Source organism: Garra rufa, chromosome 7, assembly GCF_049309525.1.
Source record: "Garra rufa chromosome 7, GarRuf1.0, whole genome shotgun sequence".
Lineage (NCBI taxonomy): Eukaryota > Metazoa > Chordata > Actinopteri > Cypriniformes > Cyprinidae > Garra > Garra rufa.
Genome location: NC_133367.1, coordinates 26,635,179 through 26,850,178, shown reverse-complemented (window position 1 = coordinate 26,850,178; position 215,000 = coordinate 26,635,179). Strand labels below are relative to the sequence as shown.

Genomic DNA, 215,000 nt, shown 5'->3' with positions numbered 1-215,000 from the left:
AAAGTTTTATCAAAAACAATGTCTCTGTGTAAAATAAAAATGCATATTATTAAATCTTTAACAAAAAGGCAAGAAAATACGAAAGAAAAAAACGAATTCAAAACTAAAATCAAGATCAAATTTGATTAAAAAAAATTATATATATGTGTGTGTGTGTGTGTGTGTGTGTGTGTGAAAATGCATAATAAAATTACTACATATTTAACAAATTAAAAATGTGAAAAAACCATTCAAAATATTAAGAACAAAAATTGCTTAAACGATGTAGTAAAATAACTAAGAACAAAATACAATTTTCTAAACAAATATGTGAGTGTGTATAAAAATGGCAAAAATGTGAAAAAAAAATGAAAAAAACAAAACAAAAAAAAACTCAAGATACAGTTTTTATTTAGAAAAAAGTGTAAAAATGCATAATAAAATTGCTACATATTCAACAAAAAAAAAAAAAAAAAAAAAAAAAATTATATATATATATATATATATATATATAATCTTTTTTTTTAAATAAAACTTTATTTTATATATTATGTGTGTGTGTGTGTGTGTGTGTGTGTGTGTGTGTGTGTGTGAGAGAGTAAAAATGCATAATAAAATTACTACATACTAGGAAATGTGAAAAAAAAATTCAAATTAAGAACAAAAATTGCTTAAAAAAACGATGTAGTAAAGTAACTAAGATCAAAATATAATTTTATAAAAATATATGAGTGTGTGAATAAAGTTAAAAATGCAGAATGAAATTATTAAATCTTTAACCAAAATTCAAGAAAATGACAAAAAAAAGGTATTCAATAAATTGTAGTAAAATAACTAAAATAAAATTAAAAATAAAATGTAAAAAAATTATACAAAATAATATGACAAAAATGCACAATAAAATTACTACATCTTTAACAAAGGTTTAAGAAAATATAAATAAAAAACTGAATACAAAATATTAAGAACAAAAATTTATTAAAAAACAATATCCCAAGTATACTACAATAACACTGGAAAAAGTTTAGCTTGTATTTTTAGTGTAATTTTCCCCTTTTAAAACTACTTTTGGAGTCAAACACAATTACACAATATTTCTAAGACAGGAAACTGGAAGTCACACAATCAGGCGACACATAAAATTAGCAAAATGACTCCATTATTACTTTACTAGCTGTTAACATGAACGCAAACTTGCTTGTTAACATTAAATATTTAAAAATATATATTTTTTTAATTAGATCAGTGTTCCTGGATCCAGCATAAAACGTGCCAAAACGGTTGTGCAGATCACTCCGCTGTGGCTACTCCTGATAAAAAAAAAAAAAAAAAAAGGAAGCAAGCTGAAAGAGAGAGAGAGATCAGTGTTCCTGGATCTTATAGTGCCAAGAAAAATTTATTTAAAGTCTAATTAAAACATACCAATTTCTACTACAATTGAAACAACCTTTCTAGTCTGCTGATGTAATGAAGGAAGCAAGCCCACATCCACGTTTATCAAACTACTACTTTCCCACCTGATCAACGCTCACAACAAATCTTTTACTAACTGCATTTCTGATATTCCTCACTCTGGTCTTCCTCTCTTTCTTCCTCTGTTGCCACCCTTTCTGGCGCCCTCTGCTGTCTGGCTTGTGTAAACGCAGCCTCCAGAAGACAAAAGCTGGGTATATTCTCCTCTGCACTTCGGCTCAGGGCCTAAAACCCTGCCAGAGGACGAAGGGGAGAGTGAAACAGTAAGTGCGCGCTGTGCTGTAGTCGCCTTGGGTTTGCAATTATTGACATTGACAGTCCATTGTTTATTTATTGCATATTACTTGCATTAAAATGTTATTTGAATGTGTCCCAACAGTAATCAGACCTCAGGAAAGAGGGGCAGCTACAAGGTTTGGACTCTTAGGACATCCTCATCACGTCCGGATGCTCTACTGGTCGGATTTTTTCAGATCTTAAAGGGATAGTTCAGCCAAAAATGATAATTACCCCATGATTAACTGGTGTCAAGCCATCCTAGGCGTATATGACTTACTTCTTTCAGACGAATGCAGTTGGAGTTATATTAAAAGATGCTCTGGCCCTTCCAAGCTTTCTAATGGCAGTGAATGGGTGTTGAGATTTTAAAGACCAAAAAAGTGCATAAATCCATCATAAAAAGTACTCCACACAGCTCCAGAAGGTTAATAAAGGCCTTCTAAAGCAAATTGATGCCTTTGTATAAAAAGAAATGTCCATATTTAAAATTGTATAAAACAACGTCCAGCTTTCGCTAACTGTCGTACGCACATTTACATTGTTTTGATTACAGAAAAGGAAAACCAGTCTCCTCTTGGATTATATCGAAATTTTCCATAGTTTTTCTTGACAAATCCTCATTTTGTACTTCTGATTCGTGATTGCCAGTTTCTTTTGCGTTTGTAACTTTTTACCTAAAGCTTACACTACAGCTACGTCAACCGCTGGAACACTCGAAAACTAGAGATTATGGTTTATAAAGTTTTAAATATGGATATGTTTCTTACACAAACACAGATTCACTTCAGAAGGCCTTTTTTGAAGGCTGCAGCCATGTGGAGCACGTTTTATGATGGATGGATGCACTTTTTTGGTCTTCAAAATCTCAACACCCATTCACTGCCATTATAAAGCTCGAAAGAGGCAGGACATTTTTGAATATAACTCCGACTGTATTTATCTGAAAGACGAAAGTCATACACCTAAGATGGCTTGAAGGTGAGTAAATAAGGTAATTTTCTTTTTTGGCTTAACTGTACCTTTAAATATCATTTTCATCGTCCTTTCACCCATTCCATGAACAACACCAAGCAAGTAGTAATACAAATGTCCACTTATTTATGAGAAATAATGAAAATATTTATGTTTAATTATTTTTTTGATTGTTTTGGTTTTCATTCATGTCTTATTTACAAACTGTGAAAGTGTTTTCTGATTTTTATTTGATTTTATTTTTTAGGGGACTTGTGTATGTGTGTGTGTGTGTGTGTGTGTGTATATATATATATATATATACACACACACACACACACACACATACGGTTTGCTTTATTTTATTGGTTTGTCAGAAAAATTAAGCCAGCAATAGTGTTTAATGTTTCAGATTTATGAAAGTGCAACAAGTGGCTGTTTGATGTCTGAAATTTGGCAGTAACCAAAGTCCCATGTTTTTATTTTTTTTTATTTCAATGTAAAAATTAGGACTGAAGATGGATGTGGGATGTTAAAGGATGACATTTTCCGCATCACCTCATGTTTATATTCCTGTTTTGGCTCATTTACACACTCTGCTATCCAAAAAGTTTGAATTTCGAATTTGTTCCACAGATTTTCCCGCCAAAATCAGTACACACAGTCATGAGGGCCTGGTTATTAAGAGACAAGATGGGACCAAACTTATTATGTGGGAGGCCAAATGTGTAAAAGTTGTAACCCTAATCACAATCATTTAAGTTAAAATGTATTGTAAATCCACATGTATAGAATTTGTGTGCGTGCCTATGCATTGAGCGTGTTTGTGGTTTTGAGTAAGCGAGTGTCTCATTTTACAACAGAAGTGTGCGACACTGATTCTTCTGATGTGCAGTGGCCAGTTGCTATTGATATTGCTGTTGTATCTAAAATAAAACGACTACTGCAGCAATACATTTGTAAAGAGTAGCACACACATGTTTTGGTTGCCTTAATTATTCTTTGCTAACCTAAATCCTATTGTAGTTATAAACTCTTCACTGATTCAGTCTTTCTTTTTGGTTCACCAATGATAGTGTCTTAGAGAAATTTGTACATAGGTCTTTAAATACATATAAAAATCTATTTTAAATGTTGGTTTTCTTTTGTATTTTATTTGGCACAAGTGGCTTGCAAAAGGTGTCCAGTAGGTCCACACGAACCCACCCATTCTTCCAGCGTCGAGGACGTTTTCGGGTGTGCTGAGTCTAGGATGTTTTATTTGTATCATATGTGTACACTTTACGGTTTACGGATTGTAAAGTCTACTCTATACGGTCAAAGACATACAACTGTATCAATCGCTTACTCTTCCAACAGTTGAGCTGTGTTTGTGTGTGTGTGTATGTGAGTGTGTGTGTGATCAAAAAAAGCTGTGTGCCCCCCTAAATAGCAAAAGAGCATGATGAAATGTGTCTATTTACATTGATGTACAGCATAGACATTTATCTCCACGGAAAGACCACAACCAATGGACCGATGTGTGTACATTTGTTCAGACCCTTAATAAATACAACTCTTGAACTTGACTCATGATTTTTATTATTATTATTATTTGTTCTTGTGAGATATGAATAAAAATAAATATATCCACCCTATTACTTACAGTTCATTAGCTACAATAACGGGAAGAATAACGTGCAGTAAATGGTAAAACTGTTTGCAGTACAAACCAATGTGTTCATAATTAAGATAATACGTTAAAATAATATGGTAGCAAAACAAGCTATTTTGTACAAATAAACATAGCTGGACGCGATGAGACTGGAAGCCTCACACATTAAATATACAAACAGTGCTATGTTAATGTACTTGGAGATTTGAAAACTGCTGCTTTTGAATGTTAGCAATAGCATGACATATCCAGCTTCATATCTATGGGTTTTCATAGACGGTAGGTTTGTTCGATAGCTCATGCAGTATGGAGATGTACTTGAGAGGAGAAGAGCAAATCCTGTGTAACTACGGTTTGACAAAAGAAGAGAATGAGCCTGTTTCCAAAAAAAGTGGAGTGTTCCTTTAAGTTTTAGCAACAGACACCAGATATTTAAACTCTGAATCGTCGCAATACGTACTAGGGGTGGGAGAAAAAAATTTGCTCCACCTAACTATCACAATTAGTTTTGAAATGATTTAAAAATCGATTGGTTTACCTCAGAATCGATATATATTCAATTATTATATGCAAGACCCAGTGAGAAGTGTTTGAATTCACCGCACAATGAAAACGGTTGCTGCAAGATCTAGTGAGAATCATTCAAATTCTGCCCAGAATTCTCTGTTATAGACGTTTTTCCTGAACACGGAAGTAAGTCCGACTCTTAACTGAAAGAATGCTTTGCATTTCCGGTCTGCATTGTTTCTAGTCAAATTAGGGTATATTCCGAGCTAATAAACTAATGTTAAACCTATTAAAATGTTTTTAAAAAGCACATGGCTCTATAGCGACATCACTTGGCAATGTCGCAATGACCGTCATTTGTCAGTGCCTCACTTTAATGAGTGTGTAGATGACACGAAGCAGCGGACGTTAGCTACATTAAAAACAGATGGACGCTATTTGAATGGGTTCCTATGGAAACCGGAACAGAAAAGCATTCTATCTGACGTTAGAATTCGTAATGGCGGCGCTCATCGTTTACTCAGGAAAAAGGTCTATAAACAGTGCTGACTTATGTCAGAAAACAACACGTATTAATGCTAACTATAACCATGGTGTTTTGGTAGAAATAATAATACATTACTCATTTCAGGGTTTGTACAAACTTTGAGAGAGAAATTCAAGCACCTTTTTAATGACTTTCCAGCATTGAACATACTATTTCCAGCACTTTAAAGCTCTAAAATGATCCAATTTAAATGTTTTTTTTTTCATGGGATGACCAAACTATACTTTGCGGTAAACAAAGTAAAATTTGTTTTGCTGGGAAAACATGACTAAAACGGTTTGTAAAGTAACACAGCACTTTATTTAACAAAGTATTTTTTTACTCATTTTGTTGAACATTTGAATCAGTAAACTAGCGTGTTAAAAGCAACAACAACAACAACAACAACAACAAAAAAAAAACGCAATACATATCATATTGGCACCCAAGTATCATGATAGTATTGAATCGGGAGGTATCGTGTACCTGAAGCAACGTAATAAAAACCAGCAATACGTACCTATATCAAGATAATAGAAAACGTGCCAGGGTTCACGTCTTGAACCTGTGTTTTAGCGCCACTCAGTGGACGTTTATTTTTGAAACCTAAGCGAAACCTGCAGTAAGGCATGTAAAAACGTTGAATGAGCGCATCCTCCATCACGTTAAGTCATTTAAAAAATAATTAGATAACCAGCTTGTTAGAAGAGAGCTACGTGCATGAACTGTGTTCCAATTGATATGATCCCTACAGTGTTCACTGCTTCCTACTCCCAGAGCAGGGGAAATCCATTTAAGTTTACTTCACTTAGAAACATTCATTCATAAATTTGCGCTGTGCCGATGCCTGCAGTGTCTTTACACACGGACAAAACTTACTAGAGAAGTGTGACATCATATACCTTCGTAAATAGTTTAGAACCGAAATCAATATCCGGTGATGTCCGCTTTTCAGGGCACTTTCGAATACAACAGAAACAAATGACACAGTCCTTAAGGGGGCGTTATGCACCACTCTATCTCTCTTGATTTCTCCACGTAGGTATGAGATACACACGAAATATGCAGAGCAGGATCGCGCAGCCTGTCTGTGTGTGAGACAATCTCGTGGAGAAATCAAGACAAATGAACAACTGCACACATCAGATTTAAAACATATTTTTCTGATAGAGTGGGGGATAACGCCCCCTTAAAGACTGTGTAATTTGTTTCTGTTAAACAAAAGTTAAATGTGTTCAGAAAGGTAGTTTTGGTGACAATGACATAAATTATAAACAAACTATAAAATATGTATTAGATTTTTAACAAATTTAATTTGTACCAAGGGGGCTCTTAGTAGTCAACATTTGAAGTGGATTCTAAGACAAGAACAGGTAATGTTTTGGTTTTAGGACAACTTTAATGAAAGGTCTTAATCCACTTCAAATGTTGTTGACTATTATGCCCTTCATAAATCCCTTCAAAAATACATTCACATACATCACGTGTTTTCTACGACAGGTGAGAACATACACTTTTGAATAAAAAATAAGAAACATAATATATAATCTTCCAAAAATCACTATTACAGTAAATAGGAAACTACAGAACGTTTTAATCTACAAATCTAATCTACATTTGAGGAGTTCATTTGCAAAACCAGATTTAGAAAAAAAAAAATTAATGTTCTGCAATTCTGCATTCCAAGTAATATCAATCAAACTGCAGTTAGGTCGTTTTGATTAAATAATATTAACCAAAAAAAATAAAGCTAACTAACACAAAACACAAAAACATGATAACACAATTAAAAATATATGATTTATGAAAACTAATAATGGAGTTATCCGTTTTTTCCAAATGAACTCTTAATTTGTATTTAGCACTATTTAGTACTACTATAAGATTGGAAAGGTATGTTTATGACCCTGAAATACATTTTGAAATATATTTTGCTATATGAAGGATTAAATTGCCTTACTGTTTATAACATACAGTTCCCTCCACTAATATTGGCAGCATTGGTAAATAAGAGCAAAGTCCCTTTAAGGCAAGTCGTGTCACTCGGCGGCCATCTTTGAAACGCTACTCGGGCAGGCAGTGCAGCTCCTATCTCTTTGAATGGGGAAACATCAAATTCTCCAACTGTTCACCAAGCTTACGATTAAATTTCATATTTTGAATCTCTAAAGAAATTCCAACAAGAACTGTCTCATAAATATGGTTCCTTGTGCTCCAATAGTGATAAAAAAAAAAACGCTTATTTTTCCGGCTAAATGAGCCAGTGCGAATTCGCAGTACTGAGCGCAGGTCTTACAGCGCCGATTGTTTCTATAGTAACCGGGACTTCTAACGGCAGCTGCAGTGACGCGCTGACTTTACTAATCAACGATTGGCTCTTTCACTAAGAAGGCGGAGCTTCGTGGCCATAATGAGCGTTGCATTTTTCCCCATTCAAAACTAAACGAGTGACATGTCTTGGGTATTCTATAGTCTTTGATAAGAGCAAAGGTGACTGTCAAAATAAATCTGCATTGTTTATTCTTTAGATCCTTCATTTGAAAAATTCACAAAATTCTAACCTTTCCTTTAAGTAAAACGATGGAAACTGAGAGGAAAATTACGAAATAAATGTTTTTGTTTTTTTAGTTCACGTTGGCCACAATTATTGGCACCCCTAAAAATTTGACTAGGTAAAATATCTCTGAAGTATATTCCCATTTATATTACAATTTTTTTTAGCACACCAGGGTGGCTAGGAGTATAAAATTGTCCAGCCATGACTTTCTGTTCCACAGGATTATAAATATGAGGAACACAAAGGCCAAATTCCCTTAAAGGAACACTCCACTTTTTTTGGAAATAGGCTCATTCTCCAACTCCCCCCCCCCCCCCCCCCGAGTTAATAAGTAGATTTTTACCGTTTTGAAATCCATTCAGCCGTTCTCCTGTTCTGGCGATATCACTTTTAGCATAGCTTAGCATAGATCATTGAATCCTATTAGACCAATAGCATCACGTTCAAAAATGACCAACGAGTTTCCATATTTGTTGTATTTAAAACTTGACTCTTCTGCAGTTATATCGTGTACTAAGACCGGTGGAAATACAAAGCTGCGAGTTTCTAGGCTGATAAGATTAGGAACTACACTCCCATTCCGGCGTAATAGTCAAGGAAGTTTGCTCCCGTAATATGGCCGAATTTCGATTCGACAATATACATGAATATAGATTTAATACAAATCCTACATTTATAAAAAAAATAATCAGTAAATCTTATGTTTAATGTAATCAGATTACATAAGACTACAAGTGGTTAATTAATAAAAGGAAGTTAAGGTTAGGGTTAGGCTGCCAGGTGCTAGAATCTGCACGTCTGGGTAGGGCTGGGCGATAAAACGATAACGATATATATCGCGATAGACAAGAGATCGATATCAATAAAAAATGTGTTCGATAAAACGTTCGATATTTTGTATTCTTCGTCGGCCCGCCCAGCCCCCCTTTAATGTCCAGTTCATAGCGCCAGATCACAATAGAAGTTAAGGTTATCTTTCCTACAGAACGGGTCCATGTTGTTGTATTAAACAATAGCCTTATGTTATTAATCTTATTTACACGACGGCATTTGATTTCTGTCTCTACGTGATCGCGCGTTTACAATGTCTCCTCACAGACGGGATCGTGGACTCCATTCATAAAAACGGACTTTAAATTACTATAGGGCGGAATTCGTCGATTTTTGGACCAATAAATCAAAAGTTGGTCTGTTAATTAATTCAGATCGCGATATGGACTAGTGTCTGTGAAAACTGAAATGCAAAAAGACCGTTTCAATAAGAATCCTGCATGTTCCGTTTGCCTCTATGTATGAATGGAGGACACGCGTTTTATCTTCACTACACGCATACTGCACACGTGACGCTCCCGCTAATTTTTGGCCTTTGCATCTCACATGAACAGACAAACTCCAATAAATACATCTCCAAAGCTGCTGTGAGTGTCACTTTTTGTCAATTTTACCGTTTCATTAGTGAAACTAGCATCATTCATACTGTATTACACACTGAAACTTCACGGCAACCTGTCAAAATAAAAGTACGGTTTAACATGTAACAGAACAATATTAGTCTTGTATATGTTCACATTTAAATAATTTACATAAAACAATATATATGATAAAAAATTAAAATAAAGAGTCACCACTTAATTGTTGAAAAATATACTATTATTATTAAACCTTTTTTTAACTGAATATAATTTTTCTTCTATGTATTAATTTTAACAGTAAAGCTCCATTTATTTCTATTTTTAAAAATAAATCAGTGATTTTGCTTTCATTTGATTATCAGAAAAATTAAAACAAGAATTTCTGGAAAAAATAAAAAAACATTGTAAGGCCCTATTGTTCAAAATGTTGAAAGTTTTGGACTTATTTTTTCACTTAAATAAATATTTTTGTTATTATTTTTGTTATTACACTAGTATAGGCTAAAGTACCGGGAAAGAAGTAATGTTGGCTACTGGCAACCAGCAATCTGTGTAGAAATAAATATTATCAGCCAAGTATTTTGCAACAACCTCTGACCTGTGGTCAAGCCGTACTTCTGGGCCATACATTAGCTTGACCATTCACTTCATCGACAATGAATGGGGTTTGAATTGAGCATTAAGAGATAATTAAGTGTATATTGTGACTTTAGACTTATGTTTACATTTGAATTATTTGAGTTTTCCATGGTTGTTGACATTTCTGTCTTAATAACTGAGGGGATTATGATCAGAGGCAGGTTAAGTTTAAAATAAAAATGCTTGAGTGTAATATATTTTTCTCCTGGTCCTTATTTTAAATGGGTCATAAAAATATCAATAATTATCGATATCGACCGATATAAAACACTGATATCGTGATACAGTTTTCAGCCATATCGCCCAGCCCTACGTCTGGGTGATGTCTTGTCAAATGGCTCCGCAGATTTGTAGTATTACCAAAGTCCCTTTAATTTTATAGTCTTTGGTATTACTACAGCATTTCACCTCAGAGTTACAAATCAGGCATATAGCTGTGTTCTTGTCCACTGTATCTTTATCTTGCTTGGGAAATGTGAAATGCTTCCATACCTCTAACTTTTTATGTGAAGGTGTGGTTGATATCAGGAACGCACCTGAATCCGCCATTTTAAGCAATGAATGAATAACGGACTCTCAGTTGTAACATAGCTCAAGGTAAATAAATGGATGACACCTAGTGGATTAGACTAGTAATAAGATTAACGTCAACCTTATGTTTAATGCCTGTGTAAATAAATATAGAAAAATTCGATATATCGAAAAATCATTTTTTTTGCCCAGCCCTATTACTTAAAATTAAAAAGTGTTTATATACAGGTTTTAATTAATTTCCTTTTATTAATTAACTTGTAATCTTATGTTCACTGTTAATGTTTTATAAATGTAAGATTTGTATTAAATCTACATTCATTCATATTGTCAAATCAAGAATTGAAATTGAGATTCGAAATCGAATCGAAAATCGAAATTGAATATCGAATCAAGAATCGAAATTGAATCCGAACATCTGAATCGATACCCAGCCCTAGTTTTGGACCCAGTCATAACAGTGTTAAATAATCGTGATTCAAATATTGACCAAAATAATCGCGATTATGAATTTTGCCATAATCGAGCAGAGCTACAAACCAGTAATGTTTTTCTAAGGCAAGTTTCTAAAAGATAATTAAACGTCCTATTTGAGGTATGACTTAATCCTGGCTTAACCTGAAGTCCTAAATTATTGCCACCACTACTGCTAATGTTGTTTCCAGTTTCTTACTCACCACAGGACAGGAGCGGTTGGCCTTCTTCAATCATATCCGCGAATCTGTGAGTTGTTGGGCTCCAGTAGACAATCATACTCGGTCGCGGTATCAAACTGTATCGCGGCACATCGCTTTTTGTAACGTTACTCATGGTAGCAGCGGCATCGTTTAATCGCTCGTTTGCAGCGTTGGGTGTCTGGCGTCTTTCTAATGTCATAATGTTCCTTTCAGAAATGCAAGCAAGTGCGAAAAGTTTGGCGTCTCTCTCTGGGATTAATGGCGGATGAGTTCCGAAATTTGGTGAACTCTGACCTCCGTATTTGCATGACCAACAGCAGATCGACACGTCACAGCGTGTAAAATAACATAAATTTAAAACTGCAGCGACACTGCAGGAAAGATATGTCGATTGAGTGTTTTGGCATTTCAAATGTATTATTTGTTGTGTGTTGAATTTAAGCTTTTTAAAAAATATCACGACGTTGCAGCGTCAGTAGACGAGCAGCGAACTCGTAGATTGGCTGTGTTCATCTTGCAATGCATTAAAAAAAAATCGAAAACAGTGCCATCTTGTGGCAAATAATATTCACAGCAGTCATAAAATTGATAATGTATAGACCAATTTATCTGTTTGTAAATATTCGGAATGCTTTCAGTATGGAGAGATAGCCTTTACGGCTACAGAATTACACGGATACAATACAAAATACTTAGATTTAAAAAGATTATAGATATTGATTACCCGGCCAGCTAACAATTTTTGGTTCCCAGAACGTCCTGGGAACATAGTTTTTGGTTCCCAGAGCGTTCCCGGAACGTTCCCAAGAACGTTCCCTATTGGTTAGCCAGGAAAGTTTTCTTTACGTAAATAGAACGTTCCCTTTAGGTTAGGGCAGAGCCATATAAAAAGAGAGTTGCGACACTCCCATAGGCTTCCATAGGAACTGAGGAATGCGGAAGTAAAGCGTGTCATGGAGCGGTCAATAGTTCCAAACAACCAATAGCTCCTCCATTGAAGCCCATTCATTTCAGCGCTTCTCAAGCACAGTCGCAAGTATATTGAAGAAATTACTGCATTTCTTAAAATTTTAACGCATCAGTTGACCTCTCGAAAAACTGGCCAATAGTGGTGTTTTATGAAGCGTGTTATAGTTAATGTTTGTCGTTAAAAAATAAACAGTTAAACTGTAAATGCAGCTGGATAACATGAGAAACACCGTAATAGCGACCATAACCAGATACTAGTTGTCATATTTTTATGTTTTTAGTCTTTCTGCAATCTTTCTCTCTCTGTAGGAGGTTGAATGAGTTTCAGTAAAGACTGCATTCAAGAAACACGATAAAAATGTATGCTGAATGCAATTCGTTGCCTTGTGTTTTTTTAAACATTATTTTCATCTTTTCTATTATGTTAAATGCCAATTTTGCTTGCCTTTTATATTCACTTATGTTGTATATTTGAATATCATAAAACGAGAGTAAATTACTTTTTTTTTTATTTAACATTAAATCGTTAAATCGAAACATACTGTATAAAAAAGAGTGTTTGATCATGTCCAAATACACATGCAGATGTATTTAACCTTAAATCTTACACGAACTGTAATCTAAATACTATATTAGAAAATTTTATCTTTTAAATGGTCAGGATCATTATTGCACATATTAAGTACAAAAAAACCTCCCCAAAATATTTACTAAATAGAACTTAACTATATATATTACAGTTATTTAATTGAATAAAAGTTACACTTAAGGTGTTTTGGTCACATTTGACTGCCAAAGAGTATGAGAACATATTAATTATGTCTCTTTATCACTCCCCTGAATAAAAAGCGATTGTAAAGCGTATTCAGAGAAGTTATCAATACACAATCAATGCACATTATGTGTTAATAATTACTCGAAATTGCTGCAAATATAGTAAAACTGCTGTCTATCCTATTTAACTCCATTCAAACACATTGACAGCGCGGAGCTGTTTGGAACTATTGAGAGCTCCATGAACCACGTGACCGTGCGGCGGCGAGATCAAAGCGTGTCGCAACTCTCTTTTTATATGGCTCTGGGTTAGGGCAGAGCCAGAGCCATATAAAAAGAGAGTTGCGACACTCCCATAGGCTTCCATAGGAACTGAGGAATGCGGAAGTAAAGCGTGTCATGGAGCGGTCAATAGTTCCAAACAACCAATAGGCTGTATGCACGGCGGTGAATGACGTACTTCCGGTGGAATATAAGGATGCTGGATTACTTCCGTTCCGGCGCGATTGTAGAGTGTTGTGTACTATTTTTTCTAATAACTTGTATTGTCTTCTATACTACGGTAACGTTAGTCACAAAAACAGACTCCACTCATATTGTTGATGCTTATTTGCTTTATTATATTAAATAAACATATAAAATGACATCTAAACGTATGAAAGTATCTTTTCAAAGACGGGAGGACAGCCCCTCTAGCCACCACTGCTGTGTGCCGCAGTGTACAGCATCTGCTAAATTTAACACTTTTCTAAGTTTCCACGCGTTTCCTAAAGAATGTGTGATTATAAAACCAACTTTGCCGCCTTGTATCTCCATTACCACTGTTTCAGCTATAATTAGCAGTGATAATGCAGTGCTATTCATCTGTCGTAGAACTGCATTACATTTTTTATTCTTATTATTTTGTACAATAATCATCCATACTAGCTAAGATAACAGCTGTGGTTATCCAAGCTGAACAGTGGTAACGTTAGAAAAGTAAAAACTGAACTGGACTGAACATGTCCAACAGAACTTTGAACGTCACTTTTAAGCTACTCTACTCTCAGTTGGTGTGGAGTCTCTGCTTTCCTCATAGAGCGGTAGCAGTGAGCGTTCACTGAGATCTCATTTGTGGCCCTGATTTTACCTGACACTTTCAGACAAAATTACAAACACGCCTGCTGCTGGACGAATCGTAAAAAAATAATAGCAGTTCAGTTCAGGCGGTTCAGGTTAGCTGAATTTACCTTCATAATTGCACAGATACGAAGACACATAAAACTTGAAACCTTTCTCAAGTTTGCTCTGTGGCGTTGTACTGCACATCAGTGATTGTACATTTGGGCAACTCTTGCAAACACCGAGTAAAATTCGTCGACTCTGCCATAATCGCGTTTTTCTCCGCTTCAAACCTCTCCAACCGGAAACGGAATAGCAGCCTTGCGTCAAACGCGGAAGTACGCGTGCATAGAGCCTATAGCGCCTCCATTGAAGCCCATTCATTTCAGCGCTTCTCAAGCACAGTCGCAAGTATATTGAAGAAATTACTGCATTTCTTTACATTTTAACGCATCAGTTGACCTCTCGAAAAACTGGCCAATAGTGGTGTTTTATGAAGCGTGTTATAGTTAATGTTTATCGTTAAAAAATAAACAGTTAAACTGTAAATGCAGCTGGATTTACAGTGGGCAGAGCCATATAAAAAGAGAGTTGCGACACGCTTTGATCTCGCCGCCGCACGGTCACGTGGTTCATGGAGCTCTCAATAGTTCCAAACAGCTCCGCGCTGTCAATGTGTTTGAATGGAGTTAAATAGGATAGACAGCAGTTTTACTATATTTGCAGCAATTTCGAGTACACATAATGCGTTAACACATATTAACACATAATGTGCATTGATTGTGTATTGATAACTTCTCTGAATACGCTTTACAATCGCATTTTATTCTGGGGAGTGATAAAGAGACATAATTAATATGTTCTCATACTCTTTGGCAGTCAAATGTGACCAAACACCTTAAGTGTAACTTTTATTCAATTAAATAACTGTAATATATATAGTTAAGTTCTATTTAGTAAATATTTTGAGGAGGTTTTTTTTGTACTTAATATGTGCAATAATGATCCTGACCATTTAAAAGATAACATTTTCTAATATAGTATTTAGATTACAGTTAGTGTAATATTTAAGGTTAAATACATCTGCATGTGTATTTGGACATGATCAAACACTTTTTTATATAGGAGCTATTACTTCCGCATTCCTCAGTTCATATGGAAGCCTATGGGAGTGTCGCAACTCTCTTTTTATATGGCTCTGGGTTAGGGGAACGTTCCGAGATATTATCTGTTTTTTTTTTTTTTTTTATGTTCTCCGCATATTACAAGAACTTGTCACCCAGCAATAAGCAGTTATTCAACGAAATTGAGTTAGATAGTGGGATTTTTTTTTAAAGGAAGAATGATTGAACATTACAAAAATATTGAAATGTAAATTCAGATACACAAAATATAAGAGCACTCTTAAACTGTAAAACAGCGCATAGGAGGAGAAAATAAACTAAATAAACTAATATCCACATAGAAAATAAATAAATAAAACAGAAACAACTAAACAATAATTCAAATTTTCGTAGAGGGAAAGTCTGGATCACGTGTTTTGTGGGCGGTTCAAGTGGCGTCTATGGAGCAATGGAATAAAAGATTAAAAAAGGTAAATTTGATTTTTATTTTAAAATTCTGACTTTATTTTCGCAATTCCGTGATTATATCTCACAACTCTAATAAGGAAAAACAACTCAACAAGTCACTGTCTCTTTTCCTCTCGGTTCAGATTTTCTATCCCATACTTCTGTCTTTTATTCCCACAGAATTAGGAAGCCAAAAAAGATTTGGCCCAAAAACGGCCCAAATCCGGCAAACCGGAAGAAAGAACTCGGCTTAGATGCGTTTGCCGGACTCTTGTGAATGAGTCCTATAAAAAGGATAAAAACAGCAAACCTTTAACATTTGTCATACACACTACAATATATTTTACAAACATACGGTTTTTAAGGCTATATTTACAATTAAAAACAGATAGGTTTGTATGTATCTTTTTTTGTTGTGTTTAAATAGTTTGATAATAAATAGAATGTCACACACTATTAAACATTTTCAATACAATTTTTAAAGCTGTACTTGTATTTAAGAAAAAGCTACAAAACAGACAACAGCAAACCTTTAAAATTATTGTCATACTTCAAAATATTTAAAATATCAAAAAAGATTTTTAATTGCATAAAAACACTACAAAAGAGATAAAAATAGCTAATCTTAATTTTAAAGGTTTGCAGTTTTTATCCGTTTTGGAGTGTTTTTTAAATTATTAATATATTTTAAATGTCACACACACAAAAACTACTAAGCAGATAAAAACTGCAAACCTTTAAAATGAATGTCTCTCTCTCACACACAACAAAACATAATACAACGATATTTACCTTAAACAAAATAACTAAAAAAAAACACTACAAAACATAAAAATAGCAAACCTTTAAAATTTGTCACAATACATGAAAAATGTAATAAAATTAAGGCTGTATTGGAATGATCTTGTGTTTTGTGGTGTTATATTTAAAAAAAAGCTGTATTTACCTTACAAAAAACACCACCACAAAAAAAAAACTTAATATTTTAGATTTGCCATTTTGTTTTAGTTTTTTTTCATGAATAAAACTGTTTACCTAAAAAAGGATAAAAACAGCAAATCTTTAAAAGTTGTCTCACACACTACAAAATATTTTAAAACATACAATTTTTAAGGCTGTATTCACATTTTAAAAAAAACTACAAAACAGGTAATTTTATTTTTTAGAAGATTTGCTGTTTTAATCCATTTTGTAGTTTAAATAATTAAATTAAATTTATTCAGTGTCACACAGACACAAATAAAAAATAAACAAAACAGATAAAAACAGTGAACCTTAAATTGCCACACTCAACAAAATATCTAAAATAGCAATAAAATCAAGGCTGTATTTAGGGCTGGGCGATTTGGCCTAAAATCAAAATCTCAATTAATTGAACATTTTAACCCGATTACGATTAATGAACGATTATTTTATTCATTAATAAAATTATATTTAATTATATTTAAATAATATTTATTTTGCCCTCATAGTTCACTGACAAGTTTTGTACAGTAAATATGCTCACATATTACAAGTGAGAGATTTTTGAATGAAGGGTGCACACACTATCAACTATCTATGATTATTTATTGAACATCAGTGTTGAACAACTGAAATTAAAGCACACATTGCTTAAAATGAAAAGTCACATTTTTCTTAAATTAGTGAAAATAAATAACTTGCACTTTTGGAAACAAAATAAATTATAAAATAATAATAAATATTAAAAGTAGAAAATAAGCAGTGTCTCTTCTAAATAAAATTACTCTTGTATATCCTGTAAATACTTTTTACTGTATAAATACTGTTTAAGCTCTCCATCGACATGTCGGCGGAATAACGCAACGGAGCGGGGTCACGTGACTCCACATGCAGTAGTGTTTTTAAAGGGAAAGTAATTGAAATAATTGACCTGGAAAAATTTGATCGATTATAGGTTCTGAATGTCGATTACGATTACTTTTCGATTAATCGCCCAGCCCTAGCTGTATTGTAGTTTTGTAGTGTTATTATTCAGTGTCACACACTACAAAACTTTTAAAATACACATTTTTGAAAGCTGTATTTACCTTATTTATTTTTATGCATTTGTCTATTTTGTAATGTTTTAATGAATTAATGTCACACTACAAAACAAACACCGATAAAACAGAAAACCTTTCAAATAAATGTCATAAATAGTACAAAATATAAATTAAAATGAAGGCTGTATTGTTTTGTAGTTTAATGTCACATACTACAAAACAGAAAAAAAAAATCAAAAATAAAACAAAAACAGCAAACCTTTTTTTATCATCTCCATTTTAAATGAAAGTAACAAAATATGGTAACATTACAATAAGGTGTGTTAACATGAACAATACATTACACTATGTACACTATGTAAACTTACATTGTTAGAAAAGATTTATATTTTTAATAAATGCTGTTCTTTTTATTCAAAGAATCCTAAAAAAAAAAAATTTGGTAGCACAACTGTTGCCAACATTGATGGATCATGTGACACTGAAGACAGGAGTAATGGCTGAAGAAAATTTAGCTTTGAATCACAGGTAAAAAAAAAAAAAAAAAATGTATATTAAAATAAAATTACTTTAAATTACAATAAAACTGCAGTATTAGTTTTTTTTACTGTATTTTTGATCAAATAAATGCTGTTCATAACCATAGAGGGTACTTAAATACCTAAAAGGTCCGAAAATGTTTCAATTTGGGTTTATGGAAACAAAAACACACTAGCAGCACCACTTTATAATCAGGGTTGCCAGGTTTTCAGAAAACCCACCAATTGCTACTCATTTTGAGGGGGATTCCCCATTAAAAATCATGTTCCGAGGGGTAAAATACACAATCCAGGGGCAGATTACATTATTGGGGTTGCTTCAACCTGCAGACATGAAAAACAACCCACGGCAACTGTGGTAAAATATCCCAATTCCGTGGGAAAACCGCAGACTTGGCAACACTGATTATAATGCTGAACATGAGTAAAAAGGACCACACAACACCACTGCATAAGTTCTCAATGTTGAGATTTATTAGCAAACCTTTAACAAAGGCAACTTCTTGGAAAGCATCACAATAAAAATTGGGGAGAAAAAAAAAAAAAAAAAAAAACACTTGGTCTCTAAAATTCGTAAGCAAAACTAAAAATGTACCACTAGGCACAAATACAAATATGTAATGGACAAATAATTTGGAAAGCATAGTGTGGGGGATGGAAGGAATCAGAAGGCAGAGACAACAATTATGCATTCCTGTCAATCCTGACGTCAATCTCTCGTCCGTTGAGCCGGTAGCCGTTCATGGTACGACAGGCTCGCTCGGCGGTCTCGGGACTGTCAAAACGCACCACACCGCAGCCCTTGGACTTGCCGTTCTCCATCTTTATGTCTGCGTACTGCACGATGCCTGTTACAGAGAAAACAAGCCGTATTGATTAATGAAAGAGTGAGAAAAGTCTGAACAGGTAAAAGTATGATGGGAGAGAGTCTTACCACATGTATTGAAAGTGTCCTTCAACATCTTCCAAGTGAAGTCAAAGGGCAGCTGCAAAAATAAACAAATATTTAAATATAAAAATAATGTTATACATATAAATAAATACATACATGAAGGCAAGATCTAATGCTTACATTTCTGACAAAAATCTGGCAACCCTTCCTGGCATTGGCTCCACCAGCTCCTGGCCCTCCTTGTCCAGACCCACTGAAAGGAGTCCCGAAGGTGCCACGATCCATATCAGTCGGTCTGTCAAACTGCCCACCGATGCCACCAGAGCCCATCCGGTCCATGCCGGAACCCATGCGGTCCAGACCTGAAGACTGGAAGCGGTCCATGCCACCGGAGCCCATGCGGTCGAAGTTCGAACCCATTCTGTCAAGGCCCGAGTTCATCCTATCTATGCCCATGGGTGAGGAAAAGTCCATCCCGCCACTCATGCGATCCATGCTGGACGGGCCCAAACGGTCGAAGCCACCAGGGCCCATGCGGTCCACGCTGGAGCTCATGCGGTCGAGGCCTGATCCCAGACGATCCATAGTGGGCCCCCCCAGTCGGTCGAGCCCTGAACCCATTCGGTCGAAGCCGGATCCCAAGCGATCCAGATCAGACATGCGGTCCATGCGATCCATTCCTCCCATGCGGTCCAGTCCTCCCATGCGGTCCATGCCACTGCCGCCACCACCACCGCCGCCAAGCCGGTCCATGCCAGAATTCATGCGATCCATTCCCATTGAGTTCCCTGCTAATCAAATTTGTAAAAAATTTAATTTAGAATTTAACATTATGCAACTACACAAGAAATATATAAAAGCAAAAGTTAACGTTACTAACCCATTCCTCGGTCAAAAGAGTCGCCGAAGTTACTGCGGGACATACCCATGTCATTACGGCCACTGAAATCTCTATCAAAGCCACCGCCGATTCCACGATCCATATCTGCAATTTCAATAAATATATATAAATAGGTTTCAAACCAAACTACTTGAAAATCTTAAAACTATTATAAAAGTAGATGCATTTACCATTCATTCTTCCCATTCCAGAAGGGCCGAAACGATCCATGTTGTTCATACCACTTCCAAAATTATCCATCCCTAAAAAACAACAACATTTGAATTTAATTCATATTAAGGGGAAAAAAAACACGTAAAAATTCTAAAAAAAAAAAAAGTACATAATTTTTTTTCCTGCTTAAAATAAAAGCATTTAAAACAATTTAAAATACTCAAAACTTGATTTCTAGTGCAGATATAAATATTTTTTGTTAATAAAATAAGCAGAAAGTAAAAAACAAAAATAAATTTGCGTTAATTAAAAAAGGGAAAACTGGAAGATAATGTAGCATATTTTTGGCATCATTTAGCATGGCTTAACACTAAAAAGACTATAATTATACTAATAAAATAATAATTATACTATAAAACCCTGATAACTCAATTCATTAGGGATAAAATAAGCAGCCTATAAAGATAATTTGGTTGATAAAATAAGCTTTTTAAATAAAATTAAGAAAATAAAGCCTGGTACATAACTCATAGTGGATAAAATGAACAATTTTTTTTTATTTTTGAATTCATAAAAACAGCAATATGAATTGAATGTTTTTTATTTTGTGGATTAAAAAAGGGGTTATTTTTGAATATAAAAACTTTCATAGCGGATTAAAAATAAGAGGCTAAATTTATAGTGCAGTCATATTAAAAGAATTAAGTAATTCATATAATAAAAAAAAAAAAAAAAAAAAAAAAAAAAAACAGCAATGTGATAAATTGTGTTTTTTTTAAGTGGATAAAAGTAAAACATTTAAAATGGAAAAAAAATACATTAAAAATAACTTTATTCCTAGTGGATAAAATGGCATTTTTAACATTACAAAAAATAAGACCTTGATCATTCATAAGGGATAAAAAGCAGTACTAAAAAAAAAAAAAAAAAAAAAAACCCCAAACACAATTATAATAAAAGTGGGACTTTTTCGTAGTGGATAAAATAAGCTGCAATTTAAAAAATAAAACCTTTAAATTTATAGTGCAGTGAAAAAAAAAAATCATAAAAATGCAATGTGATTAATTAAGTTACCTTGAAGGTTCTAATTTTAAGTGGATAAAACCAGCAATGTATGTATTTAAAAAAAAAAAAAAAAAAGGTAAATAACTATTCCTAGGGGATAAAGTAGCATTTCTTGCATTTTATAACATTAAAAACATAAAACCATCATTAATAAAAAAAAAAAAAAAAAAAAAAAAAAAAACAATTTCATTAAACAAACAAGTACTTAAACCCCTTAAAGATAATTGAGTAGATAAAATAAGCAGCACTTAAAATTAAGAAAATAACACATTGTAGACCATTTGTAATGGATTACGCTATAACCTATAGATAATTCATACTGGATAAAATAAGCAGCAATAATAAAAAAAAAAATAACTTCAACTAAATTTATAGTGCAGTGGTCAAAAAAATAAAATAATTTATAGCACTAAAAAAAATTAATTCACAACTCATAGTACATCTGTCTTCACAAATTCAACATCGTGCTGCACAGTTAGTATGGAGATTAATGAAGTTCGAATAGGGGCCATCCAAACGGACAGATCACCTTTGAACTACAGCATGCAAATCAAACCATAACACCTGCAGGTCACTTCCAGCCGTTTGGACCCAAACAGACTAAAATAAAAGAATGGCTGATGAGATGAAACACATACCTCCCATTCTACCCATGCCACCAAATCCCATTCCATCCATTCCTATGGAAAACATGATTTCATGGAGAGGGGAGCGTAGTGATGATCAGTGAATGCGTATAAGAGCAAACATTGCAAAAACATCTACATGCGACATGCTTTTACCTCCTGGTCCCATGTTTCCCATCCCACCCCGGTTGAGCTGGGTAGCGTCGATGGGTTGACCGCCAGGTCCCAGACCAAGACCAACACCGCTCAGACCACCTGCCGGAGATGGTGAAAACAGATTTAGAGAAGAAACTAACTAACATCAAGATGTTTGACGAACATTAACATGAAAACACTTACGAGGAAGTGCTGGAGGACGATCTGGGGGTGCAAAGTCACCTTTGGGAAGGGATTTCTCATCCTGAAAAGACAATTGTGAGTTTAGTCTTTACATTCTGTGGGAGAAACAAGCTTCTGTGCTAGAACCACATGATCACTTACCAATTTGACATGCATGACCCTGTTGAAGAGGAGCTGTCCGTTGAACATAGCTAACATCCATTAAGGAAAACTTCATGCATTTCACATTTTAAATAGCATTAAACAACCTTATTCCAATTGACGCCACATACTAAAAGCTATTGTGAAGGATACAGACTGCTTGAACGGCCTCAATGGGCATCTCAAACGTGACGGTTCCCATTCCCCTGCTCTTGCCGTCTTTATCCTCCAGGATATCTGAACGCACAACTGCTCCAGCCATTCCAAACACCTCCTTGAGCTTCTTCCATCCCACCTTGTAGTCCAGCTGTGCAGACAGACACCATGTGAGTGGTCAGGTTTCAAAATATGGGACATATGGTTACAGAATGGACACAAAATCTTACATTGGCCACAAAGATGGTGCTTCCGATTTTTCCAGCCTGGAGTCCGTGGATGATCTCGTTGGGAATGTTTGGGTTGTTCATGAGGCTGGGAGGGATGTTGACCATTGAAGGACCGCCAGGCCCTGGGCCCATCCCCATGCCCATTCCGCCACCCATGCCTCCTCCCATTCCTCCACCCATGCCTCCTCCCATTGGTGGTCCACCACCACCGCCACCCCCGTGACCCCGGTTAGCTTCACGCTGGGCAATCACTCCATCTGGGTCCTTGGAGAAGCACAAAGGTATTGTTTATAACGGGGCACGTTTAATACATTCAAATGAAGTATACACATTTATAATGATTTTGCTGGCAGTATAAAATACCAATACAATTTTAAACAACTTTACAATTGCAAAAAATGATTGCGGAATTTATGTACAACTTGGAATGTCACAGAATTTTGAATGGATAAATCAAAAGTAGGTCAATAAAACATTTGAGGAATATTTACCAGTATTTCTGGAAAAAATAAGATTAATAAAATTAATCAGAAATGCATTTGATTAATAAAATGTAATAAAAAAAATTGAAAACACTGAATTTGATAAATAAAACAAACATTTGAGGGGAAAAAAATAAAAAAAACACATCCTTAATGTCCTAGGCCTATTTTTTTGTTACACTTAATAAATTGCTGTTAAATTGTCTACGTCTCATGATTTATTAATTAGACATTTAAACATATTACATTTAAATAAAAATTAAAATTGAAAAAACAGAATGCAGAAAAACACGGAAAAAATGGAAATTGGGAAAAAATACACTGAATTTTGGGGGGGTGGGGGCATTTCATGGCCCTAAAAATTTCCATTAGAACCTAAAATAATTGCCTGTAATTTATAGGCAAATGGTCTCACTGGATTTTTTGCTGCATTACAAAAGTTAAGCACAAGTAAACAAATTAAAACTTGAAAAAGTCAAGGTATTCTTTCACATTAATATCTTTGTATTATTTGACTTTTTTTAATAGAAAAATTTATAAGTTTCACAAAACCTAATGTATCTTGTCAGTGTTTACAATACAATTCCAATAATGTAAAAAAATTAATTGCATTGGTAATTTATTTTCATACACTACCAGTCAAAAGATTTAGAATAGTAAGTTTTTTTTATTATTATTATTTTTTTTAAGTAGTCTCTTCTGCTCACCAAGTCTGCATTTATTTGATCCGAAGTACGGGGGGAGAAAAGAATTTTTTTTTAGAAATATTTATACCATTTAAAATAAGTTTTCTATTTCAATACATTTCAAAATGTAATTTATTCCTGTGATCAAAGCAAAATTCAGCATCGTTACTCCAGTCACACTATTCCTTCAGAAATCATTCTAATATTCTGATCTGCTGCTAAAAAAAAAAAAAAAACTAATTTATTTTTTATCATCTTGAAAATCTGAGTAGAATTTTTTTCAATTTAAAGCATTCTAGCTAAATGTAAGTAATTTCTATAATTAATACTGTAATTAAATAATACCGACTCCAAGCTTTTGGATGGTATAGCGTATAATGTTATCTAAGCTTTTTATTTCACATAAAAACTGATTTTTGATCTTTAAATTATATTAAAAAAAAGGTTTCAGCGTATTAGAATTTCTTACCGTTCAAAAACTTTTGACTGGTTGTGTATAACATTACAAACAGCACAAAAAAAAGATTACAATTGTCAATAAATCATTTTATCTATCAAGATGCACTCACCTCTTTGACCTTAAGAGGGCGACCATTCATGACATGTTTGTTGACTTTCTCAACAGCCTTTTTCATAAGCTCTTCAGTTCTGAACTCAACCACCCTATTTAAATGAAAAGTTGAAAAGTTTGCAAGGGAGTTGCACAAAAGCGACAAATGAGATAAGATCTATGGGCTAAATGATACTTACGCACAACCCTATGTTCAGTCAGCACAGCAGCCAGGATGAACGAACAAACCAGGAACAAGAGAGACAATTAGACAAGCGCCACAAGAAATCACTGACAACTGACTCAGGAAAAAAACACTTCAGACAGACTAAAATTCATAAAATACTTCTGTGGTGTTCAACAATTACATAATTACATTCAAACTCAAAATGGCCGACGACCAGAATACACAAGCGGCCTTCAGTTGCAATTACTCGGTTCAGGCTCCGTTTCTGTTGTTATCCCAACTAGTTGAGTCGCTCAACAAATCATTGATGCCATATTTAGTTACTGAACACCACCTGAAGTCCAATAAAGAGACTCGCAGTGCTACCTCTTAAACACACGAGAACCAGAATTACTATATAGCTGGGAAACGACCCCGGCGGTTCCGCTCAGAACCGGCCGTTTTTGTTCAAATGCCACCCAAGACGACACATTTTGAACTCTCAACCCAGTCCTGAACATCCCACATTAAAATCTAAGAGTACATGTAAGAACTCAAGCGGACAAATGGAGGTTCGTCTCTTGCACTTACCCTTGATTTGCCTTCTCCGTCCATTAAGTGTTCCACGTACGTTACCTCACCCACTACAAATCAGATTCCAGACGACACACACCAAGGGGAGAGAAGCCGAGAGAACAATTGGGGTTTAGAGCAGACACAAACGGGGGGGAACGGTGAGAGTGAGCTCGGCCTGCGAGTCCAGAGCCTCCTCCCCCAGCACCTCAGCAGCACAAATTCTGGTACAGGTCTACAAGAAGCAAGCTGTAAAATGCGTTCAGGAAAACTTCTTAAGCTGTCCTTGCTGGGAACCTCAACATCCAGGACTGACCAAAAGTATTTGACCTCATGGATTGTCAACTATGGCCTTTGTTGGAAGTCAAAGAACCTTTACTGTTGAAGTCTTCGACTACCTCCGAAACATTCGACACACCTAAACCGTGGGCTTTAGGGCCAAAAAAAGTTAAGTAAAAATAGCTAAACCTATGTTGGAAAAATAAATGGTTTGAAGTTACAGAAACCGAAACCTCGTCCACCTGAAACCAACTTGGCTTCCCAACTAAACAATTGGACTCTTGAATTTAATCGATTAGCCAAACCAGCTCCAACAAGTCCCGTTGGATGAACACTCAAGAATAGAATTAGACGAGACTGCAAACCCAAACCAGGTCTAGTCTGTTTGTCAAAAGCTACCTCGAAGAACCACCTGGCATTTCTCCAGCAAGAACGTCTGTCCATAAGATAAAACAAGGACCAGCTTAAGAAGCTGCTTTACTCTGTAGACCTGTACCCCCAAAATCAATCACATCCATTTTTAAGTGCACAATAATGAAGATCTGCTGCAACAACATTCACTCTGGCATTCACCTAAAAAAGAAAATGCAATTTAATTCTACAAACAACAATTTCCACATGAAATTCCCCATGCATGCGAATCATAAGGCATGGAGGGGCTACTACACATGGATAGGGAAAATGTGACCACTCATGGGTAGTTCTGAAATACTAACCAGCAGGTTAGGATAAAAAAAAAAAAAACTAAACACTTTCTCCAAAGCCAAAGAGACCGATTAATGGCATCAGATTGATCTAAATAGGTTAAACTCGATTCTATGTGTACGTGCAATTTGCACAATTTTAAAGTGCCATCCAAACCTACGTTATTAATCGTTATTCACAACAGCCTTTTTTGCTCGAGACACTTTTCCGACAGACCACTTCCCCATGATGGGATGTTTATCCTCTGACCTAAAGCAACTGTGTAGGTGGCCACCTTCAAAACCCCAAAAACTAAAGCTCCATGGCTCTAAGCTAACCTAGGATGTATGACTAACCATCACGAAAACGTACCTTTTTCCTTCATGAGATCTTTCAGAGTTTGCCATTTAACATCATAAGGAATGTTGCTGACAAACACACGGTATCTCTTGTTGGGGTTTCCGTAAGGTTCAAACCGGCCCCCGCCACCGCGCTTCTGGGGTCTCTCCTTTCTCGACTCATGGTTGGACTTGCCATTCACTGCATTTCTGTATGGAAAGAAAAAAAAGCACAAATCAATAAATGGGAAGAAAAAAAAACCCCCTGATTTATGACCTTTTCTATTTTACAGCAATACAACATTCTTAATATACAAAATTAAGAATGTATAACAGGGTTGAAAATTCTGCAAAAAATAGTCACTCTAGCCAGTCTGAGACCAAATATTTTCATAGCTACTGAAAAAAATAAAATCACATTTGCCGTAAATAATAGTTGTTTAATCCGTTTTCTAACAATACATTGGTTAACAGGGTTGAATTTGCAGCTACAGAAATTGTGGGAACTGTTGCCAACCATTAAATGTCATTTTCAGCCATGAATTATAAACAATCTGTTAGATTTTTTATTTATTTAAAAGCACAAAAAAAACTGTGCATTATTCAGTTTGGGTTGAACAGGGTTGAAAATTTACTGCAAATTAGACCATCAATTTAGCTAGTTTGAGAAATGTTTTTGTAGCTACGGTGGAAAATAAATTACATTTCCCATTAATAAAAATATTTGCAATTTCTTTAACAATAACTTGGGTGACAGGGTTGAGTTTGCAGCTACAGAAATTGTGGGAACTGTTGCCAACCACTAATGTCATTTTCAGCCATGATTAAAAAAAAAACTAATATATTAAACATTTATACCCATTATATTAAATTTTTTATTAAAAGTGCTAAAAAAACATGCATAATTCTGTTTAATTTTCTATTTATGATCTGCTGAATTTTAGTTTCATTCAAGTTTTTTCAAAACATTTTCTATTCATGTTCTACAGAGTTTGAATTTTCTTCAACTTATACCAAAATTTAGCACATCTAAATGCAGTTTAAACATGCAATGATATTTTCTATTTTTAGCAAAACAATTTGTTTAAAAACAATGCATAACAGGGTTGAAAATTAACAGTCATTTTAGCTAGTTTTAGACCAAATGTTTTTGTAGTTACTATGAAGAAGTCACATTTTTCTCTTAACACATCTTTTTCTAACAATAACTTGGGTAACAGGGTTGAGTTTGCTGCTACATAAGTTGTGAAAACTGTTGAAAACCATTAAATGCCAATTTTCAGCCATAAATCTAAAAACATCTATTATTGTATTGAAACTAAAAAAAAAGCATCATAATTCAGTTTGATTTACTATTTATGTTTTACAGAGTTCAAATTTGTCAACCCTGTTACCAAAATTAAGGCCATCTAAATGCAGTTTAAAAATATGATTTGCGATTGTTTTTTTATTTTTTAGCAGTACAATTTGTTTAAAAATAATGCAAAACAGGATTGAAAACTTAAATTAGACAGCCATTTTAGCTAGTTTGAGACCAAATGTTTTTGTAGTCACCGAGACAAATAAAAAATAAATCAGATTTTCCATTAATAATTTTTTTCCCCTAACAATAACTAGGGTAACAGGGTTGCATTTGCTGCTACAGAAAAGGTGCTGCTACGATTGCAAACCATTAAATGTAAATTTAAGTTTGCTTTAATTAAAAGTATTTGTGAGTAATTTAGTTTGATTTTCTATTTAGGTTCTAAAGAGTTTGACTTTTTCAACCATGTTACCAAACTTTAGGATGTCTAAACACCGTTTAAACAAATGATTCGTAACCATGCTTTATATTTTCTAGCAATAAAACTTGCTTTAAAATAATGCATAACAGGATTGAAAATTTAACTCGAAACAGTCACCAGAAAACAAACCACCATTAAAGGTTGTATCAGCGATTTTTAGCCTAAAACATAAAGTGTCAATTTCAGCTGACCTTTCTTCAAGATCCGCTCGCTGCCTGCCCCATAAATTGTCTGTGAAAAAAACACGTCTCTCTGGTCAGCCTAGGGTCCGAGATATGCCAAAAAAACAATCGGCACTACCAACCTCTCCACAGATAAACAAACAAGTGTTCCAACCAATCAGCGTCAGGGGTTTGGTGTTGTGGACTTTCCTACTGGTGCAGGGATGTGAGGGAGGCGCAGTGAAAGTCCACAACACCAAACCCCTGATGCTGATTGGTTGGAACACTTGTTTGTTTATCTGTGAAAAGGTTGGTAGTGCCGATTGTTTTTTTTGGCATATCTCGGACCCTAGGCTGACCAGAGAGACGCGGTTTTTTCACAGACAATTTATGGGGCAGGCAGCGAGCGGATCGTGATGAAAGGGCAGCTGAAATTGACACTTTATGTTTTAGGCTAGAAATCGCTGATACAACCTTTAAAGCAACACTAAGTAACTTTTCCCTCAACGCACCCTCTACAGGTTGGAAGCGGAATTGTCCATTACCGCTGTCGTAAATAATTTAACCTACCATCGTGTCACATGCACGTTATTTGTTTGGAGGCTATCCAGGACCGGCTTTGGAAATAACGATGTCCAGGGACAAGGTAGAGTATGTTGTATGACTTTATAAAAGTATGAAAACCTTTTGTGAAGCCTGCCGTAAAGCAAGTCGCATTTGTAGTCTCATTTGAACTACAAAACCGCGACCCAAACTTACATAGTGCTGTTATGGCCGATAGAGGGTCGCAAAGCGAATACGAAAGTGCCGTTTCACCCTGTTATGAGTTGATGAACCATTGACACGAGTTCGGAAACATTATTTTAAGGTAAAAACAACTCTTTAGTGTTGACAATTCCGCTTCCAACCTGTAGAGGGAGCGTTGAGGGAAAAGTTACTTAGTGTTGCTTTAATAAAAATATTTGTTTTGTCTTTTTTTCCCCCAACAACAACTTGGGTAACAGGGTTGAGTTTGCAGCTACAGAAATGGTGGAAGATGCTGCAAACCATTTAGTGCTATATTTTTAGTCACGCACTTATTTAAAACATACACAATATATTTAAATGAACAAATACACTTCTTTAAAATTAAAAACGTAAAACAATAACTATTGTTAAACTGTAGGTTTTTATATGTTAGCATCTCAAACAAGCAATTCATTTGTAATGGGCAAATAGCTAGCCAAACATGCAACAAACTAGGCCGCAGCAAACAAAGGACACTCATCTTGTTTGTTACGCAACAAAAAGTCGTTCATATCTCGTCTACACGCTTTATTTCGCGTATTAAGCACATTTCATGCATGCTGTTTCCCTAGCCTGTTTCCTCCCTTTGTGAATCCAACGACTCTTTGTTTCATCAGGATACGAACCAAACAAACGGGTTTGTCCTTTAACGCTCACATTTTATTCCAAACCAACTAAGTAAAAATACACTATGCACCGAAAACATTCTGTACCTACACACATTTAAACGTATAAAAAGCAAAACATGAAGGTAAAAAAAAGCATGCGTTTGTCGCGTTACCCTTGTTCTTGTTTCTCTGGCTTCTCTGATTTAACCTCAGTCGACATTTTGCTTTCAGATGTTCGCTGTCCTCCTTTTTCAGATTAAACGGCTCTAAACCACTCAGACTTGGTCTAGATACAGATAAACACGCGTTTAAAGTCGTAAAAACAATAACGGTCGCTGCTCAGTCGTGTTGTTGTCCCGTTGTGTCGCCACTACCGCAGAAAATGCCCAGTTGCTGCTTGAGTCCTTCGTCTGGTGAAATGGCGGCGACACAGAAAACGCGAAGCTGATATTGGAAGCGAAGAGAGGCATGATGGGAACCGCGTGACGCATTTCTAGTTTGAAACACTCAGATGACCGGTTAACGTAAAATATCTCAGATTCAACCTTTTTTGTATTACTATCACATATTATACACATTTTCTGAAGGTCTATGAAAGTTTCACATTCTAAACAAAGAGCCAAATAATCATAAAACAATTGAACATTTGTTTCAGAAAATCTCTGTCCCCTCATTTCTACTACACTGAACACATTTTTACATCTAATAATGTATTTTCATTATTATGATAGTCTATTTGTTTATCAAAAAGACGAAGTAAAATGTGAGAAAATCAGAAAAATCAAGGTAAATATCATTTGTAAACAGATTATTTTTCCATTTAACATGATATTTCGTGTAGGAAATATGGGTTTATGCTTTTCTAAAAAATGTTTAAATTAATTTCCATCACAGAATGCCATTAAACATAATATATAATTTAATATGTAGTTTAAATTATACTTTAGTGGTTATATAAATACATGTAAACACACATTTGGGTGCTGTTGTTTTAATTTGCTTTATTTGAATTGCAATTTAGCTAATTTTATTTTTTTATAAATACTGGCTCAATTTTAATTTTATAAAACAAAAAAAAGTGAGATGTGTCAGTGAAAAGTGTGAGTTGAAATTTGTGTAAGGAAAACAAAAAAGCAAACACCAGTTATAAACAGATTGACAGCAAAAACTGTCATATTTTCTAATACTTTTCCTATTTAAAAATAACTTTTTTCTATTTGAATATATTGTAAAATGTAACTTATTCCTGTGATTTTTTAGCATTATTACTCCAGTCTTCAGTGTCACATGAGCCTTCAGAAATCATTCTAATATTCTGATTTACTTAAAAAAAACATTATTATTATTATTACTATAGTGTTGAAAACATAATTTTTCCCTTTTTTGATGAATAGTAAGTTCAGAAGAACAGCATTCTGAAATAGAGATTTTTTTTGGTATCAATTTAAAGCATCCTTGCTAAGTTAAAGTATTTATTTCTATTTATTTATTTATTTCCCAAAACATCAAAGCTTTTGAATGGTATAGTGTATAATGTTACAAAAATTTCAGATACTTTTTATTTCTGAAATAAATAATTCAGATGCTTTTTATATCAGATAAATACTGATCTTTGGATCGTTCTATTCATTAAAGTATCCTTAAAAATGTACTCAACTGTTTTAAATATTGATAATATTAATACAAATGTTTTTTGAACAGCAAATCAGCAAATTAAAATGATTTCTGAAGGATCATGTGACACTGAATGCTAAAAGTAATGATGTTGAAGCTTTGATCACAGGAATAAATTACATTTTAAAATATATTCACATAGAAAGCAGTTATTTTAAATAGTAAACATACTTAAAAAGCTTACTGCTTTTGCTGTATTTTGGGTCAAATAAATGCCGGCTTAGTGAGCAGAAGAGACTTCTTTAACAAAACAAACAAAAAAAAAAACTGTAAAAATCTTACTGTTCAAAAACTTTTGACTGGTAGTGTTCACAAACCTGTATATTTCCTTGTATTTAACTTAGTATAGAAAACACACAATTCTAAATATGAAATTAACTGTAAGCATGAAAAGGGTTGCCATGTAATTTTATAAATGTTTGAAATGTATTTGATCATCACACAATGCTATTAAACACACTATATAATTTAATATGTAGTGGAAATCACACGCTGGTGGGAAATTTCATGATTATTAAAGGTAATGTGACTTTTCACTTCACAGTTGAAACTTTGTTTCTCATAATTCTAAGAAAAAATAAAAGAATTCTGACTTTTTTCATGCAATTCCGAGTTCCCATCCCACAATTTTCTGACTTAGAATTGTGGGTTTACAGCTGAAGTCAAAAGTTTACATACACCTGGCAGAATCTGCAAAATTTAAATTATTTTACCAAAACAAGAGGGATCATACAAAATGCATGTTATTTTTTTATTTAGTACTGACCTGAATAAGATATTTCACATAAAAGATGTTTACTTATAGATAAAATAATAGCTGAATTTATAAAAATGACCCCGTTCAAAAGTTTACACACACTTGATTCTTTATACTGCGTTTTTACCTGAATGATCAGCTCGGTGAAGATGTTTTTGGTTGTTTGTTTAGTTCCTTGTTTGTCCTAAACAGTAAAACCACCCACTTTTCTTCAGAAAAATCCTTCAGGTCCCATAAATTCTATGGTTTTTCAGCTTTTTTGTATATTTGAACCCTTTCCAACAATGACTGTATAATTTTGAGATCCATCTTTTCACACTGAGGACAACTGAGAGACTAATATGCAACTATTACAGAAGGTTCAAACACTCACTGATGCTTCAGAAGAAAAAACAATGCATTAAGACCCGGGGGGTGAAAACTTTTGAACAGAATGAAGATGTGTACCTTTTTCTTATTTTGCCTAAATATCATATTTTTTATTTAGTACTGCTCTTCAGAACCTACAAAAGATAGTTACAGAAGACAAAATAAGTAAAGTTTACCCTAATCTTCAAATTCCAGACTTTCAGCTTATAAAAAAGGTTTTTTTAACGGTCGTGAAATTGTGCAACCTCTCCGAAATCTCTCGAAAGAACAACAGCACAATTACCAGATCCAGAGCATCGTTTTTAATTTGCTTTGCACACTTTTCTTGGCTGATTTCAAGCACCAACATATTTTGGTGAGGACATTACAGACATCTTTCTCTTAGCCACTGCACAACATAAACATTGTAGTATTTCAAAAGTTCAGAGTGATAAAAATCCTGTGCTCGATGAGTAAACGGAAACAAAACAGAAGCGAAATGATACATATAGTATGAATACATTAAAACACACACTGGCAAAATTAGAGAGATTTCAACTGAATCGACAAACGATGTGAACGTGTGAACAATTAAGAACTGTAAATGCCTCCTTTTTAAAACTGCAACAGAAGTTTAAACCACCCTCAGAAATTTACAATGGAAACATTTCCGTTGTAAATTAGTGTAAGTGCCATTGTGTTTAAATAAGAACGCATGCACTGGAGGAACACTTAGGTTCGGTTTTATTAACATCGTCATTTGAGCTGCTGAACTGCTCTTGCAGGGTTGCATATTGTGGCCAGCTCATTGGCATCCACTGCAAGGTCAAAAGACAAAATAAACAATAAAATTATGAGTTCAACATTGTCCCTCTCCTAAAGTCCTTCATATGCAACAACATCTACATCTATGTATATATCATACATGTATTGTTAAGGTTATAGGTAAGAATTGCATTGTAATATTTTTGAAATTGCACTCTCGATGTTTTAACCTACATTGCAAAATAACCAAGGAATGGCCCAAAAAGTGAATTAAGCAGGTGGAAGCACAACAACGAGACAGCATTCCTCAAGTTAGCATTAAGCTGGTAAAAGTTGCCTGTCATTGGTGATCCGACACCACTAGTGGTTTGAATTAATGGTTCAAATCAGCACAAAACAGCAACTTCCTCTGGGAAAAAACACTGAGCGATGGGAAAGATGATGATGGATTATTCTTAAAACTCTTCAGAAATATCAAAATAATTATCGTTAACAAATAATGCCATCATATTGTGTGTATCTATTGCACATTTAACTTTTTTCCATTTAAAAATGGGAAAACTCCCATCTTCCAATGCAACATTAGCTCACAGGAGATAGGTGGTGGGATGAATTTTGAGGGAAAAACCTTTCGCATGTTTGAACTACCAACTGCAGAAGCACCTTTCGGTTCCGCAGCGTCAACTATAAGCGTCTAAAGCACAGGTCGATCACCTGCGTCCTTTAAAAAAAGTGGTCAGCAAATAATCCAGACATTCATGGGCCTGTCTGCTTCACACACACACACACACACACACACATACTTACACACACACTGAACCCTGGACCTACAGCACACAACACTTCTTAATAACAGAGACATCAGTTTTTATCTACACATTTACAATTGAGACGCATCAGAATTTACAATAAAATAATTCGTGGACCTACATATCTTAGGTAGCTCATTTTAATAGCCTTAAAAGAACAGTTCAGCCAAAATATAAATTTGGTCGTTATTTACTCACCCTTATGTTATTCCAAAACCACATGCTGTTTTTATCGATTTAGGTTTTTTCCATTATGAAATTAAGAAATAAAGGTAATTGGGACTTTTTATCTCACAATTCTTTTTTTTTTCTCCCATTTGCAAATTTTATATCTCAGTTTTGACTTTTCTCAGAATTCTAATTTTAGAATCTTGCAATTCTGCTTTTTTGAAAAAAAAAAAAGTAATACTGTTTATTAAGTACATTTTTCAAAAAATACAATTGTGAGGTTTTAAATATCAATATTTATTGAATTCAGTGGCAAGGCTGTCAAACGATTAATCGCGATTAATCACTTGTGAAATAAACGTTTGTTTACATAATGTGTGTACTGTGTATATTTATTATGTATATATAAATGCACACAGATGCATGTATATATTTAAGAAAAATATGTTATGTTTATATACAAAATATTAGTGCTGTCAAACGATTAATCGCATCCAAAGTAAGTTTTTGTTTACAAATGTGTGTATACTGTGTAATTTATTATGTATATATATATATATATATATAAATACACACACATATAGTATATTTTGAAAATATTTACATGTATAATTATACAACTCATATTACATACATATATATATTTTTTATATATAAACAACATTTTCCTAAACACATACATGCATGTGTGTGTATTTATGTATACATAATAAATATAAACAGTAAACGCACATATGTAAACAAAAACTTATTTTGGATGCGATTAATCGTTTGACAGCCCTACAAAATATTTATATGTACATATAATTTATATGTAAATATAAATATTTTAGATTACATACATGTATATGTATGTATGTATGTGTGTGCATTTATATATACACATAACATACACAGTACACATTATGCAAACAAAAACTTATTTTAGATGCGATTAATCGCGATTAATCGCTTAACAGCACTACAAAATATTTGTATATACATATAAATATTTTTAAGTTACATATATGTATATGTGTGTATTTATATACACATAATTAATATACACAGTATACACACATATGACACAAAGTTTTATTTTGCAAGCGATTAATCGCGATTATACGTTTGATAGCCCTGGTGGCGAAACCAAGCTTTAGAATCTTGCAATTCTGTTTTTTTTTTCTGCCTGCCACAGAACATAAAACAAAAAAAGATAACTGCAACTCTCTCACAATTTTAGCCTTTTATCCGTGTAATTGTAAATGAACACCTAAGAAGTCAGACTTTACTTCTCAGAATTGTGAGATAAAAGCCAGAATTGTAAATCTTGATGAACAAAGGTCTTACGTATGGTTCACAAAATGAACAAGGTGCGTTGAAGGAAAAAAAAGAAAGTATTTTTTGAACAATACCAGCAACATTTGTGAAGTGGAGAATTCAAAATAATCAGTAAGTCAACTAAAAGTAATACTGTTTATTGAGTACTTGCTGGTATTGTTCAAAGTCCATGTGGTCCATACAGCTTCTGCACTATATTCCAACTGAAGTCATACAAAGCCAGTATTGAAAGGAATCATTCACCCAAAAATGAAAATTCTGTTATTAATTGCTCACCATTTTGTCGTTCCAAACCCATAAGACCTTTGTTCATCTTCAAACACAAATTAAGATATTTCTGATGAAATCCAAGAGCTTTCTGACCTTGCATAGATAGTTACACAACTGACACATTCAAGGCCCAAAAAGGTAGCAAGGACATTGTTAAAATAGTCCTTGTGACATCAATGGTTCAACTGTAATTTTACGAAGCTACAAGAATACTTTTTGTGAGCGAAGAAAACTAAAAAATGGCTTTATTCAATAATCTCTTTCAGAGACTGACACCAAAGAGAAGTAGTTGAATAAAGTCGTTATTTCAGTTTTCTCTTAGCTTTCTCGTAGTATTCTGTAGCTTCATAATAGACTATTTTAACAATGTCCTTACTGCCTTTCTGGGCCTTGAATGTGGTAGTTGTTTTTCTGTCAATGCAGAGTCAAAGCTCTCAAATTTCATTAAAACGATCTTAATTTGTGCTCTGAAGACAAACAAAGGTCTTACAAGTTTGGAACTCATTTTTGGGAGAATGATCCCTTTAAGTGGCCATTCACTGAAAAATAACTACACTGTAAAAAGTTTTCACCAGTTTCAACTTAAAAACTAAAGTTTAGCAGATTCCTTAAAATTTTTAAGTTAAATCAACTCATTTTATTGTAATAAGTTAAAATGACTTGTAGTTTTTAGCTGATTTAACTTAATTTTAAGGCAGCTGCTAAACTTAGGTTTTTAAGTTAAATCTGGTAAAAAACCTTTTACAGTGTAGGCATTACTTAATCTGAATTTAAATTAGATTTCAGAGCTTTCAGAAAGATCATTTTCTTCTGGTTCTTTCACGAAACTAACGTATGGACTTGTAAAAGAGTGCATGGTTCATATGAACTGCTTTCATTGAGATCTTGAGGGTCACTACGAATTCTCGTTTTACAAGTTTTGGAAATTATTCTCTAAAATTGTTCTATGATTAAAATAAATTAGTAAAACACCAGTCAAGTCTGGAGTGACATTAGGGTGAATAAATAACGACATTTCCATTGTCAGGTGAACGATTCCCTCAATGAACTTTACAGCCAAAAGTTTGCGCAAATCGCAGACCTAGATCTTCCATAGCAAGTGCATAATGCGTAAAAGGTCCATGTTAAGAGTGGCAAATGTGCAATTATTACGATATATCCCCATATCTGCATATCCCAAAGAACCATTCCCACACTTTCAGTCAGTACGTCAATGTAGGGAACGAAATCTGATGGTTGGTGTTCTGCAGATTCTTCTTGCACCAAATCGACAAACAGCTAAAAGAAAAAAAGACGCCTTTAAATGCTGTAGTGTCATTCATGGACGACGGTTTCATTACTGGTCTGGCAATGATGTTTAGCTTTACAATTACTTCTTTCTCTGCGGCTTGACCTGCATCTTCCACAAAGTAAACTGCTACAAAATCCAAGTATGCCATCCTCAACCTCAGCCATTTAATGCTAAGTAAACTGCACAAAGAGCCGGAGCTTACAAAACGCATACTGTAAACACACATACACATTCGTCTTCAAACACTCGCCAAAAAAAACGATTCGAAAATGATTCAGAACAATGAACTGTAGAGGTCTGTTTGCATCTGCACTTATCACAACTCAACAACAACATAGAAAGTTGCCACATATTTGCATCCCAAAAGCATACACGTATCTACATTTGTTCAGCTCACATCTAGGCTACGTTGTCAGAAAGTGCTACGACTTTTGAACCACCGCATGCTGTTTTACATTGTTCGGAGACCATTCGCTTCGGAAAAAAACAGCCTTTGATCTGTACGCAGAATTCACGAACAGTCACCAATTTGATGAGATTTGCGAAATAGGCATGCATGAAAACCTGCGTGTGTCCACAGCAGAATCATGCCAGTGGCGGCGTGTTATTGCACTCTCTCTATTTTTTATTTTTTTTGCCAACCGCCTACCTTTTTCGGATGAGCTTGAGCATCCGCAGATATACATCAGCCTCCACATTCATTGCCCGGGCAAATGGCCCTGTAATACCCATGTCGATCGAAGCTTAGAGCTTACTTGTTCACTTAGTGTGTAAATATTTATACATTTATATCTCGAGTAAATCGTATAGGAGCCACGAAGACTAAATTCGCTTGGGCGCGACTCCGTCGGGTTAAGATGGAAAGTACTTGAAGGTAGATGAGTAGAAAAACGATACATCGAAAAACGAAAGAAAGGTTTGGTTTTAAGCTTCAGCAGCCGTATGTACTTGAGTCATAATCCCTCGCCGCTGTGCTCAAAGGAATCGTCTATACACATAAGTTAGATTTCCGATTGTTTCAAATACAATGCATACTGAACAGTACGGGGCCTCAGCCTAGCTGTTCAAGCCCCAAATAAATAAAAACAACACACTTGTAAAGGCTCAAAATAAGAGACTGGTGAAAAAATAACAAAATAAAATAAATGAAGTGCTCACATATTTAGATAAAAAGGATTAAATAGAAAAGAATGCATCCAAAATGCTGCGGCTCTAGTTGACGACGCTGCGTCAAGAACCTGTAGCACGCTAATACCACTGCGATCGGGCCCCGTTCCCCCCGCACCACGTCTCTCATACTATGGTCTCGTCTGCTGTCTTTTTCAGCAGCTTTGTGGAAAGCAAGGAATGCTGGGTAGAGTGTGCACCCTTGGTGTCGGGAATGAGCAAGCGGACTTTCTGATTGGTTCGTCTCCACTCTGAGTACAGCTGACAGTGGTAGCGGAATGAGACCTGCAAAACAAGGACAGTTTTTTTACACTTTTGGTTGAAGGACCAGGTGAATTTTTATGAAAAATATGTCTGGGTGACATTTCATGCCAAAATGAGAAGAGAAAGTATTAATAATAAATTATAGGAACATTTCCTCCACTCTCCAACTGTCATTACTGAAATATAATGAGAATCATCCCGTCTCGACACACACAGAATTCGTTTTTTTTAATTAAAATCAGCATAAATTAAAGGTGTCACAAGAAATATTATTTCCTGAGAATTTTAAGATAAACTCGCAATTGGGAGTTATAAAGTCAGAATTGTGAGATATAAATTCGCAATTCTGAGAAATGAAGTATTGCGTGATATAAACTTTTTTCCTCAGAACTTGCAATTCAGACAAATGAACTCGCAATTCTGACTTTTTTCTCAGAACTGTGAGCTTATATCTCACACTTGTGACTTTTTTTTCCAGAATTGTGAGATATAAACCTGCAAATCTGACTTTTTCCTCATAAATTGCAAATTCTGACAAAAATAGTCACAATTCTGAAAAATAAAGTCGCAATTTTTAAAAATAAAGTCGCAATTAGTAATAAACTAAGAAATAATGTCAGAATTCCAAGATATAAAGTCACAATTCTGACATTATTTCTCAGAACTGCCAGTTTATATCTCGCACTTGTGACTTTGCCGAACTTGCAATTCTGAGATATAAAGTCACAATTCTAAAAAATAAAGTCACAATTCTAAAAAATAAAGTCACAATTCTGAAAAATAAAGTCGCAATTCTAAACAATAAAGTCGCAATTCTAAACAATAAAGTCGCAATTCTAAACAATAAAGTCGCAATTCTGAGCAATAAACTAACAATTCTAAGAAATAAAATCACAATTACGAGATATAAACTCACAATTCTGACCTTTTTTCTGAACTGCCGGTTTATATCACGCACTTGTGACTTTTTTTTTGGGAGTTATAAAGTCACAATTCTGAGAAATAAAGTCACAATTCTGAGAAATAAAGTCACAATTCTGAGAAGTCAACTTGCAATTCCTCATATTTGTGAGTTTTTATCTCACAATTCTTACAAAAAAAGTCAGAATTTGGAGATTTAAACCCGCAGACACGAGAAAGTCAGAATTGTAAGACATATACTCACAATGGGAGCAAATAATTTAAACTCACATTTGCGAGAAAGCAAGACAGAATTGCGAGTTTATGTAATTCTGACTTTAAAACTCGAAATTAGGGGTTTATATTTCGCAATTCTGACTTTATAACTCGCAATTGTGAGTTTTTATCTCATAAGTCTGAGAAAAAGTCAGAATTGCGAGAAATAAATTCATATTTAAAGAAAAAAGTTGTAATTGCGAGATATACTCACAATTGCAAGAAAAAAACTCTGAATTGCGAGTTCATGTAATTCTGACTTTATAACGTGTAATTCCAAGTTTATATCTCGCAATTCTGACTATAACTTGCAATTGCAAGTTGTTATCTCACAATTCTGAAAAAATAAATAAATAAATAAAACATCGGAATTGCGAGATATAAACTCACATTTGCAAAAAAAAAAAAAAAAAATCTTGCAAGAAAAAAAACGTGCAAGTTTATGAAGTTCTGACTTTATAACTTGCAACTGCTTATTTATATTTCACAATTCTGAGGAAAAAAAAGTCAAAATTGAAAAAGTCATGATAACTTTAAAAAAAAAAACTATTCAGTGGTGGAAACGGGCTTCCATAAGAATCAGTTTTTTTTAACTGTGGTAATGAGTATGGTATTGTTTTGCATCACAATAATGAAAATTTGATTTCTTTTAATTACAATACTGGGAACCGCATTTTTATTTTTTTTATGTTAAAGAAAATATTTTTTGCATTACATTAATGAGAACCAGATTTTTTTACATCGCAGTAATGAGAAAGATTATTTTTTATTATGGTAATGAGAACAGGATTCACTATGAAACAGTGTTAGTAGCAACAACAACAACAAAAAAGCATTACAGTAATGAGAACAAGATTTTTTTAGCATTATGTAGAACAGAACAAGATTTTATTCATTGTAGTAATGAAAACAAGATTTCTTCGTATTACAGTAATGAGGAAGAGTTAGAGTTACAGTAATGAGATACTTTTGATAGCGCAGTAAAACAAGATTTGTTTGCGTTCTTTGCATTTTTAAACACATTTTACACAATTAACTAAAAGCATTATTTCTTTTTCTTTTTTTCGATTTTTGGGGTGAAATATGACCCAGACATGTTCCGACATCTTTATGTGATTACCCCAAAATTAATTTAAAGGAATAGTTCATTCAAAAATGAAAATTCTGTCATTAATTACTCACTCTCATGTTGTTCCAAACCTGTAAAACCTTTGTTCACCTTAAGAACACAAATTAAGGTATTTTTGATGAAATCTGAGAGCTTTCTGACCCAGCGTAGACAGCAACACAACTACCACATTCAAGGCCCAGAAAGGTAGTAAGGACACTGTTAAAATAGTCCATATGACATCAGTGGTTCAACCGTCATTTTATGAAGCTACGAGAATACTTTTTGTGCAAAGAAAACAAAAATAATGACTTTCTATCTATTTCTCAGATATCTTAATTTGTGTTCTGAAGATGAACAAAGGTCTTATGGATTTGGAACGACATGAGGGTGAGTAATTAATGACAGAATTTTCATTGTTGAGTGGACTATCCGTTTAAAGCATTCTGTTTTAGAATTAAAAATGTAAAGCTGTGTTTGATTGGTTGTAATACACTACCAGTGTCCAGAGGACATAGATGGTGAAGAGTGCGATGGTCAGAGCGATGAGGCCGACTGCCTCCAGGCGACTGTTGAAGTGCAGGTGGTCCTGTGCACCCCGTAGACACAGCCAGCCTGAGATGGCTGCCAGGGGCGTTATAAACAGAAAGCACACCATGTCACAGAAGAGGGTGCGCTTCTCATTCCGGGGGCCTGGGTCCCTGAGCCACTATTGAAAGACAATTTACCCAATATCAGCAATTATATGTTATGTGTAAATCTAAATGTAAATCTAGTGAACTATCCCTTTAATTTGACACATCTGATGTCTCGTTTTTGACCCATATATAATAAATTATGCTATATAAGCACACATGCAAGCAAATGTACGATAGCAAAGTTTGGCTGAGCCATGCAGACGAGGCTAAAGGCATTAACCTTTGTTACCTCTGTGAGGGGTCGGGGCCGGCGCTCAATGGTAAACTCAGTGTGGCACAGCTCACAGTAGCTGGTGTTAGAGGAGGACAGCCATTTCTCCAGGCAGCTCTTGTGGACCGTGCCCAACGTGCCGGTGCAGTCGCACGGGGAGAGAAGCCCCTCGCTGTTGCACACGTCTTGACCCTCATGGCAGATCCGACAAATCGGCCGATCGCTAACAGAAAGGGGAGTTAACAGCTTTGCCTTTAGGCTATTGTAATATACAGTTGAGATCAAAAGTTTACATACACCTTGCAGAATCTGCAAAATGGTAATTATTTTACCAAAATAAGAGGGATCATACAAAATGCATGTTATATTTTTATTTAGTACTGACCTGAATAAGATATTTCACAGAAAAGATGTTTACATATAGTCCATAAGAGAAAATAATAGTTGAATTTATAAAAATGACCCTGTTCAAAAGTTTACACAAACTCGATTCTTAATACTGTGTTGTTACCTGAATGATCCACAGCTGTTTTTTTGTTTTGTTTTTTTTGTTTAGTAATAGTTGTTTGTGAGTCCCTTATTTGTCCTGAACAGTTAAACTGCCCGCCGTTCTTCAGAAAAATTATTCAGTTCCTCAAAGTTTTTGGTTTTTCAGCATTTTTGTGCTTTTGAACCCTTTCCAACAACTATTACAAAGGTTTAAACACTCACTGATGCTTCAGAACGAAAAACAATGCATTAAGAGCAAATTGAGCTTATTTTGTGTTCCTGGAAACATGCAAGTACTTCTGTAGCTTCTGAAGGGCAGTACTAATAAAAAAAAATATGATATTTAGGCAAAATAAGAAAAATGTACACATCTTCATTCTGCTCAAAAGTTTTCACCCCAGCTCTTAATGCATCGTGTTTCCTTCTGAAGCATCCGTTTGAACCTTCTGTAATAGTTGCATATGAGTCCCTCAGTTATCCTTAGTGTGAAAAGATGGATCTCAAAATCATACAGTCATTGTTGGAACGAGTTCAAATACACAAAAACGCTGAAAAACAATTTGAATTTTGAGGGATTTTTCTGAAGAACAGCACGCAGTTGAACTGTTCATGACAAACTATTATCTGTTCACTAAACAAAAAAACACAGCTGTGGGATATTCAAGTAACAACACAGTATTAAGAATCAAGTGTGTGTAAACTATTGAACAGGGTCATTTGTATAAATTCAACTATTATTTTCTCTTGTGGACTTTATGTAAATGTCTTTTATGTGAAATATCTTATTCAGGTCAGTACTAAATAAAAAAAATAACACGCATTTTTTAAAATCCCTCTTAATTTGGTCAAATAATTAACATTTTGCAGATTCTGCAAGGTGTATGTTAACTTTTGACCTCAACTGTATATTGTATAACTGAAAACGACAAAAAGACAAAAGATTTGTCTACCTCTGGGTGCCCAGGGCTTTGATAACAGTAGATAGTAGACGTCCATCTTTGGCCGTGACCTGGGTGACGTACTGGGCCCGGCGATTGTCAGCTTCCTCCACAGTTTTGGACAGGGCAGCGTTGCCAGTGCAGTCGCACAGGGAGCCTGGGAGGTGGCAACACTCCCCTGTGGTCATTTCGGGGCCGTCCAGGAGGGCGGGGGGCAGGGGAGCACCGGGGGGAATCAGGGAGCAGACTCGCTCCCACACCTCAAGTCACAAAGACCCTACCACTGCAGAGAGAAGGAACATTGGGGAAATTTCAGCAAAAACTATCAATTGTCTTTCGGCAATGAAGCATCGCTCACATAGAAGACTTTTTCAAACTGCAAATTCAGGATGCAAATTCTGAGATCTTTCAGATAACATGAATTCTTGTTGAAACGATGCAAAACAAGAGTTAATGTGTTAAAGTGTAAATCACTTTATTCGGTGAGATGAATGTGTTGAATAAAAGTTCAACTTTTCCTTCCTTTTCTTAAAGGATTAGTTCACTTTAAAAAAAAAAAAGACCTTATAAATCATCCAAGATGTTCATGTCTTTCTTTAGTCAAAAGGAAATTAAGGTTTTTGAGGAAAACATTCCAGGGTTTTTCTCCGTATAGTGGACTTCAATGGGGATCAACGGGTTAAAAGTCCAAATTGTAGTTTCAGTACAGTTTCAAAGGGCATTACACAATCCCAGCCAGGGAATAAGGGTCTTATCTAGTGAAATGATCTGTCATTTTCTAAAAAAAAAAAAAAAAAATCTCAAATTTATATACTTCAACCACAAATGCTCATCTTGCACTAGCTCGACTTACTAAATGCATTACAAACGTTGGAAAGGTCACAATTCAGTACTGATTCAGTGTTTACAAGCTGAACACAAAGAAAGTCAAACAGCCTTTACAAAAAAGGTAAAACAACGATGTCGGACAATTTTGAGGAGAAAATGAGATGTACCGAAGTACACAGATGAAGAACTAAGCACACATGACTTTTCAACGTAATTACGTAATGTGTGAAGTTTTTTTTTTTAATAAATGACTGATTGTTTCGCTAGATAAGACCCTTATTCCTCGGCTGGGATCGTGTAGAGCCCTTTGAAGCTGCACTGAAACTGCAATTTGGACCTTCAACCCTGATCCCCGTTGAACACCACTATATGGAGAATAGTCCTACAATGTTTTCCTCAAAAACTTTAATTTCTTGTCGACTGAAAAAAGAAAGACATGAACATCTTGGATGACATGGGGAGTAAATTACCAGTAATTTTTTATTCTGAAAGTAAAGTAATACTTTAAAAAGAGATGCAGTGAGACACTCAAAATGGAAGTGATATGGCCAATTTTTTTTGTCAGATTACGTGATTTTGACTCTTAAAATCTTGTCGTGTCATGAACAAGAAACATGTTAGACTACATGTTGCTACCTGACCATTCATCATTTGCTGTCTTTGAATGACGTGTGCTGTCAGTGATAGGGCGGGACTAGACATAAGGTGCCACAAGCGTAAACAAACAACGGCTAGCAACAGCATATTTTGCTCTGTCATGTAATCAGAAAAGCCAAAAAAGAAAGAAAACTGATAATGGACTTGCTTTAGCAGTATGGGCTGTCAAAGAGAACTGAGGTAAAATAGTTTATAGCCCCATTCATTGGCCCCAATTCCATTGCAAGTTTCTCACTGTGAGCTTGTTTTTATTTGCTAAAAAGAGTTCAGTCAAAATATTTTTTTGTGATCATCAACAGAATGCCATAAATGCATTAATTTGCACTTATATACAGTAGTAGTCAACATTTGAAGTGGATAAAAACCTTTCATCAAAGCTTTTTTTTTTTTTTTTTTTTCATTTCGGTGCGTTCACACTACAGCGTCAAATCCACGCTCAGTGCCGCTAGCAACGCTACAACGCCACTGCTTTGGGGAGTGTCTAATTTAGGGCTGAGCACACCTCTGAAAAACAATGTTCACACCCTATTTATGTTCCATTGTCTTCTTTCAACGGCGGTTCGAAAACTAAACTGTAGCATATAATGAAAACATGCAAAGTACATTTACTTTTGCTTGACTTTTTCAATAATATGTGATTTCAGCTCAGTAATCCACCAGTTTCGGAAACACGCGTCATAGTCTTTCCTTGCCAACTTCTCACACCGATTGGTTGTCGCCGGCGTTTTGCGCTCGAAATTTGCATAAAGTTGAGGAATGCCCAACCTTTTGACGCTCTCAGCTGCTCTCAACGCCTTCTTCGCGCCGCTTCCAATCCCAAAATGCACCACGCGACCGTTTACGCTCAACTTCCACATGAATGAATTGAAAACGCTCGCTACGCCCCGCTCGCTACGTGCCAGTGTGAACGCACCGTTAGAGTTGATTTTCATGCACATATTTGACATTTATATTTCTTTCCAAATATAAAAACACAATGTGGCATACATTTATGTGAGAACCCAATTCAACCAAATCGATACCTATAAAACATCAACACATATTCTCATATGTCATATTTTCATATACGCACAATAAACACACAATTCATTATACATACACACAGACAATGCTATTTAAATTTTGTGGGGGGTTTTTGTCTTTAGTCTCTGTAAATGTTCGATATAGTTCCTTGAAACAAAAAAGGAGATATTTTAAATAATGATCATTTGAAACATCAGTAACCAAAAGCGTAAATAAACCAATTCTGTCTAGCTACAAAAAAATGACAAAAAAGCACCTCCAAATTTCCAAAAAAAAAAGATGTGTATTATATTTTCACACTTCGTATAAGAATGATTTAAAATCAAGATCATAATTAAATACAAATGTCAACCTAACCATTAAAAAAAATTAATTTTACCAAAGGTTTTTACTTTTTATTTACTGTTTACACACGTCAACATTTGTTGGTTATAATACCCATGTGAGGTCTCTCTTAAAGGTTTTAAAGCATTTTTTTTTTTTTATTGCATAATTTTCTATAGTCTGGTAAGTGCTATTTTCAGGCTTGTCACATCCATAACAGTACATATTCCTCATAAATAGATCAAAATTAAAATACAGTAACAATTATACATTCTGTGAAGACAAAGCCATCGCTTCTTTATTTGTTGGGTATTATTGTGTCTAGTTTGTGCATTTTAATTTGCAGAATTAAACGATATTGCATGATTATTTCCTTTTTTAACATAAACTCATGCAAAGACTGATATTTTTTCCTGATGTTTAGACTCTATCAACAAGGGTTTATTAAAATATAATCAGATGGTTTGGTATATTTGTAACACATACATTATGTCACATCTATAAAGCTGGATTTGCCCAGGTTGACAGCTGTAATCACTACAAGCTTGCATTGTACGAAAAAAAGAGCAGCTTGGACATTCTTCAGAACATTTCCTTTTGTGTTTCAAACAAGAAACAAAGTCGTAAAGGTTTGAAACAACACTAGTTTAATACAAAAGCAATCATATTGAGGTAAACTTGGTCTATTACTTGAACTTGGACAGCATATTTAAGCACTGTACATTATTTGACACATCTTTTGATGAATGGCAACTCGCTGGATTAATACATCTAGATATGATCTATAGATGAACAAAATGAACAACATATAACCTTTACTAGCATGGGAATGCATGGACAGAAACAGACACGAGAACAACCGGCATAAACGCACTGCCATTTTACAAGAAATCCTTTCCATGTGCTGCCATAACATCAGTCTACATTTAACGTTAAACCATCTTGTCTGGTTTGATCTGATCTGATCTATCAAGCTGTCTGACACTGGTCTAGGGTGGGCCTTTGGCACACAACACAAGCTGCCAATTAAACATCAGTTTCCTCCAATATACCGATTAATGTTTATTAGATTTCAGCCTATTCGTTTAAATCGAAATGAACCCGATTCGATACGAATTAAGACACAGTCATGGTGAATGTGGAATAATGCAGCTGCATTAGACTGCTAGTTACATTAGCCATGTAGCAAAATATGCCATCAAAGCCTGGGATTAGAGATTAAAACATCATTTCGTGTCGTCTAATCTTACCTTTTGGTTTTCCATGCTGAGCTGGTGCCTTTAAGGGAGAATTCCGTTTAAAAGTGGCGCTTGTTTGTAAACGATAAGGTAAAAGTACAAGCCTTGTTTTGGGTTTGATCCTTTCAGCAAGCGACTCGGCTCGGCCTCCTACCGACGTCTCTGATTAGCGCTGTGTACGATAAGAGCGTAGAGGGAGGCGCTTCCGTACGCAGCGCTGCTTCGGAATTTTCCTAAACAGCTTTCGTGAATAGCCGTCAACCGAGAAATGCCTATTGTTGTTATTTCTAAGGACTGTTCGCTGCTCATGTGAGGCTTTGTGTGTTGTGATGGAAAATGGTTTGGTTTTGTAATAATTTTGTAAACATAAATACTTGTCTATTTAGGCTTTCTTTTTTAGAAATTCTGAACAAAATGTGCATATTTATGCGTAACGTAATATTTCGTTTTTCAGTTTTGTGCGTAAGATACGCTTTTGCTCACTTTGTTTTGCATCAGAAATGGAATTAAAAATGTTAAAGGAGTAGTTCACTTTCAGAACAAAAATGTACAGATAATGTACTCACCCCCTTGTCATCTTCAGTCGTAAAGAAATAATATTTTTTGAGGAAAACATTTCAGGATTTTTCTCCATATAATGGACTTCTATGGTGCCCCCGAGTTTGACCTTTCAAAATGCAGCTTCAAAGGGCTCTAAACGGTCACAGCCGAGAAAAGAAGGGTCTTATCTAGCTAAACGATGGGTTGTTAAAAAAAAAAAAAAGTCAATTTATATACTTTTTAACCTCAAATGCTCGTCTGGTCTAGCTCTGCGTGTACTCTGTGTAGAGATTAAAAAGTATATAAATTGTAAATGTTTTTAGAAAATAACCGATCGTTTCGCTAGATAAGACCCTTCTTCCTCGGCTGGGATCATTTAGAGCCCTTTGAAGCTGCATTTAAACTGCATTTTGGAAGTTCAAAGTCGGGGGCACCATAGAAGTCCATTATATGTCAAAGCTCCTTCAGCAATTGGCTTGCCTAACGACATATCATGCTAATTTTCTGCTCCAGTTGAAAATGTTCAACTTGCACGGAAGAAGCAATTATGGCGAATATTGCATGTTCACAGCAAACATATCACCTAATTTGCATCGCCTGCCGCCAATGTGCGCCTTTGCTTTGAATTTGTATGTAATCTGCTCACGCAAATAATTAAATTAGCTTTTGGTGTGCACACACTAATGTCACTAAAATCATTCTTTATTTAATTAACATTATTTTATTGGTCTTTATTTGTAGTAAAAGCAAACTAATTGAAAATGTTTCATTTTTTCACTTTTGCACTTTTATCATATTTTTTAAGAATGGTCATCTAAAAATTAGTTTTATTTAAAATGTTCATTCATTGATATATAATTTATTTTAAAAAGTATAATTTTTTTTTTCCAAATATTTCAGGTTTTTCATTGTTTAACCAAAGCCCTTCTTCTGTCATAGATTTTTACCAGATTTTTCAAATTTAGAAGATCATTGAAAAGTTCCTTTTGATCACTTCTAGTTTAAAAAGTTTATTTTTTTTACCTTTTTTTTTTAACCTAACTGACCATGTTTAAGGCTAATAATTTATGATTTAAGATTTCAACTAAGTACTTTTAATCCTGTTATAGTTATTTTTACCACATTAAGAAATGTCATCTGAAAATGTAAAATTTTTTTTCAAATGTCAATTGAAATGTCAATTGCCGTATTTTTGGGGGGTTTTTATTTTAAGCAATTTTTAATCCCTTTAGTCATTTTTCTTGTAGTCACTTTTAGTTTAAATTTTTTTTTACCAAGTGCTGAATTTAAATCAATAGCTATTTAATAACAATTGTTTTATTGCTTCTGACTAAAAAAGCCACATTGTCCGAGTACAAACATCAGTTTTACGTGCAGTTTTACAAACACGTAAAATTTCATGCCAACCATGTGCCACATGACACTCATTCTAGGTACAGAATCAGACATGCATGTCATATTTTGCAATATGGAGCCACAAAAAAAAAAAAAAAAAATCACAACTGCAATTGTGACAGTAATTTGGTTTATTTTCCATTTTAATGTAACCTGATAAAAGGCAAAACAGCTGTTGTGACTTCATGGATGTGTAAATGTCACATAACCACACTTGAAAAAGGCATCTTAATCACAGTATGGGAAAACATAAGGCATTTCCAAACTAGCCGTATGACTTCGTCAAACAATCGAATATATAGTGACTTTTTCACAGACCGATGAAACTGACCATCTAAAACACTGCGCACCATTGCATTTTCCCACTGAAGAGCTATAATACCTCAGCAATGCAATGAATAGTTTACATATATTTATATATATAACTGTTATTTGAATAATTTCTCAATTCATGAAATGCTTAATAGACGCATTCACATAACTGCTATATATACGGCAATCTGAAAGCATTGATCAAATTGCGCAACTTCACACCCGTCAGCCCTGGCATAAAATATTGCAGGATAGGACTAGAGGTGTGACGTGTGAAATGTTTAACGAATTGAAATAAAGATGACAGCAGCCCTCCTTTGGTATCCGCACGATCCAAGACGAATCCGATTTCTTTCCACAAAAAAAAAAAAAAAAAAAAAAAAAAAAACTTGCCCTTTTATCCCAAGTCAGGGATCTGGCTCAACAGACGGCGGGCATTTAGTGTGGATCCCAGAGAATAACCATCAGAGGATGCCGAAGACACACTGATCCCTCACCATCCCTTTTCCGTAGGAGCGGATCACACGATCAGCGCCCATATATATCACTTCCGAGGAAAACTTGAATTCAGACAGTGGATAATAGTAAAGAAAGAAAAAAAAAGAGGGACAAACAAACAAGAAACCCCCCCCAAAACAAGGAAAAGGAATGTTACCTAGAGATTCACGCTTCTAAGGGACGTCTAGAATTAGCGTGGAAATCACAACGAGGTAAAAAGAGGAAAGAGCCATAGCCATAGCACAACACACAGGAGCAAAGCCGAGATAAATAGAGGGGAACTGAAGCCCAAGGGTGGGGGTAGAGCTGAGGGAAGTGGGGTCACAGGTTCTGACAGCACTGAAATTTGTTGCCCTTTAAACCATCGGTAGTGGGCGGCACGCTGATGTCCACTACATTGTTGCCGGGAGACTCGTCGTGCACGGACCTGTCGGCGATCTGCTTCTGTGACACGATCCGATAGATTTCTGGAACGAAAAGAAAACATGACATGTTAAGATAAATATATTTTGAGAAGTATAATGGGAATATTAAAGCTGTTTGGAGGGTAAAATCATTTTAACAGGAATCACCGGAATTAGGAATTTCACAAAAGTCACGGAACAAATTATTGCAGGAAAAATCCAATAATTTCAACAGGAATGCATGTGATTGGGAATTTTGTGCAAAGGCAAAATATTTCCCCACACAGATTTCACAACAAGTTCAAGTTGGTCACAAGGATTCGCAGAATTCGGGAATTTTCTGCAGGCAAAATCCACTAGGAAAATCTAGTAATTTTAATAGAATTCCATTTAATAAGGGATTTTACATGAGAGAGAAATATTTCCCCCATAGATTTTGCATCGAGTTCACATGGTCATGGAACAAATTCTTTGGCTTGCAGGAAAAATCCAATAATTTCAATGGGAATGCATGTGATTTGGAATTTTGTGCAAATGTGAAATATTACCCCATGCAGATTTCGCAACCGGTTTGAGTCTGTCACATGGATTTGCCACGTTCATTGAGTTCGTTTGAAAGTGAATTTTTGCTGGCAAAAATCCAGTCATATCAGCAGGAATCTGATCAGGAATTTTGCATGTGGGAGAAATATGTCTCTCATTCCCAAAGCAGATTTTGCAACAAATTCAAGTTGGTCACATGGATTCACAGAATTTGTCGATTTGGATTGAAATGGACTTTTTATGAGACACTAGGAAAATCTAGTCATTTTAATAGGAATACATGTAAACTGGAATTTTCCATTTTGGTGAAATATTTCCCCTCATAGATTTTGCATAGAGTTCACATTGGTCACAGGACGAATTCCTTTCCGAATGCTTTGGCTTGCAGGAAAATCCAATCACTTTAATAGGAATACAAGAGTTTAGGAATTTTGCATGTGGGATAAATATTTCCCTTCACTGATTTCGCAATGAGTTTGTGTTGGTCACGCAGCAAATTCTCTGGCTTGGCAAAATATTGACTTTTTGTAGGCAAAATCCACTGGCAAAATCTAGTGATTTTAATAGAAATCAATGCAAACCAGTTCATTTTAATTCTTGCAAAAAATCTAATAATTTTAAAAGGAATGCATGTGATCTTAAATTTCATCCAAAGGTGAAATATTTTTTCAGGTTCAAGCTGGTCACAAGCATGGATTCGCCACATTCTTCGACTTAGTCTGAAAGCGACTTTTTGAAGACAAAATCCAAAAGGAATCCATGTAATCATGAATTTCACATGTGGGAGAAATATTTCCCCTCACAGATTTCCCAATGGGTTTCAAGTTGGTCACATAGATCTGCAGAATTCATTGACTTGGAATTGAAATGACCAAAGAATTCACAGGACGAATTCTTTGGTGAATTCTTTAGAAAAAAATCCAATAATTTTAACAGGAATGCATTGGGAATTTTGTGCAAAGGCAACATATTTCCCCACTTAAATTTCGCAACAGGTTCAGGTTGGTCACATGGATTCGCCATGTTCTTTGAGTTAAAAAAGCCATTTCAATAGGAATCCATGCGAGTAGGAATTTCGCATGTGGGAAAAACATTTCCCCCTCAATGATTCAAGTTGGGTTCAAGTTGGTCACATGTTTTCGCAGAATTTGTTGACTTGGATTGAAATGGACTTTGAGGAAATATTTCCCCTCATAGATTTTGCATAGAAAAATATAATAATTTCAAGCGGAATGCATGTGATTAGGAATTTCGTCCAAAGGCGAACATTTTTTCCCATGTTGATTTCGCAACAGGTTTGAGTTGGTCACATGGATTCGCCGTGTTCGTCAAGTTAGTTTGAAAGCAACTTTTTGCCAGCAAAAGCCAAACATTTCAATAGGAATCCATGCGATCAGGAATTTAGCATGTGGGAGAAATATTTCCCCTCAGAGATTTTCCAACTGTTTCAAGTTGGTCAAACTGCAAAGTTTATGGCTTAGTTTGAAAGTGGAATTTTGTACGCAAAATTTAGTCATTTCAACATGAATTTCTCATACTTAAATTTCGCAGAGTTCTTGAGTTGGTCACGTGGATTCGCTACATTCTTCTGCTTGCTTTAAAAGTAACTACTCACTGACAAAATCTAGTAATTTCAATAGGAATCTATGCAATATAAATTCCACAGATTTTTGCAGAAAATTTGCTAACGGTGCATTCACACGGGGGCGTTGACTTTATCACTCCTCAATTGCTTTGAACGGGTGACGACGTGTTGCCAAACTGAATTGTGAATATGTTGAGTCGCACCAATGGCATTGCAGAAGTTAAACTTTCAACTTTTCAAGCGCCAATACAGGCTTCAGCCAATCAGATTGCCTTTTGTAAATACCCTAGAAGCTAGACAATCACATTCATGCAACACCACAAGAGTAATATGACTGCCTGTTGTCACTTTAACAGTCGCATCATCAATAAGCTTCAGACACAAACATCGAAGGCCCATGTAATGTACCTTAATGTGACCAGAACTTCTGTTACAATAAGGACCAACCTGTTAGTATGTTTTTAAATGCCTCCTCCACATTTGTGGAATCCAAAGCCGATGTTTCGATGAAGGATAGACTGTTCTTCTCTGAAAAACACAAATGTCAAAGATTTTAAAACATCAGGTAGATCTTTTCTTACTAAACAACATGAAAAATGAGCAGGGGACGCTCACCTGCAAAAGCTCTGGCCTCATCTGTGGGAACGGCCCTGAGGTGCCTCAAATCGCTCTTGTTGCCCACCAGCATGATGACGATGTTGTTATCCGCATGATCCCGCAGCTCCTTCAGCCAGCGCTCCACGTTCTCATAAGTCAGATGCTTAGCGATGTCATAGACCAAAAGAGCTCCAACTGCACCCCGGTAGTACCTGTAAAGGAAACCCACGTAAAATATATACCAAGGGACAGTTTTACTAACAGCTTGCGCCAGTGCAAACTGTCTTTTGGCGTTTAAATAGCACTTTCAGGATTTACTAGACGAACTTTACTTGATCAAAAATAATTTAGCAATAACTCTAAAAATTAATGTATTACTATTGATAAATTATTATTAAAAATAAGTTTTAAATACATTAACATTAATAATTCTATAAAATTATTTTCAAATAATTAGTTAATAATTATTTTATTGTTAGTCATTGTATAATATATTTGTATAAAATGAAAAATTATTTTTTAAATAAATATTTAGTTACTTTCATATAATTAGTTGTAAAATATTTTATTTTTAGCTGTAGTATAATATTATGCATATTTGTATGAAATAAATCAATTGTCTAATTAAATAGAGCTAAAACAAATATATTTAAAATTAGTTTCACATAGTTATCAAAGAATTATTTTATTTTTAGCCATAGTATAATATTATGCCCAATATTTGTATACAATAAACCAATTGTCTTAATAAATAGAGCTAAAATAAATATTCTATGCCACATAACTTACATAATTTTAACAATTTTTATTTTCATTTGTAGCATAATAGTGCATAATATTTGTATGAAATAAATCAATTGTCTTAAAAAATAAAGCTAAAATACATATTTAATATTACTTTCACATAATTAGTTATAAAATATTTTTTAATATTTTAGCCGTAATATAATATGCATAATAATTGTATAAAATAAACCAATTGTCTTATTATAAAATAGAGCTAAAATAAATATAATATTTAATTTTACTTTCACATAATTAGTTAAAATATTTTTTATTTTTGGCCGTAATATAATATGCATAATATTTGTATAAAAGAAATTAATTATTTTGACAAATAACTTATTATAAATTGAGTTTTAAATTAAATTTAACAATAATAATTCTATAAAATTACTTTCACATTAGTTTTAACAATTACTTTTAGTCACAGTATAATTTTATGCATATTTGTATAAAAGAAGTAAATTCTTATTAAACAGAGCTAAAATAAATATATTTAAAATTACTTCCATATATATATATATATATATATATATATATATATATATATATATATATATATATATATATATAGTTTTAAAATAATTATTTTATGCTGTAGTATAGTATTATATATAGACAAATAACTATTATTATAAATTGAGTTTTAAATTAATTTTAACAATAACTCTATAAAATTACTTTCACATTATTTTTTTAACAATTATTATATTTTTAGTCACACTATAATAATGCATAATATTTGTATAAAAGAAAATTCTTATTAAATACAGCTAAAATAAATATATTTAAAATTATTTTCACATAATCAGTGAAAATTTTATTTTATTTTTAGTCATATTATAATATTTTGCAGAATATTTGTATGAAATATATTTTAGCTCAATTTAATAATAAAAATTGATGTTAGTAATTTACTGTAAAAAAAAAATAATTTGATAAATGCCTCTTTATGGAATTATGATAGATCATGTAGATATATGACCCCAATGGTCCATATAGACTGATAGGCGTGAATCAATTGGCTTATACAGGTGATGGCCCATAGAGGTGATGGGTGTGAGCCAGACAGCCCATACAAAGGATATCAACCTTGCGTATTGAGGACCCTACATGGGAGGTCCCAACAGTGCTGAACCTTGGTTTAAGATTCAATCACTTCATCTAGTACTCACGCTGATGTGATGGCTCTGTAGCGCTCCTGTCCCGCTGTATCCCAGATCTGAGCCTTTATAGTCTTCCCATCCACCTGAATGCTCCGGGTTGCGAACTCCACACCAATGGTGCTCTTGCTCTCCAGGTTGAACTCATTCCGAGTAAAACGGGACAACAGGTTACTCTTCCCCACACCAGAGTCTCCAATGAGCACCACTAGAAAACAGAAGAACATCAGACCATTTGAACACGACTATGATGCTTCACAGCTGCTCTTATAAAAACCATATCCATAGGGAAGATATCATAGCCATCACCGGATGAAATGAAGGCCACAGAACAGAATCGACCATGCGAGTCCTTGAAAGTAATCCACAAACCAAAGTGTGCACCCAAAGCGCATATACAAAGTCATCATTTGAAAAGCAGAAAACTAGATTAGTAAGCCAGATCCTGGTTACGGCTACACGACGAGGCCACAGAGATAAGAAGAGAAGCCGTAATCTACCAACACACACTTCCACTGTCATTTTCCCTTCGCTCCATCAATTTGACAGCATGAAAACTAAAACACAGGCCTTGCCATAAAGTTTGTATAAAGGATGAGAAATGCATAGAAAATAATATCAGTCAGCTCATACTGTGTCCGCTGCAACGTGGTCACCATTCATTTTCTCTAGAGGAAACATGAAGTCATTCATGATAAACTGGAGAACATCTAAAAACTAAAAACTTTCAAGAAGAAATCTTAAAAATAACCAAAGTGGCACACTTGTTAAACCTCAACAGTAATCTGTGGTTTTGTCACATACTGAAACACTTGGTGTAAAAACAGGAACCTGATGTGGGAAGAAACTTTTTTTAAATATATAACATATTTAATTAAATAGAAATATAACTTTTAAACATATATATGCACATACATACATATATATGCACCTGAGGCAATTTCACATGCAAAAATATGTTTTAAAATGACGGCATGATCATCCACAGTTGTCAATTTCGCATTACAGAGCTCATGTGTCACAGTCAGTTTAATAATTTAGCTAAATTACCAACTGTAAAAGCGACTAAAATGCTTGCAATCGCATGTTAATGACCAAATTTGGAACTTCAAGGAGCGAGTCTTGTGTAATAAACGACAAAAAAAAAAGTTTCTTAAGGGCCTAGCAATGCAACCACACAAAATATTAAGCAACACATAGCTACTAACGTTAAACGACAAGAAAATCTACGACGTTTTTGGTAAAGCAGCAAACACCGCTGAGGCGAACTATATATATTTTGTTTGTTGTTTAAGTACAAACTGACTGCATTAAAACAGCTAGTTGTTTAGCTCACTTTAGCTTTCACTTAGCTAACATAATGCCAGTTACACAAACAAACTGCATTATTGTTGACTACTGTCGAAAGATAACGCAAATCATTGAACGTAATATTCAAATGTCTTATTCTACTTTCAACTCTTGAATCTTCGAAAGTATAACAGGTTAGTATTTCGAGAGCTAACGTCTAACTAGCACTCCGGCTAACCCAGCTAGCCACATTCGTCAGGAAACTTGGTGTTTTCGTTGATTCTAAAGCAAACGGAATATGTTTATTCTTGTTTTTGATACAGTGTGAAACACTGACCTTTAAATAAATAATCGTATTCGTCGTCACGGGTCCCCATTGTTGGTTTACCGCACTAAAATTTTGTTGTTGGGCGATGGACCTCTTCTGATTAGCGATGTCCGATTCGTGAACGAATCGTTCTTGAGATTCGGATCTTTTTAATGACCCGTTTCAACCGACTCACGAGTCGGACTGAATGATTCATTCACGAACTTGATTAGACATGCACAAAACGTTTGCAGCCAAGAGATTGACGTAACTTTAGAAGTTTCGATATCCGATTATTTTTCAGCGTTTACACTTTTTATTACTAGTAACTGTATACGTTTTTTATATATATAATGAAAATGATTATTTTTAGATATGTCAAGCTCTGAAATATTCTGTAGGGTAGAAACTGCCAAATTATCATTATTATTATTTTATTATTTTATCTTTTACAGATAAAATGAGCCAAAAAAGAGATTTACCTCAGACTGAAAAGTCAAAAACTATTAAATGCCCATACTGGAATTTGCAAAGTTAAGGCATGACCACCGGACAGAAAAACGCTCGTTGCGTCTACATTGTCAGAAAAAAATAGGTGGAGGAGAAAAGATGCATGTTAATTGCAAAAAAGTAAGAATGAATGTTATGAATTAGATATGAAACCATCAGGAACCATTTAATCCTAAAAAAAATTTCCCCTTAATTAATAAGAATAACATTCTGAAGTGTTGTGAAATACATGGAGATGTTTTTTATAGGCTTTATAGAGATGAGTTGAGAGTGGCTCTTGAAGGACCAGTACCACATCCTTTTGTAGCACTCTTTCAAAAATATATTTTCCAGAATCTGGCAGTAAGTTTTAAGAGTTCATTTTGGTCCATCTCTGCAAGACAGACATTTCAGGATAGGAGATGGACTAAAACTGAAGTCCCAAAACTTACTGCCAGATTCTGGAGGATAAACTCGAAAGAGTGCTACAAGAGGATGTGAGGCTGGTCCTTCAAAAGCCACTCTCAACTCATCTGTCTATAAAGCCTAAAAAACAGTCTCCATGTATTTCACAACCCTTCAGAATGTTATTCTTATTAATTGAGGGTCATTTTTTTTTTTGATTTTTTGCCCAAGCAAAGTCTCTGAGAACCTGACACATTGCACTTCTGGAGACTCAAGGTAGGTTCTGGTTCTGGAAAACGGTGGCGCTGGAGACTAAATGGTTCCTGATGGTTTCATATCTAATTCTTACTTTTTTTGCAATTAACATGCATCTTTTCTCCTTCACCTGTTTTTTCTGACAATGCAGACACAAGCGTTTTTCTCCCCAGTGATCATGAACTTTGCAAATTCCAGTATTGCATTAGTATTGCATCCTTCTCATGGGCATTTAATAGTTTTTGACTTTTCAGTCTGAGGTAAATCTCTTTTTTGGCTCATTTTATTCTGTAAAAGAAAATGTACATAATTCTGCACACCTCAATATAAGGAGTTTTTCACTTCCAGCCTTCATGGACAATTATATATCACTTATAAATAATTAAATACAAAATGAATATTAAGATTGATGTGGTTTGGAACTGGTCAAATGTGCTTGGAAAAAAAATATGACCACAATATCAACGTGCCTAATAATTATGCACACAGTGTGTGTGTGTGTGTGTGTGTGTATATATATATATATATATATATATATATATATATATTTTATCATATTCATTTTCATTTCTTTTTCAAATCAAGTAATCGCGAGAACCCTGCTTTTAAAATAAAAACGGCTGTTGAGGGAACAAATTACAATAAGATACTTATATCTTGATTTTTTAGCGAACTTTAAAGCTCGTTTTTAGCTATCTTGGGTGTTCCCCTGATCCCTTTTTGAGAACCACTGTATTACAAAACAAAAAAGATTGACATTCAAGAAAGACCAATGACTTTTCTTCATCCTGTAGAACGAGGAGGGGCTTTAGCCAGGTGTAGGCTTGAAACCATGCTCGTAACGTCGACCTTTCAGGAAATAGCCGACATTTAAATGTTTATTGCAGAAAGAAAAGCTCGAAAAGGGTAAGCATCATCCCACATAGCAATTGACGTCTGGCCCAGAGCTGGGCCAGATGTCAATTGCTATGTGGGATATGGTCGACATGAGTATCATAAAGGTACTGCATATTCTATGTAATTTTATTTTGAAATATAGGCAATTGACACAATTTTTATCGTAATGGTAAACGCAGTAGGTTTCAAAAGTGAAAGGCGTTTCTCTGATCTGAAACTAGTCTTTAACTTTTAACTAATTATTATTTAATCACAGTGATTTACCAGAAGTCCGTCCTTTAATATTATTATTACATTTGTTGTTCTTGTCACCGTTTCTATTCATGTTTTGAGAGATTTGATTGAAAAATAATAATAATAAAGATTGCAAGTAAGTCATTTGTGGAAGTGTAATGTCAACATGTCTGACAGTGCAGCCAGACCCTATTGCGAAATTGGCTCCCTATGAGTTTTTTTTTTGTACCTAGAACATTCCCAAAACGTTAATTTTTGGTTTCCAAAACGTTATTTTGTTAAGGTTTGTTTTTGGTTAGCCAGGAAAGTTTTCTTAACGGAAATAAAACTGTTTTGTTTTGTATAACGTTATTATAACGTTATTTTAACGTTTCTATAACTTTTTTATAACGTTTCCCTAACCTCTTTAATTAAGTGATGATCATCATTTAGTACACTTGCAACTCAGTATAAGCAGCAATAAAATTATCTGTATAGACGCCTAATCAGTTTGTAAAAACCATTTCTTTAATTAATAAAAATTATCTGAGCAGGTCAACCATCATATGTAAAATTAAATAAGATTAGGCGTAATCTGTCCATTAATGTAAGATTAGGGTTACACATTATTTTACATTTCTTCAGCACCAAATGAAAATGACTTTAACACAATGTGTGGTTTATAAAATATGACATTTATTCACAGATATATAAAAAAGGAATAAAAAAATATAATTATATTTTTTATAATTATTAATAATATTATAATTTAAACATGTTTTGATTTATCTAATTTTTGTATTTTAATAAATGCTGCATTAAACGAATTTCAGGGTCATTACATAAAACGGTCATTACATAAAACATTTGCAACGTTTTCATTGAAAATATTGTTTTACAGGCTTATTATAATAACTTGAGAATAACCATTAGGGAACGTTCTGTATAAATTATTTTAAGGTTATTTTAAAAATAACCACCCTGCAATGTTCCGGAAATGTTATTTTATGGTTGCAAAAAAATAAGCCAAAATAACCCTTAGTGAACATTCTCTTCAAGTTACTTTTAGGTTACTTAAAAAAAAAGGCAGTTAACGTTCTTGGAACGTTATTTTATGGTTGCAAAAAAAATCTAAAAATAACCATAAGGGACATTCTCTGTAAGTTATTTTTAGGTTATTTTAAAAACAACCACCATGGTAACATTCTGGGAACGTTATTTTCTGGTTACAAAATAGTAACTATGGTTACTACCGCATGGTTCCCAAAAAAATGACCAAAAGGTTTATTTCACAAAGGAAAATGTAAAAAGGGAACACACTGTGGAGTAACATTAGTTAATCCATGATTAGGAATAAACTACCATTGAATATTTCTTTCCAGCATTGTTAATATTGTTTGATGTTCATTTATTAACTTTAGTGGCAATTCCAAGACTTTTTTAAAGGGGTCATCAGATGCCCATTTTCCACAAGTTCATATGATTCTTTAGGGTCTTAATGAAAAGTCTCTAATATACTTTGGTTAAAAATTCTAAATAGTAGTGTAAAAAAAACAGCTTTTTACCAAAATCAGCTCTGCAAAATATCAGCTCAATTTATCGCATGGGCCCTTTAAACGCAAATGAGCTCTGCTCGCCCCGCCCCTTTCTGCAGAGGGATTACGAGCTGTAATGTTTAGTTTAGCCGCATTTAGCCGTGTTTATCGGCAAAACTTGCCAACAAGCACATTATTAAGAAAGGCCATTTGCAAAGATGCATAAAAAACCCTTATACTCACTTCTGCTATGGGTGAAGCTACATCAGGAACGATTCACACGAACATAGATGCATCTGTAGATCGGGATCGGCGCTTTTCTTTCAAAAACGAAAGTAACGTTGTCCTCTGCCTCTTAAGCGGCTCAGATGTTGGGAGTAAATGACTACTGCTATGTCCATTATTACATCCAACATCAGAACTCCTCAGTCGCTCAATTAGAGTCTTTCTCTGCACAAGTCACACAATGGCAATTGTATTCGGACTGTTTCAGCTCAGTGAGGGCGGGTTTAAGGTAAGACGCTCATGTCAATCATCTGTGTTTCGTCACAATGACAAGAAGCTGAGAATGACCTGATTTTAAAAAGGGGATATTACTTTTTTAAAGATTAAAAAAAAATACCACTGGGTGGATTTTTATTATTGTAGGGTGGCTGTGTACACTGTAAAAAGTTTTCACCAGATTCAACTTAAAAACCTAAGTTTAGCAGCTTCCTTAAAATTTTAAGTTCAATCAGCTTAAAACTACAAGTCATTTTAACTTATTATAATAAAAATGAGTTGATTTAACTTGTGAGTTGAAATGACTTAAATTGATTTAACTTAAAATTTTAAGGCAGCTGCTAAACTTAAGTTTTTAAGTTGAAACTGGTGAAAACTTTTTACAGTGTACACAAACTGCCAACACACAGTAATGTTCAAATAACATGTAAAACTTAGTTTTGCATCCAATGACCCCTTTAAAAGGAGAAAGCAAATGTGCAGATATATATAATTATTGTTTTGTCTTACAAATGCAAAAAAGGTTTGGGGAAGACATGGCTCCCATTGCATCAGATTTAACAGAAGAGAAAAGAAAGCAGCTCTGTGCCTTGCTGGGGAATGCTGAGCTGTCTCTTCTCTACAAAGCTTCAGTCCATGGATATCAAGCTTCTGCCTTCCATGAGCGATGTGACAATCAGGGTCCCACCTTACTTGTAGCCTACAACCATTCATACGTCTTTGGTGGATACACTAGTGTAGATTATGCTCAAAGTGGGAAGAAAATTAAAGATAAAGAGGCTTTCCTGTTCAGCATTCGATATGGAGACCCTCTCTGCATCAAAGTTAACAGTGGATATTATGCACGTCTCGATGATGCTGAAATGCCCAACTTTGGTCAACAGTTGTACTTTTGCCATGAAAATCAACCAGTTGTGAAAGAACTGCGGAGTGTGGATTCATTCAGTTTTAATGCTGCAAAGTTGTATGGAAACATCACTGAGCTGACTGAATGTGAGGTGTACAAAGTCAAACAGAGTAAGTCAATCATCAGAAAAACATGTGTATCATACTGAGTCCAGTCTCTTAAATAAAAATTTTCAGTTTCTGTTGCTCTATTTAATTTATATTGTTTCTATTATTAACATTAGCTTAACATTTGTTTGACAATAATATTTGTTCAAACTTTACAGTCCTTCAGGTTAGTGTAAAAGTGAAGCCATGGAGAAATTGTCTTTGGACAGCAAAGTATGTTTCCACTTGTGTTATTTTATTTCAGCTGATTTCATATAGCAGTTTTCAATAATAAAGTTGTGATCTGTTTTGTAGACAATTTTTTATTTTATTTTAGCCATTAATTATGGACATTCAGCATTACAGTAAAGGGGGTTTGGTCAGTTTCCTGGATGCACAGCCATATTGGCAATACTCAAATGTAAACAACAGCATGGACTGCATGTTTTATGTTCCAGCTAACAATTTTTGGTTCTTAGAACGTTCCTTATTGGCTAGCCAGGAAAGTTTCCTTAATGTAAATAGATCATTCCCTTCAGGTTAGGAGAACATTCCGATAACCTGCTGGGAACGTTCTCAGAATGTTGCGGGAATGTTCCTGCAATGTTCCCCTAACCTAAGGGGAACGTTATATTTAAGTTAAGAAAACTTTTCTGGCTAACCGATAGGGAACGTTCTATTTATGTTCCTAGAACTTACTTAGATGTAGCAAGCAGGGAAGGGTTCACATGGTCTTTTTCTACAGGACTCAGAGTGAGTGAGATGTTGTTTTGTCTGTGCAGGTTCAGGAGGTGAGCTCTCGGTTAGGTGTGCCGGTGTCTTGTGTGTTATTTTCATGCATAGGCTACTATAAAAGACCTGTTGGTTTTTGTACTTGATTTGTTTGTTTTTGTACAAGCTTCACCCAATCTCATAACTGAATAATCTTAAAAAAATAAAAAATGTAGGCAAATGGAGTAAGGCCAAAATTTTATATCCTTTGGGCACCTTTTATCCACCTCCCTAAGCTGCGATCAATGACAAGGATAATGATAATTACAGTTTTTCTCAATTGCTAAAACACTATAACCAGTCTTTTGAACTAAAATTTCAAAACTATAATGCCATTTTTGAAAAAGCACACCCATTTCCCTAAACTATAAACACTATTCCCTGCTTTGGCACATGAGTTATATTTGGTGAACTGTTACTTCAAAACTCTACACACAAATCCCTACATTTCTCAGTGCTTACACCATGAGGTCATTTAGAAAGCACAAGCATTCAATATTGTTCACTCAAGTCTGCGAAGTTTGAGCTCAATTAGCACACAATTACCCAACTGGAAACACTAGGAGTCAAAATTTAGCACACACCAATCAGAACCTTCGATGGAGATAAAAGGATAAAAGTTTTTCTCAGTCACTTTGGTGCATTTCTCAGAACAGAAATGAAATATACATTTGTCTGCAGTTTCCTACATTATCAGTTGCTATTGTCATGTTGCTCAAAATGTATTATATACTGTAGTTCTCTGTGCAATAGTCTTACCCCTCAAAACATCAAGTCATTAGCTCATCGTATAAATCATTACCTAAATGCAAAATTTTTGATCTAGTTGTCCTAAACTGTCAATCATATATTCTACACATTTCTATTAGACTTTTTGTAAATTTGCCATGAATTATTCAAGTGACTCTTGACTTTCACTAATGAAGATAATATAGATCAACCAATGATAAAGCAGTTCTCTGAAATAGATCAAAGGTACATCTCATGAACCTTCCATTGGAAAGCATATAGACAGAGGACAACACAGGAGTTACAAATTCCGACAGTGGACTTTCTTATTTTTATTTTCACCTTTGTGCCCATATTTCTTTTTTTTTTTCTGTTTCACAATGACGTTGTGTGCTTTTATTTAATTTTTTTTATTTTTTGTCAGACCACTAGTACAAGTGTAACTGTGAATCCTATCCAGTCTTTTTCGATCAATATCCCACATACAGTAATGTGTAATTTTGAAGAGGAAGAGTAGGAGGTGAAAGAGGAAGAGGAGGAGGAGAAGGAGGGCGATGACGACAACAACATGGAAGAGACAGAGGAAGAGCAAGGGCAAGAAGACAAGCAGTCTCATATATTTTAGTTGATGAGTGCCAGGGTTGGATCAGGCATGCAAGAGGATTTGACCCCTGCTGCCTGGCCAGGGCTAATTTAGCCTGTGATGCTGAAGAGGTTCTTTGGCCTGTCCCAGACCAAAGACAGGATGCTGGGCAGAATAATTATTTTGTTGTTTTTTGCTGTTTTGTACTGTACTCTACAGTACATTAAATTAAGGAATAAAACACTTGCAAAGGAATAGATTTGTTGTGTTCATCATGTGAAAAGTTTTTTATTTGTATTGTTTTTGTAGTATTGTTTTGAATTTATCTCATCAGTGTGTAAAACTGTGTTGTAGTGTGTTTGTTTTTGAGGATTTGTGTGTCATGTCTGAAAGCAAAGTTTGGTTTTTCAGCAAGATTGAATTGTTTTGAGTGGAGAGCTTCATTTTGACCTCAATATAGGAAGTTTGGGGAAATGAGTTAGGAGTTGTGGATTTGTGTTTAGAGTTTCGCAAATAAGAGGCATAATTTCAAGAAATGTGTTTAAGCAATTGAGAAAAACTGTAAGAGAAGAGGTAATAATCGTCTAATGTTTTTGCAAGAGAAAGCTGACTGTGAAAGGTGAGCTACAGATTCACATACAGATTTTAAGGTAGGCTACTTACCCCTGATAAAAAGTGTATCCCCGGCCGAAAATACGGACTGAAAAGATAGAGTAAATGAAAAAATTATTTGATCTCCTGCTGATTTTGTATGTTTGCCCACTGACAGAATTGTAACACAAACTAGTAGTGGTAATATTACAAAAGTGAAACAAAATATAAATAAATGAATTCCAGAATTCCAGAAGTTTCGATATCTGATTATTCTCTAGCGTTTACACGTTTTATTATCAATCAATTTATACGTTTATTTTATTACGTTTTTTATAATATTATTATTTTTTTAGGCTACCAATTTTCTCGGCAGTTTTGCCCTACACAATATTTCAGAGCTTGACGTATCTAAAAATAATTAGGCTCTATTCATTATAAAACTTCCATGAGTTTATAAGATGTTATTCATTTCCATTTCTTTTCCAGATCAAGTAATCGTTAGAACCCTGGTTTTAAAATAAAAACGATTGTTGAGGGAACAAATAACAATAAGATCATACTTATATCTTAATTTTTTAGTGTACTTTAAAGCTTGGGTCCCACCCACTGAACCCTTTTTAAGAACCACAGCAACCAAAACAACGGAGATTGACACTCAGAATAGACCAATAACTTTTCTGAATCCTGTAAAAGGAGGCGGGGCTTCAGCCAGACGTGGACCATGCTCATAACGTTCATCTTTCAGGAAATAGCGGACATTTAAATGTTTATTGCACAAAGAAAAGCTAGATAAAGGTAAGCATCGTGGTCGACATAAAATCTTAATATCATAAAGGTATTACATATTCTATGTTATTATTCCACATGAACACAATTTTATCTTAATGGTAAACGCAGTCTGTTTCTATAGTGAAAGGCGTTTCTCTGATCTGAAACTAGTCTTTAACGTTTAACTAATTATAATTTAATCACAGTGATTTAACAGAAGTCTGTCCTTTAATATTATTATTACATTTGTTGTTCTGGTCACCGTTTCCATTCACGGTTTGTGCCAGTTCCATTTCTGTCAGTTATGTCTATAAGTTTTGTATTTTTTCCCCTTGTCTTTACCACCCAGCTACAGAGAAAGCAGAGAGAGGTCAAGTTAATATCTGGTAAGTTCTTGAAATGTGGATATGGATTCCTAAAGATAAACTGACAAACTTTAATTAAATAAAATATAATTAAAAAAATAATAATAATAACAATAATAATAATTGTTTTGTCTTAATGCAAAAAAAAAAAAAAAAAAAGGTTTGGGAAAGAATGGCTCCCATTGCATCAGATTTAACAGAAGAGAAAAGAAAGCAGCTCTGTGCCTTGCTGGGGAATGCTGAGCTGACTCTTCTCTACAAAGCTTCAGTCCATGGATATCAAGCTTCTGCCTTCCATGAGCGATGTGACAATCAGGGTCCCACCTTACTTGTAGCCTACAACCATTCAGGCTATGTCTTTGGTGGATACACTAGTGTTGATTATGCTCAAAGCGGGCAGCAAATTAAAGATAAAGAGGCTTTCCTGTTCAGCATTCAACATGGAACCCCTCTGTGCATTAGAGTTAAGAGTGGGCGTTATGCACGCAATGATGATGCTGGAATGCCCAACTTTGGTGAACAGTTGTACTTTTGCTATAAAAATCAACCAGTTGTGCAAGAAATTTTTGCTTATGATGCTGTTTCATTCAATTTTAATTCTGCAAAGTTGTATGGTGACAACAATGAACTGACTGAATGTGAGGTGTACAAAGTCAAACAGAGTAAGTCAATCATCAGAAAAAAAATGTGTATCATATTGAATTTGAGTCCAGTCTCTTTTTTCTGTTTCTTTTGTTCTGTTTATTTTACATTGTTTCTGTTATTAACCTTAGCTCAACATATGTCCGACAATAATATTTCTTCAAACTTTTCCAGTCCTTCAGGTTAGTGTAAAAGAGAAGCCATGGAGGAATATTGTTTCGACAGAAAAGTATGTTTCCGTTTCAGTGTTATTTTATTTTGGCTGATTTCGTATAGAATTTTCAATAATTAAATTGTGTTTTGTTGAATCTGTTTTGTAGACGAAAGGAAGAGCTGATTGAGATGATCAGGAATTATAAACCCCTGATGGGGTCTGTGAGTCAGGTCAGAATCCTGATGATCGGTCCTGTAGGTGCTGGAAAATCCAGTTTCTTCAACTCCATCAACTCCATCTTCATGGGTCACGTGACCAGCAAAGCCATGTCAGGATTTGCAGGCACTAGTGTCACCACACAGGTATGGATTTAACAGTTAGTTTGTTTGAAGAACATCTCTTGATAACCTCAGGTCTTGATGTGATTCTCTTCTTGGTTGGTAGTTTCGCACATATCCAGTGAAAGATGGTTGTGAGAGAAAGCCGTTGCCATTTGTGTTGTGTGACACCATGGGACTCGAGGAGCAATCAGGAGCAGGACTGAATATTGAGGACATCAGCAGCATTCTTCAAGGTCACGTACCAGACCGCTATAAAGTATGAATTAAATGAATTAAAGTATGAATTGAGGATTCAGATTGAACTTGTCCTTTAATATACTTCCTGTTAAATTTTCTTGATTCAGTTCAACCCCACAGCACCGTTTAAACCTGATGAGCAAAAGATGTTCAAACCTGCATCTCTACAGGAGAAGATCCACTGTGTGGTGTACGTGATAGACGCCACCAAAATCTCCCTCATGTCCAACAAACTAGAAGAAAAACTTAATTCTATACGTAGTCAAATAAACTCACTGGGTAAGCTAACTAACAACATTTTTAGACCATTTTGCATAACTCTCGACAAATGCATTTTCCATGATGGGCTGAAAGTTTGTTAAAAAATGTTCAGGCATACCCCAGATCGCCTTGATGACAAAAGTAGATGAAGCATGTCCTCATGTGCAGAATGACCTTCGAGACACTTATGCCAGCTCCTACATCAAGTCAAAGGTGAGGCGTGGTCACATGATCACATGGTCTGTTTCTACAGGACTCAGAGTGAGTGAGGTGTTGTTTTGTCTGTGCAGGTTGAGGAGGTGAGCTCTCGGTTGGGTGTGCCGGTGTCTTGTGTGTTACCGGTGAAGAACTACAGTCAGGAGCTGGAGCTGGAGCTCAACTGTGACGTCCTGCTTCTCTCTGCTCTACAACAGATGCTTCGCTTTGCGAACGACTTCCTGGATGATGATCCCATTTAGACCATATAATGTCCTGCATAGATAGGGGTTTACACTGATCCACTACAACATTGATTATCTGCCAGTGCCATTGTGTTTTGCACAAAAAACACATAAATATGTGGAAAAATGTTTATTTTTTAACCCTCATTCTGACACTCTGTTTAAAACGACCTGTTTTAAGGGGCGGTCCTTTAAGGTCACTGTTACCTCTCACTACTGCATGTAAGTGTTTTGATCAAAATGAAATAGTATTTTCCCGACAAAGCATTAAAGAAATCATTTTACTTACAGTTTGTGATGCAGCTGCAGTCAGATCTAGTACCGCTTCATCTTTTAACAAATGTTTCTTTGTGAGTTCTCCATGACACTGTGCCTCATTAACAAAACCAAATGCTCCGGTCACTCCTCTGACACAATCCAAGTTGCCATTCAAAATAAACTATCCACTTGCTCCTGATGCTGGGGTCCTTTTGATATCTGTACAAAGTCAAGAACAAGCCGTTTAAACAAAATGTGTCAAAGCAAACGTTTTTCCACTCCAATTGCCGACAGACTCAAGTGCGTAAACTCTCAGAAAGGGAATGTGCATCTGTATATATTGTATCCAGTGCAGACATGATAGTGGCATTGATTGTAATTATTATTTGTCTTTGACATGAAGCGACACTTGAATTCAGTGTAATCAAGTGTCAACCATTAGCAGCTGAACGCCAGTGGGTGAAGCCTATGGTGAGAAGATGACTCTTCATTGATGTCTTTCACTGGAGGCAGTGTTTATGCAAACAACTGCACCCGGGTGACGTCACCTAGTAGCTCGGATCCAAACAAGCTATTAAAAACATTTTCTCTCAGTTTTAGCTATTAATTATGGACATTCAACATTACAGTATAGAGTTTTACTATGACACTTAGGCTATGGCACAGTTTGGTCAGTTACCCGGATGCACAGCCATATTGGCGATACTCAAATTTAAATAACAGCATGGACTGCACGGTTTATGTTCCAGCTAACAATTTTTGGTTATTAGAACGTTCCCTGTTGGTTAGCCAGAAAAGTTTTCTTAATGTAAATAGATAATTCCCTTTAGGTTAGGGGAACATTCCAGTAACCTACTGGGAATGTTCTCAGAATGTTGCGGGAATGTTCCCCTAACCTAAGGGGAACGTTCTGTTTATGTTCCCAGAACTTACTTAGACGTAGCAAGCAGGGAAGGGTGCAATATTTTGACAAAATAGTTAATAGGTGGTAAAGATACGTACAAGTAAGGGATAGTGTACAGGCAGCCGGTAGTTATCGCAGAAATAAGCCCCGACAGTGTGATCAGGACCCGACGCGAAGTCGAAGAGGGTCTTGTATCACACTGAAGGGGCTTATTTCCCGATAACTACCGGCTGCCTGTACATTATCCCGCTTATTACACGGCTACTTGCCACATGAGGAAAAAAACTGGACATGAATATGAATTTGAAACCTTTTATTGGCATATTTGTTTTAAATTAACATTTTTATCCTTCCGCGAAACGATATAGTACCACGTGACTAACATTCAAACTATGTACGCTAGTAAGACAATTTAAATAGATTAATGTCGAAATTTTCCATTGTTAATTGTGGTTGTCCAGTGTTTGTCACAAGATGGCGCCAAACGGTAATCTTTGTTGGCACGGAGGGATTTTTAAACATACAAGTAGTACCGGCTATGCGTTATTACTTTGGAGCGGTGATTATTTGAAAAGAACGAACCTGCAAATGTCTCAACTGACCAATCAGAATCAAGCATTCCAAAGAGCCGTGTAATAAGCAGTATTAATTAAGATATTAGCCTAATATTTCACCTACCTGACCGGAAATTATAAGAATAAACACGAATGTTGTCAAGATTCTTGAACTGGAAATTCTGATCCTTCAGTTTAGCCGTGTTCCTCAGTTTTTTGCACTCTTCTCCTTGGTTTGTTATAACCTTTGGCAGTCTATTGTACTCCAAATGTTTTTTCTTGTCCAAACGATTAGTACAGGCCAAAACATGACCATTTTCAGCAGCAAGAATCAGCGAAATTTGCATTCCGTTCGGTTCAGTGGCATTGTTTATGTTCAGTGCTGATAAACAGATTGATGATGCTTGTTGAAAACACTCTATAATTGAAAGCTATTCTTTTTAACATGTAATAGTCTCTGAAAATCTAACAATTTTAAGTAAAACAATCTTTAAATAAACTATTAATTGTACATGCATAAACTATATAAATTCATCTTTATTCATACATCAGCCAGCAGATGATTTGTCTTGTCCTTTGTTCTTTGATGTACATGGCAGACTACAGCAGGTTTTACTTTAAATGCAGCACTGTCTCTTTAAAACCTTACGCACATATATTTTTTTAAAAACTTTAAAGTAATTCAGGACCCATTAGAAACCCATTAGAAAACTGCGTAGATGGTTGAATAAACATATTGGCCTTTATATTGAAAAATTAGCTAGCCAGAATGTTTCAAATAGGCTTATTTTCAACACAGTTCATTGATAAATGTCCACATTTTTCTATTATTAGGCTATTTTTATTTTAGCATATTTCAGTCTTTTTTTTTTTTTCATTATAAGCTAAACCCCCTCATACTATGATTTTGCTGTAAATGTCAAGAAAACTGCTTTGTCAGAGAGGGGGAATTTTACCCGCACTCTGCTTTTACCCACATGTGCGCCAAAATGTCCCCTTGGTACAAATTTTATCTTAATTTTTTGTTAAAAATTAAAAACTAGAACATTTAAGTTTTGTTTCACAGAAAACTCACTGTACTAGAGGGGGCGGTTTCCCCAGCTCTGCCTACCAAAAGTAACGTCAGACACGCTCACTTCTTCATAATTTCTTGCACAAAGATACCGCTACAAAGGTAAGCCAATATAGAAATTAAAAATATATGTATTATTATTCTTTGTATTTTGAAGTTAGACAATGCAAAAACGTACGTTAATTCTATCGATTTTCAAACGATAAAGTATTAGATATCATATCTAGCAGTAATAATAATAGGTCTTGTACAAACAGTTATGCATTACAGTGATTAGAAACACACGCACACACACGAAATCCCGTGCTTTATTCCATTTTTAATGTTTACGTCGTGCCACTGGTTTCAGTTTCATTTCCAATTAAACGAACTCGATTCTGTTAAAGCATCGCTTGCTCATTTATGTTCTTTAATAGTAAAAAAAAAGCCTAAATTTCACTATAAATATTCACATTATTTAATGCATTCGCTAGTTTAAACTAACATTGTGTGCGGCAAATGAATAATTTTAACTTATAAAACTGATTAGTGTATGTACATCAAGCAAAATTTAGACCTACATGTTGTGTAAGTTCATTGTTAGTTCAAGCGAATATACAACCTTACTGTAAAGTGTTGATACCCTTTAAGTGTACATAAAACAATGCATAAACACTGTAAAAACAAAACAACTGAATAAAACAAGTATTACTGGACATTTGACAAGAAAATACTACTTCAGTATTTTCTACTTATCCTCTTTAAAATGCTTGCTGTTTCTAATGAATTTCTAGCAATTTATAAGTGAAAGTTGTTTAAAAAAAATTTGCATGCTGTTTTCTTTTGCCTTAAGGATGCAAAGGTATGCTCAGAACTCTCCTCTCACTTCTAACTTATCTGAAGAGCAAAGAAAGAAGCTCTGTGACCTGCTGGGGAATGTGGAGCTAACTCTTCTCTACAAAGCTTCAGTTCATGGATATAAAGCTTCCGCCTTCCATAAGCGATGTGATAATCAGGGTCCCACCTTACTTGTAGCCTACAACCATTCAGGCTACATCTTTGGTGGATACACTAGTGTAGAGTATGCTCAAAGTGGCCAGCAAATTACAGATAGAGAAGCTTTTTTGTTTAGCTTTAAAGGCAAGATCCCTGTCTACAGCAAAGTTAACACTGGGCATTATGCACGTTATGATGATGGTGGAATGCCAAACTTTGGCCAACAGTTGTACTTTTGCCGCTATAATGAAGTTGTGTATAATGAAGGAAGTAAATCATACAGTTTTAATGCTAAAAGACTGCTTGGAGATGACACGGAGCTGACTGAATGTGAGGTCTACAAAGTCAGAGAAAGTAAGTCAATCAGAAAAAAAGTGTGTGTCATGTAGTAAATATATATCCTTGTTTAGTTAATAGACTTGTTAATCTCAGCAGAAGTTGATAATCTTTACTCAGTATTCATTCTTTATAGATGGACAGCGCTGTGTTTTAGGTTTAAAACCAGAAATAACTCAGTAGATATCAAACGATCTGTAAGAAGAGACAAAGCAGTAGTGACCATGTTATGAAAACAGTTACTAACACTTCTGTTGTGACATCACTGTCAGGTGAATTCTGTCTCTTCCTTCTGACGTAACCTCATGGGAATAAGAGAATGAGCGTTGAATCACTGCCTATTGTAAACAAATCAGTGGTAAAATGAAGTGAACAAAGCCAAGGACCGGGTCGTTATGGCAGACTGCCTTTAATATAAGAAGTTTTTAGACCAACAACACAGTTTTGAAACGTACAGGATGTTTATATATACTGCAATTTTGGTTTTTCAGTGCCTGACTACTTTAAGTGTTTGACCAAGGAGAAGCCATGGAGGAATATTCGGTTGACATCTATGTGAGTTTGCACTCAATGTTCTTTCGTTGTTGCTGACTTCATACATTAATATAAAATAATTAAGTTCTTTTTTTTAGACAGAGAGATGAGCTCTTGGAAATGATCAGGAGTTATAAACCCTTGGTGACGTCTGTCAGCCGTGTTCGAATCCTAATGATCGGTCCTGTAGGTGCTGGAAAATCCAGTTTCTTCAACTCCATCAACTCCATCTTCACTGGTCATGTCACTAACAAAGCCATTTCAGGATTTGCAGGCACTAGTGTCACCACACAGGTACAGATTCAACAGGACTCATAATGTTTCCTACAGAAGTCTCTCTTCAGTCTGAGGAATATCTCTTGATGTGATTCTTCTCTTGGTTGGTAGTTTCGCACATATCCACTGAAAGACGGACGTAAGGGAAGGCTGTTGCCATTTGTGTTGTGTGACACCATGGGACTCGAGGAGCAATCAGGTGCAGGACTGGATATTGAGGACATCAGCAGCATTCTTCAAGGTCACGTACCAGACCGCTATAAAGTAAGTGCACAAATCTCCCAACTAGGGCTGCAGGATTTATCGTGCAACCCTACTTCATACTGAATGAAGCTTGAAGAAGGAATGATGTTTGTTCCATGCTAAATTCTCTCAATTCAGTTCGACCCCTCTGCACCGTTTCAACCTGATGAGCAAAAGATGTCCAGACCTGCATCTCTACAGGAGAAGATCCACTGTGTGGTGTATGTGATAGACGCCAGCAAAATCTCCCTCATGTCTGACAAACTAGAAGAGAAACTTGCTGTGATACGCAGGGAAATAAACTCACTGGGTAAGTGTTCTAACAACATTATTTCAAGGCTAAATTAGCCAAAAGTAAACTTTTATGCAAACTGTTGGTTATTTACACAATTTCAGGAATTCCCCAGATGGTCCTGATGACAAAAGTAGATGAAGCATGTCCTCATGTAGAGAAGGACCTTTATCAAATTTATCTCAGTTCCTACATCAAGTCAAAGGTGAGACGCGGTTCACATGATCACATGGTCTATTCCAGGAGTGTCCCACTCAGTTCCTGCAGGAATGCAGCCCTGCAGGGTTTAGTTCCTACCTAACCTTGCTCCCACACACATACCATGTAGTTGTCAAATAAGACTGATGGACTTGATTAGCTGGATCAGGTGCGTTTAATTAGGGTTGAATCTAAATTCTGCAGGGCTGTGGCCCTGCAGGAACTGAGTTTAACACCTGTGGTCTATTCCTACAGGACTCAGAGTGAGTGAGATGTTGTTTTGTCTGTGCAGGTTCAGGAGGTGAGCTCTCGGTTGGGTGTGCCGGTGTCTTGTGTGTTACCGGTGAAGAACTACAGTCAGGAGCTGGAGCTGGAGGCCAACTGTGACGTTCTGCTTCTCTCCGCTCTACAACAGATTCTTCGCTTAGCAGACGACTATCTGGATGATATTGATGTCATTTAGGCCATAAAGTGCTGCAGAGATAGGGGTTTATACCACTTGATTAGCAATAAAATTGTTATTCGGTTTGTTCGGTTGTTCATAATCATGCATAATATCATAATAGTTAAAAATGATGGGAAATGTCAACAAAGTTTATATTTCATTTAAGCTGCACATTATAATTATTTCTTGCTTTTGTAGTTACAATATTGTTGTGCCATGATCAGGTTTATAGTAATGATGTGTTAGAACTAGAATTCAAGATGCTGAAATCTGCATAAGCATTATGAAGAAGTGCTTCTTTTGATAGATTTAAGCTTAAATGCTGCCTTCATGTGATATGGGAAAGATGATGCTTTCCACTTGTGAAGTGGAAATTACCAGTGTGTCGTGTTCAGGTTTGTTGTCGTAGTGAAGAGAAACATGGCGGACTCGCAATTTGTCCTCACATGCTACTTTAGTAAAACAGACCAAATAAAATAACATGAGAAAATTGCCTCCATCAGAACACTGTACCACACAGCACCCTACTAGAGGCGAGCCACGACAAGCTAGCATCTTCTCTTAACGGTATTTTTAAAGACATCACTACGTTTAAATAGCGACGTTATTAAAATCCTTTATGCCCCAGCATTATGGGGGCTACAAACTAACCAACTAAACAGCAGAGAACTTTTAACATCATGCAATGCTTGTCATTCAGTATAGTTTCGTTGCTGTCCACCATGTTGAAAGGTCAAAGTTTATCCCATTTCGACAGCTCCGGGATCATAAAAAATTTCGAGCTTTCCAGTGGAAATTACAACTTGAGTGGGTGTTCATGTGCAATTTAGATGTCGGATTTTGGTATTTACCATAATTACGATAGCACATGAAGGCAGCATTAGCTATTTGTTTTAAGTGTGAAAGTTTCTTTCAGGACTGTGTGAGCTTAAAATTAACAATAATTTACCTAATTGCATATAATTTTACACTTCTATTAAAATGTAAAACAAAAACAATAAACATAATGCCAAAAGACTGAACTATGGTTATTACATGCACGCTACAACAGACATGTTTATTTTAATACTTATAAGCTTTACAGAAATGTATTAAATATGGTCTCTATAGAATGTTTTCACAACATGTCATCAATTGGCCACATTGGCGGCACTTATTGTAAACAATGACACTGAACTGAACGAAACTCGCATATTTTGCTAATTAAATGCTGAAAATGCTCAATTATTGTCATGTTTTGGGCTGTACTAATCAGTCGGACTGAAAAAAAAAAACATTTAGAGTAGCTACTATAGAGTGCCAAAAGTTATAACAAATCAAGCAGAGAAAAAAAACTGAGGATCAGAAGGTGCTTGTGGTTGACCAAACTGAACCTGGATTTTCAGGGCAAGAATCTTGACAACATTCGTGTTTGTTCTTATAATTTCCGGTCAGGTAGGTGAAATATTAGACTAATATTTTAATTCTTCTAACTTCATTTGCCACCTATTAACTTCAGTTTGACAAAATATTGTGCCCTTTCCTGCTTACTAACTCCTTCAATGGTTTAGCAGCTTCCACACATTTTTCTCCCGTGGTTTAGACAGCATAAATAGGAAGAACTGTGCAATCCATGCTTTTGTTTACATCCCAGTATGGCCAAGGATCCGGGTAACCGACCAAATTGTGAAACTCAGCAAACCCTCTTTATTGCGATGTTCCAGTTTTGCGCATAAGTTAAATTCATTTATTCACATGCGATTGAATTAGCTGTTCATGTGGTAGAGTGTCGTGATTTGGTTTGCGTTTTGGTGATTGGCTGGTTATTTTTTGTTTTTGATGTTTTAATCTGGTTAGGGTATACTTGTGTAGCGTTAATGAAGTGTCGAGTCCTACAATCTATGTGCCGGGGCTCAGCCCCAGACGCCCCGGCCCAATTTAATCCCTGTTTATAGTCTGTTTGTGTGTGAGCTTAATGACTTTCTGCACTTGCTATACTATATATATACTTAACGGCAGTAAAAGTACTACAATTTATTATACTAGTAATTTTATAATAAATCGAAAATCAAGACGTCTTGAAAAATATAGGGAGTTTAAAAGGCAGCTGCATAATAATTAATCCTCTGCTCCCATCTATTGGTTATATGGGTAATTCCATATTATTTCCTTGAAGTAAATTTTATTTCACAGCTGTAGAGTTAGAAAATAATAAAAGCTTTAAAATATTGCAAGATTTTAAAAATATGTTCATGACTATGAAGGCAAGTTAGTGATTATCAAGAATACGATTGAGATGTCCTTGAAGAGAAGTATAGCTAGCTAACGTTAGCCTAAACACGTTATGTTTAGCTGTCAGCATTTAAATGTACAACTATGCAGATATGGATAGTACGGGATTACCATTGTTAAATAATATGAAACTGAATGTTCATGCCGCTAACATTATTTATAATGTTGCAATTATAATTTTTATCAGTTTCTGATAAGAACGAGGCAGTAGATGAGTCTCAAGAGTGTCCATCTAATATAGCCTATAGCACATATAAAATGAGCTTTAGAGGAAGTTTATGAGCTGGCTTATCTTTATGCGGAAGTTCTAAAGAACGCTCAAGATATTACAATGTTTAAAAAAGTAAAAACAAAGTAAAAAAACAAAGTTTGCTGGGGAACGTGGAGCTGTCTCTTCTCTACAAAGCTTCAGTTCATGGATATCATATCAAGCTTCTGCCTTCCACCAGCGATGTGACCATCAGGGTCCCACTTTACTTGTAGCCTACTGTCATGATCGGGGCTGTGGGGTTTCCCTCAGCCTCCTGAGGTCGCTATTCACACTGCACTTCTGATAGCATTCACCTGTCCTTGTGTAACGTATCTGGTCTTCCCTGTCATCATGAACTCTTGCACCACACTTCATGGACTACAATCCCCATAAGCCACTGCACTAATCACTGCACACATCTGTTCCTCATTTCCCACTGATCTGATTGCTGCAAACACCTGTTTCACATTTACTGACTGCATTTAAGCCACTCTCACACACAGCCACCTTGCGAAGTCTAATTGTTCCCATGGTCATTATTCTAAGCGTGTTTCTCTGGATTGGATTGCCTGTGTATGACTCTGGACTGTGTACCCCGTTATTGATTCCTGCTGCCTGCCATTTGCGACCACTGCTTGATTATTGAACTGTTTCCCGGATTACCTACGTTGTTCCTGTTTCCTGGCGTTTACTCCTGCTTGTTGACTATTCTATAAAGCCTTGCAAATGGATCCGCACGTCTCTGACTCCTCCTTGTGACACCTTGTCGTTAACACTGATTCACTCACATCTGTTCACTATTATCCGGTCTTTAAATACTCTCACCTTTCTCTCCTGCTTCATGTCTGTATTGTCTTTTGTCATCTATGTTCTTTGATCTCTGCTCTTGACCTTGTTCTCGTTTTTGTTCAGTTTATGTTTAAGTTTAGGTTTAGTTTGCCGTGTTGGCTTTGTTTGATTTGTTTGTTTATTGTTTTATTATTAAAATCATTACTTACCTGCATCTGGACCCAGACCTCCTTGTTTGAACCGTGACAGAATGCAGACATCACTGATGGGTCCAGCGGGGAGGTTTTTTTTTGAGGAGGCGGCGTCCACCCGCTCGGTTCCAGACACGGAGTGGATGTCCTTCGAGGCGGCGTCGGCCAAGCGGTTTGAGTTCAGCTACGCCTGCTTGGCGGGGGTGGACACGCTCTTTCGCGGGGAGATGGTGACAACCGCCATCTCTGTTCCTGACAGCGAGCCGGCTGTGCTCTTTGTTCCTGACGCGGAGGCGGCTGCGCGTCCTGTTCCAGACGCTGAGGCGGCTGCGCGTCCTGTTCCAGACGCTGAGGCGGCTGCGCGTCCTGTCCCTGACGGTGAGGAGGCTGCGCGTCCTGTCCCAGACGCTGAGGCGGCTGCGCGTCCTGTTCCAGACGCTGAGGCGGCTACGCGTCCTGTTCCAGACGCTGAGGCGGCTGCGCGTCCTGTCCCTGACGGTGAGGAGGCTGCGCGTCCTGTCCCAGATGCTGAGGCGGCTGCGCGTCCTGTTCCAGACGCTGAGGCGGCTGCGCGTCCTGTTCCAGACGCTGAGGCGGCTGCGCGTCCTGTCCCTGACGCTGAGGCGGCTGCGCGTCCTGTCCCTGACGCTGAGGCGGCTGCGCGTCCTGTCCCTGACGCTGAGGCGGCTGTGCGTCCTGTTCCAGACGCTGAGGCGGCTGCGCGTCCTGTTCCAGACGCTGAGGCGGCTGCGCGTCCTGTCCCTGACGCTGAGGCGGCTGCGCGTCCTGTCCCTGGTGCTGAGGCGGCTGCGCGTCCTGTTCCAGACGCTGAGGCGGCTGCGCGTCCTGTTCCAGACGCTGAGGCGGCTGCGCGTCCTGTCCCTGGGACGCGTCAGGGACAGGACGCGCAGCCGCCTCAGCGCCAGGAACAGGACGCGCAGCCGCCTCAGCGTCTGGAACAGGACGCGCAGCCGCCTCAGTGTCTGGAACAGGACGCGCAGCCGCCTCAGCGTCTGGAACAGGACGTTTATGTTTAGTTTGCCGTGTTGGCTTTGTTTGATTTGTTTGTTTATTGTTTTATTATTAAAATCATTACTTACCTGCATCTGGACCCAGACCTCCTTGTTTGAACCGTGACACCTACAATCGCTCAAGCTACGTCTTTTGTGTATACACTAGTGTAGAGTATGCTCAAAGTGGGCAGTATATCACTGATGAGAAGACTTTCATGTTCAGTTTTCAAAGAGGAGCCCCTGTTCGCGTTAACCGTAAAAACCAGCCAATTGTGTATGATAAAGGATATGTATTTTATAGAATAATGGGTAATGCACTAAATGATCGTTCTACCACACTATATGGGAATGATACTCAGCTAAGTGAATGCGAGGTGTACAAAGTGGAACAGAGTAAGTTAAGAGTAAGAGTAATTTATTACTTACTGTAGTTGTGTACAGTAAATTATTTACATCTATTAGTCTGTTCTTTTGAAATGTACAGCTATTAACGTTACTGTGAAAAGTTTTATAATAAAACATTTTTAAAAATCCAGTTCCTCAGATCAGTACCAATGTAAGGCCATGGTGGAACGTTCTGTGGACAGCTAAGTTAGTTTTTACTCAGTGTTATTTTGCTTCTGATTTCAAAGAGTATTGTACAGTAATAAAATTGTGATCTCTGCTGTAGACAAAGAGCAGTGCTCATGGAAATGATCAGGAAATATAAACCCCTGATGACATCTGTGAGTTGAGTCAGAATCCTAATGATCGGTCCTGTAGGTGCTGGAAAATTCAGTTTCTTCAACTCCATCAACTCCATCTTCATGGGCCGCATGACCAGCAAAGCCATGTCAGGATCTGCAGGCACCAGTCTCACCACACAGGTACAGAATCAATAAAAATACAGAAAAGCTCAAGGAACGTCTCTTGATGACTTCAGGTCTCGATGTGATTCTCTTCTTGGTTGGTAGTTTCGCACATATCCAGTGAATGATGGTCGTGAGGGAAAGCCATTGCCATTTGTGTTGTGTGACACCATGGGACTCGAGGAGCAATCAGGTGCAGGACTGGATATTGAGGACATCAGCAGCCTTCCTCAAGGTCACATACCAGACCGCTATAAAGTAAGTGCAATCATCTCTATTACGAATGAAGGTTGAAGAACAAATGATGTTTGTTTCATGCTAAATCCTCATGATTCAGTTCAACCCTATCACACCGTTTCAACACAACGAGCAAAAGGCCTCCAGACCTGCATCTCTACAAGAGAAGATCCATGGTGTACATGATAGATGCCACCAAAATCTCCCTCATGTCTGACAAACTACAGAAAAAGCCCACCACCATACGCAAAAAAGTAAACTTACTGGGTAAGTAAGGTAACAGCACTTTAGGATATATCAAAGATTAATTGTAATCTAGTGAATAACAAATTATTTACACATTTCAGGCATTCCCCAGATGGTTTTGATGACAAAAGTAGATGAAGCATGTCCTGAGGTGGAGAAAAATCTTCAAAACCTTTATGCCAGTTCCTACATCAAGTCAAAGGTGAGCTCAACTTTACGGACGATTATTTGGATGATGCTAGTCCCATGTAGGACAATTTAATAAAGTGCCACTAGTACAGTTTTATCTCCCTGTGGAGCTTATCTTCCACACATCTTTGTGTGGAATGTACAATTTATACATTTTGGGATATTATATATTGCCCTTTGTATCTGAGGAACCAATATCCTAATTGATGACTATCTTGACTGTTTATGGGTTTTTTTGACAGTTTTTGATTTTGAGCAACAAGAGAAGCGATGTAAGTCTTCACTGCTTTCCTAGCGATAAGAAGCGAAGAAAAGAATGGAAAGATGCCTCTGGATAAATAAAACTTCCTAAAGATCAGCATCTTTGTTTTCTACACTTTAGCCCTGATGCCACTGAGGCTTTTAGAAGACCACAGCTACTGAAAGAGCTTACAAACGGCAGACAAGAAACGCTAGATGCCATCCTGGCAAAGTCACTGAAGGAGTTTCTCAGCGCAGAATTTACTGGATATCCTGGGGCATTTAGACTCCTTGTGAGGAAAAATAAATGGTACGGCATTTGGTAGCAGTAGCTTTTGCATTGTATCATTATTTTAGTTGTGTGGCACTAAAAATAGCAACAGTTAGTGCCAATAGCTCACAGAGTGCAACCATTTGAAGTCATCGAAATAATGGCACCCCAATAGTCCAAAATATGTATAAAACTTTGTGGATTTTTAAATAACGTAAATCTTTCATGGGTTTTCTGCTATATATTTCAGTGGCGCCCCTATAGTCCAAAATATGCAATGAATGTTGTATGCTCAGTTGTAGTATTTTTATTGCTTCTAATGCTGCCTTCATGTGCTATCGTAGTTATGTTAAATACCAAAATCCGACATCGAAATTGCACATGAACACCCACTCACGTTGTAATTTCCACTGGAAAGCTCGAAAATTTTTATGATACCCGAGTTGCCGAGATGGGATAAACTTTGACCTTTCAACATGGCGGACAGTAACGAAACCATAATGAATGGTAAACATTGCATGATGTTAAAAGTAAAAAAAACTTATATAGGCTATATAAAATATATATAGGCTTATATAAAAACGTATATATAGGCTAGCTAAAATAACCATTAGTAAGTATTGTCTTTAAAACAACTCTACTATTCATGATCAATAAGATACAGCCTATAATTTACCGTTTGCGTTTTGATGCATCCTGTAGCAGATGCATTAGGGAGTTTATAACCGTTTTAAAACTTTTACCTAAGTAGCATGTGAGGACAAATTCCGAGTTCGCCATGTTTCTCTTCACTACGACAACAAAAGCACCTGAATACGACACACTGGTAATTTCCACTTCACAAGTGGAAAGCATCATCTTTCCCATATCACATGAAGGCAGCATAATAGGCTACTAAGATTTAATTAATTTAGACTAGTTTTTTTTTAATATAAGTGGTATATTACAAAAAGATATTGTAATTAACTTGTTAACATGTTAAAGCAAGTTACTTATATTTTGTATTACTGCACCTTTAAATCCCTTGTGGTGTAGTAGAAGAGCCAACGTCAGTGTTAAAAAAAAAATCTGAAACAGATGAATGCTTTTATTGAGACGTTTTATATAACAGTATGACCTCCAAACACGCTAAATAGCAGTGCTGTTAAACTTAGACTTCCTTGATCTAAAGACCAAAAGAAACGGAAGCGTTTGAGGTTTCTTGTTCTGCAAAACGTAAGTGACCAAGCTATTTTTTAATCAACAGCAACGTTTGAGTATATGCACACAGTAAGTTATTTACCCAGTGTTTATCTTCCAGCTAAATTTTATCGAAAACCAATGAATCGAACAGTGTATTTTAATTGGAACAAATTAGCTTTTGATTGTTTATTCGGTGTTCGGTGTATATTTTCAGTGTTCTGACTTGACAGAGGTGTTGTAGCCGGTGCTTTGAAGGCTAGTCTGCAATCTAAATGGGATGCGTTAAGAATTTAATGTTTGTTGTGTTTAATGGTGTTTTAAATGACTGAATATGTATATTAATGTCTTTATTTAATATTGAAGTTACACTGAGTCAAATTATTGGAACGATTAATATAACGTTTGAGGCTTTCTCTTATTATCGTTCGCCGCTCCTGTAACAAATGCTTGTGCCCTGACAAAAATTTCTGGAAGTTCTTCCCAAAACCCACACACTAGTGCGCAGTCGCGTTTTTGAAAAGAACACCCACTAACTTACTTATGCTGCGTTCCAGGCAGGTTTGAGCCTATAGATCACGACGACTCACGACTTTGTAGCGTTCCAGGCAAGTCACGCCAAATTGCCTGAGCGTATTTATTATTATTATATTATTATTAATTTGATTGCAACGTTATATTGTCCTAAAGTCTAGTTTTCCACCGTGTACCAGTTGCATTTACCGCACCCGTGGGGGCTGACATTGTTGTTTCGGGCTAGCCTATGTCAGAACTCGGAACTGGGAGTATATCGATCTAGTACTAGTTCACGGGTGGGAAGTCACGGGTTTGACTGCCGCTCCAGAGCACTTTCATGTGTAGAAGGTTGGAAAAACACGGGTAACGGGTTCTGGAAAATCACACCTGGACAGAACATAACACACTTTTTAGACTTGCTACGTTATTGTTTTTTCTTTTGGCACAGATGCAGAAAGCCAAAATTAGAAAAGTCAGCACAGATACCCTAACTTCTAATTTACCTGAAGAGCAAAGAGAACAGCTTTGTGCCTCGCTAGGGAATGTGGAGCTGACTCTTCTCTACAAAGCTTCAGTTCATGGATATCAAGCTTCTGCCTTCCACCAGCGATGTGACCGTCAGGGTCCCACTTTACTTGTAGCCTACAACCGTTCAGGCTACATCTTTGGTGGATACACTAGTGTTGATTATTCACGAAGTGCCCAGGAAATTACAGATGAGGAAGCTTTCCTGTTCAGCTTTAAAAGTGGAACCTCTAGCTACATCAAAATTAACAGCGGATATAATGCACGTTACGATGATGCTAAATGCCCCAACTTTGGCCAACAGTTGTACTTTTGCCACAACAACCAACCAGTTGTGTATCATCAAGGAGGGAATGCATTCAGCATCAATACCTCATCAATGTATGGGAATGACGCTCAGCTGAGTGAATGTGAGGTGTACAAAGTGGAACAGGGTAAGTCAATCATCAGCTTTATTTCAATTTTTTGTATTTTACACAAAATAATCAACATATTTAGTGTCATTAAAACATTCTGTCTTTGTTCGACAATTCTCAGAGCCTGAAGTCAGCGTTGAGGATAAACCATGGAGGAATGTTTTATGGACACCTGAGTATGTTTCTTCTTTATCTCTCTTTTGCTAATTTCCTGTGCTAATCTGAAATAATAAAACTGATCTGTGTTGTAGACGAAGAGCAGAGCTCATAGAAATTATTAGGAACCATAAACCCCTGATGAAGTCTGTGAGTCGAGTCAGAATCCTAATGATCGGTCCTGTAGGTGCTGGAAAATCCAGTTTCTTCAACTCCATCAACTCCATCTTCACCGGTCATGTCACTAACAAAGCCATGTCAGGATCAGCAGGCACTAGTCTAACTGTACAGGTACAGGATTCAGCAGGACTTAAAAATGTGGTTTTCAAACATAAAACAACAAATGTTCCATAGTGATTTTTGTTTGTTGGTAGTTTCGCACATATCCAGTGAATGATGGTCGTGAGGGAAAGCCGTTACCATTTGTGTTGTGTGACACCATGGGACTCGAGGAGCAATCAGGTGCAGGACTGGATATTGAGGACATCAGCAGCATTCTTCAAGGTCACATACCAGACCGCTATAAAGTAAGTGCATAGGTGCATGTTTTTGGGTTTGTAAATATGTATTAGTAAAGTTTCTATTATTCTCATTTCAGTTTAACCCCATGGCACCGTTTCAACCTGATGAGCAAAAGGCCTCCAGACCTGCATCTCTACAGGAGAAGATCCACTGTGTGGTGTATGTGATAGATGCCACCAAAATCTCCCTCATGTCTGACAAACTACAGGAAAAACTTGCTTCCATACGCAGAAAAGTGAACACACTGGGTAAGTGAACATATTTACACTAATCTTGTGATTAATACAAAGTACATGTGATGTACCTTAAAATGTACCTCAACAATTTCAGGCATTGCTCAGATCGTCTTGATGACCAAAGTAGATGAAGCATGTCCTCTAGTGGAGGAAAATCTTCAAAGCCTGTATGTCAGCTCCTACATCAAGTCAAAGGTGAGATGCGGTCACATGATCACATGGTCTGTTTCTACAGGACTCAGAGTGAGTGAGATGTTGTTTTGTCTGTGCAGGTTCAGGAGGTGAGCTCTCGGTTGGGTGTGCCGGTGTCTTGTGCGTTACCGGTGAAGAACTACAGTCAGGAGCTGGAGCTGGAGCTCAACTGTGACGTCCTGCTTCTCACCGCTCTACAGCAGATGCTTCGCTTTGCAGACGACTATTTTGATGATATACGTCCTGTGGAGGGCAAAACTAAATAAAGTTTTCTCTTAGTTCTTGCAGCCTAGACCAGATTCGGAAAAAGTCAAAACAAAAGCTCTTCAAATAATTTACATAACATAATGAAATTATCACATTGGTCATTTTCTGTCATTTTGCTTTTATGCAGAAACATTCAATACTTTATACTTAAGGTCCAGAATTTCATTGAGATGTTGTCATTGAGCAGAGTACACTTTTTTTTCCTTTCACTTTCACTCAATTTTGTATTTTTTTTCTATCCACCTAATTTTTCAAAGCAGAAGTAAGCTGTATTCTGGTAATGTTTTAGACTTACGGAAATAATGCCAGAGGGATATAATGAGAAGAATATCGAAGTGCAGTAAACGATAAAACAGTCTGCACTACAAACCATTGTGTTCATAATTAAGAAAATACATTTAAATAATATGGTAAGACACACCAGTTTGCAATATCAAGCAGCAAAACAAGCTCTTTTGTACTGTTAAAAATAGCTGGATGAGGATGAGACCGGAAGCCAGACACATTCAATTTACAAATGGCCGCTCCTGCACTTACAACAAAAATGAGGTGGATAGCCTGATGTAAATTCTTTACTTTTGTTATGATTTTGGGGCTCTTGTGACTTTATGCTCTTTAAGAGGACTAATAAATTGACTATTTTGTAAATTTGTTTTGGCAATATCTATTTGTCATTTTTTTTTCAGTGTCATTTTTTTAGACAAAAATATAGCACTGATTGTTTAGACTAGTAAACTGAGGTAAAATATCAACAATATCAATAACAAAAGTGGGTGTGATTTATAAATTGTGTGGCAATAAGTGTCATATGTTCAGTTATTTTAGCTGAAAAATATAGTTATACTTTACTACACTATACTACTATAGTTATAGTTTACTACAGTAAAATTATGTTATAAACTCCAGTCTCTTTCAATAATTACTAATGTCAAATGTTTATATTACTCAAACAGGAAGTACTCAGAGCCTCAGGTCAGTTTCAAGAAAAAGCTGTGGAGGAATATTCTGTTGACAGCTATGTTTTCGTGTTGCTGAATTCATTCAGTAATAAGATACTAAATTTAATTTGGATTAAATAAAGTTGTGATCTCTTTTGGAGATGAAGAGAGGAGCTTATGAAAATAATCAGAAATGTCATACCTATTCAAGAAAAGGAAATGCAAAGAAAGTTATCATCACTTACACATTGCACTGTTGCTGTTGTAGTTGCTTGTTAAATTACTGTGCCATTGTTTGTCACGGTGCGTACAGGAACGGGCAAACAATGAAGGAGTAACATGCAAAGTCTTTAATAAATCCTTAGACTGGGTAACAATCAGACAGGAAACGCAGGAGAACACACCCACAATGAAGTAACACAGATGTAACGTGGTTGCCGGACAAAGAAACAGGGAAAACAAACAAACTTATAAAGGGTGGCTAATTAACTAAGATAGGTGAAGGGGATTACGCAAACGAGCAGGAAGTCCAAACATGGGCATGGGAGAAACCAAAACAAACAGTACAGCAGGGGGAGACAATGGGAGAAACTAAAACAAACAGTCCAAGGGCGTGACATTGTTAGGTTTAAGGTATAACACTAGAATGACATAACTGTATAAAATGGACAATATTTGATTCTGTCCTTCAAGTTTCTTTCAAAACTGTGAACGATTAAAATAACTCTTACTGTACAATTACTATTATAACTTAGCCTATATATAGAAAATATATTCAATAACACAATTTAAATTTTTTTAATAATAATAATAATAATAATAGTAATAAAAGATTTTATTTAATTAACTTGTTTTCAACAGAACACATACTTCAACAGAACTACTGAGTGATAGCATTTAGGCTACCCCTTAAAATAAGGTCATGATTTTGCTTGTTCGACTTAATGCTAAAATAGACATGGTATTTTTTTATACTTACTACCTTTACAGAGAATCATGGAACGGATTAAACTGGGAGAAAATAAAAAAATATATTTTTTTTTATTTTAAATTTTTAATTAAATTAATTGCTAAAATGCCGCCATATGCTGTAGAACCGTCGACGCAGATTCAGGAAGCTATGCTGGAGTGGAGTCTGTGATGTACGAAGTGTTTTTCACTGTTTCATACACATAACGCTACCAAGATAAGCTTCTTAGACGATATAGATATTATTATGGTATTAACTATTCTATGTGAATATAAAAGTAGACCTTTTTTTAGATCAATTTATTCGTTATACTGTCGATTGCAAACGAGAAAGCTATGACTTTACACTTTAACAAACGGTTGTTGCATTACAGTGATAAAAACAAAAACAACAAAATGTTGTACTTTTTAAATGTAATATTATTATTATTTGGCACTTTACACTTTTCAGTTTCTTTCCAGCTTGGAAGATTCTGATTACTGACATTAGTTAATAAGTTAATAAAGTAGTAGGTATCTTAAACTAAACTATTTTGCAATGTTTATTCTTTGATGTTCATATATAAAGAATTACTTCAGGGTTTATATTTTCAATATAGCCTAATTTTCATTAGGCTATATTATTGTTTTATGTAATACGTGTCTTTTTGTCTTTTTTATCTTTTTTAAATACTGTATCACATATTTTAAAAATTAATTATAATTAAAATTAATATAAAATAAAATTGTTCTCTGCAAATTCCTCCATAATCTTGTTCTACGTCTCCCCAAGTACCACTGACATAATTTTCATGCTGTTTTACTGTATCATCAGCTATTTACATTGTTGTATAGACATTTTAAAATTTCATAAAAATATTAAATCAAATTGTTTTCTGCCAACTCCAACATATTCTTGTTCTTCATCTCCCCAAGTACTACTGTGTTGAATTTCATGCTGTTTAACTGTTTCTGTTTAACAGTTTTTATACTATTGCCTATTTCTCCATATAGACACTTATGTCTATATAGTATTTTTCCTTACTTTTTTCAAATTTTGGTTAAAAAATGTTACGGTAAAACAGCATGAAAATCATCACATGGGCATGGTACATGGTGAGATGAAGAGCAAGAATCTTGGAGTTGGCAAAAAATTTTTTTTTGATTTAATATTTTTATGAATTTTTTAAATATCTATACAACAATGTAAATAGCATTTGTCTTGACTTTGGTATGAAATTATTAAAAAATGATACAGTAAAACAACATGAAAATTATGTCAGTGGTACTTGGGGAGAAGTAGAAAAAGATTATGGAGGAATTTGCTGAGAACAATTTGATTTTATATTTCTAATAATTTTTAAAATATGTGATACAGTAAGGTAATAAATAGCATTTGTCTTGATTTTGGTATGCAATTATTTAAAACATGATACAGTAAAACAACTTGAAAATCACCACAGTGGTACATGGGGACATGCAGAACAATAATCTGTTAAGAGTTTTCAGAAAAAAAATGATTTCATATTTTTATGATTTTTTACACATGTCAGATTAATAGTATTTTTATTTGGGAGATAGAGATAGAGAGATTGTTAATAGCATTGGTCCTGACTTTGGTGTACAGTTATTAAAAGTAGCCTAGTTCAATAACATGAAATGCGCCGCATTAGGTCGGAAGTGTTTGTTACCGTAAATATCCATGTAGGCGCGCAATGTATATTTTAGCGGAGATGGCGTGACCGCACTTTTACAAAGCGCAGTGTTTAACTTGGACTTTGGAAATTTTACAGAAGTTTGAAGTTTACAAGAGAAAGCGTTTCAGTTTGCCTGCAAAGAACGAGTGTTTTACCTGCGAAAGTAAGTGACTGAAAAAGTAGGTAACTATTGTTAGTCTACTTTTATGCATGTACAAAACAAAAGTACTAGGCTAAACATTTTGCTTGTGATACTATATTTAAATATTCCCAAGTATTTTTATAGACCGCAACCCTGCACATGATAGTTCATAAAAGTGCTTCCTTTTAAACGATAGTTATCTGTGTCATGCAAAACTAGTGTTTATCTTTAAACGAACTGTGAATGTATATCAATGAATTGAACTTAATGAATTTTTATTTGAACAAATACACTTTCTAGTTTCAGTTTCAATTTCTCCCGTGAATGCGTATATCTATGTCAAAACTAGTTATGGAACGTGAAAATATTTTGTCATTATTTACTCACTGAGTTGTACAGTGTCCTTTGGAGAAGAAGGTGTGTTTCTTTTTAATTTTGTTTTTACTTGTAAACTCTTTTTTTTAATTGAATTGTTTTTTTGGGCACAGATGCAAAAAGCAAAAGTTAGAAAAGTCAACATCACTTCTAATTTAACGGAAGAGAAAAGGACGCAGCTCTGTGCCCTACTAGGGAATGCGGAGCTGACTCTTCTCTACAAAGCTTCAGTTCATGGATATCAAGCTTCTGCCTTTCACCAGCGATGTGACCATCAGGGTCCCACCTTACTTGTAGCCTACAATCGTTCAGGCTACATCTTTGGTGGATACACTAGTGTAGATTATGCTCAAAGTGGGCAGGATATTACTGATGAGGAGGCTTTCCTGTTCAGCATTCATGGCAAGATCCCCAATTGCATCAAAGTTAACAGTGGATGTAAAGCACGTTATGATGATGCTAAATGCCCAAACTTTGGCCAACAGCTGTACTTTTGCTACAACAACCAGCCAGCTGTGTATCATCAAGAAAGGAAAGAATGCTACGACAAATGCTTTGGCTATAACAGAGAGAGTGTATATAATGCATTTAGTCTTAAACCTGCAACACTGTATGGGAATGACACTCAGCTGACTGAATGTGAGGTGTACAAAGTAGAAGACAGTAAGTCAACGATCAGAAAGTATTCATTACCACTTCATGTATTTTACACTCAGTCAAAAAATATAGCAAATGTTATTCTTTTTTAAATACACTTTCTAGAGCCTCAGGTCAGTGCAGAGGAGAAACCATGAAGAAATGTTCTGTGGACAGCTGAGTATGTTTCCATGTTTCTGCTTTTGTTATTTATTTATTTATTTATTTTTTGTTAATGTAATAGAATAATCTGATATAAATTCTGATTCTGCTTTGTAGTCAAAGAGCAGAGCTCATGAGATTGATCAGGAATCATAAACCCCTGATGAAGTCTGTGAGTCGAGACAGAATCCTGATGATCGGTCCTGTAGGTGCTGGAAAATCCAGTTTCTTCAACTCCATCAACTCCATCTTCACTGGTCATGTGACTACTAAAGCCATGTCAGGATCTGCAGGCACTAGTTTAACTGTACAGGTGCAAATTCAGCAGGACTTCAACACTTTATTCTGTTTGTAAAACAATTATTCCACTATGATTTCTGTTTGTTGGTAGTTTCACTACGAAGTAAGTGCACTCATCTCCAAAATGAATGAAGTCTAAAATATAAACCGAAGATTATGATTAAAGCTGTTTTTTTTTTATAAACGTAATCTTAAATCCTCTTGATTCAGTTCAACCTCACAGAACCATTTTGTCCTGATGAGCAAAACATGTCCAGACCTGCATCTCTACAGGAGAAGATCCACTGTGTGGTGTATGTGATAGATGGCACCAAAATCTCCCTCATGTCTGATAAACTACAGGAAAAACTTGCTTCCATACGCAGAAAAGTGAACTCACTACGTAAGTATGCTGTTATATCAAAAATAACTATAATCTATTGATGAACCAACTCTTGTTTTATGGGAAATGATCAGTGACTAGCAAAAAGATTTTTTACCATTTCAGGCATTCCCCAGATGGTTTTGATGACCAAAGTAGATGAAGCATGTCCTCTAGTGGAGAAGGAAGTTTAAAACATCTATGTCAGCTCCTACATCAAGTCAAAGGTGAGGCGTGGTCACAGGATCACATGGTCTGTTTCTACAGGACTCAGAGTGAGTGAGATGTTGTTTTGTCTGTGCAGGTTCAGGAGGTGAGCTCTCGGTTGGGTGTGCCGGTGTCTTGTGTGTTACCGGTGAAGAACAGTCAGGAGCTGGAGCTCAACTGTGACATCCTGCTTCTCACTGCTCTACATGTCACACACAGACGAGGGCAGAGACGGAGGTAAGTATAACATAAAATGGTAAGTTTTATTGATACAGCAGGTAAGTAGCAGATAGAAATATGGTTGTTTGTATTGAAGAGTAATCTTATATGAACAGTCCTTGTGCACAGGTAGCAAAGTCCTTGGGAGCAGATGAGAGAGTCAGAGTCCATAAGAGCAAGGAGAACCAGCAGGCATGGGGAGTGCGATCTGTAGACCAGACGGTGAGGGAATGAACAGCAAGGGGATTTATAGGAAGTGGTAAGTGACGTCAGGTGAGTAATTAGAAGTCAGGTGATCCTGAACGAGTGGGTGGAGCTTCAGAGGGTGTGTCCTGGGTATGTGACTGGGGTGATATCCTGACATTACCCCCTCCTCCAGGGGCGGCTCCAGACGCCCTACTTCGACGTCGAGGGCGACCACGACCGCGAGGGGCAGGACATTGTGGGTGGCTCTGATGAAAGTCGGCTAGGAGTTGGGGATCTAGGACATCTTCTCTGGCCACCCAAGATCGTTCCTCTGGTCCATACCCCTCCCAGTCGATCAGATGCTCAAGCCGTCCTCCTCGACGTCGGGAATCCAGGATTTCCTTTACCGTGTAGACAGATGGTTGGTCCAGGATCTCTGGAGGAGGAGGTTCAGCTTCAGCTCCGGTGGACTCTGTGGCAGAGGGAAAGAAGGGTTTTAGAAGGGACACGTGGAAAGTGGGGTGAATTCTGTACCTGGGTGGGAGCTGAAGCTGATATGTCACTTCGTTGATCTGCCTCAGGATCTCGAATGGACCAATGTAGCGGGGACTCAGCTTACGACAAGGTAACCTTAGCCGGATGTCCTTCGTGGATAGCCAAACCTTGTCTCCAGGTTGGTATAATGGGGCTGCTCTCCTACGAATGTCGGCAAAGTCCTTGTGTCGTCTGATGGCTCTCTGGATGTGATGGTGAGCTGAGTCCCACACTCTCTCGCTCTCTCGAAACCAGTAGTCGACAGCTGGAACATTGGTGGGTTCCTCCGTCCAGGGAAACAGCGGGGGCTGAAAACCGAGTACGCATTGGAAAGGTGTTAGTCCGGTGGCATCCTGGCGCAATGAGTTCTGTGCGTACTCGGCCCACGGGAGGAACCTGCTCCAGCTGTGTTGGTCCTCGGAACAGTATGCCCGGAGGTAGCGTCCAAGCTCCTGGATCTTCCTCTCAGTCTGGCCGTTCGTCTGTGGGTGGTATCCTGAGGAAAGATTAACAGAGATGCCAAGTGATTTGAAAAAGGCCTTCCAGACATGAGAGATGAATTGGGGACCCCGGTCCGACACTATCTCCTCGGGGAGACCAAAATGACGGAAGACTTGTTGGAAGAGAAGTTCTGCAGTCTCCATGGCTGTGGGGAGGCCAGGCAGAGGTAGGAGTTTACAGGCCTTGGAGAATCTGTCCACAATGACCAGCACGCAGGTATTACCCTCAGATTCAGGCAGGTCAGTCACGAAGTCAACCCCGAGGTGGGACCAGGGTCGCTGTGGAACGGGGAGTGGTACCAGTTTTCCTGTAGGCAGATGACGAGGAGTGTTAGTAGTGGCAGACTGAGCAGCTTTGGACGTACCTGTTGACATCTCGGGTCATACTGGACCACCAGTATCGAGGTTGGAGAAGCGAGAGGGTCCTTATGCTACCTGGGTGTCCAGAGCCCGGAGATTTGTGTACAGTGTCCAGAAGGTGTTGACGTTGGGTGCTAGGGACATAGATCTTACCTTCCGGACACTCCGGCGGAGCAGGCTCTTGGAGGGTGGCTTCACGGATCTGCGTATCAATGTCCCACTGGATGGGGCTAACGATCAGGGCAGGTGGTATGATGGGCTCTGGTTCGTTGGAAGAGTCACTAGAGAATTGACGGGACAGTGCGTCAGCTGGTATGTTCTTGGATCCGGGACGGTAGGTAATCTTGAACTGAAACCGGGTGAAAAACAGAGCCCATCTGGCTTGTCTGGGATTGAGCCTCTTGGCTTCTCGGAGGTACTGAAGGTTCTTGTGGTCGGTAATGATTAGAAATGGATGTTTAGCCCCCTCCAGCCAATGACGCCACTCCTCCAAGGCGAGCTTGATGGCTAATAGCTCTCGGTTACCTACGTCATAGTTCTGCTCCGCCGGAGATAGCTTCTTGGAAAAGTAGGCACAGGGATGGAGGAGAGAGGAGTCACCAGCCGCTTGGGACAGCACTGCTCCGACGCCGATGGTGGATGCATCAACCTCGAATACGAATGGCTGTTCAGGATCGGGGTGTCGTAGGAGGGGAGCAGTGCAGAAGATCTTCTTCAGATGTTGGAAGGCTTCGAGGGCAGCGGTATTCCAGACGAGATGTTTGGGTCTGCCGCGAAGGAGGGAGGTCAGAGGTGCGGTGATGGAACTGTAACCCTTGATGAATCGGCGATAGAAGTTGGTAAATCCCAGAAACTTCTGCAGTTCCTTGATGGTGCCGGGTTGAGGCCATTTCTGGATCGCAAGAACTTTGTTCTGGTCCATCTGCACACCCTCGGGGCTGATGTTATAACCCAGGAACTGCACAGTAGTTTTGTGGAACTCACACTTCTCCAGCTTCAGAAATAGGTGGTGCTGACGTAGGACTTGGAGGACCTGACGGAGGTGCTGGCGATGTTCGGCCTGGTTCCGGGAATAAATCAAAATATCGTCAATATAGACAACCACAAATTGATGTAGGAATTCCCGGAACACCTCGTTCATAAACGTTTGGAAGACGGAGGGACTGATGGACAAACCGTAGGGCATAACTAGATATTCATAGTGGCCATTGGGTGTTATAAAGGCCGTCCTCCACTCGTCTCCCTCACGAATATGAACGAGGTTGTAGGCACTCCGCAGGTCCAGCTTGGAGAATATGCGAGCTCCACGGAGTTCCTCGAGGGTGGCAGGGACGAGTGGAAGTGGGTAAGGCTGTTGAATGATTTGAGAGTTGAGCTGTCGGTAATCAATGCATGGACGGAGACCTCCATCCTTCTTACCCACGAAGAAGAAGCTGGAGGCGGCTGGTGAGGTAGATGGTCGAATGAATCCTTGTTGGAGAGCCTCCTGAATGTACTCCTCCATCGCCTGGCGCTCCGGGTTGGACAGTGGATATACCCGTCCCTTGGGTAATTGAGCTCCAGGTAGCAGATCGATAGCACAGTCCCATGGCCGATGTGGAGGCAGGTGGGTGGCAGCTTGCTTACTGAATACATCCTCATAGTAGTGTTAATTTCGTCAGACGAGACGAGACGAAATATGTTCGTCAACGACCTTTTTTTTCATGACTAAGACGAGACGATGACAAGACTGCACCACTGTCCAAAAACGCTGACTAAGACTAAATTAACATGCCTTATTGTTGACGAAAAAAGACGAGACGAAAATGTTTTGCATAAAATAAAAACTAAGATAAAATCTCTCTTCATTTTCGTCTACAATCGTCTCTGCTTTTTCATCAGCTGTTACGGCTTTAAAATATTCAAACTGCGCTTTGGCGCGCTGGCTGGCGCTGAGCCAGAGACGGACGAGCTCTGCTCTTCTCATATAATCACAACTATGCAGTGTTTTTAACCACATAACGCTTATTTTAGGTTTCAGACATTTAAATACACATAAGTACTAGTAAAAGGAGACATTTAGAGTTTGTAAAATACACACATAGGTCTATGGAAGCAGCAAATAACCTTCTATTCAAATATAATTTGCCGATGTGTTTTATTCATATCACATACACATAGGCTTAGTAACTAAAAAGTTCACTCTATTCCTCTTCCAGTTCACCAGCCACTTACTTGCATGTATTTCGGGAGAAACGGATGAATGTATATGTGCTGTAAATACGGCTGACAGGACTCTGAACGGCAGCGCGAACAAACATGGCCGCGCCCATCTCACGTTACAGATTACGATCCAGATCATTTAGGGTTTTAAAGTACGAAACATACTAATTCACACATATTTGTGAATCGGAATATTAGATAGTTCATGGCATGGTAAGCAAGTGTGTGAGTATTTTGGATAAAAAAGGAAAAACGAAATAAAAGCGATCTATCTGTCATACAGTGTTATTGTGTCTGTGTTGTGTCACGTGACAAGCTTGATGCGTCGCCATGGAAACAATAAGGACGAACCTTCTAAAATAACGGTCGCTTAAAAAAAAACTCACTCTCAGGGGTCCGCTAGAATATTTTAAACTCACCACCGAAAGGGTTAATCATTTGTGAATGTGTCTCCTAAATCAGAAATTGAAAACCAGACATGTTTAACATTTGCATTCAACAAAAATCATTCAACAAGTGTATTTTGTCAGGTAATTATGACATTTAACCAATGTTTGAGATTTGTGAAACACTTTTTTTGCTGAAATGTGTATCAGTAATAATCTCAGTAATAATGTGTTATTTTAAAAAAAGACTACAATTTTTTGACTAAACCTAGACTAAAATATATTGAGTTCTTTTTTTGACTAAAACTAGACTAAAATTAAAAGACTTTTAGTCGACTAAAACTTGACTAAGATACCTTGAGTTTTCTTTTGACTAAAACTAGACTAAAATGACGAGACTTTTAGTCGACTAAAACTTGACTAACAAAAAAAGATATGTGAATGACTAAATATGACTAAAACTAACAAGGACATTTAGCACAAGACTAAGACTAAGACTAAATTAAAAATAGGTGATGAAATTAACACTACCTCATAGTCCTGGTACTCCGCTGGGATCTCGACCGATGTGGCTGTGTCAGGACTCTCAATTGTTGTAGCAGCTATGGACAGAGGGACAGAGGGTGATGGTAATGCAGTAGATAGACAGTTTTGGAAACAGTGCTTACTCCAGCATATGATATCACATGGGTCCCAGCGGAGTTCGGGATGGTGGAGATGAAGCCAGGGATGTCTGAGAATGATGTCAACGGTAGACTGCTCCAGTACCAGAAACTTTATTCTCTCATGATGAAATAGACCAATTTGTAGGGTGATTACCGGTGAAGAGTAACGAATCCGCCCACGTCCTAGTGGTTTTCCTTGAATAGTTCTCACAGCGTATTCCGGATGGTGGCGTTGGCGAGGTAATTGCAGTTGATCTAAACACTCTTGGGAGATGAAATTTCCCGAGGCGCCTGAGTCAATCAGAGCAGAAAAACACAGGGAACGTTCAGCAGTATGAATCGTTACAGGAATTAACGTAAGTTGAGCGGTGTCAATATCAGACTGGATGGTACTCACCACAGGACGTGGGGGTCGAACTGGACAGGTGCGGAGAAAATGGCCAGCTTTGCCACAGTATAGACAGAGTCCGGAAGTGATGCGGCGTTGACGTTCCATCCGAGAAAGCCGTGTAGAATCGATTATCATGGGTTCTGGTACTGGAGCGCAAGCTGCCACCGTAGCGGGCTGAGGAGCGGTTTGCTGGGGTTGGCAGGCGGCTAGTCGCTGGGAAACCCGAGTGGTCCGTTGTAGAAAAGTCTCCAAGCCGATGGAATCATCATATAAAGCCATAGCAGCACGAATGTCTGGATGGAGACCTTGTCTGTATGCACCTAATAGTGCAGTCTCGTTCCAACCACTAGCCGCCGCCAGAGTGCGGAAGAGAAGAGTGTATTCTTGCACAGAAGAAGAGCCTTGTTGTAATCGGAACAGCTGATCAGAGGTAGAGAGTACGCTGGTGGTTGTGCTAAACACTTCAGAAAAATGACTGGTAAATTGATCAAATGAATGTATAATGGGATTATTGGCGTTCCATATTGCTTTCGCCCATTGTAAAGCTTTACCAGATAATAGAGACATCAAAAACGCTACCTTGGAATCTTCGGAAGGGAACTGTTGTGGTTGCATCCGGATGTATAAATCAACCTGTAGCAGGAAACCGCTGCACTCAGCCGCTTCTCCAGAGAACGTGTGAGGTAAGGCCATGGGACTTCCTGAGGCAGATGGCGGCGTTGGTGGTGTGAGAGCCGCCTTGAAAACATTGACGAGTTCGGTGAAGGGATTCGGTGCGGGGTTCGGTGCAGTGGTTTCTTCGGTGTTCATCTTTAAAGGTCTGGTCTTCTGTCACACACAGACGAGGGCAGAGACGGAGGTAAGTATAACATAAAATGGTAAGTTTTATTGATACAGCAGGTAAGTAGCAGATAGAAATATGGTTGTTTGTATTGAAGAGTAATCTTATCTGAACAGTCCTTGTGCACAGGTAGCAAAGTCCTTGGGAGCAGATGAGAGAGTCAGAGTCCATAAGAGCAAGGAGAACCAGCAGGCATGGGGAGTGCGATCTGTAGACCAGACGGTGAGGGAATGAACAGCAAGGGGATTTATAGGAAGTGGTAAGTGACGTCAGGTGAGTAATTAGAAGTCAGGTGATCCTGAACGAGTGGGTGGAGCTTCAGAGGGTGTGTCCTGGGTATGTGACTGGGGTGATATCCTGACACTACAGCAGATGCTCAACTTTGCAGACGACTATCTGGACGATGCTGGTCCTATCTAGGACAATTTAATAAAGTGCAACTAGTACAGCTTTATCTCCCTTTGTAGCTAATTTAACATATCTTTGTGTGGAATGTTCTATTTATATGCTATATTTACTATTTAATCTACTGTTTGTGGGATATACTACATATTACATATATATCACTATTATAAGACATCATAAAAGTGTTATTCTGTTTTAGTTTGTCCATTCTAGCACTTCACATCATATCCATTCAATAAAAGGAAATGCAAACAAAGATCTTTCTCATCACTGTGATAGTTGCTTGTTACATTCCTGTGCCCCCCGTTTCCACATTCCATGCTACTGCAGAACGGATGCATGTTTTATTTGCAGATGCAGGAAACTCTGCTGGTGCTGAAGTACGATGTTGCTTAATTATCTGCATGCTAAAACACACTTTTTATTTTAACATGTTACAAAAACCTAATCACAGAATTTAAGAATAAATCTAATGTACTACTGTCTCTGGCAGATAATTTGATGCCTCGCTGCTTTATCAGGCAGGCATTGCAGGCCTGCAATGATGTCGGATAGACTTATGAGACAGGAAGTGAAGCTAACGTAGAATTCGGATGCTTTGAAAAGCATCATCCTACAGCATTTTTTCAGCTTTCGGACACAGCCACCAGGTGGCTACATTTTCCTGAGTTAGAGCAGTGATCGACACGAGTTCATTTATAATTTCTTTCACAGTGAAAGCGAAATGTGAACGGTAAACTAGAGTCCACATATATCAGAAATACAAAAGTGTTTTACATTTTATTTAACTTAAGTAGTTGACAACTATATAAGAAAGTGTACACACAACGTGCTATCAATTTTAAACGCCAATTCGCTAATGGCGTTTTGTCTTTTATTACATCGAGTTCCGCTTTCAAACACTAGGTCATTTTTTTTTTTATATAAGTAGCCGTATATAAGCGTAAATGTTTTACACAAATAAATTAACTTTAAAATAGCCTGTAGTTTAAACTATGAGATGATAATCTAATATATGTGGCCTAATAAAAGCTGTTTTATATTCGCCTCACACGAACCGCCATATGTTGATATCACATTGTCTGACAAGTAGGCTAGTACGCTTTACTATTTTTGTTACTTGTTTTTTGACACTTTTTTTCTTTTATAGAATACATTTAGCATGGTTATCGGAGACAAACGCGTTTCACAATGGCACTGGTAAGTCAAAATCTGTTAATGATTTCAGTATTCACCTCACAAAGTGTCAGCACAGTGTAGTCAATTACTTTGTTTTTATCTTTTGGATTGGGATCGCAAGTGTCCATGGCTGCTCCCTTCACTTGTAAATTAACAGATGAGAAAAGTAAACGGCTCCGTGCCTTGCTGGGGAGTGTAAAACTGTCTCTTCTCTACAAAGCTTCAGTTCATGGATATCAAGCTTCTGACTTCCACCAGCGATGTGACCGTCAGGGTCCCACTTGTAGCCTACAACCGTTCAGGCTACATCTTTGGTGGATACACTAGTGTTGATTATGTTTGAGCCATGTCAGGATCTGCAGGCACTAGTCTCACCACACAGGTACGAATTTAAAATTTAAAAGGACTAACACAGTTTTTCTGTGATGTCAGGGTATTCATAATGGTTATCTCTTTTAGTTTCGCACATATGCAGTTGTTGATCATCATGAGAGAAGGATGTTGCCATTTGTGTTGTGTGACACCATGGGACTCGAGGAGCAATCAGGTGCAGGACTGGATATTGAGGACATCAGCAGTAAGGATGCAACGATTAACCGATTTCACTATTAACCGTGCTTTAATTCGTCACGGTTAATTAATCGTAAAGGCTTCTCAACACCGCCTTTCTGTTGCACGGAACAAAACTGCTGCAACTAAACAAAGTTTTGCCAACTGTGCACTAGTTTAAAGTTTTGAGTTTATAAGAGACCGAGGCTAATACGCACGCACACTATGGCTGAGGCACCTAACAGCGAAACTCTGTTTCCTCCGAAGAAGCGCCTGAAGTCGGCAGTTTGGGATTATTTTGTGTACACAAAGAATGACCAGGGCGTCATTGAAGATCACAGACATATCTCACGAATCCTTTCATAAATAAAGTGTAGAGAGAGTGTAAATAAGAGACTGATTGTGCAGTATAGACAGCGTTGTTGATTATAATAGAGCTTTGTGATATCGCAAACTAAGATGAGTGACAGCTTTTAAATTTTTTTTAAGGGAGATTGTAAATGAGATATTGATTTAATACAGCAGTTAAATAAACAAGAAGTTACTATTAAGTGACTTACATTGTCTGACTATAACACTGTTGCCTGATTTTGCTCTATTTCGTCATCAAAATTAGTCTAAAACAATTCACATCTGAGCCGCTGTTCATCTCCAAAATCATCTTCAAACACAGCGTTGTTTCATTTATGAACGAATGTGCGTTTTTAAAGGGGCTATATGTAACTTTCTGAAATTTAAAATCGCGACTGACACCTGTGGCCAAAAAACGGAACTGCTCTTCCTTTCTGCTCGCTCTCGCAGCGCGCGCTCGTACGAACACACTTCACAAGTCATCCGCTGCAAAGAAGTCAACATTATGTTTACAGAGGTAAGAACTGTCAAATACATATATTGTTTGAGAAACTAAGTTTGTTTGCAATATATATGACTAGCGGTGGTGGCAGAGTGATCTGAAACGTTTACCATGAACGCGCTTGACGTCACATCCGCAGACAGCGCGCGAAAAATCCGACCCGACAGAAAATAGGAAAAATAGGATACAGGCTTATAGGTGCACCCACTGTGAGCTGACAAGGTGTCAGTATGCTCATCAGGAGATGTTTGAGTCATAAATGGTCAAATAAAAAGGCTATTGTTACGTTTATTTTGGGGAAAAAGTTACATATAGCCCCTTTAAACGAATCTAGTGAAATTATTCAATTACCCATTCATAAATAGAGTCACTCGCTTTATTCCTGAATGAACCAACGGTTCGAACGAATCAAATGAATGATATGATTCAGTAATTAAATCAGTGTCTTGCTGCCACCTGCTGGCAGATCTTTAAATCTTTAATATTTCTCTATAGATTTAAAACATTCATCTCAACATGAATTTAGGAATTTGATTGCACTCTGAGCCTCATTAAACATATTAAAAGGTAAAAACAAAGGTTAAATTACCCTGTAAATCACTTTAAGGAGTCAAATATCCCCTCGTAATGGGAAGGCAATTTTTTTTATCAGATTTTTGGATTATTGTTTAGAATGTGCCCCAAATTTTTGACTGTGCTCCTAAATTCTTTAAGTTAGAAGCACAAGTGCTCCTCACAAGAAAAGTAAGCGTAGAGCCCTGAATACGTTGGTAGAGAATTAAATATTAATGAATCAACACTGTAGCGGTGAGAGTTGTGCACGGCTTTCAGTGCAACGTAAACAAACGATGTGTTAGACGAATTATAACAAATTATTAAAATGATTATGTATGGATGAAAGCTGATGATAACAACAGTTCATTTAAGTTAATTTTATTATTTTATATTGATAATGATAACATTAATATTATTATAAATTATAGAAATATAACTGTTAATGTAATTACATACTAAAAATTATCTTTATTATTATTGCAACTCCAATCAAAGTTCATCTTCTTCATCAACTACATTTGTTCTCTTTAATAGGGAAATACTTAGCTAATATGTAGCTAAGATTTAATTCAGACAAATACTATTTTTTTATTTATTCTTATTTTTATTTATTTATTAATTATTCTGTTATTTATTTTCAGTGTAAAACTATTACTGGACTGGAAATGGACTATTGTTTGTTTTTTATTATTTGGTTACTGAGCAGCAACACTTTAAAATATAAGAGTTTTCATGTGATTTTCTTAATTAACAGTGTTTTGAAATTAATGAATGAATAATAATCGTGATAACCGTGAAACCGTGATTATTCCTCAGACTATAATCGTACAACCAAAATCTATAATCGTTGCATCCCTAATCAGCAGCATTCTTCAAGGTCACGTACCAGACCGCTATACAGTAAGATGGTTCAAATATCTCCAAAATGGCTTTGACTATGACTATGATGATTAGTTTAATGTATAGCTGTTGTTCTTGATTTCTCTAAATTTAAGTTCAACCCCATGGCACCGTTTCAATACAAGGAGCAATGGGTCTACAGACCTGCATCTCTACAAGAGAAGATCCACTGTGTGGTGTATGTGATAGATGCCACCAAAATCTCTCTCATGTCAGACAAACTAGAGGAAAAACTTGCTTCCATATGCAGAGGAGTAAACGCGCTAAGTAAACTAAAGTTATAAGACAACTCTATTTGTAAGTTGCTTTAGATAAAGCTATCTACTAAATGAATGTAAAATGTTCTGGTAGGCATTCCACAGATCGTTTTGATGACCAAAGTAGATGAAGCATGTCCTCTAGTGGAGAAGGAAGTTCAAAACATCTATGTCAGCTCCTACATCAAGTCAAAGGTGAGGCGTGGTCACAGGATCACATGGTCTGTTCCTACAGGACTCAGAGTGAGTGAGATGTTGTTTTGTCTGTGCAGGTTCAGGAGGTGAGCTCTCGGTTGGGTGTGCCGGTGTCTTGTGTGTTACCGGTGAAGAACTACAGTCAGGAGCTGGAGCTGGAGCTCAACTGTGACGTCCTGCTTCTCACCGCTCTACAGCAGATGCTCAACTTTGCAGACGACTATCTGGATGATGTTGGTCACGTGGAGTATGACGACTTTCTATAAGTTGCTGCTGGTGAAGAGTTTTCTTTTGAAGCTGTTAAAACTAATACTAATGGTTTTTGTTCACTGAGTGCTAATGAATGATTGCCTATATATGACTGATCTTTGCTTTCTTTGCTTTTGTGCTAAAAATAATAGGACATTCTGTAAAATATAATTGTTAAATTACAGAAAGATATGAGTTATTAAACTGAGCATATGTTAAAGCAAAATGTGTTACAGCCATCTCTGATCTCCTATTCCTTTATGTGTAAAACTTTTTTTTTTTTTGAGGGTGAAATTACTTGATGTGCCTTTAAATACTTTGGTTTAATGTTACTGTTGTAAACAAGACTTTAAAAACGTATTGTTGCCTCAGCTAACAAGTCAAACCAAATGTGACCCTGGACCACAAAACTATAGTCATAAGTAGCATGGGTTTATTTGTAGCAACAACCAACAACATTGTATGGGTCAAGTTATCGATTTTTCTTTTATGCCAATAATCATTAGGATATTAAATAAATATCATGTTCCATGAAGAAATTTTGTAAATTTCCTACCGTAAATATACCAAAACTTACAAATTTGTGATTAGTAATGTGCATTGCTAAGAATTTAGGATTTAGACAACTTTAAAGGCGATTTTCTTAATATTCTATATTTTCAAATAGTTGTATCTGGGCCAAATATTGTCCTATTCTAGCAAACCATACATCAATGAAAATCTTATTTATTCAGATTTCAGATTAATGGACGTTTATGACTGGTTTTGTGGTCCAGGTAAGTCTGTGTTTTTTCTCATACAACCTCTGTAAAAATTCCGAACCTATAATCCCGTCCGAATGCAGATGTCTGTGATTGCTGATATCGTATTATCCCAACGCTTTTCCTCATGTGTTTTAGATTTACCTGAGCTACCATTTGCGCGCCAATCTTTCGTGTGCTGCACCTTGCGCTATATATCCGACGAAAAATTAAAATTAATATGGAGAGCTAAATCGCGGAAACTGTTAAGACGACATGATAGCAGACTTAATCGCAGACGTCGGGTGATACGAAATGAAACTCGCATGTAGTTTGGAAAATTAGTTCCGTCAAGACTTCCAGAGAGTAGTGCTGTTAAACGGAACTTGGAAAGTTTACAGAAGTTCGAAGTTCACAAGAGAAAAGCGTTTCAGTTTGCCTGCTAAGAAAGAGTGTTTTACCTTCGAAACGTAAGCGACTCTGGAAAAAGTACTAATGTAAGCCTATTAATAAGCATGTACAAAACATAAGTAGGCTACTAGGATAAATGTTACGCTTATGATACTGTATTTAAATATTCCCAAGTATTTTTATAGACCGCAACTCGCTCATGATAGTTCATAAAAGTGCTTTTGCTTGAGCGATAAAGTTATTTTTGTGATGCAAAACTAGTTTATCTTTCAGCGAACTGATTAATGATTAGAATGTAATATATTTTAATATGTATTGAACAAATACACTTTTTAATTTTAGTTTCAATTTCTCCCGTGAATGCTTGTGTAGATATAGAGTATGTGAACGTGAAATAACGTTTTATGTTATTTTCATTGGTTGATTCTTTAAAATCTCTTCTTAGTCAAATGGGTTAATGTAATAAAACTTTGTCTATGCATGGTTCAAAAATTCATATTGGTAAATAAAACAAATCATTTTTACAATATGTTTAAAATATAGTTTCGAAAACAATGATTAAAATGTTAGTTCACCCAAAAATTCATATTTGGTCAGCATTATTTACTCACTGTGTTGTACATTTCCTTTGAAAAAGCTGTTTCATTTTAAGTTTTTACTTGTATTACTCGTGTTTTATTTCATTTTCTTATTATAATTATAATTTTTTTTTGCACAGATGCAAAAAGCAAAGGTTAGAAAAGTCAGCATAACTTATAATTTAACAGAAGAGAAAAGGAAGCAGCTCTATGACTTGCTGGGGAATGTAAAACTGTCTCTTCTCTACAAAGCTTCAGTTCATGGATATCAAGCTTCTGCCTTCCACCAGCGATGTGACCGACAGGGTCCCACTTTACTAGTAGCCTACAACCGTTCAGGCTACATCTTTGGTGGATACACTAGTGTAGATTATGCTCAAAGTGGGCAGTATATTACTGATCAGGAAGCTTTTCTGTTCAGCATTCACAGCAAGATCTCTGTGTGCATCAAAATTAACACTGGACATTCTGCACGTCTCGATGATGCTGGATGGCCCAGCTTCGGCCAACAGTTGTACTTTTGCTACAACAACCAACCAGCTGTGTATGTTCAAGAAAGGAACAATTACCACTATGAGTTTGAAGACGACGTAGAGGGTATTAATAAAGCATTCAGTTTTAATCCTGCAACACTTTATGGAAATGACACTCAGCTGACTGAATGTGAGGTGTACAAAGTAAAAGAGAGTAAGTCAACAATTAGAAAGTATTCATTACCACTTCGTGTATTTTACACACAGTCAAAAAATATAGCAAATGTTATTTGTTTTTTTAATACTCTTTCTAGAGCCTCAGGTCAGTGCAGAGGAGAAACCATGGAGAAATGTTCTGTGGACAGCTGAGTATGTTTCTACTCAGGTTTTTATATTTTTATTTTTTTTTGCCCATTGTGATTGTAATTGATATACAGCAATATAAATGTGATATTGTGTTGTAGTCGAAAAGACAAGCTCATGGAAATGATCAGGAATTATAAACCCCTGGTGAAGTCTGTGAGTCGAGTCAGAATCCTAATGATCGGTCCTGTAGGTGCTGGAAAATCCAGTTTCTTCAACTCCATCAACTCCATCTTCACCGATCATGTGACTACTAAAGCCATGTCAGGATCAGCAGGCACTAGTCTAACTGTACAGGTACAAATTTAGCATGACTTCAAGATTTTCTTCTGTTTGTAAAACAATTGTTCCACTATGATTCCTGTTTGTTGGTAGTTTCGCACATATCCAGTGAATGATGGTCGTGAGGGAAAGCCATTGCCATTTGTGTTGTGTGACACCATGGGACTCGAGGAGCAATCAGGTGCAGGACTGGATATTGAGGACATCAGCAGCATTCTTCAAGGTCACGTACCAGACCGCTATAAAGTAAGTGCATAGATTCATGTTTTTGGGTTTGGAAATGTATATGTAAACTTTCTATTATTCTCAATTCAGTTCAACCCCATGGCACCGTTTCAACCTGATGAGCAAATGTTCTCCAGACCTGCATCTCTACAGGAGAAGATCCACTGTGTGGTGTATGTGATAGACGCCACTAAAATCTCCCTCATGTCTGACAAACTACAGGAAAAACTTGCTTCCATACGCAGAAAAGTGAACTCAGTGGGTGAGTGACCATATTTACACAGATCTTGTGATTAATACAAAGTAGGCCTTAAAAGGTACCTCAACAATTTCAGGCATCACTCAGATCGTCTTGATGACCAAAGTAGATGAAGCATGTCCTCTAGTGGAGGAAAATCTTCAAAGCCTTTATGCCAGTTCCTACATCAAGACAAAGGTGAGACGTGGTCACATGATCACATGGTCTGTTTCTACAGGACTCAGAGTGAGTGAGATGTTGTTTTGTCTGTGCAGGTTCAGGAGGTGAGCTCTCGGTTGGGTGTGCCGGTGTCTTGTGTGCTACCGGTGAAGAACTACAGTCAGGAGCTGGAGCTGGAGCTCAACTGTGACGTCCTGCTGCTCACCGCTCTACAGCAGATGCTTCGCTTTGCAGACGACTATTTTGATGATATACGTCCTGTGGATGGCAACCCTAAATAATTTTTGTTGACAGTTCTTGCGGCTGAGGCTAGGTTCAGAAAAGGCCAAATCAAAAGCTCTTCAAATCATTTACATGTCTTAATGAAAGCTAATCACATGTTTAGTACTTTTATATTTATAGTCTAGAATTTCACTGAATTAAGAACTGAACTTAGAGTATACACTTATTTGAATACACATTTTTAAAACTATCACACAATTTGTGTAATTTCTTTGTACTTTTTACACTTGTGCTTCTGTCTGGGTGCATATTGGATGGTGAATTCTTCACTTTTGTTGTGATTTTCAGGCTACTGTCACTTTATGCTTTGTAAAATGGTAATAATGTCAATAATGAAATGGTTAACGCTGTTAAAAATATAATTTGCTGAACATCAAATAAACTAAAGAGTCGAAGAATCTCCCAAGATGATTAAAAACCTGCGTCCCACCTTTATTTTAAAATAAAAGTGGGCGCGGTTTTTAAATTAAATGTGCGAAGCCTTCGCAGTGTCATCCACTTCCGGCTATTTTAGGAGTAAAATAACAGCTCGTTATCCTGCTATTCATTTTCAACATGCAGTTTCAGGACTATAACGTGAACAGGTCAACGACAAGCTTCAGACAGCTACAACATAAATATAATCCCCCGGAGTGATAAGTTTCGTTTTCGAGGCTGTGTCGTTTGATTGGAGGAAAGCGAGGAGGTTGGCGTTACGCTTTCGTTTGTGGGTGTAAGATATTAAAGCATCGTTTCATTATTTCTTCAGAGAGAAGAACGGGACAATGCGAAAGTCAAGGGTAAGATATGTTGCCGTTATTAAACTAATAAAATATTGTGCGCAAATATGCAATATTTATATAGGCTAAAATAAATAAGACTGTATTTTATTCTAACAGATTTAGCTTTAGTTTCAGTTTCGATTCAGGCTGATCAGCTTCGGTTAGTTCGTCTAGTGCTTTCAGAAAACAAGCGATCTAACTACTCGTGTCTATGTGGGTCTGTTACACAGAATTCAGATTGCATATCCTTTTTTTCCCTGTTTAGATGCATTCAGCGTTAGGGGCTCACAATGCTCATCTCACGTCTAATTTGAAAGAAGAGCAAAGAAATCAGCTCTGTGGTTTGCTGGGAAATGCTGAACTGTCTCTTCTCTACAAAGCTTCAGTTCATGGATATCAAGCTTCTGCCTTCCATCAGCGATGTGACCATCAGGGCCCCACTTTACTTGTAGCCTACAACCGTTCAGGCTACATCTTTGGTGGATACACTAGTGTAGATTATACTCAAAGTGGGCAGTATATTACTGATGAGGACCTATTTTTATTCAGCTTTCAGGGCAAGATCCCTGTGTGCATCAAAATTAACACTGGACATAATGCACGTCTTGATGATACTGGAGGGCCCAACTTTGGTCAGCAGTTGTACATTTGCTACAACAACCAGCCGATAGTGTATAATTCTGGAAGCAATGTATTTAGTCTTAATACAGCAACAATGTATGGCAATGACACTCAACTGAGTGAATGTGAAGTGTACAAAGTGGAGCAAAGTAAGCCAATCACCATATATTTCTTAAACTGAATATAGTCATGCATAGTCTTTTTAAGTAACTTACATTTAGCTTTATTGTTAACATTATTTTTTATTAATTTGCCAGGCTCTCATGTCAGTACTGAGGAGAAGCCTTGGAGGAACGTTCTATGGACAGCCGAGTATGTTTCTATTCAGTTTTTGATTTTGTTTGCTCATTTTAATTTGATAAAGAGCTATAAAAATGTGATGTGTGTTGTAGTCGAAAAGCACACCTCATGGGAATTATTAGGAATCATAAACCCCTGGTGCCGTCTGTCAGCCGCGTTCGAATCCTGATGATCGGTCCTGTAGGTGCTGGAAAATCCAGTTTCTTCAACTCCATCAACTCCATCTTCATGGGCCGCATGACCAGCAAAGCCATGTCAGGATCTGCAGGCACTAGTCTCACCACACAGGTACAGATTCAACAGGATTCATAGTGTTTTCTACAAGAGTTCAAAGAACATCTCTTGATGCGATTTTCTCTTGGTTGGTAGTTTCGCACATATCCAGTGAAAGACGGTCGTGAGGGAAAGCCGTTGCCATTTGTGTTGTGTGACACCATGGGACTCGAGGAGCAATCAGGTGCAGGACTGGATATTGAGGACATCAGCAGCATTCTTCAAGGTCATGTATCAGACCGATATAAAGTAAGTGCACTTATCTCCAAAATGAATGAAGGCTGAGGAAGAAATGATGTTTGTTTCATGCTAAATTCTCTCTTTTTAGTTCAACCCCACTGCGCCATTTCAACCTCATGAGCAAAAGGCCTCTAAACCTGCATCTCTACAGGAGAAGATCCACTGTGTGGTGTACGTGATAGACGCCACCAAAATCTCCCTCATGTCTGACAAACTACAGGAAAAACTTGCTTCCATACGGAGAAAAGTGAACACACTGGGTAAGTTAACTAATACAAAGTAGGTTGTACATTGTTCTACCTGACAGAGATGCACACAACGTACCTTAAAATGTGTAATTTCAGGCATCGCTCAGATCGTCTTGATGACCAAAGTAGATGAAGCATGTCCTCTAGTGGAGAAGAACCTTCAAAACATCTATGCCAGCTCCTACATCAAGTCAAAGGTGAGATGCGGTCACATGATCACATGGTCTGTTTCTACAGGACTCAGAGTGAGTGAGATGTTGTTTTGTCTGTGCAGGTTCAGGAGGTGAGCTCTCGGTTGGGTGTGCCGGTGTCTTGTGTGTTACCGGTGAAGAACTACAGTCAGGAGCTGGAGCTGGAGCTCAACTGTGACGTCCTGCTTCTCACCGCTCTACAGCAGATGCTCAACTTTGCAGACGACTATCTGGATGATGTTGGTCACGTGGAGGACAAAGTTTTTTAACATGCTTACAACTTTTTCTCAGTTCCTGCTGAGATGCGTCCAAATTGTTACAATGTCTTTGAATAGGATATAGGTGGCTTAGCTCTGCACAACAATGTATCTTAAGCCAGAAAAATGGTGTATTGCTTGTATTACATTTATTCATTGTGGCTCATTAATGCAAGAATGTTGTATATCAGTGTCTTATTAAACTTACAGTATATTACAAAATAGGACTGTCACGCTGTTCTTCCATGAGAGTCCATTTTGGAATAATTTGGACCACAAAACCAGTCTTAAAGGAGTAGTTCACTTTCAGAAAAAAAATGTACAGACAATGTACTCAGCTCCTTGTCATCCAAGATGTTCATGTCTTTCTTTCTTCAGTCGAAAATAAATTGTTTTTTTTGAGGAAAACATTTCAAGATTTCTCTCCATATAATGGACTTCTATGGTGCCCCTGAGTTTGAACTTCCAAAATGCAGCTTGAATGCAGCTTCAAAGTGCTGCAAATGATCCCAGCCGAGGAACAAGGGTCTTATCTAGCGAAACGATCGGTTAGTTTCTAAAAACATTTCAAACCCTCGTCTTGCCAAGCTAGACAAGATGAGCATTTGAGTTTAAAAAGTTTTTTTTTTTTTTTTAGAAAATAACCCATCGTTTTACTAGATAAGACCCTTCTTCCTCGGCTGTGATCATTTAGAGCCCTATGAAGCTGCATTTAAACTGCATTTTGGAAGTTCAGACTGAAGAATGAAAGACATGAACATCTTGAATGACAAGGGGGTGAGTACATTATCTGTACATTTTTTTCTGAAAGTGAACTACTCCTTTAAGTAGCACAGGTTTATTTGTAGCAATAGCCAACAAAACATTGTATGGGTCAAAATTATCGATATCTCTCATGGCAAATATCATCATGATATTAAGTAAACATCATGTTTCATTAAGATATTTTGTAAATTTCCTAGTGTAAATATATCAAATTGTAATCTTTGATTAGTAATATGCATTGCTAAGAACTTCATTAGGACAACTTTAAAGGCTTTTTTCTCAGTATTTAGATTTTTTATTATTTTTTCCATCCTCAGATGATGTATAAACCTCAACCTAAAAAATGGACCCTTATGACTGGTTTTGTGGTCCAGGGTCACATATTTAAAAAAGTAATCACTATTAAAATAAATTCTCTATGGCTTGCTGATTGTAATTAAATGTTATGACATTACACAGTGTTGGCTCTTGCATTGTATCACCCTGGAGTATGATGCTGCTTATTTTTGCTTTAACAAATGCTCAGATTTGTCCTTAATTGATCCTTTTAGAGAGTGGATTAATTTCGGTGGAAAGAATGGTGTGTATTCACGTCTTTTCGCGGTTCAAATAAAAAAAAAACTTCTAATGTCATTGATGTTTATTTCAGCCTGAACTGAGGCGCTACAGCAATCCGTCAGGACACATTAAAAAGCCACAAAACGGTTTGGTTTAAATTTCTTTTAAATGACCAGATTTAAAAAATGAGACTTTGTTACATACCTAAATTAACCTGCTCTGTGTCTTGTCTGTCGGCACGTTGTCTGTTTCTTTGCTCCGCGATGTTCAGTAATTTGTACATTTTATGCATCTGGCTTCCGGTCTCATGCATCCAGCTATTTTTAGCTGTACAACACAGCTAGTTTTGTGGCTTGATATTGCAGATTGATGCATCTTACCATAGTATTTTAATGTGTTATCTTAATTATGAACTCACTGGTTTGTAGTGCAAACAGTTTTACGGTTTACTGCAAGTTCTTATTCTTCTCCTTGTTTTCGCTCAGTTAATTGACCGGAAGTCTCGCACATAGAGTTAATCCTGCGTTTAAGAATAAGGTGGATACTGGCTTGATTATAAGATGCCAAACATTACCAAGATACATCAACTTTCTGTTTAGCATGTTAAAATGTTAAATGCTATTTGAATGGGTTTCTATGGAGACCGGTGTTGTGCCTTTTTTCGACCCCTGCCAAATTATGACCCCCTCTCGTTGAAAGCGCTACCTGATTGCCTAATCCTAACCCCACCCCTAATCCTAACCCCTCCCCCACACCTAACCCTAAACCTACCAATACTAGGGGGGTAGTAATCTGGCGGGGGTCAGAATTCGGCACAACACCGGAATAGAAGAGCATCCAATCTGACGTTAGAATTCGTAATGGCGGCGCTCATCGTTTACTCAGGAAAATGGTCTATGTTCTAACGTTTTAGTTGAAACAGTAATAATATAGCACTAAAACGTCTATGTGGCAGAAATGGAGACCTCTGGTGTTCACTATCAATAGTTATTTATGTCTGAACGAACCTGTTTGCTTAGACCCAAACCCAGATGAGGAATCAATGGGCGGTTCCCACACGACAAACAGGTATGTCTGTTTGTTCAAACTGTTAGCGCAGTTTTTCATCTCCCTCGACATACATTGTGTTTTAGAGACCTGACAGTTCATTAATAATTAGTTGATCAGTTTCAATGCTAAAAACGTTCCTGTATCACAGGAATGAAGGAACTTGACAGAACAGGTTTGTCTTGGGTGTAACATCCTAAGAACAAGTGTAGCGTTTCAGTGTTACTTTCACACAAGTGCTCTACGAAAGGTAAGCTACATACACATATTATAATAATATCAAATATTACATACATAATCTAATCCATTAGTGTTTGGAGATTATGATGTACAACGAATGTATTTTGATCTGTCAATTTATAACTCTTTCTGCAGTGTCCAGTGGCAGTTCACAGAATCAATGAAAGCACGTCGTAAAGAACTCTGAGTACAAAAACTAAAACTTAACTGAGTCTTAGATAATCAAACAAGCAATAAATACACAAGCTACAAACAGAGGAAAAGTGACAGTCTTTGACTAATTAATGCATGAAGCTCACGTTTACATTTGTATTTGCATGTTTTTGTCTTTAAGGTTTCACAAAAGACAAGTGACAAATACCATGGAGTCCCTCACTTCAAATTTAACAGAAGAGAAAAGAAATCAGCTCTGTGGTTTGCTGGGGAACGTGGATCTGACTCTTCTCTACAAAGCTTCAGTTTATGGATATCAAGCTTCTGCCTTCCACCAGCGATGCGACCGTCAGGGTCCCACTTTACTTGTGGCCTACAACAGTTCAGGCTACATCTTTGGTGGATACACTAGTGTAGATTATGCTCAAAGTGGGCAGTATGTTACAGATGAGGACACATTTTTATTCAGCTTTCAGGGCAAGATCCCTGTGTGCATCAAAATTAACACTGGACATAATGCACGTTATGATGATGCTGGAGGGCCCAGTTTCGGCCAACAGTTGTACTTTTGCTACAACAACCAAGCAACTATGTATAATCAAGGAGGAAGTGCATTCACTTTTAGTTCTGCAACAATGAATGGAAACGACAATCAACTGAGTGAATGCGAGGTGTACAAAGTGGAGCAAAGTAAGCCAATCACCACATTTTCAAGTAATTCACCTTAATCTTTATTGTTAATCTTTTGTTTATAATTTGCCAGGCTCTCAAATCAGTACTGAGGAGAAGCCTTGGAGGAACGTTCTGTGGACAGCCAAGTATGTTTCTACTCAGGATTTGGTCTTGTTTGCTCAATGTAATCTGATACACAGCTATAAAAATGTGATGTGTGTTGTAGACGAAAAGAAGAGCTCATGGAAATGATCAGAAATCATAAACCCCTGATGGCGTCTGTGAGTCAAATCAGAATCCTAATGATCGGTCCTGTAGGTGCTGGAAAATCCAGTTTCTTCAACTCCATCAACTCCATCTTCATGGGCCGCATGACCAGCAAAGCCATGTCAGGATCTGCAGGCACTAGTCTCACCACACAGGTAGAGATTCAATAAAAATATAGAAGATCTCAAGGAACACCTCTTGATGACTTCAGGTCTTGATGTGATTCTCTTCTTGGTTGGTAGTTTCGCACATATCCAGTGAAAGACGGTCGTGAGGGAAAGCTGTTGCCATTTGTGTTGTGTGACACCATGGGACTCGAGGAGCAATCAGGTGCAGGACTGGATATTGAGGACATCAGCAGCATTCTTCAAGGTCACGTACCAGACCGCTATAAAGTAAGTGCACTTGCATCCATAAAGAATTAAGGCTGAGGTATGAATGATGTTTGCTTCATGCTAAATTCTCTCGATTCAGTTCAACCCCATGGCACCGTTTCAAGGCGATGAGCAAAAGGCCTCCAGACCTGCATCTCTACAAGAGAAGATCCACTGTGTGGTGTATGTGATAGACGCCACTAAAATCTCCCTCATGTCTGACAAACTACAGGAAAAACTTGCTTCCATACGCAGAAAAGTTAACTCACTGGGTGAGTGAACACATACAAAGTAGGTTGTGCTTGTGCATTGATAGTCCTGATAGAACATACCTTAAAATGTGTAATTTCAGGCATCGCTCAGATCGTCTTGATGACCAAAGTAGATGAAGCATGTCCTCTAGTGGAGAAGAACCTTCAAAACCTTTATGCCAGCTCCTACATCAAGTCAAAGGTGAGGCGTGGTCACAGGATCACATGGTCTGTTCCTACAGGACTCAGAGTGAGTGAGGTGTTGTTTTGTCTGTGCAGGTTCAGGAGGTGAGCTCTCGGTTGGGTGTGCCAGTGTCTTGTGTGTTACCGGTGAAGAACTACAGTCAGGAGCTGGAGCTGGAGCTCAACTGTGACGTCCTGCTTCTCACCGCTCTACAGCAGATGCTCAACTTTGCAGACGACTATCTGGATGATGTTGGTCACGACTAGAATGTAGTAGAAAAATATGTAAAATACGGGTATCTGTCAGTTAAGTAATTTTATGCTAGTTTATAACAATAACGGTCACTTCCTTTAATACATATGTGACCCTGGACCACAAAACCAGTCATAAGGTAAAATTTTACAAAACTGAGATGTATACATCATATGAAAGCTCAATAAATAAGCTTTCTACTGATGTATAGTTTGTTAGGATAGGACAATATTTGGCCCGAGATACATCTATTTGAAATCAGGAATCTGAGGGTGCAAAAAAATCAAAATACTGAGAAAATCACCTTTAAAGTTGTCCAAATTAAGTTCTTAACAATGCATATTACTAATCAAAAATTACATTTTGATATATTTATAGTAGGAATTTTACAAAAAATCTTAATGGAACATGATCTTTACTTAATTTCCTAATGATTTTTGGCATTAAAGAAAAATCAATAATTTTGACCCATACAATGTATTTTTGGCTATTGCTACAAATATACCCCAGCGACTTAAGACTGGTTTTGTGGTCCAGGGTCACATATTGTCTATAATTTAGCAGAAAACAGCATTTCGTGACAAGTGACGAGAAGATCATTTAGGAAACAAGTTTTGTATTGAAACTGTTAACATGCACTTGCTAGTATGAATTAAACTTTTTACTGACTGAGGTACTGGACCGTGTTTTACGTTCTTGTGATTTTTAAGATGATTTGTGAGTAAAGTGGGCTAAACTCACTACAATTATAGTGAATATGTACCTTTTCACAAATAGTTTGTAGGAAAATTTGAGAACTTACCGTAGACTATAGAGGGTTTGCACTTACGTCAGGGTTTGGTCAGTTCCCCAAATGCACGGCTATATTGGCGATACTCGGATGTAAACAACAACATGGATTGCACATACTACTGAATACGTTACTCTGCTAATTTATGTTGTCTAATCCACGGAAAAAGCATGTGGAAGCTGCTAAATCATATGGAGAAGGACTTAGTATGCAGGAAAGGTTGCAATATTTTGACAAACTAGAGTTAATAGGTTGTAAAGATACATACAAGCAGTATTATTTAAGATAAGCCTAATATTTCATCTACCTGACTGGAAATGATTGCCTTGGAAATCCTGGTTCAGTTTGGCCAACCACAAACGCCTTTTGTTCCTCAGACAGTTTTTTGCACTCTTCTCCTTGATTTGTTAAAACTTTTGGCAGTCTATAGTACTCCAAATGTTTTTCCTGGTCTGACCAATTAGTACAGCCCAAAACATTACTTGATTATTTTCAGCAACAATAATCAGCAAAATATGCCAGTTTTATTCGGTTCAGTGGCATTGTTTACGTTCAGTGCCGCTAATATGGCTGATTGATGACGGGTCATGAAAACACTCCATGGTTCATAGGAAAATTGGAGAACTTACTGTAGGCTATTCACATTCTTGACCCAAATTGATGTGGCGTGGTCAGTGTGAGGTGACAATGGCACACACAAAGTTTGGTGTCAGTTTGTCAAAGCTTTGCAGAGATACATCCTCAGACACAGTTTGGCTTAATTCCAGCAAATTCGTTGATGTGTTAGACAATAACCATTTTGTATATTGACACAAAAAAACTTTTTGTCAGCATGTTCTGAGGATTTCCTGAGCCAAATTTGGTGAAAATTGGACCAATAGTCTAGGAGGAGTTTGAAAAAGTAGGTTTTCAACAAATTAAAATGCCGGACAGGAAGTTCAGCTGACTAAATTGGTAAAATTGGTATTTTTATTGTCAGTATGACCCAAGGAATATATTAAGATCACTTTCATTACAATAGGTCAATTTAATCAAACGCTGTTAGTATTTTTTTCTAATTTCTTTATAACTTTTGACCACAATGTGGTGCTGCCCCCAATTTTTTTTTGAGTACTCTCCAAGGCATGGTGCTGAATATGCCAATCTATATAAAATATAGCCTTTTACATCAAACGAATGGACATGGGAAAATTAATTCAACTCGGCATGCTCCGCCGAATCTAAAAAGACCCAGTTTTGTGATTTTTGGCCAAGCCATTCAGAAGTTATGAGTAAAAATAGCCATTTTGTCATATCTCCTGACTACTAGGTAGCCTCAGGTCATGGCTGTTATAACACAGACCAAGTTTGGTCTCAATATGCCAAACTGTTGCAGAGATATAGCCTCAAATCCATTTGTGCATGCTCTTTGTCAAATTCATTGGTGCATTATTCGAGAACGGTTCAACTAAAGAAACTGAATTCCATAACTTTTTGCCAGCATGGTCTAAAGATAATCTGAGCCAATTTTGGTGAAAATCAGACAAACTATCTAGAACATGTTCCAAAAAAGTAGATTTTACAAAATACTAAAAATAGCGAAAAAACAAGACCTTATGATTCAAAACTTATTAGCATAAATATGAAACCTTGAACAAGTGGTGGTGCTAGAGAGTTTGAGTTAGAGACTCCAAACTTGCTGTGGTTAATGTTGAAACTGTTCTCTATCTATGAGCCAACTTTCATAACTTTCCCGCAAGCGTTTCTACGGGCTGCCATATACATCCAGAGCGGAAAACGACAACAAATAATAAGAATCTTCATGGATACAATAGGTGCCATGCTTGGCCTCTAATTACCCCTCTGGGCCTCTTCGGTCATTTTTGACCGAAACATTTTATGTTTTGAATTTTTAAAAACCGTAGCTTCATCAGAATGAGATGACACTTGGTGACGTTTGTTGCATTAGCTATGTGAGTACACAAAAAAATCAGTGACATGATTCGGATATGTTAAAGGGTCAAAAACAAATTAGTCACACTTGGCTCCTTCGCGGTCAAAAATGACCGACATAGGAAATGAATGGGAAATACGAAAACACACACACACACACACACACACACACACACACAAATAAGCAGAAAAATGCAAAACCTGATATTTATCCAATCAAAAAATATCTAAACCTTGCCAAAAGTAATCTTTTAGAATGTCTGAATATATTTCTAAATGCAAAGCCTATTAAAATGAAGAAACAGTAAAAAAAAAAAAAAAAAAAAAAAAAAAAAAAAAAAACAATAGGAATCCCAAAGACCCTGTATATATGTATATAGGGAGATACAGGAGGTTACATGACATTACACAAGTTTTAATTTTTTATGCCACTAGATTTTCAGTGCAATTTTCACTGAAAAAAATGGATTTTAAATGCTTTTACTCTATTTTAATGTGAAATGTTGTATTTATTGAAAAATAATAAATACATAATTAAATTAAAAAATATAATATAAAATATAATTCTAGTGGGGAAAAATTGCTCATTAAAACTATAAATATTGCATAGATTCATAAAAAAATGCTCAAAATTCTAAATAATAATCACAAAATATTATTGAACAAAAATGTATTTAATTGATCTTCCTGAAGAAAACACACAAGGTCACTTTTGACCGCGAGGGAGCCAAGTGACCCCTAAATGAGGAGGCCCAGAGGGTTACAAAAAATATACAATCACAAAGGTAAGTGAAACCGAGATGTTAACCACAGAGCTACCAAAACAACAAAGAAATGATAATATACAGACCAACAGATGAATTACCATTACTGTTTATTGAAACAACGCAAGGTGTGAATCAACTGAAGCAGACTTGTAGTCAAACATGGGATTCAAGAACCAGATATTTACTGTCAGACGAAATCAGCAGGCTGAAACAATGAAACTGATGAACCGACAATAAACCAGACACACAGAAGCAATTTCTTTCGTCCTGTAGAGTACGATATAAAAACACCAGTAACCATCCGTGGAAACCCACAGGACAGCACTATTAGTTTATATTAAACTGACATCTCTTTCTTAATTTGTAGAATTAGTTTGGCATCTTTATATCACAGTTTCAAAAAAATACAAAATAGCAGACAAGAACATTTTGTGTTTACATCAGTGAAAATTAAACATGTTCACAAAATGGCGTCTTATTAGTGTGAATAACAGCCATGCAGATTATTTCACTTCCCTACGCATAGCGAAGTTATTAATATGAACATATCCTGACAAACACAAGAAATGAAACGCAGATTAACTCCATATGGCTTTGAAATCTCACTAACCTCAACGATACATCTGCGAGATCTGGTTTACTTCTTACTTCTTTAAAAAGAAAATGAGACACCTTGACACGTTCTTGACTTCTCCATGGCATCCGTAACAGAACCGCTTATGTATACCTGTTAAATAACATGAAATAAGCACTATGTGCGACTTGGCAGGTTAATATTGTGTGGCCACAACGTCAAAGTTCACGTCGTGTGATGAGTCACGTGATCTGCTCACCGCGAAACTGAACCTTAAAACTGCGAAAACGGACGGAGGGAATGTCGTGTGATACATGGTCAATTTGTCTGTGCTTTTCGGTATTTGACATTTATAAAGAGCTCACTCATATTCAAAATTGTAAAAAATAATGCAACACTTTTCTTTCAGAACTGTACAGGATTAAAATAAAAATCGACATTTAGTTATACACATGTATATGACAAAACTGTTACTTATTATTTCTATATAGAAAAACAAAACGATTTTTACTTTTTAGCTGTTAGCAGAATGCAGTATTCCCTCTGAGAAAAGAAAAAACCCTTTGGACTTGGCGTCTAAAGGTCATCGTTTATATACTTACATGCTAGAACTGACTGTTTGCTAACAAAAAATCCATCCGCAGAAGTGGATTACTGTATGATCCTAATAATTATCGCTGTAGTACTGTTACTGTCCCGTAGGTGGCATTACAAGCTAAGAAAATCTATGTGGATGCATGTGGAAGTCGTTCATTAGTCCATGTGAGGGAATACTGCATTGCCATGTTGTGTTGCTAGTAGTGTTCATTAGAGCTTGTTTCTACTCCGATTGGCCAAGTGGAAGGGTCACTCTTCTCTACCCCTTTGGTTAAGCCCTTGGCGAGTCCTACTGGCCCTCTTTGGGTGAGGAGGGTGACGGGTTACCGGCTGAATTCTTGAGGGAGCCCAGTGTTTTACTAAACCAGGAGTTTTTGGCAGCTTGGACCTCGGTCATCAAAACGCCCCTCTGATGCTCCAGTTCCTGGTACAATACATAAACAAACAGCATTAAAGTGACTGTAAACTGTGACATAGCTGTAAACTGCTTATTAAAATAGATAACATTTGTTTGCTAAGATTGTTTGGTAAGGTTTTACACCAGTGTTTTAGTGTGACATGAAACAAAAAGAAAATCTAAGTAATTTACAAGAATAACTTTAAGGTTTTGAGAATGAAGTCTTAACAGTAATAAGTTAGTGACAATTTGAAAAAGTCCAAACTGCAAGAATAAAGTTAACATTACAAAATAAAAGTTGTACAAAACTTGGAGACATCAAGATTTAAATCAAAATTGTGTAAATGAAGTTAAAATTATGTAATTAAAGGGAAAATACAAGAAAAAACTTAAAATGACAAAGTAATGTTAAAATGACATGAAAAACCTTTTGAGATTTAAGTAAAACTTAAGTGCGTAAATGTGTGATTAAAGCAAAGTAACGTTAAGATTTAAATCTGAATTATATGAATGAAGTCCAAATGATGAGATTAAGTTAAAATTATGTGAACAAAGTCTTAACATTCAAGTCAAAATAACATTACTAAAGTAGTAATATTTAACATAAGTCAAAATGATCTAAATAAAGTCAAAATTTTTAGATTAAAGCAGAAATAACTTTACAAGATTTAGGATAAAATTATGAGAATGAATTTGATGCAACAGTGTGTGAACAAAGTTGTAACATTGAGATCGAAGTAAAAATGACAAATAAAAAAAAAATGAGATTAAAGAAAAGAATCTTGAAGATCTTGAGAATAAAGCAGTCATAACATCAAGATTTAAGCGTAAAGCAAAGTATTGTAAAGATTTACATCAAATCTATATGAACAAAAGTCAACATGCTGAGATTTAAGTAGTAGTAACATTAAACAATTAAGTCAAATGTATCTAAAGAAAGATGTTTTAGATTAAAAGCAGAAATACGTACACAAAGTGAAAATTAGGAGAATGCGATACAAGTATGTGAACAAAGTTGAGTAACATTACGAGAGTTAAATTTACAAATAAAGTAAAAATGATGAGAAGCAAAAGTATGTTTACTTGAGATTTAAGTCAATTCACGTTAATACATTCGTAAGATTACAAGATAAGATCTTCCTTTAAACTGACATAATTATAAGCTTATAAAGCACAGAATATACCAGTGAATGAAAACTTTCATTGGTTGTTGGTTTTGACCAATTGCCAACTGGTTTTGAGCTGCTGATGAGCTGATTAGTAGCACTTATAAATCTAAATGTTGTTTTAAATGCCGTGACGTCTGACCTGGATCTTGCATTTGGCCTCCACCAGCTGGAGTTTGGTTTGTGCCAGCTCCAGTTCCAGCTCTCTGAGCTGAGCCTTCAGCGAGTCCTTCTCCTCGTCCAGATCCGTGTCCCGGTTGTCCTGACTCACTGCCGGGATCTGCAGGGGTCCGTCTTTGCTGAACACTTCCCTACAGCGCTCACACGCCATCACTTTAGCCTGGAAGAACAACAACATGCAGTCTACTGAACGTCACTGCTCAATGTGCCATAGAAGAGTACGCATTGATTATTTACTCACTTTAACTATATCCAGTTCCTCTTTTGTGGACGCCTGCTGTTTCTCCAGCCTCGTACTTAACTGGGAGCATATCTAAAGCAAACAAAAGACAGAATTTAATACCTTATTGTATGCTATTCATCACAACATACACATTTAAAAAAAGTATAAGACTCTGAAGCAGTGTTACATTACTACAGTATCAGTCAAACTTTATTATAGATTTTATTATTAGTTTTAATATGTTTTATATGTTTGTGTTTGTTTTAGTAATTTTGTTGGATGAATGTGGAAAGGAACAAATTATTTTGTGCACACAATTTATTAAGGATGTGAGTATTATTTGGTAAATTATTATTTGGTGCGCAAGATTTACTTATAATGAGGGCACATTTTTTCACACACACGGTTTACCTATCACAAACACAAATTATTATTTAGTGCACATTTTTTTCTTAATTTAAAGGCACAAATTATTATTTCATGTGCATGATTGACTTAAAACGAGGGCACAAATTTCTTTTCTCAGAAATTTTTATTTAGTACTCACGCCTTCTAACGAGGGTACGCACTATTATTTAGTGCGCACAATTTGCTTAAATGAAAGGCACAAATTATTGTTTCATGTGCACAATTGACAAAACGAGGGCACAAATTATTTTGTGTGCACAATTTTTTAAAACTAGGGCACAAATTTTTTCACACACATGACTTATCACAAATGATTATTTAGTGTGCATGATTTGCTTATCACAAGGGCACAAATGATTATTTAGTGCACACGACTATTTTAATTTAAAGGCACAAATTATTATTTCATGTGCATAATTTGCTTATCACGAGGGCACAAATTATTTAGTGTGCACGATTTTCTTAAATCAAAGGCACAAATTATTATTTCACGTGCATGATTGACTTAAAATGAGGGCACAAATTATTTTGTTAACGATTTACTTGTCACAAGGGCACAAATTAATTTGTGCACAAGATTTACTTTTGAGTGCATGAATTATTATTAGGTGCACACAATTTTTATTTAAATGAAAGGCACAAATTATTATTTCATGTGCACAATTAACTTTAAACAAAGGCATCATTTTTTTGTGCACAATTTAACACAAGGTCACAAATTACTATTTTGTGTGCACGATTTCTTACACTGAGGGCACAAATTATTATTTCACGTGCATGATTGACTTAAAACAAGGGCACAAATTATTATTTTGTGCACAAGATTTATTTATAATGAGGGCATTAATTCTTTTGTGTGCACAATTTATTTAAAACTAGGGCACACATTTTTTGTACACACGATTTACTTATCACAAACACAAATTATTATTTAGTGTGCATGATTGACTTATAGCGTGGGCACAAATGATTACTTCATATGCACGATTTACTTAAAACAAGGGCACAAATTATTTAGTGCACAAAATTTACTTATCACAAGGGCACAAATTATTAGTTTGTGTGCATGATTTTCTTAAATCAAAGGCACAAATTATTATTTTATTTGCATGATTTACTTATCACAAGGGCACTAATTATTTTGTATGCACAATTTATCACAAGGGCACAAATTACTATTTTGTGTGCAAGATTTACCTATCACGAGGGCACAAATTATTTTGTGTGCACTTTTTGTATGCATTTTCTTAAAACGTGGGCACAAATTATTATTTCATGTGCACGATTTACTTAAAACAAGGGCAAAACATTATTTGTTTTTATTTGTTGTTATTTGTGCACTCAATGTAAGAAATTGTGTGCACTATTAAGTAAATCGTGCATTTTGTGTGCACTTTTTGCACGCATTTTCTTAAAACGTGGGCACAAATTATTTCATGTGCATAATTTGCTTATCATGAGGGCACAAATTATTTAGTGTGCCCGATTTTCTTAAATCAAAGGCACTAATTATTTTGCGTGCACTTTTTGTGTGCATTTTCTTAAATCGTGGCCACAAATTATTATTTCAAATGCACTATTTTCTTAAATCAAAAGCACAAATTATTATCTCATTTGCATGATTTACTTATCACAAGGGCACAAATTATTTAGTGCGCACTTTTTGTGTGCATTTTCTTAAATCATGGGCACAAATTATTATTTCAAATGCACGATTTTCTTAAATCAAAAGCACAAATTATTATCTCATTTGCGTGATTTACTTATCACCAGGGCACAAATTATTTAGTGCGCAAATTATTTCATGTGCATGATTGACTTAAAACGAGGGCACTAATTATTTTGTGTGCACTTTTTGTGTGCATTTTCTTAAATCATGGGCACAAATTATTATTTCAAATGCACGACTTTCTTAAATCAAAAGCACAAATTATTATCTCATTTGCATGATTTACTTATCACAAGGGCGCAAATTATTATTTCATGTGCATGATTGACTTAAAACGAGGGCACTAATTATTTTGTGTGCACTTTTTGTGTGCATTTTCTTAAATAGTGGGCACAAATTATTATTTCAAATGCACAATTTTCTTAAATCAAAAGCACAAATTATTTTCTCATTTGCATGATTGACTTAAAACAAGGGCACTAATTATTTTGTGTGCACTTTTTGGGCCCATTTTCCTAAATCAAGGGCATGAATTATTATTTTACGTGCATGATTTTCTTACATCGAGGGCACTAATTATAGTTTCATGTGCACAAATTACATAAAACGAGGGCACAAATTATTTCGTGCGCACAATTTACTTATCACAAGGTCACAAATTATTTGTTTGTGTGCACGATTTACCCACCACAAAGGCACAATTTTCTTAAATCGTGGGCACGAATCAAATCACTTCTAATGAGGGCACAGATTATTTTGCGCACAATTTACTTAAAACGAGGGCACAAATTATTATATCAAACACACTATTTACCTTGAACGAAGGAAATTAATAATTAAATCGCACAATTTACCTTTTTGTCTCCGTAGCAATATCTTCAAATTTTTATTTCAGTTTTATTTAAGTGATTTTAGTACATTGTTAAACTTAATGAAAATTAAAAATGTTTCCTTAGAAACTGGGTGAAATAAATATTTATCATTTATTTTACCAAAACAACAAAAAAGCACACAAAAAAAAGAGATTAAAGCTAAATTATCTAAACAAAGCCAGATAACAGAGTCAAAATTATGTAAACAAAGTGGTTACATCACAGATTAGTCAAAATCACAAGAAAAATTCATAACATTATGGGATAGGTCAATTATCTGAATAGTCGTAACATTAAAAAAAGATTATAGTAGTAATATTTTGAAAAATCTAAGTTTTGAATAAAAAGTCACAATTACAATTAACAGTTACTTTATTTCAAGTCAATTTTTTAAATTGTTTTAAATTTAGTTAAAAAGACAAAACACTGAATCAAAAGTGACATTTTTAAAGCAGAAAGACTGAAATAAAATTTTCTCATGTAAACATAAATCAATAACCTTTTGTTTTATTTGGAAGTTTGAATAAAAATGTTTTTAAAGTGTAATAAATGTGTCCTGAAGTGAACATGTGGGGTGAACCTTTGTAAAAGTTCAGGATTTCTAGATTTATACGGGACACTCAGGCATACCTGTTTATACTCAGCTATGATCGCTGTGGTCTTCTTGATCTCTAACTCGGCTTTCTCCAGCTCTCTTCTGAACACTTCCTTCAGCTGAAAAGCAACAATGATATTGTTCAAGTTCATTCGAGTGTCAGAGACATTTTCATTTTCATTGTCAGTCTTCAGTTCTCGTACCTGTGCCGTCTCCTCCTCTTGTCTTCTCTTCTCCTCCTCGGTCTCCACCAGGCGTTGTTTAGTGTTGAGCAGTTCTTTGTTTAAAACATCAGCTTTGTCCTCGGCCTGAAAACGCAACACTTGTTAAAATACAAGATTTAAACAAAAGCTGAAAGTGTTAAATAGTGTAGAAATACCTGGTCAAGGTCGTTTCTTAGTGCAATCTTGCTGGTCACCAGTTCATGGGCAAGATCATCGTTCTCCTGCTCCAGACGCATACTGGCCTCCTGCAACCGCCGGTTTTCTCTCTGGAGGGACACATAGACAGTTCATTTATGACCTTATGGGGAGAACATGAAGAGATTTACAGACAGAGACTGAAAGACTGCAAGGCCAGCTTTGCACAAACTACAGACTCAAATTTTCAAGCACTTACATGTAAGCATAACAAATGTCTAGGCAAGTGCAAGATTGTGCAAACTGCACCGTTTTGCAATACATAAATGCAACAAACTAAAATGTCAAAATGTTACAAAAGCCTTTCATTAAATGTTTTAATGTTTTTGACAGTTTACATTTTCTGTCACTTACAGTACACTTACTGTTACTATGTCCTAACCAGTTTTTTTTTTGTCAGCACTGACAGCATAAAAAAGGTACAAAAAATAAATTTAAAAACAGAGACAATGAAAAAATTATATAAAATTGTAAAAGATCTTAATTGTAGTAATAGTAGTATACACACACAGAGAAAAAAAATAATAGTAAAAAATGGAAAATAAAAAAAAAGCAGTAAAAAAAATTAAATAATCAAAGATTATAGTAGTAAACATAAATAAGCAATAAATTAATATAATAATATGAAATAAAGAAAGATATTAATAGTAAATAAAAATTTTAATATTTACTTAATATATAAAATCATAAAACAATATTTTCTTATTATTGATAGATAATAAAAATTAAAATAAAAAATTAAGCTAATTAAGCTAATAAAAAAAAGAAATAAAGATTGTAATAATAAGAAGAACAAACTGATAGGTAATAAATTATGATAACAGCAAAATAGTTTAAAAAAAACTAAAAATAAATAAATAAAAAGTAACAGTAACAGTAAAAAATAAATAAATAAAAGATTACAATACTAAACATAAATAAGCAATACATTAATGTAATAACAGGAAATAGAGAAAGCTAATAATAGTAAATGGAAATATCTAAAATCATAAAACATTTTTCTTATTATTGACAGATAATAAAAACACAAGATATAAAGAAAACTAATAATACAAAAAACCTACTTCCAAAATAAAAAAAAATTGTAATAATAATAAGAACAAACCGATAGGTAATAAATTATGATAACAGCAAAACAAAACAAAACAAAAAAATAAAAAAATAAAATAAAAATAAATAAATCAAAATAAACAAATAAAGCTAACAATAGTATAAATTAACCAATAAAATAATACGAGAATAGTTCGAATAATAAAAACTACAGATAATAATGGAAAATTAAAAAAATAACAGTAAAAAAAATCAAAAGTCAAAGATTGTAATAGTAAAAATATAAATGAGTAATAAATTAATATAATTAAAGGAAATAGAAAAGGTAATAATAGTACATGAAAAAATATCTAAAGTCTTAAAATATTTTCTTATTATTATCTTAAAAATTAAGATAATACTAGAAAAATAAATAAAAACTACTTTCAAAATAATATGATTGCAACGACAATAAACAAATTGGTAGGTAAAAAACAATGATAACAGCAAATAAAATAAAGAAAATTAATAATACTATGGAAATAATAAAAGTTTGTAAAAAAAAATTTAAATAAAAATTACAAAAATAAAATATTAACAGCAATAAGTTAATAAATAAAATAAATATATAAATAAAGCTAATAACAAAAAAAAGAAAACTAATAATACTATTTTCAAAATAATAAAAGATTGTAATAGAAAATTGATAAAATTGAGGTAAAAAAATTATGGTAATAGCAAAAAAGAAAAGAAAATATAAATAAATAACGCTAACAACTGTATAAATAAACAAAATAAAAGATTGTTATAATAAAAACTACAGATAGGTAATAATGGAAAATGTAAAAAAACAAAACAAAAAACAAAACAAAAAAAAAGTAAAAAAAAAAATAAAACAGTCAAAGATTATAATAGTAAAATATGAATAGGTAATAAATTAATATAATACTAGGAAACACAGGAAGGTAATAAAAGTAAATGAAATAGTAAATTATTTTCTTATTACTGATAGATAATAAAAGTTAAGATAATAATAAAAAATAAATACATTTAAAAAACTACTTCCAAAATAATAAAACTTTGTAAAAAAAACAAAAAAAAAAAAACAGCAAAAAATAAATAAAATATAAATAAATAGATATAAAAAATAAAAATAAATAAAGCTATCAACAGTATAAATAAAATAATAAAAGACTGTTATAATAAAACTAAGTTAAATTAATAATAACAAATAAAGATAGATAATAGTTTAACACAAATAAAAATAACAGTGAAAAATAGATAAATTAATATTTTAATAAATAATAATAATATAGAGAAAATAATAGAAAAAAAATACAAAAATTATAGAATAAATAAAATATGGTAAATAGGCACACATACTATCTGTACCTGCAGAATTTGTCAAAAACGAGATAAAATTAAGCATGTTTATATATATATATATATAAAAATTTGAATTACATAATAAAATATATTCCCCACAAATCATAATTTATCAGACACCCCCTCCACCCTCAAACAAAAGCAGGAAACTCCAAAAAAGCAGCACATTGACTACATAAAAATGACACTACAGGCAAATAGAAGCCGTACGTAAAGACACTTAGAGATCACATGAGCAGTATTTCACATCCACTCTTGAGAAACAGCACTAAACATCCGCAGTGTAACTCTGCGTTGCCTGATTAGAAAGTAGCCGTTGTCACAGGGAGTCTCCCACCGCCTCACATGACACACATTTCCTTATCAGGAAGAGGAAAGCTGTCATCTGACTTCCATTTACAAACACACACAACATTAGATATGTGCACAGCAGTTGATGTTAGACGGAAAGGCTTGAAGCGATCAGTTGAAATGGATCAGTGAGTCGAACACACATGCAGGCAGAGGTTAGTAGCCGACGAGCGCTGGTGGGCTGAAGGCTTACCTGCACCGTAGACCCAACCACAGTCAACACAACACCCACCAGAACAAGAACCGCAGAGGCCTTCCCCATCCAGCATGCTCCACCCCCCGCCACAGCTCATTGGTTAAACGGGTGAGTGAGGGAATCTCATTGGTTAGTCGGTTTGAGTGAGGGAGAGGGTAAACAGGAAGTGACAGCGAGGAAACCACTGAGGAACGGAGCTTCCTTTAATACTACGGTTAGCTTTTCAACAGTGCACCATGATTTGGATTTTCACCAGGACATTCAAATGTCGGAAAAGACAGTTTAGGGTTACACATTTTATTATGTGGACAACATAAAGCTTAAAATATAATACATTCAATAAATTTAAAAAATAAATTTAAATAAGACATTTCAGATAATGTAAACATGAGACTCAAATATGCTTTAAAAAACACAAAAGGTGCTTGTCAGCTGCTCTGCATTTTTTTAAAAATAAGCAAAAAAAATGTTCTTTATAAAAAGCTCAAAAAATAAATAATTTGGCATACAAAGTAAGAATTTACAACGTTCTTTGCTTGTGGTGTACAGAGTCTGTGGTTTCCAGTGTGGGCCGTTACGCAGTCCTGAACTGAGACAGAGTGAGATGAAGATGAAGATGAGGACTGGAGGAGGCGAGGGCTAAATCAGGTTCTTGCTTACCTGATATCGGTCTATGGGGTCTTCCTGCTGGAGCTGGCTCTCTCGGAGAGACTGATACTCCTTCTCGAACTTCTTAAGCTTCTTTGTTGGCACCTGAGAGGGATAGGAAATCAGAGAGATGAGCAATGTTGTGTAGTGCACTGCAATATTGTGTTACTCCCTAAAAAAGTAACTAATTACGTTACTTAGTTACTTTTTATGGAAAGTAAATGTTACTTTTGCGTTGCTTTTTAAATCTGGGCAGGGCTTGCTTGCTTAAAAGTTATATTTGTATTATTTTGGGCAAATGTAAAAGCCTTTTTACATCAAAAAGCCTCAGACTGAAAGAAAAGTAAATTCACATCTGTTTAAAAAAAAGAACAACAACAAATGTTATTTATCTTGAGTAATTTTTGCTTATTAGTGTGGTTGAACTGGATCAATGAAAGTCAGCAGCAAAGACACTGGTTAATAAAATGACATTAAATATATAAAGGATATTTGTATAATTTAACATATTGAATTATTGCAGGTTTGCGTCAGATTCTGAGTGGCATAAATAAATAAATAAATAAAGCTAACAATAAAGATAATACTAGACAATAAAGAAAACTAATAATACTATGACAATAATAAAAGTTTGTAATAAAAATAATACAAAAAGGACAAAATAAAATAATGATAACAGCAATAAATAAATAAAGCTTACAATAAAGATAATAACAGAAAAAAAGGAAAAATAATAATACTAATAAAACTATTTTCTAAATAATAAAGGATTGTAATAACAGAACATTGATAAAACTGAGGTAATAAATTATGGTAATGGAAAAATAAATAAATAAATAAATAAATAAAGCTAACAATAAAGATAATAACAGAAAAAAGAAAAATAATACTAATAAAACTATTTTTAAAATAATGCAATTTTGTAATAATAGAACATTGATAAAATTGAGGTAATAAATTATAGTAATAGGAAAATAAATACATAAATGAGCTACATAAAGCTACACATCAGTAAAACAAAAAAACAAAAAGCTAAAAATAACAAATGTTATTTATCTTGAGTAATTGCTTATTAGTGTGGTTGAATTGGATCAATGAAAGTCAGCAGCAAAGACACTGGTTAATAAAATGGCATTAAAGACAAAGGATATTTGTATTAACATATTGAATTATTGCAGGTTTGCATCATATTCTAAAAAAATACAAAAAGGAAAAAAGAAAAAAAGGAAAACTAATAATACTAATAAAACAATTTTTAAAATAATAAAATATTGTAATAATAGAACATTGATAAAATTGAGGTAATAAATTATGGTAATAGCAAAATAAATAAATTAAGCTACACATCTGTAAAAAAAGAACAAATGTTATTTATCTTGAGTAATTTTTGTTAGTTATAAATATACATTTCTAAATATAAATTTGTATATATATGTATTAAATGTATTAACATAATATTGCAACTATTAAATAAATAGTATTTTTTTTTACATTTTATTAAAATTTTTATTTTAAATGTAATTTTAAAAAAATTATGTAATGATAAAAATACAAACACGCACACAATTTTTCCACATATCCGGTAAGATAATAACCGACAAACGACATTGTGCAGCACTGCAAACTTCAAAACGAAAACTGACACAGGCCCTTCCTAAACTTCCTTAACAACAACAAAAAAGCAAAACCCAGGAGCCTTTCAAAGTGCAGCGCTCGTGTCGGTTGCTATGGCAGCACAGCCGGAGTTAGCATGGAGTCTCTGAGGATGGAGTGCGCTCAGTGAAGCCGGTCCTGAGGGGATCTCTTCATCCGGGTTTACTGCAGGAGACTTTGTTTATTACAGTCTTCATTCAGCAGGTCTGGAATCAGTCTTTATAAAGCCTTTCATAATTAGCTTCTTCAATTGAGTTTGAAACCGCTCACACACAGAGCAGAAACGTTTACCGCCAACCAGCACAGCGTTTTGAAGCCAAACAAACAGCCTTTTGGGGTTTCAACACAACATGCTTGTGAAAAGTGAAGCATATCAACAGTGTTCTCACTTGAGAAAGTCATTTCATGTCTCCTAGGTTCTCTTTCCTCTCTTACAAAGACAAAAGGAGCTTTTTTTCTTATCTGTAATTGTGAACAGCAGCTCATTGTTGAGTCTCATTGAGTATGTTTGACCTCTGACCTGAGGATGAGGGTCATCGGAGCGGGAAACTGTCACGCTGTTATCACTGAAGTCACAATGGCACTTGAGGCTTGTTTTTGTGAAAGCAGTTGTAACGATGACAAGGCAAAAGCTTGTGCTTGGGTAAGCGGACTTCTCCTTCTGTGAAACAAGGCTTCAAACAGCCACCTTTGGCTTTCTGGTGCAGCACAAAGTGTCCGTTGTGCTGTTCCAGGAATGTGAACATGATACAAACTCTGTAAAACACCATGAACAAGGAGGAGAAGGAAAGAGAGTTGATGATATCAGGACAGGAAAAGAAAAGAGACAAAAAAGAGGGAATACAGTTGCTAGGTGGTTGTTAAGCTGTTTTGCATGGTTGCTAGGGAGATATAGGCGGTTGCTTGGCAGATGCTACAGTGTTCTGAGTGGGTTTTGAGTTCTGGGCAGATCTAGGTATTTTTTGAGTTTTGGGTTGTTGCGAGGATGATCTGCATGGTTGCTAGGCAGTTGCTATGGTGTTCAGGGTTGTTTGTGAGTTTTGGGTGGTTGCTAGGGTGATCTGTATGGTTGCTAGGGTGATTTGTATAGTAGCTATGGTGTCTACGGTTGTTTGTGAGTTCTGCGTGGTTGCTGGGGGGGTTCTGGGTGGTTTTTATTTAGTTCTATAGACCTTTTTCCTGAGTAAACGATGAGCGCCGCCATTACGAATTCTAACGTCAGATTGAATGCTTTTCTGTTCCGGTTTCCATAGGACCCCATTCAAATAGCGTCCATCTGTTTTTAATGTAGCTAACGTCCGCTGCTTCGTGTCATCTACACACTCATTAAAGTGAGGCACTGACAAATGACGGTCATTGCGACATTGCCAAGTGATGGCGCTATGGAGCCATGTGCTTTTCAAAAACATTTTAATAGTTTTAACATTAGTTTATTAGCTCGGAATATACCCTAATTTGACTAGAAACAATGCAGACCGGAAATGCAAAGCATTCTTTCAGTTAAGAGTCGGACTTACTTCCGTGTTCAGGGAAAACGTCTATAGTGTTGTGTATGATTCTTAAAGGATTAGTTCACTTTCATAACAACAATGTACAGATAATGTACTCACCCCCTTGTCATCCAAGATGTTCATGTGTTTCTTTCCTCAGTCGTAAAGAAATTGTTTTTTTGAGGAAAACATTTGAGGATTTCTCTCTTTATAATGGATATGGATGGCGCCCCGAAGTTTGAACTTCCGAAATGCAGTTTAAATGCACTTTAAATGCAGCTTCAAAAGGCTCTAAACGATCCCAGACGAGGAGGAAGGGTCTTAATCTAGCGAAACGATCTGTTATTTTCGAAACAAATTGACAATTTATGTACTTTTTAACCTCAAATGCTCGTCTTGTCTTGTCTCTGCGCAGTGAATGTGTAATCAGTAGCATCCGGGTCAATGCAGTTAGGGGATGTTGAAAAACTCCCATCTCGTTTATGTCTTCAATGTCAAAATCGTCCTACAATGCTGTTTTTACCCTTTTTTTTGGGTGGTTCTTAAGGGAATCTGTGTTTTTCGAGCTTTGTTGGTTGCTAAGGTGATTTGTATGGTTGCTAGACAGTTGCTATGATGTTCAGGGTGGTTGGTAATTTCTGGGTGGTTTCTGGAGGGATCTGGGTGATTGTTAATGGGATCTTCTTAATAGGAGTGTTTTTTTTTTTTACCTTCGGGTGGTTGCTAGGCAGTTGCTATGGTGTTTTAAACAGATGTTTGCAGGTTGTTCCAAGGGGTTCTGACTGTCTTTGAGTTCTGTGTGATTGCTAGGGAGATCCTTATTGTTGCTATCATTTGCCACAATGTTTGAGGTGATTCTTAACGGGATCTTGCCGTTTTTGTGTTTTGGGTGGTTGCTAGGCAGTTGCTATAATATTTAAGGTGGTTCCTATAAGGATCTGACTGTTTTTGAGTTTTGGGTGGTCGCTAGGGGGACCTGTTCAGTTGCTATGAAGTTCAGGGTGGTTCCTAAGGACATCCGACTGTTACTGAGTTTTGGGTGGTCGCTATGGAGTCTGTATGGTTTCTAGGCAGTTGCTAAGATGTTTGAGGCGGTTCCTAAGGGCATCTGGTTGTTTTTAAGTTTTGGGTGGTTGCTAGGAAAATCTGTAAAGTTGCTTAGCAGTTGCTATGATGTTTGAGGTGGTTCCTAAGGGGATCTGGTTGTTTTTAAGATTTGGGTGGTTGCTAGGAAAATCTGTATAGATGCTATGCAGTTGCTATGATGTTTTTGGGTAGTTCCTAAGGGGATTTGACTGTATTTAAATTTTGGTAGGTTGCTAGGGAAATCTGTATGGTTGCTGGCCAGTTGCAAAGATGTTAGGGGTGGATCCTAAGGAGATTTGAGTGTTTTTGATTTTTGGGTCATCACTAGAGAGATCTGTACAGTTGGCAGGCAGTTGCTAAGATGTTTGAGGTTGTTCTTAAGGGGATCTGCCTGTTTTTGAGTTTTGGGAGGTTGCCAGGGAGATTTGTATGATTACTAGGCAGTTGCTATGATGTTTGAGGTGGTTTCTAATGAGATCTGACAGTTTTTGAGTTTTGGGTTATCACTAGAGAGATCTGTATGGTTGCCAGGCAGTTGCTATGATGTTTGAGGTGGTTCCTAAGATGATCTGACTGTGGTGGTTTCAAGATGTTTGGGGTGGTTCCCAAAGGGGATCTGACTTATTGAATTTTGGGTCACTAGGCAGTTACTATGGTGTTCTAGGTGGTTGTTATGTGGTAGCTCAGGGGATCTGGGTGGTTTCTATCTTCTGCATTGTTACTAAGCAGTTGTGATGTTTGAGGTGGTTCCTAATGGGATCTGACTGTTTTTGAGTTTTGGGTGGTTGCTAAGAAGATCTGTATGGTTGCTACACAGTTGCTATGGTGTTCTGAGAGGTTGTCATGTTGTTGGTCAAGGGATTTGTGTGGTTTCTGAGTTCTGGGCAGTTGCTAAGCAGTTATTATGGTATACTGGGTGGTTCCTAAGGAGATCTGGGTGTTTTTGAGATCTGTATGGTTGCTAGGCAGTTGCTATGGTGTTCTGGGTGGTTGTTCGATGGTTGCTCAGAGGATCAGGGTGGGTTCTGAGTTCTATATCGTTGCTAGGCAGTTGCTATGATGTTTAGGTGGCTGCTAGGGAGATCAGTAGGGTTGCTACTGTGGTTACTATGGTGTTTTGGGTGGTTGTTAGCCAGTTGTTCATGTGATCTGGGAGGTTTCTGAGCTCTGTATGGTTGTTAGTCAGTTGCTATGTTGTTTGAGGTGGTTCCTAAGAGGATCTTTTGGCTAGTTGTTAGGGGGATCTGTATGGTTGCTAGGCAGATGCAAAGTGTTCTGGGTGCCTGCTAGGTGGTTTGCTAGAAAACAAACTAAAACAAAAACAAACTCCAAGTCTTTTAGATATTCTGATGCCTATTTAATTTAAGTCAATTTTTTCGCTCATCAGACAATCATCATCATCTGCCAGATGAAGTTTAATACTTCAGGTTAGGATTAGAAATTCTTCACCAAAAAAGGTGGAGTAAAAACATATAAGTATCAGTCTATTAATCTGACAGTGAGCGGCACAGATAAGAGGCCAGGCATCATTAGATGAAGAGATGTTAAACGAACGCTCAGTCCGGATGTGCTGCATAGCCACAGACCACAAAATGACACACTGAAATGGCACAACCGACATGGAAGTGAAGCTCTCAGCACAACCGTTCATTCGGTTTAACACTCAGTCATATACACACGGAAAGTTCATCCGGTAAATTTCGCCTCAACAAACGTGGTTGGTGTAAATGACGTTTCTATATACACACAAAACACCTACACAGGTATGAATGACTAGCAGACTGTCATTTTCCATTCACGTTGACAGTAACAGCACACATTGTTTCCAACATACACAAACTGAAACCATCTTCTACAGCTAAAAACAGCCACAGAATTGTTTTATATAAATGTGTTATTACAAAGTAAAAACAGCAAAGCTTGATTTTGATTCACTGGATTTGTTAAACCAGTGTGTTGACCAGTCAAATGTTTGAATATTCAGGTCACTAGGCTCATCTGAGTATTCAAAACATCTACTTGAGGGGGGGGGGGGGAGACAGTCATACCATGCAAAACTGCATTAGGTTGACAACCAGTCGCTTGCTCCTGAACAGCATGTTCATCACACACACAGTTGGCATTCCTTGGACTAAAGACATAATGAGGAAAACTCTGCAGCCTTGTAATTTCATTACAGGACATTTCTCACAGAGCAGAAAGCCTCAAACAAATAAGCTCCTCGCAACGAGACCACATTCTTGTCAATACCTAAAGGAAAAAAAAAAAAACAGCCATTTGACCGAGACTTACCACCGGTTTGGGTTTGGAATCAGCCACCAGATTGGCGAAGAAATCCTCCTCGTTGATCTGGTTGATAACGTGAGCGTCATAAGCCACCGTTATCGACACTTCCTGCATCATCTTGGCAAAGTTTCTGCGCGGAGAACCAAGCGAGACAGGTGAGCTTTGAGAAACGAGGGAGGGAGGGAGGAGGAGAGAGCTGACAAGTCTGCCGAGAACGGGACCAGTAGACAAGTTTCTTCACAGATGAGTGCCGGCCCCTTGAGGCGGGAAATAAATTGCAGGGGGGATGGACCATAGAAGAACACACTCACTCTCTCTCAGGTTTTGTCTTCCAAGGATCATGTATCCTGCTCAACTCCTCCAAAGAGACGAAGCTCTGTGCTTGCCTGCAGACTCCAAGTTGTGCAGTGACGAGTCTTGAAGAAACATGAAGAGCGAGACAAGCGGAAAAGGCTGAAGAGGCAGGGGAAATTTGGGTTTGTCAGACTAACCACAAAGGGGTCTTCTGATTCCCTGGTGGTTCTTGTTTTATCTCATCAGGCTTCGTTTTTCCTCCCGAGAGAATTAAAGCGAGTTTGTTCCTGGTTTAATGAGTATTCGAATGCAAACATCCACACTCGAGATGGCATGTGGTCAGAGTTCTCCACGACTCCTTTCGATTAAGTCCTCTTTCAATATCAAGAGGATGTGAAATGTGGAATTCGGCTACTAATCCGCCGAGGGGGAAGTTTGCACGGCAAGCAAGTGCCTGTGAATTCCATCACCCAGTAAGCGTATTACCCGGTGACTTGATCCTCTTTAAATTCGCCGTTTCAAAGAGAAACGACCGCTTTGCGTTTCCTGTGATTGGAAGCAGTTGAAGTAATCTGCACAGCTTCACGGTCTCTCTCTGTGTGTGTGTGTGGCGTCCAGGTCTGATATGGAGACACGGCAAAACAAGGCTTCCTGTCCTTGCTACATAGTCTCCTCCCTCTCAGCCATCAACTTGACATCCCAAAGGCAGAATCTTCTAGAAACCAGCGAGATTGCAGACGGTGAGGATAAAAATATCACTTTCGAGGTTGAATGGCAGTCTAAACGTCTTGATTCGCCCACTTAGATGAAATGTCTCATTGATCTGCTCTCCTGCCTGTCTTTCACTTTTGTTTGCAGAAGATAAAGAGGAAAGTGTGACTAAGTACACACACACGGTCTGCAATGAGGCGTGGTCCACACATATGCTGGGAGCAGCGACGATACACAACTCATTTACGTGGGCATAATGGCCCTTGATGTCGAGAAAGTCCAGTTTCAAAATCAGATCAGGATCAAGCGGCTCACGGTTATGGTCGTCCCTCCGAAGGAGCAAAAACAACAGCCTTAAGTAAATCACAAAGTAGTCTGAATGCAGGTGTATGTTGCAGGTACAAACCCATCCTTCTTGTTAAGGTGTGGAAGAGACGTGGATCAAGGGTGCGTGGAGGTGGGTGTGGACTGTAGGGAGTTGGAAGTGCCTTGCAAAGGAAAAACAAAGGATAATGATCTTGCAGACATATGAGTCTGGCGTAAAACGAAGCTGCTGTCTTTTTGTGGAGTTTTGTTGGTGAATGCACCTGTTACATCATCTCACTCAGGTGCTGTTTCCCACAGAGAGTGGAGCTCCCTCTCTGGTTTCTCATTTCTCTCTCGCTGGGTCCTAAGTTCTGCCGAATGCATGGTTGTCGGTTCTGTCTCAGAGTCAACATAACTCAAGTTTTACTTAAAACGAATACACCGTATAAGAGTCAATCTCTCAAAAATATAGTTGGGTCATACTTCAAAATAAAAAAGCTTATTTAATAAAAAAAAAAGTCTATTTTAAGGACTATTAAGATTGTGACATTATTTTATGACGGCAGCATATTTTGCCTCCAAACTGTAATAACTGAAATGGGAACATCTGAATGATGTTTAACTCTTCTCTGCCATTGACAGAATTTCATTGGTGGATGGTAGGAGGTGCTATTACGCATCTTCTGACAGAGTATTGAACGTACAAAACGCGGCGAGGAAGAAGCTGAAAAGTATGTAAAATAACACAATCAACAACGTATAAATCAAAACTAGCTAACGTTACCGAATTAACTGTCGATCCAAGAAGTGGTTTAGGACCATGCAAACTTTGGATGTGTTAAGCGATCGAGTCATTTACAAAAATTAGATTTTCTCAGCTTTTTGTTTGAAATGTTATTTTTTGATGAAAGTTAGCCACATTCAAGGGTTGATAAAAAAGATTGCATGAAGCTAGAACAAAGCAGATTTTTTTTGTTTAAAAGCAGAGGCGCTGTTATTTTGTTATGTTTGCCTGTTCAGTTCATACAAAAAATATTCTGGTAGCCATTAAACTTTTGGAAAGTTAACTTTTTAAATAATTTTTTCTTTCATTTTCAAAAATCTCGTAATCAAAACGGATTTACATTATCACACAAAATAATTTTAAAAGTACTTGCTAAAAGTGCAGTACTAATACTATTTTGTAACAACTATTTGATGATGTTTTATTTAAATTCAATAAATTATTTATATAAATAATTAATCATTTTGATGAAAATGTAATTTTGACAATATGGTAATAAGAATTAGGGTGGAAAATGTGGCTAATTGTTATAAATATGCATAAAAATTCACACAGTATGACGATGGAAGTCTGTTTCTGCCACTGAATAAAAAAATAAAAGGTTATTGCAAATTTTTTTTTTACAGAATTGTTCGCAGAATTGCAAATGCGAGTTATAAAGTCAGAAATGCGTCATATAAACTCGCACTTTTGACTTTTTTTCTCAGAATTGCATGATATGTACTCACAATTGAGAGTTATAAAGTCAGAATTGTGAGATAAAAACTCCCAATTCTGAATACTTTTTCTCACAAATGCGAGTTTGTATTTTGTAAGTCTGCCTTTTTTCTCGCAATTTATAAAATTTTATATCTTACAGTTCTGACTTGTTTCTATAAACTTTTATATAAACTTAAAATTTTGACTTTTCTCTCAGAATTGCATGAGACAAACTCAATTGTGAGAAAGTCAGAACTACACAATATAAACTCACAATTTTGACTTTTTTCTCAGAATTGCGTGATATAAACTCACAATTCAGAGAAATAAAGTCAGAATTGCAAGATATAAACTCTCAATTGTGAATTATAAAGTCAGAATTGTGAGATAAAAACTCCCAATTCAGATTTTTTCTCGCAAATTTGATTATCTCGTAATTCAGACATTTTTTTCTCAGAATTCAGACATTTTTTAATTTTTTGTCTCAGAATTACATGATATAAACTCACAATTCTGAGATTTTCTCGCAAATTCGAGTATCTCTTAATTCTGACATAACTCAGAATTGCAATTTTATATCTTACAATGCTTTTTATTGCAATTCTGTTTATATTTATATTTTACAAAGATTTTTTTTTCTTGCAATTCTGACTTTTTTTCTCAGAAATGCGTGATAAACTTGCAATTTTTACTTTTTCTCAGGATTGCATGATATAAACTCACAACTGAGAGTTATAAAGTCAGAATTTTGAGAAAAAAAAAGCTTTTATGACTTTTTTTTCCACAAATGTACGTTTGTATCTTGTAATTCTGACTTTGTCGCAATTGCAAGCTTGTATCTTACAATTCTGACTTATTTCTTGCAATTCTAACTTTTTTCCTCAGAATTGTGAGACATAAACTAGCAATGGCAAGTTATAGAGTCCAGTTGAGTAGGGAAAAAGACTGATATGTTGTGAAAATTGTGTTTATATCTCACAATTCTGACATAATAACTCGCAATTGCATGTTGCAAGATATAAACCCAAAATTATGAGAAAAGTCATAATTTTGATATATAAACTCACATTTCTGAAAAAAAGACAGATTTGTGAGTTCATATCTCGCAGTTCTAACTTTATTTCTCAGAATTGTGACTATGTCTTGCAATTTTGAGTTTATAACTTCCAATTGTGAGATAAGTTGCAATTACCTTTATTTTTTATATAACAGCGGAAATGGGCTTCCATAATAGACAGATACAGACAGTAGAAGAATATATATATCCAAATATATACATAATTCACACAATATCCAGTATGCATAGACAAAAAATAGAAGTACATACTCGGATACTAGCCATATCCAAGAAAATATCCCTTTAGCAACACTGTTTGGACACGACATTCTCAATGCCGGAATTAATTGTAGCATTATAGTAGCAATTGTAGTCATCCCTAGTTAAACACTGCATTATACAATTACTGCATTACTGGAGCACAGCAGTGAGTGACTGGGGCACAGGAAATCCTGCTGTTAGTGACAGCGAGACTGCTTTTACAAAGAGAAGGAGAAAGAGAAATAAGAGGGTGGGCATGAAGACAGTATCGTCTCGATCTTTACTCCTCCTTCCTTCCTGAACATGCACACTCAACATCACACAAATAAATAAAACAAACCCCTGCCCTCAACAAAAATAAACTCTTGAAAGCATTAATGTATGGAAGAGGAAACAACGTCAGCAGAAAATAGGTCAGAGTCCTGTGGAATGGGTTTGAGGCAGAGAATTAAGGGTATTTATCCTTGAGACCTAACAAATGGAGCCTTGAAATTCAGACAAGGTCTTTGCATTCTCTGCATAACTGCATGCTAGCTTTGTGGTACGGCGCTTCACATTTCTCAAACAATGCAAAAGTGACCTGGGATTGCATAATTAACTCCTTCAACATAAGTCTGTAAGTTTCCACCCATTTCATCATCCTTCAGGGAGAAATCCAACTGATCAGACGACTCAAAGCACACCTCATCATTATAAGCCACGTAATTTAAATAGTGCTTTTGAAAGAGTTGGTTCTTACCTTGATATTGCAGGCTTGTTCCATCAGGCGCCGAGCGTTCTCTGCCGCCCTGTAGCGTTTTGGGAGCTGGACCCGGAAAAATTTCAGCGCGCCCTCAAAGTCAGCTTGAAGCAGGTCTTCCTTGGAGGTCTGCATGCAGATAGAAAAACAGAACTGGTTTAGGGACATTTCCGTGATTCTGCCTGATAAACTACATGAGGAGGAACTTTGCCAGGTTATTATTTTCCCCATTTATGTTTGCATTGGCCTTTTGTGAACCTGACAAAGCCACATGACATTTTACAGATGCTATATTGGTTGGGCATAACTCAGGTATTAAAATCCATCTATCCAATGACAACAGGAGTAAGAGTAATATTTGCACGGTACAGCATTATGTCTGTCTGACAGCGAAAAGCTAATCATTTTAATTTTATGGCCAATATAACCAATATATGGCTGAATGTTAATCTGCATCTTTGTTTGCTGCAATTGAACTTAAGACTATAAATAAATAAATACAAACACACACACACACACACACACACGCACACACACACAAATCAATTATGCTGCAAGTAAACTTAAAAATAAATATATAAAAACATTAAAAAATAAAAATAATAGTTTGCATGCCACAATTGAACTTAAGACATTTAATAAATAAATAAATATTGTTTTTATAACTATATAAAACATAAAAAAATAATAGTGTAAATGCCGCTATTAAATTTAAGTCATTAAATAATAACATTTTTAAAAATTAAAACGCATAATAAATAAATATACAAAAAAACATTCTAAAAAATAAAAATAATAGTGTATGCTGCAATCAAACTTAAGACATTAAATAAATAAAATAATTAATTAATTCAAAAGTATAGTATGTATGCTGCAAGTAAATCTAAGGCATCAAAGCATTTTTAATAAATAAATATATTAAAAAAAAAAATAATAATAATATTATATATATATAAATAATAATAGTGTGCATGCTGCAATTAAACCCAAGACATTAAATAAATAAATAAATAAAGTAATACAACACATAAATTATTAAATTAATTAAAAAGAAAATCTAGAACATCAAAGCATTTTTAATAAATAAATATTTTTTTTTAAATAATAGTAAAAAATAATAGTTTGCTAAATAAATACTACAAATAAAAAATAGCTTGTGCTACAAGTCAATTGTCAAAGCATTATTAAACAGATAAATAAACCATTTTAAAAATAAACACAACCGTAAGGCATCAAAGCAATATCAATTAAAATAAAAAAAAATTAATATACAAAAAAGCAACTAAATAAATACATAAATAATTGAAAACACATTAAAAACAAAAAGAATAATTTGTATTCTCCAAGTGAACTTAAGGCACCAAAGCACTATCAATACAATATAATAAATATACAAACACCAAAGTAAATATAATTAAAAACAAAACAAATAATTTGTATGCTGCAAGTGAAACGCAAAGGCATCAAAGCACTAACAACAAATAAAATAAATATTAGTGGTGGGCATAGATAATTTTTTTTAATCTAGATTAATCTCACTGTAATCTTGGAATTAATCTAGATTAAAATGGCTAATTTGAATTCTGCTGTAGGCATTCAGAATATGTGTGCTACCCAAATAATGACTAAAAGTAAATCTTTGAGAACGGGTTTCTCAAGCCAGGTGGCGCATTAGACCAGGGGCTCATCTCCTGTTTTCAAACTGCATATAAACTGCTATATTTATTTTTATCATATATATAGTTTTATGTCAATTATTTAAATAGGAATATATAAACACCTACATTATACTGTACAAAAGTAATACAGGACTAATTTTCTGTTACATGTTACACCGTACTTTTATTTTGACAGGTTGCCGTGAAGTTTCTGTGTGTACAGTATGATATGATGCTAGTTTTCTCAAATGAAACACTCAAAGTGACACTCACAGCAGTTTTGGAGATTGAGTTTATCTGTTCATGTGAGATGCAAAGGCCAAAAATTAATGGGAACGTCAAGCTTGCTTCGGCATGCGTGTAGTAAAAACATGTCTCCGCCATTCATACATACAGAGACAAACGGAACATGCAGGATTCATACTGAAACGGTCTTTTTGCATTTCAGTTTTCGAATTTACGACGAATTTACGTGGCATTCCGCGCTATAGTAGATTCGGTTTTTATGAATGGAGTCCCCGATCCCGTCCGTGTTTTCGGGGAGGAGACATTATAAACGCGCGACCATGTAGAGACAGAAAAGACATGCCTTCGTGTAAATAAGATAACCCAACTTTGACAATAGATTAACGGCGATATTTTTTTATCGCCCGATAAGAGTCTCATGTTAACGCAGCACGTTAACGCCGATAACGGCCCACCACTAATAAATATACAAACAAACAAACAAACAATTGAAAACGCATTTAAAACAAAAATAATTTGTATGCTGCAAGTGAACTTAATGCATAAAAAACACTACTAATAAATAAAATAAATATACAAACAAACAAACAAATAAATAATTGAAAAGGCATTTCAAACAAAAATAATAATTTGTATGCTGCAAGTGAACTTAATGCACCAAAGCAATATCAATTAAAAAAGAAATAAATCATTGAAAACACACACACAAAATAATAATTTGTATACAGTTTTTAAACTAAATCAATTAACAAAGAAATTACTAAAAATATATACATTTTTCTGTTTATATACAACATAAGGAATTAAAGCATTATTATTAAAATAAATAAATAAATAAATAAATAAAAATGTCTCCCTAATGCTGTTACATTAAAAACACAAAATGACAGATAAAAAAAGCCAGCTACATGTTTCCTACATACATAAAGACACACACAGTCCACACAAGCAGCCAAGTACAAACACACAAAACATAAACAGACATGAAAGACTGTCTCGTTTTGCAGCGGCCGCCCCTCACCGCCAGCAGTCGGGGCACAAACAGGCGATGACCCATGCCCAGCAGCCCCATGACTCTATCGGTACAGTCATTCACCGACCCTCCCTTGTCCTCTCCAGCACCCCCTTCCTCCAGCCTTCGCACGCCAGATGGTATCTGAGCCCATAGAGGTGGCGAAGGCGAGTCTCTCTCTGGGGTCAAAGGTGAAAGAGCCTCAAGGCCTCCTTCCGAATCCCCAGCATCGTCCTCCCACAGAGGCTCCGGGGCTGACCTGGAGTCAGCCACGTTGGCGTCCCGAGACGGCGTCCAATCTTGGAAAAGTTAGTCCGGGGCGGTCGATTCGGTAGCGCTAAAGCAGTCTCGCTGTCATTCGATCATGATTCGACAAGCGCGAGCATGTGGCGTCAAAAACAGGAAAGCGGATTTACATTTCGGATCCGCAATGTAAACAATATCAGAAGCCACGCCCAGTTTAAAAGACGCCGAAGCAAACCGAAAGTGGCTTGACATACTTCAGCGAGGAAATACAGTTCGATCCTGGTTTATCATTGGCCGGCTCCTCCCGAAATCCCAAATTTGCAATCTGTTGCCTGGCAACAGGCAAGAGACGAGTCGCGTGGTGCTGTCGAGACGGACAGCGCGTCTTCCGTGTTTTGCTCTCGTCTTCAAAGAGTCTCAAGACGAAGATGAAGTTGAGTTGTCAGGTAGATTCTAGATTCTGCTCTCCATTAAGAAGCCAAGCCAAGTCCTCGTTCTCATTCTGCCAGCTTCGTCATCCTGTCAAGGTCCGGAAGTATCAGAAATCTGCCAAGTGTGGGACGAAGGTGGTCAGAAGCAAGACTGGGTGGAGGTTGTTGTCCAGTGGCTTCTCTGAGAAAGTCGACGAGCGCGTGAGGGGAAGACAGGGAGGGAGAGGGATGCTCGCAGAGATGCTGTCGATGCTAGAAAAGGCGGCGGAGTGGCGGAAAGGGAGGAGGAGAGGAAGATAGGAGGGGCGTTGCGAGGGAACGCGAGACCGTGGACGGATGGACAGTGGACATGGCTCCAATGCAACTCATGCTAAATGCTAATTGCTGCTGGAAGCTCGCTGAGGGAACAGACAGGGGGACATGTGAAGAAACAGAGCGCGAGATGGAGGGGTGTGGAGCGGATGAGAGAGAGAAGAGGAGGAGGGGGTTTGGGAGCCTTCGGGGAGAATGTCGTAATGGTTAGCCAATGAGAGCGAGGCAGTGCAACCCCCTCTAGCTCCTCTCTCTCTCTCTCTCTTAATGTACATCTCTTGCTTCCTCACACGCACATTCACATCAGCTTCTGTCCACCTGCTTTCACTGGTTTAAACATGGCAGGAAAATGGCAGAACATACTAACGATAACATCTCTGTCTTTCACACACATTATCATTTAATCATTGAGAAAAATATATATATAAAAAAACACAAACGATGATAAAAACATGTCAAGAGAATAGGTTTGGTTTATATTTCACCCCAAAATAATAGAGAAATTATATTTTGCTTTAAGAAAACAGCTTAAAAAATTGCTCAAAGACATAAATAAAAATACTGGATACTGAATATAATCAGAATTGCAAAATGTGAAAAATGTGAACTACAAAATAGCATTCAAATGCTTTATAACAAAGAGCATATATACTTATAATAATAATAATAATAATAATAATAATATACTTACAAAATGTAATAATATATTGTTATAATTTATATTTCATAGTTTGTATATAAAATATCTAAATACATTACAGAACACTGTAAATGCATTATGACACTGAGTATTTTTTTTTAAATCATGTGTTTTTCTTAATCTCTTTTGTGTACACCATGTGACACAGAAGACTGGAGTAATAATACTGAAAATGTATCTTTGATCACAAGAATTAATTACATTTTAAAATATATTCAAATAGAAAGCAGTTGTTTTAAATGATAAAACATTTAAAAATTTAGTGTTTTTGCTGTAATTTGGATCAAATAAAAGCAGGCTTGGTGGGCAGAAGACGACTTCTTAAAAAATAAAAAAAATAAAATAAAAATCTTGCTGTTCAAAAACTTTTGACTGGTACACTCTTAAAAATAAAGGTTCTTAACTGGGATCAATGGGTCTATGAAGAACCTTGAACATCCATGAAAAGGTCCTTTATAGTCAAAAAAGTTTCTTTAGCTTTTCAAAATGGTTCTTTTTGGAACTGTTGACTGAAAGGTTCTTTGGGGAACCAAATATGCTGATTTGCTCTTCAAGAAACATTTTATTATTATTATCAATATTTAAAACAGTTGAGTACATTTACTTTGATGAATAGAAAGATCCAAAGATCAGCATTTATCTGTGAAAAAAAAAAAAGCTTTTGTAACATTATAACATTCAAAAGCTTGGAGTCAGTATATTTTTTTGGTGGAAATAAATTATAGAAATTAATAATTGTATTTAGGGAACATGCTTTAAATTGATCAAAAGTGAAGATAAAGACACTTACAAAAGATTTTTATTGCAGATAAATGCTGTTCTTCTGAACTTTCTATTCATCAAATAAACCTGAAAAAATTCTACTCACAACATAAAAATAATAACAATAAATGTTTTTGAGCAGCAAATCAGATTATTAGAATATTAGAATGATTTCTAAAGGATCTTGTGACACTAAAGACTTAATTATGCTAACAATTTAGCTTTGATCAAAGGAATAAACTACATTTTAAAATATATTCAAATAGAAAACAGCTCTTTTAAATAGTAAAAATATTTCAAAAATTGTACTGTTTTTGCTGCACTTTGGATCAAATAAATGCAGACTTGGTGAGCAGAAGAGACTTTTAAAAAAACCTTACTGTTCAAAAACTTTTGACTGGCAGTTTGGGATCAATATGATTTTTTAAAGTTTTTTAAAGCAGGCTCTTTTGCTCACCAATGCTGTATTTATTTGATAAAAAAATACAGAAAGAACTATAATATTGTGAAATGCTATTGCAATTTTAAATAACTGCTTTCTATTTTAATATACTTTAAAATGTAATTTATTTCTGTCAAGCAAAGCTAAATTTTTTAGCACCATTACTCAAGTCACAATATCACATGATCCTTCAGAAATCATTTTATTATGCTGATTTATTATCAACGTTAGAAACAGTTTAATAATACTTAACATTTAAGGATTCTTTTAGGATGAATAGAAAAATAAAAAGAACAACATTTATTCAAAAAAAGAAAAAGAAAAAATACACATATTAGGACTGGGGTTGGACAAAAACTTCATGATTTAATTCTGATTCACAAGTTTGCAGTTCGATTCAATTTCCAATTCAATTCAATATCGATTTTGGATATATATCAGGAACAGTACATGCTAAAATTTTTCAAGAAAAAAAATTATCTCTCAACTAATGCTGTAAAACACACGAGAGTCAGTTGGTACTATATTACTATAACATTGAAGGTTTAAATGACCTTTTTTGTATGCAAACACAAATCACACTGAATATTTTTTACTCCAATTCGAAATTAAATGACGCCTGTCATAAAACTTTCACCAATTAAACACTGAAGAGCAAGAAAACGCATAATGTATGTTATATAATGCATATATTTAGTGACAAGTTTATGCTCACTGAATATGTTTTTTTCTGAGGTAAATTTGTCGCCTGACACCGTTTACAAGCTGTTATATTGACATCTTTGCGCAGTTGAAACACCGATTGAGCGATTACATGACACAGGATATGGATTTCAGTAAGTTATACTAAATTTTAACATCCCTTTGAATGTTTATTCATGCTTATTTCATGCTAAAACTGCTTTTAAACCGGAAGAGACAATGGTTAACGCTGCTGCTTCTCTAAACTGAAGCGCTACAGCGATCTGTCAAGCCACACTAAACAGCGCCAAAACTTTAACTATTTGAATACTACTGTATAATAAAACTTGAAATCCAAGACTTTGTTCAATAGCACAAATCTAACAAAGGCAGCACTCTTATGTTCATTAACCGTAAACAGGCTAGACTAATCGAGTCTTGGGATTTAAGAAACCATCATTTCGTAAAAATGAGAATTGATTAAAATCGAGAAGGGAACATTTTTACCCAGCCCTAATATACAATATATAATACACCTAACCAGTCAAGTCACAATATAATGCGACAATATAAACAATGACGTAAGAGGTCATTACGTAAAACACATTGTTAGTCTTCACCATGACAAATTATATCATAAGCTTGTGTAAACCTAGTACTCTGAGATCTGAGGTTTCATTACAAAAACCTTCATAGTTCCTCTTCAATGAACACCTGGAGTTTGCAGAGCTTTAAAAAGAAACCAGAGAGCATTATTCTGCTTCTCACATCTGCTGTAATTACAGAACAGGGAAGTGGAGTCTATTCCTCCACATTAAATCAGGGGATACATCCGCGTCTCCTCCATAGGTTAGCTCAGACACATTGAGGCCAGCGCAGTCCGCTCTGGCAACGGCTCCATTTGTCATTCTGCCATTGCGGCTTACACAAAGGTGTGGCTTTGTGGATGAAGCTAATGTATTTGTGCTGAGAACGCTGCTGGAAAGCTTCGCAGAAGACAAAATTGGTAAACCGATAAAGACAAAGTGCCCTTTAACTCGCAGTGGAAGCTGAATATTCACTTTTTTTAAAACCACAATAAAATAAACTTAGAATTTAGAAATTCTAGAAAACATTTTATTTCCTCCATATGTGATCACTTTTGGCCTTTTGCTCTATAAACCACTACTATAGTCTTAATGCGCCACAAACAGCGCTGTATCAATAGAGCTCTAGTGGCATTACTGGGCTAATGACCCACAGCTGCATACTGTGTCATCCATTGTGTCGCCGATGATCAATAACTTCACAACAACAAACCCAAATGCACACATAGATCACTCCGACAGCAGCCATACGGCTCGGATCAACTTCCTTATTATGTTGTGTTAACGAGCCAATGCATCTTATGAAAAGAAAAAATGCCATTTGCTGTTAGAAAAGCGTTCAGGAAAAGTGATAAATTGAGATTGTTTCCTGTTTACGTGGCATTTCCTAATCTATGTTTCTATGTGTAGTTATTTGTACTATTATGAAATAAAATCCAGTATTTTTGGCTCATTTTTAAATTAAATATATGCACTAAATATGTGACCCTGGACCACAAAACCAGTCTTAAGTCGCTGGGGTATATTTGTAGCAATAGCCAAAAATACATAGTATGGGTCAAAATTATTGATTTTTCTTTTATGCCAAAAATCATTTGGAAATTAAGTAAAGATCATGTTACATTAAGACTTTTTGTAAAATTCCTACTATAAATATATCAAAATGTAATTTTTGATTAGTAATATGCATTGTTAAGAACTTAATTTGGACAACTTTAAAGGTGATTTTCTCAGTATTTTGATTTTTTTGCACCCTCAGATTCCAGATTTTCAAATAGATGTATCTCTGCCAAATATTGTCCTATCCTAACAAACAATATATCAATAGAAATTTTATTTATTGAGCTTTCATATGACGTATACATCTCAGTTTTGTAAAATTTAATCTTATGACTGGTTTTGTGGTCCAGGGTCACATATAGGGAAAACTTTAATAAGCCCAAAAACATAGAAAAGGAACAAAATTCTGGTTAAATAATGCATATATTTAGCAAAATGCTCCTCTCTAGAGTTAACTAACAAGTTTATGCTCACTGAATATGTTTTTTCTGAGGTAAATTCGTCGCCTGACACCGTTTACAAGCTGGTATATTGACATCTTAGCGCAGATTGAGCGATTACATGAGACATGATATGGATTTTGGTAAGTTATACTAAATTTTAACATGCCTTTGAATGTTTATTCATGCTTATTTCGTGCTAAAACTGCTTTTAAATCATAATATGCAATATATAAAATATATTACAATTGTATTTTCGAAATCCAGTATTTTTTTATTTTTGTTTTCTATCATTGTGATATTTGAGATTGTAATACTATATTATAATGTGAAGTGTTTCAGGTTCGTTTAATATTGTTCATAGCAAAACCTACGAAACCAGAAAGGTCTGAACAGCTGCACACAAACATTTTGGTGGGAAAAAATACAGAAATAAATCAAGGCAATATGTCTTCTGAACAGCAGAGGGAGACACGCTCAATCTTTTCTTATTTTACCTGCAGAGCTGCTGTATGTTAAACTAAAGGCAATAAATCATGTGTCGAGATTATTAGTTTTAGCAAACGAATTTCCCTCACTTTTTATGATAAGGACTTAAAAATAAAATGAATAAAATAAAATAAATGCATGGCTGAAATAAAATATTATTTTAAATTAAAAACTTCAAATGTTGCTTTGGCAACTAACTGAAATAAATGTATGCTGCAGTACTATAATGACTTAAAGCTATAAAAAAAAAACCTAATAAAATAAAATAAATAAATAAATAATAAAATAAAATACTGCCCTCAAAAATTGTTGTTATTGGTAAATATAACAAATGATCATGATAATTGTTTTTGTAGGCAACGAACTGAAATAAGTTTAAACTTAAGTACTAAAATGACTGAAAGCTATAAAGAAAAAAACAAATTAATAAAAAAATTAAATAAATTACTGCACTAAAAAAATGGTGTTACTGGTAAATATAACAAATTATTAAGAGAATTGTTTTCTGTAATTGAAATAAAGTTATAAAGAAAAAAGCATGAATAAAATAAGAAATTAAATTAAATAATACAAAATTATTAAATAAAATACTGCACTCAAAACAAATATTGTGTTGTTAATGCTAAATAAAACAAATTACCATGATAATTGTTTGTATAATTGATATAAGCTGAAAAAAACATTTTAAATTAAAAACTAAGAATTGTTGCTATGGCAACAAACTGAGATAAGTTTAAGCTAAAATAAAAATTGTATAAGTGTAAAAGGTATAAAGAAAAAAAGAACATAAAATAATAAATAAATAAAACAAAACATTACACTCAAATAAATGTTGTTGTTATTGGTAAATATAATGTATATAACAAATAACTAATTATTATGAAAATTGTTTTCTGTGACTGAAATAAAGCTGAAAAACAAATTAAGTATTATTTTAGATAAAAAACATAAATGAAAAATGTTTTGCCAAACTAACTGAAGTAAGTTTAGGCTAAAGTAGTAAAATGACTAAAAGCTATAAAGAAAAAAATAAAAAATAAAATAAAATAAAATACTGCATCCAAAAAAGGTGTTGTTATTGGCAAATATAACAAATTATTATGAAAATTGTTTTCGATTGTGTAATTGAAAAATCAGAAATAAAATAAAATAAAATATTTTAAAATTCCATCTAAAAATGAGAAATGTTGCTTTGGCAACTAATTGAAATAACTTTAACCTAAAGATAAAATAATACAATTAAATTAAATTAAATACTGCACTCAAATGACTGGCATTATTGGTAAATACAACAAATTACTATGAGAATTATTTTCTGTAATTGAAATAAAGTTTAAATAAATTAAAAAATAAAATAATAAAATAAAATAAGATACTGCACTCAAACAAATGGTGTTGTTATTGGTAAATAATAAATTATTATGAGAATTGTTTTGTGTTATTGAAATAAATAATACAGAAAAGAACAGAAAAGAAAAAAAAGAAAAGAAAAGACTCAAATAAATGGTGCTGTTATTGGTAAATATAACTAATTATTATGATAATAGTTTTGTGTAATTGAAATAAATATGAAATAAATAAAAAAATAAAATAAAAAAAATAAAATACTCAAATTAATGGTGCTGTTACTGGTAAATAATAACAAATTATTATGAGAATTGTTTTGTGTAATTGAAATAAATATTAAATAATAATAAAAAAAATAATAAAATAAAAAAATAAAATACTCAAATAAATGGTGCTGTTACTGGTAAATAATAACAAATTATTATGAGAATTGTTTTGTGTAATTGAAATAAATATTAAATAAATTAAAAATAATAATAAAATAAAATAAATAAAATAAATAAATGGTGCTGTTACTGGTAAATATAACAAATTATTATGAGCATTGGAAAAGCTGAAAACCTGAAATAAAATAAAATATTATTTTAGATGGAAAAACCTAATTAAAAACTTAGAAATGTTGCTTTGGCAGCTAACTGAAATAAAATTTAAGCTGAAGTACTAAAATGGCTAACAGCTATAAGAAAAAATACATAAGAAAAAAACTAAATGAATACAATATAAAATAAAAAATATATAATAAAAATAAAAAATATTGGTAAATATAACACATGAGAATTTTCTTCTGTACTTGAAATAAAGCTGAAATAAAATAAAACAAAACATTATTTTAGATTAAATAACATGAAAAGAAAGTATTAAAATGACTCAAATTTAAACTTGGATTAAAATATAAACTAAAAATATAAAGATAAAACGGAAAATATTAATTAATTATAATTACATAATACTAAAATATCTAGAAATAATAATGAAAAAAATAAATAGATTTAAGTAATTCACAAAAGTTTTTCCGTTATTTATAATTAGGATAGATATTTAAAAAAAGTAAATTAAAATATAAAATAAAAATTAATAATTTTACAAGAAACTGCACTAAAAAAAATGAAATATTGAGCATAACTGCATACATGTCTACAACTTTTCACCAATTTTATGAATTTCCCCTGACTTTTCCTTCCTGCAAACCACAACTATGAACTCCCCAGACTTTTCTAAACTGTTCAAAACAAGGAAATGTAAGCAGGATGAGGTGCAGTACCTTTAGAAGAGCCAGCGCCACATTGAAGATGATGTTCAACCCCTGTGAACATAACAAAAAACAAATTACACAAAGAATCATTTCCCTAAACATCAAACTGCCTAAAACTACGAAAGGGCCCACATACAAAAGCTTTTTATTGTAATAAAGATTATACAATTTCATTTAAACGGTTCGGAGGAGCTGCAATGCTGTCTTTGCGCTCTAGCAGCAATGGGAAGCGCGATGTCAAGCGCATTTGCATTTCCTAAAATAGCTCGAGTCATACAAAGAGCTCAAACGTGTGGGAGTGACAGGAGCTGAAGAAAGAGGCAAACAATCTCGCTTGCACACGCTCAGGTGGACTGACAGGCAGGTGGATGTGAAGGACGGAGGTGCTGTGTGTGTGTGTGCGTGTGTGTGTGTGTGTGTGTGTGTGTCAGAGGGGAGCAGGTGGCATCGCAGTAGCGAGCGCAGAAGCAATGCTGAAGTCAGCTCCGCATGGAAACACCCATCTCGAGCATTGCTTAGACAAGCCGTTCACATGGCAACACTGAGCTAAAAATATCCCGCATTCTCTATTAATAACAGGCGGCGGAGGCTATCTCTCCCTGACAGGCTCTAGATGGCGCTAGGGGGCTAAATGGAAATTGTGGGGGGGATAATTGTGTGTCTGCATGTGTGTGCGTTTGTGTTTGTTCAGGGAGGGATAAGACTGTAGTCTTTGGCTCGGGAGCTGAACGCTTTTGGTTATGCAAGAAATAACCAAAAGCGTTCAGAAAACCAAAAGAAATTCGCTTGAAGAATTGCCATAGGAAGTTTAAAATTGAAGTAATTAATTGCAGGAACTATTGAGAATAGCTTACGGTCGGTAAGATTTTTGGTTTGAACAAAAAATACAGTAAAAACGGTACTATTGTGAAACTGTATTGCAATTTAAAATAACTGGTTTATATTTTATTATATTTTAAAATTAAAATTATTATATTTATTTTGTCACTTTTGATTAGTATGTTTAAAATTAATATTATATTAATTTACACCTTAGATTTGTATAAGTATTATAAAAATATTACTTAAAAATAAATAAATAGCTGTTTATATTTACATTAAATATTATACATTATTATATTAGCATTTATCTCTTCTATTTTTTATAATATAAGTATTATAAAAGTAGTAATTAATACATAGTATGTATGTATATATATATATATATATATATATATATATATATATATATATATATATATATATATATATATATACTATGTGCTGCGTTAACGTGAGACTCTTATCGGGCGATAAAAAAAATATCGCCGTTAATCTATTCTCAAAGTTGGGTTGGGAGCTGGGTCTAAACTACGTAAGCTATGATGACTTTCACTTTAATATTTTAGCGCGGATGGCGTATACCTATACGAATTGCACTGTAGGAGGCGGGAACGAGTCTTCAACTTCTGTGAAATTACCACATCAAATGAGACGTGCAAACATGAAGTTATGAAGCCGCTTCAGGGCAGGTGCGTGCGTTGTTAGACCCTTTTTACTGGGGCACGTGTCCCAATGAAAATCTGCTGTGCCCCAGTAAAATCTCAAGTTTGAGTTATAATTTACTTTGATAATCGCGAAATAAAAGACATTAAACTATATGCAACAACTGAATTGACGCTTCTAAAAACAACGCAGTTTAATCGAAGCACGGAGAAATCCATGCCCGTGCGCGTCTGTGTATTTACAGGCAACGCGCACGTCGTGCAGCCTTTTGCGCAGAAGTACTTGGTTACATAAGTTTGTATAGGTAATTATGTTGTAAATGCAATTGTCAAACAGTTTGTGATGCATTTTGGAAACAGGAGATGAGCGCCTGATCTAATGCGCCACCTGGCCCGTTCTCGAAGACTTACTTTTAGTCATTATTTGGGTAGCACACATATTCTGAATGCCTTCATCAAAATTCAAATAAACCATTTTAATCTAGATTAAAAAAAAAAAATCTATGCCCACCCCTAATATATATATATATATATATATATATATATATATATATATATATATATATATATATATATATATGTGTGTGATATATAGTATGTGATATATATCACATACTTTATATTTTATATATAAATAATATATGAATTTTATATATTTTAAAAAAAGTATAAATATTTATTAATATTATATTAAATATAATAAATTAATATTTTATTTAATTTTAATTTAATTTAATTCTAATTTATTTAATTTTATATTTATATTTATTAATGTTATAATAAATATAAAGTAATATTATATTTTTGTCTTTAATATATATATATATATATATATATATATATATAGCATTCTATTTAAAAATAAATTAATATTTATTAATGTTATATAAAAAAATTAAGTAATATTATATTTTAATATAATATTATTTATTTATCATTATATTATATATTATTACATGTTTATTACATTTATTTATTATAATATTACATACTTATTAATATTATATTAAATATGATAAATTAATACTATTTTTTATGTCACATATATACAAATATATATACACACACTTATTAATATTATATTAAATATTATAAATTATTATTACTTTATATATAAGTTATATTTTTAAAATGTAAGTATTTTACAATAATTTAATGTCTATAATATTACATATACAGATTATATATTATATTAATATAAATTAATGTTTAAAAATTAATTAAATAAAATTTTATATTTTTTAATTTAAGCATTTTAAAATTATTATATTTTACTGTCTATAACATTAAATATACATATTATATATAAGTTATATTTTTTAAATGTAAGTATTTTACAATATTTTAATGTCTATAATATTACATATACAAATTATATATTATATTAATATTATATATATATATATATATATATATATATATATATATTATATATATATATATATATATACACATACATATACACACACACACACACACAATTTTTCAAACATTTTTAATATTATATTAAATGTTATAAATTAATGTTTAAAAATGAATTAAATTAAATTTTATATTTTTTTAATTTAAGCATTTTAAAATTATTATATTTTACTGTTTATAATAATAAATATACATATTTTTTATATTATATGTACATATTAAGTAATATTAAATTAAATATTACACATTTATATATTTAAAAACGTATATTAAATTATACATATACAGTATAATATATGTATTATAAAATTATTACTTAAATATTTAATAAATATTTTCTTTTTTATTATCTTATCTTTATTATCTTTTTATTATCACTGTAACATGTAGCGTTTATTTGCAAAAACAGATCGATCATGTTTTTTATTGTTATGTTTTTATTTTGCTAGTTATTTTGTTAATTGGAATGCACAGTGAAAAAACGGGATTTTTGAAAACAGCAAACTACCTCTTCATATAATATAATATTAATAAACAAATAAATAAAAATGTCATGGCAATTAACAGAAAAATGTGTAGACTTAGAAAATTACTACTTACAGATATCAAATTTATTAGTTAAAAAAATTCTAATTAGCTTTCAAAGATTTTATGCTAGTAACCTCACTATATAACAGTCACTTTAGCAACACTGTCTCTTGTGAACCTGACTTTGTTTCCTGACAGACTGATAACAAATCCTGTGCGCCCTTAGTCCCGGAAGTTGTTTAAGGTAGCCAATCAGATTAGAGCTTGCCAAAGTGAGAAAGTGCTTTTTTGGTTTTGAGCACAATAGCATTAGAAGGCACATTTTTAAAGCTTGACACAGTACATATAAAAGAAGAAAAAAAAAACTGAATACAACTAAATTGAAATGTAAATACAATTAGAGAGAGAATCATGAATAAGAAAGACTACGATCACTACGAGTTACTTAACAGTAGAGCCAGAGCCTCAAAAGAAGGCAGAACACTAAATGAATTAGAGATGAACTGATAGATGGATAAGAAGAGAGAGAGAGAAAGAAAAGAGAGGGAGAGAGCATCTAACAGATTCCCATCATGCGATTCATTGACTGAGACAGGCTGAGGAAACTTTTAATTGTCTTGCCTCGGGCTACCACGACGCTGAATGAAAGGAAACGGGGAGAAAAGCGATGGGAAAAAAATAAAAGGAAAAGCTCTCGGAGGAGCAGAAAGGTCGAAGCGTTTCTTTTGGAAAGACACAAAGCCTATTTCTAAGAAGTCAAAGATGCTTGCTTTGGGAAATCTAACAGAGCTCAAAAAGTTTAGAAACAACTGAACTTTCCGTCGGTTTCATGAGCTACTGGAAACCCAGCACAACTCCAATGTTTATTTACAACCGTCATTAATTTAGGTTTATGTTGTTTCTACATATATTATTACATTACTAACATTTCAAGTTGTAAAGGTTAATATTAAAGGACAAACAAAAGTTTCAGTCTCATTTACTAAAAAACATACTAGTTGTGTACTAGCACAGAAACTTCAGCATTACAGGATAATAGACAGATTCTTAAAGAGATAGTTCACCCAAAAGTAAAAAATTACCCCATGATCTACTCACCTTCAAGCCATCCTAGATGTATTTGATTTTCGACTTTCACATGAATATAATCAGAGTTATATTAAAAAACGTCATGGCTCTTTCAAGCCTTATAATGGCAGTGAATGGGTGTTGAGATTTTGAACTCCAATAAAGTGCAAACATCCATCATAAAAAGTACTCCACACAACTCCGGGTGTTAATAAAATTGATGCGTCTGTGCAAGAAAAATATCCATATTTACAACTTTATAAACCATGATCTCTAGCTTTCGCTATCGTATGCACGTTCACGAGAGAGTGGCGTTCCAGCCAGTGTATTAATTTTGACAGCATATTTAGATTTAGTCTTAGTCATAGATTTTTGATTAAAATGGCATTTAGTTTTAGTCATTTGAATCGTTTTAGTTTTAGTCTGGTTTTAGTTAAGTTTCTGTAAACAAATCTAGATTAATCTTAGGGCTACTAACGTGATTCAGTCAAGAGCAGTCCATTGTTTTTCTGTCTTTTTTTTGTCGCTTAACATCAATGCCACAGACAACAGCAACTAAATTAGGCTGCTGTCCCTTCAAAACCAGATACAATGTACTGATTAGGGCTTCCCCCTAATTAGAGTTGTCAAAAAGTACAGAGTTCGGTACTTTTGGTACTGAAATTTTAAAATGTCCAATTCCTGCTTACATTTGAGCGCTGTTGAGCCTTTTTTTAAACATCGCTGATTGGTCATAGTGTTCACATGCTCAGATATGACTGTGATTGGCTACAATAATCAGCACTTCACGCTCCTCACTGAGCGCTCACACCTAAGCACAATGAGAGTGGTTGCAAAATGTAAGCGGGAAATGGATGTTTTTAAAATTTCAGTACCAAAAGTACTGAACTCTGTACTTTTTGACAACTCTACCCATTAGTCTTAGAGACTTGAGTTTTATTAGTTGCTTAGTCACAGAAAAAAAAAAAAAAATTCACAGGAAATGGTGAAGTCACACAGTCCATGACGGACAGATCGTTAACAGCTGGTCTATGTGGAAATATAGTACATCAGGCAGGACATCCTAACTATCACCTATTATTCATCAACCTCAAATATGGCTTTTCATCTGAAAGATGTAAAGAAGTAACTTTACATGGCAGCTCAATCTAATGGTAACCTAGAAAAATGTGTGTTATTAAAGTGTCTGTGCGGAGTGTGGAAGCTGCATTTGCACCTAAAATACTCCGTCATTTTGGTCATACAGATAAAAGTAATACATCTTTTTAAATTGTAAAGACTGTTTATTTGTGTGCACTTAGAATAACAACAAAACGTTGTGCTTTTGTAAAATAGTTAAAGCAAACAGGATGTGCTTTCTGCCGTCTCGATCTCTGTGAACTTGAGGGCGAAACTTCGAAACTCTGTGTATACTTGCCTTACAGACATTGAAAAATATATCTATAGAGAGTGAAATGTCTACTTTTAAATGAACCAATTTAAATAGAAAACAAATATTCTCAGATTATGTAATCTGTATGAAACATACATACAGGCAAATCACTACTGAAAACCAAAAACACACTAATTTATCAATAACTTATTAAAACGTTAACGCAGTCTCCTTGCTGTTTTTCCCTGACACATACATACTTATTATATCTGCCGGTGCGCTGTGGCAAGTTTTCTTTTGCATGCACTGTGTAAGCAATTTAAGGCTCATTATTGATTTAAATGGCTTATTAATATGTGTAACTAATAGTCGACTATGCTTAAAATTAACGACTACTAGTCAACCAGAAAAATCTTTAGTCAAGGGCATCCTCAGTACTGATATACGTGTTTACATTCACATAAGACGTAACCAAGTGTGTTTACATGAATACTCGTCGAAACAGACAATTCGACATAATTTTGTGTATATTATCATTAGACGCAAAAAGAGTACTTGTGTGCTGTGAGTGGCGCTTTCTTCAGTGTGTGTGCTTAGAAAACCGGACCGAATTGAGTTGTTTTGCGTCATCAAATTTATCCATATGTCTGCTCTGCTCTTACTCCCAGATATTGAAATTTTTTAATGTTTTATGAGACGTGCAGCAAATGTATGCTAGCTTATGTCCCTCTGGATATTTAAATAAGCTATTTTGCAGTTCAAATGTATGCGTTTAACCTCCTAACCATGCAGCAGATTCGTTCTGAATGAATCTCTTCCCAAATCATCCCTCCCTAACATTTTCATCTTGTTTTTATTCGTTTTCAAAAATGTCAATAAATTTGTCATCGTTTTTGTCATGCAAAACAAGCTTTTGTTTCATTATCGACCTGTTTTCGTCAAAGCCAAAATGTCATTGACGAAAAGTAGTCTTGCGAGAACTAAGTTTTGTTTACAGCAAAGGAAAATCAGTCTCACCAGACATTTTTCTATACAAATCATTCGTACTTTTAATTCATGAACGGTGTTTTGTTTTTGCTTTGTCACCACGTTTGCCTACGTCATCTGCTGGAACGTCTGTTTTTTGTTTTAAATATGCATTTTTTTTCTTACACAAATGCTTTGATTCGCTTCAGAAGGCCTTTATTAACCCTCCGGAGCCATGTGGAGTATTTTTTATGATGGATGGATTCACTTTATTGGACTTCAAAATCTCAACACCCATTCACTGCCATTATAAAGGTTGGAAGAACCAGAATATTTTTTAATATAACTCTGATTACATACATCTGAAAGAAGAAAGTCATATACATCTATGATAGCTTGAGAGTGAGTAAATCATGGAGTAATTTTCATTTTTGGGTGAACTATTCCTTTAAGTGTCGCTCGGTTTCTATTTATGTTGTGCTAGTCTCACCCACAGTGACTTCTCATTGGTTAAATGACTTTCTGTTACTGCAAATTTGTGACTGGAGGAAGAAATATCACCTCGTACAGGAGCAGGTCGGTGATATGGAAGACCATGCAGAGAGGGAACTTGGCCGTAAACAGTGTTAAGAACCACTGGGATGCGTACATATGGGCCTCCAGGTTCAGGTCCTGGAAGTGAGACCACAGATCCGGCAACTGCTCCTGGAACGAGGGAGGAGGAGAAAAACAGTCATGAATAAGCATTATAACTTGTGTTTTATTATCTGTTAGGGCTATTGATTTGACAAGTTAATTCAATTATATTTATTTTTTGGAAGCACAAGTGAACAAACCTGAACAGGACATATCCAAACCAAAAGAAAAACAGACTACTGACCCCTTTTCACAAGCATTTCTATTGGGAGTGTAAGACTACCAGACTACAGCACAGGGTCAAGAGTGCAGTTATAAAGCACAAACAGCTAATAACTCAAAGACTTACATGTGCTTTGATCTCCTTGAGTTTGTGCTGCTGTGTTCATAAGAATGTGTTTGTTTTGTGTGTTTTTAATGCAGAGGTTATGAGGAGTTTCAATAGAGAAATGCTCAGTGCTTTCCTGAGGCGATATTGAAACAACAATGAAGTAAAAGCTTCTCAAGCACAGCACTGGGAAAACACTTCTTATTCTTGCCTAAGATACACTTGATCACTTTTAGGCTAATACAAGTATTTGGAATTCACAAAAACACCTCTATAGCCCAGTAAAAACAAAAAAAATGCTGATGTATTATCAGTGTTGGAAACAGTTGTGCTGCTTAATATTTTTCTGGAACCTGTGATACTTTTTTTCAGGATTCTTTGATGAATAAAACGTTCAAAAGAACAACATTTATTTAAAATAGAAATATTTTGTAGCAATACACACTACCTTTTAAAGTTTCAGGGTCAGTAATTATTTTTTTCTTTGTTTAAAAGACATTTATATTTTTAAATATCAAGGATGTGTTCAACTGATAAAAAAGTTATAGTTAAAACTAAATAAAATAATGTTAGAAAAGATTTATATTTTGAATAAATGCTGTTCTTTTGAACTTTTTATTCATCAAAGAATCCTGAAAAAAGTATCGCAGGTTCCTAAAAAAATATTAAGCAGTACAACTGTTTCCAACATTGATAATAAAATAATAAATCAGTATATTAGAGTGATTTCTAAAGGATCATGTGATGCTGATGACTGGAGTAATGGCTGATGAAAATTCAGCTTTATATCACAGAAATAAATTATATTTTAAAGTATATTAAAATAAAAATTTTGAATTGCAATAATATTTCAGAATATAACTTTCTCTTGTGCTCATAAAAATTCCATTTATTTGATCAAAAATACAGAAGCTTTTTTAAAAAACATTAAAAATCTTACTGATCACAAACTTTTGAGCAGCAGTTAATTATATATAAATAATAGAAAAATAAAATAAAGTAAAATAAAAAATTATAAAAATTAATAAATTAAAATAAAAAAACTCAAATGATTAAAAACACAGTTAAAAATTCACTTAAATTAAACATAAAAAATATAAAATAATTATATATACATTACCTTTCTTCAACAAGCTACACAATTTGACAAATAGAAATAGTGAAACTTCCTCAAAAAAAAAAAGACGAGTTAAACTATGTATTCAGAGACCGAGCAGAGAATAAATCAAAGAGGTAAGTGATATCTACAAAGGCATATCTTAAATTTGCATCTCAAAAAGACCTGGTGCTGTAGAGTGAATATTTTTCTGGGGTAGATTGTTAGATTAGAGAGGTGGGAGTGTTGGGTTAACACATGTAAAGTAAATGATGACCGAGGAAGAGACGGGAATTCTTCCGGTGAGTGCCGCACGGCACGTTTTCCATAATCAATGCTAACACTCTTGTAGTAGCAGAGCTAGTCGATACTAACCAGGTTGGGTTTAGCGCTGAAAGAGGGCTACTTTAGGCCTAATTGCATTTCAGCACAAAATTAAAACCCATTTTCCAGCGCATTAGGTCTAATAGCTTACAAGTATGGCCTGACAAGGGATGAACAAGACTGTGAGATGTAATCTCTTAAAGTGATAGCTCACCCAAAAATAAAAATTCTGTCATTGATTACTCACCCTCATGTTGTTCCAAACCTGTAAGAGCTTTGTTCATCTTTGAAACACAAATTAAGATATTTTTGATGAAACCTGATAACTTTCTGACCCTGCATAGACAGCAACATCACTGACACATTCAAGGTCCAGAAAGGTGGTAGGGACAACATTAAAATAGTCCATGTGACATCAGTGGTTCAACCATGATATTATGAAGCTACAAGAATTAATTTTCATCAAAAATATCCTAATTTGTGTTCTGAAGATGAACAAAGGTCTTATGGGTTTGGCAAAACATGAGGGTGAGTAATTGATGACAGGAGTTTTAGTCAAATTTTAATAAAATTTTTGGGTGAACTATACCTTTAAAAAAACACTTAAAAGGCCAAACCTGCAGCAGGCGCTCCAGCTTGCAGTGAAGATCTACAAAGTTGTTTTTGTAGAGGAAAAAAAAAAAAAAAAACACTACAAAATATAGCTGCTAGCAGCAATTACCGGGGTTCGAGCATTTAAGGACTATATGGCTTCTATGCTGTTAGGGTGAAGGCCAACATGAAATAAATGGCTGACACCAGAACACATCCATGATGGAGAATATGATCTTATTGAGTCTGAGTTGAAACCTAGGATTAGTTCACCAAAGAATGTTTTTTAAATAATCTCAAATATTAAAAGAGCAGTGTGATTGACAACAGTTGTTCAGAATGAGGAGATCTATCAAATGATATGAAGATATAGTGTATATGTGAATATATGGACGTTTTATTGGGTTTTAGTTCTTTTACAATAGAAATATCATGTTTTTTTTGTTTTGTTTTTACACCTTTTTAACTGTTATAGTGCCACCTACGGTCCGACCTTCATGAAACTTTGCATGCTTGTTAAGAGTCATCTGGTACATGTTTTCACCAACTTTCGTAAAGTTTTGAGTTTTTGTTTAGGTTTTATAAGTATTTGAGTATATGTGGCCACGCCCCTTGTCTAAATGACCCCGTTATAGCTAACAAAAGGACAAAATTCAACATTTTTTTTGATAATTATTGATCTAGAGAGTGGGTGAAAAACCTAGGACTAGTTCACAAAAGTAGGTTTTTAACATAATTGGGAATAATTCATTAACGATATAATTGCGTATTTATAGTCGTTTATATGTTTTTTCCATCTTCCATCACCAAGTGGCAGAGCGTTTTTTGCGTACTGTTGCGCGGGAAAATTTCAACTTTCTTTTTTTTATAATTATTGATATTCAGTGTCCAGAGAATATTTCTGCACAGGTTTGGTTCCAATCGGGCGAAAAACCTAGGACTAGTTCGCAAAAGTAGGTTTTGGATATAAGTCCTTTTTTTGGGGATAACCGTACGCCGTAGCTCAAAAATTTCTGACTCCACGTTTTTGAGTCTACGACAAATGGTGTATGAGCTACAGCCAAAAATGTCTTAAATATTAGTTTTGGGCGGTGTAGCACCACCTTTAGGCCGATTGGGGCAAGCCTTTGGATCAGAGTAGCGAGCAATACTACTATGATCTGACCAATTTTCAGCTTTCTAGGCCTTACGGTTTGGGCTGCACGATCAGTTTTACCGGAGAAAAATAATAATAATAATAATAATAAAAATTCTTACAATTACAATACGGTTTCAGCACTACGTGCTCGAACCCCTAAATGCAACAAAAAGATATCACAAAACACACACACAAACAAACAAAACAAAAAAAAAAAACGACACGAGACAAAGAACAAAACAAAATTATAGCTGCAAGCAGTGATGACGGGCCCAAGCCATCAGCACAACTGCAACCCTGGTGCCATCAGGAAAACAGTGCACAGCAGGCTTACAGATTTAAAGTAACGCTCTGGCTGTCTGGTTTTAAGGGTTACAGCAATGAAAGTGTTATACTATGACATCAAGAGAGTGAAACACACTCAAACACATAAACAGAGAGAGAGAGAGAGAGAGAGAGAGAGAGAGAGAGAGAGAGAGAGAGAGAGAGAGAGAGAACAATATATACAGTTTCAAACCTGCAGCAGACGCTCCAGCTGGTAGAACTTGCAGTGAAGATCTTCAAAGTTGTTTTTGTAGAGCTCCCGGAGACCATAGTTGTACATGATCTTCACCAGCACACAGAAAGCTTGCTCCTCGGGCATCTAAACGGAAAAAACAAGAGATATTGCTGATGCTAATACATACAGCATGAATAAAGCTTGATAAACACAACCGACCCATGATGTTTAGATGTGTCAACTGTCCGTCTACCTGTCTATGGCAGTCTACAGTGATGCTATCGGAGTTTGTTTGTGTTGCTGAGACGGCGAGCGAGACAGACAGAGAGGTGGGTATTAAATCACGCCGACAGCGTGTGTGTCCTGAGCTCAATGGGCTCCTGCAGGTAGACGGGCTCTGTCATTAATATTCCTGACAGCTCCTGAGCTTCCTGGGCAAGGCCACGAGAAAGACACTTACACTACATTATAGAAATCCCCAAGCGCGCTCTAATATCAAGCCCTATACGGGCCGGCGTCGCAGAAAAACAAAAAACGGCATCTTATTCAGCTCTCGCTTTAATTAAATATGGAATTAACCGTTTCATCAATGTCTGTCCCTCGCTTTCGGTCTCTCTCCGCCTACCAGTAGCTGCATTACAAGACTTAAAAACTTAAAGATAAAGGGTAGGTTTCCGTTTACACTTTTATAAGCGTTTATTATTTAGTTTAGATTTGTCAGCTTAAAGGGTTAGTTCATCCAAAAATAAAGATTCTATCATTAATTACTCACCTCCAAGTTGTTCCAAACCCGTAAGACCTTCGTTCATCTTCAGAACACAAATTAAGATATTTTTTAAGAAATCCGAGAGCTTTCTGACCCTGCATAGATATTGTGGTAATCTCATGAACGTGTGTTGAAGACTGACACAAAAGAGTTTCACAAAAAGTATTCTCGTAGCTTTATAACATTACGGTTTTAATCACTGATGTCAAATAGACTATTTTAACAATGTCCTTACTACCTTTATGGGCCTTGAATGTGTCAGTTGTGTTGCTGTCTATGCAGGATAAGAAATCTCTCGAATTTTATCAAAAATATCTGGCAGATTTGACAACAATAACAACATAAGGGTGAGTAATTAATGACAGAATTGTCATTTTTGGGTGAACTATCCCTTTAAAGATAAAACTGACCTAAAAGGAAGTTTACTTAATGCCTGTTATGAGAAAGTAACGTCCACTTCTGCTATGGTACAAATTCACACATTTTGAAACGTGAAAGCTTTTGTATTTTAGGGTTAAAATTTTGTATTTTTGGTTTAGTGTCTCTAAAATAAATTTAAATACATGAACAAAATATTTAATAATAAATTAAATTAATAATAATGAATGAATGAAACTAGATTCAAATAAAATAATAAAAAATATTAATAAACAAAATGCAACAACAAAAAACAAGATGACAAAAAAACTAAAAACAAAATGAAGCAAAAAACATTACAAAAAAGAAACCACAAAACACACACACAACAAAAAAAACTACAACAAAACAACTGCACAAGACAAAAAAACAAAACAATAAAACAAAAAACACTACAAAATATAACAAAAACTAAAGATACCACATAATACACACAAACAACTAAACACAAAATACAACAAAAACAAGATACCACAAATACACAAAAAAACAAAACTTAAACCATAATACAACAAAAAACAAGACAAAAAATAAATTATGCTACAAAATACAACAAAACAACACAAAATACACACAAAAAACTAAAACTAAACAAAATACAACAAAACAACTAAACTAAAAACAAAAAATGCTAGAAAATACAACAAAAACAAAAGATAACACAAATACACACAAAAATAAAAAAACTAAACAAAACAAGACAAAACAACTAAACTAAGATACCACAAATACACACACAAAAACTAAACAACACAAAAGACAAAACCACTAAATGAAATAAAAACAAAAATTACTACAAAATACAACAAAACACAAAACAAGACAAAGCAACTAACAAAAAAATAGAAAAAAAGTCACATAATACAGAGACAAAAAACAAAAACTACACAAAACAAAATACAACAATACCACAAAACAAGTAAACAAACTAAAACAAAAAAAAAATACTACAAATTCTAAAAACAAAAGATAAAAACACACAAAAACCTAAACAAAAATAACAACAACACGACAAAGTTCATAAAAAAAACAATATAACAAAAACAAAAGATATCACAAAACAAAAAACACCGCAAGACAAAAAGCTAAACAAAATAAGAGACAAAACACTGCAAAATACAAGAAAAAGATACCACAAAACACACACAAAACAAAAACTAAAACAAGCAAAACAAAAATAACAAGAAAATAAATAAAAAAAACACCTCTCCTCAACAAATTTGAGATAAAATGTATGTCTTTAACATGTATGGATGTATGCTGCAGTGTAATACATGGGCTTACATTTATCAAACTTATTTGGCTTTAATATGTTGATTTAAAATACTTATCTGTGCAGACAAAATAGATGAAACAGTACTCGTCTTGCAAAATACTTACATGTAAAAGTAATACAGCAGCCAAAAATGATTGACCTTGGCAATATCCAATCTCGTCATCATACACAGAATAAGCCTGTGAAAAACACAAACAAACATTAGTTTATATATTGTGTACCAAAAAAATAAATAAAAATAATAATAATAATATTATATAAGTATATATATATATATATATATTATATATATATATATACTTTATGAGAATGTAATGCAATTTAAATTTTAATAAAATTAAATATAAGTTAAATTAGCAAAAAAGAAATCTGAATTATATATATATATAATTTAAAGAGGTGTTTATAAAGAAATACTTTGTATTACAGAAAAAAAAAAATTCAGAAAAACAAAGAATATTAGATTTATAAAATCAGTCCTGCCTTATATTACTTAACACTACATATTTTCAAATGAATAAATGCGTCACAGTTTAAAGTGACATGTTATAATACTGCTTCCTCATAAATGACTGGAAACACTGATAAATGTTCATGGCAACACACGCCGCTCTGAGCCGAGGGGTTTTGTCTCCAGGATTAGCTGGATTGAAGGTCTTTTGCACAATTTAGGAGGCTTTTAATCTGCCTGTGCCAATCAGCTGATGGAGAACCTCTTAAGACTCCTCACAAAGGAGATTTAACAGAGAACAGGACCACTTTTCTCATCCACTCAACGCTTTTCCCCTGATTTTGTATAATATGGAATTTAATATACAAATTTTACAATTAAAATCAAAATGTATATTATATTTTATATTGATATTATATATTTTATATTTCTGGTCAAAGGTGTGTGTAGCTTAAAACAGCTTTGTTTTATGTGGCTCTTTACAGCTAGAAGCATCTGTTTAATTATATAGAGATAGATGTGTGCTTAACTGGATAACTGCCTGCAGGATAACTGCATAATCTATTACTCTAGCTCTGTTTCTAAATATAATACCGGATCCATGAGGCGTAACTATGTTTAACTAGCAGACTGTACGAGTTATAACGCAGGACACAGAGAGGCGAGTACAGCACCTGTGGTTGGATATCTATCAAGGCCGTTGGTATTACGGCAAAACAAAAGGTCAGTGGATAGAGATGTTGCAGCGGTGTGGTGATGCTTGTTACCAGACGGCAGGAGTGAGTCACGGCTTTAGCTTTCGCCTCACCTTGCAGATCTTGTAGAGAGAGTCTTGGCCATCGCCGCCTGAGTCTTTGAAGTAGTCGTGAGCGGGGAAGGTGCGATGGATGTCTCTGGTGATGACGGCTTCCTGGGCGGAGTCCTGTGGGGCAAATCAAAAGTGTTACAATCAGACTTTAAAAATATTTGTATTATTATTATTATTATTTTTAATATTATTATGTTTTATATATATTTTTTATAATTCATATATATTTATATTATTATTTTAGAGTTTAGAATTAGCATTTTATTGTTATTTTATTTCTTTATTATTTAATTATAATTGTTTTTTGTCGTAAATGAATGATTATAGCGAAATATGAAAATATTCTGACATTAAACAATAAATAACTTATTACTATTAAAAATATTCTTTCTTTCTTTATTATTATTTGATTTTATTGTATTTATTATCATGAATTATTAACCATAACTAGACTTTAAATAAGGATAAATATATAAATAAAGATAAATAAAAAATAATTTATTTTTTTTATAATAAAATGATATTTATTTTTCTAGAGATTTATTATTTATTAATATTTATATTATTGTATGTATTATTAATTAATATCAATTTAAAATGAACAAAATAATTAAAATAATATTTTTAAAATAACAATGAGAAAATTAAGAATGTGTATTACACTTCATTATTAATGAGAATTATTTTATAAAGTTATTTTTAATGAAATTGTAACTTGTTTATTATTAATGATAGTTTGTTCATTAGGATTATTTTCATAAAAAGTGATTTTTTTATTAAACTAATTTATTATTAATTATAGTTTTTGTAAATTAGTTATTTTAACAACTGCAACAACAACAATAATACTTTTGCAATATTTTATGATAATTTTTTATTTCAATATTTATTTTTAATATTATTTTAAGGTCATTTTATTATTATTTTATTTCTTTATTATTTAATAATTATTTTTATTATTTTCTTCGTAAATCGTAAATAATAATAATAACAATAACTATAATAATAATTCAATTATTATTTTAAGGTCATTTTTTGTAAATAAATAATAATAATAATGTATATTTATTTTTATATTATTATTATTTTAATGTAATATTATTATTATTTTATGTCTGTATTATTTAATTATAATTATTTGTGTGTAGATAAATAATAACAACAACAAAAATATTTTATTTTATATATTTTATTTATTATTTACATTTTCATTTTTATTTATTTATGTTATTGTTATTTTATTTCTTTAATTCTAATTATTTTTTCGCAAATTAATGATTATAATGAATAAATATTTTATTATTATTAATTGTAATACTACTACTTTTGTTTTCTTTCTTAATATTTGGTTATTTATAATTGTTTTTAAGAAATAAATAAAAACATAATACTTCTGTAACCGCATTTAATTTTATGAACTAGCTAGACTAATGTAAATAATAAAATTAAATGAAAAAGGTCATTTTAAATTAATTCATTAATTTGATGTTATTTATAATTGTTTCAGTAAATAAATACATAATGATTTCTATTACTGCATGTATTATTATTAATTAGCTAGACTAATTTAAATAAGAAAAATAAAGGGAAAAAAATTAATTTATAAATAAAATTGGTAATATATTTATTGATTGATTTATCTTCTATAAAAATGATTATTAATATAATTGTATTATTGTATGTAATATTATTAATTAAAAATTGAAGTAATTTCAATAATTAAATTTAACAAATTAACAAAATAATTTAAATATTTTTTATAATAATAAAACAAGAAAATGTTAATAAGAATTTGTACTACACTTCATTATTAATAACTATTTATATCACAAAAAGTGTTTTGTTTAAATTTATTTATTAATTATACTTTTTGTAAATTCGTCATTTTAATAATATTTATTATTTTTTTTTAATTATATAAATACATATTTTAATAAACATTTTTATAAAAAGTGATTTTTAAATGAAACTGCCTTTTATTTATCACAAATTATATTTATTCACGAATTATTATTATGCATTATTTTATTACCTACCTAGTTTAATTATTATATAAATAAAAATATAAATAAAAACAAATGTTTTCAAATGTACAATATGTATTTATTTATTACTACTAGCTGATTATTAGTCACATTTAAACAAATAGATATTTTAATAACAACAAGATGAAAAATAATAATAACCAAAATAAAATGCTGTATTAAATTATTTCAACTTGACTTGGATTCTAGACTTTTTGTGGCCTTTTTGACACTTTTTTTTTTTTTGGAACACTGACAGATGGTGAAGATATCTGTGATTTGGTAAGACACAGTTGAGGTCCTGTCATACATGTAGACTGCACTGGAGAAGCTCAATTACTAATCATATGATGCCCATTTTCTTTCTACACCCTTTGATCTCCGTCAATGTTCGTTGCAGCTCCAGCACAAACTTGACTGAAGACAGTGAAGGAGAGCGTCTAATGTGTATTTTGTCAAGAAGACTCTAAGAAGAGTCCTTGAGTGAAGGAATAACCTTGTGTGAAGTGTTTACAGAGCTGAGATAGATTAAGAAGCGCAGGAAAGTGTCTTACTCAGCACAGCGCACTCTTCAAAGCCCAACAGCAAATCGAATTAACAAGTCATATGCAGACGGTGTTCCAGTCACATGATGGACTACATGAACCGACTCTTGAGATGCAAAACAGGGATGAAACTCTGAACCCGAGACACTTGAAAGCATCTAATGTGGACCGAACTGACTGCAGAATGAGCGTTCTGCCATACAGAATTATGGGAAGGGTAGTTTTGCTGTCATAAAGCAGCTAAATGAGCTGAATATTAAGCAGTTGTCTTTCTCGTCACAGATCTGTGGAATTCATACCGTGGCAACATCAGACGGCGACTGCGGAAATGTCTCTGACAGGCTGAGTTGTAATAAGGTGCATTCAATTAACAGCGTGTGTCAGGGCTAATTAAAGGCATCATTAGTCAACTAATGCGAGAGAGGGAAGGATAGGTTTCCACCTCCCCTCACCTGTTTACAACGCACCTGACAGTTTGTTAAAGGGTGGGAAGAATAAAGTCTGACAGAGAATGAAGGGAATAGAGTAATCTTATGAGTCTGAGGTTCTGTAATAAAAAAAATTAAAAAATAAAATGGAAAAAATACAATAAATAAAATAAATTAAAAATACAATGAAATTAAATAATAATAATAATAATAATAATAATAATCACAAATATTTTTTTAAAATAAAAAATTGAATACAATACAATACTAGAAAATAAAAACTACAAATAAAAATTTAATAATAAATAAAATAAAAAATGAATAATAATAATAAAATAAAATAAAATAAATAAAATTAAACAGAAAAATTAATAATTATAAATTAATAAGAAGATATACTGACTGAGGATGAAGGGGATGGAAATATCTTAGTCTGGGATTCTGTAAAAAAAAAGTGATAAAAAAAATAAAAATAAAAATAAAATGATAAAAAAAAAAAATACTGACAGAGGATGAAGGGGGTGGAATAATCTTATTAATCTGGGGCTCTGTAATAAAGAAAATAAATAATTGACAATAATAAAAAAAATTAAAAAGGAATAAAAATCATAAAATAAAAGATACAATGAAAAAAAATCATAAATAAAAAAAATGAATAATAAAAAATAACAAAAAAAATGCAATGAAATAAAATAAAATTAAAATAATTAAAATAATCATAAATAAAATAAAAAATAATACTAATAATAAAATAAAATGAATGAAATTAAAAAATTATCTAAAATAATTAATAATAAAAAGTACTGAGAGAGGATGAAGGGAATAAAATAATCTTACGAGTCTGGGGTTCTGTAATATAAAAATGAAATAATAATAAAAAAAATAACAACACAAAATAGAGGATGAAGGAAATAGAATAATCTTATGAGTCTGGAGTTTTTTAATAAAAAATGTAATAATAATAATAATTAAAAAAAATAAAATTAAATAAATAAGAGGATTAAGGGAATGGAATAACCTTATGAGTTTGGGGCTCTGTAATAAAAAGAAAATGACATTTATATTAATTAAAAATTAAAAAAATGAAAAAAATAAAAGAGGATGAAGGGAATGGAATAATCTTGTGAGTCTGGGGTTCTATAATAAAAATAAAATAAAATGAATTAAATAATAATAAAATGAAATTAAAAATAAAAAAATACAAAGAAATAAAAAAAAAATCATAAATAAAATTAAAAACGAATAAAAAATAAAATACAATAAAAAATACAATGAAAGAATAATAATAAATAAAATACAAATTATTAATAATAAATTAATTAATTAATTAACAAATTAGAAAATAAAATAAAAAGTAATAAAAAAAATGTATAAAATAATTAATAAAATATAAACGTTCAATTAAACTAAATAAAAATTCAAAAATAAAAAGTTCAATTAAAATAAATAACATAAAACAAAAAAGTATAATAATAAAATAAAATAATTATTACAATATAAAATTCAGTAAAATAAAATAATACAAATAAAAAAGAAAAATGTATAATAAAATAAAATAATTAATAAAATATAAACGTTCAATTAAACAAAATAAATAACATAAATAAGACAAAAAAAAGTATAATAATAAAATAATTAAAATATAAAATTCAATAAAATAAAACCAAAAATAATAAAATAAAAACAAAAATAACACCACAAAAAATGCAATTAAAAAATACTGATTGAGGATGAAGGGGATGGAATAATCTTATAATCTTAGTCTGGGATTCTGTATAAAAAAAAAAAAAAAAAAAAGAAAGAAAGAAAAAAAGAATAATTATAAAATAAAATAAAATAAATTAAATGAAATGAAAAAAAAAGAATAATAAAATGAAAAAATGAATAAAAATAATAAAAACAATGAAAAAGAAATGAATAAAAAATCGTAAAAAATAATTAAAAAAAAAAATCAAAAATACAATGAAATTTAAATAATAAAAATAATAATTAGAAAAAAATTACAATATAAAATAGAAAAATGTATAATACAACAAAATAATTAATAAAATACAAAAAAATCAAAATAAAATCAAAAATAATAAAATAGAAACAAAAATAACACAAAAAAATGCAAATTTTTTTTTTTAAAAATCTATAAATATATAACAATTTCTATAACATTGCATTCCTTTTCTCTTCAGCACACATGCTATGAATAACGCAGCCTTTTTTCTGCCATTTCTCCTTCTATGTGATCCAGATAAATTCTTGCTGAATAGTACAGAACACGGCACACCCATTTGTGTACGCTGCTTCATCAGTTTATGTTTATGCAGGAGACGAGTGAGGCTATAAAGGCCATTTCCCATGAAGGTTACTGCAGCGTGTGGAAATGGTGACCTTGTTCTTTTTTTGTAATAAAGACACAAAACCACCTTGATGGATTAATCAAGAGTAAGCACAAACACATACAGAAACATTATTCACATATGATATGACTTTTATATTATGTCATATTAAGATATAAGGTGTATATATATATATATATATATATATATATATATATATATACACCTTATATCTTAATATGACATTATATACCTTATATCTTTGTAGCGTTGCCACATAAAAGAGTTTTTATAACTGTATTTCATTAGATGTGTGAAATGGCCATGCAGTTGTGTTAACTTTCTTCTGGTTCGTTTGTATCCCATAAGCATTGATGCAGTGTATTGGACTTTTGTCTTACGTCTTTTATTTTGATACTGTGTATATACAAGCAAGTTCATTCTATTAGGGACACGCTTATTTAAATCATACCGTCACACCAGTAGGGGGGAACCAGGTACTAGGACGGCGTTCACGATTCACGTCGAGGAAGCAGGACGGGCGTGAAGGCGGCGTCTGCCTGGGCCGTCTTTTGTTGGATTATTTGCGATCGCTTTATGGATTTTTAAGAGACTGTTTTCGCCGTTGTTTCATCTGCTGGGATTTGCCGTCCACTCGGGACTTGTGGAGACTGTCGCCAGAGGATTACTTATACGGAACAGCTCATTTGGATTGCGCTCACGGACTTCAATTTGCCGGTGAGGCCGATTCTCTCACACTTGCATACACGCTCACGGACTTTGGGACTTTTCACAGACACGCGCTATTTGTATATTCTGTGTTTTGGTAGCGTATTTGTAAATAACATATGAGAGGCTGGGCAGTAAACATTCTTTGTTGGGTTTCTTTTTGTGTTTAATTTTTGAAGATTGGAGAGTGTAAGTGTTGTTCAAACAAGAGAATAGAACCGTGTTTTTCTGTGTGACCTGCCCGATATAGGCGGAGGGTTACATATTGGTGGCCCGTACGGGGAAGATTCTCTGACTTGCACTGGTTTATGGTTTATTTGTTATCATGGATTCTACATACACAACTGTGGATGAGATAAGTGGTACGGAAAGGGACACTAATTCTGTTGTACGAAATACAGATATAAGTGAAGGTGTTGAAGGTGATTATACAGGCGAGCAATTTATAGTCAGACGTAATCCAACTGCACAAATAACATCGTTGCTTAGTTCATTGTATATATCCGATGCTGATCAAAATGTTGATGATGTTGACTCTGATGTTGGGGGTGAACGAGGGATTCGTGATGAAGTTTCACAATTGAAGGAGGATTTGTTGGCCCTTTCCGATAAGGTTCAAACTATTGAGCATGATTTTAAGCTAGCTGTGGAGAGCACATGTAACCGTGAAGCTACCTTTAGGCAAGCTTTGGATGATCGTTTAAATAGCATTGAAGATACTTTTGAGGAGGCGCTTAAAAGGTTAGAGAGAGCTGTGATGGATTGCTTTTTGAGGAGGGATGAGAAGTGGGAGAATAAGCTTAAACATATATATTCAACTAGCACCCCTTTTCCCACGAGAAGGCAAAATAGGCAGACTGCTTCCACTCAACATGACTGGTTCCCTTTGGTACAGTCTCCTATACCACAGACTTCCGTAAATGCCACTTATCAGGTTTTACCTTCTAAACCTTTAGATCCTTCTACAGTTCCTGATACCGTGGTTTTATCTGGCTCATCCTCGTTTTGCACTCGACCTCCTGTACGGCTTGAATTCCCCACATTTGGTGAATCCTGTGAGACAGCAGATGTCTTCAATTTCATAGAGAGGTGTGAGGACTATCTGGAAGTCAGACCACTTGCCAACTTGGAACTTTTAGGAACCCTAAGCACCGTCTTGCAAGGACCAGCTCTCAGTTGGTGGAAGGCTGAAAAAAGCAAGGTGAGGGACTGGGAATCTTTTAAGAGGGCATTGATGGATGCATTTCTGCCAGATGATTATCTCTCTGAGGTAGAGGAAAAGCTTAGGATGATGGTACAGCAACCTAATCAACGTTTGAGGGATTTTGCCTACAATTACCGTGCCTTATGTTTAAAGTGGAAACCTGATGCTTCAGAAGAAGAACTAGTGAATCGGATCCTAAATAGTATCAACCCAAGGGTGGCAGGATGTTTGAGGGGAACCGTACATACTGTGAGTCAGCTGGTGAAGGTAGGAGGTCTGGTGGAAAAGGACTATATGGGGGCGAAGGAGTATTGGAGAAAAGTGGAGAGTAGTAATGGGAAAGACAAGGGTAAGAAATCTTCTGAGACTCCTCATCGCAAACACTTGGCTGGAATAAATATAACCCAGCACCACCCAGTATCCTCTCTGCTGGGGGTATCTATTAGGGTGAATGGACGGCAGGTACAGGCGGTTATGGATACAGGCAGTACATTTACCTTACTCCAAAAGAGTTTGTGGGACAAGATGCATGATGGAGAAGTTAAAACATCTAAGGCACTGCCTTCCCAGAAGTTTATCATGGCCGATGGGACTATGCATCATTCCCTGGACCACCAGTTGATGAATTTTGTTTGGCATGGACAGGACTATGAGATGAGGGCATTTATTATGGAAGACTCTCACTTGGCATTTCCTGTGATCATCGGCCTGGATTTCTTAAGGCTCGCTGGAGTGGTTGTGGATTTGGAGCAAGGAAGATATGGTATAAGAAGAGGAAAGGATTACCAATATTTTCCCTTCTTGCCTGCTCTGTTTCCACCTGGTAAGGGCATGCCGCTAATCCCTCCTTGTTTGCCGATACCTGCTACACTCCTTATGTACTGTGCTGTTCCAGCTGACTATGAACACTCTGTGTTTGACCCATACAAAACTCATGAGACCACCTACTTAGAAGAATTAAGGGAGTTAATTACGGCTTGGCCAGTTATTACTTCCGAAAATCTCGGTCATACCTCGGTCGTCCGGCATAACATCGCCCTCACCGATGATACACCGGTAACATCTAGAGCCTACCGGGTCTCCCCACTGAAGAAGGGTATCATTGAGGCAGAAGTGGATAAGATGCTCGAGAAAGGTATCATCGAACCCTCATTCTCTCCTTGGTCTTCCCCGGTCGTTCTAGTCCCAAAGGAAGATGGAACGTTCCGGTTCTGTGTGGATTATAGGCGTCTTAACAAAAAGACAATCTTTGATGCCTATCCTATGCCTTTGATCCACGATATCTTGGAATCATTGGAGGGAGCCACTTGGTTTACTTCCTTGGATTTAAGGTCAGGTTATTGGCAAGTTGCCATGGCTGAAGAAAGTAAGGCTTTGACAGCCTTTATCACCACCAAAGGTCTCTTCCAATTTAAGGCCATGCCGTATGGCCTCAAGAACGCCGCTGCTACTTTTCAACGGCTTATGGAGAGAGTGTTGGGTGAATTGAGGGGTAAGATTTGCTTCGTTTATGTTGATGACATCATTATTTATTCCAAAACCCTTGCGGAACATAAAAAACATCTACACCTAGTACTGGAGAGACTCACGCAAGCTAATCTTACCTTGAACATGAAGAAGTGTCAGTTTTTCAAAAGACAATTGAAATTTCTTGGCCACATCGTCACAGAGAGAGGGGTGGAAACGGACAAAGATAAGATCCAGGCAGTTGCTGACTTTCCCACACCATATGACCTCAAATCTCTCCAGCGATTTTTGGGGTTAGCAGGGTGGTACCATAGGTATATTCCCCATTTCGCGGACATCTCGGCCCCTTTAAATCGTTTGAGGAAGAAAGGGATGAAATGGGAGTGGACGGAGGAATGCCAGTCCAGTGTAGATGCTTTGAAGCAAGCTTTACAACATGCCCCAATACTTACTCAACCAGACACTACACAACCATTCCAGATACATACTGATGCTAGTGATGTGGGCCTGGGAGCAGTGCTTACTCAAATGTGTGATAACCAGGAGAAGGTGATTGCTTTCGCCTCAAGGGCATTGTCTTCTGCGGAAAAAAATTATAGTACCTCGGAAAAGGAGTGTTTGGCTGTAGTTTGGGCAGTGGAAAAGTGGAGGCACTACTTGGAGGGGACTCCCTTTGATGTCTTCACTGACCATGCTGCACTGTCTTGGGCATTTAATTGCCCAAAGACCACTTCTCGCTTGACTCGCTGGACCTTAAGGTTACAACAATTTGATTTTCGGGTCCAACATCGCAAGGGTTGCCTAAATTTGGTACCTGATGCCTTGTCTCGCTCTTGTGAACCCTCATCGGTATCCAACCCTTGTTTCTCTATTACCCTCACTAATGCATCTCTGTTACCTCTCAGTCTTGATGAGATTCAACAGGCACAACAAGCTGACTTGGATTTGCTTCAATTAACTTCTTCGTCCCCTCCGCGATCTTCAAAGGATCAGGCCATCAGGTTTGAAAATGTACAAGGAATCTGGTACAGGAAAATTCCCCTGAAAGGAGACGGGGCTAAGTATCAGTTGGTGGTGCCGAAACAGCTCACCCAGACTTTCTTGCACTATTTTCATGATAACCCATTAGCGGGGCACTTAGGACAACTTAAAACACTGCTTAAAATATTGGAAGTGGCTTGGTGGCCATCCGTGAGGAAGGAAGTATGGAGCTACGTGAAGAGTTGCAAACCATGTCAGCAATACAAACCTGGTAATAGTAAAAAGGCTGGGCTCATGCAGAGCAACTTAGTTACGGAACCAGGACACACCCTCGGGATTGACCTGATGGGACAATTCCCTATCAGCAAGAAAAGAAACACCTGCCTATTAGTCATTGTGGACTATTTCACTAAATGGGTAGAGCTGTTTCCTTTGAGGGACAGTAAGACCCAAAAGATAGCAAAGGTCCTTCGGGAAGAGATTTTCAGCCGATGGGGGGTCCCAAAATATCTAGTTTCTGATAGGGGTCCACAATTTACCTCCACCCTCCTGTCGGAAGTGTGTAGATCCTGGGGTTGTATCCAAACCCTTACAACTTCATATCATCCACAGAGTAATCTGACTGAGAGGGTAAACAGAACACTTAAAACAATGATCGCTTCATATGTCGGACAGCAACATCAGTCCTGGGACCAGTGGTTGCCTGAGTTACGTTATGCCATCAATACTGCTCAGCAGGAGACGACCGGCCGGACTCCAGCTGAGCTCATGCTGGGAAGGCAAATCTACGGGCCCCTAGAGCGACTTATTCATATTCACCCTTCACCTGAACAAGCGGCTTACACAGTACTGGAGAGACAACATCTTCTTCAACAGGAGGTTGTGCGCAGGATGAGGATGAGTCAGGCTAAACAAGCTAAGTATTATAACCTTCGAAGAAAAGATGTGCAATTTCAGCTTGGGGACTTAGTTTGGTTAAAAACTCATCCCTTGTCTAATGCTGCCAATAAGTTCACCTCTAAGCTAGCGCCTAAGTGGGAGGGTCCTGGCTTTATTACGAGTAAGAAAGGGCCAATAAATTACTCTGTTGCTTGGGGAGACCCACCGAGAACTGATGTGTTTAATGTGGTTAATTTGAAACGCTTTTTTGGGCGTCCACCCTCTGTGGTCCAGGCTGGGGGGGGGGGGGGGACTATGTAGCGTTGCCACATAAAAGAGTTTTTATAACTGTATTTCATTAGATGTGTGAAATGGCCATGCAGTTGTGTTAACTTTCTTCTGGTTCGTTTGTATCCCATAAGCATTGATGCAGTGTATTGGACTTTTGTCTTACGTCTTTTATTTTGATACTGTGTATATACAAGCAAGTTCATTCTATTAGGGACACGCTTATTTAAATCATACCGTCACACCAGTAGGGGGGAACCAGGTACTAGGACGGCGTTCACGATTCACGTCGAGGAAGCAGGACGGGCGTGAAGGCGGCGTCTGCCTGGGCCGTCTTTTGTTGGATTATTTGCGATCGCTTTATGGATTTTTAAGAGACTGTTTTCGCCGTTGTTTCATCTGCTGGGATTTGCCGTCCACTCGGGACTTGTGGAGACTGTCGCCAGAGGATTACTTATACGGAACAGCTCATTTGGATTGCGCTCACGGACTTCAATTTGCCGGTGAGGCCGATTCTCTCACACTTGCATACACGCTCACGGACTTTGGGACTTTTCACAGACACGCGCTATTTGTATATTCTGTGTTTTGGTAGCGTATTTGTAAATAACATATGAGAGGCTGGGCAGTAAACATTCTTTGTTGGGTTTCTTTTTGTGTTTAATTTTTGAAGATTGGAGAGTGTAAGTGTTGTTCAAACAAGAGAATAGAACCGTGTTTTTCTGTGTGACCTGCCCGATATAGGCGGAGGGTTACATCTTAATATGACATTTAATATTTTATTTCAGATTTATTTTAATCAACAACAATTCTTTTATTATTTATTATTTTAATACATTTAGGTCATGAAAACAGTAAAATATATTATCCCATATTAGAATATATATATATATCATATAGTTTTCATCTAATATTTTTATTTCAGATTTATTTCAATTAATGAAAATGTATATATTTTTATAGTTTTAGTTTAGAAAAATTTTAGTTATCATTTTAATACATTTAGTTAATAATAACAGTAAAATACATTATATATTTTATACCATATTTAAAAATGTTATTTCATAGTTTAATATATAATATTACAATATATATCACATAATGTAGTTTTCATCTAATATTTTAAATTTCAAATGTATTTTAACTAACTTTATTAATATATATATATATATATATATATATATATATATATATATATATATATTGCATCATATAGTCTTCATTTTGTATTTTATTTCAAATTTATTTTAAATGAATTAAAAATATTGTAAATTATTTTTATATATTTGTTAATAAAAAAGTAATATACATTATGTATTTTATAACATTTTTAAAATGTTATTTCATAATATATCATTACAATATATTACATAATATAGTTTATCATCTAATATATTTTTATTTCAGATTTATTTTAATTAACTATTTTAATATTTATTTTAATATATATTTAATGAAAACAGCTAAATATATCATATTACAATATATATCATAGTTTATCAAATACTTTTATTTTATTTCAGATTTATTTCAATTAATGACAAATATTTAAAGTTATTTTTATATATTTAATGAAAACAGTAAAATATAATATATATTTTACAACATATTTATAAAATGCAATTTCATAATATAATATATCACATTACAATATATCACAAGTGTTTTCGTTTAATATTTTTATTTCAGATGTATTTTAATTAATTATTTTATTATATATTATATATATATAATATATTATTTTAAATTATTTATTATATATTTTTATTATATTATATATGTGTATATATATATATATATATATATAAAACAGTAAAAAATATTATTCATATTATATCATTAAAACATTACATATTAGATAAAATATATTATATTTCAGATTTATTTCCATTAATACAAAAAATCTGAATAGTTTTAATATATTTAATTAGTGAAAACAGTAAAACATATTATAGATTTTATAAAAATTATTTTATAATGTAATATATTACATCATATTACAATATAGATCATATAGTTTTCATCTAATATTTTTTCATTTCAGATTTATTTTAATTAACAACAACTGTTTCATTTATCATTTTAAAATATTTAGTTAATAAAAACCGTAAAATATATTACATCATATTACAATATATATCAGTTTTCATCTAGTAATTTTATTTCAGATTTATTATAATAAAAAAATATTATAATAAAAATTATTTTAATATTTTTATTACATATGTATAAAATGTATAAATCACATAAAATATGAATTATATAAAACATATATAATGTTGAAAAAAAGTGTACACACACACACACACACACACACACACACACACACACACACACACACACACACACAACCATGTAAAATAGTAAAAATAACACAATTTAAACACCACACCAGAAGCTACTGTTATGAGTTATTGTGAGCAGCCGTAACTTCTCAATCACTGAAACCCTTGTAATAAGCTTTAATGTCACACCGCAGCCTAAGGCGAACTCTGACCTTTGCTCAGCAACGACCTTTAGTGGAGAATATATAAAACCTGCATTTTTACAGCAAGTGCCATATTGGCGTTTTTTGCAAGAGCAACAGAAAGACTCAAAGCTGTAATTTAGTCTCAGTATGGGGTTAATCACAGCATAGTGTATGATTGAGTTCAGCGGACTGTTTCACTGTTGCTCCCTCCCTCTCTTCTCACCATCACTCTCGCCTCTCGCAGCGTGCATGAAAATGAAATGCTGCCTCATAAACTGCGAGTTAGTGACAAATGGTATTCATAAATAAAGCCAGAGATACAGGCTGCGAATGGTAATGTGGCCACTAAACATCTGTGAGGCTCTGCAACAGCAAACAGCGTCCAGAGCAGACCAGAGACCCGGAGAGAGGGATAAACAGTCTGATTACAGCCATGGCAAAAGCCTGAGTAAACTTCACCACAGGGTTTGCTCTAAATGCTACTGTGGACTGAATGTGCGGTCGCTAATAACAGAAGACCAGTCCGATTTGTCCAGGCTCTTCAAGAAAGATAAAACCGCTGACCTTCAGGGACATTGATCAGAGGGATCTTCAGGATGGCTGGGAGTTTATTAGATGGACACTTGAGTGTCCTGAGTGTGGAACTGAACTAGTAAAGCATGCAAAGGTTATTGGTTCAATTCCCAGGGAATCAATAATTGTAGATGCATGATTTAAAATCAAAATTTTACCAAAAACTACAACTAAAACTAAATGGTTTTAAATGTTAATTTAGACATCAAAGCACTCAATGTACAGTATAAAAATTGGTATTCATTTAGAAATATATGTACTATAAATGGAAAAAAAAAATACTTTAAACATCATTTTAAAAACTAAAACTAAAATATTTGAAAGTAAACATTTTAAATAACACTAAAAATTAAAATTAAATTTAAGTGAAATAGAATTTAGGCATCACGGTATAATATACAGTATAAAAAAATAATATAAAATGACATTTGACTATAATATGATGACTATAATAAGATATTTTAACAGTGGTATTAAATTATTGAAAAAAAAAAAAAAATAATAAAATATATAAATTATATATAAATAAAAAAATGAAAAGTTAAAAATTTTAAATTTAAGTTTATTAAATTAAATTGAAGTAAATTTTAAGTTTTTTTTTTAATATCCGGTATTGATGGATACATTTCCAATATTCTACATAAAACTTGGAGAAAAAAAAAAACATGAATGCATTTAATAAAAAATCAAAACCTAAAATAATTATATTTAATCGAAACATTCAAAATTACACCAAAAATAAATAAGTAATAATAAATAACTAAACAAACAAAAAAAAACCTAAAGTTACTATTATAATGAAACCTAAAATAATTATATTTGTTCAAAACATTCCAAATTACGCCAAAATAAATAATAAAAAGCTAAACTAATAAAAGAAAATCTAAGTTAAGTTACTATTATAATAAAACTTAAAATAATGAAATGTAAACAAAACATTAAAAATATTTGGGGGGGGGGGTAACAACAAAAAAAATCTAAGTAAATTTTGGCATAACAATATTACACTGTACAATTATAAAAGCTGGATATTAACTTTGAGATTTAAATAAATTATAAAAAGGGAAAACAAACTTAATTCACATTAAATTGATTATCAAAAAAATGTTTAAAATAAAGTATAAAATAAACTAATAAAAAATATTTTTGTAAAAAAATTAACCCTAAAATAATCAAATTTAAACAAAACATTAAATAATGAAAAAAAAAAATTAAAATAATGTTAAAATAGTGTTATTAAAATGTAAAAAATAAATTAAAAACTATTTTTCTTTAACAAACAAAAATAAAAAATTTAATCATTCATTAATTCATATTTATTGAAAATTATCTAATTAAAATACTAAAAACTAAAATCAATTGTTTAAATTGCTACAAGTAAATCTAGGCATGTTATGGTATAGTTAATTTGATATTACAGCTTAATATTATTATAATATTAAATTTATATTCTTTATAACTAAACAAATACATATTTAAAAACTGCACTAACCAAAGTTATAAAATAAAGAGAAAACTGACTGAAAAGGTCATAGTCGGGGAATCACCCTAGTATCACACTAAAAATAAAACTACGAGAGTCTAAAACATGCATCTTCGCTCTCATGCGCTTAGTACATTTTGACATGCAGCCTTGTGTGAATTGGGCCCAACAAATGAGCTGCCACAAAGGGGCATCAACAGCTGTGTTCTTTCCACGGCGCATTTCGCCCTGAAGCTCACAGGGCCTTCGCTCATCTCGTTACCTCCCCGGAATGACAGGCGGTACTGTACCAGCGCATCCGAGAGCTCTGAAAGCCGCTCGGTTCGGTCACAGCAACGCCGGGGCTAAAAGCTCAAAGCAGAGTCTCCCGCAAGAGCAGACTGAGTCGCTCTGAAATCCGAGATGACAGCAAACAACATTAGTGCAAGCCGGACTGAGAGATGCAGCATGACAAGCTGGTGTGGAGGCACAGCGAGCAAGACAGGCGCGCCGGCCTTGAGAAGCTGCCGTCAGGCTCGCTCCGTCACTCTAGAACTTTCCGCGGTGGGCGCACAGCGCGAGAGAGCCTCTGAAGTTTGTGCCGGGCCTCCCACTGGGTTCTAAGGCAGTCAGCGCCGATCTTGTGCCAGTCTGACAACAGCGCGGCTGTCGCCGGAGCCCCACCCGGAGCGAGCTGACCTATTTCTCGGATGTGACACCGGGAGGAAAGAGTATGTAAGTGGTGTGCTGTGCTATCAAAAGCCCAATCTGCTCCAAGTGGAGCCGTAGATGTTACTACGGGGATCCGAATCTGCTTTGTCAACTTGTGATGCTGTAATGTAAAGGAATAGAGGTCAAGCCGGGGGCTGCGGAAACCGATTACATGATCTCATGCTGTTCTGCTGCGGAAGATGAAATAAAGATGTTGACCGTTGTTGTTGCGCTGAACAGACCATTAAATAACCTATTTAGCAACATAAAACAGGAAACTGGAGTTCAGAGTTGAAGTTATGTTACTGAATAAGACGATTTAATGTTCTGTTTGAAAAACTGATGACAAACTAATAGAGGTGCACCGATATTCCGGCTGATAAAACATTTTTTTTTTTCGTGTTATGGCTTATAGACCGACAAATGGCCAGAACTAAAATTCAACAATGTATTATCTAAATAAATGTATTAAAAACACAAACACACACACACAAAAAATGTTTTGTTTTAAATGTTAAGTACCATCTCCTGTGTTGTGAAATTATTAATATTTATAAAGATGAAGTGAGCGTTAGATGACAGCGAAGGTGATTTAAATGTAATACATAGAGGAAATGAACATGCTAAATTACATTGGCCAATGTCGACCAATAGCGATAAATAAAAAAAATCTTTAATGTATTAGCCAACAATCGACATAAAACCGATATAGCATCCCTACATATGTCAACCAAGATAATTCCTTTTTAAAGCGGTTTCTATAAATATATATCAAATGGATTTAAGAAGCAGCTTTGCAATGAGAACGTTATATTGACCAATACCGATAAATATAAAAAATCTTTAATATTGGCCAATTACCGATATGATACCCATATACTGCGTATCTCGACCTAAAATGTCAGTCAAGGTGACTCCTTTTTACAGCTTAGTTTCTATAAATGCATATCAAGTGGATTTAAAAAGCAGCTTTGCAATGAAAACATTATAATGACCAATACCGACAAATACAAAAAATCTATAATATTGACCAATTACCGATATATTGTGTATCTCTACCTTAAATGTCAGTCAAGGTGATTTATTTTACAGCTTTCTATAAGTTTCTATAAGTATATATCAAGAGATTTAGGAAGCAGTTTTGCAATAAGAACGCTATATTGACCACTACGGATAAATACAAAAACTCTGTAATATTGGCCAATAACCGATATGATACTAATATACTGTGTATCCATACCTAAAATGTCAGCCAAGGTGACTCCTTTTGTGTTTAAGTTTCTAAGAATATTTATCAAGGGGATTTAAAAAGCAGCGTTGCAATGAGAGCATTAAAAATGACCAAAACTGATATTTATAAAAAATCAGTAATATTGCCTAATAACCAATATGATACTGATATATTGTGTACCCCTACCTAAAACATCAGCCAAGATGACTCCTTTTTAAAGCTAAAGTTTCAATAAATATATATTAGAGAAATTTAAGATATAGCTTTAGGATAAGAATACTTTTTTGTCCAATACCAATAATCTGTAATATCGGCCAATAACTGGTATGATACCGATATATTGTGCATCCCTACCTAAAAATGTCAACCAAGTTAACTCCTTTTTTCAGCTTAAATTATACAAAAAAATCTGTAATATCAGCTAATAACTGAAATGATACCGATATATTATGTATTCCTGCTTACAATGTCAGCCAAAATGATTCCTTTTTAGATCTTAGTTTCTTTAAATATACTAGGTAGTAGCTTTGCGATGAGAACGTTGTATGTCTACATAGAGAAAATCCTCTTTTATATGATAAAGTACATCCCCTGACCCATTCAACCTTCCTGCAATGGACCTCAGAGTGCTGGAGGTTAAAATTAGAAGCGAGGGAAAAGGCAAGGCAGAAAAATCGCAGGTGATTGACAGTAGGAATATTACCTCCCCTATTTCTTCCCTGGCTGGAATCGGCGCAGTTCAAAGGGGGCCGTAATTGAAATTGACAAACTGCAGCATTAGCCTGATCACAACAGCCAACCTTGCAGCAGCAAAATAAAAGGTGCCTGAGAGAAGGAAGAGAAAGGGAGAAAGAGAGAGAGAGAGGAAGAAGGGCTAAAGTGTTCTCTATGCTTCGCAAGCACCAAGACAGATTAATCTTGTTCATGCATAATGCATGCCAGCGCTGTGTGTGATCGCATTGACGGCCGGTTATTAACTGTGTCACAGTGCGAAAACACACCCGAATCAACAGACCTCACATGCATATACAATCCACGGCTAAACTCCTGCAAAACACTGACGACTGCGCAAAGACGATCAAAAAACTGTAATTGTCAAAAGCAGATATCTTGTAGCTCAAGGGATACACTAACTTAAGTTAAAAACTACAGTGTACTTGAAGATGCAGATCTGATAACATCCGTTCCATTTGATCTAAACGTACATGTTTTCTGGATTACGAGTTTTACAACATTCATCAGATGCTGAGACTGTGTCACCAAGTTCATTAAAAACCAGAAAGCCTGCGGAGCTCCGCTCTGTCATGGCTTTTCTAGGATTTTTAGGTCTCCCGAGGGCCTGCAACATCTGGTCCTCAGGACAGACTGCTAACTCGTCTGTCAGCGTGCCGTCACTGCTCTTTTAATTGCCAGTGCTGTGTTGCATGCTAATACATTGGGCATGCTAATTACCTAATATGAAAGTATACTTGCAATAGTTATGGATACAGCGACTACAATTGTTATGTATTTGCATATAAATGTGCCTTAGCAGTCTGTGGACACAACCACCTACAATGATATAAATCTATTCACTTTGTTTTTTTTAATCCCCAAAAAAACCTAAACAGTCTCAATTATCAAGCCGTTTAGATTTTTTGAGCAGTATGATGTCATACTTCTCAGGCCCCGCCCACAACCGCTGACAGATATTCCGTATTTGCATATTTCCATCTAATGAGCCCTTTAAGATTATCGATACTAATTTTAATATCAGGGCAAAAACTGACATGCTATCGAACATACTCTATTTAAAAAAGGAATTTTTAATACAAATATAATTAATTTATTTAAATTGATAATGTAGTGTTCAAATGATTCTTGTTCAATTAAACCTAAGTAATTATTCAAGTAAACTAGGGATGTACCAATAACCGATAACTATTTATAATATGAAGTAATTAATTGATATAGTAACCAATGTTAGAAGTCAGTATAAACTTTGAGACTGATAACAGAAAATAAATAATTTCTCACCACAAAATTTTGGTTTCTACCAAATATGACACAAACCTGTTTTTAATTAAGAGATAAATAAAAATAAAATGATTAAAAATTGTTCAATCAGTAATTGAAAGCGGAAATAACTCAAATATAACTTCAACTGACTAAAATACATTTAAGCTGAAGTACACATCAGTACAACTTAAATATATATATAGCTAACTTTCTTTTTTAAAAGGTAAATCAAAAATATTTCTAATCAGACCAATATTGATCAAATTTGTGATACCAGTTGATACCGATATGATTACCGATATTTTTGTGCATCTTAAAGGAAAAGGCACCAAAATACAAAGACTAAATTAAGAGCAGAAAGTAGCGCGTTTTCTTGTTAGTATTGTTTGATTCATTATACCAAAAATGTATAGATTTGGCATTGTTTGGTTATTAGATTTTGCCGATATTTTTAAAATAGTTTTTTGCTACTGTTGCTGCTGCATTCTGTATGCATTTTCTCAAATTAAATGCGGTGATCTAGAGAATATAATCACCATTCAGGCAAAAGTTCGCTTTAAGAATGACTACAAAGCTGACCTTATCGCTAGCACACCCTAAGCTATTCATCTATTCGTCTTATCGTACCCGATTCCGATAATATTGTGAATCCATAAAATAGACGGTGGTGCTGTCTAATGCACAGACCTTTTTTTCTTTTCTCTTTTTTTTGTCTCATTTATACAAAATATACTTAACAGTACTCTATACCACCCATACTCCAGAAAAATATTGCTTTTATATTTTAAATGTATGGATTTAACATTACTTTCAACATTCCTATCAGCCACCATGTAGGTTTTCAGTTGCGAATCCTCTTTGAATTGTGGCTATATTTGTCTTTCACCTGGGGACAGCGGATGTTCTTTACCTATCCATTTGTGATGTGAGTGCCTAGATGGAAGGTGCCCTTTATGCCTTGGGCCAGTTTCCTCTTTAGAAAACTTAAACTTTACTATTATGGAAGAAAAAGGCCACGCAGGTCACAGACCAGTGAAAAAGAGGTTGACGGCAACTAACGCATGACCCTTCAAACCATCCCAAAGCAATCTGTGAGGTAGATACAGACAGCATTTCAGGTCGAAGGACACATGGGAAATGTTGGGAACATGTAGTGGATGTGTCAACTAACCCAGAAGACCTTGAAGAAACCGACAACCTGAGAGAACACACTTGGTGTCCCAAATGGGATCCTTGATGTTTTCTTAAGGGTGTCCAATGGCTGTTTTAGGTTGCTCTGGACTCTCAGTGAACACCAAAGGATGACCACAAGGGTTAAGCACCAACATTTGGAACAGGAGCTCAGAGAACCAATGGAAGTTATTAAAAGGGGAAAGCAGCATCTCAACTCCTCAACATGGCATATGGATATTATAAGCAGAGAGTTTTCTATTTTAACGGCTATTATTTTTCAGCCTAAAAAAAGGAAACTCTCAAAAGTCTTTCTGAATTAAGTTGCCATAGCTACAAGACTTGAAGTCTTGGGGGCTGGTGGGAAAATAAAAAACCCTGAGAGCTGGTGACAGGAACTGTCGACTTGTCGATACGTTATTCAAATGAACAACTAATCCCACATTTACACAATGAAGTAATGGTAGAATCCGTTTCCAAGGGAAAAGAACAGACCCAGAAGATTCACCTCAGGTCAAGTAGATTAAACTATGACAGATCTGGCCGAACCCACAGAGATGATTGGAAATAAGAGCGTCGTCTCAGAAGGGAATAGGGCTTTTCATACAGTCGGTGATGAATTAAAGGGCTGTGAGTGGAGCCTGGCTGATAACGGAACAGTGGTGTCAAAACGATCCTTCATTGTTCTTGGTGACCTGCTTTTCCTCACAAGGTGTCAAGTCCACGATTTGACTCAATCGGTCTCGCTCCTTCAACCCAAACCTGCGTGACAAAGGGGCAACCTTTAAGGGACAATCTTTATTTCTCTTCACATAATCAAATTGGCTTGCGTGGTTTGGACTAGCAACCTACTGGGTACCAGTTCGGAGCCTTCAAGCGACAGTTCACACTTCAAAAAGTGTTATAATTTGTGCACAAAAATATTCTCATATCTAAAATTAAGAATAAACCATTGGTGTCACATGGACTATTTCTGGGCCTTGAAAGTGATAATTACGTTGCAGTCTATGCAGGGTCAGAAAGCTCTTGGATTTAATCAAAAATTTTGTGTTCCGAAGATAAACAAAGGTCTTACGTGTTTTGAACGACATGAGGGTGAGTAATTAATGACAGAATTTTCATTTTTGTTTTTTTTTAAAAGGTAACTATACCTTTAACGTTTTTTGTCCAAACAATGAATCAATAAATCAATGGGATCCATAACACTATTTGGATCCCATTGACTTTCATTGTATGGACTCTTTAAAAAAAAAAAAAAAAAAAAAAAATTATATATATATATATATATATATATATATATATATATATAATTTTTTTTTTTTTTTTTTTTTTAATTTCCCATTCATACTGTTACATTTTCTTTTGTTTAAAATCATAAATGTTAAGTATTTCTATGCATCTATGTTTGTTTGAATTATTTGTGATGCAGCTTTGCAAATGGCCTTTCTTAATAATGTGCTTGTTGGCAAGTTTCACCGCGTTTAAATGCGGCTAAAGTAAACATTACAGCTCGTAATCCCTCAGCAGAGAGGGGCGGGGCGAGCAGAGCTCATTTGCATTTAAAGGGCCCATGTGATAAAATGAGCTGATATTTTGCAGAGCTGATTTTGACATGGTAAAAGGGTGTTTTTTTATACTACTATTGAGAATTTTTAACCAAAGTATATTAGAGACTTTTCATTAAGACCCTAAAGAATCATACAGTATAAACTTGTGGAAAATGGGCATCCGATGACCCCTTTAGCTGTTGGTCAAAAAAACTAAACAAAACATTGAAATATTCTCATTAACTTCTTTAATGTGACCCAGTTCCAAATTGAGTCCATTATAAATTAAGTAGATTTAACATGGCGACCATTGTGTATTATAAACATTCATAATCCTAAAAGTTATAACCTCAAATACTTAAGTATTATAATGCATTATAATTGTTGTTAAGCTTATTCAGCTGATATAACATTATAAGGTTTTTATAATGCATTACGCATTTATTATAATGCCTTAGAATGTATTATAAATAGGGGCTTCATAGAAAGTGTTACCTAAATATTATTATAGAACAACTGATTAATTTGTGCACGATTTACTTAAAATGAAGGAATGAACTAGTAAATTGTGTGCACATTCATTCCTTCGAACTACTAAATTTTGCGCAAGATTTACTAATTAATTAGTTTTATCGTTTAAAGTTAATTGTGCATTGGATATAATAATTATTATTACAAAACAAACTATTTTTTCTGTGTGCACAATTTACTTAAAAGAAGGGAACAAATAAGTAAATTATGTGGATGATTTACTAATTACCGCTCCTTCGGTTTACGTAATCGTGCACAAGATTTACTAATTAGTTTTAAGTAAACTGTGCGTTCGATGTTATAATAATTATTACAGAACACTGTTATTTCATGAACACAATTTACTTAAAATGAGTGAATGAATTAGTAAATTGTACGCACAATTTATTTTGTTCCTGTATGTCGTGTGGGGCTCCATTAAAGTGCTATTTACGCAACTAACATTAAATTTAATTTCCTTTTAATTCCTTTAATTTAAACTAACACAATTTTTAATTAATTTATTTTTAACTTAGATTTTTACTAAAACAACATTTTAGCACTTAACATTATGAGCTGATGAACATAAACATGACTAAGTATAAAACCAAAGTGATTTTTGAAAAATGTAAAAATCATTCATAATAAGTCAAGCAATGTGTAAACCAAGGCCAAAGTCAATTTTGTTTTCATATTTGAATATGAGCTTTCAGACACACACAGTTGCACTGCCACGGCAGGACGGATGAGTGGCAAAAAAAAGCATGGGAAGTGAAGGCATTTGTAAATGGCTTGGCATGCCGTGAAGTCTGTTCAGAGGCAACCTGCCAGAGCGTGGCAGGAGACGAGTCCAGAGAGAAAGGTGGCAAGCGAGAGATAGAGAGCAAAGGTTTGCGCAAATGAGGGGAAATTCAAGGGAGAGGAAACAAAAAAAGACAGAGGTCGGGGCCTCGTCTGGCTTGTCTGCAGAGACCTGCGGAGAGCGAGCGCTGTCTCATTACCATCAGGGTCATTAGCTCCAGTCTGATCTCTCCGCAACACGCCAGCGCAGCAACCCTCGAGAGAACATGCGCAAACACGCTCTCCAAAAGTGACAATTGTTCTGCCATTAAGTCGTGAAGAACTCAAGAGCACAAGGACAAGTCCTCTGGGGCAAGCGGGGCGCTTTTTCTTCGTCCTTCTCACTCCTCCCCTCGTGTGTCTTCGTAACCCGTTTGTTCACCCGCTAATGACATTAGCTGCCGCGCTGCCATTTCGGGCTCAGACACATGATCCCTTAGTGGTTATCCATGGAGAGATGTGGCGCTGAGGGACGCAAGCAGGCCTGTGGTTGCACGCCGTCCCGCTCTCGATGGTTTTAATTAATTTCCCATGATCAAAAGTGAAACATCGGTGGGGTGAGATTTCCTTGTGGTTTCCATGACAATGTAAGACGACTGTGTTCTCCCCTCCACATCCAAGGATTTATTTGAAGAATTTGCAACCCGGAATTATTAATATTCAAATATGTCCAAAAATAGACTGGCACAGAACTAGACTTTTGATATTCAAGAGTCGGGATTCTGCAAGCGATTTTCATCCAATCCATTCAACGGAGACAAAGAAACACTTTAGACTTCAACACGCACATGGGTCACTGGCATATAGGAATGTCCATGATAAAAATATAATTTTATTTAACATATTTATGTATTTAAATACATTTTATAAAATGTAAAATTTTTATTTATTTTTCTTTTTTTTTTTAAATCTATCATAATATACAATATTGCGAATGGTATATAATGAGTTAAGAGTATCTAAACATTTAATATATATTTTAAATATATAAGTAAATATATATATATGGGAGTTGGGAGTTTCCATGATGAAAATACATTATATATCATATTGTAAATTAAAATATACATCAATTTTAATAAAATAAATAAAATAAATAATCAGTCTATAATTAGTCTGTATTACCCAATATATATATTTTTATTCAATTTTTACCTTGAATAGGTATTTTAAATACAAAATTTTAAACATTTATTCAAGATTCACATAATTTATTTTCATAAAAAAATGTAATAATCAGTTTATAATGAGTCTATTACCCAGTATATTTATATTAAATTTTTTACCTTGAATGTTTTAAATAGATATGTTAAATATCTATTTATTTAAGATTTACACAATTTATATTTATAAAATCAATTGAATTATCAGTCTGTAATGAGTCTATATAATCCAAATATTTTTTATTAACTTTTTTCCTTTAATGTTTGAATTTTTTTTATATATAAACATACATATATATACAGAGGGTATGGAAAGTATTCAGACAGTAAATGTTTCACTCTTTGTTATATTGCAGTCATTTGCTGAAATCATTTAATTTCATTTTTTTCCTCAATGTATACACAGCACCCCATATTGACAGAAAAACACAGAATTGTTGACATTTTTGCAGATTTATTAGAAAAGAAAAACTGAAATATCACATGGTCCTAAGTATTCAGACCCTTTGCTGTGACACTCATATATTTAACTCAGGTGCTGTCCATTTCTTCTGATCATCCTTGAGATGGTTCTACACCTTCATTTGAGTCCAGCTGTGTTTGATTATACTGATTGGACTTTATTAGGAAAGCCGCACACCTGTCTATATAAGACCTTACAGGGTAAAGACTAGAAGGGATACATGATTCGCTACTGGGCATGCGCACATCAATCTAACGTTATTTTTATCACACTGTACAACAATAATACTGTTTTTTTTATTATAGTAAGGGCTAAGTTTAGGGTTGGGGTAGGTGTAGACGTTAAAAAAAACACAATCTAATAGGTAGAAAAATGAATTTCATTGTTAGTTTCCGGTCGTAGAGGTATCCCTTCTAGCCACAACCACCTTACAGCTCACAGTGCATGTCAGAGCAAATGAGAATCATGAGGTCAAAGGAACTGCCTGAAGAGCTCAGAGACAGAATTGTGGAAAGGCATAGATCTGGCCATGGTTACAAAAACATTTCTACTGCACTTAAGGTTCCTAAGAGCACAGTGGCCTCCATAATCCTTAAATGGAAGACGTTTCGGACGACCAGAACCCTTCCTAGAGCTGGCCGTCCGGCCAAACTGAGCTATCGGGGAAGAAGAGCCTTGGTGAGAGAGGTAAAGAAGAACCCAAAGATCACTGCGGCTGAGCTCCAGAGATGCAGTCGGGAGATGGGAGAAAGTTGTAGAAAGTCAACCATCACTGCAGCCCTCCACCAGTCGGGGCTTTATGGCAGAGTGGCCCGACGCAAGCCTCTCCTCAGTCTAAGACACATGAAAGCCTGCATGGCGTTTGCTAAAAACACCTGAAGGATGGTGAGAAATAAGATTCTCTGGTCTGATGAGACCAAGATAGAACTTTTTGGCCTTAATTCTAAACGGTATGTGTGGAGAAAGCCAGGCACTGCTCATCACCTGTCCAATACAAAAAATGGCTGTCCACCAACGTTTGCCATCCAACCTGACAGAACTGGAGAGGATCTGCAAGGAGGAATGGCAGAGGATCCCCAAATCCAGGTGTGAAAAACTTGTTGCATCTTTCCCAAAAAGACTCATGGCTGTATTAGATCAAAAGGGTGCCTCTACTAAATACTGAGCAAAGGGTCTGAATACTTAGGACCATGTGATATTTCAGTTTTTCTTTTTTAATAAATCTGCAAAAATGTCAACAATTCTGTGTTTTTCTGTCAATATGGGGTGCTGTGTGTACATTAATGAGGGAAAAAAAATGAACTTAAATGATTTCAGCAAATGGCTGCAATATAACAAAGAGTGAAACGTTTAAGGGGGTCTGAATACTTTCTGTACCCACTGTGTGTGTGTGTATATATATATATTTTTTTTTTTCAAAATTTATACAATATATATTTTTAAAATCAATTGAACAATCAGTCTATACTGCATCTAATTTACCCAGTATGTTTTTTTTACCTTAAATAATGTTTTAAATAGATATTTTAAATACATATTTTTTCAAGATTCATATAATTCATATTTATAAAATCAATTGAATAATGAGTATACAATGAGTCTATATTACCCAATATATTTTTTATTCAATTTATACTTTGAATGTTTTTTTAGAATCTATTTTAGTTAAATAGATATTTTAAATATTTACTTTTTCAAGATTTATACAATATATATTATATATAAGAACGTTTATAATGTATGTAATTTTAATTCAATGAAAATATCTAGACAAAAAAAACAAACAAACAACGAATGTCACAGTGACCCACAAGTGTGCTGCACAGATTCTCCTTGCCTAAAATAGCCTCTCTTCCGTTACCCTCCAAACTCCACCTCCTCCTTTCTTCCTCGCCCTTATAGTTCACAGGAACATCTGGAGCTCTCCTGTCTCCGCTGTGGCACCAGATGCCGTAATAGTCTTGCAACAACCACCTGAGAGCTCAACATCCATCGGGACGGGAGAGGAGAGGAGAGGGCGCCACACGTGAGAACACAATGTCTCGGCATTCATTTTCAGTTAAAATTAAGTCCAGAAAGCGGGAGGGGGGTCCATTGCAGTTCTCCGGGGAAGGCTGCTTAACCGCTTCGGTATTACGGCTGGCCGCTGTGGTGCAGCCAAATGAAGTCTGGTGATACTCCAAGGACCCTGCTGGAGACGGAGCGGATGTCTCTTGGTATTACATTTAGAGCGGGCGATCCAAAATCCCTTGGAAAGCAATGTGGTTTAGCATCCCACAGAGGTGGCCTCACCTGAGAGAATGGGGGAAGTAAGTGTGAAGACATGCCAAGTTTGGAAGCTGCACGCTGGGGATGGCAGGTCTGCGGGAGCTGCCAGGACTGAACAGCTGGGTTCACTCCTGAGGGAGCTGCAATGGCACTGGCATCAAGCCAGTGGATACGAGCTAAATATATTTTTTCAAACCAGGAGTCAACAATAATTTTTCTGCTCGGTCAGATATTTACTTGCAATGCAAACATTTTCTTTGGTTACAACAGCATTTTTTTTTTTTTTTTTTACATTTACAAAGAATATTACATTACATTACATATATTATAGTCTATCTTTCATTAAAAAAAAAAATACTTTGTAAACAATTATTGTTATTTTTTACAGTACTTTATTAATATTATTATACTTGCAATTTTAATGTATATATTTAAAAAGAATATTTCATTTTATTATATTATTTTCATTGTTACTTATGTTACTATGTATTTTTATATTTGTCTTTTTTATTATGTTAATTATTTTTTAAATACTTTGTAAACAGCAATTCTTTATATTTACAAATAATATTGACATTATGTTTTATATATTATATTATATTATTATTATTTTTATTTTTATTATTATATATATTATTATTATATAACTATATTTGTATAGTACTATATTTGTATAGTACTTTTATACTTTATTTTTATTAAAATAAAAAATATGTTCTATTTTATTTATAATTTAAAAAATACTTTCTAAACGGCAATTTTTTACATTTTTATATAGAAGTAATATTTACATTATATTATATGTATTATATTATATACTTTTATTATTATATTACTATATTTGTATACTATTTTTATACTTTTTAATAATTTTTATACTATTTATATAAATATTTTTTCAAACAATATATTATATTGTATTATATTATATTATATTATATTATATTATATTATATTATATTATATTATATTATATTATATTATATTATATTATATTATATTATATTATATTATATTACGTTTTTTTTATTATTAATAAAAAAAATTTTGATTAAAAAAAAATACCTTCCAGACAATTAATGTTACATTTCTTTACAGTATTTTGTTTATTATTATACCTGCCAACATTTCCTTTGGTCAGCAATTTATATATAAATATAAACAAATATATAAATATAAACATACATATACATATACATACATATACATACATATATATATATATATATATATATATATATTATTTTTTTTATTATATTATATTATTACTAGATTTATATTTTTATACTTTATTTTTATTTATTTTTAAAATAATTTTATGGAAAAAAAACACTTTGTAAACAATTAATGTTACATTTCTTTACAGTATTTATTTTTTATTTTTTGCAACAAGATGATGCTTTCAAGATTATCTTATTTTAAGTAATTTTTAACATTTTACTAAAATTTATCTAGGTCAGCCAGCAAGATAACATTATACTGATAGCAAATAAACACAAATTGATAGTAAGTAAGGCCAATTCCAATTTATCAAATGCAATAGATATATACCTCGACTTATTTTGACAAATATTATGTTTCTTATGCCATAAGATTAGAAAAATTAAGTTAGTTTAAAACTCCCATCAATAAACGCTAAAAAATGTTGGTTGTTTCTGGTCTTCCAATTCACTGACCTTTACCAGGTGATGAATTCATTGACCATTTCTGCATAGTTGCAACAAAATAACCTCTACTTATTAAGACAATGAAACTGATGGCAAACCAGTCGAACTTTGAAAGCCATGGTCATGATCCAAGAAAGGCTTCTCCCCAACTTGCCAAAAATTCCTCAGCTCCAGCATGTACAAACGGACAGATGGCGGTATCCTCGGATGGGCATGCGACCAGCCTAATAGCAAGGAGTGGACAGCTGTCAGTGAGTGTTACCGTCAACAGACCTCGGGCCATTCAGCTGCTCGTGAGTGGGTCAGGGGGCGGCGGGCCAGAGTGGGAGAATCCTCAAACCTCACGGCTATGTTGCTAATCATCCGTTAAGTGTGGGATCTTTGCGCCGTATTGCATAATACATCAAAAACCATTAGGCGGCTTCATTACAGATGAACAGATTAATCCGGCTAGGGTTAACGAAGGGAAGAGCTTTACTAAGGTTAATGCAACTGGGAAACGAGCCGTGTGCTAAACTAAAATGGTAGGCTGTAACACTGAGCAGTGAGAGATTTCTCTTTTGTTGATTAACATGAATGACAGACCACAGGAATATTAGACTGCTATAACTTTAAGAGCCACCTGTGTTTTACACGTGTTTTCTTTCTCGGCTGTTTGCTTTTACTTAAGACCTAAATTACTGTTTACAAAGATACTTGCAAAGACAAGCATTTTGACACATACAAGTTTGTGTATTTGCCTATTAAGTACCCCTGCACTCTATGAGCACCATCTTCATGTGCATATAGAAAAATTAGTTCTCTTTCGCTGCTTACTGCGCTTTAATGACTTAAAATCACTTGTTTTTAAAGCACAATGCTTAATGTGTGCAAATGCTACGTTTTCGTGACCATGTACAGGGCTCCTACAGACACTGTAAAATGAAATTCCAGTGACTTTTCAAGCACTACTTTTTCAAGGACTTTAAACAGTGATCTCACTTATTGAGCAATGTCTTATTTAAAGCTCTAAGAAAAGAGAAATAGATAAATAAAAAATACACTAATTTTTTTTTTAAAGCGGAATCGTAATTTGAATTAAAAGCTTAGCAATCTGTGCTCCGAGTCCTGATCTGAAATTCTGAATTTTGGAAAGGGTTTGCAAATCTTTTGTTTTAGATTGGAACTTCAGAGTGTGGATCGTGAAACATTGAATCATTTGATTGAGATTGGTACTCCGGAGTGGATTCGCAAATCTTTTGCTTTAGATCGGAACTTTGAAGCACAGATTGCAAAACATATGATTCAGATCGGGACTTTGGTGCGGGTTCGCAAATCATTTGTTTTAGATTAAGATTTCGCAAATCTTTTTTTCTTAATTTTTTTTTTCTTTTCATAAACCGTAGAAAAGATCGGAACTTTGCGAATCACAAATCTTTTGATTTAGATCAGTACTTCAAATTGGGTTCGCAAATCTTCTGCTTCAGATCAGAACAGATGCATCACGTTTAACGAATCATTTGATTCAGATCGTGAAAATCGAAATCATATCAAGACTTTGGTGCAGATTTGCAAATTTTTGTGTGTGAATCTTTAATTTAGATTGGTATTTCTGGGCTGGTTTGCAAATCTTTTGAATTATTTTGTGAATCATTTGTTTCAGATTATGATTTCGAAGTGATTTCGCAAATATAAAAAAAAAAAAAAAAAAAAAAAGATCGGAATTTGTGCATCACGAATCTCTTGATTTAAATCAACTTCAGAGTGGGTTCCCAAATCTTTTGCTTTAGATACGAACTTCGAAGCACGGATCGCGAATCATTTGATTCAGTTCAGGGCTTTGGTGCGGGTTCGCGAATCATTTGTTTCAGATCATGATTTTAGAATGTTTTCTCAAATGTTTTTTCTTAAACAGTAGAAAAGATCCAAACTTTGCGTGTGAATCTTTGATTTAGATCGGTATTTCAGAGCAGGTTTGCAAATCTTTTGCCTTAGATCGGAACTTCAAAGCATGGATCACTATTCAATTGATTTAGATTGGTACTTCAGAGTGGGTTCGCAAATCTTTGGATTTAGATCAGAACTTTGCATCACAGATCAGGAATAATTTAATTCAGATCGGGACTTTGGTGTGGGTTTGTGAATCATTTGTATCAGATTATGATTTCGAAAGTGATTTTTTTTTCTTAAACAGTAGAAAAGATAGGAACTTTGCGTATCATGAATCATTTGATTTAGATTGGGTTTTGAGTGGGTTTGCAAATCTTTTGATTTAGATCGGGACTTTGGTGCGGGTTCTTAATTTGTTTCAGATTATAATTTCAAAGTGATTTCGCAAATCTTTTTTTCCTACTTTTTTCCTTAAACAGTAGAAAAGATTGGAACTTTGTGCATCACAATTCTTCTGATTTAGATAGGTACTTCGGAGTGGGTTCGCAAATCTTTTGCTTTAGATCGGAACTACGAAGCATGGTTTGCAAATCATTCGGTTCAGTTCGGGACTTTGGTGCGGGTTCGTGAATCATTTGCTTCAGATCATGATTTCAAATCTTTTTCTTAATTTTCTTTTTCTTAAACAGTAAAAAAGATCGGAACTGCGTTTCACAAATCTTTTGATTTAGAACTGTACTTCGGAGTGTTTTTTTTTTCTTCTTTAGATCGGAACTTCGAAGCAAATCATTTGATTCAGTTCTGAACTTTGGTGCAGGTTCGTGAATCATTTGCTTCAGATCATGACTGTGAAATGATTTCGCAAATCTTTTTTTCTATTTTGTTTTCTTAGTGGAAAAGATCTGAACTTTGCGTTTCACAAATCTTTTGATTTAGGTCGGGACTACATATTGTGTATTGTGAATCATTCAATTTGCAAAATGATTCACAATCCTGTTCCAATCTAAATCAAATAAATCACAATACGCTCTCCAAAGTCCCGATCTGAATCAAATGATTCGCGATACCTAAAGTTCTGATCTATATCGCATTGCAACCCATTGGTTTAACTGATTCAGAGTTTCAAAACTTTTAATAATGACAAAATCATTATCAAAGAATTTCGAAGTCCAAAACAAAACTGGGATTCGAACCTACAATCTTTCAGTTACTACTACAGATCTAACTGCTAACCAACACCACCCACGGATCACGGCGTGACGAGTGCCTAGGTGGGTTTGGCATCCTTTTAAACTCTCACTATACACCACAAGTACCGGTATCCCACTTAGTGAGTGTGAAAGAGAGAGAAGCCCTAATAAACAGCCATTACGTACAGAGACAATGGTGATTAGCATTGTGTCCGACGAGGAGCGTGAGTGCTTCACCTTTGATTAGCGGCCGAGAGGGGCAGGTGTTCCTCCCGCTCGCTGTCGTGCAACTCAGAGCCTTTTGATGGAGGAGAACACCTCTTGAAGCTGTGTGGCGGCACATATTAATATTAAAAAGAATTCATAATACGGCACGCAGAGGATTTTCATAAATATTCACAGGCCTGGACGGTAAGCTCCGCTCGGTTGTGTCCATGAATATGGATGAAAGACTGGCAGGGTGAACAAATGTCTTCAAGTATATGAGAAAAGCAGCAGCATTAAGAGAAATCACTGAAATTGTTTGCTCTTACAGGTGAATGCCACTTAATATAAGACTCAACAGCAAACAAGTGTGATAGATGTGTTTTTAAAGTTGTTAAAGTAACAGTGGAATTAACAAAAGGAACAGTGTAGTGTTTTTTTTTATATGCGCTTAACATTTTGCATGAGAGGAGCATAAAGCCTATTTCACTTTTAGCACCTAACCTCAAATCTTGTTCTGAAAGTGCAATAAAAAATGTCAGGGGCATGACAGAAGCATGACCAGAGTGTGGTCTAAAAATACTCTATGTGGACCTGCGCTCAACCTGCGCCAGCTTCTCGCTGACATTAGGATTTCTTGTGCTGGCTACATCGGCAAGAGTCTCGAAAAGAGAGGAGCCATAATGAGAGAGCCATAAAACACACACCAAAAAAAAAAAAAACTTTGGTCCTGCCATATCAATTAGGTGTATCGGTATAAACTTACACATCAATTCTAGGGCGTAAAATATTATATTATGATCTAATTAATTACGATACATCAATGGAACGATCACCATATTGATTCTTAAAATTCCATCTTTTACTCAATTTGAATATGAGATAAAAATCCAGCAAGAACAGTGTCTTTTTCACAGGCTGTATGCAAAAACATTGAGCCTGAGCAGTGTAGTCCAATTCAATTCCCCCATATATACTGATTCTTTTTGAATCATCATTGTTAATTCTTAAAATGAATAGATTTGAATATAACAAGAAAAAGTGTAAATAAAAAAAGCACTGCCACGAACAGTGTCTTTCTCACAGGCTGAACTCAAAAATTATTGAGCACGGGCAGTGTAGTCCAATTGATTAAAACGGCTCCTATGATCTTCCTAAATCTTCCTCTTTCTAAAGAATGTGAATTGAAAACATACGACTCAACCAAGTTTAGTCTGATTTGACAAACAAATCACTTTGTTAATTCCAAAAATTAATAGATTCAACTGGAAAAAAACACTGCCATGAACTGTGTCTATCTTATAGGCTGCATGCAAAAACATTGAGCATGGGCAGTGTAGCATTCAAATGACTCGAATTTTTGTTCTTTTTGAAGATTGAGTGAATCAAAAACATACAGCTTGATCATTGTAGTCTGATTCACAAACAAACACATTTTGATTCTTAAAATTCAATCTTTTACTCTAAATCTAGAGTAAACTCTAAATCTAGTCGAATGAGTTAAAAAAAAAAAAAAAGTTGTGTGTAGAACAAAATACTGCCAAGAACTGTCTTTCACACAGGCTGGATGCAATGACACTGAGCATGAGTAGTGTAGCCCAATTCAAATTCCACTATGAACAGATTCTTTTGGAAGCATGAGTGAATCAAAAACATACAGTTCAACAAGTGTAATCTGATTCACAAACAAATGACACTTCATGAATCATAAAAACTCTGTATCATCTGGGCACAGTTTGGGCCCTATTGTTAATTCTTAAAACTAATAGACTCAATTTGAATAGAATGAGAAAAAAATCTTTCTCACAGGCTGCATGCAAATACATTGAGCACAGGCAGTGAAGTCCAATTGATTCAAATGACTCCTATGATCTTGTTCTTTCTGAAGAGTGAGTGAATCAAAAACATACAGCTCAACTCAATTTGAATAGAAGTAGGAAAAAATTTATACGTGTATGTATTTATAAAAATGGTGAATGGTGTCTTTTTCTCAAAGGCTGCATGCGAAAAGAAGTTTTTTTTTTTTTTTTCAAAAAAAACAAAAACACATTGATTCTTAAAATTCTATTTTTTACTCAATGGTGGTGCTGGCTCTGAATCACATTGAGCATGAGCAGTGTAGTCTAATTCAAACAAGTGGCCCATAAACTAATGATTTTTGAAGCACGAGAGCATACAGCTCAACCAGTGTAGTCTGATTTTACAAGCAACGGATTTTACGGTCCACTTCATGAATCATAAAAACTCTAAAAATGTATCATTTGGGCACAGTTTGGCCTAACGTTAATTCTTAAAATTAATAGATTAAATTTGAATATAATGAGAAAAAAAATTGTGTCTTTTTCACAGGCTGCATGCAAATATATTGAGCACAGGCAGTGAAGTCCAATTGATTCAAATAACTCCTATGATCTTAATAACATACAGCTCAACTAGCTTCACGAACAAATGACTTTTTTGAGCTGGTCCACTTAAAGAACCATTTAAAATTCAGAAACAAATCGATTCTAAATCAAATATAAACAAAAATAGTAGAGACTTAGAACTTTGGTCATTACATTGGTTATTTGCGAAGAATAATTTTATGGAATCGATGTGCTAGAATTTAATATACAATACCAATTCTCAAACATTACAAAATAGCAAATTACCTTTGTGACGAAATGTAACAGTAAAAAACAGAAAGCAAGCGACAGAACAAAAACGCCAATTATTAACTTTCAACAGTCGGCTATTTTGTGACAGGCAAAAAATAGAGCTACGAAAGGGCCTGAAACAACCTGTACTAATACATTTGCCAAAAAACAAGCCCTCTTTTGTCAGCGTCTGTGACGAGGCATGCATTACCTTCAATGTCGGCAAAGGGCAGTGCCCTGGAGCAGCTGTGCCGGCCAAACATCGTTCCACATGGCCATTAAGATCGGCTAGGCTCTCAAATCTCCCACAGTAAGACTGACACTGTTTTTCAATGAGAACTTAGCCACTTCAAATCAAAGAGGAAAAGGTATTTGGGTTGAGTAATGATAAAGATACAAGAAGGATGTTGTACGCATTTTAAGGTCAAATAACAAGTGTAAGCAAGCGGAATGAGACGTACTGTTAGTGACCGCTGAGAGCACTCATGTTTTATTCATGCTGGTGCCAAGGTCCAAAGCCTCCCATGATCATGGAAACATTTGATGTGCTCATTAGATTTCAAAAAGGTCACTTCATTTTCCCCCTCGCTCTAACTGCACATGTATAATTTCCCTTCTGAAGGGAGCTGTAACCTTTTTAGAGGCAGCCGTCGAGTGCCAGCCCTGCTGCGTGTGCAGTCTGGGGCCGTTGCGCTGGGATCGGTTTGCCCTGAAGCCTTAGAGGACATGAGCAACTTAAACTCTGACCGGACTCTATGGAGCTATCCGGAAATATTACACAGTCGGTCGACGCACATTGAGATGGAGCAGGAATCAGGATCACATGCTGAAACTGTAAAAGCTATGCATTAGCATTAGAAAGAGAATGGAAAGTGATAAAACTTCAATTCATTAAAGTGAAATCCAGATTAACTGCAGGAAAAGATGCACTCGTTATAAACCAGCGTTTACAGTTCACATTTATTGTACTGCCAGCGACAGCAAAACCAAAGTTTCTCACAAAAACAAACAACCAAAAATCTCAGAACTAAAAAAATATATATTGTATTTTTATTCTCCTAATCAAGAAAAAAATGGACAGAGACATCATAGGTTCATCACCAAAATGAATACAGGAATATACTGCTATTTTATCAGTTTCATATCCATTGGACATTGAAAAATAAATAAATAAATTATCAATTTACTCTTTAAGTTGTTAAGTAATTAAAAAGATTATCCTCACTATTTAATTTGATAGAAGTGAGTCTATTCTTATTATAATTTATTTTATTTTATTCATTATCTAATGCACATCAACTAGCCTAGCTGTATTGTGATTTTTTTTATTTTCAGAGCTGCGAAGTTCAGCATGTACAGGGCTGTAACATCCATCAGCAAATAAAGTTTACAGGCATAAACAAACTGAAATATGCACAAAAAAACTAACCAATACTAGACTCAAGCAATGAGTTTAAACCTGCCCAAAAAATACCCACGTATTATAATTAAAAATGAAGCAGCCATATATTTTATTCTCTGTATAATTACAAAAATATTGGCTGATGCATAATAACATAAAAATACTCATTGCAGAAATCAATATGACAAGAAGTATAACGTCACACAACAGTAAATCTTTGGAAAATAATTGGGATGTATTCATTTGAATTGGAATGTATAAACTAAAACAGAATAAGAGAAAAACAAATTTGTGTATGCAACTTGATTTGTAAAAAATATTTGTAAAATTTGCATGCATTTGAATTTCAAACTCTCTCATTAAAAAAGAAGAAAAAAACTATAAAAATAATTTAAGCAACATCTCTCAATTAATTTAATTTGTTGATTTTAGACAAAAAAAAATGGACATCCATACATTAAAGTGAGTAAAAAAAAAAACTCAGCTCAAGGTAATATGAGCGTCAAGTTAAGTTAAAGCTGATCTGGCAAAAAAATTAATTAGAAAATAAAACATGCTGTGTTGCATGTTTGTCAAAGGGTCACTGCAGGCAAATAGGTCTAATTACAAACAGCTAAGGCTTTACACCACTGGGGATCTAAACTACAGTCCACAACTATTACAGGCATTTGTTGATATTGTGCGCATGTGGTATTTCAAGATTTCCTACAAAAAGATCAGATCTAGAACGACGATTTTGAAAAAATAAATACAGACCAAGCTGTTTGTCCTTTGCTACATCGCTTTTGACGTGAATTACCTGTGATTTAAGATTCGAGACACACTGTACCATAATAGCCACTAGAAGACCTTCAAAATCAGCTAGTTAAGCTCTCGTTGTTTTGTAAAGCAACTGTTTTTACAGTTACAGCTGCGACAAAACTAATTCGACAAACATCAAAACAACCAATCCAGCAACATGGGTAATGTATCTAAAAATAGCAAGTGTGCTCTATATTTGGAAAGAGCTATCACAAGCGAGAGCTTTGAACCCACCCCTTGGCTTTGTCTTGTAAATATTCTGCTCACAAACATTCTAAAAACAGCATATCTCTAGGTTGTCAAACAAGTTGTGGTTGGTGACCATTCTGTGGTATATACAGGACCAAGGCAGGTGTCATCTTAATATTTACAGGGAATGTAGACTACTAGACAACTTCATCCTCTTCACTGTGGGTAGTTTTTTCAAACTCTGTATAAGAAACAACCATGTTTTAGTTCTAAAATCTGGCCCAAATCCATTGCCACAACATTTAACAGCTTTGAGATCTTCAGATGGAGCAGGAGTTGGCTCTCTTTCTTGGCTTTGGCTCTCCAAAGTCCTTGTCGTCATGAGTGCAGGGGCTGAAAGAGCACGACGAGCAGAGCGTCTGTGAGAGTCTACGCATCCCCAGCCGGAATACACTGTTGGACAGGCTATAAATGACGCAGTTGCAGAAGCTGTTGCTAATTGCTAACCAGGTGGTCACAAAGGAGAGGGCAGGGCTGTCCAGTACATGGGAGCTCTCCAGTAGGAAATAGAAAATGTAGGGAAGCCAAAGCATGTAGAAAACACTGGTGATTCGAAAGAGCACCATTGCGTACCTCCGGTCTGGTCCGTGGCCTGCGTGGTTTCCCCCTTCGGCAGTTTCCATCTCCTGGCTGGGAAAGCGTGCCCGTCGCTCGCTGATCTCTCGGTTATGCTGCTGGCAGATGCGGAAGATGTGGAAGTAGGTGAAACAGACCACTAGGGCGGCAGGGGCGTAGAGTAGGCACACAACAAAGCCAGTGAAGAGTGCAGACGTGGGCCAAGAGTGGGCACACCATTCAAAGATATCCCCATGATACCCTGGCTTGCCCCAGCCGAAGAAAGACGGGAGAAACACCACACAAGAGTAGATCCATATGAGAACGATGCAGCAGCGAAGGCGGCAGGGTGTTACCAGTTGGTTGTAGGAGAGGGGCTTGGTAATGGCCAAATAGCGGTCCACGCTAATGCAAGCCAAACAAGCCATCGAAACACTCTTGAGTACAGAGATGACATAGCTGAACACCTGGCAGGTGAGTGGTTCTTGGACACCAGCCGGGTAATGGAGTAGCGAAAGGGTGGGAACCAGGCAACTAAGGCCCACCAACAAATCCGCGTAGGCCATAGTCTGGATGAAGTAACTGGTAGTGTAGTGATGTAACAACGGGGCGCAATGAAACACAAAGATTACGGTTAAATTCCCAGCAATGATGAGCACCGTCAATAAGACGATGACCGCAGTCTCCAAAACGCAAGCTTCCACAATCTTATTCTGCCCCCAGCCTAGAGGGCAGGAGTGGTTTAGGGACACACTGAAGTGACCGCCAAGGCTGCTGTTCGTAGTTGGGACCGGTTCGATCAACTCTGACCGGTTCATTGTCCCGAACCTTGTCCGCTTGGATAAGGTTCTGTTGTCCTAAACGCAATGCAGATGGCCTGCAATGTGATCCCGTGTCCGTGCTTTCTCAGTAATCCCTTTCAGCAGAACTCAATCTTCTGTCTTTTCCCCTTTACCTCGGTCTTTCACATGGCTGGATCTCAATGAATTGAGCATTGGCAAAAATCAATACAGTCCGCAAGGAGAAGAATAAAAGGTGCCTTGCACTCCTCCGGAATCAGTCATGCTTAGGGACAGTTCGGTAATTGCAAGACAGAGATATTTCCTCTGCAAGCCAAACTAAGGCTGCTGGGAAAAAAAACAGTTACAAAAGGGTTGCATATCTGTGCTGAAGGCCGGTTGGCGTCCACTGTGAGCTTGACCAATTCCTCATGCTGTCCTCTCAAGGATAAAATCTGTAGGATTGTAGACGAACCAATAAAGGTAACAAAATGGATATAAAAAAATGTTCCATGGTCATACCTTATTTATACAAAAATTGAGAGTTCATACTGGTTTGTCACCAAACAATAACATGCACCATGTTTTGCTTCTGTAATAGGGTTCTCTTGGCCACTGTCTCGATCCCTGTTGGGTTTCAATAGTCCGAATCAAAACACAGACACTCTAGACAAACACAGGGCAGCATATGAGAGTTGCCAGAGCTATCGCTGCACAGAGCGCCGCTCATAGCCTGCGGGAGTCTGAGTGAGGCAAAACGGAACTAATCAAAATTTCAAGACCATGTTCTGGGGGGGGGGGGGCTACGGCGACGGCTTCGGTCTTCTTTGCTCCCAATCCATTTACTTTTCATGAACTTTCACTGTGCATAAAAAAAGAGAGACCTGTCTTTTGCGAAAGAGGTATAGAGCTGGTTACATGAAGGTGCCTCCTCAGATCGCATCAGGACAGCATGCTCTGGACATCCCGTCTGAATTCCACATGTTCTTGGTTTCAGTCCACCGCTCCGTCCAAAGCTTTGCACATCACATGGCATGCCAGCCTCTGCATCTGATTAGTTGTACATGATGAGCTTCTTGCGTTCTGAGGTAGACCTTGTTGCTTTTTCTCCAAGTTTTTTGTGAAACATTCCGTGAAGTCTTCTTTAAAATACAGGAAGATCTGCGTACCGCTCCTGTCCTTGTCAGTCCTCGGCGACCTGTGAGCCAAAGCAGCTTGATGGCAATTCCCGCTGAGCGTGCACAATTAAGAAATTAAAATTGAGACCAGTAAAAAAGGGGAGACTTGAACATATCCATTCCGAATCAGAAACGAGCAGAGGAAAAGAGAGCAGCCCCTCACTGCTGGTGCTCAGAGATGCTGCGAGTGGCTTACAGTTTCCTCTCCCCCTTCACAGTCTCGCTCTCTCTTCCACTGTGCCTCTCGATCACATTCGCTCCCTCCTTCCCTTCCCCTCTCTCTCCTGCTCTCGCTCGCTCTCTAACTCTCCTCCCTCCCCTTTTGGCGGCACCTGAGGTCCTCTTTCTCACACAACTCCTCCCAGCACACTGTTCCCTCTCTCTCTCTTTCGCTCCAGTGTTCTCCCTCTTTTCTCATTATCCTCCTCTTCCTGCACACCCTGAAGATGTTTCCCCATTCAAAAATAATCAAAGACTTCCATCTCTCCTTGTTGTCTCCCTGTTTTATTACCGTTCATTCTCGTTTTCCTTCCTGCTTCAAGTCACTTACACAGACCAGTGCCCAAGCGCAGCAATGCCTGCCTCTTGGTTACAGTTGCCAGGCATTTCAGTTAGCCAGGACCCTCCCTCACAGCAGATGACATGGTGCAACAAACAGGAACAAATTAAGAAGATTTCATTCCCCTGGAATGGAGTCATCTCTAATACAATCACGAATGCAGATCTTCACCAGTTTTACTGACAAGTTCGCTAGACGTAATTACAACTAGAGGAGCTCATAAAATACAAAGGGATTAGGAGAAAGACAGCCAATGTTTCCTGCGCAGCTGCACTGCTTCTGAATGTTCAAGCCCCATGGCAAAACAATTTCATATTTTAGCTGAGTGGTGAGCTTGCAGCCCTGAACTGAATGTGATGACAGTGTGACTGAAAAAAAAAGACAATGAACAGACAACACTTACGCAACTTTGTCCTTACTGACTTCACTCAAGGAGTTCTATAATTCCCTAAGAAAGCTATCCATTAGCATCCCCTTTCAACTCAATAGGTGCCGCAAGACTACCCCTCTACCAAAAACCCACAACCTTGCCATTGCTTATAGGGATGCCAAAAACAGGGGGCAACTGAACTTTTTGGCTTGGGCCTGTACATAGGGGTGGGGAAGTGTCCGCACTGAATAATGAAAGGGGCTTGATGAAGTGATCGTGAGTATACAGCTGGACTGTAAAACCGGACCACGATTTTTCGCACATGGATAATAAACCTTACTACTAATACTTTTGACAGCAAATATAATAAAAACAATATAAAAAAAACACATTTGTGACCCTGGAACCCAAAACCAGTCATAAAGATCAACTTATACATCATCTGAATACGTAAGCTTTCCACTGATGTATGGTTTGTTAGGATAGGACAAAATTTGGCAGAGATGCAAGTATTTGAAAATCTGGGTGCAAAAAAAATCTAAATATTGAGAAAATTGCCTTTAAAGTTGTCCAAAGTTTTGATATATTTACAGGAGGAAATACACAAAATATCTCCATGAAACATGATCTTTACTAAATATCCTAATGATTTTTGGCATAAAATAAAAAAATATATATAATTTTGACCCATACAATGTATTGTTGGCTATTGCTACAAACATACCCGTGCCACCAGACTGTTTTGTGCTCCAGGGTCACATTTAGGGTTTGAGGTCACACTGTGAGATATGAAGTCACAATGACCTTAGATTGGTCAAAATACTGACTGTTTGCCAATATTTGACAACGTTAATATGTAGTTACACATTACACAAATGTGTTGTAACACATTTACAACCAAGGTTTTTTCCCCCTCTATTTTCTCTTCTTTTTTTTCAAATAAAAAAAAAAAAAAAATATGTCCCCAAAAGTACTGGTTATTATTTGCCATGATTTTAGGCCAAATTAAAAACAGAATTCTACAGGAAACTGTGGCGCATGTAGAAGAAATGTACAAAATACATTGATCCATAACTTGTGGAACGAGATACTACTGAACAACAGTGTCAGCCAGAGGCCTATATAAATGATTCATCACAAAGGAAGAGAAAAGGCTGGAGAAAACAATGACCATAATCCTCTTCATCTGTCGGTGCCTGAGCTTTTGATCCAAGTGACTCTGTACAGGGACAGGCAGGGCACTCTGGCTCTCATCTCCGCACTGGCAGTACAAGTACAGGTCAGGATGACAGCTGGACTTGATTTGGCATTATTTACGGCAACAGTCAGGGCTTTGCTAAATCCACTGCTTTCAAAGACAAGATGAAATCAGATTAGGCCCTATTTACGTCATAATTTAATTTTAATAAATGCCCTGGCCTTACGGTGCACAATTAATAAGTGAATGTCTACATTTTTCATAATTGAAACTGTAAACTGTGGAAAATATTATTTGCTAAAGATGAAATGTCCAAATCTAAACTATTGCATTATTCATAAATAGTGGCGCTTTAAGAAAAATGCCATCATTAGAGGGATAGTTTACCCAAAAATGAAAATTTCCCTATGATTTACTCACCCTCAAGCCATCCTAGGTGTATATGACTTTCTTACATTGTCCTGGCTCTTCCAAGCATTATAATGGCGGTGAATGGGTGTTGAGACTTTGAAGACCAAAAAGTGCATTAATTCATCATAAAAAGTACTCCACACAGCTCCGGGGGGTTAATAATGGCCTTCTGAAGCAAACTGATGCATTTGTCTAAGACATATTTCCATATTTAAAACTTTAAACTTTAAAACATAATCTCTATGCGTGTTCACATAAGTGGCATTCCAGCAAAAGGCTTTTATTAACCCTACAGAGCCATGTGGAGCACTTTTTATGATGGATGGATGCACTTTATTGGGTTTTAAAATCTCAACAGCCATTCACTGCCATTATAGAGCCTGGAAAAGCCAGGATATTTTTTAATATAACTCCGATTGTATTCGTCTGAAAGAAGAAAGTCATTTACACCTAGGATGGCTTAAGGGTGAGTAAATCATGGGATATATATATATATTTTTTTTTTTTTTTTTTTTTGGCGTGAACTATTCCTTTAAACTGACAAGAAAAGTTTTGTAATCACATCATAGCAAGCTTTCATGTTTTAAATTTTGCACAAACAACTTGCAGTCAGTCCTGAGGCACGTATGTAGCTATGATTCAAACCTCTGCACACATGACCAAAGGATATGACTGCATGAAGTGTGTCTCTCGGTAATACAAACTGTCATTTCTGTGTCAGCAGCGAGCTGACCCCGGCGACACAGTCTGATAGCACACGCTATGAGGCGGCCGACCCTATCTACTCGACGGTGCAGATGGGGACCAAAATCCATTCCAACATTACAATGGCCATAAAGCAAGGCACGTGTATAAGCGAATCCAAAAGGCTCTCTCGACGGCGTGTCGTTGCGAGAAGGAAATCACGTTGTTTGCGGGTTATTGATTCTCAGGGAGGCGAAACGGGCGTATGATGAGGCCTCTAATAGAAGCGTTATAGTTGAGAGTGAATGGCGGCTCAGACGCTGGATGTTGACTGCATTAAGATACATGTCGGGCTGTGCTGGGAACAGGGGGCTATTGTGAGGGAGGGGCAGCTGGTCGGAGGAAACTGGGATGGCTTTGTGGACAAGTCTCAAACATCTTATACGCTGGGAAAATGGCAGCTCACCAGCACACGCTTAGGGTTTGTGGACAGAATCACAGAATCGTGTTCTAAAAATGAAAAGGGCTAGAAAAAAAAATGCAAAATGGATTTATGTCTGTGTTCTGTGTGTATCTGTGTAAATGAGCGGTTTGCAGGGTTGCCAGGTTTTCACAACAAAACCTGCCCAAATGCTACTCATAACTAGCCTAATCGTACCAAAAAATACAAGTTTTAAGCTAGCTTTGAGCTAGTTTTACATAGCAGTTGGGCAGGTTTTGTTGTAAAAATTGCAATATGGATTTGTGTCTGTGTGTATCTGTGAATGAGTAGTTTGCATGGTTGCCAGTTTTTCACAACAAAACCTGCCTAAACGCTATTTAAAACTAGCTCAAAACTAGCCGAATCGGCTAGTTTTTTTGGTACGATTAGGGGCCGTTCACATGAAGCGTCTTTTGCGCGCGCAAGTTCGTTATTTCAAATGGAGACGCGCGGCTTGCGGGCGCATATTGGAAGCGACGCGGTCGCGACGCGCACACGGTGCGACACGCTCGTTTTTTCCAGGCGCGTCCGCGCCGCATCCATTTAAAAACATCTCAACTTTTCAGAATGTCGCAAGCGCACCGCAGGTCATGTGACATGAACTAACCAATCAGCTTCCTCACGTTTTTCCGTTACATTGAAACCTCAGCAGAAACATGGAGGAGCAGCTCATCATTGTGGTCCAGGGATTTCTTGAACTTTATGATTTGTCAAGCCCCCATTATTTTGACGCTAATAGAAGAAACAATGCATGGAGACGCATAGGCTTGGAGCTAGAGCGCAGCTGATGGTTGCTTAGAAACGGCAGACGCTTCCGGAGCGCAAGCGCCCGAGCGCTTTGTTGATAAGGAAGAAAGTGGCGCGCCTAGCGTTTTTAGGCGCGACATGTGAACGGCCCCTTAGGCTAGTTTTGAGTAGCATTTGGGCAGGTTTTGTTGTGAAAACCTGGCAACCCTGCAAACCACTCATTTACACAGATACACACAGACATAAACCCATATTGCAACTTGATTTTACATAGCAATTGGGCAGGTTTTGTTGTGAAATTCACGGTTAGTGCGATATGCTCTCATTCATCCAATTGCTACTCGAAACTAGCCCAGTCGCTCCAAAAGTACATGTTTTTGGTGCAACTGGGCTTGTTTTGAGTAGCAATTGGGCAGGTTTTTTTGTCACCCAACTGCGACTCAAAACTATCCCAATCGCACCAAAAATACAAAAAACTTGTATTTTTGGTGCCATTGGGATAGTTTAAAACTAATTTTGAGTGGCAATTGAGCAGGTTTTGTTGTGAACCACTCACTCAGAGTGAAATATGCTCTCAGTCATAGTTAGTGCAATATGGATTTGTGTTTACTAAATATCAATATGTACACTAAATATCACATCATTGCGTTTGCTTCAACCCACGGACATGAAAAACAACACACGTCAAAGTATCCCAATTTTGAGGGAAAACCGCAGACTTGGCAACACTGGTGGTTTGCCTACTACATACTTATGCTTGTATGATGCATAACAGAATTTATCAAAAAATAAAACATTTCATAGGGCTATATTATTGCAAAATATGTAATTTAATTAAACTGATGTCATTAAATGAAATTGAAATACAATTTATGAATTTAACAGATGCTTTTTAATTGCAATTAATTAGACATGCTTTTTTCAATTATTAAAATGTAAGTAATTAACCCTTAAATCAAGAAAAATTATTTTATAGGGTCACAAAAATGCAATTTCTGTTAATCATTTGTTAAAGTGTTGTAAAAATTTTGATTATTAAAATTTAATTAAACAATTAAAACCAGAAAAATCCAGAAAAAATAAAATGGAAAACAGCAAATTTTGGAAAAATAAATTTGTAAAAAAAATAAATAAAAAATTGTTAAACTTATTAAATTGTTGGTAAAATATGTAAAATGTCATGATTTCAAAGAATTAGGTATGTTTTTTTATATTGCTAAAATTTAATTTAAGGGGAAAAAAGACTATAAAATAGGAAATCGCATAACTACATTTTTTGTTCAAAAAAAGAGCCCTCTCTGAGGTCCTCCATTTAATGTAAATCTATGTGATTTTTTTCTTCAATTTGTTTCACATCTGATTGTTTAAAACCAGACAGTACCACACTCAGAAAAAAAAAATAAAAAATCTAAACTATTTTTACAAATCCAGAATACGCACAAAAATTTTTATTGAGACGATCTGCCATCAAAGATTTCATTACATGCTCCATAAAGACTATAATCTACTTAAGCAGGTTTGTGAAGACTCCATAATCAATCCCACAAGCCGTCTGAAATAGAAGGTGGAAAAACAAAGGCTTGCTTAAAAATGTATATTAATATGAAATGCTGGACGCAGCCCAGTGATTCGTCTAAATGGCTTAAAGGAGGCTTCTTGGCATGAGACATTCAGGATGTTTCACGCTCGGTTACAATCTTGTAATCAAACAATTTACCTCAGCCTAAGGGTCCATGTGCCTGAGCCGATAATACAATGACTTAACATTGTGCTTTCACATGCCGCACTAATGTGTAAGTAATTAAACACGTATAGTAGTATGTTTTATAAAATATGGTGGTTTGATTGTGTCAGAGTTCTTTTCGATTCATAAAAGTAGCATACAGAACAAATCACTGGGGAACAATCTTGTATATCACAGATCCACAAAAATAAAAAAAGGCATAAAGGCAATTTTAGCCTACTTTTGAGCTTACGTTTTTTTCTTTTTACATAATTTTATTTATTAATCTATTTATTAAAAAATGTATTTAAAGTTATAATTATGAAAATGAAATAAAACTAAACTATCATTATAACTCAATGTAATCTAAAGCTCCAAAGGTCTATGAGATATTTGAAAAAAAAAAAAAAAGTCTGCAACGGGGCGATGTCACATTTTTCAAGGGCATAAATGATTGTATACTGCATGGTTTTTCACAGATATACACAATATTTATATCATATGACAGACTACTCAGTTTGTTAAATGATTGAGAAAATGTTAAAAAAACCTTCTTTTGCAAACTAGTCTTAGGTTTTTCGCTCAATCTAGACAAAAAAAAAAAATCACTGCAGTGTAATTCTCTTCTTTAGAGACTTCTTTAGGTCAATATTGATAAAAAAAAAAATGTTGAAATGTACCCTTTAGGAAGCTATAACGGGGCTGTTTAGAAAGGGAGCCTGTCCAAATATACTCAAAAAGCCTATAAAGTCTAAAAGAAAACTCAAAACTTCACAAATCCTGCTGAGCACATGCAACAAGTGATTCTAAAAAGCATGCAAAGTTTTAGGCAGATTGACCACAGATGGTTACAGGTTTGCTAAATAATATGTAATGTCTTTTTCATATGTGCTTAAATGTCTTAAAGCCTTTTATCACTGTTACCACTGCTTGCAGCTATTTATTTTATTTTCATGTCTGAAAAATGATTTTTATGTATTTACTTATTTATTTACACAGGCACATTTCAACCACACTCCCAATTAAAAAAAAAAAAAAAAAGTCCTTACTGTAATAAAATGTCATCAAAATCTTATTTTCTTGTCTGTATATAATTTTTTCTTCTCAGGTTCAGCCAGCCTACTTTAACGGGGGAGGAACAAAGACGTTTTAAGCCCTGACTCAAGAGAATAGCACCTTTGGTAGATCCCTCCAGCATCAGCGAAGTAAAGGTTGCGAAAATGTCAGTTTCACGCTCTCGGAAACACCACACGGGTTGCATTTTCATTGATCCACAGCAAGGACAATGCACACTCGAGAGAGTGTTAAAAAAAACGTATGGTCAGACATCATTACAGACAGGGTGGAAAGAATAGGATTATGTTTTGACGAGAAAAGAGAAAAAGCATGTTAAATAAACCTGAGTGATTACAAACTCCCTCAAATGATTGTGGATCAAAAAAAATGAATTAAATTAAATTAAATTAAATTCCACTAGTGATTATTAAAATTAAAATTGCAAAATAATCACATATATTAGTATTTGCTGGTAAAACAATGTTAAAAGATAATCATTAAAAATTATGAAAAATATACTTTTTTAGTCCACCTTCTACATAGACAAGCTGGCTAATTTACTCAAACAAATATTGCCTTGACTACTTACAGCTCAATACCTTAACCTTAAACCAACCATTAATAAACCTGACATCGCATAGTGCTGATGGCCAGATCTCCACACTGTGTTTTTATTTTTATTAATAGCGCTGCGACTGTTATATCGACATGACCTGCAGTGGAGAATGCTTGAAATTAAATGAATGAATAAATTATACTCTCCGTGCCCCATAACCCTTAAGGCAGTAGCGTTCGGTTAAAGGAGAGTCTGCAGTGGTTGCGGGAGGAACTGTAGGATTTACGTTATCTAGCAAAGTCCTTTTGTGTTTTCTCATTCATTCTTTGACTTTATCCCACACTCCGTTCGACACTCTCTTGCAGCGCTGAGGTATTTTATGGCGGCCTTTCACCATCATTCTCATTGCCTGGCATTGACTATTGTGCTGTATTTCAGGAGTTGCTCCTAAAGCAATGATTATTTACTTGAACATAAAGAAAAACCCAAGTTAACCTGAAAATATCTCCATCAGGACACAAAAGCAGCGGTATTAAAAGCCATTGGGGTTTCTATGCAGGGTTGTATGTGTGGGGGTCTTCAACCACTGACCAAACAGTAAATTGATTGTGGCAGGTCAGAATGAGGGCATGCAAGGATGTTCTGGAGTATCCTTACCTCTAGATGACCTCTGGTCACCATCATTACGCTGCCTCAAAGTCATTTGGTCTTTTGACATTCGTTTTGCAAACAAATTCTAGGTAACTATTAAAGCGTTATGTCACAAAAAAGAAAACAAATCTGATTACCTAACTCGCATTACTTGTAATGCGTTACCCCAACACTGTTTATAAACAAAATAAATGTATTAAATTTATAAATTTATTGCTATACATAATTATATTTATTATGTTATAATGATTATTGTATTATTTATTTTAATATTATTTTAACATTTTGAAATTATTATTTTTTTTATTATTATTTAATGAATTGAATATATATATATAATATATATATATATATATATATATTAGAGGTGGGCCGTTATCGGCGTTAACGTGCTGCGTTAACGTGAGACTCTTATCGGGCGATAAAAAAAATATCGCCGTTAATCTATTCTCAAAGTTGGGTTGGGAGCTGGGTCTAAACTACGTAAGCTGTGATGACCTTCACCTTGATAGTTTAGCGTGGATGTCTACCTAGCCGAATTGAGTGTATGATGATCCGTGATCCGTACGGACCAAACTGGTTCGGCACGCATGTGATTCGCGGATTAACTGTTAAATTTAACCATCATAGAGTAAAAGTTTATAATTGGCACATGTTTTGTCTTGCCAATTTACCAATTCAAACTATTTAAAAAGGGAATACGCACGCCGACGCACACACCTGAAGAGAGCACGCGCACAGAGAGAGAGAGAGAGAGAGGCGCGATTCACACAGATTGATTCCTCTTTAACTTTTTTTTGAACGGAAACACACATACAAAGTCATGTCTTAATACCCGTTTTGGTATTCTGGTAAACACAGTCGGTTATGTCTTCAGTGAACCGAAACAGCTGAGAAAGAGATGCGTGCCAGTATTCGGTTACGTGCATTATGCCTTAAAGAGACAGCATCCTATAAATACGTGCAGTGAGAAGCACTAGTTATTTTACAATTAATTAATAAATTTCCGCACCTGAATTCTAGGGTTATTGATTTTATTAGTAACTTTATGTTGTATTCATTTACACTTGATATTTGTGTAATTGTTCTTGTTTTGTTACTGACTTTATTAGTTCAGCTAGTAGTGTTTGCTGTGGATTAGAAGTAGCCTACTTAAAGTCCCCCTGAAATCAAAATGAAAGTTTCTTGGCTTTTAGTATGAATATATTATCCTTAAGATTATCTATAAGCTAGTGTG

At 35.3% G+C, this 215,000-nt stretch overlaps 12 protein-coding genes and 2 pseudogenes across 25 annotated transcripts in view; 9 read left to right on the top strand and 5 right to left on the bottom strand.

The window, feature by feature from the left end:
• Positions 1–4,250, top strand: part of LOC141339178 (phosphatidylinositol 4-phosphate 5-kinase type-1 gamma-like) — a 35,246-nt gene extending 30,996 nt beyond the window's left edge. For 2 of the 3 annotated variants that reach the window (XM_073844813.1, XM_073844812.1), the window contains 2 exons: positions 1,626–1,715; positions 1,832–4,250. In XM_073844813.1, the coding sequence (XP_073700914.1) occupies positions 1,626–1,715; positions 1,832–1,834 (93 nt within the window). In that variant the 3' untranslated portion in view covers positions 1,835–4,250. The remainder of the gene's footprint in view (positions 1–1,625; positions 1,716–1,831) is intronic. The other variant, XM_073844814.1, reaches the window with a different exon arrangement.
• Positions 4,251–18,671: 14,421 nt separating this feature from the next.
• LOC141338355 (heterogeneous nuclear ribonucleoprotein M-like) lies at positions 18,672–30,164 on the bottom strand. Of its 3 annotated transcripts, XM_073843879.1 has the most exons (16): positions 29,919–30,164; positions 26,441–26,616; positions 25,124–25,176; positions 24,567–24,574; positions 24,386–24,479; positions 22,649–22,912; positions 22,416–22,569; positions 22,263–22,312; positions 22,122–22,182; positions 21,939–22,037; positions 21,795–21,836; positions 20,109–20,180; positions 19,918–20,022; positions 19,218–19,825; positions 19,080–19,131; positions 18,673–18,993 (listed from the first exon to the last, which is right to left on the bottom strand). In XM_073843879.1, the coding sequence occupies exons 1-16, from the start codon at positions 29,963–29,965 to the stop codon at positions 18,830–18,832; spliced, it is 2,049 nt and encodes a 682-aa protein (XP_073699980.1). In that variant the 5' UTR covers positions 29,966–30,164; the 3' UTR covers positions 18,673–18,829. The 3 variants fall into 3 exon arrangements, with proteins under 3 accessions (XP_073699978.1, XP_073699979.1, XP_073699980.1); XM_073843877.1 differs by lacking the exon at positions 29,919–30,164 and having other exon boundaries at positions 18,672–18,993; positions 19,218–19,828; positions 24,567–26,578; XM_073843878.1 differs by lacking the exons at positions 21,795–21,836; positions 29,919–30,164 and having other exon boundaries at positions 18,672–18,993; positions 19,218–19,828; positions 24,567–26,578.
• Positions 30,165–32,824: 2,660 nt separating this feature from the next.
• LOC141338611 (E3 ubiquitin-protein ligase MARCHF2) lies at positions 32,825–47,416 on the bottom strand. Its single transcript, XM_073844212.1, has 5 exons — positions 47,281–47,416; positions 43,211–43,481; positions 41,790–41,994; positions 41,362–41,571; positions 32,825–38,599 (listed from the first exon to the last, which is right to left on the bottom strand). The coding sequence occupies exons 2-5, from the start codon at positions 43,384–43,386 to the stop codon at positions 38,441–38,443; spliced, it is 750 nt and encodes a 249-aa protein (XP_073700313.1). The 5' UTR covers positions 43,387–43,481; positions 47,281–47,416; the 3' UTR covers positions 32,825–38,440.
• A 1,900-nt stretch (positions 47,417–49,316) lies between these two features.
• On the bottom strand, positions 49,317–56,848 carry LOC141338327 (ras-related protein Rab-11B-like). The gene is made up of 5 exons (XM_073843860.1): positions 56,716–56,848; positions 55,101–55,296; positions 53,161–53,354; positions 52,993–53,073; positions 49,317–50,480 (listed from the first exon to the last, which is right to left on the bottom strand). Exons 1-5 carry the CDS (start codon positions 56,753–56,755, stop codon positions 50,335–50,337), a joined length of 657 nt encoding a protein of 218 aa, XP_073699961.1. The 5' UTR covers positions 56,756–56,848; the 3' UTR covers positions 49,317–50,334.
• Positions 56,849–61,516: 4,668 nt separating this feature from the next.
• Positions 61,517–68,315, top strand: LOC141338581 (interferon-induced protein 44-like). Of its 3 annotated transcripts, XM_073844170.1 has the most exons (9): positions 65,355–65,445; positions 65,768–65,804; positions 65,944–66,445; positions 66,600–66,654; positions 66,746–66,941; positions 67,024–67,176; positions 67,265–67,436; positions 67,531–67,631; positions 67,709–68,315. In XM_073844170.1, the coding sequence occupies exons 3-9, from the start codon at positions 65,956–65,958 to the stop codon at positions 67,874–67,876; spliced, it is 1,335 nt and encodes a 444-aa protein (XP_073700271.1). In that variant the 5' UTR covers positions 65,355–65,445; positions 65,768–65,804; positions 65,944–65,955; the 3' UTR covers positions 67,877–68,315. The 3 variants fall into 3 exon arrangements, with proteins under 3 accessions (XP_073700273.1, XP_073700272.1, XP_073700271.1); XM_073844172.1 differs by lacking the exons at positions 65,355–65,445; positions 65,768–65,804; positions 65,944–66,445; positions 66,600–66,654 and adding exons at positions 61,517–61,997; positions 62,153–62,207; XM_073844171.1 differs by lacking the exons at positions 65,355–65,445; positions 65,768–65,804; positions 65,944–66,445; positions 66,600–66,654 and adding exons at positions 61,517–62,021; positions 62,174–62,207.
• Positions 68,316–71,678: 3,363 nt separating this feature from the next.
• Positions 71,679–74,945, top strand: LOC141339003 (interferon-induced protein 44-like). The gene is made up of 7 exons (XM_073844619.1): positions 71,679–71,975; positions 72,449–72,512; positions 72,590–72,785; positions 72,879–73,031; positions 73,149–73,320; positions 73,407–73,507; positions 73,793–74,945. The coding sequence occupies exons 1-7, from the start codon at positions 71,828–71,830 to the stop codon at positions 73,961–73,963; spliced, it is 1,005 nt and encodes a 334-aa protein (XP_073700720.1). The 5' UTR covers positions 71,679–71,827; the 3' UTR covers positions 73,964–74,945.
• Positions 74,946–75,579: 634 nt separating this feature from the next.
• On the top strand, positions 75,580–81,913 carry LOC141338069 (interferon-induced protein 44-like; annotated as a pseudogene).
• Positions 81,553–85,151, top strand: LOC141338586 (interferon-induced protein 44-like). 3 transcript variants are annotated; one of them, XM_073844181.1, is made up of 8 exons: positions 81,553–81,705; positions 82,634–83,144; positions 83,248–83,302; positions 83,378–83,573; positions 83,657–83,809; positions 83,881–84,052; positions 84,135–84,235; positions 84,313–85,151. In XM_073844181.1, exons 2-8 carry the CDS (start codon positions 82,634–82,636, stop codon positions 84,496–84,498), a joined length of 1,374 nt encoding a protein of 457 aa, XP_073700282.1. In that variant the 5' UTR covers positions 81,553–81,705; the 3' UTR covers positions 84,499–85,151. The 3 variants fall into 3 exon arrangements, with proteins under 3 accessions (XP_073700282.1, XP_073700284.1, XP_073700283.1); XM_073844183.1 differs by having other exon boundaries at positions 81,558–81,705; positions 83,015–83,144; XM_073844182.1 differs by lacking the exon at positions 81,553–81,705 and having other exon boundaries at positions 81,746–83,144.
• A 3,561-nt stretch (positions 85,152–88,712) lies between these two features.
• Positions 88,713–101,895, top strand: LOC141338541 (interferon-induced protein 44-like; annotated as a pseudogene).
• Positions 101,896–102,829: 934 nt separating this feature from the next.
• LOC141339064 (interferon-induced protein 44-like) lies at positions 102,830–105,840 on the top strand. The gene is made up of 8 exons (XM_073844691.1): positions 102,830–102,928; positions 103,561–104,107; positions 104,208–104,262; positions 104,358–104,553; positions 104,632–104,784; positions 104,854–105,025; positions 105,099–105,199; positions 105,277–105,840. Exons 2-8 carry the CDS (start codon positions 103,561–103,563, stop codon positions 105,460–105,462), a joined length of 1,410 nt encoding a protein of 469 aa, XP_073700792.1. The 5' UTR covers positions 102,830–102,928; the 3' UTR covers positions 105,463–105,840.
• Positions 105,841–106,068: 228 nt separating this feature from the next.
• On the top strand, positions 106,069–109,747 carry LOC141338670 (interferon-induced protein 44-like). Its single transcript, XM_073844275.1, has 8 exons — positions 106,069–106,242; positions 106,490–106,994; positions 107,103–107,157; positions 107,238–107,433; positions 107,515–107,667; positions 107,747–107,918; positions 108,003–108,103; positions 108,181–109,747. Exons 1-8 carry the CDS (start codon positions 106,228–106,230, stop codon positions 108,364–108,366), a joined length of 1,383 nt encoding a protein of 460 aa, XP_073700376.1. The 5' UTR covers positions 106,069–106,227; the 3' UTR covers positions 108,367–109,747.
• A 705-nt stretch (positions 109,748–110,452) lies between these two features.
• On the top strand, positions 110,453–113,790 carry LOC141338865 (interferon-induced protein 44-like). Of its 4 annotated transcripts, none has more exons than XM_073844481.1 (9): positions 110,453–110,745; positions 110,876–110,974; positions 111,100–111,807; positions 111,881–111,935; positions 112,016–112,211; positions 112,299–112,451; positions 112,531–112,702; positions 112,783–112,883; positions 112,961–113,790. In XM_073844481.1, the coding sequence occupies exons 3-9, from the start codon at positions 111,249–111,251 to the stop codon at positions 113,129–113,131; spliced, it is 1,407 nt and encodes a 468-aa protein (XP_073700582.1). In that variant the 5' UTR covers positions 110,453–110,745; positions 110,876–110,974; positions 111,100–111,248; the 3' UTR covers positions 113,132–113,790. The 4 variants fall into 4 exon arrangements, with proteins under 4 accessions (XP_073700582.1, XP_073700584.1, XP_073700581.1 ...); XM_073844483.1 differs by lacking the exon at positions 110,453–110,745 and having other exon boundaries at positions 110,805–110,974; positions 111,100–111,151; positions 111,299–111,807; XM_073844480.1 differs by lacking the exon at positions 110,453–110,745 and having other exon boundaries at positions 110,805–110,974.
• Positions 113,791–116,696: 2,906 nt separating this feature from the next.
• Positions 116,697–165,576, bottom strand: LOC141338759 (rab GTPase-activating protein 1-like). 3 transcript variants are annotated; one of them, XM_073844375.1, is made up of 13 exons: positions 165,517–165,576; positions 164,362–164,436; positions 161,817–161,942; positions 157,748–157,891; positions 150,356–150,397; positions 138,683–138,811; positions 127,329–127,421; positions 123,667–123,777; positions 123,491–123,595; positions 123,323–123,406; positions 119,762–119,833; positions 119,483–119,680; positions 116,697–118,201 (listed from the first exon to the last, which is right to left on the bottom strand). In XM_073844375.1, the coding sequence occupies exons 3-13, from the start codon at positions 161,940–161,942 to the stop codon at positions 118,067–118,069; spliced, it is 1,239 nt and encodes a 412-aa protein (XP_073700476.1). In that variant the 5' UTR covers positions 164,362–164,436; positions 165,517–165,576; the 3' UTR covers positions 116,697–118,066. The 3 variants fall into 3 exon arrangements, with proteins under 3 accessions (XP_073700476.1, XP_073700477.1, XP_073700478.1); XM_073844376.1 differs by lacking the exons at positions 150,356–150,397; positions 157,748–157,891; positions 161,817–161,942; positions 164,362–164,436; positions 165,517–165,576 and adding an exon at positions 141,608–142,716; XM_073844377.1 differs by lacking the exons at positions 138,683–138,811; positions 150,356–150,397; positions 157,748–157,891; ... (1 more) ...; positions 164,362–164,436; positions 165,517–165,576 and adding an exon at positions 133,838–133,963.
• Positions 165,577–201,315: 35,739 nt separating this feature from the next.
• gpr52 (G protein-coupled receptor 52) lies at positions 201,316–205,545 on the bottom strand. Its single transcript, XM_073844328.1, has one exon. It carries the CDS (start codon positions 204,186–204,188, stop codon positions 203,076–203,078), a length of 1,113 nt encoding a protein of 370 aa, XP_073700429.1. The 5' UTR covers positions 204,189–205,545; the 3' UTR covers positions 201,316–203,075.
• Between the last annotated feature and the right edge of the window lie 9,455 nt (positions 205,546–215,000).

What these genes read in the sequence shown, in the direction of transcription:
- LOC141338355 (XM_073843879.1), bottom strand. Translation starts at nt 29,965, where the DNA reads ATGTCGACTGAGGTTAAATCAGAGAAGCCAGAGAAACAAGAACAAGG. An exon ending in AGATCTCATGAAGGAAAAAG is followed by an intron (nt 25,177 to 26,440) that starts GTACGTTTTCGT and finishes TCTGATTTGTAG; the next exon opens with TGGGTGAGGTAACGTACGTG. An exon ending in CTCTTTTGACCGAGGAATGG is followed by an intron (nt 19,826 to 19,917) that starts GTTAGTAACGTT and finishes TTTGATTAGCAG; the next exon opens with GGAACTCAATGGGAATGGAT.
- LOC141338611 (XM_073844212.1), bottom strand. Translation starts at nt 43,386, where the DNA reads ATGACCACAGGGGAGTGTTGCCACCTCCCAGGCTCCCTGTGCGACTGC. An exon ending in AAAGCCCTGGGCACCCAGAG is followed by an intron (nt 41,995 to 43,210) that starts GTAGACAAATCT and finishes CCTTTCTGTTAG; the next exon opens with CGATCGGCCGATTTGTCGGA. An exon ending in TCTATGTCCTCTGGACACTG is followed by an intron (nt 38,600 to 41,361) that starts GTAGTGTATTAC and finishes CTTGTTTTGCAG; the next exon opens with GTCTCATTCCGCTACCACTG.
- LOC141338327 (XM_073843860.1), bottom strand. Translation starts at nt 56,755, where the DNA reads ATGGGGACCCGTGACGACGAATACGATTATTTATTTAAAG. An exon ending in TGAGGCCAGAGCTTTTGCAG is followed by an intron (nt 53,074 to 53,160) that starts GTGAGCGTCCCC and finishes TGTGTTTTTCAG; the next exon opens with AGAAGAACAGTCTATCCTTC. An exon ending in ATTTAAAAACATACTAACAG is followed by an intron (nt 50,481 to 52,992) that starts GTTGGTCCTTAT and finishes TTTTCGTTCCAG; the next exon opens with AAATCTATCGGATCGTGTCA.
- LOC141338581 (XM_073844170.1), top strand. Translation starts at nt 65,956, where the DNA reads ATGGCTCCCATTGCATCAGATTTAACAGAAGAGAAAAGAAAGCAGCTC. An exon ending in AATATTGTTTCGACAGAAAA is followed by an intron (nt 66,655 to 66,745) that starts GTATGTTTCCGT and finishes TCTGTTTTGTAG; the next exon opens with ACGAAAGGAAGAGCTGATTG. An exon ending in GCTCCTACATCAAGTCAAAG is followed by an intron (nt 67,632 to 67,708) that starts GTGAGGCGTGGT and finishes TTGTCTGTGCAG; the next exon opens with GTTGAGGAGGTGAGCTCTCG.
- LOC141339003 (XM_073844619.1), top strand. Translation starts at nt 71,828, where the DNA reads ATGCCAAACTTTGGCCAACAGTTGTACTTTTGCCGCTATAATGAAGTT. An exon ending in GGTCTACAAAGTCAGAGAAA is followed by an intron (nt 71,976 to 72,448) that starts GTAAGTCAATCA and finishes TTGGTTTTTCAG; the next exon opens with TGCCTGACTACTTTAAGTGT. An exon ending in CAGGGAAATAAACTCACTGG is followed by an intron (nt 73,321 to 73,406) that starts GTAAGTGTTCTA and finishes ACACAATTTCAG; the next exon opens with GAATTCCCCAGATGGTCCTG.
- LOC141338586 (XM_073844181.1), top strand. Translation starts at nt 82,634, where the DNA reads ATGCAGAAAGCCAAAATTAGAAAAGTCAGCACAGATACCCTAACTTCT. An exon ending in ACATACCAGACCGCTATAAA is followed by an intron (nt 83,810 to 83,880) that starts GTAAGTGCATAG and finishes TTCTCATTTCAG; the next exon opens with TTTAACCCCATGGCACCGTT. An exon ending in GCTCCTACATCAAGTCAAAG is followed by an intron (nt 84,236 to 84,312) that starts GTGAGATGCGGT and finishes TTGTCTGTGCAG; the next exon opens with GTTCAGGAGGTGAGCTCTCG.
- LOC141339064 (XM_073844691.1), top strand. Translation starts at nt 103,561, where the DNA reads ATGCAAAAAGCAAAGGTTAGAAAAGTCAGCATAACTTATAATTTAACA. An exon ending in GGTGTACAAAGTAAAAGAGA is followed by an intron (nt 104,108 to 104,207) that starts GTAAGTCAACAA and finishes TACTCTTTCTAG; the next exon opens with AGCCTCAGGTCAGTGCAGAG. An exon ending in GCACTAGTCTAACTGTACAG is followed by an intron (nt 104,554 to 104,631) that starts GTACAAATTTAG and finishes GTTTGTTGGTAG; the next exon opens with TTTCGCACATATCCAGTGAA.
- LOC141338670 (XM_073844275.1), top strand. An exon ending in GAGAAAAGTGAACACACTGG is followed by an intron (nt 107,919 to 108,002) that starts GTAAGTTAACTA and finishes GTGTAATTTCAG; the next exon opens with GCATCGCTCAGATCGTCTTG. An exon ending in GCTCCTACATCAAGTCAAAG is followed by an intron (nt 108,104 to 108,180) that starts GTGAGATGCGGT and finishes TTGTCTGTGCAG; the next exon opens with GTTCAGGAGGTGAGCTCTCG.
- LOC141338865 (XM_073844481.1), top strand. Translation starts at nt 111,249, where the DNA reads ATGCATGAAGCTCACGTTTACATTTGTATTTGCATGTTTTTGTCTTTA. An exon ending in GGTGTACAAAGTGGAGCAAA is followed by an intron (nt 111,808 to 111,880) that starts GTAAGCCAATCA and finishes ATAATTTGCCAG; the next exon opens with GCTCTCAAATCAGTACTGAG. An exon ending in AACGTTCTGTGGACAGCCAA is followed by an intron (nt 111,936 to 112,015) that starts GTATGTTTCTAC and finishes TGTGTGTTGTAG; the next exon opens with ACGAAAAGAAGAGCTCATGG.
- LOC141338759 (XM_073844375.1), bottom strand. Translation starts at nt 161,942, where the DNA reads ATGCCCGAGGAGCAAGCTTTCTGTGTGCTGGTGAAGATCATGTACAAC. An exon ending in AGCTGGAGCGTCTGCTGCAG is followed by an intron (nt 157,892 to 161,816) that starts GTTTGAAACTGT and finishes CCCTCGTTCCAG; the next exon opens with GAGCAGTTGCCGGATCTGTG. An exon ending in AGGCCAAATGCAAGATCCAG is followed by an intron (nt 118,202 to 119,482) that starts GTCAGACGTCAC and finishes GTATTGTACCAG; the next exon opens with GAACTGGAGCATCAGAGGGG.
- gpr52 (XM_073844328.1), bottom strand. Translation starts at nt 204,188, where the DNA reads ATGAACCGGTCAGAGTTGATCGAACCGGTCCCAACTACGAACAGCAGC.